This window comes from Phyllobates terribilis, unplaced genomic scaffold (genome assembly GCF_046119375.1).
Source record: "Phyllobates terribilis strain yellow unplaced genomic scaffold, ASM4611937v1 Scaffold_5__5_contigs__length_657084704, whole genome shotgun sequence".
Lineage (NCBI taxonomy): Eukaryota > Metazoa > Chordata > Amphibia > Anura > Dendrobatidae > Phyllobates > Phyllobates terribilis.
In genome coordinates, this window is record NW_027362765.1 from 140,922,039 (window position 1) to 141,202,588 (window position 280,550).

Genomic DNA, 280,550 nt, shown 5'->3' on the forward strand with positions numbered 1-280,550 from the left:
TCTGTACATGTGCGTTACATGTCGAGAACTGGTTGAGGGGGTTGTAAAGGGAATGAAAACCATGCTGGTTTTCTTTCAGAAACAGCACCACAAATGTCCACAGGTTGTGTCTGGTATTGCAGCTCAGATCCATTAAAGTGCACAGGTTGGCATTGCTTTGGAAGATTTGGCAATATCCAAACACACCTTCTAAAGTAAAGTAATAATTTCCTGATCATCGCAGGTCAACCCTCTCTATCCTCCAGCTTTCATTACCAGGGGCAGTCATATTCAACACTGCCCACCTCAGAGGAAAGACATAGTGGCCGTTTATGTCATACATGTACCACACCGGTCTAACCGAGCAAAAAAGGCAAATTCCTCATTGTGACATCCATATGAATTAATATACAGTAGATAGTGATTTACATTATGAGAAGACTCTTTGTAAATCCTTTAAAGAGTCAAACTGTCTTTTTGTCCAGCGCAACCAATCACAGTTCTGCTTTTATTTCCTAGCTTGGTCTTGAAAAATGAAAGCTGTGCTGTGATTGGTTGCTATGTGTAACAAAGACAGCTTTGTAAATCTAGCCCTATCCATACATTCAAGACTCTGCTGGTTGCCCTTAGAAACAGACAGCGGCTTCGCTACTCCTTGCTGTCAGTCACATGACCAAGTGATCAATTATTGTTATTTAACCTTCTACATTGAGTTCTTCTTAATTTAGAGCTATACGTGAATGTAGAAGAAAAACACCACATATATGAAAAACTACAAATATATATTCTAGGTAGGAAGCAGATACTGACATATTTGGTGATCTGAAGCCTCCCATGGTCTCCATGACAACATTCCTCCAGATAGGAGTCAGAAAAGGACAGGTTGTCAGCAGAATCTCCCAATAGTGCAGCCTCAGGCATGGGTTTACATCTTGAAGTGATTGTATCTTCACAAAGAAATAAGATGCTACAAATCGTTTTTCACATTTTTTATATTTTTTTGCAGCCCTACAAGTCAAAAATTTTGCCACAGGGAAATCATCTCCGGCATTGTACTTATATTCTAATGCGTGGCTCTAGTAGTCGATGAATTTGTCAAATCAGGACTAATTGACCCGAGCGTGGCCGGCTTGATAATTGTTGCACCAAGCTGGGTCACTTATTATCCTATGAGAGGATTATGGACATCCAAAAAAGGTTGGGTTTTTCGCGTAATGCGCTGTAAATACAAGGAATTTTTGCAGCTCTTTTGGACCTTTCACACTTTCACCTCGACATGTGTCAACTTTGGCTCAACATGAACATTATAAGTAAAGTAATGATCATTACATGCCAGCCTCAGTTATAACAACTGGTGATATTTAACCAAGGCGGCACATGACAGCTCTGAACACACTTACATGTCGTTTTTTTTGCGTTGTGGGGCACTTGGTTGGCTGCCCTGGGTGCAAAATTCTTAGGGGTGTAAAATTTAAAAGGAAACCAAAGATCCACATGTGCCCTAAATTTCTAGGCGAGTGCCACTTTGTAAACCTACATGAAAAGGAAATGCCAAAATGATCAAAAGCTATAAGGTGCCACTTTGAACTGTATCAAAGTCAATAAACCCGTCATATAGTTGCATCCTGTAATACAGACTCACCACTCTATGACCTGTAGGCTGCAAGCTGCTGTAGCTCAACAGTCTACAATATACATGTCAAACTGCAGACCAAATCTGGTGATTATTAATAATAATAATCTTTATTTATATAGCACCAACATATTCTGTAGTGTTTTACAATTCAGAGGTTTATATACAACAGTTATAAGTAACAGTTAAAGTTAATACAATAATTAAAGCAAAAATAATGATGACCCTGTGCAAAAATAATGATGACCCTGCTCAGGCCCAGCGTTAGCACCCGGCGCACTAAAAGGTGGGGGAGTGACATCCTGCATGGGGCATTGAAAGGGGGGGTGACATCCTGCATGGGGCATAAGAGAGGTGGGGGTGACATCCTGCATAGGGCATTAAAAGGGGGGGTGACATCCTGCATGGGGCATAAGAGAGGTGGGGGTGACATCCTGCATAGGGCATTAAAAGGGGGAGTGACATCCTGCATGGGGCATTAAAAGGTGGGGTGACATCCTGCATGGGGCATGATAAGGGAGGTGGGGGTGACATCCTGCATGGGGCATTAAAAGGGGGGGTGACATCCTGCATGGGGCATTAAAAGGGGGGTGACATCCTGCATGGGGCATTAAAAGGGGGAGAAGTGAGAACCTGCATGGGGCATTAAAGATGGGGAGGGAGTGACATCCTGCATGGGGCACTAAAAGGCGGGGGGAGTGACATCCTGCATGGGGCATTATAAGGGGGTGTGACATCCTGAATGGAGCATTATACGGGGGGGAAGTGACATCCTGCATGGGGCATTATAAGGGGGGGTGACATCCTGCATGGGGCATTAAGGGGGGGTGATATCCTGCATGGGCATTATAAGGGGGGGTGAAATCCTGCAAGAGGCATAATAAGGGGGGTGACATCCTGCATGGAGCATTAGAGGGGGGTGATATCCTGCATGGGCATTATAAGCTGGGGTGACATCCTGCATGGGGCATTATAAGGAGGGGTGACATCCTGCATGGAGCATTATAAGGGGCGGGTGACATCCTGCATGGGGCATTATAAGGGGGGGCGACATAATGCATGGGGCATTATAAGGGGGGAGACATCCTGCATGGGGCATTATAAGGGGGGGTGACATCCTGCAAGGGCATTATAAGGGGGGTGACATCCTGCATGAGGCATTATAAGGGGGGAACAGCCTGCATGAGGCATTATGTGTCGGGAACAGCCTGCATAGAGCATTATGTGGGGACACAGCCTGCATGGAGCGTTGGGGACCAGTATTCTGTATGGAGCGTTATATGGAGGCCAGTATCCTGTATGGAGCGTTATTAGGGGGCCAGTATCCTGTATGGGGCGTTTTATGGGGGCCAGTATACTGTGTGGAGCGATTCGCCGGTTTCTGAGCTATTGTGGAATTTACAATAGATATCACTCATGTAATGTAAGAAGTGAAATCTTTGGCCTTGTACTATATATATATTTCTCTGCGGTATCTGTGCATCATGAATCGTGGTATGTGTTAAAGGGGCCCACTGAGACTCTTTCGCCCAGGGCCCACAAAAACCTGGAGACGGCACTGACCCTGCTGGTAAGAGCTTACAATCTACAATGAGGTGGGGGTGACACAAAGTACTGGTGCTTATTTACAATGATGGTCCAGTCATCTTGAGGGAATGGGGGATAGATAAAGGCTGAATGAGCTCGTTACCAGCCAGTATCTGTAGTGCTTTTGGGTGCAGTAGAGTTTGATGGAGAATTATGTTCAGAGAAATAGTGAATGGACTATATATAAAAGGACTTTGATTAGGGAACGTGATAGTCCGCACTAAACAGATGTGTTTTTAGGGAGCACCTAAAACTGTGTAAGTTGTGGTTAGTCCTAATTTCTTGGGGTAGAGCATTCCAAAGAATATGTGCAACTCGGGATAAGTCTTGGAGCCGGGAGTGGCAGGTATGGATTAGTGCGTATGTTAGTCGAAAATCGATTTCCTTTCAGGAAGATCCTCGACCCTTATCTAAAAGTATGAGTGTAAAGCCCCTTTTATTACATTCATACCCTGCTAGTAGAATTTCGTTGGGGCATTTTTGAGAAATCTATTCTTGAAGGTTTATGCTCAAGGCCAGCCTGCCCTGCAGTTCACTCCTCAGCTCTGCTATACCCCGCTATCCGCTTCAGGCCTCTAGTTGTTGATTGACAGATGACTAGAGGCCAGAAGCAGATGGCGGGGTATAGCAGAGCTGAGGAGTGAACTGCCTGGCAGGCTGCACTCGATCTTCCTCCACTGACCTGTCTCCCCTGCACAGGCACCGTCATTGCATGAGTTCCTCTCATCAGAAAGAGCGGTGCGAGGTTAATGTAACAGCTCTTGCAAAGTTATAAGGAGCTCACAGTGCAGGCGCCATCATTGCAATGAACACAGGCATTGACGGCGCCTTTGCAGTAACATAGTAACGTAGGTTGAATAAAGACCTAGGTCCATCAAGTTCAACTTTTCTCCCCCAATTGTACTCCCCATACCAACACTACACCAACTTACTGGAACTAGGCCTCACAAATGAATTACCATTCAATTAACCCACAATGTTATGTGTATAGAGGAAATCATCCAGCTCTTTTTTGAAAGCTGTTATCGTGTCTGCCATCACTACCTCTTGTGGTCGGCATTCCACAGCCTGACTGCTCTGACTGTAAAGAACCCTTTCCTGTTTAGGTGCCGGAATCGCCTTTCTTCCACCCGTCATACGTGGTCCCTGGTCCTTAGTATGGTCTTTGGAAGGAATAAGTCATGTGCTAGTCCTTTGTACTGACCCCACATATATTTATACATGTAAATGAGATCCCTTCTGAGGCGTTGTTTTTCTAAGCTAAACAAGCTCAACGTTTTCAAACTCTCATCATATTAGAGGCCTTCCATTCCTTGTAATAATCTAGTTGGCCGCCTTTGAACTGACTCTAACTTTTGAATATCCTTTATAAAATGTGGAGCCCAAAATTGGATTCCATATTCTCGATGTTGCCTCACCAGTGATTTATAAAGGGGTAACAATTTGTTGGGATCACAAGATTTTATTTCTCTTTTTATACACCCTAAAATTGTTTGCTTTTGTGGCTGCTCCTGACATTGAGTACTGCTGCTCAGCTCACTTGTAACCAGAATACCCAAGTCCTTCTCCTGTTCTGTAATCCCGAGTAAACTCCCATTTAATGTATATGCAATAGGATTACTCCATCCTAGGTGCATTTGTGGCGCCCCTGCTGCACATTGGTGCCACAAAACCCAGAAGGGTGCATGGACGGACTTCTCCACAAGAGGCCCTCACTACATTCATACACCTCCACCTTCCACCTCAGACCAGCAGAGGGAGCCTGTTAGGGATATACAAAGGGAAGGTGGAGCCAGGCAGCTCAGTGAAGTCTAAAGTGATTCAGTCTGTGAGTGTCCAGACAGGAACACAGCTTTGAGTGAGCTGAGAGCGTGCCGACGCTCAGAGAGCGGTGAAGACGCAGCACGCTAGCTGCCAAGTAGTAAGGGCCCCGAGAGTGGTCGACAGCGAGGAGAAAGAGAGAGTGGAACTTAGGGGGCAGAGGAGCATAGTAGCTCACCCCGATTTATATACCGGACACTGGGTCCGTGCCTACAGGGACTCTCTACACCCAGTAGGAACCACCGGAACCCCTGGAGAACTCCTGGTCCCAGATCCACCTAATGCTGATTGTAATACCAGAGCCAGGAGTCACAGAGGTCCCAGCGTCCAGGGAGAGTGATCTCCAAAGAGAAGGCCCTACCCCCAGGTCAGCAGATGCAGAGAGAGACAGTAACCAAGCTAGGTCTAGCTCCAGGCAGGTCAGAAGCTGAGAGAGTGAAGCAATGGATCAGGAGGCCCTATACCCGCTCACTGGGGAGAGTCCAGAAGCTTACCCCTGTGTGAGTGTCCATCCTTCCTCCGGGACCGACCTGCCGTCTCTCCCCTGCACCACCATCCAGTACATCCCCTACACTGCCCTGAGGCCTGCTCCACCTGTGGGGAGCTGTCCCATCATTTGCTGCCCTAACATCTGCCTCAGAGGTCTGTTGCAGCGCTGGTGATCCTCACCAGACACCACAGGTGGCGTCACAAAGAATCCCAAAAATCCCCAAATAAAAGTATTCCCCCATTTCACTGACCGCCCTGGGTCACAGACCGGGCCAGCCACCGTGATATCCCCCGGCAACCAGAGGCCCGGCTGCCGGGTACCCCACGGCCCTGGGGGGGCGTCACATTTCTCTACATCTCCCAAGTGTTTGCCCATTCAGTCATCTTATCCAGATCGTTCTGCATTATCGTAATGTCAAGATCAGATTTTAATATCCTACATAGTTTGGTATTGTCTCGCCCAGGGGGATATAGGGGAAACTCGGCACCCGGGCCTCTACCTTCTGTGGGATGTCACGGCAGTCGGTTCCCGGGCCCGTACCCTGGGGTCACTCTTTAAAAGGGGGGTTTTAGTGTACAGTTTGTCTTGTGACGCCACCTGTGGTTTCCGGTAATGGTTACCGGCGCTGCTGCAGACCTCCGGGGGTGATGGGATGGCAGCTGGGATGTTTCTGCTCCCCACAGGTGAAGCGAGCCCCCAGGGCAGGGTTTATGGATGGGATGCAGGTGAGAGATGGCGCAGCGGCAATAACCGACAGAGACAGTGGAGTGCAGTCATCCGATTTTACTCACAGTTCTCTCTAGATTCCTCAGTACACTGTACAGGTTACCTTTTCCCACGTCGCGCTGCATTCACCAAGCAGGGGTTAAGAAGTCCCTCCGGCAATTCAAGAGTACTTGGCGGGACCCCCTTTCTATATGTTCCTTTCTTCAGCTGACTTTCCGCGCTGGGTCTCTCCCTCCTGCCCTGCGCCTCACAAACTGAGCCCCAAGATGGCGTCCTCAGATCCTTCAGGGACACCTGGAGTTCCCTGGTCCTACTCGGCTACCTTTCTTGGCTGCTAGAATGCTAGTATGGCAACTGCACCATAAAAGTCAGAAGCCTCTGGTTTCCTAGCCGAGGCTTGAAGCGACACGACTAGTCCAGGGACCGGTTCCCTTCTTGCAGCCTGGTCCCTCTGACACTTGACAGATTAGGGCATACGGGTGGCTTCCTGCTCCTTCCGTACCCCTGGGACCCCTTCAGTTACCGGAGCCTTCCTCCTCTTCTCTCCTCCGCTGGGCCTCATTTACTAGGCCCACTCTGGAGCAGAGCTCCTGTAGAGCACCTGTACCTCTCCTTCTTGCTTGCTTTCTCTTTCTCACTCCTTTACACTCCCTCTAACTAAGATGGATCCCCTATTTATACTCCTAACAAATGCTCCCCTAAACTCCTTCCTCCACCCACACCCACTACTTGGTTCCCCCTCACTCTGGTTCCCCCCACTCCAGCCAGGGACAGGGCTCAGCAGAACACAGCGCATCTTGCCCTTCCAGCCGGCCTGGAGCAGTGTAGTGTTGGATGCAGGTGTTGGGGTCCCGGGCTGTACTCCTTTCCTTACCAGAGAGTGAGGCACCACCAGTTGTAGTACCCCTGTGGCGACTGAACCCTCACGGGCGCCACAGCATCATCAGCAAAAACTGACACTTTACTCACAATCCCATCCCCCAGGTCATTAATAAAGAGGTTAAAGAGAATTAGTCCTAGCACAGATCCATGTGGCACCCCACTGCTGACTATGTCCCATTTAGAGAATGTACCATTTATAATGACCCTTTGTTTCCTATCATTTAGCCAATTCCTTACCCATCTACATATAGTTCCCCCAAGTCCTTGCTTCTGTAGCTTCAATATAAGGCTGCTATGTGGTACAGTATCAAATTCCTTTGCAAAGCCTGTACAAGTCATCAGGAGCTCACTATGCACTGGAACTAAAGGGTCTTGGGTAATCCCTGAAAAACATCACATAGCATTAGCCCTCTTCCACCAAACTTTACAGTTGGCACAATGCAGTCAGGCAGGTAACGTTCTACTGGCATAAACCAAACCCAGACTCATCCATCAGATGCCAGATAGAGAAATGTGATTTGTTACTGCACAGAACATGTTTTCTCTGCTTTTAGCAATTCTGGCCAGCCAAAAAGAGTTGTATAGGGGATGCATCAGTAAGTCTAAAGACTCCTACTCAACCGGATGGACAGTGCGCATGCACAGCTAAAACAGTATGTAATAGTACTCACTATTGTGCTGGAAGCCTAGTGGAACAAAGAGGAATAAGGAAATACTCTGAATTTTCTGTTTCCCTTTAAAGAAAATCTGTCAGCACAAGTTTGCAATTTAAAGTAAAGTAAATGGCTTTAATGGCGCTGTATACAGATTAAATTGATACCTTTGGTGAAGAAATCCACATTCTGGTTCTTCTGTAATCACCATTTTAAGTTTTCTGTCAATTAGACATTGGTGCACAGGGGCCGGACTGTGCACTGGGTCTTCTCTTCCCTGTCTGTGATTCCCCAGCCCCTCCGCTTGCCTCCGGTCTGTGATTCCCTGCCCCTCCACCTGCCTCCGGTCTGTGAATGACCTGCCTCCTCTTTTTGACATTTCAGCAGTGACCTGTCATTCAAAGACCAGAGGCAGGCGGAGGGGCCGGGTAATCACAGAAAGGGAGGAGAAGACCCAGTGCACTGTCCAGCCCCAGTGCACCGAAATCTAATTAGCAGAAAACTTCAAATGGTGATTAAAAAAGAACATCAAAGCCAATTTCTTCACCAAAGGTACGAATGTAATCAGTATTACAGTGCCATTACAGCTATGTCCTTACATTACAAAATCGTGCTGACAAGTTCTCTTTAAAGGGGATGGTCCACTACTAGGACAACCCGTTCTTGATCTAAATGTAATCTAAATATCTTATCTAAGTATAAGCTTTTTTATTTTATTGGGGCCAAGCGTGGGGCATGAAAAGGAGTTGTCCAAGTAGTGGACAACTTCTTTAACACAGCTATAGATTATAACAATCTGTCTGTCTGCAGCCACCACTACGGGGAGCTCATGTAGTGAGCAGTATACACTGTGTGCAGAATTATTAGGCAAGTTGTATTTTAGAGCTTTATTTTTATTATTGATCAACAACTATGTTCTCAATCAACCGAAAAGACTCATAAATATCCAAGCTTAATATTTTTGGAAGTTGGAGTGGGTTTTTTTTAGATTTGGCTATCTTAGGAGGATATCTGTTTGTGCAGGTAACTATTACTGTGCAGAATTATTAGGCAACTTAATAAAAACCAAATATAATCCCATCTCACTTGTTTATTTTCACCAGGTAAACCAATATCAGTGCACAAAATTTAGAAATAAACATTTCTGACATGCAAAAACAAAAACCCCAAAAAAATAGTGATCAATATAGCCAACTTTCTTTATGATGACACTCAACAGCCTTCCATCCATAGAATCTGTCAGTTGCTTGATCTGTTTTCGATCAACATTGCATGCAGCAGTCACCACAGCCTCCCAGACACTGTTCCGAGAGGTGTACTGTTTTCCCTCCCTGTAGATCTCACATTTTATGATGGACCACAGGTTCTCTATGGGGTTCAGATCAGGTGAACAAGGGCGCCATGTCATTATTTTTTCTTCTTTTAGACCCTTTACTGACCAGCCACGCTGTGGAGTAGTTGGATGCATGTGATGGAGCATTGTCCTACATGAAAAACATGTTTTTCTTGAACGATACCGACTTCTTCCTGTACCACTGCTTGAAGAAGTTGTCTTCCAGAAACTGGCAGTAGGTCTGGGAGTTGAGCTTCACTCCATCCTCAACCCGATAAGGTCCCACAAGTTCATCTTTGATGATACCAGCCCATACCAGTACCCCACCTCCACTTTGCTGGCGTCTGAGTCGGAGTGGAGCTCTCTGCCCTTTATTGATCCAGCCTCTAGCCCATCCATCTTGCCAAATCAAGAGTCACACTCATTTCATCAGTCCATAAAACCTTTGAAAAATCAGTCTTAAGATATTTCTTGACCCATTCTTGACGTTTTATCTTATGTTTCTTGTTCAAAGGTGGTCGTTTTTCAGCCTTCCTTACCTTGGCCATGTCCCTGAGTATCGCACACCTTGTGCTTTTTGATACTCCAGTAACGTTGCAGCTCTGAAATATGGCAAAACTGGTGGCGAATGGCATCTTGGCAGCTTCATGCTTGATTTTCCTCAATTCATGGGCAGTTATTTTGCGCCTTTTTTGGCCAACACGCTTGTTGCGACCCTGTTGGCTATTTGCCATGAAACACTTGATTGTTCGGTGACCACGCTTCAAAAGTTTGGAAATTTCAAGACTGCTGCATCCCTCTGCAAGACATCTCACAATTTTGGACTTTTCAGAGCCCCTCAAATCTCTCTTCTGACCCATTTTGCCAAAGGAAAGGAAGTTGCTTAATAATTAAGCACACCTTATATAGAGTGTTGATGTCATTAGTCAACACCCCTCCTCATTACAGAGATGCACATCACCAGATTTACTTAATTGGTAGTTGGCTCTCAAGCCTATGCAGCTAGGAGCTGGACAACATGTATAAAAAGTATCAAAGTGATCAAAATACGCATTTGCCTAATAATTCTGCACGAGGTGTATAGTATCCGTACCTTGGGGTGGTAACAGGCAGAAAGAAGTTTATCATTTTACTATATGATCGGAATCAGAGGATCCATTAAAAAAGTAAGCTCTGTTTCACACATAGATACAGAATTTAGGGGAATGGTTATGAGGTCCTCTAAAGTTCTATATGAGCCACATGAACACCTCAACCTGTGGCCCTTACCTTTTTTGAAGACACAAATTTCAAGTTGAGAAAATATCTTTACCAGCACTGATGACGTCCTCTACTGCTACTGGTGCAAATCCACACCACTACTTCTTGATAAAAGTCCTAGCAAAAATGTACATACAGTATGAAGTTCTATTCACCGCCATGTCACATATTGACATGGGTGAAACAAGTGTGGCAATCAGGGCTGAGTACTAGGTGGGTGCCAACAAGTTGCTTTGCCTAGGTGGGGTCTTAATATTCTGGGATAGGGCAGTGAACCAAATCTTTGCCTGGGGTGAAAGAACAACTAGCTACAGCTCTGCATCTAGCAGGTGCCCTCGTGTCCTTGAAAGGTCCCCCTTCCAATAAAAAGACACCAGTACCATAAATGTCACTTGATAATCAGTGGGGTATGCTATACATTTTGTACTAGGGTTGAAGGACTTAAAGTTAACCATTCGTAATCTATGCAACGCTATGAACTTACCCTCTTTCACTCATTTTAGTTGAATATCCAGCTTTTCATAGACTGATTAATATACACAAATTTATTTATGCAGGAGAAGTTTATAATTACCAGTCTGCCCTCCTCCCCCGTACAAAATACAGCGAAATAGCCACAAACAATATTTAACCTAAACTATCACAAGACCATAAAGTTAATTTTAAACTAAAATGTTCTTACATTTTATGCTTTTACTGGTGTACATCATGTTAGTATGTCTGGTGTGTGATATCAGTTTCTCACCGCTTTATGTATCTCTGCTGACAGACAGTGAATAGCAACATTCTTGTTTTCATCCTTTACAGACTTGATACACTATCTCACAGCCGTGACAGGTACAGTATTAGAGCTAGAAATAAGCAAAATTATTAGAGAGGAATTGAATTCTACTCTAATTTTACAAAAAAATTGTATTGTCCAGAATACAGAGTTATTTTTTGCAAATTGCTCTGGGCGAATTCAACAAAATATTGGCGAGTTGCAAACTCCATTTTGTTGAACCGTAAAAGGCTGGCAAAAGTTAAAAAAATATTTAGTGGTACTGACTTCACTGCTCACCTGTCCCACTGCCCCCGCAGTATAGTATCCGGTCCTTCTTGCCTCTTCTTTTCACCTTCGCCCATATACTTCGCATATAGTCTTCGGCCTGCTTCACTCTGGGCCTCAACTTCTGGCGCTGACTAGGTCAGTGATATCACTGCATGCCGTGTCATTGCGCCGCATGTCGCATATCCACAGCCTTACAATTTGCGTCGCCAAGGCCTAGTCAATGTCTCTGCGGACGCATGTCATGATGTCACGTCATGCGCCGAGATGACATGGCGCACAGTGACGTCAGAGGCCCAGTCGGAAGTTGGATAAAGAACACAGAGAGAACAAACCGAGATGTGGTCATATTAATATTTAAAAATGACATTTTATTAGACAATAAATATTGCCAGCAATGGACATACAAAGGAATTGCAGGGGACGAATATCATGAAAAGTAGTATATAAAAAAATTCTTGGATAGTGCAAGAGTAACAAATTGCATAAAAGAGAATATCTAAATATATTGTCAAGATATGGCTATATAAGATAATTATCATACACATATGGCCAGATTAATATCAAAGTGTAAATGCAAATAGGCAAGACAGTATATTGATTTCCATCTGGGGTAGATAATTACAAAATTAACAACAAAATCTCATATAGTTATTCCAACTGGTTGTCAAAAAGTGCAAGTGCAGATATACTGTAAAAAGCAAAACACTAACTCATGTTTAAGGATTATAATTGACAATAAATTACATGATCCCATATAGTTAAATTCAAGAGGTATAATATTGTGTCCACATAAGATTGCAATATGTATACTAAAGTGCAGGTGCTAACAAAAAAATAGTAAAATACTATGTCCAAGAATAATCTCTTTGTAGGGAGGCAACTTGCAAAAGTATAAGGAAGATTGCAAGTATGGTTAGTTACACAATATATGCCAAATAGGTTAAAGTGAAATAGGATATATACCTAAGCTTGTGGCATAGGTGACTTGCTACATCCATGGTATGCGCCCAACCCGGTGCGTGTTTCGGCATGCCTTCATCAAAGGGTGGAACAGGCTGGTGAGAATGCATGGTAGGAGGGAAGGCGAAAGGAAGAGGTGCAGAGGACCGGAAGGCAGGCCACAGGGGTGGTGGGACAAGTGAGCGATAAGATATTAATTATTTTTTTACATCTTAAGTTTATTATGCTCTGGGATCTAGAGGCCCCAGAGCATAATGAAAGGCATTCAATTTGCAAATTAAATTTTCTTGATTAATTTGCGTGATTTGCCAAATTTGAATCTTTGCAGTTTCAATCATCTCTAATTAGAACAGGTAAAATGTATCATCCTGGAGTTTACACTGTTTAGCTCACAGAGGATAATCCATACTGATTGCAGTTGTACCAAACCCTCACTTGTAGCCAGGGTAATAACATACAGGGCCAGGTCAGCAAACTAAAGCTTTGTTCCAGGCAATAAAAAGCTATGTTTTTGGTCATCAAACTAAGACACTCACAATCAAGCATGCTAAGGTATATGCGAACACTGAATATATGAATTATGAACTGCATTCTTACTACTGTATGTAGGCTATACTTATAAATTTTAGTTACTTAGAGCACATTTTGATCAAATTGTGTGAGCCCATTTGCTAGCAACAAGTCGACCACTTGAGATAGAAACCTGCACTAACAGAACTACTAATCGTGGACTTAAGCCTACAATTTTAAAGGCTAGGTAGGATCTAATTTTAATTAAAAACAATATTGGACTGATGGGTGGAATGCTCAACACTTTAAATTTGTAGTCTTAGGCTCAGGAGAAGTAAATCTATTAGCAGGGCCGGCGTCAGCGCCCGGCGCACCCGGGCAAGTGCCGGGGCCTTGAGCAGGCGGGGGGGCCCACTGACCTTCGCGAAACCTGGCACGCTATGGGACCCGTGAGCGGTGCGGTGCCGGTGTCAGCGCCCTTTCCCCCCCCCGCTTGCTCAGGGCCCCGGCACAATACTTACCCCTCCCCGTGCCTTCGCAGCAGCTCCGGTCTCTTCTCCGGCTGCTGCACTGTGACGTCTCAGGTCAGAGGGCGCAGTGACGTCTTTCCACCGCGCCTTCTTCTGAGCTGTCACAGCGCAAAGAGGGAAGACGCCGGCGCGGGTCAGGGGTCCGGAGCAGCGGCAGAAGGTGAGAAGTGAGGTGAGTATTTGATTTTTTTTTTATATATATATGTATGAAGGCATGGGGCATTATATGGTGGGGGGGGGGAGTGACATCCTGCATGGGGCATTGTATAGGGGGAACAATTGAAATCCTGCATGGGGCATTATATGGGGGGGAACAAGTGACATCCTGCATGGAGCATTATATAGAGGGGACAAGTGATATCCTGCATGGGGCATTATATGGGGGGGGTAGTGATATCCTGCAGCATTATATGGGGGGGAGAGGTGACATCCTGCATAGGGCATTATATGGGGGAGAGGTGACATCCTGCATGGGGCATTATAAGGGGATCTGAAGGAATGAAATATTCTCATTGAATACTTTGTTCTGTACAAAGTTGAATGTGCTGACAACAAAATCAACACAAAAATCATCAATGGAAATCAAATTTATTAACCAATGGAGGCCTGGATTTGAAGTCACCCCCAAAATTAAAGTGGAAAAACACACTACAGGGTGATCCAACTTTGATGTAATATCCTTAAAACAAGTCAAAATGAGTGTGTGGCCTCCATGTGCCTGTATGACCTCCCTACAACGCCTGGGCATGCTCCTGATGAGGTTGCGGATGGTCTCCTGTGGGATCTCCTCCCAGACCTGGACTAAAGCATTCGCCAACTCCTGGACAGTCTACGGTGCAGCGTGATGGATGTGGTGCAACATTGGTGGATGGAGCGAGACATGATGTTCCAGATGTGCTCAATTGGATTCAGGTCTGGGGAACGGACGGGCCAGTCCATAGCTTCAATGCCTTCATCTTGCAGGACCTGCTGACACACTCCAGCCACATGAGGTCTGGCATTGTCCTGCATTAGGAGGAACCCAGGGCCAACCGCACCAGCATATGGTCTCACAAGGGGTCTGAGGATCTCATCTCGGTACCTAATGGCAGTCAGGCTACCTCTGGCGAGCACATAGAGGGCTGTGCGGCCCTCCAATAAAATGCCACCCCACACCATTACTGACCCACTGCCAAACCGGTCATGCTGAAGGATGTTGCAGGTAGCAGATCGCTCTCCACGGCGTCGCCAGACTCAGTCACGTCTGTCACGTGCTCAGTGTGAACCTGCTTCAATCTGTGAAGAGCACAGGGCGCCAGTGGCGACTTTGCCAATCCCGGTGTTCTGTGGCAAATGCCAAGCGTCCTGCCCGGTGTTGGACTGTGAGCACAACCCCCATCTGTGGACGTTGGGCCCTCATACCACCCTCATGGAGTTGGTTTCTAACCGTTTGTGCAGACACATGCACATTTGTGGCCTGCTGGAGGTCATTTTGCAAGGCTCTAGCAGTGCTCCTCCTGTTCCTCCTTGCACAAAGGCGGAGGTAGCGGTCCTGTTGCTGGGTTGTTGCCCTCCTACTGCCTCCTCCACGTCTCCTGGTGTACTGGCCTGTCTCCTGGTAGCACCTCCAGCCTGTAGACACTACGCTGACAGACACAGCAAACCTTCTTGCCAAAGCTCACATTGATGTGCCATCCTGGATGAGCTGCACTACCTGAGCAACTTCTGTGGGTCGTAGAGTCCGTCTCATGCTACCACGAGTGTGAAAGCACAACCAACATTCAAAAGTGACCAAAACATAAGCCAAAAAGCATTGGTACTGAGATGTGGTCTGTGGTCCCCACCTGCAGAACCACTCCTTTATTGAGGGTGTCTTGATAATTGCCAATCATTTCCATCTATTGTCTATTCCATTTGCACAACAGCATGTGAAATTGATTGTCAATCAGTGTTGCTTCCTAAGTGGACAGTGTGATTTCACAGAAGTTTGATTTACTTGGAGTTATATTCTGTTGTTTAAGTGTTCCCTTTATTTTTTTGAGCATTGTATTTCATTTTGATTTTGATAAGAGGTGCTTGTTAATTTTGTTTATTGCAAGGCAAAGAAGTAGCTATCCTAGAAAAAGTGGTAGTCGTCTACCCATTTAGTTCATGGAAATTATTACTAATAAGGTCCAATATTTTATCATTATGCCATGAATTGCTTAATACTTTGAGCAGATACAGGGCATGGAAAAGGAGAATGATAAGCCAATAACCAATTTTGTTGGTGTCCTCAAATACTTCAATCATAACAAATTTTATGTGACTGTCTCAGATTCAAGGCTGTTCAATTGCAAGAGAAATCATTTTCCCCGTCCCGATAAGTCCTAACAAGTCATATGAGCCAAAGACTTAATGGGATTTGGGAAACTGCAATATTTATTCCACTTCTGCTTTAGATTAAACAGAGTCAGTGCTGTCAGCCGGTGCCAAGGTTACTCAGATAGAAGGATAGAGAGGAAGGTGTTCTATACTGTGTTCCATGGCTTCTACTGACAAAGTGTACTTTGTATATTGAAGTATATGGCTGGCACTTTGTATGATGGGACATATGGTAGGGATTTTATATGGCCAAGCAATATACTGGAAAGAGTGTGTCTATGCTATTTTTGATATTTACTATTTATGATTGCACTGCAAGTGAGAGTACATGCTTTAGCACTATATATTGGGGAACATATGCCTGCACTGTATATAGGAAGGCATGTGGTTATACTGTATATAGGAGGGTATGTGTTTACACTGCATTTAGGAAGGTATATACAGACTTAATAATGTTAAGATCAGGGTCCTGTGGGTGCCATATCGTCATTTTCAGGACTCCTTGTTCTTCTTTATTCCTTCTTCTGCTGAAGATACTTCTTAATGACATTGGGCTGTATATCATTGCCCTGCTGACTGATGGTATTTAATGTTGGATAAGTATCTGCCTGTATTAATCAGCATTGAAGACACCAATAATTCTCACAATCCTCACCAAATCGCCAACTCCATTTGCTGGAATGCAGCCCCAAACTTGCCAGAGTCCTCCACCGTGCTTCACTGTAGGCTCCAGACACTCATTAATGTAGTGCTAACAAGGCTATTGGTGACAATTTGCCTTTTGTTACAGCCAAATATTTAAAGTTTTGCCACATCAGTCCAGAACACCTGCTGCCATTTTACTGCATCCCAGTTCTTATGTTTTTGTGCATAGTTGATTCGCGTTGCCTTGTTTCCATGTCGAAGGTTTGGCGCTTTGGCCACAATTCTTCCATTAAAATCACCTCTGGCAAGACTTATCTGAACAGTAGATGGGTGTAATTGGGACCCACAGGTTGCTATTAGTGTTGATCGAGTATGTATCATTAACCTATTTTGGCTTTCTCGTCGTTTCTTTCACTGTCGCATTGCCTGCAAGTGTCACGGCTGTTAGACAGCTGTGACACATGCAGAGATTGCCTGTTCGAAGTTAATCTCTGCATGTGCCACAGCTGTTTAACAGCCGTGACACTTGCCGGCGCAGCGGCAGTGAAAGAAACTCCGAGCATGCCAAAATACTCGGCAAGCACCCGAGCGTGCTCACCTAAAAGGGTTAATGATACATACTCGATCAACACTAGTTGCTACCAATACTGAGCTGATGGCACTGCTGGAAATCTGGTTTTGAAAGGAAGTAAGCATGATGTGTCTTTCATCTGCTGCACTAAGTTTCATTGTCCGACAACTGCATCTACAGTCCTAAGCATTTGTTCTTTTTCAAAATAGCTTGAACAGACCATCTTGAAATCCAAGTCTGATTTACAATATTTGTCTGGGAGAGAGTTTGCTGATGCAGTATAACTACCTTGTATCTTGTTGCTATGCTATCTATATATGGAAGTGTATGTGGTTATACTATACATAGGAGTGATTGTGGTTGCATTGTATATAAGAGGACATGTTGGTATATTGTGCGTGGAAGACCATTTGGCTGCACTATAGATGTATGAATGTTCTATATCTATCACTGTATCTGTATCTGTGCCCATATTGCTACTACTTTATGAGGCCTTGTGGTAGTCACTTTTTTGCACCCAATAGTTGGCATTATAAAGGCAGCTAAGTGTCTAATGAAAGTAAAACGTCATGTGGTAATGAATCTACCATCTTACTTGTAAGGTTCCTGTGACTTAAGATCCCTAAGGTCAAGTTCGGTAATGATACGGTGTCTTACATCCACAGAGATATTTTGCATTTTAATGAGTTCAAAGATACTTATTGCACCAGAAGGTGTCGCATTAGAGGCAATAATAGTTACAAGAATTATGTTAAAGTTTAAATTCTTCAAGACGTCCTGTGACCAGACAGCGGAAATTTCCATCAGCTCTCTAGTTGGAGGAGCTGGACGATTATACTCTTCCTCAATACCTTATAAAAAGCCATGCTGAGCAAATTTTATATAAATTGAAGTTATCCCAGAGGTTATACTGTATAATGGCCCCAGGAATGAAAAAAGCCTTATAGGCCAAAATATATAATCAAGGTGGGTCTTATACAAAGTAATTCTAAACAAGAACAAGACCTCCAAACTGAAAATAATTCAAACAACAATATTTTTATTAAATTTATACATGACAATTAAAACAAGGACTTGACAAAACATATACATGGGGATAGTAATTCATGATTGAACAGTACAAGAAGCTGGATGAATGTAAGACATTCCATAGTATAATCAATTCAAACCATCATATCTTAAAGGTACATGATTCCAAAAATAAAGAGTCACCAGTCACAATAGTCATTTAAATTGCACAGATGCCCTTATAATAAAGTTTAGGAAAAAATTTTGAAAAATATGTATTAATATATCTCCATAGGAATCAAGACATACCAATCCAAGTTGTCATCTAAAGTGGTGGGGCGAGTATCCAATACAATAATTATAGTATAAATAGATAGAACATAACTAAAGCAGCATTATGTAGGATGCTGCTAATAACCTGCAAAACAAGAGAACAGAAAATTTGCCATGGTGCTACAAACACTCAATACGAGGTAGATCAGTATAAATAAGACTGTCACAAGTATAGGACAAATAATCACTCCTCAAGTGGACCTAATGGTAACAGCCACTGTAGTAATATCTGATTACAACATATGAAATCACTGAGCACTTCTCTATAACAACCACACAATGTTTTGTGCCATGAATAATCAGGTTAGTAAGAATCCTAAGTAGTAACTAGTTGAGAAAAGTTCTGAGTGCTTTCAAGATTTTAATGCAAAGTGCTATGTGCTTCATTAGTCCAACATGGATGCAACATGCATAAGGATACATTACCCACTGACAGAATGTCTCCTTCTGTACCCCTTGACGCACGTTTCACATCAAGCCTCATCAGAAAAGGTTAACTGAATGATCAGATGGTTGAGATTAAATACCCCTCTTATCCTATCAAAGACCACATACCTAATCAGACCTGTTATGACCTGCTGCAAATGTAATGCATAGACAGACACCAGTGTTCCTGAGGAACTCTGGTCCATTTCTCATTGGTAATGGCCTCCAGTTCACTAATATTTTTGGGATTTGCATGCCTCAACCTACTTCTTCAAAGCCCACCGAAGATTTTCTATGGGATTCAAGTCAGGCAACGGTGACGGCCACTACAGAATCTTCCAGGATTCCTTCTTAAACCAAGCTGTCGAGGACTTTATTATGCCTGGGATCATTGATCTGTAGGAAGGTTCAAATTCTTCTAATTCGCCCATAAATATGTACCAGTTTCACACCGCATATGTTTATTTATTTATTTTTTCCACTATGTGATCACTTGTCTGCTTTTCTTTTTTCTTTATGGTGTAATGCCCTTTTGGATTAGAGGGATTGGGGAGCTGTGGCCATCAGGTTCCTCATTCCCCTGCAACATCTTGTAGATTGAGGCTTTACACTGTGGTGGAAGCCCAGGTGAAATCCAGGAGCAAGATGGACTCTTCCCATCAGTGGCATATAGAATCCACCAATTCCTGACCTTTGATGTGGCCTTCAAATTCAGAGGGTTGTGTAAAGGTTTGTTGGAGGCCCTTCCCTGTCCTAAAGTGCCAGAGATAGACTGCGTTCATGTGCACTTTTTTGCACTAGAGTGTGACAATTGACATTCTTAGGCTGTCAAAACAGCTGTCATGTGGCAAGACTCGCTAAAGGGTCAGACAGGACAGCAACCTCCAACATGTGGCACCAGAGAGCCAACTTTCTCAATCTTGGAGAGTTAATTTGCATTCTTATAGGTGAAAAATGTCGGGCAACTTGCAGTTATCTAAGGAAAACATTAGGGTTGCCTTACACTGGCTGTACCAAGAGTCAGACTAAAGAACATTGTGCCCACAAGAGGATTTGATTCTGACGGCCCACTTTTCTCCCCCACTCAAGAGCCCCATAGCAGCTGCAAGGTTTGCACTCTGAACTCTCCTGAAGGAGAAGCCAGGGCCCACCAGAGAATTCTCCAGTTCTCTGGTGGACCAGTCCAACCCTGGAGCCTGTACCCTACTCTGTATAGGTTCATACGCTTTATATTGATCTGGTACACCACTGTTTGTGTGATCTCATGCAGGACCTCAGCACTTCTGCCTGCTAGACATTGAGCTACAAAGTGTTTTTATAGCCACCGATGGGGGTCTCAGGACCAATACTCCCACCTATCAGCTGCACATATCAGAAGGGACTAGATATACTGTAAATGATAGGTACTCCTTAAAAAGATTGTGTAATACTACAGAATTACCACTAGATGTCACTGTCTGCACTGTACAATCCACCTTCACATGGTGCATGTTTAGCATTTCCCTCCATCTATGCAGGGATTTGGAGCTCTTTATCAGAAAAATGGAACTCAAACCCCTATAAAGGTATATTAATATTGTCATCTGCATCTGCACGTAATATTGTACCTAAAATGACATTGATAACATTTTAAAGGAGTTGTACGGTGAAAACTGGCACCCGCACAGATCGGTAGAGGGTGGCACAGAAATGTCACAAAATTTAGTGACTTTTGCAGGTCAGGAAGTGCTTTGAGTCCCGTAAATTCAGAAAGAAACGTGCTCCAGCCTTTGCACTGGAGACACTGGCGCACAGCAGCTGAAAGTTGCACGTCTCTTAGTGAAATTGGCATATCTTACTCCAGGATCAAGAACTGCAACAAAGTTATGTAAAAACATATATTGTACTATTTATTGCTAGTTTAGAACTCAAGTATCAAATTTAAACAATGAATATAAGTTCTATATTTAATAAACAGTCATGCCAATGATACGTCCTACATGGATGTGCTTATCATGGCTTATCGCTTATCAGGCAGTACAGACTCTCATTACTTTATGTATTGGAAGAAATAATACTGTAGTTAGGAGAATTGGATTTTTTTCATAACTAAGGGATTATCCAGGACTGTTTTTTATTTAGCATGGGCCTATGAACTAAGCAGCACACGCACAGAACAGTGTGTGCGGAGAATAGTAAATCTATGGCTCCATACACACTGTGTACGTGTTGCTTAAAAGAGCAGCTCACTTCGGAATGGTTTTTTGAGAAATCGGTTGGATCTTAAGACCTAGACCCTGACTGATCACAAGCTTTTTACGATGCACTTTAAGTGGTGAAAAAATGTGTATTTTTTTTTTAAATGTTTTGTGTCACATAACTAAGTTTTACATCGATGGAGTGGTGTGAGAGCTGTTTTTTTTGCATGCCGAGCTGAAGTTTTTATTGATACCATTATAAGAAACAGGTGATGTTCTGATTGCTTTTTATTTCATTTTTGGGGGGGAAATGCGGTGACCAAAAAAAAACAAATTTGGCATTTAGATTTTTTTCTCTGCATAGCGCTATTCGTTCACGTTAATACATTTTTATATTTCCCCCGGCCGCCATGACAACCTATTGCCACCCCGAAATCTTGAGAGGGGCTGATGGGAGCAGGTGCATGCATGCATGCTGTTGTCAATAATTGACAGTGAAATTTAACCCTTTCACCACCTTGGGTTTTGCCATTTTTGCGTTTTTTGCTCCCCTTCTTCCCAGAGCCATAACTTTTTTATTTTTCCATCAATATGGCCATGTGAGGGCTTGTTTTTTGCGGGACAAGTTGTACTTTTTAACAACACCATTGGTTTTACCATGTTGTGTACTGGAAAACAGGAAAAAATTCAGTGTGGTGAAATTGTCAAAAAAGTGCAATTCCACAATTTTATTTATTTTTTAACAAGTTCAGTAAATGCTAAAACGGACCTGCTTTTATGATTCACCAGGTCATTGCGAGTTTGTAGATTACAAACTTGTAGGTTCCTTTTTATTTAAGTGGTGAAAAAAAAATCCTAGTATTATACTTACCAGCCACCATCTTCTGCTCTTCCCAGCGCCGCTCCGGTCCCGTTCCGTCATCTTGTGACCGTAGCTTCTGACCAGCTGGTAGTCAGAGGTAACGGAGCGCTCAGTGTAAGTCTCTGAGAGCTTCATTCTGGATGAACATTGACAAGTGACTTCCGGTTCACCCAGCAAACAATGGAGCGATTCGGCAGATCACAACTAGCAGAAGATGACCGGAGCAGCGCCGATAACATGATGACAGTGGCTGGTGAGAATGAGACTAGGGGCAGGGAACATGCATTAGTGACACCACTTCGGCAGTAAAATAAAAAAAATAAAAAACATTGGAGTGGTGCTTTAAATAAAATTATCTATATCTTATAGCTGCTATATGCAAATAATTGGTGGGAGTCCCAGGATCTGGACTCAGATCGGTGTATGGGTTTGTGTACCACTCTGTGGTGTGTAATGGTCAGTGGTGGTCCACATCCTGAGACTCCACTTTTCAGCAGCACATGACAGTCCCAATAACATATAAAACATTTTAATAAATGATAGTTATTATGTAAAGGTGTAAATCTTATTAAGGTATATGCACATCATGCAGGGTGGGTCCCTGCTAGGACCCGCTTCTTTGAGCAAAAACGGAGGCAACTCTGTAAGGGCAGCTCTTGCTCTCACTTACTTAAAGGGAACATGTTGTGTAAAATAACGCTGTTAACTTGCAGATATGTTTTTTTTTTTTACATAGTAACATAGGTTGAATAAAGACCTAGGTCCATCACGTTCAACCTTCCTCCCCCAATTGTACTCCCTATACTAACATACTAACTTACTGGGACTAGGGTTCACAAATGTATTATTACCATTTTTATTATTGCTGCTCTTTTACAATTAAAAATGAACCCGTTTATAATTTTTTAATTAGTTTTATATTTTGTATTACTCTTATGATTCTAATAATGGTATTACTAAAATCCCTATGCCTAAATCTGTTGATCCAGAAGAAGGCAAAAACCCCAGGACACATTCAGCCAATTTGCATCACAGGGAAAAATTCCTTCTTGACCCCAAGAAAAGGTGATCAGTCCTAAAACCCTGGATCAAACCTAATTATGATACTAGTTATGTAATTACTATTATCTTACTAAATGTACTACTATAGGTGTAATATTTTGTCTAATTTAACTGTAACCCACAATGTTATGTGTATAGAGGAAATCATCCAGCTGTTATAGTGTCTGCCATCACTACCTCTTGTGGTAGGGAATTCCACAGTCTGACTGCTCTGACTGTAAAGAACACTTTCCTGTTTAGGTGCCGGAATCGCTTTTCTTCCACCCGTCATGCGTGGTCCCTGGTCCTTAGTATGGTCTTTGGAAGGAATAAGTCATGTGCTAGTCCTTTGTACTGACCACACATATATTTATACATGTAAATGAGATCCCTTCTGAGGCGTTGTTTTTCTAAGCTAAACAAGCTCAGCTTTTCCAACCTCTCATCATATGAGAGGCCTTCCATCCCTTGTAATAATCTAGTTTCTGCCTTTGAATTTACTCTAACTTTTGAATATCCTTTTTAAAATGTGGAGCCTAAAACTGGATCCCATATTCCAGATGTGGCCTCACCAGTGATTTATAAAGGGGCAACAGTACGTTGGGATCGTGGGATTTTATTTCTCTTTTTATACGTCCTAACATCTTGTTTGCTTTTGCAGCTTCTGCTTGACATTGAGTACTGCTGGTCAGCTTACTAGTAACCAGAATACCGAAATCCTTCTCCTGTTCTGTAGTCCCGAGTACACTCCCATTTAATGTGTATGCAGCAATAGGATTACTCCGTCCTAGGTGCATTACTCTACATTTATCTACATTAAACCTCATCTGCCAAGTGTTTGCCCATTCAGACATCTTATACAGATCGTTCTGCAATATCGTAATGTCAAGATCAGATTTTAATATCCTACATAGTTTGGTGTCATCAGCAAAGACACTGACACTTTACTCTCAATCCCATCCCCAAGGTCATTAATTAAGAGTTAAAAAGAATCGGTCCTAGCACAGATCCCTGTGGTCCCCACTGCTGACTATATCCCATTTAGAGAACGTACCATTTATGACGACTCTTTTGTTTCCTATCATTTATTTCCTTACCCATCTACATATAGTTCCCCCAAGTTCTTGCTTCTGTAGCCTCAGTATAAGGCTGCTATGAGGCACAGTATCAAATGTCTTTGCAAAGTCCAGAAAAATCACATCAGCTGCATTACCAACATCCAGATTTGCACTTACCTCCTCATAGAACCCCAGCATGTTAGTTACACACAACCTATTCTTCATGAATCCATGCTGATTATCATTTATTATATTATTCTCTGTGATATAACTCTGCAGGTCATCTCTTATAATGCCCTTAGAAACTTTGCACACTACTGATGTCAGACTTACTGGACGGTAGTTACCTGGATCCATCTTCTTACCTTTCTTAAATCGGTACCACATTGGCTATCCTCCAATCCTATGGCACTGCCCCTGTTACCAGAAAGCCTAATGACGCGCCCCCGGGGTAATGGGGTACTCGGCAGCCGGGCCTATGGATGCTGGGGGGGGAGGTATGTCACAGTGGCTGGCCCGGTCCGTGGCGGTCAACCAAAAAGGGGATTATAATTTGGATAGGAAGAATGAAAATAAAGTAAATGTGACGCCACCTGTGGTACCTGGAGACCTACGGGGGGTGATGGGATGGCAGCTGAGGTGTTTCTGCTCCCCACAGGTGGAGCGGGCCCCCCGGGGCAGTGTGGAGTTTGGTGGGTGGTGATGCTGGGACTTATAGTGCAGAGGGAGAGATGGCGCAGCTGAAATAGCTGACGAGCCATTCTCATATTCTAAGTGAGACATTCTCATATTCCTTTCTAATTATTCATTCTTTTAGTAGGCTGAATAAGCCCGGTGACGGATGACTGATGCCTGTCGACGCTAAAGGCAGCTCTATTGGTTGTCCCCAATTTACCCAGAATAAAATCCAACAAGAGACTGAATATAAACTGTTAACAATGTAACAGAAGAGGAGGACTGGGGGCGTGGAGTGGAGCTGTGTGTGCACAGGACTTGCTACTTTTGTATACTCACCGTCTCCCCAGTAACTACCAGCAGCTCCAGTTCTCCCAGTCTGGTCTTTGCTTTCATTTGCACTGGATTCCCCTGTTACAGCACAGCACTGACTCGCTGCTCCTAGCCCTGTGCCTCGGGGGGTTGCCCCACTGGTCACAATGTTTCAGACATGGCCTGCAGGTACCCCATACTACACCAACCCAGGAGTACAGATCATTCCTCCTCCGGTAAGTCCACATTCCAGAATCGCAATGTTGTTGTTTGGAATTTTTCATGGAAATTTTGGGTAAAGGCCCCAGTGGTCCCTAACAAACTATACGCCACCTATAATACTAGGGATTTTTATGTGGTAGAGGGCCCTTGGACTGTGAAGGTACAAGGATCTGGCTGCTACCCAAATCCCTTCAACCTTACAGCTACGTCTCACATCTTTGGGAATAATTGGAGAGTTTTGGCTTTATAAGGGATTGGAGACGTAGCATGACATTGGGGCTCATCATCTATAGGTTTGGGGTTGTCTCTTCCCCCTTTTTCTGTGTATCTGCTCATGGTTCCAACTTTTCATTGGTCAAGACACCGTTCTCTACTAACTTGCATGGGCACAACAAACAAGCGCTATTTTGATTTTTTTGCTTTGGACCCCATCTCATTAATGTCTAATCATTAGTTTCTTACATCTCCTTCATTTCCTATAACTTCAGTGGGAAGCTGGTCATGCTTAGTGCCAACATTGCCTGAGCTTTCTTAGGGGCACCAAGGCTGTAACAAGCTCTAGGTTGTTATTGCTTCTTCTTGTTCTGGCATCCGCTGGTCATGATTATGGTCCTGATTCTGACCCTTATGAGGGTCAGAACATTGATTTGCAACAAATACAGGGGTTTTCCAGGATTTGTAAAAATACGGCATGTTCACTCCATGACTGCTCCATCACCACTGGTGTGATCTCTGCCAAGATCTACTTTCTTGTGACCAGTGATTGGCTGTAGTAGTCACATCAATCAGGAAGTTGGCAGATCCCAGTTGGGACCACCAGAGCAGTGATGCTGGAGAGCAGGGCCGGCTCTAGGTTTTCGTGGGCTCCGGGCGAAAGAGTCTCAGTGGGACCCTTTAAAACATACATTCTTGATGCACAAATACAGCATAGAAATATAGGTATACAACACAGGACCCAGGCTGTCCCCTCATCCTTCACATATGCAGACATGCACACACAGTACGCTGGCATGCACACACGCACAGTACACAGACATGCACGAGCACACGGTACGCAGACATGCACACACGCACAGTACGCTGACATGCACACGCACACACACACATGGTATGCAGACATGCACAAACAGTACGCACGCATGCACACACGCACAGTACATAGACATGCACGCGCACACGGTACGCAGACATGCACACACGCACAGTACGCAGACATGCACACGCACACACACATGGTATGCAGACATGCACACACAGTACGCAGGCATGCACACACGCACATACATAGACATGCACGCACACGCACAGTACGCAGGCTTGCACACACACAGTACGCAGACATGCACACACGCACATACACACAGTACGCAGACATGCGCACTCTTGCAGGCATGCACACATACACACACATAACATGGTACACAGATATGCACACATACAATATGCAGACACACATATACTCAGATATGTACACATACAGACATATGTACATATTTGAACACAAATTCTTAAAAACACATATAAAACAGACATATATATATATATATATATATATATATATACACAGTCATTCTCACTGACATACACAGACATTCACATCATACATGCACACACACATTAGAAATATTTTTAATATGGGGATTGGAGAAGCTGGCAACAAGCCTCGCTCACCTGGCCCCAGCCTGTGTCCCGTCCAGCTCCTCAGGTACATATGCAGGGCTGCCAGCGTGTGTGTCACATGGCCCTGGACCATCAGGGGGGTCAACTCGCCGCCGGGGCCGCTTCCCCTGCATCTGTGCAAGGACCTCTGGCGGTGTTTGATTGCCGGCACTTCACCAGACATGGCCGCGTACAGTGTGCGGTGCGGCTGTGTCTGGTAGTAATGACGCGTCAGGGGCGACACACAAGCACAATTAAAGGCTATAGAAAGCTATTAATCAGTAGTCGGGGATGTGGTTGGACCAGGAGGCACAAAGCAGCTTGTCCTGTAGTGATAATCCTCTGCTGATAAAACACTGATTTGATTGAAACAGCAACACACAGTCTAGTAAGTGACACATAGCTGGAATCAGGCTCTCTGCTCCTACATCATGCTGACAGGTTCTCTTAAGGGTACTCTCGATTCTCTACCCACAGATGATGTCAAGAGGAGGGAAGGATTCAGTTTGTCCGATTTGCGACGACTGATTCTTTTCTTTGCCAGGAGATAAGGTGGTATGAGGAGTCTGTCAGCGCCTCTCTAATAGGGAACACAGGGGAGCTCGGCCATCTCGAGGATTCCCGTGTAAAGAGGGGTCGGCAAAGAGAGCTGTCTGAAGAAACATCGATAGCTATGTACTGTGTATGGGGGCTTCATTATTACCTCAGAGCTCTGACAGAAAGGTCACTGGCCTGAGATAATCTCAATTTTCATTTTATTGTATTTCTGTATTTGTCCCATCCACAGTTATCATCAATGTAATAAATACACAGTATGGTGGATATTATGGAAATCATCCCGGCTGTGTCTTTGCTTTTATTCCTCAGGTTTCTCAACAGCCGACTATCATCCAACAACTTCCAGCAGATTTCACCCCTCCTCTGTCTCATCCGATCCGATATGGTCGGGCTAAAGAAGGTGAGAGAGGAACTAAATAGTAATGTACCCGGCTCCTCCCCATATCCCATACAATGTGTCTTATTGACTATTTCACTATATTACGTGAGTGTTCATGAAGGTCCTTGCACCCCTCCCCTTTTGACCATGGAAACCTTATTCACTCGCTCCATTCTGATCACTAGTGAAATCCTATTGTTTACACCCTTGAGGAACCTTAAAGAAGAGGAGCCCTTCAGAGGTACACGCCCCTGAGGAAATGGAATAAGTGCACCCAGAACCTATGGCTCCTTATACCCAAAGAGTATTTTCTGGAAACTTCTATCTTCTGTTTTTGTCTTCATACTTGTGTATCTTTTCCTTGCAGATTTGATAGAGCTGATGATGATCCAGAACGCTCAAATGCATCAAGTTATAATGAACAACATGACAATGTCTGCTCTCTCCAGTTTTGGATATGGCTCTGCCCCACCTGCCCCCGTGGTAAGTGTTATCAGTAGTGGAGGATGTATGACTGCCGTTCAGGACTCTGGGAAATTTGGGCTGAAGTGAGAAATGTAATGGCAGCCATTATGTTGTCACCCATCCTTCACATGTAGATATGAATATAAAGAAATGAATGGCTCTGGGACTTTTAGGCTGAGACCCCAGTATATTTAATATCAAGGGTATGTGCACATAACCTCTTTTTCAGCCGGGTGAACCCACTGAGTTTTTCAAGTGGGAGACACTTTAGGAAAGGCTGGCATTTTTTAACAAAAGTGTATTTTTTAGCTTTTTTTTTGCATTTCCAGAGTGCTTTTTATGACGTTTTGTATGTTTTACCAGCATTTTTGTGGTGTCTCTTTTTACTGACGATTTCTAGGCATTTTTTTTTTAAATCCATTCAACAATCAAGAAAGTGCTGGTGGTTTTTCAATGCTCAAATAGATGCCCGGGCATGTATTGAGCCTTCCCATTAATGTCTATTATAAAGCATAGCATGTCTACAGAGCTCAAAATGCCTGAAAACTGGATCGGTCAATTTTTTTAACCAATTGGCGTCTTTGGAAAATAGATACAGTTAGGCCGGTTTCACACATCCGTATATTTCCGGTACCGGAAAAACCGGTACCGGAGATATCCGTGTCCCATGTGTACATGTGTGTCACACATGTGGTAACCGCGTGCCACATCTGGACCACACGTACCGACGCTTGTGAATCAGTGTACAGTTAGCACTGTTCCCAAGCACTAGGTGCTGAACGCTGCCCTCATCACTCTTCCCTGCCAGCGCTGCAATCAGCACCAGCAGGGACAATGATGAGGGTAGTAATGTCTGCTCCCACAGTGTCCAGAATAAAATAAAAAATCCTTATACTCACCTGTCCTAAATGTCCCCCCTGCAATCCATGCCACCGATCAGCAGAAGAGCCGGGGACAATGACTCCCGCAGAGAGCGAGCACCAGAACTGCTCTCAGTGAGTGACAGGACACCGCTCCTGAGCTCAGCAGAGGTCCAGGGCCGCTCGCAGGGACACTGGACACTGGATACTATTTCCTACCTTAGATTACTGTACAAAGCCTGCAGCTTAGTTCACATTATGATACAAATCACCAGATTAAGTCCTGTAAAGATAGTGAGCCATGAGATAAGAGATCTTAATTCTGAAGCCTGCAGAAATGTGAATGCTGGTCTGGAGTAAAATACAGTATGCTACTCGGGATCGCTTTAAGGTATGCAATGTATGTACATGGTAGTTCCACCAGGAGAATAGTGAGTGAAGCTCTGAAGTATTACAAGATGTAACTGAGGATCAGTACAGGATAAGTAATGTAATGCATGTACACAGTGACTGCACCAGAAGAATGGTGAGTGCAGTTCTGGAGTATAATACAGGATTAGTACAGGATAAGAAATGTTACTCCATTGTTTTAGTGAATGGGAATGAGCTACACTACCAGGCACAGCCATAACCAAATTTACTATGGTGTGCCTGGGAACAAGGTGTTCATTAGAGAACTGCAGCTTCTTTGTTTAACTGATCAGCAGCCAGATCCCAATAATTAGATAATAATTACCTATCCCAGAATTAGGCTATCAATGCTACAGTCAAAGAAAACTCTTTTTAAGAATATATCAGGCATTATCTTCTCTCTTTCTTATAGCCAAGTATCCTGCCAGTACAAATGGAAGACGACGAACCAATCGTCTACCACCATCATTATGAATCCTACCCAGCCAGCTATCCGACATACCCAACATATCCCATTCTACCTCCTATGGCACCTGTGCCTCACCATGAGCCAACCGTGAGACACATCAATCAAGACACACACCCGGCTTCACCCCTACGTAACACAGACCAGTGAGAAGCTTGTTTGCTTGTAAATGATGACGGAAATAAAGGCCTGAATATGACCTTTCATGATTAAAGGGAATCCGTGCAAATCCTTCCCCCATGCTTTACCTGGCAGCTCTGCTTTTTGAGACTGGCTGATGTTAGGACACAAGCTCATCACTAGCTCATCAGGCAGTGCATCATTCTCAGGATAGTCACAAATGTCATATCTGTAAAGGGATTGTCCACCTCTGAAAACATTTTTGTTACTTAAATATGTGTAATTTAGGTTAAAAACCTTTTTTCTATTGGATTTAATTTAAAAAAAATGCACCAATTGCTTTCTGTAGTTTCTGTGTATTACATTATCAATTACTGGCTGCAGAATGAGTTAACTGAGAATCTGTCAGTCAGCCCGCAATGACAGTATAACAGGGAGTTTGTAACTCTAGTGTCTGTCTTTTTCTGAGCTCTTCTCAGCCGATTGGTGACCACAGACCACATTAAAATTGAATATGCAAGGAATTAAAAAGCCTGTAAAAGTCAAAACAGTTCAAAATTTTTAATGGATCCCAAATGCAAAAATGATTTGTAGCCACAAATACATGTATTCACATAAACAAAAATGGAAAACCACTTTAAGCCTCCCTCACATTACTTGAGGATAGTGATGTAACTATACAGGCCGGGTCATAGAGGTAGTAGTCAATGTAGGTCTTGGTACCTCAGGGGGCCAGAGGCTCCTCTGGCACAAAAGAAGACACTCTAGTTATAAACGGTAGTGCAAAATACCACGGCGCTGCCATAAGTTATAGTGATAAGTCAGCATGTGTAAATAGAAAGGACGGCCATCTTTTCGGTCTTTTCCCTGATCACGTCACAGTGTCATATGGTTCTTAGTAGATACAAGGGCTGAATCTGCTATGAACCATAGGTAATGGGCCATGATCAAGGTCCGAAACATTGGCCGCTTAAGTGAGTGCCGTGACATTTTGCACTATTGTTTGGAGGAACGTTCCCTACTACAGAGCACCTCTGTCTTCTAGCTGAGTGCCGACCTGAAATTTGATTGCTCCCATTATAAATGGGACATGGTAGGTGTGGTGGAACATATTATATTTTAAGCATTCAGGTCCAGAAGCTTCTTGTGGGACACCATGATGGATTGGCTCACCAGATAGTTTTGAGGGACTATTCTCTAGCTATGCCAAATAAATGTGAGTCCACCTCTAAGTGCACAGTAACCTCTGCTGCTTTCGAGTTCTGTGGCCATGTCTCATATACTGCCTTAACCTTGGCTGACTTGAGGATCCTTTTCTTGTACGGTGACCCAATCTGACCCTACATGTAGGAAGCATTTATATGGTAGGATCAGTATGATAAGGCATGGGTTCCATTTATTAGAAAGAATGTATATGGTTTTGTATACAACTTAAAGAGGTTGTCCACTACTTTAGCATTGATGACCTATCCTTAGGATAGGTCATCAATGTCTGATTGGTTGGGGTCTGACACCCGGCGGGTCAGCTCTTATCGGTGTCGGCGGCCGCTGGCTGGAAGTACTCACTTGCGGAGCTGGCCGTCTTCTGATAGTGGTCAACGCCAATAAAAGCTGATCGGCTGGGGTGTCGGGTGTCGGACCCTGACCGATCAGACATTGAACCTAAGGATTGGTCATTAATGCTAAAGTAGTGGACAACCACTTTAAGGAGGACCTGTCACCAGGTCAAAAGTCTAATTTTTAGCTCTTATTTCATTCCCATTGCTCCGCTGATTATTATCATTATTATTATTAGTCCCAGATGGGACTTTTTACTTATTGCTAATTTTTATAGAGTTTACTAATGGGCCGTGGCTAACAGGATTCTTTGGGGGCATGTCCTCACACTGATCTGAATTATTACCCTGTGAGCCACACCCCATTGGTAAAGCGCATAGAAGTTAGCAGTAAATAGATCCTCCTTAAAGGGGCTGTGAACCCTTGTTCATATTTTAGAATATGTAGACTTCATAGATGGGGGGTCCTCCACTCAAGACCCTCCCCTATGAGCTGGTGCAGAGAACTGCTAAATAAGAGCAGCTCCCATTCTGGTGGACGCAATCTGCCCTTGTATTACTTTTATATCAATGGCCAGTATGTATGGCTAAGCTAAATCTGCCAAACATTAACCCCTTTAAAATTGATGCAGTATCTGGTAAGATTCAGTCATGTAATAAATTGCAATATGTCCTTACAGACGGGCAGTGCCACCACCTCCACCCCTGAGTGCCACCAGCACGGTAGGAGCAGACATCCGTCCGGCTTCAGGTAAATGAGCCGCCCTTAACATGCTGTGGGGAGACATGGGCCATTGACGTATCTCACACATCTGCTTCATGTTCTTTCAGAATATTATGACCTGACTGAAGCAAGAATGGGATGACCATGAAGACGTCTTAGAAATATATAAATATATTTATTATTTAATCTACGTTGAGATTCTGTATATAAAGCCTTCACAAGCAGATTTTTGTACAATTAAAATTGGTCCATTATATGTGATATGTTATTTATCACACAGATATACAACAGAGAACTTTTTCACATTAAATACTCTAAGGGATGTTCCCCAACAATTGCTCCTCTTTATCCTGTCCAACCTGATTTCTGCACCTTATTGCTATACAGTGAGACACCATGGAGCCTGAGAGGGAAAGTAATGCCATAATGGACCAATAAAGATACTGACATTAACGCCTTACTGTTCATGACCACCAAGGATGCTGTCATTAACACTTTATTATACTAGACCACCATTTATGTTGAGAGTAACCTTTTAAACATCTAGATTGTCTGGTATTTTGACATTAGTTCCTTCCCTGTCCTATACCACCTGCGATGCCAGCATCAACCCCTCCCTATCCTGGAACGCCAAGCATTTTGAAACTGATGACCTCATCAATATTGTAGACCATCAATAATGTTGGCATTGACCTCTTTAGTACATAGACTACCAGGTCAGCCGACATTACCCCTTAACTACCCTAGACCACTAGCAATATACGAGTCAATGATATTAGATTAAAAAAAAATGTATGGACATGAACACAAAATTAAGGCCCATTTAGATTGAATGTTTATTGGGAACATGTGTTTGTTAGAACACTTATTTGCCAATTATAGACTTGTGTGAACATGCCAGCAATCACCCAAAGAACCAGCAAAACACTCATTTTGCAGCTGATTTGATCATTCATGAGAGCATTAAAATAATCATCAGCTGGGCAGCGGTATTGTAATCTGAGCAGCAGTACTCAGTGTCAGGCAGCAGTTGCAAAAGCAAACCATATTTTAGGGTGTATAAAAAGAGAGAGAAAATCCCACGATCCCAAAGTACTGTTACCCCTTTATAAGACACTTGTAAGCCCACATCTTGAATATCTTATCTACTTTTGGGCTCCACATGTTAAAAAAGAATATTTGGAAGTTAGAGTATGTTTAAAGACAGCAACTGGATTATTACAAGGGATGGAAGGCCTCTGATAAAATGAGAGGTTAGAAAAGTTGAGCTTGTTTAGCTTAGATAATGACACCTCAGAGGAGATTTTACATGTATAAATATATGTGGGGTCAGTACCAAGGACTGGCACATGACTTAAGCCCCCGTCTCACATAGCGATATCGCTAGCGATATCGCTGCTGAGTCACGGTTTTGGTGACTCACCAGCGACCTCACCAGCGATGTCGCTGTGTGTGACACTTTGCAACGATCAGGCCCCTGCTGTGAGGTCGCTGATCGTTGCAAAGTGTCCTGGACCATTTTTTGGTCGTTAGCCTCCCGCTGGCCAGCACACATCGCTGTGTGTGACCAGCGGGACCAACGATCTGGCTGGTAACTATGGTAAACATCGGGTTACTAGGGGCACGCGCGCACTTAGTAACCCGCTGTTTACCATGGATACCACTCTGCTACGGTGCACGGAGGCTCCCGCGCACCGTAGCAGAGTGGTATCCATGGTAAACAGCGGGTTACTAGGGGCACACGCGCGCTTAGTAACCCGATGTTTACCATAGTTACCAGCCTGCTCCTGCTTGCAGCAGGCTGGTAACGGGAGCAGGACATCGTGGAACGATTCTTTCCACGATATCGCTGCTCCCCTGATCGCTGGTGAGCCTGCCTGTTTGACAGCTCACCAGCGATGTATTAGCGATGCAGCAACGATCCCTGACAGGTCGTATCGTTGTCGGGATCGCTGCTGCATCGCTTAGTGTGACGGGGCCCTTATTCCTTCCAAAGACCATACTAAGGACCAGGGGGCACTGATTACAGGTGGAGAAAAGGAGATTCCAGCAGCTAATTAGGAAAGGGTTCTTTACAGTCAGAGCAGTCAGACTGTGGAAGGCCCTACCACAAGAGGTAGTAATGGCAGATACTAAAACAGCATTTAAAAGTAGGCTGGATGCTTTTCTCAACCAATGGCATTGTGGGTTATGAATAATCTAGGAGTAGAGAATGTTGAACTGTTGGAAAAAGGTCTTTTTTCAACCTATATAACCATGTAGCTATGACAGCACATCGTCTGGTGTAAAAATGAGATTCTATCAGACTGAACTATTGAATTAACGATTGTTCTGCACACAAAGAATTCTGGTGACCCTGTCTAAATAGGCAATTAAATGTCTGCCGATCGGCGGTCATTGAATTATGGCTTTTAGCATGTATAAATGCACCTTTACAATTCTCTGTAGCATAGGTGGCAACTGTAATGGGGCCCCAGAGATGTGTGAGGATAGACAAAGCAAACAGAGAGAGATACACAAACTAATCCTTCCACTAATCATCACTGTCATTATTTGTGTAGTCTATGGAGTCAGGAGAGATGTTGAGTTTCACCTGCCCTAGGAATCTGGACTACAATGTAAGCAGATTGCACAATCCAGATCTGAATACACAAGACATGTCATATGAATCACCATGTACAAGTGGCTAATGTTTAAGAACTGTTTACCTGGTCATGAATGCTTTATACACACCTCCGCTTACTGTATACACCCATCACCAGTATGCACTTATTATTCATCTCTTCTGTAGTTGCATAGAATCAAGAATAACTGTAATCAAGTGCTTAACCCCAGTACAGAAGTTGATCGTTTGCTTGTTTCTATAGCATTAATAAGCTGTTGTTCAAGGTAAACTGACATGCAAAGAAGAGAGAAGGATACATAGTAAAAATCAAAATAGACCCCCGAACCCCATTATGGTGCCAGATTTTGTCACCCAGAACAGAAGAGCATGGTGTTTGTTTTCTCCTTTTCTTAACACATGAGATGATTATCCACTCCTTTATCTTTAAGCAATGTACTTCTATAGAGAGGAATCATCCAACCATTTGTAAAGGGGATGGAACCAGTCAAGGATAGGTCTTATTTCTCCAGACCCAAATCAGCCACATTATCTGCTTCATTGATACATATACCCCTAGGTATGCGCAACAGAGATCTTGGGATGCTTTCAAGAATAGTTTATTTTTATCAATTAAAATGCAAAACTGATGAACAAAAGAGAAATCTAAGTCAAATCAGTATTTGGAGTGGCCATCCTTTGCCCTCAAACCAGCATCAATTCTTCAATGTACACTTGCACACAGTTTTGTAAGGAACTCAGTAAATAGATTGTTCCAAATATCTTCCCGAACTAACCGCAGATCTTCTGTGGATGTCAGTTTTCACAAGTACTTTTGTATCTTTATAAAATCCCAGACAGTCTTGATGATACTATGATCAGAGCTCTGCGGTATCTGTGTGAGATTACAAGAAGAGACTAAAGGATTTGCACAAGCCTACATCCAGAGAAGATCTGTGGTTAGTGCCCCAAGATGTTTGGAACAACCTCCCTGACGAGTTCCTTCAAAAACTGTTTGGGGCTGCTGGCACGGGTTGAAGATGGGTAAGGTGGTCTTCCTTATTAATCTTTAATACTGATAGTTTCTTCCACTCCAAGTTCATGTAGCACAACTGTGATTATAGAATTAAATATTATTCTCGGAATAATAGTTAGAGTGGATAAAAGCTGTTACATGTCTAGCAGATGTGTTTGATATATATACCATAAGTGGTCTTAGAGTCCATGCACTAGCACATTATAACCTGATCCATAATAGGCCTGGATGAGATATATATAGTGTCAATATATGTTGGTCATTTGCTAGCATTTTGGCCGGAATTTTTATGAGTGGATATAGTGAAATTAGTAATCTAGATGATTTTTTGTGTATATATTGGGGACTTACACTACCCTCGGCCGTTACATTATTGTGGATTAGCAGCCACAAACACCTGTGTCTTCGCAATCGACTATTTTAATATCAATGTAATGTATGTTTGTTTTTTTGTACTTATAATAAATTTTTTGTGCAATTTATACATGTTGGTGGACTTTGACTCCATGTCTCTTGTAGGAAATATATGCTAGGGAGTGTCCATGTGTTTTATTAATTTAGGTCAATATTCTGGGCATTTGGCCGTGATATACAATTATATATATAATGTTTGCAGTTCGGATGATATTGACTATGTGCAAGTGTACCTAGAAGAATTGATGCTTTGATCCTGCCTACATCTTTTGAACAGTAATGTATATATGTATGTGTATACATATGGTATATATATATATATATTATATATATGTGTGCACGGTTATGGTTGAAAGTGTTGGCGCCCTTAAAATTGTTCCAGAAAATGAAGTATTTCTCCCAGAAAATTATTGCAATTACATGTGTACACGACACAAAAAAAATGAGAAAAAAAGGCAAATTGGACATAATTTCAAACAAAACCCTGAAAATGGGCTGGACAAAATTGTTGGCACCCTAAAACTTAATATTTGGTTGCACACCCTTTCGAATAAATAACTGCAATCAATCACTTCCTATAACCATCAACAAGCTTCTTTCACCTCTCAACTGGAATTTTGGACCATTCTTCCTTTGCAAACTCCTCCAGGTCTCATATTTGAAGGGTGACTTCTCCCAACAGCAATCTCCACAGGTGTTCAATGGGATTTAGTTCCGGACTTATTGCTGTCCACTTCAGAACTCTCCAGCCCTTTGTTTCCATCCATTTCTGGGTACTTCTTGACGTATGTTTGGAGTCACTGTCCTGCGGGAAGACCCATAACCTAGGACGCAAACCCAGCTTTCTGTCACTGGGTACCACATTGCGACCCAAAATCTTTTGGTGATCTTCAGATTTCATGATGCCTTGCACAAAGTCAAGGCTCCCAGTGCCTGAGGCAGCAAAAAAAAAAATCTTTGAATCTCCACTATATTTGACTGTAGGTACTGTATTCTTTTCTTTGTGTGCTCATTCTGTTTTTGGTAAACAGTAGAATGATGTGCTTTGCCAAAAAGCTCTATCTTGGTTTCATCTGCCCAAAAGATGCTTTCCCAGAAGGATTTTGGCTTACTCACATACATTTTGGCAAACTGCAGTCTAGCCTTTTTATGTCTCTGTGTCAGCAGTGGGGTCCTTCTGGGTCTCCTGTCATAGCGTTTACTTTCATTCAGATGTCGACAGATAGTTTGCGCTGACACTGATGCACCCTGAGCCTGCAGGACAGCTTGCATTTCTTTGAGACTTGATTGAGGATGCTTATCCACCATCCGGATTATCCTGCATTGCAACCTTTCATCAATTTTTCTCTGCCGTTCACGTCCAGAGAGATTAGCTACAGTGTCATGGGTTGTAAACTTGATTATGTTGTGCACCGTGGACAAAGGAACATCAAGATCTCTGGAGATGAACTTGTAATCTTGAGATTGTTGATATTTTTCAACAATTGTGGTTCTAGAGTCCTCAGACAGGTTTCTTCTCCTCTTTCTGTTCTCCATGCTTAGTGAGACACACAATGCAAAGATTGAGTCAACTTCTCCCCTTTTTGTTTGGATTCAGGTGTGATTTTCATATTGCCCACACCTGTTACTTGCCACAGGTGAGTTTCAACGAGCATCACATGCTTGAATCAAAGTTGTGTTCATAATGAAGGATCTCAGAATTTTAAGGAATTTCTGCAGGAAGGGATATCTGTGTCGGTTACCTAATTACACTGGTCACTCTCCTTGTGGGCTTTCTGGCTGTCACTTAATGTGGAGGCATTGTGGCTGTGGGCTATCATCGTTCATTGCCACTGTGGGTCTATGGGAGCCTAGCCCCTGTAACAGCCTGCCAAACCTAACTAGGCTTATCTCTCAGAGATGCACCAGTAACGTCATCTAAAACTCCCCCATGCTTCTGTGTCCTTGTGATATCTGTGCTTAGTATCCGCAGTAATAAACTTGAAAATGTGCACACTGCACAACAGGATCACCAAGTGGTCAACACAGTCTCATTCCTAGCATTTGCTAGGCACCACCACTAGAAGGTTTCAAGCTGGAACAGCAGTAACACAGGAGAACATTTCTAACAATATTTCACACAGATCAATGTTCACACCAATAAAGTTAACTTGTCCAGGTCAACTTTAAGCTAAAGTGTGACATACAGTACTGAAACTTGTCTTTGTGCTTTGTCTGCATGCAGAACCTTTTCTTCCATTTCAAAAAGCAGAACCAAGAAGGAACCCATGAGGTTATGTGAGCACAGTAATTTTGTGGTTATCAAACAAAGTAAGTTTTCTAGTCTAAACTGCTTCAGGAACCTCTCCTTGTTTGGAGGACTTTTTCATTTCCTGAAGCATTTCATTTTTCAGTTTTCTTGAAGAGTTTTTTCAAGCTTTTTGGAGCTTTTTTTCCTGGAGCATTTTTTGCAGCCTTTTGATTGGATACTGAGCAGTTTGGAGCATTTTTTTTTATCAGGAACCACTTCAAAAAAGCAACATCCACATTCTTGTCTCCCATCAGGTGTTTTTCAAACCTGAAGCAGAAGAAAAATGCTCAAAAGACTGATCATATGAACAGCAAAATAGTTTTTCTATAGAAAGGAAGAGTCTTTCAAGCAGTTTTTGAGTGTTTTTTTTTATCAGGCGTCTTTTGGAGAGGACCCTCAAAAATCTCTGTGTGCACATGCCCTAATAATCAATGGGGACCCCCTGTTTCTGTAAGTAATGCAACAAATCACTTTTTTCTCATGAATTCTGTTTATCTGTTACTGCAATGGAACAGACAAGCCGAATGTGCAAATGAACATGTGAACTTAGCTTAACATTCCAGGACTGTTTAAAAGACATAGTGCAGCCAATCCTTCACTATTTGCAGGCTGCTATTTCCCTATGGGTTAAGTCTGACACAGCCAACTCTGACCAAGCTATTGCAGTGTGTCCCAGATCTGAAGTTTCACACGGCCCCACAATCCTGGTTTCTCATTGAGTTGAAGGCTCAAACAACCCACACTGCCTCCACCACTACAGCCACATACGGCCCACGCAGTCTATTAGACAGCTCTGTGACTGCCCGTGACTAGAGATGAGCGAACCCGAACTGTAAAGTTCTTCTGGAGAAAGAGAGAGATTTTCCAGCTCCAAAGTTCCTGTCCTCATTGATTTCTATGGGGTTTGGGTTCAGGTTCCAGTTCAGGTACAGTTCTGGTACCCAAACCAAACTTTGGACAAAAGTTCGGTCGAATCCGAACTTCCATGGGTCTGCTCTTTCCTACCCGTGACTACAGTTAGCCAGCCTTGCTGTGTCACACTGTGGCACTTTGGGTCCTCAGGTGGCACTTACACAACTTCAGAAGAGCCTCCATGTAAATATTACTCAACACACATGTTAGATATTACTCATTGGTACACATTCATATACACTGCTCAAAAAATAAAGGGAGCACTTAACACAATGTAACGTCAAGTCAATCACACTTCTGTGAATCCACCTCTCCAGATATGAAGCAACACTGATTGTGTCATTGCTCTCACCCCCAGAGGTACAGTAGCATGAGGTGGTGTCTACAACCCACAGAAGTTGCTCAGGTAGTGCAGCAAGTAGGGTAGCTGTGTCTGTCAGCACAGTGTCCAGAGTATGGAGCAGATACCAGGAAACAGGCCAGTACACCAGGAGACATTTAGGAGGCCGTAGGACGGCAACAACTCAGCAGCAGGACCGCTAACTACTCCTTTGTGCAAGAAGGGACAGGAGGAGCACTGCCAGAGCCCTGCAAAATGACCTCCAGCAGGCCGCTAACATCCATGTGTCTGGTCAGACAGTCAGAAACTGATTCCATGAGGGTGGTATGAGGGCCCGATGTTCACAAGTGGGCGTTGTGCTTACACCCCAACACTGTGCAGGGCGATTGCCATTTGCCAGAGAACACCAAGATTGGCAGATTCCACATTGGCGCCCTGTGCTCTTCACGGATGAGAGAAGGTTCACACTAAGCACATATGACAGATGTGAAAGAGTCGGGAGACGCTGTGGAGAAAGTTCTGCTGCCTGCAACATCCTCCAGCATGACCGATTTGGCAGTGGGTCAGTAATGGTGTGGGGAGGCATTTCTTTGGAGGGCCACACTGCCCTCCATGTGCTAGGCAGAGGTACCCTGACTACCATTAGGTACCGGGATGAGATCCTCATACCCATTCTGACACCATTTGCAGGTGCAGTGGGCCCTGGGTTCCTTCTGATGCATGACAATGCTACGCCTCATGTGGCTGAAGTTCCTGCATGATGAAGGCATTGAAGCTATGGACTGGCCTGCCCGTTCCCCTGACCTAAATCTGATCGAGAACATCTGGGACATCATGTCTCGTTCCATCCACCAACGCCACGTTGCACCACAGACTGTCCGGTAGTTGACTGATGCTTTAATCCAGGTCTGGGAGGAGATCCCTCAGAATAACATCCACCGACTCTTCAGGAGCATGCTCAGGTGTTGTAGGGAGGTCATAGAGGCACAAGGAAGCCACACACACTACTGAGCATCATTTCCTTGTCTTGCGCCAATTCCACTGAATTTGGATCAGCCTGTAATTTGATTTTCCACTTTGATTTTGAGTATCATTAAAAATTCAGACCTCCATGGAATATTAATTTTGATTTACATTGATAATTTTTATGTTTTATTGTTCTCAACGCATTCCACTATGTAACGAATAAAGATTTGCAACTGGAATATTTCATTCAGTGATTTCTATGATGTGGTATTTTAGTGTTCCCTTTATTTTTTTGAGCAGTATAGTTACATAGGCCAATGACCGGTTCCTCACATGGTCTCACTGCGATCTCCTTCCTGGTGCTAAACACTGCCCCCATATAGACTCCCCCGTGCCCTCCTACCAGCATGGTGGCTATTATTGGATGCTCTCATTATGGGGGTCTCTAGCTGTGTTTTACTGTTGTGTGCAGGCACTCTAGTCGCTGCCTTTGGGGAGAGCCTTGCTGGTATTTTGGGGAACTCTGGCTGGCACTTTGAGGGTAGTTGCCCTTGCATGCCCCCTTGTCATTATGGGGTCACCTTTATTAGTCACTATCATTAGACACTGATTATAGGGGGTCTGTGGTTGTCACTTATTTTGCTAGGCACCCTGAATGATCAGTCTTTGAGGACACTCTTGTCATTTTGGGTTGGGTTCACTTACCTTTGGACAAGCATTTCTTAAAACAATATGGAGGTAAAATCAGTATTGTATATAACCTCAATTTTGCTTTCAACCTACAATGACAACTGGAGACCCCCATAATGATGTATTTCACGACTATGCAGTCTGACCCACAGCACTCTGCACAAGAGCGGAACTGAATTCCACCGAGCTTGTTTCTGGGAGGACCGGTGCGCTGGATACACTCTTCCCCCGTGTGAGCCGCACACTTGGTATTTTCAGCAAGGGGAAAGAGGGCAGAGGAGGATGTGAGCCTGGAGGTCAGTGGCCTGTGTGTCCGGGGATGAGGCGGCATCTTCTGGATGCCGGGCTCGCTGCACGGCACATGGATGTCACCTTTATTCCTGTCACGTGTTTTTTTGCAGGGGTCGCCCTGTAGTGTTCCCATGTACATTATCTGCGTGGAGGTCACGTGATCTGGGAGACTTGACAATGTTCTCTCTTATTTCCGTGATCTCCAGTCTGTGACTTTATAGCTTTGGTGAAACTACAACTCCCAGCATGCCTTGACTGAGGGGAGACATGGAGCTGGGAGTTCTAGTTCCTAATAAACTGTTTGTGTGCTGGAGAACACTTCAGTAATGATCAGAACCTGACATGTTTTTTTTTTTTTTTAAGAAGCCCCATTCATTTCAGTGGCAGTTTGTGCATAACACTACTTGTGAGGGTGACGTACCATGATTGTTCTTATCACCCTAAATCGTTTGGTACTCACTTTAGCATTTTCTTTTACCCTTTTACTATGCTGTAGGTAAACTTATTGCTGGGATTGTTCTGAATTATCGGAAACAATCCTTTCAAGTCCATATGGGGTGGGGGGTCTGTGTAAACTCCCCGCCCCCTCCTCCCACTCAAGGGGCATTTGTCTTCAGTCTAAAGCTTTCCCAGCGCTGTCCTGTATTCTATCTGTCACACACTGTGTTGTGGGCGTCTATGGCCATCTTGCAAGAGCTAGAGGGACTTCTGTAGCCTTCCCGCAAGGGTTACGGTGGGGTGAGGGCCTCTGTGGCCGTACCGCAAGGGTTATGGTGGGAAAGGGTCCCCTGTGGCCGTACCGCAAGAGTTATGGTGGGGAGGAGTCCCCTGTGGCCATACCGCACAGGGTTATGGTGGGGTGGGGGCCTCTCTGGCTGTACCGCAAGGGTTATGGTGGGGTGGGGGCCTCTCTGGCTGTACCGCAAGGGTTATGGTGGGGTGGGGGCCTCTCTGGCTGTACCGCAAGGGTTACGGTGGGGTGGGGGCCTCTCTGGCCGTACCGCAAGTGTTACGGTGGGACGGGGGCCCCTGTGGCCACACTTCATGGGTTACGGTGGGGTCCTCTGTGGCCATCCCTAAAGGGTTGAGAAATGAAAGAGGCCCACTGTAGCTTATTTTCAGAAACTTGAAGCTGTCAGTGAAAAATATCTTGAAACATTTGGCACCCATCCCCCTCATGTGCCTTTATTTTGCATGGGACACTCAGTTGTGTTAGGGTATGTGCAGATGATCCTGAGCCGGCTGCGGAGAAGCCGCCTCCGGCTTCCGCTCATTATGCCAATGAATGCCGGCCTCTTTTTTTTTTTTTTTCTCACATGCAGACTTTCCCCCTAGAGGTTAGGTCTATGGGGAAAGCCCGCATGCGGACCCGCTGGAGAAAGTGACGCACCGCATGTCTGTTTCTGTGGGTGTGCCGCAGATGCATAGTGGGCATGGGATTTGTATAAATCCCATCCACTATGCTGTAACACCTGGCCGCTGCTGATTGCATGCAGCGCTGCGTCCAATCCACAGTGAACATTGATCATGTGCACATACCCTTATTGTGTACTATGAAGAGCAGTGGTTGACTTTCTTGTCCTCCCCTTCCATAGGGTGAGCCTGTGGCAGCACTATGTCTCTAGCACTGGGCCGGTTCTGCTTCTCCTACCGGAGCAGTCTCTGGAGATCACTGTCTGGATGTCAGGAGAGGCTACGTTGTCCTGGTCAGGAGGCGAGCCTTCACACATCTGCAGTAGCCTTGGCTGGACATAATAAATGGTCCAAAGTGAAGCATATAAAGGGTCCAAAGGATGCAGCCAGGTCACGCCTGTTCGCCAAGCTCACCACGATGATCAAAGTGGCAGTGAGAGGTATGGAGAAGAGTTCCGTTATTGGGGACTGGAGGAAAAGGGCACTGAATGATTTTTGTCTTCTCCTTACAGAAGGGGGCCCAAACCCCGATTTCAATCCACTATTGAACCAACTGGTTGAGCAGGGGCGGCAAAGAAACATGCCGAAAGCTTCCATTGAGGCTGCCATTAAAGGAGCGGTAAGAAATCAGAGCCTACAACAACAACAAAAAAGTCATGAAAGGACTTGTTTACATGGGTTGGTGATGCTGTATACCAATCTAGTGGATGAGATTTCCTAAAATGTTATCCACACGATGCGTAAATGAAATGGTACTGCAAATTTGACATGTGCAGCATGGGAATATATGCTGTGGATATTCACCGTGGATTTCACCATTGGCAATGCAAAGCCTCTGCAATTCCTGTACAGTCCCTTTAAGTAGATTTTGTAATACGAACTGGATGTTTAATACATTTATGCACTGTTGAAGTATTAAAAATGATAAATGTTTTTTTTAAAGGATAAATCAAAACCCACCTCCTATGCACTGTATCAAGCTAGAGGCCCCGGTGGATGTTCTCTAATTATTGAACTCCTGACTGATAACACCAATCGCTCTTTTGCAGATCTCAGGCTCCTGCTTAACAAAAATGGGTATGTGATTTTGGAACCATATCGACTATTGCTAAAAATGTCTAGTGCTTTCCATTATTGATGGTTAAAAGGGTTTTTGCTGCTGTGCCCTCTGTGGGGAAACTTGGCTTGAAGACCCTTTTAAAGGGACTCTGTCAGCACAGAATGACTGTTCAAACCAATTACAGGCGCTCGGTGCACCCTTGGCTTGGCCAAATATATATGTGCACCTTCCCACCTACTCCACCCCCCCTCCCCTCCACTGCTGTTAATCAAAGAAGTGGGGGTTTGTGTAGATAGAAGGAAAACAAGTAGGTGGGAAGGTGCACTTAAATATTTGGGGATGCCAAGGGTTCACCGAGTGACTGTACGTGGTTTGAACAGTCATTCTGTACTGACAGACTCTTACGTCTACAGACTTTTTAAGGCATGTAGATACTACAACCCCTGGCAAAAATTATGGAATCACCGGGCTCGGAGGATGTTCATTCAGTTGTTTAATGTTGAAAAAAAGCAGATCACAGACATGGCACAAAACTAAAGTCATTTCAAATGGCAACTTTAGGGCTATAAGAACCACTAAAAGAAATCAAGATTAAAAATGTGGTACTCAGTAAGGGTCATTTTTTTTCAGACCAAGCAGAGGGAAAAAATTATGGAATCATAAAAAACAAACACACAAAAGAACACTCCAATACACCACTGGTATTTTGTTGCAGTCTCTGAGGCATGGACTTAATGAGTGACAAACAGTACTCTTCATCAATCTGGCTCCAAGTTTCTCTGATTGCTGTTGCCAGATCAGCTTTGCAGGTTGGAGCCTTGTCATGGACCATTTTCTTCAACTTCCACCAAAGATTTTCAATTGGATTGAGATCCGGACTATTTGCAGGCCATGACATTGACCTTATGTATCTTCTTTCAAGGAATGTTTTCACAGTTTTTGCTCTATGGCAGGATGCATTATCATCTTGAAAAATGATGTCATCATCCTTTCAATTGATGGGATAAGAAAACTGTCCAAAATATCAATGTAAACTTGGGCATTTATTGAAGATGTAATGACAGCCATCTCCCCAGTGCCTTTACCTGACATGCAGCCCCATATCATCAATGACTGTGGAAATTTGCATGTTCTCTTCATGCAGTCATCTTTATAAATCTCATTGGAACGGCATCAAATAAAAGTTCCAGCATCATCACCTTGCCCAATGCAGATTCGCGATTCATCACTGAATATGACTTTCATCCAGTCATCCACAGTCCACGATTGCTTTTCCTTAGCCCATTGTAACCTTGTTTTTTGTCTGTTTAGGTGTTAATGATGGCTTATGTTTAGCTTTTCTGTATGTAAATCCCATTTCCTTTAGGCGGTTTCTTATAAGAGTTTGATAATCCTCTCCTTTGTTTCAATTGACATCTCTCATCTTGGAGCCATGATTCATTTCAGTCCACTTGGTGCAACAGCTCTCCAAGTTGTGATCACTACTTTTTAGATGCAGACTAACGAGCAGATCTAATTTGATGCAGGTGTTAGTTTTGGAAATGAAAATTTACAGGGTGATTCCATAATTTTTTCCTCAGAATTGAGTGATTCCATAATTTATTCCCTCTGCTTGGTCTGAAAAAATTACCCTTACTGAGTACCACATTTTTAATCTTGATTTCTTTTAGTGTTTCTTAAAGCCCTAAAGTTGCCATTTGAAATGACTTTAGTTTTGTGCCATGTCTGTGATCTGCTTTTTTTCAACAACATTAAACAACTGAATGAACATCCTCCGAGCCCGGTGATTCCATAATTTTTGCCATGGGTTGTAGAAAGTTCAATATCCCTTCAGTGCCACTAAGGGATAAACTAAGCATTTTACAGCGGCCTTTCAAATCCATGGGTTTCTTAGTTAAAAAGACAAGTCCTTCATACTGAGAAATACTCTTCATACCCTCTCTACACTCTGGATTTTGAATAAAAGACACAACAGATGGAAAAATGCATCATCTAATGTTTATTACATTTAATTCAAAAACACTATGGACTCCATTTTATTTTCCTTTTCTAGATCATTGTCAAGCAGCGAGAGAGAGAACTGTGCCACATAAATCACTGCACAGTTCTGTCAAAGACTCAAAGGTGGAAGCAATAAGATTTTCACATACAGCTTCTCCGCTTCCGTGCTCTGAACAAACAGCAGGGCAGGAGTGGGGAGAACTGTACAGCCATGAACAGCCACACAGCTCCCTCAATGATCAGGCAGAGGACTTTATGAGCACCCGATCATGTGCTGCCACTACCCCTGACTGACTGCAAACTATAACAATTAACAACTTTTTAGTAGGATTTTTTTTTGTTTATAAAATCTATAACTTGTAGCTTGAAAAATCTGGTAGAATAACTTGGCAACTCCCTTTCTTTGAGATTTTAAATGGAAAAAAAAGTAATTTTTCTTTCTGGTTTACAGAGGAACTCACACTGATGCGCTGCATTGCTTTAACAAAAAGGGAGTAGTGACTGTCCAGACCCAAGACCGAGATGGCAAACATGTGCAGATGGAGCAGGCTCTTGAACTGGCCATACAAGCAGGAGCTGAGGATGTGGAAGAGATGCAGGACGAGGAGGAGGAAAAAGATGTGTACAAGGTGGGAGACAATATCTGCTATTAACCCCTTCGCAAACCCTGGGATTTTCCGTTTTTGTTTTTTGCTCCCCTTGTTCCCAGAGCCATAGCGTTTTTAGTTTTTGGTCAATATGGCCGTGCGAGGGCTTATTTTTTGCGGGACGAGTTGTACTTTTCAACGCCATTACTAGTTTTACCATATCTTGTACGTGAAAACGGGAAAAAAATTCCAAGTGCGGTGAAATTGCAAAAAAGTGCAATACCACAGATGTTTGTTTTTTTTATTTTTTTTACCACTTTCACTGAATGCTAAAACTGACCTGCCATTATTATTCTCCAGGTCATTACGAGTTCGTAGACACCAAACTTGTATAGGTTCTTTTTTATTTAAGTGGTGAAAAAAAATTCCAAAGTTTGGTAAAAAAAAAAAAAAAATAGCGCCATTTTCTAAGACCTATAGCGTCTCCATTTTTCGGGATCTGGGGCCTGGTGAGGGCTTATTTTTTGCGCACCGAGCTGAAGTTTTTATTGATACCATTTTGAGGTAGATCCGATGTTTTGATCGCCCGTTATTGCATTTTATTGCAATGTTGCCGCGACCAAAAAACGTAATTCTGGCGTTTAGAATTTTTTTTCTCGTTACGCCGTTTACCGATCGGATTAATTCTTTTTTTATATTGATAGATCGGGCGATTCTGAACGCAGCGATACCAAATATGTGTATGTAGGGTTTTTTTTTATTTTTTATTTTGAATGGGGCGAAGGGGGGGTGATTTAAACTTTTATATATTTTTTTTTATTTTTTTAATATTTTTAAAAACATTTTTTTTTCACTTTTTGCATGCTTCTATAGTCTCCATAGGAGACTAGAAGCAGCACTTGTCTGATCGCCTCTGCGACATACAGATGATCAGCAGATCACCTGTATGTAGCAGAAATGGTCCTGTGCTATGAACGCCGACCACTAGGTGGCGCTCAGAGCGACCAGCTCATGACAACCACTGGAGTCTGCTGCAGACCCAGGGTTGTCATGACCATCCATCGGTGACCTACGATCACGTGATGGGGTCACCGATGGGCGGGGTAAGTGACGCGCTTCCGGCGCGGCGCTGTTAAATGCCGCTGTCAGAGATTGACAGCGGCATTTAGCATGCTAACAGCCACGGGTGGATCGCGATTCCACCCGCGGCTGTTGCGGGCACATGTCAGCTGTAATAATCAGCTAACATGTGCCCAGTTCAGTGCGGGCTCAGCACCGGAGCCCTCACTGAACCGGGGGATTACAGCCTGTGCGTACTAATACGGCACAGGCTGTAAAGTGGTTAAAGAAGTTGTCCACTACTTGGACATTGATGCCTTATCTGTAGGATAAGGCATCAATGTATGATCGGCCGGGGTCCTGCTAACGGCACCCCCGCCGATCAGCTGCTATCGGTGCCGGCGGCATCGGCCGCCGGCCAGAAGCGCTTACCTGCAGTGCTTGGCCGTCCATCTGTAGTGGCCGCCGCGGGGTACTGCACACCCGCCTCCCATTCAATTGAATAGGAGGTGGATGTGCAGTTACAAGCCGCGGCCACTACAACTTGACGGCCAGGCACCGCAGGTAAGGACTTCCGGCCTCCACCGACAACAGCTGAACGGCAGGGGGTGCCGTGTGCGGGACCCCAGCCGATCATACGATTATTGAATGGAAAGATGCACTAAGAAAAATAGAAATGATTGAAGCAAAATACAAGGATAAAGTACAAATCATATGAGGAGCAGAAATGACAGATGGGAACAGTCTGGCCGTGGGAACAAATAAAGGTGATCAAGTATTCCCAAGTGGTAGATTGGTCCATATGTGTCTGAGAAATTGTAAGTAGAGTAAATTGTAAGTAGAAATTGTAAACAGGGAAACTCTCTGCAGGGAGTCCAGTGCTAGAAAATACTACATTAAATAGGTTGTCCAGGATTAGAAGTACATGACTGAGTTCTTCCAAAAATGGTGCCAAATTTGTCTACACCTGTCCCCTTGGTGCGTGATATTGCAGCTCAGCCCTATTCGCTAAAATTGAGCTGAACTGTAAGACCAAACACAATCAAATGGACGTGAGTGGTGCAGATTTTGAAATGGTTTTTAGGAACCTGTATAACTTCTAAATTCCCTTCAACTGTGACATACAAGTATGTATGCAAATAACCTCTTCAGAAAGAAAGAGTACCTAAACTCTAATGCCACCTATTGGATGTCACTATCGACCCCTTAACGACCCATGCCACATTACTTAAGATAAGAAGCCAAATCAGACCTCCTGCTTTGCACTAATGAAGAGCAAGCACCCCCAAACATATGATTGCAACTGGAGCCTCTAGTTTGGCTTCTTATCCGAAGTCATGTGGAAAAGCTTGCTAAAGGGTCAATAGTGACTTTTGGGGTTGCTAGATCCAATAGGTGGTGCTAGAGTTCTAGTTCTTTTTTTTTCTCTAAAGAGGCTATTTGCATATTTAAAGTCCTAGAGGACTATATTCACAAGATTGTATTTTCAGTCCAAGTGCTGTCCGGGGCTGTTCAGATGTATGTGTGTGTTGTTTTTTTTTAATCACGGACCAAATCTGCACATGAAAAAAATTGCAGCATGCACTAGCTTCTTCCATATAATGGATGAGACTTGCCTATTCAAATCTATGGGTGTGAAAAAAATTGGACCCCATAAGGATCAACCGTATAGGATCCGATTTTTTTACAGATACATTGCAATTTTTTTCAAATTGGAAACTGTATTTGGTTTTCTAAATGTTAATAACTATTGATGTATCAAAACAGATGCCATACGAATGACAATTGAGATAAAAATCTTCTGTTTATTCTGGATGAAACGCGGACTATTTTTTTATACACTATTTGTGTTTATGTTTTATTTGTTTTTAAGTGTGCACTTTTTTTTGTCTTTTTTTGTATTTTTGAATTTTTTCCCCATTAATAAAGAATTATTGTACTATTAGGAGGTGCACGTTGGGTGCATACACTCTCAGTTTTTTGCTCCTTTTTAACATAATTTACTCTAAATTCTCTTTTTGCAGTATATCTGTCATTCATACGCACTACGAGATGTCCGCAACCAGCTGATCGCCTTAGGATTAGTGCCAATCTCCTCCGGGCCGGAGTATTTGCCCAACATAACTGTACAACTCTCAGACATTGACAAAGAAAGGGTCTTCAAACTGTTGGAATTGATTAAAGACCAACCAGATGTCATGCGGGTCTATGACAATATAGAATAACGAGAGCCCCTGGAGGTGCTGCCGTCTCCCGAGTGTAAGTGTCGTTACAGCTGCAGGTCTTCCAACTGTGAATCCCATATGGATTGCAAATTTTATGGCTTACAAAGATCTATGTGGCAGCTGTGCTGGGTGGAAGCTGTAAAAGTGGAAAATTTGGATGCCCGATATAATTAAAATAATGGCTGAATCTAATTATAATCAAATGAGTTGATCAAGAGATGGTGAATCCATGACTTTTCTGGGGATTTTTAAGCTCATCACTGCGGATCATTACACATGCTAGCCTTTTTAACTCCTTTAACACAAAATGACACATACCTAAAGTTCCAGTCAAAAGTTCATTAATGGTTTTGCTTTTTCTTATTGGAATGTGCATATTATAGATTCAGACTGAAGGCAACAAAATCAGAAAGGAACACATATGGAAGCAAGGAGTAAACAAACCAGAATATGTGTTAGGCTATGTGCCCACGATGCAGAAATGCTCAGGATTTTTTCCTGAGCGTTTCTGCATCTCCCTGGCAGAAAAAAACGCATGCGGATTGTACATGCGTTTTCCTGCCAGGGACATGCAGAAGTGAAGCGTTCTTTACTTGCATTTCCGCTTGCGGGTTGACAAGCACTTTCCAAGCGATTTTAGCATCACTTGGAAAGTGCTTGACAACTTGGTCACACAAACAGCATGGATTTATATAGTGTGACCCGAGAGAATGTCAAAAAAGAAATATATACTTACCTTCCGATGGCCCCCGCAGTCTTGATTTCCTCCGTCTCAGCTGCCGGCAGCGGTAGAGTGAAGGACCTGCCGACGTCAGCGTCGCGTGACCCGTCACATGACTCTGACACCAGCGCAGGTCCTTCATTCCATCGCGAACTGCTGCCAAACAAGGAGGAGCGCACCGCGGGCCGCCGGAAGGTAAGTATATATTTACTTTTTATTTTATTCTTTTTTTTTACAGTTTTCAATGGTACCCAGGTCCGGAGGAGAGTCTCCTCTTCTCTAGACCTGGGTACCATCCGCACATTAGAACTCATGGAATGCGCATCTACTTATGCAGTGATGCGTAATCCATGGGGTCTAATGCAAGTCAATGGAGGATAAAACGCAGCACTTACGCAAAATAATTGGTAGTGCTGCGTTTTTTTCCGCAATGATAATCCGCAGCGGAAATTTCCGCAGCATGTGCACAGCACATGCGGATTATCATTGGGGAACATGGCAGGCCTTCTACTATGCGTTTTTTAAGCATTTCTGCTGCTGCGGAAACGCTTAAAAAATGCATCGTGGGCACACAGCCTTAAACTTTTAGATTTTCCTTTCCCACCCGAGAGAGGGGATCTGCCCATCAAGCACAGGAACCTACTGAATAAAATGGCTGAGCCTCTCCCCCATATCAGTTGGTTTCCTATGTTTGAGGGGAACCTGTATTTGAAGAATCGGGTGTGGAACAGAAGAAAATTTGCCTGGAAGAATGGCTCCTTCCTGTAGCGCCGGTGTCGGGTCCTGGAGATTCTGCCGCAGGTCCAGTAGGGGTTGTCCAGACTCGAGCGGTGGCGGCTGCCTTGTCCCGGGTCTGTGCATGCGTGGGGTGTGCTGGGAGTGGGGAGCCCTGATGACGAGCGTGCTGGTGACTTCTGACCCAGAATTGTAACTTCAGTTTCTGGGGTCCGGAGGAGGCGTCCAAGTGGAGGGAGATGCTGTTGGCTGGTCCCTCATATTTATTGGGTTCTGTCAGCCAGAGAGCGTGTTTTGCTCCAGCTCTCCTTTCCAGTGTGGTTATGGAGGCACAACAGTGGCAGCGTCAAAGTGGGCGCAGCAGTGGCAGCCGCTTGAGTGACAGAAGAAGCGACAGTAAGGTTAGCCAGAGAAGCATAGTGGATCGGTATAGATCCACCACGTCCAGGGGAGAACAATTGTGGGATCTGATCCAGCCTTCGAATCCAGTACCCTTACTAAGCGACTGAGTGGTGAGTGACCTTCGTGAAAGTTCCCCATGGTAATTGGGTCCTTTTTCTTTAAATACTAGGAAAGACCTAAGAAGTGAAGTGCAAAGCTTAAAAATAAGGAATGTGCACTTTGCAGAGATACGTTACCAAGCTCATGGCAGGAGAAACTCTGTTCAGCTTGTATCCAAAAAAGTATTTGTGAGGAATTCCCAAATTTCACCATGGATTTAAATTCAGTTATTAGGGCAGAAGTTAAAGATTCCCTTAAAACCTTAATCCACAAATTCATAGAAATCGGAAAAAGAAAACCAAGATGTTATCTGACTGAGATGAATCCGTGAAGTCAGAAGGTAAATGTGGATCTGATTCTTCTTCATCCTCTGATGGCGGTATAGGGGGTAAACCATTCTTCTTTGTAGAACATACAGACAGATTGGTCAAGGCTGTAAGGGCTACCATGGGCATCATAGATGCTAAAAACCCCGAATCAGTACAGAATATTATGTTCGGGGGGTTAGAGCAAAAGCGAACATTTCCAATAAATGAGCAAATTCAAGCTCTCATTAAAAAGAAATGGAAGGACTGAAAACAAAGGTTCACTACCCTCATCAAGAGAAGGTACCCCTTTGAAGAGGAGTAGACAGCCCCGTTGGATAAAGTTCCAAAGATAGATGTAGTAGTAGCCAAATCATCCAGAAAATCTATATTGCCCTTTGAAGACATGGGTATCCTGAATGATCATCTGGATAGGAAGGCTGATGGATACCTAACGCATACCTGGGAATCCTTGGCGGGAGCCCTGAAACTAGATGGATAGAACAACTGGAGGGTCAACTGAGGGATAATGTTCCGTGAGAAAAGATCCTGGTCAATCTACACTTAATGCAGGGAGCAGCATCTTTTCTTGCAGGTGCCTCAGCAGACTCGGTGTGGTTGGCGACCAGATCTGTGGGCCTCTCTAACACTACTCATAGGGCACTATGGCTCTAATGTTGACCAGGGGATATCCAGTCTAAATCCAAGTTAGGTTCCATCCCATGTGATGGAGAGTATTTGTTTGGTCAGGTTCTGGGTGACATCCTGGACAAAGCTGGTGATAAAAAGAAAGGATTTCCCAGTTTGTCCATCCTGGAGTATAAAAGGTCCTTTCGGAGGAGAAGGTATTGCCGGAAAAGACCTCCCAGGGATCAAGAAAAATGGGAGGACAGGAGAGGTAAGAATAGAGGAGTCATGTTTGGGGGAGGGAAGTCATCTCAGTGACGCCATTCCCCAGGTAGGGGGAAGGCTTTCCCTATTCCTCCCTGCCTGGGCAAGAATTTCATCCAATGGCTGGACTCTAGGTATAGTGGAATCAGGCCTGAGGTTGGAATTTATGGCAGTTCTTCCGTGAACATTTGCAGTAACATGCCTCAGATGCCACCTTCAGAGCCATCATTAATTTGAAGAACCTCAACAAATTCTTGATATATCGACCTTTCAAAATGCAGTCAAAATAATCGACTATAAAACTCCTGGTCCCAGGATGTTTTATGAGTGTGTTGGACCTGAAAGATGCATAACTACCATGTTCTGATCCATGCAAGAGACCAGAAATTCCTAATGGTGGACCTATTCATAAACAAAGGCATTTTCGGTTCAGGGCCTTGCCCTTTGGTCTGTCCATGGCCCCGAGAGTTTTTAAGGAAATCGAAGTGGAAATTACAGCACATCTTCTGGAGCAGAAAACTAATAATTTCATACCTTGATGATTTCCTGATTGTTGGTAGAACACTGCAACTTCCAATTAGCAAGAGTCAGAGCCATACTGGATTAATTGGGTTGGCTCCTGGACTTAAAAAAAATCAAAGCTAATTCCATCAAGAGTTCAGTCTTTTTTCAGTCTTATCTTAGACTCCGTGAGTCAGACTTGATTCCTACCAGAAGAGAAAATGCATAAAGTGGCAGCCTTGGTATCAGCGGCAGTAAACAATCCTACTATGACACTCAGGATGGCAGTAATCCAGCAGTACTATGGGTGCAATTGCAGGAAGAGATACTGAGAGGCGAAAGACAGCTCAGAGGGTGTTTGGAAGGAAAACTAAGTCTTTCTTCAGTGGCAACAAATGTCCTCTTATGGTGGCTAAGCGTAGAGAATCTGTCAGTAGGGGTCCCATGGGTATATCCAGTTGCAGATGTAATAACTATAGATGCAAGTCCAAGTGGATGGGGAGCGCATCTGAGAGACTGTGTAGTCCAGGGTGTTTGATCAAAACACGAGAAGAGGAGTTAATCCAACATGAAAGAACTTCTGGCAGTGAGAAATGCGGTGGAGAAATTTCTCGCATCTCTCCAAAGCCATCATGTTCGTATGCGGTCGGACAATCGAACAATGGTGGCTTACATCAACCATCAAGGGGGAACAATATCTCGCTCCCTGATGACAGCAACGGAGGAAATTTTCCAGATGGCAGAAAAGCATCTCTTGTCATTAACAGCATTGCACATAAAAGGGAATTAGAACGACAGGGCAGACTTCCTAAGCCGCAATCGACTAAGACAGGGGGAGTGAGCCCTGAATCCGACAGTTTTTCACCAAATAGTAGGCTTATAGGGCCTTCCAATTATAGACTTGTTTGAATATAGGCGCAACAGGAAGGTAAAAAAAAATTCTGCTTCCTAAATCCCATGCAGTAGATGTTTTCCAGATTGCATGGAACTTCGATCTAGCCTATGGCTTTCCTACAGTAATGATGATTCCAGCAGTATTAAGGAAGATCAGGGAAGACCATGAGAGGATAATCCTGATAGCCCCATTCTGGCCCAAAACATCATGGTTTTCATGGACGAGGCTGATGTTGATCTCCATCCATGGATCTTACCAGGGATCCCGGATCTACTCATCCAAGGTCCAGTCTGGCATCCACAAGCTTCAGGCCTTCACATGACAGCCTGAATTTGAAAGGTCACTGTTAATCCAAAGAGGGTTTTCTCCAAGTGTAGTATCCACTTTTACTTAAAAGCAGGAAACCAGTAACCTCAAAAATACATGGTAGGACTTGGGAAATGTTTCTGTCTATTTCACGGGAATAGTCTGGGTGAGAAAATTCCAATTAAATCTTTCTTAGCTTTTCTCCAGAAAGGATTAGAGCTTGGGCTATCCACTAGCACTGTTAAAGTGCAGCTAATCGGCCTTAGGGACATTATATAACTGTTAGATTTATTAAAACATGTGATACGTTTAGGCCAATCCCTAGTCCAAAGATTCCTCCTTGGGTTCTGAACTTGGTGCTGGAGGTGTTAACCAAATCCCCTTTTGAATCTTTAGAGGTTCATCTGTTAAAAATCTTACCTTTTTAAAGATGCTAATTCTGGTAACACTGACTTCAATCTGGCTCTGTCAATTAATCCCCCCCTTTACACAGTTTTTGGAAGATAAGGTTGTTCTAAGACCAGATCCAGCCTACCTTCCAAAAGTAGCCATGACATTTCATAAGAGTCAGGAAGGAGATTATTCTTCCCTCCTTTTTTTCTAATCCTAGGAACCCAAAGGAGGAAAAATTCCACACACTGGATGTTAAGAAAGCTTTAATAATTTGAAAAAACAATGGAGGAATAGCCAGTTGTTTGTTTCCTTCCAGGGCTCTAGGAAAGGTCTTAAAATCTCAAGGGGTACCATAGCTAGATGGATTAGGGAAGCCATTAGGTTAGCCTACTCAACTAGTGGTGTTTCAGTCCCAGAGAGCATAAAAGCTCATTCTACTCGAGCTGTCGCGACTTTTTGGTCAGGTAAGGCTGAGGTGTCTATTGACCAGATATGTAAGGCAGCAACATGGTCCTCTCCTTCAACCTTCTATGAGCTTGATCTGACCTCTTCTGCTGATCTATTGGAAGAAGGGCTCTACAAGCAGTGGTCCCTCCCTAGTGTGGATTTTGGTTTCTCTGTAAATCTCTCGTGTGATGCTATCATAGGGGAAAGGAAAAGACGAAATTACTTACTCGTAATGGAATTTTCCAGAGCCTATGACAGCACCCTTATCCCCCCCCCCCCCCTCCTTCACTGGTATTGGTGTGCACTAATAGAATTTTAGGTGTATAGCCTAGATGGTGTTGTAGCTTTTTGTCTGGCTGACGGTATGTCTTGGAGGTCCTCTCATGCTCTATAACGAACGGATTACGGGGAGAGGTTCCTCCCTTTTATTCAATAGGTTCCTGTCCTTGATGGGCTGGTCCCCTCTCTCGTGTGGTGCTGTCATGGGCTCTGGAAAATCCCATTACCTTAAGTAATTTTGTCTTTCTCAAAACTACTCCCCTTTTACTCTAATAACAGCTTTTCATCTCTTGGCATTCTCTCAATCAGTTTCTTCAGGTAGTCACCCCGAATGGCTTCCAGTGAACAAGCGTGTTTTCAGCCATCAGGTGAGTTTTACAGAAGCAGTGTTAATATACAGTACTGAGCTCTAGTCCATAACTGTTCTAAGCTAGACTGTCAATAAACACTCAACTAAGCAAAGAGGAGAATTGACAGTCCATCATTATTTTAAGATTGTCCATCAATCTGTAAAATTGCTAGACCTTTGAAGGTGTTCTTAGGAGCAGTCACAAAATCATCAATTGCTATGATGAGGACCACTCCAGGAAAGAAAGACAAAAAATTATCTCTGCTAGGGGATAAGTTCATCAGTGTTAACAGTCTCAGAAATTGCAATTTAAAGTGGAAGAAAACAATAGCCCAATAGGGTCTTAACTGATAGGACGTGTAGGTGAGGGAATTGCTCACCTGGCTTGGGTTGTGCGACCACAACCTCAGAAATCACTTAGGCTGCTGCAAACCCACATGGAAGTATATTGCGATGGGAGGAGATGGGTTTATTCCTGCGCTGCCTATACGTCTGAAGGATGATGGATGGGGCCAATGAAGGATCCGATAAAATGCAGTTTATTTGTCGACGTGTTTTGAAGTATATACACCTTCTTCTCTAGGACAAAACCACAAGTGAACAGTAAAAAAAAGTGTACAAATGTGTGTGTGTAAATATTGATCCTTTTTTTTTTGTATTGACAAGCTTTATTTGATCTTACAATTGGTGGGTCAGATGACACCCTTGGAGTCTTGTTTTTTCAAAATGTACTATCTGTTTAAAGCTGCATGTGTTTTTTTACTGTTCACTTGTGGTTTTGTCCTGAGGAAGATGATGTACTTCGAAACGTGTCAACAAAATGCATTTTCTCTGATCCTTTGGCATCATCCGTATAGGCAGCGCAGGATTAACCCAATCTCTTCCCGAGAAATTGGAAATTAACAACATCTCAAATACCATCCTCATAAATGATGCACTAACATCAAGTAGCAGACACATCTCAACATCATCTGTCCAGTGGACACTGTGAGAAGCTGGCCTTTGTGATTGAAATACTGCAAAGAGGCCGCAACTGAGGACAGCAAACAAATAAGAGACTTCTTTGGACCAAGCAACGCAAGGACTGGACATTAGATCAGTGGAAATCTGTACCGTGGTCTGAGGAATCAAAATTTCAGATGTTTGGTACCACCATGTCTTTGTAAGACACAGAAATGGTCAGCTGATATGGGGCCCACCATGCAGCATGGAGGAGAAGGTGTGGTGGCTTGAAGGAACTTTGCTGGTGACACTGATGGTGATCTACTCTACATTCTAGGCACGCTTACCCAGCAGGACTACCACATCATTCTGCAATAACATGCCATCCCATCTGGATTGCACTTAGTGGACGAGGACGCAAAGCACACTGCCAGGCTATTTAAGTGCTATTTGACTGAGACGGAGAGAGATGGAATGCTGCTTCAGATAGAAGGTCTCCACAATCACCGTACTTCAACCCATTTGAGATGATTTGGAATGAGTTGGAGTCGGTATAAAATGGACCAACTCCAACTCCTAAAATACATAATAAATTGGGTACGGTAGTTCAATGCAGTTTGTGGGGAATATTTTTTCATAAGAATTTGGGAAAGTTATGAAATGTCCTATAAATGTCTGTCCTATTCCTGATCTAAGGGTGTAGACTTTTAGCTGAGATGAATCTGTGCTAAAGTAAATTTATCACTTAAACATGAGCAATGTATGAGGGAGTCGGAGTTGGAGTCATGGAAATTGAGGAGTCGGAGTTGGAGGTTTGGCTTACCGATTCCACAGCCCTGGTTGGACCTGCAGTGAAGGCAAAGCAGCTAAATAGTGCTCAGCACCTCTGGGAACACATTCAAGACTGTTGGAAAGCAATTCCAGATGATGACCCTATAAAGCTGCTTTAGAGCATGCCAAGGGTGGGTCAAGCTGTCGTCAGAATAAGAGGGGGACTCTTTGAGGAATCTAAAGTTAAATATTTATTCTAGTTGGTTTCGTACATATATCTTTACTCCCTGTTTCCACAGGGTATTTTTTCGTGGTTGGCTGCCATCAATCTGAATCTACAATGTGCACATTCCAATAAGAACAAAGAAAACCATTGGATGAACTGGTGTCCAATCTTTTGACCAGTAATGTACATTCTGATGTGGTGTGATTTGCCTCATGAAGGTATGCATATACAACCCCTTGCAAAAATTATGGAATCACCGGGCTCGGAGGATGTTCATTCAGTTGTTTAATGTTGTTGAAAAAAAAGCAGATCACAGACATGGCACAAAACTAAAGTCATTTCAAATGGCAACTTTATGGCTTTAAGAAACACTAAAAGAAATCAAGAAAAAAAATGTGGTACTCAGTAAGGGTAATTTTTTCAGACAAAGCAGAGGGAAAAAATTATGGAATCACTCAATTCTGAGGAAAAAATTATGGAATCATGAAAAACAAACACAAAAGAACACTCCAATACATCACTAGTATTTTTATTGCACCACCTCTGGCTTTAATAACAGCTTGCAGTCTCTGAGGCATGGACTTAATGAGTGACAAACAGTACTCTTCATCAATCTGGCTCCAACTTTCTCTGATTGCTGTTGTCAGATCAGCTTTGCAGGTTGGAGCCTTGTCATGGACCATTTTCTTCAACTTCCACCAAAGATTTTCAATTGGATTGAGATCTGGACTATTTGCAGGCCATGACATTGACCTTATGTGTCTTCTTTCAAGGAATGTTTTCACAGTTTTTGCTCTATGGCAGGATGATGTAATCATCCCCAAACATCCTTTCAATTGATAGGATAAGAAAACTGTCCAAAATATCAATGTAAACTTGGGCATTTATTGAAGATGTAATGACAGCCATCTCCCCAGCGCCTTTACCTGACATGCAGCCCCATATCATCAATGACTGTGGAAATTTGCATGTTCTCTTCATGCAGTCATCTTTATGAATCTCATTGGAACGGCACCAAATAAAAGTTCCAGCAACATCACCTTGCCCAATGTAGATTCGCGATTCATCACTGAATATGACTTTCATCCAGTCATCCACAGTCCACGAATGCTTTTCCTTAGCCCATTGTAACCTTGTTTTTTTTCTGTTTAGGTGTTAATGATTGCTTATGTTTAGCTTTTCTGTATGTAAATCCAATTTCCTCTAGGTGGTTTCTTACAGTTCGGTCACAGACGTTGACTCCAGTTTCATCCCATTCGTTCCTCATTTGTTTTGTTGTGCATTTCCTGTTTTGGAGACATATTGCTTTAAGTTTCCGGTCTTGACACTGTGATGTCTTCCTTGGTCTACCAGTATGTTTGCCTTTAACAACCTTCCAATGTTGTTTGTATTTGGTCTAGATTTTAGACACAGCTGACTGTGAACAACCAACATGTTTTGAAACATTGCATGTTGATTTACCTTCTTTTAAGAGTTTGATAATCCTCTCCTTTGTTTCAATTGACCTTTCTCGTGTTGGACCATGATTCATGTCAGCCCACTTGGTGCAACAGCTCTCCAAGGTGTGATCACTCATTTTTAGATGCAGACTAACAAGCAGATCTAATTTGATGTAGTGTTAGCTTTGGAAATGTAAATTTACAGGGTGATTCCATATTTTTTTCCTTCTGCTTGGTCTGAAAAAAATTACCCTTACTGAGTACCACATTTTTTATCTTGATTTCTTTTAGTGTTTCTTAAAGCCCTAAAGTTGCCATTTGAAATGACTTTAGTTTTGTGCCATGTCTGTGATCTGCTTTTTTTCAACAACATTAAACAACTGAATGAACATCCTCCGAGCCCGGTGATGCCATAATTTTTACCAGGGGTTGTACTTCATTGAAATGGCACGGGCACAGGATTGTTTTTTTAAAAAAATTTAAAAAAAAAAAAAAAAAATCCACTAAAAATAAAAATATAATGTACCCATCAATAAATATTATTAAGAAAAAAAAACAAACAAACAATAAAAGTACACATATTTGGTATCGCCGCGTCCGTAACGACCTGGCCTATAAAATTGTTCCACTAGTTAACCCCTTCAGTGAACACGGTAAAAATGAAAAATAAAAAACAAAGCAAAAAACAATGCTTTATCATCATACCGCCAAACAAAAAATGGAATAACACGCCATCAAAAAGACGAATATACATAAAAATGGTACCGCTGAAGACGTCATCTCGTCCCGCAAAAAACAAGCCGCCATACAGCTCCATCATCCGAAAAATCAAAAAGTTACAGCTCTCAGAATAAAGCGATGCAAAAAAATAATTTTTCCTATAAAATAGCTTTTATTGTGTAAAAGCATCAAAACATAAAAAACTATATAAATGTGGTACCACTGTAAACGTACTGACCCGAAGAATAAAGCTACCTTATCAATTTTACCACACCTGGAGCAGAATAAAAAAATGTAAAAAAACACAATTCCTGAATTGTTGGTTTTTGTTTATTCTGCCTCCCAAAAGCTGGAATAGAAAGCGATCAAAAAATGTCACATGCCTGAAAATGGCACCAATAAAAACGTCAACTCATCCTACAAAAAACAAGCCGTCACATGACTGTCGGCCAAAATATGGCGATGCAAAAACTAGATTTTACAAAATATGTGTCTTTTAGTGTGTGACAGCTGTCAATCATAAAAACCCGATATGATTCTGGTATCGCTGTAATCGCACCGACCCGAAGAATAAAGTAATGTCATCACTTATACCGCACGAGGAACGGCGTAAAAAATAAACGCTAGGGCTGGGGTTGTGCTAATGTTAGGGTTGGGGTTGTTTTTTTTTTTTCACAAGTAAAAAAAAAAAAAAAGATGACGATATGGCAACTAGTGTTGAACGCAAGTGCTCGCTACTTGAGTTTGCATCGGGTGCTCGGGTATGCACTGAGTATCGCGGGTGCTCGAGTCTCCGCCCCATATGCTTCGTGGCCAAAAAAATCTTGCAGGGATTGCCTGCCATGCACGAGCGATCCCTGCATGGTTTTTTGGGGGGTCTAATAACCGTGAAACATGCGGGCGGGGACTCGAGCATTTCACTTGAGCACCCGTGATACATGGTGCATACCTGAGTACCCGATGCAAACTCAAGTAGCGAGCACTTGCGCTCAAGCGTAATGACAACTTATTCAATATGATGACCTAATGTTATCAAATTCTGTGTCGTACCTCTGGGTTCAAAATGTTCACTATACCCCTTAATAAAATCCTTGAGGGCTATAGTTTCCAAAATGGGGTCACTTGTGGGGGAGCTCCACTGTTTAGGCACATCAGGGGCTCTCCAAACGCGACATGGTGTCCGCTAACAAATTGAATGGAAAATCGGCTCAAATTGTTAGCGGACACCATGTTGCGTTTGGAGACCCCCTGTGTGCCTAAACATTGGAGCTCCCCCACAAGTGACCCCATTTTGGAAACTAGACCCCCCCAAGGCACCTATCTAGATGCATAGTGAGCACTTGGAACCCTCAGGTGCTTCACAAATTGATTCGTAAAAATGAAAAAGTGGACAAAAAAATTACTTTTTCATTTTTACAAATCAATTTGTGAAGCACCTAGGGGTTCCAAGTTCTCACTATGCATCTAGATAGATGCCTTGGGGGGTCTAGTTTCCAAAATGGGGTCACTTGTGGGGGGTTTCCACTGTTTAGGCACATCAGGGGCTCTCCAAACGCAACATGGCGTCCACTAATTATTCAAGCAAATTTTACAATCAAAAAGTCAAATGGCGCTCCTTCCCTTCCGAGCCCTGCCGTGCGCCCAAACAGTGGTTTTTCCCCACATATGGGGTATCTGCGTGCCCAGGGGAAATTGCACAACAAATTTTGGGGTCCATTTTTTTCTTGTTACCCCTGTGAAAATAAGAAAAATTGGGTCTAAAGTAACATTTTTGTGAAAAAAGTAAAATGTTCATTTTTTTCTTCCACATTCCAAAAATTCCTGTGAAGCACCTGAAGGGTTAATAAAGTTCTTGAATGTGGTTTTGAGCACCTTGAGGGGTGCAGTTTTTAGAATGGTGTCACTTTTGGGTATTTTCTGTCATAAAGACCTCTCAAAGTGACTTCAAATGTGATGTGGTACCTAAAAAAAATGGTTTTGTGAATTTTGTTGGAAAAATGAGAAATCGCTGGTCAACTTTTTACGTGAGGGAAGATAGCAGGAGATTAGTTCAGAGATGTACGGAGGAGACAGGTTATGGATGGCTTTGTAGGTCAGGGTTAGTAGTTTGAACTGGATACGCTGAGGAATTGGGAGCCAGTGAAGGGATCTGCAAAGGGGAGAAGCAGAGGAGTAGTGAGGAGAGAAGTGGATTAGTCGGGCAGCAGAGTGGACTGGAGAGGTGCGAGAGTGTTAGGAGGTAGGCCACAGAGGAGGATGTTGCAGTAGTTGAGGCGGGAGCATTTTAGTAGATTGGGAGATGAGGAAAGGATGGATTTGGAAAGACACTGCTCAAAAAAATAGAGGGAACACTCAAATAACACATCCTAGATCTGAATGAATGAAATATTCTCATTGAATACTTTGTTCTCTACAAAGTTGAATGTGCTGACAACAAAATCACACAAAAATCATCAATGGAAATCAAATTTATTAACCAATGGAGGCCTGGATTTGGAGTCACCCCCAAAATTAAAGTGGATAAACACACTACAGACTGATCCAACTTTGATGTAATGTCCTTAAAACAAGTCAAAATGAGGCTCAGTATTGTGTGGCCTCCATGTGCCTGTATGACCTTCCTACAACGCCTGGGCATGCTCCTGATGAAGTTGCGGATGGTCTCCTGTGGGATCTCCACCCAGACCTGGACTAAAGCATCCGCCAACTCATGGAAGTCTGTGGTGCAACATGACGGTGGATGGAGGGAGACATGATGTCCCAGATGTGCTCAATCGGATTCAGGTCTGGGGAACGGGCGGACCAGTCCATAGCTTCAATGCCTTCATCTTGCAGTAACTGCTGACACACTCCAGCCACATGAGGTCTGGCATTGTCCTGCATTAGGAGGAACCCAGGGCCAACCGCACCAGCATATGGTCTCACAAGGGGTCTGAGGATCTCATCTCGGTACCTAATGGCAGTCAGGCTACTTCTGGCGAGCACATGGAGGGCTGTGCGGCCCTCCAAAGAAATACCACCCCACACCATTACTGACCCACTGCCAAACCGGTCATGCTGAAGGATGTTGCAGGCAGCAGATCGCTCTCCACGGCGTCTCCAGACTCTGTCACGTCTGTCACATATGCTCAGTGTGAACCTGCTTTCATCTGTGAAGAGCACAGGGCGCCAGTGGCGACTTTGCCAATCCTGGTGTTCTGTGGTAAATGCCAAGTGTCCTGCATGGTGTTGGGCTGTGAGCACAACACCCATCTGTGGACGTCGGGCCCTCATGAAGTCAGTTGCTAACCGTTTGTGCAGACACATGCACATTTGTGGCCTGCTGGAGGTCATTTTGCAGGGCTCTGGCAGTGTTCCTCCTGTTCCTCTTGCACAAAGGCAGAGGTAGCGGTCCTGCTGCTGGGTTGTTGCCCTCCTATGGCCCCCTCCACGTCTCCTGGTGTACTGGCCTGTCTCCTGGTAGCACCTCCAGCCTCTGGACACAAAGCTTACAGACACAGCAAACTTTCTTGCCACAGCTCGTATTGATGTGCCATCCTGGATGAGCTGCACTGCCTGAGCAACTTCCGTGGGTTGTAGAGTCCATCTCATGCTACTACGAGTATGAAAGCACAACCAACATTCAAAAGTGACCAGAACATCAGCCAGAAAGCATTGGTACTGAGATGTGGTCTATGGTACCCACCTGCAGAACCACTCCTTTATTGAGTGTGTCTTGATAATTGCCAATAATTTCCATCTATTGTCTATTCCATTTGCACAACAGCATGTGAAATTGATTGTCAATCAGTGTTGCTTCCTAAGTGGACAGTTTGATTTCACAGAAGTGTGATTTACTTGGAGTTATATTCTGTTGTTTAAGTGTTCCCTTTATTTTTTTGAGCAGTGTATTTTTGAGCTGGAGGCGACAGGAGGTGGGGAAAGCTTGGATGTGCGGTTTGAAGGACAGGGCAGAGTCAAGGGTTACTCCGAGGCAGCAGATTTCTGGTACAAGGGAAAGCGGGATGTCATTTATTGTGATAGATCAGGTAGGGGAGATATGTGGGATGGAGGAAAGATAATGAGTTCAGATTTGTCCACGTTGAGCTTGAGGAAGCGAGAGGAGAAGGAGGATATGGCTGATAGACACTCCGGGATTCTGGACAGCAGAGACGTGGTGTCTGGGCCAGAGAGGTGGATCTGGGTGTCATCAGCGTACAGATGGTACTGGAAGCTATGGGACTTGTTGTCCCAGACCAAGGGTATAGATGAAGAAGAGTAGGGGTCCTATGGAATGTTACGATGCGCTGTGTGCCGCACCGAGCCTCCTTTCGGTCATGCAGTCATGTATGGCATCCCAACAGCATATAGCAGCCAATCACAGAATGGGGTTTCACAATAATGGGGGATGTTTTGGGGGCAGGGGGGTTGTTTGCACTGTACATGGCAGGCTGTAGTCAGTGACTTACATATACCTGCACAGCTACAGTGTAAATCAGCAGAGGGTGCATACAGTCTGAATGAAGTATACACTATGGGAGGCAGAGGTAGGGTGTGAATGATTTTAGGGTGTAAATTAATTAATGGGGGTCTCTGTGCTTGTCACCATTGCTGTTCAGTTGTCTGATAGGTGACAACCCCCTCAGAGTGATTGCAGGAGGAGTTCAGTATATTGGGTGCATTATGACATTTAGTTTATTGATGTGGAGGTAGCTATTCATGCAGTAGATTGACGACACATGTTGTTGTGCTTGTTTTGCTGTCGTTATGGTAACGCATGCACCGCCCGGTGTCAGGCAAAGCTGTCATCAGAAGCCCCGCCCCCTGGCAGCGCCGCGTTCCAGTAGCGTTGCACGTAGGGCTGCGCTTTCTTATTGGCTGCTGGTCGTCCCGCACTGGGATGATTGACAGTTTTGCTGTCCTGTGGGAAGTGTCAATATGCGCTTGCGTGAGGCTTTGAGAGCTCGAAGACTGAGGATACCCGGATATGAGGTGACCCGGAGACGCCCGCGGCTATGACAGGACACCCGAAGAGAAGTTGGGGGACTTTGGGCCTTTGATGTTCTCTGTGCGTAGAGCGTCACTTGAAGACCTGGGACCCCAAACTGTAGGCCTGAGGCGCCGGGACGCGGACAAAGCCCGGGACGTCCCCCCCTGTAGCGCCATGGGTGAGTGCGGAGCTTCCTGGGCTCAGAATTATGTCAGCTGTGCCCAGTTATCTGCGGTATGAAGTATTGCTGGATGGCGTGCAGATATCTGTGGATTACATGATGCTGAGATATGCCCCGACCCGTGCACTGCAGGACGGTGCACCCCCACGACCCGTGCACTTCAGGAATGTGCACCCCCCCCGACCCGTGCACTGCAGGACAGTGCACCCCCACGACCCTTGCACTTAAGGAATGAGCACCCCCCCCCGACCCGTGCACTGCAGGACTGTGCACCCCCACGACCCGTGCACTTAAGGAATGAGCACCCCCCCCCCGACCCGTGCACTGCAGGACGGTGCACCCCCCCGACCCGTGCACCCCCCCCCGACCCGTGCACCCCCACGACCCGTGCACTTCAGGAATGTGCACCCCCCCCGACCCGTGCACTGCAGGACAGTGCACCCCCACGACCCGTGCACTTAAGGAATGAGCACCCCCCCCCCGACCCGTGCACTGCAGGACAGTGCACCCCCACGACCCGTGCACTTCAGGAATGTGCACCCCCCCCCCCGACCCGTGCACTTCAGGAATGTGCACCCCCCGACCCGTGCACTTCAGGAATGTACACCCCGCGACCTGTGCACTGCAAGACAGTGCACCCCCCCCGACCCGTGCACTTCAGGAATGTGCACCCTCCGACCCGTGCACTTCAGGAATGTGCACCCCCCGACCCGTGCACTTCAGGAATGTGCACCCCCCGACCCGTGCACTTCAGGAATGTGCACCCCCCCGACCCGTGCACTTCAGGAATGTGCACCCCCCCCGACCCGTGCACTTCAGGAATGTGCACCCCCCCCGACCCGTGCACTTCAGGAATGTGCACACCCCCCCGACCCGTGCACTTCAGGAATGTGCACCCCCCTCCCCCGACCCGTGCACTTCAGGACTGTGCACCCCCCTCCCCCGACCCGTGCACTGTAGGACTGTGCACCCCCCTCCCCCGACCCGTGCACTGTAGGACTGTGCACCCCCCTCCCCCGACCCGTGCACTGTAGGACTGTGCACCCCCCCCCCCCGACCCGTGCACTGCAGGACTGTGCACCCCCCCCCCGACCCGTGCACTGCAGGACTGTGCACCCCCCCCCCCCCGACCCGTGCACTGCAGGACTGTGCACCCCCCCCCCGACCCGTGCACTGCAGGACTGTGCACCCCCCCCCCGACCCGTGCACTGCAGGACTGTGCACCCCCCCCCCGACCCGTGCACTGCAGGACTGTGCACCCCCCCCGACCCGTGCACCTCAGGAATGTGCACCTCCCGACCCGTGCCCTGCAGGAATGTGCACCCCCCGACCTATGCACTGCACCCCCCCGACCCGTGCACTTCAGAAATGTGCACCCCCCCGACCCGTGCACTTCAGGAATGTGCACCCCCCTGACCCGTGCACTTCAGGAATGTGCACCCCCCCCCCCCATTGACCCGTGCACTTCAGGAATGTGCACCTCCCCGACCCGTGCACTGCAGGACAGTGCACCCCCACGACCCGTGCACTTCAGGAATGTGCACCCCCCCCCCCCCCCCCGACCCGTGCACTTCAGGAATGTACACCCCGCGACCCGTGCACTGCAAGACAGTGCACCCTCCCCTGACCCGTGCACTGCAGGACAGTGCACCCCCACGACCCGTGCACTTCAGGAATGTGCACCCCCCCCGACCCGTGCACTGCAAGAATGTGCACCCCCCCGACCCGTGCACTCCCCCCCCGACCCGTGCACTTCAGGAATGTGCACCCCCCGACCCCGACCCGTGCACTGCAGGACTGTGCACCCCCCCGACCCGTGCACTGCAGGACTGTGCACCCCCCCGACCCGTGCACTGCAGGACTGTGCACCCCCCCGACCCGTGCACTGCAGGACTGTGCACCCCCCCGACCCGTGCACTGCAGGACTGTGCACCCCCCCGACCCGTGCACTGCAGGACTGTGCACCCCCCCGACCCGTGCATTGCAGGACTGTGCACCCCCCCCCCCCCGACCCGTGCACTGCAGGACTGTGCACCCCCCCCGACCCGTGCACTGCAGGACTGTGCACCCCCCCGACCCGTGCCCCGTAAACCCCGCCCGACCTGTGCCCTGCAGGAATGTGCACCCCCCGACCTGTGCCCTGCACCCCCTGACCTGGGCCCTGCAGGACAGTGCACACCCCGACCTGTGCACTGCACCTTCCGACCTGGGCCCTGCAGGACAATGCACCCCCCGACCTGTGCACTGCACCCCCAGACCCGTGCCCTGCAGGACAGTGCACCCCCTGACCCGTGCTCTTCAGGACAGTGCACCCCCTGACCTGTGCCCTGTAGGACTGTGCACCCACCCCCCCCGACCTGTACACTGCACCCCCCGACCCATGCCCTGCAGGACGGTGCACCCCCCGACCCGTGCTCTTCAGGACGGTGCACCCCCCAACCTGTGCCCTGCAGGACTGTGCCCCCCCCCCCGACCTGTGCCCTGCAGGGCTGTGCACCCCCCCAACCCAATGAGTGGAACAGGCTGCCACGAGAGGTGGTGAGTTCCCCTTCAATGGACGTCTTCAAACAGAGGCTGGACAGACATCTGTCTGAGATGATTTAGTGAATCCTGCTTTGAGCAGGGGGTTGGACCAGATGACCCAGGAGGTCCCTTCCAACTCTACCATTCTATGATTCTATAACCCGTGCCCTGCAGGATCTCTCCCGACCCGTGCCCTGCAGGATCTCCCCCGACCCGTGCCCTGCAGGATTGTGTACCCCCCGACCCGTGCCCTGCACCCCCCCAGACCCGTGCCCTGCAGGACAGTGCACCCCCTGACCCGTGCCCTGCAGGACAGTGCACCCCCTGACCCGTGCCCTGCAGGACAGTGCACCCCCCCCCGACCCGTGCCCTGCAGGACAGTGCACCCCCCGACCCGTGACCTGTAGGGCTGTGCATCCCCGACCTGTGCCCCCCCCCCCGACCTGTGCCCTGCAGGGCTGTGCACCCCCCCCCCCCCCCGACCTGTGCCCTGCAGGGCTGTGCAACCCCCCGACCTGTGCTCTGCAGGACAGTTCACCCCCTGACCCGTGCCCTGCAGGACAGTGCACCCCCCCCCCGACCCGTGCCCTGCAGGACAGTGCACCCCCCGACCCGTGACCTGTAGGGCTGTGCATCCCCGACCTGTGCCCCCCCCCCGACCTGTGCCCTGCAGGGCTGTGCAACCCCCCGACCTGTGCTCTGCAGGACAGTTCACCCCCTGACCCGTGCCCTGCACCTCACGACCCGTGCCCTGCAGGACAGTTCACCCCCTGACCCGTGCACTGCACACGACGACACTTGCACTGCAGGACAATGCACCCCCCGACCAGTGCTCTTCAGGACAGTGCACCCCCCCCCGACCTGTGCCCTGCAGGACAGTGCACCCCCCCCCCCCCGACCCGTGCCCTGCAGGACAGTGCACCCCCCGACCCGTGACCTGTAGGGCTGTGCACCCCCCGACCTGTTCCCTCAGGACAGTGCAGCCCCCCCCCCCGACCCGTGCCCTGCAGGACAGTGCACCCCCCGACCCGTGACCTGTAGGGCTGTGCACCCCCCCCCCCCCCCGACCTATGCCCTGCAGGGCTGTGCACCCCCCCGACCTGTGCTCTGCAGGACAGTGCACCCCCCGACCCGTGACCTGTAGGGCTGTGCCTTCCCCGACCTGTGCCCTGCAGGGCTGTGCACCCCTCCCCTGACCTGGGCCCTGCAGGACAGTTCACCCTCTGACCCGTGCCCTGCACCTCCCGACCCGTGCCCTGCAGGACAGTTGACCCCCTGACCCGTGCACTGCACCTTCCGACCCGTGCTCTTCAGGACAGTGCACCCCCCGACCCATGCACTGCACCCCCCGACCTGTGCCCTGCAGGGCTGTGCACCCCCCCCCCCCCCGACCTGTGCCCTGCAGGGCTGTGCACACCCCCCCCCCTCTGACCTGTGCCCTGCAGGGCTATGCACCCCTCCGACCTGTGCCCTGCAGGGCTATGCACCCCCTCCGACCTGTGCCCTGCAGGGCTGTGCACCCTCCCATCCCATGCCCTGCAGGATTGTGCATCCCCCCCCCCGACCCGTGCCCTATACCCACCCCCCGACCCGTGCCCTGCAGGACAGTGCAGCCCCCGCCCTGTGACCTGTAGGGCTGTGCACCCCCCCCCCCCCCCGGCCAGTGCTCTGCACCCCCCCCCCCCCCGACCTGTGCCCTGCAGGGCTGTGCACCCCCCCCCCCCGACCTGTGCCCTGCAGGGCTGTGCACCCCCCCCCCGACCTGTGCCCTGCAGGGCTGTGCACCCCCCCCCCCCGACCTGTGCCCTGCAGGGCTGTGCACCCTCCCCCCCGACCTGTGCCCTGCAGGACTGTGCACCTCCCCCCCGACCTGTGCCCTGCAGTACTGTGCACCTCCCCCCCGACCTGTGCCCTGCAAGACTGTGCACCCTCCCGACCTGTGCCCTGCACCCTCTCGACCTGTGCCCTGCAGGACTGTCACCCTCCCCCCTGACCTGTGCCCTGCAAGACTGTGCACCCTCCCGACCTGTGCCCTGCACCCTCTCGACCTGTGCCCTGCAGGACTGTGCACCCTCCCCCCCGACCTGTGCCCTGCAGGACTGTGCACCTCCCCCCCCGACCTGTGCCCTGCAGTACTGTGCACCTCCCCCCCGACCTGTGCCCTGCAAGACTGTGCACCCTCCCGACCTGTGCCCTGCACCCTCTCGACCTGTGCCCTGCAGGACTGTCACCCTCCCCCCTGACCTGTGCCCTGCAAGACTGTGCACCCTCCCGACCTGTGCCCTGCACCCTCTCGACCTGTGCCCTGCAGGACTGTGCACCCTCCCCCCCGACCTGTGCCCTGCAGGACTGTGCACCCTCCCCCCCGACCTGTGCCCTGCAGGACTGTGCACCCTCCCCCCCGACCTGTGCCCTGCAGGACTGTGCACCCTCCCCCCCGACCTGTGCCCTGCAGGACTGTGCACCCTCCCCCCCTGACCTGTGCCCTGCAGGACTGTGCACCCTCCCCCCCGACCTGTGCCCTGCAGGACTGTGCACCCTCCCCCCCGACCTGTGCCCTGCAGGACTGTGCACCCTCGACCCCCCCCCCCCCGACCTGTGCCCTGCAGGACTGTGCACCCCCCCCCCCCCCCGACCTGTGCCCTGCAGGACTGTGCACCCCCCCCCCCCGACCTGTGCCCTGCAGGACTGTGCACCCCCCCCCCCCCCCCGACCTGTGCCCTGCAGGACTGTGCACCCTCCCCCCCGACCTGTGCCCTGCAGGACTGTGCACCCTCCCCCCCGACCTGTGCCCTGCAGGACTGTGCACCCTCCCCCCCGACCTGTGCCCTGCAGGACTGTGCACCCTCCCCCCCGACCTGTGCCCTGCAGGACTGTGCACCCTCCCCCCCGACCTGTGCCCTGCAGGACTGTGCACCTCCCCCCCGACCTGTGCCCTGCAGGACTGTGCACCCCCCCCCGACCTGCGTCCTGCAAGACTGTGCACCCTCCCGACCTGTGCCCTGCACTCTCTCGACCTGTGCCCTGCAGGGCTGTGCACCTCCCCCCCCCCCCCGACCTGTGCCCTGCAAGACTGTGCACCCTCCCGACCTGTGCCCTGCACCCTCTCGACCTGTGCCCTGCAGGACTGTGCACCCTCCCCCCCAACCTGTGCCCTGCAGGACTGTGCACCTCCCCCCCCCCCGACCTGTGCCCTGCACCCTCTCGACCTGTGTCCTGCAGGGCTGTACACCCCCTGACCTGTGCCCTGCAGGACTATGTGCCCACCCTGACCCGTGCCCTGCAGGATTGGGCATCTGTTGTACCTCTATAGCTATGTTTTGAGCCGTGTTCTCTATAGGACTTTTGTGTACCTACTGCAGCCTGCCGCATAAGCTCAGGGCTCTGCTGTATGCGTGAGGCCTTGTTAGAAGCCTTTACATCTAGAATTGCGAAATACATTGGTTGTATCTCTGATGGGTGCACTGGTTAGATCTCAGCTGGTTATGTCTGTGCCCTGAGGAGTGCGCTGGTCATGGCTTGGTACATTGGTTTTGTGCTTCACTCTTTCCTGTTCTCTTGCTCTAGTCATTTCCTTACTGTCAGTAATTCTTACACCATGTTGTGTCATCCGACGTATGAAACGCTCCAGACTGTCACTGTAGTACCTGCCGTGTTTCTCCGAAAATAAGACATGGTCTTAGATTTTTTTTTTGATCTGAAAGATGCACTAGGGCTTATTTTCTAGGGATGTCTTATATTTCATGAACACCAATAGACAAAAGAAAATGTATTAACAAAATTTAGATAAAATACAGTTTATTGAAAAATGCCAATTAAAATGTAAATATATCAATTAGCCAGTAGATGGCACCACATAAACAAATAGGGAAAGGAATGAACATATAAATTACCGTAGTAACCATGAGTGGAGTATTCATCAAATGATAAAACCTACAAATTTCCAAAAGGAATTGATACCACATCTATTTGTCCAATACATGTTAGGTAAAATTCCTTTTGGATATTGTAGGTCTTATCATACTCCACTCATGGTTACTACGGTAATTTATATGTTCATTCCTTTCCCTATTTGTTTATGTGGTGCCATCTACTGGCTAAATTGATATATTTATATTTTAATTAGCATTTTTCAATAAATTGTATTTTATCTAAATTTTGTTAATTTTGTGTTAATCCTATTACTGGTTCAGTTGCATATGTTCTCATGGTGCAGAACCATATACAGTATATCACAAAAGTGAGTACACCCCTGACATTTTTGTAAATATTTTATTCTATCTTTTCATGAGGCAACACTGAAGATATGACACTTTGATACAATATAAAGTAGTCAGTGTACAGCTTGTATAACAGTTTCAGTTTGCTGTGCCCTTTAAATAACTCAACACACAGCCATTAATGTCTAAACAGCTGGTAACAAAATTGAGTACACCCCTAAGTGTACAGTGTCCATTTTAGTCGCTTATCAAAATCAGTTCTCAGACAGGGTATTTAGCCTCAAATTGACATCATTCTGATGTTTGATTTTGATATCTGATCATGTCCTAAAATGGACACTGTATAAGTGAAAATGGCTAAACTTTGCCCAATTAGCCATTTTTCCTCCCTGGTGTCATGTGACTCATTAGTGTTACAAAGTCTCAGGTGTGAATAGGGAGCAGGTGGGTTAAGTTTGGTGTTATCGCTCTCACTCTCTCATACTGGTCACTAGAAGTTCAACATGGCTCCTCATGGCAAAAAACACTCTGAGGATCTGAAAAAAAGAATTGTTGCTCTGCATAAAGATGGTAAGAAGTTTGCCAACACCCTGAACCTGAGCTACAGCACGGTGGGCAAGACCATACAACGGTTTAACAAGACTGGTTCCACTCAGAAGAGGCCTCACCATGGTCGACCTAAGTAGTTGAGTTCACGTGCTAAGCGTTGGGGCTCTTTCACACATCCGTGCACATGGTAGTGTGTTTCCACTTACTGTGTCGGTTGGCAAAACATGCTGACATGTCCGCCTCTTACCCGCAGCATGGGCCGCAAAACCTCCCGTGCACACTTATGACATCCATGTGACACATACTGGCGCCTGGGAATCAGCAGTACAGTTAGCACTGTTCACAAGCATCGGGTGCTGCAGGCATCTGTCATCATCGTCCCCTGCCGGTGCTGAGATCAGCGTGAGCAGGGGACATTGTTGACAGTTGTATTCTGCTCCCGCTTTCTGCAAGTGTAGAATAAGCATAAAATAAAAAACATTATGCTCACCTAATTCCATCAAGCCGTTGTCCCCTGTAAAAAAAAATAAAAATATAAAACAACCATAATACTCACCTGTAATCCATCTGACCGACAATTCTGAATCAGCTTCTGCAGTGGCTTGAGGAGCAGGGGAGAATGACTCGCTCCAGCGAGCGGGCCCCTGAACTGCACTGAGCTCTCTGAGTGACAGGACACCGCTCACTGAGTTCTGCACAGGTCAGGGACTCAGGTCATGGTCCCCTGGTCCTCAGCGTGTGCGATCAGATGGAGTACAAAGACAAGTGTGTCTTGCTTACAGTCAAGCTTAGTGATGGGAGTGCCATGGTTTGGGGCTGCATGAGTGCTGCCGGCTGTGAAGATGTACAGGAACCATGAATGCCAACATATACACTGTGTTCCAAATTATTATGCAAATAATATTTTCTCAGATTTTCCCAAATTACCTATATGAATTGCAGTCATTGTAATTTTCCAGTCAAATAACTATTAGAGTACAATTGAAAGGTTTTTGTACAAACTGCCTATGATAACAGTATATTTAAAAAAAAATAAAAAACTCAAACTGCACTCAAAATGCATGTTCCAAATTATTATGCACAGCAGAGTTTTCAACCTTTTCATTTTAATAAAGAACAAAAAAATGGTCATTTTTGAAATTATAAGCATTAGCAGGTTATTACAAACTGAAATCAAACAGTTTTCAACTCAAAACTTTATTCTAGGTGATGTTACATTTGCACATAGGACCCCTTGTTTGAAAGGAGCTTCTGAACTCTCTCATTCATTGAATTTGTCAGGTTTTGGATGGTTTCTGCTTCAATTGTTTTGCATGAGGACAGAATACCCTCCCAGAGCTGTTGCTTAGATGTGAACTGCCTCCCGCCATCATAGACACTCCTTTTGATGATGCTCCAGAGGTTCTCAATGGGGTTGAGGTCAGGGGAGCATGGGTGCCACACCATAAGTTTGTCCCCTTTTATGCCTACAGCAGCCAGAGATGCAGATGTGTTATGTGCAGCATGAGACGGGGCATTATCATGCATGAAATGATTTCGATGGTCCAGATGGATGGAGTGGAGGATGGCTGGTTGATGGACACCCCAAGCTAACACGGCTACGGCGCTAACGAGGAGGTGGAGTAATGTTTTGGGCTGGAATCATGGGGAGAGAGATTGTCGGCTCTTTTAGGATCCCTGAAGGGGTAAAGATCAACTCCATAATGTATGTTGAGTTTCTCAAACAGCACTTCCTTCCATGGTTCAAGAAGAAGAACCGTGCATTCCGCAGCAAGATCATTTTCATGCATGATAATGCCCCGTCTCATGCTGCACATAACACATCTGCATCTCTGGCTGCTGTGGGCATAAAAGGGGACAAACTTATGGTGTGACATACTGAAGCAGAGCATCCACTCCCTTCAGAAACTGGGCTGCAGGGCAGTATTCCAACATGACGACCCCAAACACACCTCCAAGACCACCACTGCCTTAGTAGAGAAACTGAGGGTAAAGGTGCTGGACTGACCAAGCATGTCTCCAGACATAAACCCTATTGAGCAACTGTGGGGCATCCTCAAACAGAAGGTGGAGGAGCGCAAGGTCTGTAACATCCACCAGCTCCGTGATGTCATCATGGAGGAGTGGAAGAGGATTCCAGTGGAAACCTGTGAAGCTCTAGTGAACTCTATGCCCAAGAGAATTAAGGCAGTGCTTTAAGATAATGGTGGCCACACAAAATATTCACACTTTGGGCACAATGTGACCATTTTCACTTAGGGGTGTACTTACTTTTGTTGCCAGCGGTTTAGACATTAATGGCTGTGTGTTGACTTAGAGGGCACACCAAATTTACACTGTTATATAATCTGTGCACATTGTGTCAAAGTGTCATATCTTCAGTGTTGTCCCATGAAAAAATAAAATATTTACAAAAAATGTGAGGGGTGTACTCACTTTTGTGATATACTGTATACCCGTCATATAGTGGGGCGTGCATACCAGATTTACTATGGTTTCAATTAACTACTTAAATGTACAATTATTATTCTCTGTGTACTTGGCCTGATTTCTAATATTGGTTTACCTCCAAAAGAATCGCACTCCCCAGACCTCAAACAATGACCTCCAAATCTGCATCACTGTTAGGTGCCCCTGATAGCGGTTGGCTCCCCCTGCTGACCAGAAGCAGAAAGGTACCCGATCTGTGTATGAGAGCTGCAGTGCAATGCAGCTGGAACGGCGAGGGACCTGACAATGAAGCAGATCTGAGTGAAGAGCAGAGCACTCCACAACTCTTAATTGTTTGGGGTCTGGTGAGTGCGATTCTTTTGGGGGTGTCAGCTTTCTTTGATGAAGGGTCCTACTGTATTCTTTAACTTTTTTAGCTGCCTAGACACTTTCTTATTGAAACACAATTAGAGCTTATTTTTGGAGTAGGGCTTATATTTTAAGCATATTCCAAAAAGCCGAAAAATCATGCTAGAGCTTATTTTCGGGGTAGCACCTATTTTTGAGGAAATGCGGTATTACCAGTTGTAGGTTCTTTAATGTCATGTGACCATAATCCATTCCCTTTTTGTTCCCAAAACAGATGAACAGGAAGCTCTCAACTCCATTATGAAGGACCTGGTCGCCCTTCAGATGGGAAGGCGACATCGATCTCCAGGAATTGAGGGGGTGAAAACAAAGATAAGCAGCCTCCCTAATAAACAGGTGAGCAGCCCTCAGTCTGCACAGATGGCTGAAGATGATTGTTAACCCTTTGGTGACATCTTCTGTATATGTACGGCGGGTGCAGACTTTACTGTATTTCTTGCACCCGACAGTAACTGCTGTGAGCTGGTGTGAGCGCTATTACAACATTCTAACTGCTTAAATGCTATTGTCAATCTTGACAGCAGCATTTAGTGGGTTTATTAGGGTATATTTCCAGTGTCCATTGGCCTCTTTCCTCATATCTGTTGTGACTGCAGGATGCCAGAGGATTGTTATGGCAGCCAGGGACCTACCGAAGACTGCTCCAACCACATGGCCAGCCCTTGCTGGCCATGTTTTCAAAAATTATATAATACACTGCGAATTGCCACTTCAAAGAAAAGAGGACTTGAACTCTATTGCGCCACCTATTGGAAGCAGAAATCCTACAAGTCACAATCAACCCTTTAACGAGTCGTGCAATATGACTTAGAATAAAAGCCAAATCAGAATCTCAATTTGCAGACACGGCGTTTCGGGCTGTTGGCCCTCCTCAGTGCAAAGTATGAGAACTGATTTGGCTAGATGAGAGGCTCTGGACTGGGGTCTAAGGGGTAACATTTTTCCTTGTGGAGAGTGACACACCGGCTCTGGCATGCCAAGGTAAGGAGGCTTATTCTCCGTGCAATGCTCCTCTGGGAAATTTAATAAGCAAATTGCCTCTATAGAGAAAAAGAGGACTTGAACTCTATAGCGCCACCTATTGGAAGCAGCAATCCTACAAGTCACAATCAACCCTTTAACGAGTCGTGCAATATGACTTAGGATAATGGCCAAATCAGAATCTCAATTTGCAGACACAGTGTTTCGGGCTGTTGGCCCTCGGCAGTGCAACATATGAGGATTGATTTGGCTAGGTGAGAGGCTCTGGACTGAGTTCTAAGGGGTATTAAGCCATAATACACTGCAACACTAAAGTATTGCACTGCATTACAAGCAATCGTAGCTTCAAGACCCCTGAGCTGACCATTAAATTTAAAATGTAAAAAATAAAAGTATTAAAAATGTATATAAAGAACAACAAATATAAAAGTTTAAATCACCCATCTTTTTCCCATGATGCAAATTGCTAAATCTAAAAAAATATGTACTTATTTGCTGTCACCATGCATGCAATTGTCTGAACTAATAAAATGTAACAATATTTATCCCATGCAGAGTACACCAAAATGGCAGAATCACTGGTTTTTTTTTGTCATATCACCTTGCAGAATTGAATAGAAAGAGCTGAGCAAGTCGTTTTGACTCCAGAATAGGGCCAATAAAGACTGCAGCTCAAGATTTCATTACAGCTGAGTCAACAATAAAGCATGCCACATCAGTGATGCAACAGTCAAGGACCTTGCCGGAAAGTCCTTTAGTACGAACATGGGATAGACACTGTAGGAGGCGCTGCAGTTGGTTGGGGAGGTCACTGCCTTTTCGTCAGGAGGAATTTCTGATAGGATTGAATCTGGAAAAATATTTAGATTTGAGAGTCCTCAGTAGTTGATACCTTTTAATGGCTAACTGAAAAGATGGTAACAAATTGCAAGCTTTTGAAACTACTCAGGTTTCTTCATCAGGCATAGTAGAACACAAAATCAGAAGAGTCACATATTTATACACAACAGGGCACAAGAATAATGCAATAGATGAGACAAGTGATTTAAAGCAGAACTATTAATATGGGAGAGGGATAAACAGTTGTGGCCGTAAATATTGGAATAGTTCATAGATAAGGAATGTGAAAGTTTTATTATTCTGTGATTTAAAGTCTGGTCCAGGATTGTGATGCCCCCACAGGTTTGAGGAGCACATTCCATAGTTGATGTAGAATGACAAATCCATGCGACACATTCATTCCTACTCTGAAGGTGTCAAAGGTCATCATGAGTTTATATTCCCAAGCTTTTCTGTCTCTCTGAGATTTGAAATTACCTTTTAATACTAGTAATTTCATGTCCGTGATGCTTTGATCAGGGAAACAAAAATGTTTTGCCACAGGTAGATCTATTCTTTTTTCTTTTACTCTGTGGCAATGTGAATTCATCCTTGTTCTAAGTTTTTGTCCTGTCTCCCCAACATAGAGGCCCCCAGCAGGACATTTGGTACATATAATGAAATACACTACATTAGATGTGATGCAGCTGAAAGTACCTGGGATCTTGTAGTCCTGATGTGAGTTGGAGATCTTTATCTTGTCTGTGGTCATTATAAACGGACAGGTTTTACACTTTTTCTGGTTGCAGGGAAAGGTTCCTGTAGCTGGTGGAGATGACAGGGAGCTTCTGACAATGATGCTTCTTAGATTTGGGGGCTGTCTGAAATACAGAAGTGGGGAGGGTCTGGAAATATGGATTGTAATCGGACATCTTTTTGTAGTAAAGGTTGTAGTTTCTGTGCAGCTCTCCTTAGCGCCTCCAGATTTGTATTGTAGGTGACTACTAGAGGCACCCGGTTGCTTTCTTCTTTAGTTTTGTAATGTAGGTGGTGATTCTTTGATATTCTGGTGGCTCTTGTAATCTCGTTCTTGGATGGTAGCCCTGCTTCAAAAGGGTCTTTCTGAGGCCACCAAGGTGTTAGTCTCTATTCATAAAGTTGGAACATATCCGATTGTATCTGATGGCTTGGCTGTAGACAATAGAGTTTTGAATGGAAACTGTCCCATTTAAGTTATGTTGGACGGTCGATTGGCTTCCGGTACAAGGATGCCTCTCTTTCATTGTTCTGTAGCTTGATGATGTGTCCAGAAAGTTAATCTTAGTACGGGAATAGTCGAGTGTTGGGTTGATGATGGGATGAAATCGATTAAAGTGTTGATGGAACGTCTTCAGCTGTTGCTCAGACTCAGTCCAGATGATTAAAATGTCGTCAATGTAACGATAGTAGGCCAGAGGCCTGATGGGACATGAGGACAAAAAGTCACTTTCAAGCTTGGCCATGAAAAGATTTGCGTACTGTGGAGCCCTTTTACTTCTCATCGCTGTACCAGTCTGCTGTAGATATGTTCTTAAATTCAAAGTAATTGTGGGTGAGGATGAATTGTGTACGTTTCACCACAGAATCCGCATCAGTTCCTGTATTTTCCATGAAGATTTTGCAGGCATTTTATCCATCCTGGTTGTGGGATATTAGAGTACAAAGATTCTACATCCATGGTGGCCAGGATGGTTCCTTCTGGTAGAGGACCTACTGCTGCTAGTTTATTTAGTAGGTTAGTTGTGTCTTGAATGTAGTTGGGTGTATCCTTTACCAGTGGTTTAAGAACACCTTCTACCCATCCAGAAACTTGCTCAGTAAGGGTGCCCACACATGAAATAATTGGTCTTCCTGGATTCCCAGATTTGTGGATTTTGGGGAGCATATAGAATGTCCCTATTCTTAGACTCTCTGTTATCAGGTCATTGGCTCTTATGGATTCATCAGGTAGACAAGATACCAACTTGTTTAGTTCCTTGTATTAGTCCTGTGTAGGGTCAGACTCCAGGTTTTTGTAGTAGCATGTGTCCACCAGTTGTCTGTTTGCTTCCTTCATGTAGTCTGATGTGTTCATCATCACTATTGCACCACCCTTGTCAGCAGGTTTAACGATGATTTCTTTGTTGGTTTTCAAAGATTGTATGGCCTTTCTCTCCTGGGCACTGATGTTGGATGCTTGTCTCCTGTTTGTGTCCATGATGGTGGATTTATCAAATGTTTGAAGGATTGAAGCTGGGAATTAGTTGACTTTTTTGAGCTCCTATGGGTTTTGCTTCCACTGGCCATATACTTATGTGCATTGGTCACTTGGATTTTGTTTTTGCTTGATGAACAAAATAATTTCTACCTGTTATTGCAGCTTAGCCCCCATTAACGTGATAGGGCTGAGCTGCAAAATGACACTCTGCCTGTACGCAAATGTGGAACCTCTTTTGGTTACGAAAGCCACCAACCTCCACCTTTTATCAATTATTAAAATCATCTGAATCTTTCAGTGCCCGACTTTGATATATGAACCTGCTTAGAGTTAGGACACCCACTGAGGGCCCCTCTTTATATCCAGAATGAAATAGCTCTACATGACTCACCCCATTCATATCAATGGGCCCTGTGTAATAATACAGTTTTCCTGTAGAGGCCGCTGCTGTGTGGTTATCTGTATTTTCCCATAGTGATAGATTCAGGTTATTGGGGGGTATCCATGGGGTGGTGCTTTCCCATTGTGAAGAACATCTCAATCATTACCAAATGACCATAAAATAGAGTTGTGTATGTCGGTAACCTATGTATGTATTTTTTTTTTCCTTCTAGAACGATGTGAGGATAAAGTTTGAACACAATGGAGAAAGGCGGTGAGTGACATGACTTCATTATTATAGACCCCTTACCCTACCAGGAACACATGAGATATGGATGTGTAGTCAGATTGGCAAATGTGACCAGTTGTGACTCATTCAGTTGTATGGAAAGGCTTTAGAAAGTGGTCAGGAATTGAAACACCAGGGCACAAATGCCCACAATCCCCAGTTTTGTGAACACAGTTTTGTAATCTCTGTACAGGGACAAATTAATATACTTTGTGTCCCAGTTTCACAACATTTTAATATCTTTGCTTGCTTTCAGTGAGTGAACATTGAAGGAACCTTCTAGTTTGACCTATAAATGTGCCATTATCTGAGGAATGCCTGGCATAGTTAGCTGGGTTCCTCCTTTTCATGCTTTTGCCATGGGCAGGATATTGGTGTCTCAGCGGCAGAATAAATGAAAAGGAGCCCCCCAGGTAACTACTATGCATTGCCCAGATAATTTTTTATTTATTTATTTTTTTTATACTGTTTGTTGCCTTTGTTAACCTACCACCCTTGCAATCTATCAGCGGTGGTCGCTGTCCTAGGCAACATTCGCAGCGCTTGCAGGCTGTTTTCTATAGAGCTTGTAAGCACTGCTCCAATACTGCAGAGGCAAAGCTGCCTCTGCTAGCAACATTGGAGAGGCCACAGTTCAGACTAGCGGCGGTAGCATGCCGTTGGTCTGTACTGTCAATCTTCAGGAGTGCACCTGTATTCCCCTACAAAGAGGAAGCCAGGAGGAGGCTGAGGAGTAGTAGTACCTGATAAAACCCCTTTAAGGGAGGAGTCTGATCACAACAGAAAATGATGGAGTTGCGCTATGTGCAGTTCCCCAGTATAATTGTGTAAGGTCACCATAAGGCCTATTAACCATAATGATATAGGGTAGCTGCTTGCTTCTAGTTTCTCGGCTCTCATTTGGTTTCCTCCTGGCCGAACACTGTCCCTTCTTGTGAGCAGACATCTGTAGATATCATGTGGCCTGTCAGCAGTGTGTAGAACATAAGCCTCACCCTGTGGGGTCTTTCAGCCTCTCCTGAGATTTTATGGCTTCCCCCATGTTAACACTTGCGAGCCGCTGTGATGTTGTCATTTGGTAAATTATAGTTTATCCATGTCTGGCCCTGGTATGTACGCAGCACCGTCAATGGCCTAATTGTGAACCGGCTCCGTCTGATGCCTCACCTGAGTTTCCCTCGTCTTAAGGGTCTCTCATTTTTCAGACTGGAGCCTGGAAACACTGTGGCGACTGCCAGATCTGACCACAGCTATGTGAGATGGCCTGGGGCTGAGCAGGCAGGATTTCTAGGCTCTCAGTGCTGGCTGAGCTCAGGCCACGAGCAGCGAGCACAGCGCTTCCTACCAGAGGTGGAAGGTTCAGCCGACGATTAGCAAACACTGGCGCTCTCTGTGCCCCGCTCCGTACTCTATATCCCAGGAATGTCCCTGGTGGTTTTCTCTCCTTCCAGAAAAACGTATCTGTTAACATCCTAATGAATCTCCAGAGCCGTCCACATGACAGCCCGTAACAGGCATTCAGATAAGTCTCCTAGAGGTGCCAGCAATGTTCTGGCCAAACACCCAGAATGTCAGACGAGGCCTCTCTCCGCGTCTGCTCCAGACCCAAAAAACATTTCTGATCCAGCCGCTTTGTCTTGCAATCATTAATATTTCCCACACTTGGGAAAGGAAGAGCTTTGGGTAGTTGCTAAAAATATCAATAAGTTGTACACAATGGGGCAAAACCGTCTGCTAGAGACACGAACCCTAATAATGATCTGATCTTCCTTTGCTGTGCAGGGGAAGGTGAGCTATTGCTCCCGCATATCAGCCATTTTAGATTGCGGAGTATTTGCATTGCATTGGATAGGGTCACAGTATTGCCCCGTGAGTGGGCAGTATGAGGCCAGTGGTACCGATAGGATGGACCCGGGCTCTATAGATTGTATCGGAGCTGTGTAGTGTAATTCTATACCATGTTATCTGTGTGTTCCTGCTGGAATTTCCTGCCCAGTGCCACTGGCATTGTATGCTAATGAGACCCCGCAGGCATTCCCGAACCCGTGCCTGGTGCCGGAGGATGACCCTGCAGCTGCCATGTGGATGCATGAGAAACTGGGGGAATGATTGTGGTTTTAGGTATCTGTGCACGGGGGCTGGGTGATGGTAGGATACGTATGAGACAATTGGAGAAAGAATATTCCAATGTCGCCTGGAATTATTTTTTTGATATTTTGTGATAAGTGGCACAAATTGCTCCTGTTAAATACTAATTATAATACAGGCGAGTGATAATTACTGAGCAGCAGCAATAATACTAATAATTGAGCTGTACTACTAGTGACACCTGCAGGCAGATTGTTGTACTACACACACATAATTTTTTACTGCGCTACAATTAACTTTTGCACAAAAAAAAAAATATTTTAGAGATATAGATTGTGTACATATATATGTATTTACATACATACCTCCTTCAGTGTACAGAGAAATCAAAAGAGCAGAAAACAAAATCTTGCTCTAATACTAGAATAGGTATGATTTAGGATTAGACTCTTATATAAGTCCAAAAATTCCCAGATAACTCAGAGAGAGCACCTGCTGCAAATCCCCATGAGCTTTATATTGGTCTGAGCTCTGTTTTCTGATACCGCGCCCCCAAATCTCCTTCCATAAAATTCTGACTTGCCGCTGACACCACTAGGGGGAGCTCAGTAACTTGCTAGGGAACTAAAAAAAAAATAAAATAAAATCTACACCTTACACCCATATGTCACCGCCTAAGGCACCATTGATTTATAATACAAATAGAAAAAAGTGACTGAACAGAAAAAACTGTATTACTACACCTTTAAAATCAGATAAATATATGATAAAAATAATATTGAATTAAAGCATGAGAAAATCAATATTTTTTTATTCCAATATTTTCATTGAATTTTAATAGTACAAAAAAACAATAGAACAAATCATCCCCAACAGCCCATCCCCCTCTCCCCAATATCAGGTTTCACGACTTATGAGAAAACAATCTCGTATACATGAAAATAACTACTCGTATAAAGGCATAGGAGATCATGTGTTTACATCGCTTCATTGGGCCAGAGATGGTCAATCTTTTTCAATATTAAAAAGGGGACCTTAATAACTAGATGGAAGGGGGCAAATCCCCACTCATTGAGACCTTAACCCCTTAATAACATCTGACGTACTAATACGCGTCTGTGCCCTGGGACTTAAGAGCCAGACCCGTATTAGTACGTCATCGCGATCGCGCCCGCACACAGGCTGTGCGGGCGCGATCGCCGCCGGGTGTCAGCTGATTGTCACAGCTGACACCCGGTACTATGTGCAGGGAGCGGTCACGCACCGCTCCCAGCACATTAACCCCCGCGATGCTGCGATCGAAGTCGATCGCGGCATTGCGGGGGCAAGGGGAGGTGATCGGCGATACTCACCTCCTCTTCCGGCTTCCAGCGCAGTCTGCAAAGGCTTCCCGGGTGTTGCCATGACGACCCGATGTCGTCATGACAACATCCGGGTCACCAGAGAGCAGGAAGATTGCTTGGACATGCGCAGTGCATCTCCAAGCAATCTTCACACTGTGCACTTCTGACAGCCTTCATGGCATAGGGATGGTGCTCCATTCCTGTGCCATGCAGGCGATCAGAAAAAAAAAAGTGAAAGTCCCAGAGTGGGACAAAGTAATAAAGTGTATAAACTGTGTGAAAGTGGAAAAAAAAAAAAAAAAAAAATGTGCAAAAATATTATAAAAAAAATAAAAAAAATAATACACCAAAAATAAAAATATAATGTACCCATCAATAAATATTATTATAAAAAAATTAAAAAAAAACAATAAAAGTACACATATTTGGTATCGCCGCGTCCGGAACAACCTGACCTATAAAACTGTCCCACTAGTTAACCCCTTCAGTGAACACGGTAAAAAAAAAAAAAAAAAAAACAAGCAAAAAACAATGCTTTATCACCATACCGCCAAACAAAAAGTGGAATAACACGCGATCAAAAAGACGCATATAAATAAAAATGATACCGCTGAAAACGTCATCTCGTCCCGCAAAAAACAAGCCGCCATATAGCTCCATCAGCCGAAAAATAAAAAAGTTATAGCTCTCAGAATAAAGCGATACTAAAAAATATTTTTTTCTATAAAATAGCTTTTATTGTGTATAAGCGCCAAAACATAGAAAAATGATACAAATGTGGTACCGCTGTAAACGTACTGACCCGAAGAGTAAAGCTGCCTCATCAATTTTACCACACGCGGAACAGAATAAAAAAAAAAAAAAAAAACAATTCCTGAATTGTTGGTTTTTGTTTATTCTGCCTCCCAAAAATCGGAATAGAAAGCGATCAAAAAATGTCACGTGCCTGAAAATGGCACCAATAACAACGTCAAGTCATCCCGCAAAAAACGACTGACTGTCTGCCAAAATCTGGAAAAATTATAGCTCTCAAAATATGGCGATGCAAAAACTAGATTTTACAAAAAATGCGTCTTTTAGTGTGTGACAGCTGTCAGTCATAAAAACCCCATATGATTCTGGTATCACTGTAATCGCACCGACCCGAAGAATAAAGTAGTCTAATCACTTATACCGCACGAGGAACGGCGTCAAAAATAAACTCTCGGGTTAGGGTTGGGCTAGGGTTAGGGCTGGGTTAGGGTTGTGATGGGGTTGGGATTTTTTTCAAAAGTAAGAAAAAAAGATGACGATATGGCGACTAGTGTTGAGAGCAAGTGCTCGCTACTTGAGTTTGCATCGGGTGCTCTGGTATGCATTTAGTATCGTGGGTATTTGAGTGACATGCTCGAGTCTCTGCCCCATATGCTTCGCGGCCAAAAAACTTTACGGGGATTGCCTGCCATGCACGAGCGATCCCCGCATGTTTTTTTTTGGGTGTCTAATAACCGTGAAACATGCGGAGCAGGGACTCGAGCATGTCACTCGAGCACATGCAGTACATGGTGCATACCTGAGTACCCGATGCAAACTCAAGTAGCGAGCACTTGCGCTCAAGAATAATGAAAACTTATTCAATATGATGACCTAATGTAAACAAATTCTGTGCCGTACCTCTGGGTTCAAAATGTTCACTATACACCTTAATAAAATCTTTGAGGGGTATAGTTTCCAAAATGGGGACACTTGTGGGGGAGCTCCACTGTTTAGGCACATCACGGGCTCTCCAAACGCGACATGGTGTCCGCTAACAAATTGAATGGAAAATCGGCTCAAATTGTTAGCGGACGCCATGTTGCGTTTGGAGAGCCCCTGTGTGTCCAAACATTGGAGCTCCCCCACAAGTGACCCCATTTTGGAAACTAGACCCCCCAAGGCACCTATCTAGATGCATAGTGAGCACTTAGAACCCCCAGGTGCTTCACAAATTGATTCGTAAAAATGAAAAAGTGAAAATAAAACACTTTTTCATTTTTATGAATCAATTTGTGAAGCACCTGGGGTTCCAAGTGCTCACTATGAATCTAGATAGGTGCCTTGGGGGGTCTAGTTTCCAAAATGGGGTCACTTGTGGGGGAGCTCCAATGTTTGGGCACACAGGGACTCTCTAAATGCAACATGGTATCCGCTAACAAATTGAATGGAAAATCGGCTCAAATTGTTAGCGGACACCACATTGCGTTTGGAGAGCCCCTCTGTGCCCAAACTTTGGAGCTCCCCCACAAGTGACCCCATTTTGGAAACTAGACCCCCCAAGGCACCTTTCTAGATGCATAGTGAGCACTTGGAACCCCCAGGTGCTTCACAAATTAATTCGTAAAAATGAAAAAGTGAAAAAAAAAAACACTTTTTCAATTTTATGAATCAATTTGTGAAGCACCTGGGGTTCCAAGTGCTCACTATGAATCTAGATAGGTGCCTTGGGGGGTCTAGTTTCCAAAATGGGGTCACTTGTGGGGGAGCTCCAATGTTTGGGCACACAGGGACTCTCCAAATGCAACATGATATCCGCTAACAAATTGTCGGCTCAAATTGTTAGCGGATATCATGTTGCATTTGGAGAGTCCCTGTGTGCCCAAACATTGGAGCTCCTCCACAAGTGACCCCATTTTGGAAACTAGACCCCCCAAGGCACCTATCTAGATGCATAGTGAGCACTTGGAACCCCTAGGTGCTTCACAAATTAATTCGTAAAAATGAAAAAGTGTTTTTTTTTTCACTTTTTCATTATTACGAATCAATTTGTGAAGCACCTGGGGGTTCCAAGTGCTCACTATGCATCTAGAAAGGTGCCTTGGGGGGTCTAGTTTCCAAAATGGGGTCACTTGTGGGGGAGCTCCAAAGTTTGGGCACAGAGGGGCTCTCCAAACGCAATGTGGCGTCCGCTAACAATTTGAGCCGATTTTCCATTCAATTTGTTAGCGGATACCATGTTGCATTTAGAGAGTCCCTGTGTGCCCAAACATTGGAGCTCCCCCACAAGTGACCCCATTTTGGAAACTAGACCCCCCAAGGCACCTATCTAGATGCATAGTGAGCACTTGGAACCCCTAGGTGCTTCACAAATTGATTCGTAAAAATGAAAAAGTGTTTTTTTTTTTCACTTTTTCATTGTTACGAATCAATTTGTGAAGCACCTGGGGGTTCCAAGTGCTCACTATGCATCTAGAAAGGTGCCTTGGGGGGTCTAGTTTCCAAAATGGGGTCACTTGTGGGGGAGCTCCAATGTTTGGGCACACATGGGCTCTCCAAACACAACATGGCGTCCGCTAATTATTCAAGCAAATTTTACAATCAAAAAGTCAAATAGCGCTCCTTCCCTTCCGAGCCCTGCCGTGCGCCCAAACAGTATTTTTTCCCCAAATATTGGGTATCTGCGTGCCCAGGGGAAATTGCACAACAAATTTTGGGGTCCATTTTTTCTTGTTACCCCTGTGAAAATAAAAAAAATTGGGTCTAAATTAACATTTTTGTGAAAAAAGTTAAATGTTCATTTTTTTCTTCCACATTCAAAAAATTCCTGTGAAGCACCTGAAGGGTTAATAAAGTTCTTGAATGTGGTTTTGAGCACCTTGAGGGGTGCAGTTTTTAGAATGGTGTCACTTTGGGGTATTTTCTGTCATAAAGACCTCTCAAAGTGACTTCAAATGTGATGTGGTCCCTAAAAAAATGGTTTTGTAAATTTTGTTGGAAAAATGAGAAATCGCTGGTCAACTTTTAACCCTTATAGCTCCCTAACAAAAAAAAATTTTGGTTCCAAAATTGTGCTGATGTAAAGTAGACATGTGGGAAATGTTATTTATTAACTCTTTTGTGTGACATATCGCTCTGATTTCAGGGCTTAAAAATTCAAATTTTGAAAATTGCAAAATTTTCAAAATTTTCGCCAAATTTCCGTTTTTTTACAAATAAACGCAAGTGATATCGAAGAAATTTTTCCACAATCATGAAGTACAATATGTCACGAAAAAACAATCTCAGAATCAGGGGGATCCGTTGAAGCGTTCGAGAGTAATTACCTCATAAAGTGACAGTGGTCAGAATTGTAAAAATTGGCCCGGTCATTAACGTGCAAACCACCCGCGGGGCTTAAGGGGTTAAAGCTTCATATTTCCCCATTGTATGTCTCTTACAATAAAAACCTTTCTCCATTGAAATAAGCCAGTTGACCTTGTCTACAAATTCTCTTTTGGTAGGTTGAAGTTCCCGTATCCAATGTTGTGCGATAAGCTTTTGAGCTATATATAACATGCTGGTCTCTGTGGTTCAGATGCATGGAGGTCTTCAACATATGGCAAGATGCATACGAAGGGGGAAAGATATTCACAGTATAGATTCTACATTGCTCCAATATTCTACTATCAAAATGTTGATATAGAGAAGATATAAGTCCCGCTGTCCTTTCGGCAGAACCTAACATAAGAAAATCAACATTTTAATAGATTTTAATCATATGTTAATAAATTAACATCAGATGAGAAAAACAGATGGGGAAGCCTAGAAGATGTTACCCTGCAATACATACATCTGCCACTGAAGGGCAGTATAAGACCACAAGTGCATTATCTTCTACCAATACTGATGGGGAGGAAAGTATGAATGAACTGACCCCCTTGTGGTGGCAACTACAGCCAGCGTTTTATATTTTAGCGCTGCTTCAGTAAAAGGAAGATCTAATTATTATAAAAGTATATAAATTAAATGAATCCGTGAGAAAACACCTAATAATAAAAACATTACAATTTCTGGTTATTCATTCTGATTTGGTGCTACTTGCATATCAATGCTTTTCCTGACATGTCCCTATCTCGCAGGATCCTGCAGTTTCCTCGGCCTGTAAAGTTTGAGGACGTAGAGCAGAAAGTGAAGTTAGTCTTTGGGCAGCAGATGGACCTGCATTACATGAACAATGAGGTAAGAGCGTCCTGAAATACAAGTAGTGTTATTTTCCATTCATTTGGTGTCCCATAATCCAGCACAGACTATGGAGATATAATAAGGTTATCCATGGTGCTTTACACAATGCCATCCTTCCCTTTTCACTGATTTTTAGGTCAGATGGCGGCAGGGGGTTGTAAGGTAGGTGACCGGATAAACCTTGTCAGCACCACCCACCCATGTAAAGTGAATGGGGACCCTGAATCCCATCTCCCCCATACAACAGCAGGTGCCAAGGGAAAGAAGGATCATTCACACAATCCTGCTCCTCTAACACCAGTGAGAGGTTGGGGGGATTGCTGGCAGCCGGACGTCAGCTGTCTCATGTCCTGAGATTATTTGGCTGCTTTTCCCACTCCTTGTATTTACCAGGCTTTGATCACTAGTTGGAAAAATAGACCATTTCCTTTCTTAGTGGCTTTGGGAATAGTGTGCACGTGGCCATGTGATACTATAAGTATATCTGCTCCTGCCTGACATATCCTTCTCTCCTTTGCAGCTGTCTATTCCCCTCAGAAGTCAGGATGATCTTGACAAGGCCGTGGATCTCCTAGACCGAAGTTCCAGTATGAAAAGTCTCCGGATTCTGCTCCTCTCTCATGACAGGAACCATGTATGACCCTCTTATGTATATTATGTGTTGTATTGTCATTGCAAGGATCACGTCCTCTTATACTGAGTGAGTGATTTAAGTAAAGTGATGCCACGGCATCCGCACCAAGCTGCAGTCAGGCCTTGCTAGTACAGGTTCCTGGTTTGCATGGTGTCTGCCCCTGTAGTAGGGAGGGGGGGTGGTGGTGTCTGTCCCTGTAATGGGGGGGGTGTCTGTCCCTGTAATGGGGGGGGGGTCTGTCCCTGTAGTAGGGAGGGGGGGGTGGTGGTGTCTGCCCCTGTAGTGGGGGTGGTGGGTGTCTGCCCCTGTAATGGGGGGGGGGGGGTGTCTGGTGCCATAGCAATGATTTCTATCCTTTTGCAAAACTTCAACTCCCAGCATGCCCAAGTAACAGGCAGACGGAAACCCCTACTCTATAGAGATGGCTTAGTGGTCCTTACTTTACATGTATATTGTTGCATGTTTGCTTCTGGGATGAGGAGACCATTACTGGTGTAAATCCCTATAGCTCTCGGTACACATTTCATACATGAAGACTTCATCCTGACAATGGTTTCTTTATGGTCCCAGCTGTGACTGGAGAAGTGTATATATAGTCTCTTGCTATGTCCTAGTTACAGATCTACCATCAATAATGAATCTGTTAATCCTGTTCAGTACTTTTAGAACAGATTTCAAATGTTCTTTTTTTTTCCCCCATAGATGTCCTCACCTCACTCAGGGGTCCAGAAACAAGTGCGGATTAAGGCCTCCCAGTCTTTGGGGGATGTCACTACAGCATATCATACTGCAGAGACCCGGAGCCGACATCTGTCAGTCAGTGAGTAATCGCTGGGATTTATCTGCTCACCTCTGTCCTAGCATGTTCCCTATATGTTGTTCATGAAAGTGATTGTCCAGTCCTATGACATTGATGACCTCCCTTAAGGATAGGTAATCGGTTTAAGATCAGTGGTGGGTCCCACACCAGGCACCCCCAAAAATAAGCTGTTATCACTCCAGCAGTGACAGGGTGTAAACAGAGTAGAAAGTGGAACCACACTGTCTTTTGGCTGCAGATCGGCTCCTATTGAAGAAAATGGTAGCTGATCTACAGGACCTGGCAGCAGCCATTAAACATTGTGTGAAGTTGTGATGTTCTGCTCCATGCCCTGATTAATGTGATGAGAGCTGATTGGTGGGGGTGCCGGATGTCAGACCCCCGCCAGTCTTATTTTCGATGACCTAACCTCAGCATAGTAAATATAAAAGTAATGCACAACCCCTTTACAGCAAATCACCAAAGAATTTATATTCTTCTCAAATGCGTACAGTTTTAGTTATACCATGTGAGCCAATACAAAATGTCATTTTTAGTAACTGATACATTTTTACAAAAAAAAATGTACATCTCCTGCTTGTAGGCTCACAAAATGCTGGCCGCACCTCCCCACCTCCTGGCTACGTCCCCGAAAGGCAGCAGAGGATTGCCCGACAGGGCTCCTATACCAGCATCAACAGCGAAGGCGAATTCATCCCGGAGACCAGCGATCAGTGTGTAAGTATAAGCCAAGACATGTCCGTCTTTCATCCCTTTTACAGGTCATATTAATGATTATACAGTGGGGAAAATAAGTATTTGATACACTTCCGATTTTGCACATTTTCTCACCTACAAAGAATGGAGAGGTCTGTAAATTTTTATTGTAGTTAAACCCAACTGTGAGAGACAGAATCTAAAATTGAAAACCAGAAAATCACATTGTATGATTTTCACATAATTAAATTTCATTTTATTGCATGAAATAAGTATTCGATCACGTACCAATTAGCAAGAATTATGTCTCTCACAGACCTGTTAGTTTTTCTTTAAGAAGCACTCCTACTCTGCACTCATTACCTGTATTAATTGCACCTTGTTTGAACTCGTTGCCTGTATAAAAGACACCTGTCCACACACTCAAATCAATCACACTACAACCTCTCCACCATGGCCAAGACCAATGAGCTGTCTAAGGACACCAGGGACAAAATTGTTGACCTGCTCAAGGCTGGGGTGGGCTACAGGACCATAGGGGGAGCAGCTTGGTGGAAAAGCAACAACTATTGGCACAATTATTAGGAAATGGAAGAAACACAAGATGACTGTCAATCTTCCTCGGTCTGGGGCTCCATGCAAGATCTCCCCTTGTGAGGTAAGAATAATTCTGAGAAAGATCAGGAACCAGCCCAGAACTACACAAGAAGACCTGGTCAATGACCTGAAGAGAGCTGGGACCACAGTCTCAAACATTACCATTAGTAACACACTACGCCATCATTGAATAAAATCCTGCAGGGCACGCAAGGTCCACCTGCTCATGCCAGCACATGTCCGGGCCCGTTTGAAGTTTGCCAATGACCATCTGGATGATCCAGAGGAGACCAAAATAGAACTGTTTTGTATCAACTTCACTCGCCATGTTTTGAGGAATTGGAAGGATGAGAGCAATACCAAGAACACCGTCCCAACCATGCAGCATGGTGGGGGAAACCTCATACTTTGGGGGTGCTTTTTTGCAAAGGGGACAAGACGACTGCACCATATTGAAGGGAGGATGAATGGGGTCATGTATCGCGAGATTTTGGCCAACAACCACCTTCCCTCAGTAAGAGTGTTGAAGATGGGTCGTGGGTCGTGGCTGGGTCTTCCAGAATGACCATGAAACAAAACACACAGCCAAGGCAACAAAGGAGTGGCTGCATAAGAAGCAGTTCAATGACCTGGAGTGGCCTAACCAGTCTACAGACCTGAACCAAATAGAAAATCTTTGAAGGGAGCAGAAATTCAATGTTGCCCAGTGGCAGCCCCAAAGCCTGAATGATCTGGAGAAGATCTGTATGGAGGAGTGGGCCAAAATCCCTGCTGCAGTGTGTGCAAACTTGGTCAAGAACTACAGGAAACGTCTGACCTCTGTAATTGCAAACAAAGGTTTCTGTACCAAATAGTAAATTCAGTCTTTCTAGTGCTACAAATACTTACCGTATTTTTCGGACTATAAGAATTTTGGAGGAAAATGTGTGTGTGTGGGGGGGGGGGGTGCGTCTTATAGTCCGAATGTTGGGGTGGTGTATATATACCTGGTGTGGAAGGAGCGGTAGCGGTGGAGTCGTCACCCACTGCAGCCTACACTGTCCCCGCTGCTAAAGAAAACGAATATTCACTGATCCCCACGCCCATTGGGCGTGGGGAGCATTGAATATTCATGCGCCTTAATAGCGGCACACAGCTTAGCCGCAGCACGGCTCCTGCTGTTGCCGGAATCGCCTGTGCCCGCTGTTAAAGGGCATGAATATTCAACCCCTTTCCACGCCCATGGGCGTGGGGAGTGGTGAATATTCATGCCCTTTAATAAGCGGGCACACGCGATAGCCCGGCAGCAGCAGGAGCCGCAGCGCGGCTACGCTGTGTGCCGGCTATGTAGGAGCATTAAGTCACTGCTCCCCGCGCACACAGTCCCGGCGTGGGGAGCAGTGACTTCCGGCAGCTGATCTCTCCTTGTGAGCCGCGCATGGCAGTGACGTCATGCGCGACTCACATGGATCCGTGCGGGCAAACAGGACGCAACGCTGGAGGAGAGAAGTAAGGTCAGTAGGAGTGTTTATTTTTTTTATGTGCAGCTTGATGGGGATGAGGGGGGCCATGCATACCAGGATGGGGATGATCGGGGCCATGCATACCAGGATGGGGATGAGGGGGGCCATGCGTACCAGGATGGGGATGAGGGGTGCCATGCGTGCCAGGATGGGGATGAGGGGGGCCATGCGTACCAGGATGGGGATGAGGGGGGCCATGCGTACCAGGATGGGGATGAGGGGGGCCATGCGTACCAGGATGGGGATGAGGGGGGCCATGCGTACCAGGATGGGGATGGGGACCACATATAAAAGGAAGGGGGCATATCTACCAGGATGGGGGATATTATCAGAATTGGGGGACATTACCCCTATACCAGTGTCAGCAGAAGACCTCCTCCCCCTTAAAAGTGCATCATGAACACATTTTTTGCTAACATTTTTTTTTTATTTATTTTCCTCCTCTAAAACCTAGGTGCATCTTATGGTCCGGTGCGTCTTATAGTCTGAAAAATACAGTATTTCATGCAATAAAATGCAAATTAATTATGTAAAAATCATGCAATGTGATTCTCTGGATTTTATTTTTAGATTCTGTCTCTCACAGGTGAAGTGTACCTACGATAAAAATTACAGACCTCTCCATTCTGTGTAGTTGGGAAAACTTGCAAAATCTGCAGTGTATCAAATACTTATTTCCCCCACTGTATATAGGAATTTGCCAAGATTGGGTTCAGTAAATACCTAATATTTCCAAAGCCACTAATCTTAATTTTTCTGATCTAGATGTTAGACCCACTGAGCAGTACAGAGAATTCGATATCCGGAAGCTGCCAGTCTCTGGACCAGTCGGAGGACAGGTATACATTCTATACATACTAATACAGAGGACAGTATATATTTATACAGGGATGTGCAGCTGGTTAGAGAAGGGGATAAAGTATAGCTATAGGCTAGAGATGAAAAGACCTGAATTAGGGTTGCACGTCACCACCCGAAAGAATGCACTGGTAAAGTGGTTTGGTAGGTTTGAGATTCTGTTTTTGCTCATTTAAAGGGACTCGTCACTTTTCAAATATCCTCTGACCTCTCCGTGAGATATGTCAGACGATGCGGGGGTGCCCTGACGATTATTTAAGGTGTCTCTGCCATCTACTTCACTGAAAGTGGATGTGCTTTACAGTCACATTACAGGGACAGAGCACAATTCTCTGACTAGCATTATAACTTGTCAATTCTTCCATTGCAATCTATCTGCTGGTGATACAAGATATTTGCTGAGGCATGTTCCCTCAGTGACCTGCATATGGGGGACTAACAAACCTGTGGCTGAGGGTGGAGCCATAGACGTGCTCTATGTAAATAAAGGTTAATCTGGGTGACCGGTGTCAGCCATATGATCTTCTGATGCCTGTGATTTAGGTAATTCATGTTACAGGGATTCTCAATTGAGGATTGTGCAGACATTTATGGGATGAATCACTGGTCACTAGCGGTTCCTCTGCTTTTTAACTCTCCACCTTGTGTTTCTTTTCAGCTCTTCCTTCAGGAAGTCTCGAATGTCAAGAGCTCAGAGTAATCCAGATAACAGGCAAGATTTCTCAGGTAATGAGATAAAATAAAATATATATATTTCAAACCACTAGTGCTTCTATTGAAGAGTTCTAAGGTTTTCTCGCCTTCTTTCCATTGCAGATCGGGAGAATCAATTCTATGATAAAGCTGGTAAGGGTGGGACGTATCCTAGAAGGTATCACGTATCCATTCACCATAAAGAATATACTGATGGTGAGTCCTTAAGACTGAAAGGTTCTGACTTGAGATTCAACATGTCCTCCTGACTGAACTTTTAATATGTCCATGCCGTCAGTTTGTAATGTAAATTTTGCCATTCAGGAGTCTGGCGTTACAGCTACCAAAGCTTAACTAGTCATGTTACTTGACACTAGGTTTCTGAAATCAAATCTACAAAATGAATGGCTTGTCTGTATATTTCACCCAATTCCTTATATGCGGTTAGGACGAAGAACCTTCCCACGGATTCGGCGCCCTCAGGGCAATCTCTTCACCCTTGTGCCATCTAGTCGTTCTTTAAGCACCAATGGAGAAAACCTGGGCCTGTCTGTGCAGTACCTGGAGGCTCGCAACCGACTGCGTAGTGCAGACAGCGAGAACACGCTGGGTGTTCCGGAGAGGAATGTGCCCACTAAATGTAAGATCTACACCCACAGTCCTGGTTAGTGTCCTATCCATAGTTTCTGTATCTATTGGTATTGTTGTATCTTCTTTTTCAGCACCAAGTGCTCCTATAAATTGGCGTCGGGGAAAGCTCCTGGGGCAGGGCGCCTTTGGTCGGGTCTATCTGTGCTATGATGTGGACACAGGACGGGAGTTGGCAGCTAAGCAGGTTCAGTTTGATCCAGACAGTCCAGAAACCAGCAAGGTCATTATAACTCTCATTCTCCTTTCGGCCTTGGTCTCTCAGGGCAAATTTTTGTTTTCTTTCCTTAAAGGGGTTGTCCACTACTAGGACAATCCCTTCTTGATCTAAATGTTTGGCCCCGATAAAATAAAAAAAGCTTATACTCGCCTACTGTGCCTTTACCGTTCTAGCGGTGTCTGCACTCTCGGTCCCGGGGCTACCGTGCGGTTGTTGTCACATGTGAGCCCAACGCCCAATCAGCACTGGCATCACAACCAACATCTGTCAGTGCTTCCGTTCCTATACTGCCGTGTGCTAGCAATATTTATACTGATTTTACCTCTTATATTGAACGTGTTTTCTGCTTGTTCTGCAGGAGGTCAGTGCACTGGAGTGTGAGATCCAGCTGCTGAAGAATCTGCATCATGAAAGAATAGTACAGTATTATGGCTGTTTACGGGACAAAGGCGAAAAAACTCTGACGATTTTCATGGAGTATATGCCAGGGGTGAGTGGCACATATTTTCAGGCATGCTTATATACACTCTTGGTCTGTGATGAGCTGCTAACAGTTAATAATGCATCCGAAAAACCTAAATTAGTATAGACAGCCAGTACTATTCAAGACTACAATATGTTGCTATCTGTTTAGGAAACCAGTCTGTAAACCCTTTACATGGACCGTCCTCTTATTTTAATGGGCACCGTGTAATGCTACATGTAGTGACGCTATAGGAGAATTGAACACTTACTGCCGTATTACACTAATGTTTGGGAAACCCAATATACAAGGACACCATACAATCCTCTTCTCATTTGGGATCCACTAAAAGGTTGCCCAAAGTTGAAAATCCTTTCAAAGGGAACTTGTCACCAGGTTTTCCCCATATAAAGTAGGACCAGCATCTTTCAGCCCTATGTTACAACATTCTGGAGTGTTCTGTATATATGTCCCCAATCCGCTCTGCAAGGCAAAAAAAAAGCTTTTATTATACTTGCATGCACTGTGGTTCGGTCCGATGGGCGTGTCTGGTCTTGATCCCGCGCCTCCTCTCTTGTCATAATCGCCGTCCTCCTTCCCTGCTGCATGTGGATGACGCGTCCTATGTCATCCACACAGTGTCCTCCATCACACTCCTGCGCAGGCGCATTTCTCTATGCCCTGCCGAGGGCAGAACAAAGTACTGTAGTGTGCATGCATCGGGAAAGGCCATAGAGCCCTTTCCCGGCACATGCGCATTACAGTATTTTGTTTTGCCCTTGGCAGGACAAAGAGAAGTGTGCCTGCGCAGAAGTGTGATGGAAGACGTAGGATGGCGATTGCAAGAAGAGAGGAGGAGCCGAATCAAGACCAGACACTCCCATCAGACTGGACTGTCCCATCTGTAAGTATAATAAAAGCTTTTTTTGTGCCTTGTAGAGCAGATTTGGGATATATATATACAGTAATGTAGTGTGCTGGTCCTACTTTATATGGTAAAACCTCGTGACAGTTTCCCTTTAAGGACATAATACAAGAGCAGAATTTCATAATAATAATATTTTCTTATAATTTTTACTTCTTACTCTCACCAATCAGACTTGTACAAGAAAAGTCTTTTAACCCATTGTCCTTCTACATCTCGACGTAAAAGGAAGGAGTGCCATATCTCGTTCATAAGTTTTTTTGCGTTGTCACAACAATGAGGGAAAATGATTGCGATTATAGAGTCTGTATTAAATGGGCTGTATGAAATAAAAAAAAAGAAAAGAAAACATGGCTGCCGTCATCCAGAAATGGGACCTTTCTTGCCTATAGGCTACGGTCCCACTATAGATATTTGATCAGTATTTTTCCTCAGTATTTGTAAGCCAAAACCAGGTGAGGAACAATCAGAGGAAAAGTATAATAGAAACAAGTGCAGCAATTCTGCATTTATCACCCACTCCTGGTTCAGATCAGTATCAGACACAGCCCATGGACAAGAGTTACTTTGTTATTGGAAGAAAGCAGCCATGTTTGACTCCTTTTACCTGAATAGTCTGATGAGGCCAACCCTTAAAAATCAGCAAATTTCCCTGGCAATCACTTTTTGTGACACCAAAAACCATAGCCAGACAGGCAGCTTTCCCGCAGCGGCAACGGCTGGTTAAGTGTGGTAATGCATGATCCATATATAACACATAGACCTCTCGAGTCCTCCGGAGCCACTTGTAGGGAGTGGATTCATGGGGAAGTCCTAAAGGCCCCGTCACACATAACGAGATCACTAGCGAGATCGTTGATGCGTCACGGTTTTCGTGACGCAATAGCGATCTCGCTAGTGATCTCGTTATGTCTGACAGGTAGCAACGATCAGGCCCTGCTGTGAGATCGCTGATCGTTACAAAGCTTCCTGGACCATTCCTGGGTCGTTGCGCTCCCGCTGGGCAGGGTGCATCGCTGTATTTGACACCTTATCAACGACCTCGTTAGTGATTCAGAACTGAGACACGTAGGCGTGCATAAATTGGACTTTTCCGCGCCCCTTGTCCCCGATTGGTGGTCTTTACTGCGTCCTTATTTTTCGGATCCCACCAGTGTTCTCCGGCTGTGACTCCACTTTGAAGAAAGACGGATTTTGGTAAGACCTTACCTGTAAAATCCTTTTCAGCGAAGGAAGGAAGGGAGACACAGATCCATTACTAGTGGGTAGGCGGAGCCCCACAGGATAGTTCACCTCAGATTATAAAAAGTGACGACCGGCCCCTCCAGCTTAGGCTCCTCCTACTCCCATGTTCCTCAGTCCGTACACAAGCTAAGGAAGAGCAGACCACACCAGCAGAACAACACAACCCCTTCTGAAAAATCAGAAATGCGAGAGAACAGGTTATGCATATAACAGAAAGAACACACAGTCCCAGGCACTACTCACTGGACCTGACAACTGCGATGAGCTGGCAATGCTGGAACAGAGCCCTAGCGTGCCGACCCCAGTCCCGATGACCGCCATCAGAGAGGAGTCGCGCCGCATCTGGAAAACAATAATACACTTCTGCCCTGGGAGGGTGCTGTGTCTCCCTTCCTTCCTTCGCTGAAAAGGATTTTACAGGTAAGGTCTTACCAAAATCCGTCTTTCAGCTGCAGAAGGGAAGGAAGGGAGACACAGATCCATTACTAGTGGGACGTCCCAAAGCAGTCCAGAATTCAAGGGTGGGAAACGGTGGCAGAATCGCCAACACCCCAACAACTTAGGCAAGCGCGCAACAAGCGCCAAAACTAGATAAAGATAAAACCTAAACCACCGCCGCCTGCAGGACCCTGCTTCCCAAGGCCGCATCGGCGGAAGCACTCACGTCCACTTTATAAAATGTAGTAAAAGTGTGGACGGAACGCCATGTAGCCGCCCGGCAGAGCTGCGCTGCCGAGGCCCCCTGACGAACAGCCCACGACGAACCAACCGCTCTCGTGGAAAGAGCTCGAACCTTAACCGGACAAGGCTCGCCCTTGAGCCGGTACGCCTCCAGGATAGCCGAACGTATCCACCGAGCTATAGTGTCCTTGGAAGCCCGCTGACCACGCCGACGACCAGCAGGAATCACAAAAAGAGAGTACGACTTCCAAAACCCTTGCGTGATGGTAAAAGAGAACTTCAAACCCCTCACCAAATCCAACGAGTGCAAGGCCCGTTCCTTTGGATTCCTTGGTTTCGGACAGAGGGAGGGCAACACGATGTCCTGATTGACGTGGAAACGCGACACCACTTTGGGCAGAAAATCGCAACGGGTACGAAGCACCACGCGATCCGAGTGGAACTCCAGAAAAAGTGGCGAGCAGGGGGTGAGCAAGACAGTGCCGCCAACTCAGAAACCCTTCTCAAAGAGGTGACCGCCACCAGGAAGGCCACCTTCCAAGAAAGCAAGTAAAGCATAGATGAATCCATAGGCTCAAACGGCCCGTGCTGAAGAGCCTCCAAGACTAGATTGAGCCGCCAAGGAGCCACAAACACCCTCCGGGGCGGAACAGACATGCAATCCCGTGAAAAAACGAATGCACATCCCTGCGCGAGGCAATAGCTTCTCCAAAAAAGCACAGATAGTGCAGATACCTGACCCCGCAAGGTACCAACCGCCAGACCCTCAAGAGGGTTCCTGGCATCAGTCCGCCTTAGCGGGCTTTTTGTCAACCTCCCGCTTGTCCTGACGGAAATGTTGTTTCCAGGGAGTACGGAATTTCTGGGAGGTCTTTTTTCCGGAAGACGAGGGACGATCTGATCTCCAAGAAGGCTGACCGAACCGACCCCTGGGCCGAAAGGACCGACGACCGATATCGGCACTTGACTTGCCGGACGTAGAAACCGCTGCCTTTCGCTGCGGCAAAGCCGTATCTTTGGCCTTGGCCTTAGCAATCAGCTCCGTGAGGTCCGAACCAAACAGCTGACCGCCCTTGTACGCCAGACTCAGCAAACCTTGTTTGGATTCTGCGTCTCCGGTCCACTGTTTAAGCCACAGTGCTCTCCTGACTGTGACGGCCGAGGATTGAGCCCTGGACCTCACCGAAGTAGTATCCAGCACTGCGTCCCTGCCATATCGGGCCGCCTCTTCCAAGAGCTGGAAGAGCCTTTCCACTTCAGACAGCGGAGTTCCATCTTGCCATGCCGTCCGCAGCTGATCCAACCACCGCAGCGAAGCCTCACCAGCCCACATGGCCCCCAAGGCCGCTCGCGACCCGCGGCCTCGTAGATGGACTTTGCCGCTAACTCCGTCCTTCTGTCCAGCGGGTCCTGAAGACTCGCCTTCCCTTTAACAGGAAGCAAAGAGGATTTGCTCAGCTGAGACAATGGCACATCCACTTCAGGAGAGGGGACCCAATGAGTGATCGTTTCCGTGGAACAGGGATACAGGGCATCAAAAAAACGCAACCCTTGGAAACATTTATCCGGACACAGGCGTTCTTTCTCCACCGCCTTGTTAAGTTCCTCGTTTTTCGGCAGCGTCGAGCGAGCCCGACGCGACTCCTGATACAGCCGGGCCGATTTGCCATGGCGTCCCCTCACCTCTTCAGACAGTTGTAACGCTTCCCGCATAGCTTCAACAAAAGCATCCACGCGGCCCGTAAGTGAAACAGAGCGACCCCGCCGATTCTCTTCATCAGAATCGGAGATCTCAACAGAAGAGTCTGTCGGCGATTTCTGAAGCCTCCGACGCACTGCGCGGAGGAGACGGCGCCGCCACAGGCCTGTGACGCTTCTTGCTTCTAGACGTCGGTTGGGACTTAGCAGAGACCCAATGACCCAGGAGGTCAGACAGACTGTCAATGGAGCGAGTGAGCGCCTCCACCTTAACATCACTGAGACCCCCAACTAGCATCGAACCTGACGCCGTTGAAGACCCCGGCGTATCAGATACCCGTGACCAATCCTGAAGCGGACCGGGAGAGAGGTCCGCGCCCCCTGGTCTCTGATCCGACATGCCCCCACACAGTTGCGAGCGTTGCGGATAAGGCGGTAATAACCTTACAATGGGTACAGTAACCAAGGATGTGTGAATTCCACTACCACAGCCTGTCCTTGCACAAAAAATCACCCGGCACTGAAGGGTTAAAGCTCCTCCTTAGAAGGAGAAAAGCTACCCCAGCGGCCTGCAGAGCAAAAGTTAACCTAACAGACTAGAGAGAAGCACCCTCTGATCCCAGAAGGGTGCACCTCCAGAGAGGGTTAACAGTCTGATGGGCCAGACCCTGTTCAGAAGGGGTTAATGCTACTGATTCGCACTACCCTTTTTGTGAAGTGTGCGTCAGAGCTATCTCAGCAGGGAAGTGGCAGCGCCGTATACAGCACACCCTGTCAGCCTAGGACATAGGGAAAGTGCTCTGCGCTGTAATACCCAAGAAGGAACTTTCTGCCTAAAAGGCAGGAGAGACTCACCAGCTGGCGTAGAGACTGCTCTTCTCGGTGTGCTGAGAGCGGGGAGCAGGAAGTAGGAGCCGCAGCATGAGGATGGACGCTGGCCGGAAGAAGAAGGGGCTGGGACATCTCCAGCGCGCGCTTTCCCGGCACTTCCGGTCACGAGCTAAGAAGACCGACAGCAGAGAGACGCTAAGCCACGCCCCCCGCCGAATATGAACAGAGCGCTCGAATCCTCTGTCCCTGCTCCCCTGCCAGCCGAGGATCAACGCTGCATGCAGAGGAGAAATCCCTGCAAGCCAGAAAAAAACAGCAGTCACCACAAAACACATATACAGTGACAGCAGCACTCAATAAGAGCACTTACCCAGCTGAGCACCACAGGGACCCCCAGGGATGTGTGGCGCCGTGGCCCTTGTCTCCCCCCCCTCCCCCCCCCCCCCCCCCCACGGCGGAGCGCGCAGGGACCCACACGAGCGGTGTGCGTCTCCGCCAGGGAGCGCCCTGTATCCCCCGGGGCCAGCAGGGTTCTGCGGGGACCTCCTTAGGGGGTACGCAATCTGCCAGGGGAGGGTCAGGGGTCCCAGCAGCACTGAGACCTCTAGACCACGGGGGGTCCAGGTCTCCGGAATAAAAATAAGAAAATCTTCTGAGGAGCTGTGAAGTCAGCGACTATCCTCTGCGACCTCAAATTTCAGACTGAGGAACATGGGAGTAGGAGGAGCCTAAGTAGAGGGGCCGGTCGTCACTTTTTCTAATCTGAGGTGAACTATCCTGTGGGGCTCCGCCTACCACTAGTAATGGATCTGTGTCTCCCTTCCTTCCCTTCTGCTGCTGAAATCAGACATCTTTAGTGAGGTAGGTATTGTTTGGGGTCTCAAATGAGTTTCCATTTTTAATACACTTAGAGGACATCTACCAATTATCTGCTCTTCAGGGAGGGAGGGCTTGGCTTCTATCTGTATATATATGCTTTTGCATGGGCAGATATTTTAGGGGTCTCGTGCACACACACCCACACAGCACGTTTCCTGACACGCTGTCGTGGCCAACCGCTTCAGAGTTTTTCACACGCCAATTAACATGAAGCTTAAATCAATAGATTCTGTTGTTTTGGCCTGCTGCACGCTTCACAACTTTCTTCGTCGACGTGATGCAATTACGTACTGTCCGCCTGGCTTCGTGGACTCTGTGGACCGAGCCAATGGGGAAGTGGAGCTCGGTGAATGGCGTGCAAACGATCCTGCAATTGCAGGCCTTCAACCAGTGGGACATGGCAGAAACACCCATGATGCGAAGACCTGCCGCGACAACTACTGCCAGTATTTTAACGGTCCTGGTGCTGTTCCTTGGCAGCATCAGAACCTATAGTGGACAACTACTCATGTTTCTACACTACTGACATTTCTGTACTGATGTGTCTAATACACTGTGTGTTCTACTATGCAAAAGCTTTTTCTCATTCTTTCAGTAGTAGCAGTAGTCACCGCAGTAAGCAGTCCATATATATATACATATGTATACACATGCGTATACAGATACATACACACATACATACACACACATACACACGTACATTCGTGTACTCGTATGTAAACATTCATCCATGTACTCATACATATTTTTAAGTACATAAATATATACACATACACTCATATACACATACGTATACAGATAACTATATATACACATACATACTCTCAAACATACAGATATGCATACACATAAATGGCCATTTACATCTCTCTCTATCTATCTCTCTATCTATCTATATATATATATATATCTATATCTATCTATCTATCTATCTATCTATCTATCTATATATATATTAATTTATATTCATATAAATATAAGGACATCCATACATCTGTACAGGAACAATGCACACACCAGTGTTCCCATCTGACCGGAGACGCAGTAGCGATGTTAAACCAAGGCCGCCCAATCAGAAGGCAGTAGCGTCCACCAATCGGTGATGAGGGGGTGCAGAAAAGTAATTTTATGCACACCCTTGTGACACAGTACAGTCCCTATCAAGGTGTGGATCATTGAAATAGCTGCTGTGTGAAAGCGTCCCAACGACCTCTGAGATCGTTAGTTAGATCTCTGGGGCGGCCGAAATCGTTGGGAAGTTCTGCATGTTTGACCGCTCCCCAGCGATCACAAAACGACTCTCCAGCGATCCCAAAACCGTGACGCACTAACGATCTCGCTAGCGATCTCGTTATGTGTGACGGGGCCTTTATTCTATTCTTGTTGTTTTTTAATATAAAAACTTGACAAAGGTTGTTTCATTTTTTTCAAGGGATCAGTGAAGGATCAGCTAAAAGCGTACGGAGCATTAACGGAAAACGTCACGCGTAGATACACCCGGCAGATCCTGGAGGGAGTTTCTTACCTGCACAGCAACATGATTGTACATAGGGACATAAAGGGTAAGATCCTGGTGCTTCATTTACTCTCACAAATGAAGGCCCTGATTCATTAAGATCGGTGTTGTTCACACCATTCTTGATGTTGGAGTCAGAGGCACCTGATTCATAAAGTCCACAGACTGGAGTAAGATTTCTGGCGTAAGGTAGATCATAGCTCATCATGAATTAGACAAGTGGGCGTCGCAACACCCCTTTCCACCCACCCCTGTTGGCCAAAACTGGCATGAAACTTTACGATTTTTCAGTGTTTTACGACTTTTTTCTGGGGTAAACCCTTTGAAGAATCGGGACTCGAGAGTGTATGTCCTGCACCTCAAGTTATGATTTATCACTGCAAGATGTCACCATGCTGGACACCGCTTATGATTCCTCCTCTCATCTGTCTTTGCTTTTTTTCTTTTATTCTTTTCTTCCAGGGGCCAACATCCTCCGGGACTCTGCAGGGAATGTTAAGCTGGGAGACTTTGGGGCCAGTAAGCGGCTTCAGACGATCTGCATGTCAGGAACAGGTATCCGTTCTGTGACGGGTACGCCATATTGGATGAGCCCAGAGGTGATCAGCGGGGAGGGTTACGGGAGGAAAGCTGATGTCTGGTAAGTCAGTCACACTTTTGGGTTTCATATATTAGAATTCTGCTACAGGTTAATGGGTGCCGGCACAAAGGGAGGAAACCATGGAAAGTGACAGCCAGATGTAGTTTATGTACGTTCGCCTCTGTCTACAAGACTACAGATATGTCAGTAGTAATCTGTACATGTATTCTAGGCACAAGAGCCAGGTATACCTGATGGCCCCTATTCTACCAGTAATTCCAGTTAACCAGTCAAAGCTCACTGGCCCAATAAACAAGGAAAAAATACATCCTGTTCTTGGGTATATTTAATATGGCCTCTGTGCTTAATTTTTTTCTTTTTTTTACCTTTGCATGTGTCCTTACTGCAGGAGCCTGGGGTGCACTGTGGTGGAAATGCTTACAGAGAAGCCTCCGTGGGCAGAGTATGAAGCCATGGCTGCCATTTTTAAAATTGCGACCCAGCCAACCAACCCATACCTTCCACCAAACACATCGGAGCATTGCCGGGACTTTGTAAAGCGGATACTCGTGGAAGCGCGGCAGAGGCCGTCTGCTGAGGAGCTCCTTCGGCATCCCTTTGCCCAACTCACCTTTTGAGTCTTCATCAAAGTGTCATCCTTCCCTTGAACATGGACATTGTCCAGAAAGATGGACGCCAGCTGTCGAAGGGAAGGCTCTGGAGCTTTTTATGAGACGCGATGACAATCTTCCCTCCTACCTTCCCCCCACCCCAACTACCTATCGCTGGCTGAGTCTAGAACAGGTTCTAGATCCAGCACAGCCTTGGGTCGGTGTCAGTGTTAGAGCAGCAGAACAATGGATTATTTTTTTACTTTGAAATGACTTTGATTCCTGGAATAGAGTTCCTTGTGCTCCAAACCAGAGACCCAGAATAAAGGAATGGTGCCTGATGACCGCCAGTAAAATCCTGCACCGTCCTCCTCTCCCAGCATGAAGGAGTTCTTCCACATCTTAGACAAGTGCCTTAACGCCTCTTCAGCCAGGGAGCATGGTAACCGCAGGCCCTGTGGCCTCTTCCTTTTTGTTATGAAGTCCAAGCATTTCAGTGATGGTGAGAAAACCTGACGATAGCGTTGACCCTACATCATGGCTTAAAGTAGATCTCCCTCTTTTAACAACATTATGTGTTTATGTCCAAACTACGGTGCTGGTTAACTTTATATATGGTGGGTTGGAGCTCTGAATATCATGACCCTCTTCAAACAGAAATGACTTTCAAGCACCACCACAGCTTTTTTTTTTTATTTAAGCACTGGAGTGGTGCCACTAATGTAAGTTCTCTGATCCTAGTATTATACTTACCATCTGCTGTCTTCTGCTCTTCCCGACGCCACGTCAGTCCCAATCCGCCTTCTTGTGACCGCAACTTCTGACTGACCGGAAGGCAGGGGTAACGGTCACAATCTCTCAATGTAAGTCTATGAAAGCCTTATTTTGGCCGCCAATAAAAGGTGAAAATGGTAGCGGGTAATTATAAGACTAGGTTCAGGGATCTTAGATTGGTAGCACCACTCTAGCACTGAAAAAAAACCCCACTGAAGTGGTGCTTTATATGATAAAATTCTGTCTGCCTGCACACACCACTAAAGGGAGCTTAGGAGCTAACTGCAGACTGCTGCATTGCAAACTGCATGCAACAAGCTCCCCCTAGTGGTGGATATAGGTAGTTCCAACCGTTATAGAAATGAATCTGCACGGTTTTTGTGGGCTTAATTAAAAACCATATGATGTTCACAGGGTGGACATCTACGTTACATTTCCTGACCAACCTTAGATTTCTTACCTGCAGATCAGTGTGGAAGGGGATCTACACGCAGCGTGCCTTAGTGACAGGTGTGTCATGTTTACAGTGCTAGTCTACATGCCGGTTTGACAAGGTATATTATGTGTGTAATATATGTATTACACTAAGAGTTTTTGTTATCCTTGGATATTAAGTATCTGTCCATGTATTTTAATGCCTAAATGAACACTTTACATTGCCCTAGCAGTAAAGGGATATTCTTATCTTGTAGAATTATAGCATAGCTACTGGATGTGGCATATCTGGGACCTACTCCTACACCAAGAAAAAGGTGCTGTCTTGTGCCTTTGGAATTTAAACTGCCATGCGTAGGAATACCCGTTTAAGTGGTGATCGCCGTTCTTTGCATTGAGATTCCTAGCAGCTGCATTGTGTGTATGTGTCTTAAAAGGTTAGTAGTTTCATGTGAGTAAAGGGATGGTCTGTCCACATTATATAGTCTTTGTTAGAAGGGTCTCCCGATCATAAGATGTCATGATGTTCGGAGAGAATCCAGCAGAAAGTGTTCAGTCTCCCTGCATTGCCTCCACAGGGTAAATTGGGTATTATCCACTGTGTTATACCTATATGTCCAGGGTCATAAGAGACACTGAAGGTTCTCACTGGTGGTTCATCCATCCCATTAGAAAGCACAGATACACTAGTAAGGTATCCAAAAATGGTTGTCTTAATACAGTCCCCACCCTTCAATGACTGTGTAGTGGAAATATTCACAACTTTCTTGTGTATTTTGTTTAAAATCCCTCCCATTTTTTTATGATCTCTGCTTGATGTCAGTGAATTAAGAGACTTTTGTTGTTTACATCAAGACTTACAGACTTAACCCTCAAGTACGAGAGGTTTTATGTCCAATTGTATCCAGTCTGGGCAATGCTCTGTGAGCGAAACCGCCTGCACGGATACACTGTAGCAAACCCTGATCGTCGGAGAGAGACTTGTGCTGGACGGTTTTTCCCCCTAAGTGTGTAATCCTGAGTACTGGTTCTCATTTACAGTATTTATCACCTATACAGCTAATTTTTCCCAAGTGCACCCTATACAGTACTTATGCCCCTTCAGTACCTCCTTATACAGCACTTGTGCCCCGAGTGCACCCTTTACAGTACTTGTGCCCCTTCAGTACCTCCTTATACAGCACTCGTGCCCCGAGTGCACCCTTTACAGTACTTATGCCCCTTCAGTACCTCCTTATACAGCACTTGTGCCCCGAGTGCACCCTTTACAGTACTTGTGCCCCTTCAGTACCTCCTTATACAGCACTCGTGCCCCGAGTGCACCCTTTACAGTACTTATGCCCCTTCAGTACCTCCTTATACAGCACTCGTGCCCCGAGTGCACCCTTTACAGTACTTATGCCCCTTCAGTACCTCCTTATACAGCACTTGTGCCCCGAGTGCACCCTTTACAGTACTTGTGCCCCTTCAGTACCTCCTTATACAGCACTCGTGCCCCGAGTGCACCCTTTACCGTACTTATGCCCCTTCAGTACCTCCTTATACAGCACTTGTGCCCCGAGTGCACCCTTTACAGTACTTGTGCCCCTTCAGTACCTCCTTATACAGCACTCGTGCCCCGAGTGCACCCTTTACAGTACTTATGCCCCTTCAGTACCTCCTTATACAGCACTCGTGCCCCGAGTGCACCCTTTACAGTACTTATGCCCCTTCAGTACCTCCTTATACAGCACTTGTGCCCCGAGTGCACCCTTTACAGTACTTATGCCCCTTCAGTACCTCCTTATACAGCACTTGTGCCCCGAGTGCACCCTTTACAGTACTTATGCCCCTTCAGTACCTCCTTATACGGCACTCGTGCCCCGAGTGCACCCTTTACAGTACTTATGCCCCTTCAGTACCTCCTTATACAGCACTTGTGCACCCTATACAGTACTTATGCCCCTTCAGTACCTCCTTATACGGCACTCGTGCCCCGAGTGCACACTATACAGTACTTATGCCCCTTCAGTACCTCCTTATAAAGCACTTGTGCCCCGAGTGCACCCTTTACAGTGCTTATGCCCCTTCAGTACCTCCTTATACAGCACTTGTGCACCCTATACAGTACTTATGCCCCTTCAGTACCTCCTTATACGGCACTCGTGCCCCGAGTGCACACTATACAGTACTTATGCCCCTTCAGTACCTCCTTATACAGCACTTGTGCCCCTAGTGCACCCTTTACAGTACTTATGCCCCTTCAGTACCTCCTTATACAGCACTTGTGCCCCTAGTGCACCCTTTACAGTACTTATGCCCCTTCAGTACCTCTTTATACAGCACTTGTGCCCCGAGTGCACCCTTTACAGTACTTATGCCCCTTCAGTACCTCCTTATACAGCACTTGTGCCCCGAGCGCACCCTTTACAGTACTTATGCCCCTTCAGTACCTCCTTATACGGCACTCTTGCCCCGAGTGCATATTATACAGTGCTTATGCCCCTTCAGTACCTCCTTATACAGCACTTGTGCCCCCAGTGCACCCTATACAGTACTTATGCCCCTTCAGTACCTCCTTATACGGCACTCGTGCCCCGAGTGCACACTATACAGTACTTATGCCCCTTCAGTACCTCCTTATACAGCACTTGTGCCCCTAGTGCACCCTTTACAGTACTTATGCCCCTTCAGTACCTCTTTATACAGCACTTGTGCCCCGAGTGCACCCTTTACAGTACTTATGCCCCTTCAGTACCTCCTTATACAGCACTTGTGCCCCGAGTGCACCCTTTACAGTACTTATCCCCCTGAGTGCTCTTATAACAAGTAGCAATGCCCCCTTAAAAAGTATAAATCCCCCCTGTGGCGCATCTTAGCAGCAGGAAGCGCTCTCTCACGTCTCATCACTTCCTGTAGATTTCTGAAGAAGTTATGAGACACGGCTCTGTGTTCTGCGGTGGGCACAGATGTAATCTCCGGGCACAGACAGTCCGCACTGATGTACACTAGTAGTTCGTTACTCTGGTCTTACAGCTGCTCAATTATCAGACCTTGTGGATTACTGATTTTATTGGTTAAGCAGCCTAAAAGAATATAATGTGAATCTAAAACTCGCTGCTAGTCCTCGAGTCCCAGTGGTTATAGGTGTTACCAGATTATCAGAATTTCTAGATGAGCAAATGCCAGATTAAAGGACTTTTACTGTATGACTAAAAAACCTTCATGTAAAGCGTTACTGTCCCTTCTCACACGCTGTAGAAAAGCTCGGTCTTCTTCTCTCATTCCCCAAAAGTTAAACATTTTTAACCCCTTCTAGGGAAGGTATTTCTTTGTTTGTTTTTTTTTCATTTTCTCCTCCCTTTCTTTCAACGGCCAGAACAATTTTGATTTTTTTTTTTATGGCGGTCATTGTGCAGTAAAAGTGGCCTGGTAACATGAATCAATACAATGTAGCAATACCAAACTTGTAGATAGTTTAAGGCCCAAAAAACGTAATTCTGGTGTTTCAAATTATTTTTCCTCTTTACAGGTTTTACACAGTGAAACTTAGTTTAAAATTTTGACAGAGTGGACCAAATATGTTTTATTTTTTAATGTCTGGAATTCATACACTGCTCAAAAAAATAAAGGGAACACTCAAATAACCCATCCTAGATCTGAATGAATGAAATATTCTCATTGAATACTTTGTTCTGTACAAAGTTGAATGTGCTGACTAGAAAATCACACAGAAATCATCAATGGAAATCAAATTTATTAACCAATGGAGGCCTGGATTTGGAGTCGCCCCCCCCCCCCCCCCGCAAAATTAAATGAGGTTGCGGATGGTGTCCTGTGGGATCTCCTCCCAGACCTGGACTGAAGCATCCGCCAACTCCTGGACAGTCTGTGGTGCAACGTGACGTTGGTGGATGGAGCGAGACATGATGTCCCAGATGTGCTCAATCAGATTCAGGTCTGGGGAACGGGCGGGCCAGTCCATAGCTTCAATGCCTTCATCTTGCAGGAACTGCTGACACACTCCAGCCACATGAGGTCTGGCATTGTCCTGCATTAGGAGGAACCCAGGGCCAACCGCACCAGCATATGGTCTCACAAGGGGTCTGAGGATCTCATCTCGGTACCACATGGAGGGCTGTGCGGCCCTCCAAAGAAATGCCACCCCACACCATTACTGACCCACTGCCAAACTGGTCATGCTGAAGGATGTTGCAGGCAGCACATCGCTCTCCACGGTGTCTCCAGACTGTCACGTCTGTCACGTGCTCAGTGTGAACCTTTGCCAATCGTGGTGTTCTGTGGCAAATGCCAAGAGTCCTGCACGGTGTTGGGCTGTGAGCACAACCCCCATCTGTGGACGTCGGGCCCTCATACCACCCTCATGTAGTCGGGTTATAACCGTTTGTGCAGACACATGCACATTTGTGGCCTGCTGGAGGTCATTTTTGCAGGGCTCTGGCGGTGCTCCTCCCACAAAGTCGGAGGTAGCGGTCCTGCTGCTGGGTTGTTGCCCTCCTACGGCCCGCTCCACATCTCCTGGTGTACTGGCCTGTCTCCTGGTAGCGCCTCCAGCCTCTGGACACTACGCTGACAGACACAGCAAACCTTGCCACAGCTCGCATTCATGTGCCATCCTGGATGAGCTGCACTACCTGAGCAACTTCTGTGGGTTGTAGAGTCCGTCTCATGCTACCACGAGTGTGAAAGCACAACCAACATTCATAAGTGACCAAAACATCAGCCAGAAAGCATTGGTACTGAGAAGTGGTCTGTGGTCCCCACCTGCAGAATCACTCCTTTATTGAGGGTGTCCTGATAATTGCCAATAATTTCCATCTATTGTCTATTCCATTTGCACAACAGCATGTGAAATTGATTGTCAATCAGTGTTGCTTCCTAAGTGGACAGTGTGATTTCACAGAAGTTTGATTTACTTGGAGTTATATTCTGTTGTTTAAGTGTTACCTTTATTTTTTTGAGCAGTGTATTTATTTTTTTTATGCCATAGTATTGCAGTATATAGATAAAATCACTGTCTCCTATGGTGTTGACAGGAGCACCATCATGGTTTGCTTGTGACCTTCTTCAGCAGACTCCTATGGCAGCCCATCAGCACCCTGCGATTGCATAATCTAGAGTGGTCAATGACCTTGTGGAACGGTGGGGCCCCGGACCACTGTCAGAGAGTAGCATGTAAAAGGTTAATAGCAGTAAGCAGAGCTCAGCCAGCATCTGACAGGTATGATGCGTGATGAACTCCTGAACCTGCATCTTACACGGGAACTTGGCACTGGACATGCCAGTTTATCCAATGTTGAGAAGGTGATAAGATTAATATGTCCAGGAAAGGACCTCTCGTGTTCTTTAACTTTACTCTATCTTTGAGGTTCCTCTTCATTAGCATTCAATCAGCACTATAGGTGCAGGAACTTATTTTCCAGCATGCAGTGCTTTCTTCTGTCCAATGCCTTACCTGTCCAGAACTGAAAGCTGCCTTTCTGTTATTTTAAAGATCCATTTTCAATTGTGTTACTGTGGCATCCAAAATCGCTCAAACCCATTGAGTGAGTACGTTATATATCTGTCAGACTCTTACCTCGCCTGTACAGACGGACAAGCCCTTTTTAATGTGTGTGCAGCCTAAACTACAGTACTTTCTATTGGGCAAAATTAAAAAGTATTGAAATGAGTTTCCCCTGCATTACCCTAATATGACCTGTAGGAGCAGTATTGTCAAGGACAAGTGTGAATCTGGTCCTTTTCTAATAATATTAACCATTGCAGATGGGTATTCAATAAACATTCTTATCTTTGTTGGTCAGGAAGGAAAGATATAGAGTAGTAGTCTGTGACCTGGGTCCCTCAAGCTTTGTAGTAAGTCTATAACTCCCAGCATGACCTGAGGGTTATAATCTCTACAATTGGGAGACACTGGTTACTTACCCCTAAGAAAAAATAAATTAACAGGACGACAGCCATGATGGGTCCAGTGGATATTTTACTGCCAGCACATTGCTCCCTGGCAGGAGAATGGGTTACAAGGTTGGTGCATCTGTTAAATGAATATATATATGTATATTTGTTCCTTCATGTGTGGGAACCTTTGCCAAAGGGAATATCCTATTTACTGTATAAATCTCTATAAATATATATATATATATACTGACTTGGGGCTTGCAGTGCAGAGCCCTCACAATGTATCCTTTTTTTATTTGTTTTTATTTACAATAAATTGTCATTTATGTTAATATAATTTGGTGTCCTGTGACTTTATTTTATATGAGCGGGAACGGGTGACTGATATTGGAGGTGCTTTTTTTTTTTTTTATTATAACCTAAGATTATAACCAACAGTTTCGGTTTTGCTGAACCATAAGGGAGTTGTCCACCTTTTTGGGGACTTATAGATAGACTAGATGGTGGCCCGATTCTAACGCATTGGGTATTCTAGAATATGTATGCGGCCGACCGGGCGCGACTAATCAGCGAAGCAGTGTTTAAATGGGTTGTGCACTACTTTAAATTATCCCCCCGGGGCCCCTAATGAATTTTGTAATTACGTCATATTGTCAATACTGGTACTTCTGCTGCGAGCAGCCGGGAGATGACCGACTAGCACCGGTCATCTCCCGGATGCGTCGCCACTGATCTCCCGACTGTGGCCTGCGTGTTTCAAATCCGGCGCCAATTCGCAGTCGGGCTGCACCAGTAGCTGATTGGTGGCGGCCGCCACCAATCAGGACAGCGGTGTTTTAAATTTCGCGCCAATATCGCTGATTGGTCGCGGCCAATCAGCGAACCGTGTTAGTGAGGACCGGGGAGCGGCGCTGCCTGTGCGGGTACTCCCGGCTGATTCGCCGCTGACCTCCATGCGGCTACCATCGGGAGATCAGTGTGAAGGGAGGACCGGGGAGCGGCGCCGCCTAGGCCGCCAGTCGGGGTACTTCTGCTGCGAGCAGCCGGGAGATGACCGGCTAGCACCGGTCATCTCCCGGCTGCATCGCCGCTGACCTCTGTGCAGAAGATGAGCCTCTAACGGCCGCCATCTTGTTCTGAAATCCCGCGTTGCTGATGGGCCGCGGCCGGACCAATCAGCGACGCGGGATTTCCTGGACGGACAGACGGGATAAGGCGATTTATATAGTAGATATGCGATAGATGGATACAGTACAGACCAAAATTTTGGACACACCTTCTCATTTAAAGATTTTTCTGTATTTTCATAACTATGAAAATTATACATTCACACCGAAGGCATCAAAACTTTGAATTAACACATGTGGAATTATATACTTAACAAAAAAGTGTGAAACAACTGAAAATATGTCTTATATTCTAGGTTCTTCAAAGTAGCCACATTTTGCTTTGATGACTGCTTTGCACACTCTTGGTATTCTCTTGATGAGCTTCAAGAGGTAGTCACCGGAAATGGTCTTCCAACAATCTTGAAGGAGTTCCCAGAGATGCTTAGCACTTGTTGGCCCTTTTGCCTTCACTCTGTGGTCCAGCTCACCCCAAACCATCTCGATTGGGTTCAGATCTGGTGACTGTGGAGGCCAGGTCATCTGGCGTAGCACCCCATCACTCTCCTTCTTGGTCAAATAGCCCTTACACAGCCTGGAGGTGTGTTTTGGGTCATTGTCCTGTTGAAAAATAAATGCTGGTCCAACTAAATGCAAACCGGATGGAATAGCATGACCCTGCAAGATGCTGTGGAAGCCATGCTGGTTCATTATGCCTTCAATGTTTAATAAATCCCCAACAGTGTGGCATTGAACTCTGTGTGGCAGTGACCTGGTCTCTAATCTGAGCTGCTGTTAACCTGCGATTTCTGAGGCTGGTGACTCGGATAAACTTATCCTCAGAAGCAGAGGTGACTCTTGGTCTTCCTTTCCTGGGGCGGTCCTCATGTGAGCCAGTTTCTTTGTAGCGCTTGATGGTTTTTGCAACTGCACTTGGGGACACATTCAAAGTTTTCCCAATTTTTTGCACTGACTGACCTTCATTTCTTAAAGTAATGACGGACACTCGTTTTTCTTAACTTAGCTGCTTTTTCTTGCCATAATAAAAGTTCTAACAGTCTATTCAGTAGGACTATCAGCTGTGTATCCACCTGACTTCTGCACAACACAACTGATGGTCCCAACCCCATTTATAAGGCAAGAAATCCCACTTATTAAACCTGACAGGGCACACCTGTGAAGTGAAAACCATTTCCGGTGACTACCTCTTGAAGCTCATCAAGAGAATGCCAAGACTGTGCAAAGCAGTCATCAAAGCAAAAGGTGGCTACTTTGAAGAACCTAGAATATAAGACATATTTTCAGTTGTTTCACACTTTTTTGTTAAGTATATAATTCCACATGTGTCAATTCATAGTTTTGATGCCTTCAGTGTGAATGTACAATTTTCAAAGTCATGAAAATACAGAAAAATCTTTACATGAGAAGGTGTGTCCAAACTTTTGGTCTGTACTGTATATATATATAATTAGTGACATTTTAATGTCAAAGGTGGCTTAGGAATGCTTTCACTTTTTAACAATACCACTCATAGTGGATCATGGAATTTCTTCCTAAATATTCTAAAAATTGACTTGCTACAATGGCTACAGCCTAGGGTCACGCTCTAATTCAGTGAACTCTTTACAAACACTTGAGACAGACTGTATGGCGAGGAGCTGGCTTTTATACGCTGATAGGATTCTGCAAACCTGAATTCAATGATTAAGACGTGTATCCCATACTTTTCTACATATAATGTACATCACATATTAATCCTGAGTTGGGCTATGGCTACACTGCGAAACATTGCATTTAAGTATTTCTAATGGTGTCACGTTGTGGACTATGACACAAAGTTGCAAATGTTTCCAAATGTGTTGAATTTTCTGCCCCTGGTCGTAAGTCACACATGACACGAAACTTATCTGCAACTTGGCTGTTTTATTCACAAGAAAATCAGAACTCCAAAATAGTTGCACGACAGCAAGGCGCAGACACGTTTTACAAATGTTTTTGTTGCGCAACTTTCCTGAGTTGTTGTCGCGCAACATATTGTCATGTAGCCATGATGTCCAGACAGAATAAATCGAAAATGTGCTGTCCGATTTTTAATCTAAAGGCACACTGACCTATATTATTCAATAGCACTGTTGAGATGAACAATTTTTTTTTTCTTTGGTCCGGCCGTCCGTTTGTGTATAACTAAAGGTTTGTGGAGTACAATTGTGCAAAAATGTAGCAACTTTTCAAAAAGTCACAAATGATGAATTGGGCTAAAACATCTGGAAAACCAAAACGTCTGCCATAATGGTGAACAAAAAAAACAAAGAAACCAAAGTAAACTTAAAGCACAAATTAAAAACATTGAAAAATGCATATGTCACTATTTGAGACATTTTTACACCAGAGAAAAGGCACAAAAATAATGATTAATTAATAATGATTCCCCTCTATGTATGAATTTAAAGAGGACATTTCACCAGTTTTAGCATGTTAAGCTGGCCACATCATGGAATATCACCTGCAGAGCTGAATATAATGGGTTTTTTTTATTTTCTCTGATGTGGAGAAATTAGCTTGGAAAGTTTAGGTTATAATTTATCCTAAGACAAGAGGGTGTTAAAGTGCATGCCCCAATGTCTCTACATGAGGTTGACCAATCAGAAGCTGGAGGCATCATTCAGGGGCATGAAGAACACAACCCCTACATAAGCTCAGAGCAGGTTTTCTCCTGTGAGGTGTGTAATGACTGACAGCCCTGCTCTTCTCTGTGATCTTGGCATCTTTTGTATAGAATTGATCAGAGCAGCCTTCATCCCCTGGCACTGTCAGCTCTGCTGTGCTTCCCTCCCCCCACAATGACTGCTGTGAGATCAGAGCTGCAAGATGTATTTGTAATGGCACATAATAGCTCTGCTCTACTCTACTGCAGAGATCACAGAAGAGACAGGGCTGTACAGTTATGTGAAAAATAATAGCAGTCTAACTTAAATGATGTGTTTAATTACAGTTTTTGGCGGAAAAGATCATACAACATGGGGAAACATTCATGACTAGGTGTAGGTGAGTAGAGGGCAACAAACAGAATTAGTAGTCATGACATGGATGCTGCTAATTGGGTGTAATTGACTCATTTAATGAAAGGGGGGTGTTCTAATTAATAGCAGGGTGGAGCTCAATTAGTGAGGCCATTAATTCCTGAAGAAACAGGTGTCAATTATAGCCCTAGGACAGAAAACGTTCTACCTGCTAGTTGTAACCCTGGCTCAGTGAGTAAAGTGGTTCTTCCAGACATTATACCGAAGAAGAAAGAACTGTGATCAAGAAGTTGATTGGAGAGGGGAAAACATATAAAGAAGTGCAGAAAATAATTGGCAGCGAAAAAGATTTCCAATGCTTTAAAATGGCTAACAAAACCCGAAACACATGGTAGGAAAATAAATTCGATCATCCGCATAGAATCACAAGAATGGCAAAGAAGCATCCAATGATCAGCTCCAGGGCGATCAAAGAAGATCTTCAGTTACCTCTGAGTCCTGAAGACTTCTACGTGAAGCTAAACTATTTTCAAGAAACCCTCTGCTGAAAAGGCTACAGTTTACCACAGAAAACATTGACTGGCCTAAAGAGGAGTGGTGCAACATTCTATGGCCAGCTGAGAGCAAGATTTTTCTTATTGGGTCTAAAGGCGGCAGACCGTTTGTGCGACGACCCATAAACACTGAATTGAAGCCACAGTATACTGTGAAGACTGCAAAACATGTAGATGCATTCATAATGGTTTGGGGATGTTTCTTATACTATGGAGTTGGGCCCATTGCTTGCATACCAGGCACTATGGATCAGTTTGACTATGTCAAAATACTGGAAGGGGTCGTGATGCTGAAGAATAAATGTCCTTGAAATGGGTGATAACAACCCCAAACACACCAGGAAGCGGGTAACATCCTGGTTCCAGACCAACAGTATTAATGTTATGAAAAGGCCAGCTCAATCCCCAGACCTCAATCTGATTGGGAATTTGTACAGTGACATCAGGTCTAAGGGGTAATGTTTCTCCTTGTAGAGAGTAACAAGCCAAGCCTAGCATGTCAGAGTGAGGAGGCTTATAAGCCATGCATGCTTTTCTGGGAAATTAAATATGCAAAGTGTCTCTTCAGAGAGGAAGAAGCCTAGAACTCTAGTGCCACCTATTGGAAGCAGCGATGCTAAAAGTGAATATAGACTTGCAATATGACTTCGGGTAAAAGCCAAACCAGAATCTCAACTTGCAGACACTGTTTCGGGCTGTTGCCCCTCATCAGGGCAAAGTATGAGATCTGATTTGGCTAGTTGAGAGGCTGCGGACTAGGGTCAAGGGGTAACGTTTCTCCTAGTGGAGAGTGACAAGCATCAAAAAATGCAGCTTTTGATACAAAACTTAAGAATGCAAAAGAACTGTGGGATGTAGGGCTAGGGCTGGAATATCTGCTGGTAGGGGTCAGATGTTAGATGACTCCATGCCACACGGATGTAAAGCAGTTATCAGAAATAAAGGTTATGCAACTAAATATTATTTCAGTGATTAACAGAAAAGCGCGTGTGAACACATTTCAGTTTATACAGTCAATATTCCCGTTTTGTAAATGAAAATGCAGACACTTTTTTTGAGCAGCCTATTATTCCTTTTTTCTTCATCTTCAGTTTAAAATTTTATATTTTGTTCATATTTTCATTTGGAATTGAATGTGCTCCCAGTGCCTTTGTGTATATGGAAATAAATGCCATTATGAGGATTGAGCTTTTTCGCTATTATTTTGCACATAACTGTATCTCATTACGTGTCTCTGTAGGCGCGTGTGCTTTTTTTTTTCCACTGCATGACACCTCCTGCTAATTATTGTGCAACGTCATGCAAGGAAAAAAGTAAATGCCCCCTCTTGGTCTTAGCGTATTTTATTAGTTTGGAATTCTAATTTAATTTAAATTTATGCTAAGACCAAGAGGGTGAGAGAGATTCATCTCTGGGAGAAGTTACTTTTTTTCTTCTGCATAATGTTGCACAGTAATTAGGTGTCATGCAGTGAAAAAGCAGTGTCCATCCTCATGTCTTGTATACTGTAGGAGAACCATAGATGAAAAATGCATTACAATAGATCCCAGTAGATGGATTGTGGATGCACTTGGCTCTACAATCTGCTGCTATCAGCTCCTAAACACTGAATATATACCACAGCTGTGAGAATGAGCCCCAGTACACACGCATCCGAAAAGGGTCATATACTGAGGAGCATAGATATCGGCACAGACAACGACCAATAATCAAGACAGACACACACAACAATAAAGAAACGGAATATTTTATATCATTACCCTGTATTACAGAACAGTAACATTCTGGAGATATCCTTGAGTTTGGAAATGAATAAATGCATTAGAGGGGTTCTGCACCTTTACAGGTAAGATGAAGGTTGGACAAGACGATATACTGCTCCTAGGCTATAACTGATGAGAGGCGGATACGGAGCCCTGAGTTTATAAAGCTGCTGAAAATTGGGCAAACCTAAACCATAAGACATGTTTTTGGTTGATGGAGTTGCTCAGATGGACATTATGGAAATCTTGAGATTAAGAACCAAGTGATTAAGTGCTAAAGGTGGGTGCTTAGGTCACTGTGGAAGTATTGAGATGTTAGGACTTCCAGTCCAGGAACCATGACTTATTGTTTGTTCCTATCATCGGATCAGAGCTAAGAGTCCTGGAATCATATGGTTTATGGTTCTATCATTAGAGCTACAAGTCTTGGAAACATATGACTTATGGGTCTATCATGAGAATAAGTCATATGGTTCTAGGGTTGGTAGCTCTGATAATAGGACCATAAGTCATATAGTTCCAGAGCAATTAGATCTGATGGTAGGATCATGTCATACCTTTCCAGGGTTTGCAGCCCAAAGGATGAGACTATAAGTCATAAGGCTGTAGGCTTGGTTACACACTATGGCAGTCATCAGTAGGTTCTAAGACAATTAAAATATGGGATGATGAAGGCAACTTCAGGCATGTAGCCTATGGGTGTGTAGACATCTATTTTTTTGGTCCGTGTTTCATCAGCATGAAAAACCTAACGGGACCTGTTCCTGTTTTTGGTTGGAAGAATATATAATGAAGCTGCATTTTCACCATAGTATTAGAAAAGAGTATCCTCACATGGGACCTGCTGCTTTTCTAGCCAGAAATATTCTGCACTTATATGGACAAGAACCAAAATGTTCTAATTTTTCAGGGTCTGCAACTAGACTGATCCCAACCCTGATCAGGGACAGGCTGGAGCGCTCATAGGGAGATGCGAGTGGCCATATTCCTGCACTTTCTGTCCAAAATATCTGCCAAGCTAGATAAACGGATCAAATACCCCGTGATCATCCCTCATAGCAACTTTTGTGGACTTTATGAAGATTATGTCATCATAGGGTGAGGTCTGTGCTTTGTTTTTATACCTTAATAGGACATCCTTGTCATTTAAATATGAAGCCCCTGCCTTAAGGGGGTGAAAAATAGATCACATTCTACAAGAGCAACCCATTACTACTAAAGACCCGATAATGGTACTACACTGTGGGACGACCTCCTTCTACATCATGATACCCATGGTGACCTAATCATTGCTGCAGGGCTGTTTTCGGAGTTGAGCTCAAGGAGTGCAGTACGTCACTATAGACACAAGAGTGAGATCCTACAGAGGCTTTTATTGTACAATCAAGGCTCAGGGATACGTTAAAAACAGTCTGTAAACAAAACCCAATCCCAGTGCAGAGTATTGGTAACTCCTCACCCGACCAGAGCGTCGAACATCCTTGGCCGGCAGTGAAAGAGTTAAGGAATGTTACAGGTTCTCTTTCCAGCAAAAAAAAGAGAGAAAGTGGTGATTTTTTTTTTTTTTAAGGCTGGAGGGAGGTGAATTGCAGAGATCACTCTTACATTAGGAGCATACCTCCTGGACGTTGCAGAGCAGAACAGTAAGGACAGAGCTGCCATTACCATGCCAAGTCTTCATACCGAACTGTCCTAGGAATGCTGGATCCCTATGGAGTGTATAATCAATGCTCCTGCTAAATGAGGGGTACAGCTTATCCCCCTGAGATTTGCAACAAAAAAAAAAAAAGTATCAGCTATCGGGGAACCCCTTTAGCCAGTAACACATGCCCATGCAATACCTTGCACTTGCTGCTGTGGATAATGTTGTTACTATCAAACTGCATGCCCTCCTTCACCCCCCTCCCGCCAGACGCATTCAAGAAGCCACCTGGGCCTAGAATTTAAAGGGACAAAATGAAGCAAGGCTAATTTTTAAAGAAAATTAATGGCCCAGGTAGTGTCCTTGACCTCTTGCAGTTAAACCCTCCCACCACCAGGAGGGACTAACGGCACAAGGTAATCATAGCGAAAGTGCCTTTATCTGCATTAAGCCCCCTCCCCAACCCGCCCACCGAGGCACATCAAGACTTCACCCCAAGTGCATTGTGGGTGAGAAGCGAAGCCCCTAGTGAGATGAATATTCTGCACCCTCAAGGCGCCTTGTCTCCAGGAGTTTCATGTTCTTTGTGGGTCCACAGATCCTTATGTGGCCGACGTCCAAATCCTTCATCGTAGTTCCCCTTGCTTTTAAAAAGTTGCTGAAAGTGAGGCTTGCAGTAAAATTCTCCATGTAGGGCGGCATAGGAGCCCAGGCTGGGGAGAAAGGAGGAGCGATAGGATTAGAGTTGCAAACCACAACCAGTATCCAAGGGGTAACGTTTCTCTTTGCAGAGAGTGACATGTTAAGCACGTCAAGGTGAGGAGACTTTTAAGCTGCAATGCTCCTCTGAGAAATATGCAAATTGTCTCTTCAGAGAGGAAGAGAACTAGAACTCTAGTGTCACCTATAGGAAGTAGCAATCCTAAAAGTTAATAGTGCCCCTTTAACGAGCCTTATCACATGACTTAGGATAATAGCCAAAACCAAAATCTTAATTTGCAGACACTGTGTTTCGGGGTACTGTCCCTCGTCAGTGAAAAGTGTGAGATATGATTTGGCTGGGTGAGAGGCGTCTGACCGGTATCCAAGGGGTAACGTTTCTCCTTGCGGAGAGTGACATGTTAAGCATGTCAAGGTGAGGAGACTTTTAAGCCGCAATGCTCCTCTGGGAAATATGCAAATTGTCTCTTCAGAAAGAAACAGAGTCTGCAAATTGAGATTTTGGTTCTGGCTATTATCCCAAGTCAGGTGACAAGGCTCCTTGGAGAGTCGATATTGACTTTTAGGATTACTACTTCCAATAGGTGGCTCTAGAGTTCTAGTTCTCTTCCTCTCTGAAGAGACAAACCACAACCAGGAATACGTGCACAGGGCCCTACATGTGTAAGATACCAAAGATGTACAACAGCAAAGTAATGCAAAAGAGGTGTGCACTAGAGATGACTCACAGGACCCTGGTCCAGCAGCCACATCAGTAGTCCGTGGCTACCTGACAGAAGCCCTGCAAAGAGCGTCCTACCCGTCTTCTGTTGATTAGCCGGCCTGGCGCAACATCATGTGTGCATCATGCCGCAACGATGACATCGTACCAGGCCACGTTATCAAAAGAGGAGCCGGAGACAGGATGAGATTCACAAGGAGTACTGACATGGCCTCTGGACCAGGGTCCTGCAAATTTCTAGTGACCACACCATTATCTAAATGTAATTAATGATGATATTTCAGGCTATAGAATGAACCCCACAAATATTTATAATAAATTAAAAGCACCCTATAAATACATCCAGATACATGTGAATGGTGTGGGCTGGAAATCAACGCGCTAAATCCCCAAAAGTGTTACAATGCTGGAAGACGAGAGATGTAGTGGCACCAGTTATCTGCAGAATTTCCCCCCATTTTGATAGCTTTTGCTATAACATTCATTTTTTGTATTTGCCCTTTGTAGCATTTCGGTGTAGTCTGGTTTGGCTTATTATCCTAGGTCATTAAAGGGTTGATATTGACTTTTAGGATTGCTTTCCACTAGGTGGCGCTAGAGTTCAAGTCCTCTTCCTCTCTGGAGAGGCGATTTGTGCACCCAGCTTCAAGTTCCAGCCTACACCGTTCGTGGACATAGTTTGCTCTTAAGTGTTGGTGGAGCTCATTATGTTACTTTATAGCCTAAAATGAAGCACCAATGATATTTAGATATAGGCAGGCACACATTTCTTGCATTATTTTGCTGCTTTATGATTAGAGATGAGCAAAACTATTTGCAGGGCCTTGATCCACCGGCCACGATGGTGTTGAATGGTAGTCAGACTATGGGACTGTGAATCTCCTACTACCTGCCGGCATCCCAGGCTGCTGTTCTGATCAGTAGGCCTCTGTGACCCATGTCATAAGGTCGCAGGGTCCTACTAATCAAAAGAGGCGCCCACCATGCCGGTAGGTAGTAGAAGGTTTGCAAGGCTCTGGTCTGGCTACTATGGCGTACCACCACGGCTACTGGACCATGGTTTTTCTCAACTCTAAATATGATTCATCTGGAGTCTGAAGGAACCTGTTACTCTACACTTTTACATGCATTTAGGGAGTCTTCAACAACCCCTTTAAAGGGGTATTCCCATCACCAAGATCCTATCCCAATATGTAGTAGGTGTAATAATAATAATAATAATAGCAAATACCTCCAACCGTTCTTCTGATTTGCCATCTCTCTTTCCTCATATACAGGCATTGCAGGACCTTAGGTATCCATGGTTATGACCACTGATATAGTGGCAGTTAGCTAGTTGCTAGTCGTCGTAACCATGGATACCTAAGCTACTGCAATGCCCTGCACATGGGGTAAGTGACATAGCGAATCAGAAGAACTATACTACATTTCTAATTGGAAGTATTTGCTAATAATATTATTATACCTACTACATATTGGGATAGGATCTTGGAAATGTGAATAACTCTTTAAGAATACTGGGAGCTGCCATTTTTTTGAGAAAACTACTAAGAGGCCTTTATTATTTTCAAGCCCATATCTGTTAGGCATCTAATCTCGCTACGTAGCACCACATAGATGGACAGACGCTGCGAGTTCAGTTTCCCTTCCCCTACCCGGTTTCACAGATATCCAAGATGCAGAGATATAAAATGTTAATTTTTTTGGTAGGGGAGACATCCCAATGGAGAGATGCCATTACAATTTTTTTTTTTTTATAGGGTTTAAAAAAATAAATAAAAAATAAAGTAAAATTTTGACCAATGTTCTCCAAACTGTGACCCTCCAGCAGAAGCAAAAGTGCAACTCTTATCTGACAGTTAGCCAGGACATGTTGAGAGTTGTAGTTCTGCCATAGCAGGAAGGCTACAGGATGCAGATTACTGCAAAGCTGGAAAAAAAAAATCACTTTCAAGTCAAGCTGTAGATTCAAGGACCTCTAGCCTCTGCGATATGGACCCACCTCAGTTTGGTACTGCAGTGCTTACAGCAAAAGCATCGGTTGTGGAAGATGTGTTTGTCAGCGACCAACCTCTCCATGGGGTACACGGTCGTCTGGCAGGAGGAGCATAGTTCTTTAGGTGGGGGCTTCATACTAAAAGACTGTGCAGAGATGGGAGGCTCATTAGTAAGTGCAAAAAATATCATCCCATTCATATACATATGTGAGGAAAGGGAAGACTTGCGCTCACCTTTGACCTTTGTACAACACTGGCCCCCGGGCTGCAGGCAGAATCCTAGAGAGAAAAAACAGAAAAAAATATGACCGTACGGTATGTCGTTAGTAGCGGATTAGATTCCACGCACGTCACACATCCTGTTTCCTGCTTATTTTGCTTCGGTAAGGAATCGTTGAACGTTTTAGAAAAAAAATCTTCAAGCTAAAGGGCCTGTCCAGTGAGATCAAGTCATCACTGATCCACAGGATAGGTGGTAACTTATGGTTTGGTGGGGGTCTGGATAATGGGACCTGGACTGATCGGCAGAAGGAGGAGTTGTTATCCCAGTTAGTATGGAGCTGCTGTGCACATGCTCGACCTGCGCTCCATTCATTCTCTATGGGGCTGCTTTAAAGCGGAGTATAGCCCTCAGTAGTCCCATAGGGGATGGATGGAGCTGCATTTGGGCATGCGCACTGCAGCTCCATTCTAAGACTGGGGTCACACTGGAGTATTTCTTCTCATGCGAGAGCATCGGCTGAATTATGCTAATAACACTCGGAGCAAACTCTGTAAAAGTGTGAGTCTAGTGTCACCTTAGTGTGATCCCATTTTCTCGCATGAGAGAATCGTATCACAGGTGAGGAGAAGATGGAGACCTTACTTTCTCCATCTTCTCCATTGTTTGAGTCCACGGATGTTGGGCTGCACTTGGATGACATCCAAGTGCAGTCCGATGTTTCACACGCACCCATAGACTTGTATGGTATTCCTGGTGGTTGAACCCCCACCAATCAATAACATATACTGTGCGCCGCGCCAGCGTTTTTTATTTTTTATATTTTACCGCTGGAGTGGTGTCACTAATCTAAGTTCCCTGCCCCTCATCTTATACTCACCAGCCACCATCTTCATCTGTTATCAGCACCGCTCCGGTCGTCGTCTGCATTTTGTGTCCTGCCGGATCGCTCCAGTGTTTATTGAGCGATCCGGAAGTAACTACTCAATGTTAGTCTATGAGAACCAGAACGAGACTCCCATAGACTTACACTGAGAGCTTGTGACCGTTACCTCTGACTTCCGATCAGTGAGAAGTTGCGGAGCAGGACCGGAGGGACGCCGGGTATAGCTGAAGACATCAGCTGGTAAGTTTATTGCTAGGGGCAGGGAACAAGGATTATTGATACCACTCCAGGACTGAAATTAAATAAAACAAAACGCTGGAGTGGTGTTTTAGTGCGTTTTTCAGATCTGTTTGACACTGCCAAATCATGTGCACATATGAGATTTGCGTAACTGTGGTCCCATGCAGAGTCTTAGGCACTTCTCTCAACGTTGAGAGAAGCGGATGAAAATCTAGTCTGCAATTATGCAAATCTCAAACATACGGTAACATGGCCGCCCACTCGCACTGCGAATACAGAACAACACTGTCACCATTTGGCACCCTGCAATCACAGAGTTTCTTTTTAGCCTAGAAAACCCCTTTAACTGAGTAAACTCCCCTGAGTGGACCCCGACGGTAGCCAGAAATGTATCATCTAGCTTGTATGAGCTGTGGATTGGGAGTTCTGATATCTTGTAGATATACTGTGAAGCTAATTGCATGATTTCAGACCTATAAATTGTGCTCAATGGTGGACATTCCCTTTAAGAAGATACTAGACCTAGAAAGAATGAGAAAAGACAGCAATAAAGAAAATACTTAACTGTTTGCCAGCCTGCAAGACTTTGTGCAATCTGCTGAAACAAACAAACAATCTTATAGAAACCCAGCGGAAGAAAGAGGGGTCCATCTCCTCCTGACCCCCCTCAATCTTTTGCTGGTGACTGGCATAGATAGTGGTGGCCACTAGAGTTGAGCAAAAAAATTTGTAAGACCTTGGTCCAGAGGCCACGTCGATAGACTGTGGATGCCGGGCTGTCGCCTGGCGAACTTCTTCCATCTACGTGTTTCTTCTGATTAGGCTGGGCATGCAGTCATCATCCCAGCGTGACGTATACAATAAGAATAGGGGAGCCTGCAGGTTCGATTGGGTCTTGTCCACAGGCCACGTCAGTAGGGTCCTACAAGGCTTTTTGCTGGATTCTAGTGGCCACTATTGCAGGCAGAGGGTACAGACAATAAGGAGAGGTTTCTGCTTTCCAGCCAAACAGACAGCCCTGAGCCCCATCCCTTTTTACTTCCCACGCACTGGCACTTGATGGGGTAGAAAATGCCCAACTCCTTGGATACATATGGAAATGTTTTTTCAGTTTGTGTCTCTTAACACCTTGAAATGTGACGGGATGTAAGAACAGGAGGACAGATATCTGTTCACAAGTGATTTCTGTGGATCCCCTGCACATTCAGGTTTTCCACAATCCGTCTGCCATTTCTCAGCGGTTTCTACACAGTCACTGTACAAAAATGCCAGTGGTGGCTTCAGTACATGGATGGGCTGGACTTACATGGCTTGTGGCCGCTGTGGTGGGAATTTTGGCCTGAAACATCGCTCTGGATTTCTCTAATTTACTTAATTCTCATCTGTAAATAAAACATAAAAAGAAAAAGCCTTTAAATCCATCACATCAGAAGAAGCCATCTAGAAGACCAATGTTCATATGTAGTATAAATCGATAGAATATTCGGGTTAGGTCTTCCCTTCACCCCCAAAATCAAACGTTACATAACTTTGGGGCCCAATGATCTGGTTTACCTTCATGGAGTCTACACAGGAAACCTTCCCTCTTCTACATCATGTGCTATCAGATGGAGTAGATCTTATGAAGGCTACAAGGTGGCTCATGGCAGCTCCACTTGATTGCCATATGCCACAATCAGCCACATATATTAAACAGGGTGGACTAAATATAAGACTTTGGGTTTGAGGGACCTGAGGTACATCCTGACGAGTAGATCCATCAGATAGAATTCTACTTTACTTTCCTCTAAACACAAGGCCTGTAACCCCAGGGAGAATAATTTCTACCTCCTCCTAGCGGAAGTTGAGGCCGAAAGAGTATGAAGGAGTTAATGCAGATTGTCAAAGTCACCTCTGTCATTTCCCGTCACCCTGTGGCTTCTGCTATTTCCTGACAGATTGCACCATTCTCTTGTACTTATAAACATGTACTCTATACAGTAGACATGTAGAAGATCTGCGCTGCCCTCCTCGCCCCGGGTTGCATTTTAAAGAGCTATTCAATTCTGCACGACAAGTTGGTACGGACTGGGAATACTGTCACTGGAGCTAAAATTTCTTCCGAAAAGTGACAGCTATCATGCGTACGAGATCAAGACGTCTATGGTAGTCCCCAACCTTCCCACACTCACAGGGAGTGTCAAATACAGAGCTATAACACCAGACACAAGGCCCACACCCACACCAAGCTTCTGACAGTAGCATGATGCTAAATATTATATAAATATATCTATTCCTAGATTTCTCAATACACACACATATATAAACATATACACACATATATATATATATATATATATATATATATATATATATATATATATATATATATATATATATATATATATATATATATATATATGCGCAGTGGTGTGAAAAAGTGTTTGCCCCCTTCCTGATTTCTTATTCTTTTGAATGTTTGTCACACTTAAAGGTTTCTGATCACAAAACAAATTTAAATATTGACAAAGATAAGACAAGTAAACAAAAGATGCAGGTTTTAAATGAAGGTCTTTATTATTAAGAGAAAAAGAAATCCAAACCTACAGGGAACTGTGTGAAGAAGTGACCCCACCCCCCTTAAAACATAAATTAACGGTGGTCTATCACATCTTTGGGAACTGATTTAAATTTCCCTAGCCCCACACAAGCCTGATTACTGCCACACCTGTTCTCTATCAGGAAATCACTGCCTGACAAAGTAAAGTAGACCAAAAGTTCCTCAAAAGCTAGATATCATGCTGTGAGCCAAAGAAATTCAGGAACAAATGAGAAACAAAGTAATTGAGATCTATCAGTCTGGAAAAGGTTATAAAGCCACTTCTAAAGCTTTGGGACTCCAGTGAACCACATTGAGAGCCATTATCCACAAATGGTGAAAACACAAAACAGTGGTGAACCTTCCCAAGAGTGGCCGGCCGACCAAAATTACCACAAGAGCGCAGCGACGACTCATCCAAGAGGTCACAAAAGACCCCACAACAACATCCAAAGAACTACAGGCCTCACTTGCCTCAGTTAAAGTCAGTGTTCACGACTCCACCATAAGAAAGAGACTGGGCAAAAATGGCATGCATGGCAGAGTTCCAAGACGAGAACCACTGCTGAGCAAAAATAACAAAGGCTCGTCTCCATTTTGCCAGAAAACATCTTGATGATCGCCAAGACTTTTGGGAGAATACTCTGTGGATTGACAAGACAAAAGTTGAACTTTTGGAAGGTGTATGTCCCATTACATCTGGTGTAGAAGTAACACAGCATTTCAGAAAAGGAACCTCATACTAACAGTAAACTATGGTGGTGGTAGTGTGATGGTCTGGGGCTGTTTTGCTGATTCAAGACCTGGAAGACTTGCTGTGGTAAATGGAACCATGAACTCTGTCTATCAAAAAATCCTGAAGGAGAATGTCCGGCCAACTGTTCGTGACCTCAAGCTGAAGCGCACTTGGGTTATGCAGCAGGACAATGATCCAAAACACACCAGCAAATCCACTTCTGAAAGGCTTAAGAAAAACAAAATTAAGACTTTGGCGTGGCCTAGTCAAAACCCTGACCTTAATCTGATTGAGATGCTGTGGCATGACCTTAAAAAGGCAGTTCATGCTCTAAAAACCTTGTGGTTGAATTACAACAATTTTGCAAAGATGAGTGGGCCAAAATTACTCCACAGCGTTGTAAAAGACTCATTGCCAGTTATCACAAACGCTTGATTGCAGTTGTTGCTGCTAAGGGTGGCCCAACCACTTATTAGGTTTAGGGGGCAATCACTTTTTCACAGAGGGCCCTGTAGGTTTGGATTTCTTTTTCCCTTAATAATAAAGACCTTCATTTAAAAACTGCATTTTGTGGTTACTTGTGATATCTTTGTCTAATATTTAAACTTGTTTTATGAGCTGAAACATTTAAGTGTGACAAACATGCAAAAGAATAAGAAATCAGGAAGGGGGCAAAAACTTTTTCACACCACTGTATATATAACACACATACATATTTTATATATACACACATGAAATATATATTACACATACATACACATGTATATATCACACGCACGTCTTGTTTTAACAAAAATCTCCTCTGCATTTACAGGATGATAGCCCTTTATGGCAGCAAATATCCATCCTGGTAAATGCATGACATCTGCCTCGAACTCGAAGGCTTTTTTTTTTTAAACAGTTCTCATGATTTTCCCACAGGGCTATCGGTCATCTCAGACATGTTTGGTCAGAGCGTGGAATCTCGGCACATATGGGAGTCATCTCCACAAAGCCTAAGGCAAAACCTCCGGTCTCACAATTACGTAGCACCCCGCTGCTCACATGACTGCTATCTAACTGCACTTTTTTGTTGAGTTATTAGCTGATTATTTTTTTGATTTTTCTAACTGTTCATGTTAGACATGTTAGAAAATAAATAAAAAATAATAAAAAATTATTTTTTTTTTTTACTTTTTTGCTTATTTTCCACATTATGCAAGGAGATAGATATTAATATACATATCATAACATGATTTATGAGAAAGCCGAAATGCAAAATTAATTATGGTATTCTTGATACCAGTACGATACGTATGTGTGCTCCCATGTGATGGGAGCGGTTGGGTGGATTAGGACTTTCCTTACAGACAGGGATGTGATTATGTATTAGGACATCTATCTGGCAGACAACATATAATTCTCAGGGACCCCAACATGGCAGCTACTTGTTTCTAGTTTACAGCTCTTTGCAGGTTGGTGCCCAGGTGGAGATCTTTGAGATGCCCACTGTACTGAGGATTACACAGCGACGTTCATTCATTTACTATAGAGCCATGTCCCCAAGAACTAGCAATCTCAGTGCTCACCTAACAGATGCAGATCTGAGTAATGCCTGTCACTATTGCGAAGCTTCCCTATACAGAGCAAAAATGCCATCCTCATTGAAGATCCCTGTATGTGCCCAGATGGCATGTTCTTCTCACGTATAAAAATAGCTTGTGATGTGCACAGAACTCGGCCACCCACTGGCAGCAAGAACCAGACTGGGGAGAAACGGGAAAAGCAGCAGATAATAATAAGCAGGGGATGCAAAGGAAGGATCGGAAGTGAGATATAATTAAAGGGACTTACTGCTGCAGGACTCCAGGCTGAAGAGCAGCTCTCCTGCAGAAATTCTGAAGAAAGGACATTACCCCACCCCTTGTACATCTGAGTGTATAAGTCGCCTCCCTTGGGGCACACACAGGATGCACACATCAGACACAACTGCACTTCCTGGAAGCGCTGTGTGCACAGGCAATATCACAACAAGATAAAAGTATGGCCCCATACTCTAACCACTCGTGATAGGAGGTTCTGCTGCCCCCATCTTGGTCTCATTTTTTTTCCGGTATATTTTGTAAAGATCATATCCCTTAAAAGGTTCCGACAACCCAGAAAATTGAGGACAAACCCAACCTGGATTGGGCTCCTTCCAGGGACAGCTGCAGGGGCTGGGCTGCCTCTATAGTATAAATGTTATTGGGAAGTAGGAAACATGGAAACATAAAAAATAGCAACAATGGAAATAAATGCAAATCATCAAGAAAAAAGAAGAAAAGTCCCTGGATATATGAGCTTATACCAGGGGTCCTCAAACTTTTTAAACAGGGGGCCAGTTCACGGTCCCTCAGACCATTGGAGGGCCGGAATATAGTTTTTAAAAAAAACTATGAACAAATTCCTATGCACACTGCACATATCTTATTTTGTAGTAAAAAAAAACAATACAGGAACAAATACAATATTTAAAATGAAGAACAAGTAAAGTTAAATCAACCGGTATTTCAATAGGTAGGTAACTGTACTCAATAGGCAGCATAGGTCCCCAATAGGCAGGTAAATGTATCCAATAGGCAGCATAGGTCCACAATAGGCAGGTAAATATCCCCAATAGGCAGGTAAATGTCCCCAATAGGCAGCATAGGTCCCCAATAGGCAGCATAGGTCCTCAATGGGCAGGTAAATGTTCCCAATAGGCAGGCTGTTTCCCCCTTATAATGCCATATGCAGGCTGTTCCACCCCTTATAATGCCCTATGCAGGCTGTTCCCCCCTTATAATGCCCCATGCAGGATGTCACCCCCATATAATGCCCCATGCAGGATGTCACCCCCATATAATGCCCCATGCAGCATGTCACCCCCCCATATAATGCCCCATGCAGCATGTCACCCCCCCATATTATGCCCCATGCAGCATGTCACCCCCCCATATTATGCCCCATGCAGCATGTCACCCCCCCCATATTATGCCCCATGCAGCATGTCACCCCCCCCCCATATTATGCCCCATGCAGGATGTCACCCCCCCATATTATACCCCTTGCAGGATGTCACCCCCCTATATAATGACCTATGCTTCCATACATAAAAAAAAAAAAATCCAATACTCACCTCACTAATCACTTGCTGCAGCAGCTCTACTCTGGTCTGGACTCCAGCATTGCGGTGGCGTCCCGCTCTGCGCTGCCTATGACAGCACTCGGGAGGGCGCGGTGTAAAGACGTCACCGCACCCTCTGACCTGAGACGTCACAGGAAGCGCAGAGCAGGAAGACAGCGGACCTGCGGAGGCACGGGGAGAGGTAAGTATCCGCCTGCCGGGGCCCTGAGCAAGCTGAGTAGAAGGGCGGGCGCTGACACCGCTCCCCTCTCCTCCGCCCATAGCCCGGCGGGCCGGATAAAAGTCCTCTGCGGGCCGCATGTGGCCCGCGGGCCGTAGTTTAAGAACCCCTGGCTTATACTCTAAAGCCAACAAGAAATTAGATTGGTATTCACTTAGTATGACACAAGACATATTAAATTAGCGTAGACTGAAAACACCAATTCTGGAGGGACCAGATGACCATCTAATATGTGTATAAGGGTTTCTCAACCCTACCCAAGCAGATTGGGCAAGTAGAATTTCAACATCCGATTCTTTTCTTGCCAGAAAAGTTAAAGGGGTATTCCCATCTCCAAGATCCTATCCCAATATGTAGAAGGTGTAATAATATTATTAGCAAATACCTCCAATTAACAATGTAGTATAGTTTTTCTGATTTGCTATGTCACTTGAAATAGCGAGTCAGAAAAGCTATACTACATTTCTAATTGGAGGTATTTGCTAATATTATTATTATTACACCTACTACATATGGGAATGGGATCTTGGAGATGGGAATACCCCTTTAAGCTCTCCCCTGAGGAGTTTAGCAGCGACTTTTCTCCCCTATGCCCATTCAAAATACTTGTCAAGTGGGTACGGAAAAATAATTGTCCTCAGTAACTGAAAACCTCCTGTAAGCTGGCCATACACAATAAAGCGCTTGGCTGGCACCTACAGTACAGACCAAAAGTTTGGACACACCTTCTCATTTAAACATTTTTCTGTATTTTCATTACTATGAAAATTGTACATTCACACTGAAGGCATCAACACTATGAATTAACACATGTGGAATTATATACTTAACAAAAAAGTGTGAAACAACTGAAAATATGTCTTATATTCTAGGTTCTTCAAAGTAGCCACCTTTTGCTTTGATGACTGCTTTGCACACTCTTGGCATTCTCTTGATGAGCTTCAAGTGGTAGTCACCGGAAATGGTTTTCACTTCACAGGTGTGTCCTGTCAGGTTTAATAAGTGGGATTTCTTGCCTTATAAATGGGGTTGGGACCATCAGTTGTGTTGTGCAGAAGTCTGGTGGATACACAGCTGATAGTCCTACTAAATAGACTGTTAGAATTTGTATTATGGCAAGAAAAAAGCAGCTAAGTAAAGAAAAACGAGTGGCCATCATTACTTTAAGAAATGAAGGTCAGTCAGTGCGAAAAATTGGGAAAACGTTGAAAGTGTCCCCAAGTGCAGTTGCAAAAACCATCAAGCGCTACAAAGAAACTGGCTCACATGAGGACCGACCCAGGAAAGGAAGACCAAGAGTCACCTCTGCTTCTGAGGATAAGTTTATCTGAGTCACCAGCCTCAGAAATCGCAGGTTAACAGCAGCTCAGATTAGAGACCAGGTCAATGCCATACAGAGTTCTAGCAGCAGACACATCTCTACAACAACTGTTAAGAGGAGACTTTGTGCAGCTGGCCTTCATGGTAAAATAGCTGCTAGGAAACCACTGCTAAGGACAGGCAACAAGCAGAAGAGACAAGTTTGGGCTAAAGAACACAAGGAATGGACATTAGACCAGTGGAAATCTGTGCTTTGGTCTGAGGAGTCCAAATTTGAGATCTTTGGTTCCAACCACCGTGTCTTTGTGCGACGCAGAAAAGGTGAACGGATGGACTCTACATGCCTGGTTCCCACCGTGAAGCATGGAGGAGGAGGTGTGATGGTGTGGGGGTGCTTTGCTGGTGACACTGTTGGGGATTTATTCAAAATTGAAGGCATACTGAACCAACATGGCTACCACAGCATCTTGCAGCGGCATGCTGTTCCATCCGGTTTGTGTTTAGTTGGACCATCATTTATTTTTCAACAGGACAATGATCCCAAACACCTCCAGGCTGTGTAAGGGCTATTTGACCAAGAAGGAGAGTGATGGGGTGCTACGCCAGATGACCTGGCCTCCACAGTCACCAGACCTGAACCCAATCGAGATGGTTTGGGGTGAGCTGGACCGCAGAGTGAAGGCAAAAGGGGCAACAAGTGCTAAGCATCTCTGGGAACTCCTTCAAGATTGTTGGAAGACCATTTCCGGTGACTACCTCTTGAAGCTCATCAAGAGAATGCCAAGAGTGTGCAAAGCAGTCATCAAAGCAAAAGGTGGCTACTTTGAAGAGCCTAGAATATAAGACATATTTTCAGTTGTTTCACACTTTTTTGTTAAGTATATAATTCCACATGTGTTAATTCATAGTTTTGATGCCTTCAGTGTGAAAGTACAATTTTCATAGTCATGAAAACAGAAAAATCTTTAAATGAGAAGGTGTGTCCAAACTTTTGGTCTGTACTGTATATGATGGGTATTTCCATCTGTAGTGTATATACAGTCATATGAAAAAGTTTGGGCACCCCTATTAATCTTAAGCTTAATGTTTTATAAAAATTGGTGTTTTTGCAACAGCTATTTCAGTTTGATATATGTAATAACTGTTGGACACAGTAATGTTTCTGCCTTGAAATGAGGTTTATTGTGCTAACAGAAAATGTGCAATCTGCATTCAAACAAAATTTGACCGGTGCATAAGTATGGGCACCCTTATCATTTTCTTGTTTTAAATACTCCTGCCTACTTTTTACTGACTTACTAAAGCACTTTTTTTGGTTTTGTAACCTCATTGAGCTTTGAACTTTATAGCCAGGTGTATGCAATCATGAGAAAAGCTACTTAAAGTGGCCACTTGCAAGTTGTTCTCCTGTTTGAATCTCCTCTGAAGAGTGGCATCATGGGCTCCTCAAAACAACTGTCAAATGATCTGAAAACAAAGATTATTCAACATAGTTGTTCAGGGGAAGGATACAAAAAGCTGTCTCAGAGATTTAACCTGTCAGTTTCCACTGTGAGGAACATAGTAAGGAAATGGAAGAACATAGGGACAGTTCTTGTTAAGGCCAGAAGTGTCAGGACAAGAAAAACATCAGAAAGGCAGAGAAGAAGAATGGTGAGATCAGTCAAGGACAATCCTCAGACCACCTCCAGAGAGCTGCAGCATCAACTTGCTGCAGATGGTGTCACTGTGCATCGGTCAACTATACAACGCACTTTGCACAAGGAGAAGCTGTATGGGAGAGTGATGCGAAAGAAGCCGTTTCTGCAAGTACGCACAAACAGAGTCGGCTGAGGTATGCAAAAGCACATTTGAAGAAGCCTATTTCTTTTTGGAAGAAGGTCCTGTGGACTGATGAAACCAAGATTGAGTTGTTTGGTCATACAAAAAGGCGTTATGCATGGTGGCAAAAAAACACAGCATTCCAAGAAAAACACTTGCTACCCACAGTAAAATTTGGTGGAGGTTCCATCATGCTTTGGGGCTGTGTGGTCAATGCCGGCACTGGGAATCTTGTTAAAGTTGAGGGACGCATGGATTCCACTCAGTATCAGCAGATTCTTGGCAATAGTGTTCAAAAATCAGTGATAAAGTTGAAGTTACGCAGTGGATGGATCTTTCAGCAAGACAATGATCCAAAACACCGCTCCAAATCTACTCAGGCATTCATGCAGAGGAACAATTACAATGTTCTGGAATGGCCATCCCAGTCCCCAGACCTGAATATCATTGAACATCTGTGGGATCATTTGAAGAGGCTGTCCATGCACGGCGACCATCAAACTTAACTGAACTGGAATTGTTTTGTAAAGAGGAATGGTCAAAAATACCTTCATCCAGGATCCAGGAACTCATTAAAAGCTACAGGAAGCGACTAGAGGCTGTTATTTTTGCAAAAGGAGGATCTACTAAATATTAATGTCACTTTTCTGGTGACGTGCCCATACTTATGCACCTGTCAAATTTTGTTTGAATGCAGATTGCACATTTTCTGTTAGTACAATAAACCTCATTTCAAGGCAGAAACATTACTGTATCCAACAGTTATTACATATATCAAACTGAAATAGCTGTTGCAAAAACACCAATTTTTATAAAACATTAAGCTTAAGATTAATAGGGGTGCCCAAACTTTTTCATATGACTGTATACTATAGTATATACACATACACACATACAGTGCTCAGCATAAATGAGTACACCCCAAGAGATTTGTTTGAAAACCTTTAGTTTCCTTTCATAGTCAACAATTTTGGAACCAAGATTTGTCATTTTGCACACCTATCATTCAAGACCATGTTGCAAAAATGAGTATACATCAATGAAAGTCTAAAGAAAAAAGCTAAAATTTAGACTGCAAAATTCTAACTAACAAAGATTCAACCAGAGGTGTCCAGCAGACAGTGGACCATAAAAGGGAGTTAGCTAACAAAGAAAACCCTTTCCATTTGAAGCTGTCATCAATAGCACCACATGGAAAGAGCAATGTCTCAAGGCCTGAGAAAGAAAATAATTTCATTACAAAAAAAAGGTGAAGGCTACAAGAAGTTCACCAAAGCTTTACTTATCTATCGGAATACTGTAGCAAAAGTCATACAAAAATCTAACAAAGATGGAGCGGTAACCATCTCATAGAGACATCCAGGTCGACCACGGAAGTTATCACCTAAATAAAAACATCTTCTGATGAGAAGGGTGGAAGAAAAAAGCCAAAAGGGTGAGTGTTCTCCATGACACAATACGACATACACTGTTGAAGAATGGCATACATGGGTTTCATCCACAAAGAATGCCATGGGAATGGCTTTCCAACAGTCTTGAAGGAGTTCCCAGAGGTGCTGAGCTGTTTTGCCTTCATTCTGTTTCAAACTTATCTGAAACAATCTCAATAAGGTAGACATTGGGGGACTGGAGAGGCCATGTTATCTGAGGCAGCACACTATCCCTCTCTTTCTTGGTCATATAGCCCTTCCATAGCCTGGAGGTGTTTTTGTCGGTGTCCTGTTACAACACAAATGGTGGTCCCAATAAGTGCAATCTAGATGGGATGGCATGTCATTGCAGAATGCTGTGGTAACCATGCTGGGTAAGAGTGACTTGACATAACCAACAGTATCCTCAGCAAAGCTCCCCCACGCCATCACACTTGTCTCTCCATGCCTCACGCTGGGCATCACACATGTAGAAACCATCTGCTCACCTTTTCTGCATCTCACAAAAACATGGTGATTGGCACCAAAAATATAAAATTTTGACTTAGACTACAATACAAATGTCCACTCCTTGTATTGCTTGGCCCAGATAAGTCTTCTCTTGTTTTCCGTCCTCTATAGTGTTATTTTTACTTTTTTTTTGCAGCAATTGGACCATAAAGGCCTGCTTCTCACAGTCTCCTCTAGACAGATGATGTTGAGATCTGTCTTCTACTTGATCTCTGTGCATCATTTATAAGGCTGTTGTTATCGGAGATGCTGTCATTTTGTGGTTTCACAGGCTGGTAACTCTGAAGAACATATCCTTTGCAGCAGAGGTAATTCTTAGTCTTCTTTCCTGGAGCGGTACTCATGAAAGCCAATTTCATCATAGCGAATGATGGTTTTCATGACTGCACTTGAGGATACCTTCAAGGTTTTAGCAATTTTCCAGCATGAATGACCTTCATGTCTTAAAGTAATGATGGACAGTCAATTCTTTTGACTTAGTTGAGTGGTACTTGCCATATTCTGGCTTAGAACAGTTGTGGAATAGGGTTCAGCACTGTATGGAGCTGTGCACCAACAAATAATAATAATTGGCTTCTTTAATTGAAAGCTTTGTGAATCCTTCATAAAAGCTTCTTTTTGGATGCACTGTATTAAAATCAATGAAAAACACAAGAACGAGTCGCTGCAGCTCCCTTCCCCCTCCCGCAGTGAACAGCCACATATTCGGAAAGATCAGCATCTTGTCTGCATGTGTTCTCCCAAATTACTTGTTTGTTTTCTGATCTGACGTCTATACACCAAACATTTGAAGATTACTTACCAGATATAATGGGGGGAGGGGCATTTAACAAAAGTTTGTCAACTTGTAAAATATTGCTCAAAATTAAGTAACAGTTGAGCCAATATTGTACAAAAATAACATTGCAAAGTTTGCTGCTTGCAACCAACCAAATCTGCCCCCTAAAATGTTAATTTATATAAACCCTATCTCTTCTGAGGTCTATGTGATGGGACTGTTGGAGGGAATATCTAGATTATGTATTTCTGGTTCCTGTACTTTCCCTTTGAATGGGTTATTTTACTGGAAGTAGCACTTTTACCATAGGCATCTTATTCACAGTACATCACAGATACAAAACAAACCTGTACAGCATACAGAGGCAGTATCTTATACAGCAACAAAAACAAAACCACCTATGGTGCATTTATAGTAGCAATCAATGAACGAGAGTTTGTAGGAACACTCAGTCCGGATTATCAGCTCATCAAAAAATATCGGCAATCACCCGGCACACAAAGAGTAAAAGCTCGTTTGCCAGGTGATTATATGGTTTATGCTGGCAAAAAAAAATTCTACAAAAGGTAAGGAGGCTTAAAGATGAAGATAAATAATTAGATTACTAATGATGATCTAAGTCTGAACAGACCGTAGTGGAATTCACCTTTAATAACAATTTATAGTGGTGTAGACGGTATACCACCCCAACCACAAGCTGGGCATTAAGGCTCATGATCCACATCAAATGTCTATAGTGTTGTTCTTCTTATGAATTATGTATGAGTATCTCTTTCTAGCACCGGGGATCTGCTTAGGCTTCAGATCTCCAGAACATCACATTAGAGGTTGGACGAGACCTCCCAAAACCTCATATAAAAACAGGACACATGCCAACCCTATTCCCCAGTGCATTCACATTAAAGTAATGTATTCCTGAAGCCGTACACTAATTTTACTGGAACATCTCATTTGCTACAGCTGAAATCTAGATGATCTTTTCTTCTGGATGGCACCATTCCCTTTTGTCCTCCTGGCCATATGTCTCTTTTTTTGCTTGCTAATCTGCCTTTCTTGACCAGCCTCGTGAAAATGTGTTCCTAGATTTCCTGTCTCTTTGGCTTTCTTACAAAGAAAACATATCTGAAAGGCTCCTTGAAGAATTTTTTTTTTCCTTGTGCAGATGATTGAAAAAGAACTCATGTCTGTATTTTTTAATCTATTTGATCAAGATCTATTTGATCAAGATCTACACATGTGAAATCTGGTATTGCATTTACTTGAATAGGGGCGATCTATAATACCAGGCACGGCCTAGAGCCAGGAGTTGTGCTGTTTCTGGAGGGTCGTAGACTGTTTTTCCTCTAATTATAGATTTAATAAATTAATGGGATTGTCCCACAAACAAAGTACATTTTAATCAATAGTTCATGAAATAATAATAAGTTCCACAATTGAATGTGTTAAAAAAAAATTTCTGTGCTGAGATAATCTTATAAATGTGCCCCTGCTATGTACTGTGTAATAGAAAAAAAAGAGAGGTGTCGCTCACTGGTCTATTCGGGTGCTCTGAAGAAAAGAGTAATCTCAATTGCAAAAAGAACTTCGGCACTCCATACATGAATATATAAGAAATATTGTATCTAGACTAATGTCACTTAGAAAAATGAAGGTTTTTTGCGCATAATTTGGCCAATTTATGTGTGCCCATCAACCGCGACAAGGTCACCTTCGTATGATGGGAAACTACGCTACGCTACCACTGGATATGCCACTCTTGGGCTGTAAGCCTGTATGGACAATATGTCTCTGCTTGGGCTTTTAACCTACAATGTATGGGCTGGTAGAGCTAGTTAAAACCACCTGTGACTGAATGGGAGAGATACAATATTTCTTATATATTCATGTATGGAGTGCCGAAGTTCTTTTTGCAATTTAGATTACTCTTTTCTTCAGAGCACCCGAATAGACCAGTGAGCGACCCCTCTCTTTTTTTTCTATTAATCATTTTTGGGATCCCGCTCCTGGAGTATTGCAGCAGGTACGTGTTCACACTATTAGAAGTTTGACAGCCTTTTTTCTGACCATGTGTCCCTCCCATTCAGTCACAGGTGGTTTTAACTAGCTCTACCAGCCCATACATTGTAGGTTAAAAGCCCAAGCAGAGACATATTGTCCATACAGGCTTACAGCCCAAGAGTGGCATATCCAGTGGTAGCGTAGCGTAGTTTCCCATCATACGAAGGTGACCTTGTCGCGGTTGATGGGCACACATAAATTGGCCAAATTATGCGCAAAAAACCTTCATTTTTCTAAGTGACATTAGTCTAGATACAATATTTCTTATATATTCATGTATGATGTACTGTGTAATGGCTGTGTCTGATCGTGCTGAGCTGATCTAGTTCATGGTCAGCACCATAACACAGCAGCTGGCCAGGGGGGAAGCATTACGGACTTATGATAAGTAAGTATACGAATGAAAAAGCAGGGTCGGCTGCTTTCTGAGGAAATACATTTCCCCACCTGTTTTATCATAGGAACGAGTGTTTCTGCCACGTCTATAGCCCTCTAAGCTAATCATAAATCAAGTTAGTGACTTAGGAGTTCCAGTGGCTGCAGAGCTTTTATGTCACTGACTTGACTTATGCTGAGCTCACAGGGCTGGTGACACAGCAGAAACATTCACTCCTGTGATAAAACAAACAGACAAATGTTTTAACTCATACAAACAGCTGTGAGAACCTTATCTATACACTCACTTATCATAAGTTAATTATACATTATCCCCCCCTCCTAGGCAGGTGGTGTAGTATATGCCGACCATGAACTAGAGCAGCTCAGCATTGTTGGACACAGTAAATAACAGTACATAGCAGGGGCACATGTATAACATTATCTCAGCACAGGAACTTTTTTAACACATCCAATTAAGGAATTTATTATTATTCCAAGATCTATTAATTAAAATATACTTTGTTCGTGGGACATCGCCTTTAAGAATGATTCACACAAGCATACAACTGGTCTGTATTAAATCTACAAGTTCTTACTGTGTATTGGGGACCATAGTGTTGGGCAGATGATCAACTTTAAACTATGGCACTACTTATGTAGAAGGAACATATTAATGATTAGGTGGTCATAGACATGAGATAGCATTTTTCCTTGGCTCCACCATAAACAACGTCTGTTCAGGTTAACCCAACAGACATGGTATTTTTATAGTGGGGTAAGCAACTACCTGACATTTCTGGCCCCAACTGGGGAAACGGATGGTTCAAATGCTCTTTAAAGTAGCTAAACAGTCTGCTAGTCACCATAATAAACATTGAAGGCCAAAGGCAACAGAATGATCATTAAAACTATTCTGTCCTCATACAGCATCATGTTATTGGCGGCTAGTGATGAGCGAGCGTGCTCGTTTAACCCTTTCGATGAGAACACTCGGGTGCTTTCCGAGTATCTTCGGCATGCTCGTATATTATGTTCGAGTCCCTACGTCTGCATGATATATGGCTGTTAGACAGCCTCAACACATGCAGAGATTGCCTGTTTGTTAGGGAATCCTCACATGTGGTGAGGCTAACGGTCATAAATCATGCAGACGCAGGGACTCGAACTTAATATACGAGCACGCCAAAGAAACTCGGAAAGCACCCGAGCGTGCTCAGCGAAAGGCTTAAACGTGCACGCTCGCTAATCACTATTGGCAGCACATCCCTAGTTTTACAGTTGTGGCCAAAAGTTGAGAGCGACACAACTTTTGGTTTTCACAAAGTTTGGTGCTTCAGTGTTTTTAGATCGTTTAGTCTGATTTTTTATGGTTATTAAAGTACAATTAGAAGCATTTCATAAGTTTTTACACTTTTATTGTCAAATATATCAAGTTTATGTAAAAGACTCAATATTTACAGTGTTGACCCTTATTTTTTCAAGACTTCTGCAATTCACCCTGGCAGCTGTATATCGACTTCTGGGCCAAATCTTGATTGAGGACAATCCATTCTTGTCTAATCAGTGCTTGGAGTTTATCACAATTTCTGTGTTTTGCTTGTCTTCCCGCTTTTTGAGGATTTACCAAAGGTTCCCAATGGAATTGCGATCTGCGGAGTTTCCTAGCCATGGACACAAAATTTCAATGTTATGCTCACCGAGCCACTTGGCTATCACTTTTGACTTGTGACATTGTGCTTCTTCAGGCTGGAAAAAAACATTGTTCATTAACAAATTACTCCTGGATTGTTGGGAGAAGTTGTAGATACAATTTTTTATTCATGGCAGTATTCCTAGGCAAAATTATGAGTGATTCCACTCCATGGATGAAGAGCAACCCCACACATGAATGGTTTTACCCCAGTTCTCTGCAGTCCAATCCCTGTACTTTCTACAAAGTTTTTTCCTCTGAAGACTCTTTCAGACTGCTTAGGACATTTGGAAGAATGATTGTCCAAAGAAGAAAAGGTGAGCGCTACTATGAGTCCTGAACAGTAAAGCATCCTGATATCATTCATATGTTGGGTTGATTTTTAGGCCACGGACTGGGGTCACTCACAAGTTTTCCAAAGAACACTGCTACGAATAAAGAATGGAACCTAAATATCCTTCAAGAGCAACTTCTCCCAACAAGCCAGGAACAATGTGGTGATGAACAATGCTTTTGTCAGCATGATGGTGACCAGGTCACAAGGTAAATGTGATAACTAAGTGGCTCGGTGAACAAAATAATTTAAATTTTGGGTCCATGTATGGGAAATTCTCCAGATCTCAATCCCATTGAGAACCTGTGGTGAATCAAAACCACACACTAATTAGTCAAGAATGGGTTGTCCTAAGTCAGGATTTGGCTCAGAAGCTGATATCCAGAATGCCGAGGCGAATTGCAGAAGTCTTGAAATATAAGGTTCAACACTAAATATTAAGTTTTTACATAAACTAGATGTATTTATCAGTAAAAGTTAAAAAACTTACGAAATGCTGATAATTGTACATCAGTAACCATAGACACATCTGACTAAAAAAAATCTAAAAACACTGAAGCAGCAAACGCTGTGAAAACCCAAATTTGTCTTACTCTCAAAACTCTCGGCCATAGCTATATGGGGCGATGTGCTGCTGAAAATTGTTTTTTTTTGCAGATATCAACAATTTGATCACCCAGTAAGCAAAGAGTTTTGCTCGTTTGTTGGGTGATTTGCGGCATGTTTCCGTGGGCCAAGAATCAGGAACGAGCAATCATACAAATACTCGTTTGCCAATAACTGCCTCCTCTAAATGAACCTTTAGATATGTGATTCAGCCAACTTTTGGGGGACTCTATGGAAAACATGCCATTACTATAGATTGTCGGAAGATTGTATATCAGCATTTTCCAACATGTATTAAAATCTTTGACAACATTTTCGTTTTTCAGACCGCAGATCACAGATTAGTTTAGTCACAATAAGGGAAAAGGAAATCAAGACTAAAAAAGATTTAAAAGGGATCTCCAGTTCCATAAAATTGAAGATTTATTCTTTAGTGCAAACCATGAATATCAAATTGATGGAAGTCTTTTGAACAGCTGATTGAATGAGCCACAACAATGCAGCAAGTTCGGCAACCACTTCTTTAGGTATCTGCTGTGCCTGGAATTACTACAGCTTTGCCTCATGCAAGAAAATGGGACAGGCGGTGCAATATTAAAGTCACCCATACACATGAGATAGGTGTCTGCTGAATGACGGATCGGCTATCAACCATCTCTCCTGACTCCCTCATATAAAGGGCGCTGGGATCACCAAGCATTCCTGTGTTCTCTGCTCATAGAATCCTAGAATGGTAGAGTTGGAAGGGACCTCCAGGGTCATCTGGTCCTACCTCCTGCTCAATGCAGGATTCACTAAACCATCTCAGACAGATATCTGTCCAGCCTCTGTGTGAAGACTTCCATTGAGGGAGAACTGACCACCGCTCGTGACTGCCTGTTCCACTCATTAATCCTCTGACACAGTCTTATCTATGCACCAAACAAAAGGATTAACCATTAAAATTCCAACTTCTGGATCCTTCTTACTCTTGGCATCATCTGTACAGGGAGAGTCGGTAGGCCCCCCATACACATTAGACTGCCGCTTGATCCCGGCAATTTTGGCAGGTTCGGCTGACTTTAGTCTAAAGTACATGGGTGATTTATGAGAACAGAGTGGTGCCCAATGTACAATATAAGGGTACATTGAGAGTCAGACCCTGCTGACGTTAATGGTCCATGGTTAGAGCTTGTGGACACTGGTTGACGGCAGCAGTTAAATGACCGTCAATCAGCTACATTTTTACCGATCAGAGGTCGTTTAACAGACAGATTGCGCTTCCAATGTGCACAAAACTATCAGTAATGGATTGTTCTGCACACATAGACTGTCATTGTACTCGGCAGCACAAGTTCTGGCAGTACTATGTGCTGCCGAGAATGAGGATTTTTTTTTTTTAAAGCAAGTTGAAGGATATTTTCTTATTTTTTTCACAGGAAATGTTCACAGTTTTTGACAAGTTTTTTTGAGAAATTTTTGGAGCAGAAACTCTCCAAATCCTCCTAAAAAATTTGGATTTTCTGCTGCAGAAAGCCTGAAAAAAATATGTATCAGTGTGTACATACCCTAAAAATGATTTCACTTTAAGAACGAGCGTTTTACTTATTCTTCTGGTAATTAGCAACCTGTTTCCACTGGACGCTTCGGGAAGCGAGCAGTCCTAAAGTTCAGGTCATTGATGTGCACAGCTCGAGAACCTCTTCATACCCAGTGTATCTTACTGTATTCCTACAGATAAGCAGAATATCTTTGTATATATGCGATTCCTGCTCAGTTAAGCAGAATATATGTTTATGGGGAAGAAAGCTGTTGGCCAGATGACTGATGTTCAACTTATCCATCTGTATTTTACACTCCCCTTGGACGGAATTTTTTTTCCTTATCCAGATGTTCATGACTTCTCATTTCTGGCAGCCCCTATATCTATTACCAGAAGTGTAACTTGAAGCTCCTATCAAGGCCTTAATGCAAAATCTATAACAGCCCCCCCACTATTGCACCTACTGGTGTCTTCCCAAGTGACAGAGGGGCATATGCGCCTCAGTCCGACCACTACCTCTGCCCCTGTCTGTCCCCCCTGTTCCGTATCTCTCCACAGCACATTATCCTTCACACATCAATTATTGGATGATAAACCACAGTTCTGCTGATTACAAAAAGCGATGTGAGACTTGCCAGGTCTACGAGGTCAGCGAGGATACGACCAGTTTACACTGCGTGATACAGCACATTCATGAGCATTGCCCCTTTAATAAAAGCTATGTAAGACATGACTCCCATGGGACTGTGAACTGAGAGGCCCCAGCTGCCTTATTACAGGGCAAGAGCAACATCGTGACAGGAAAACATTCTGATCCTGTATCTAAAAAAAACAATGCAGATGTAAAATGGAGCCAATGCAACCAATTACAACCTAGCTTTCATGGTTGCTTAGGAAGTAAAGCTACAATCTTATTGGTTACCATGGGCAACCGCTGAATTTCATGTTGGCCTTACTTTTTAGTCATGAGGCCTGAGGCCTACTATTATTGTATCTGTATCATACACGTCATTAATAAGCAATGATCCCATCTATGCACAGTAACCACCAGGCTTGGACTGGCCCTCCGGAGAAGAGGAGAATCCTCCGGTAGGCCACCACCCTCTTATATGAGCAATACTTGGCACAATACACTTGAATCACTATGTACAGACAAAGTCAGCATCTTATTCATTTATCAATCTACCCAGTTCATTGTTCTAGAAATTTGTGATTGAGGATGTGGCACCCTGCTACCCCCAGGTACCACAGAACCCAAAAGGGTGCATGGACGGACTTCTCCAGCTGAGGCCCTCACTACATAACAGACACCTCCACCCTTCCACATGATACCACCAGAGGGAGCCCTGTTAGGGATATATATATATACTGGAGGGTGGAGTTAGTTAGTCAAGAGTGTGCTGACACTTTAGATCAGTGAAGGAGCAGCACGTCTGCTGCTGTGTTGAGGGCCCCGACTGTGGCCGAGGCAAGGAGAGAGGAGTTAAGGGGGCAGAGGAGCATCTGAAGCTCACCCCGGAACACAAGCCGGACACCGGGTCCGCGCCTACAGGGTCGTCTACACCCAGTAGGGACAACCGGCATACCAGGAGGATTCCAGATCCCTGGTCAACCTGAAGCTACCATCATTTTACAGAACTAGGAACCACGAAGGCCCCAACGTCCAGGGATAGTGGTAGCCAAAGAAAAGTTCCACTACAAGCAGACAGGTGGGAGAGTGAAACAGCATAGAAGCTAGGCCTAGTTCCAGGCTGGCCAGAAGCTTTAGAGAAAGGAAGAAACGGACCAGGAGGCCTATTACCCGCTCACTGGGGAGAGTCCAGATGTGCACCCTTCCTACTAGGTACCCTGGACCATACCTGCCGTTACACCAGTAAAGGTACTGAAGCGAATCCCCTGTGTGTGTGTCCGTCATTCCCCCTAACCCGACCGGGCCACCTCTCACCTGCATCCCTTCCATCAACCCTGCCCCGGGGGCCCGCTCCGCCTGTGGGGAGCAGAAACATCCCAGCTGCCATCCCATCACCCCCGGAGGTCTGCAGCAGCGCCGGTACTCATTACCGGGAACCACAGGCAGCGTCACAAGACAAAAACTGTTAACAAAACCCCTTTTAAAGAGTGACCCCAGGGTACGGGCCCGGGAGCCGACTGCCGTGACATCCCACAGAAGGTCAAGGCCCGGGTACCGAGTTTCCCCCGTATCCCCCTGGGAGAGTCAAGGACAATGTCACATTTACATGCAGTTGTACAGTGAGGCCCTAAAGTTGGTTACTGGTGGGCACTTGGCATCCCAGCCCGACACTGGTCACCACCAATATGGCTTAGATACCCCTGACTGCTAAAAATACGGATGCATCACTAAATAATTACTGAGGAAACCGAGTAACATCCCATGTGAGAATTGTTATGGCAGCCATGAGGGTTTTCAAGAAACAACGAGAACGAAGACCATGTTCAGACGGACGTATTTCACAATTCAGATACGGATGGCCAAGCCTGGACTGACTGCGGGGTCTTCTGACCTGAACTACTGCCTCACAGACACATGAGGGTGTAAGTTCGGGTTGGGAGATCTGCAGTAATCCGGACATTGCGGTCCGTACACCGTGAAATACGCCAGTCTGAACTCAACTTTAGACCGGTTTCACTTGACCAACATTTACAGTCCGAGTACAAACCGCAATGTAGGAACCTCCTGCGGATCTCCAGTCCCAAACTCAACAGCCCCATAGGCATTAGATGAGGATATTGAGCCAGACCCATTGGCAGGCCGGACAACTTGGTGAATGGCGGACATGTCAAACCGACCTAAGAAAAAAATGAATTTCTAGCAAAATCAACAGATAGAAATGACTTTAGTTGATATATTGATGCAATCCTCAAACCATCTATTATTTGCACAATTAGTGATTTCTTGGAAGTTTGACAAACTACTGTAAGGGGTTGACCAAGTTAAGAAAAACATGGCTACTTTTGGACAAAAACGAAACTTGTCCGATGTGTGTGGTATTACATCTCAGCCAAGTTTCAATATCAAGCGAAACTCATGTACAGGTATGTAGAAGAGAAGCCATGTTTATATGGGCAGCAAAAGCAAATTTCCCTGAAATATCACCAATATTTATAAGGCGAGATGCAAGATATACAGGCGCACTCGTTACAGTAGCAAAGAAACCGGTATTGGACTCTGTTACATATTCTGAAGGTCATAAAATCTGAACGGAAACAAAATTATGACCGAGTCCAAATCCAGTCACTAGAATACTACATTTCACAAAAATCAAGACAATATCAGGAATCCTACACACGTCTGTATAAAACATGCATGTGAAAACACAGTTTCAGTGGCATCAGTGTACAGTCCGTGTGTCTGTGTTTTCCATCAGTGTACGGTCCGTGTGTCTGTGTTTTCCATCAGTGTGTCATCAGTGTACGGTCCATGTTTTCCATCCGTGTGTCATCAGTGTACGGTCCGTGTTTTCCATCAGTGTGTCATCAGTGTACGGTCCGTGTTTCCCATCAGTGTGTCATCAGTGTACGGTCCGTGTTTTCCATCAGTGTGTCATCAGTGTACGGTCCGTGTTTTCCATCAGAATGTCATCAGTGTACAGTCCGTTTTTACCATCAGTGTGTCATCAGTGTGCGGTCCGTTTTTACCATCAGTGTACAGTCCGTGTGTCTGTGTTTTTCATCAGTGTACGGTCGTGTGTGTGTTTTCCATCAGTGTGTCATCAGTGTACGGTCCGTGTTTTCCATCAGTGTGTCATCAGTGTACGGTCCATGTTTTCCATCAGTGTGTCATCAGTATACGGTCCGTTTGTACCATCAGTGTGTCATCAGTGTATGGTCCATTTTTACCATCAGTGTACAGTCCGTGTGTCTGTGGTTTCCATCAGTGTGTCATCAGCGTATGGTCCGTGTTTTCCATCAGTGTGTCATCAGTCTACGGTCCGTTTTTCATCAGTGTACGGTCCGTGTTTCCATCAGTGTGTCATCAGTGTACGGTCCGTGTTTTCCATCAGTGTGTCATCAGTGTACGGTCCGTGTTTTCCATCAGTGTATCGTTCGAGTTTTCCATCAGTGTGTCATCAGTGTACGGTCCGTGTTTTCCATCAGTGTGTCATCAGTGTACGGTCCGTTTTTACCATCAGTGTACAGTCCGTGTGTCTGTGTTTTACATCAGTGTACGGTCCGTGTTTTCCATCAGTGTATGGTCCGAGTTTTCCATCAGTGTGTCATCAGTGTACGGTCCGTGTTTTCCATCAGAGTGTCATCAGTGTACAGTCCGTTTTTACCATCAGTGTACAGTCCGTGTGTCTGTGTTTTACATCAGTGTACGGTCCGTGTTTTCCATCAGTGTGTCATCAGTGGATGGTTCGTATTTTCCATCAGTGTGTCATCAGTGTACGGTCCGTTTTTACCATCAGTGTGTCATCAGTGTACGGTCCGTTTTTACCATCTGTGTGTCATCAGTGTATGGTCCGTGTTTTCCATCAGAGTTTTTCCGGTATGAATAAAAAATAAATAAATGACAAAGCTTCTCTTATTCTTTGCATTGTTAAACACATACAGCACACGGATTGTACACTGATGCCATCCGTGTCCTGTACGTGTTTTATACGGACCCATAGACTTGTATTGGCCCTATTCATCCGTGCTGCTGGAAAAAAATGGACATGTCTCTGTATGTTTTGCTCATTCACACAGTCAGTGTAAAAACAGCGACATGTGCATAGCAGCATAGATTATAATGGGTATGTGCGATCCGTGAAAGCAATGGATACCACACCTACTGGAAACACGGACAACTGAAGGAGACCTTAAAGTGACAGATGTCATGTGCCCATATAGCAGCCATATTTTCTCATCCATATTACGGTCACAAGTCCCAACTCGATCATGTATTCCATGACCCAGACTAAGCGCATCCCAGGCATATATATGTGCTGTAACGCATGTTGTCAGGGCCAGGACTTGCAGCCGTAAAATAGAGAAAATACACCCGCTATACTGTGGTATGAAATAGCATTAAAACACAGATAGGACAGACATGTATCCGTAGGTGTAATTCACCAAGGATGGAAAGGGTGTAGGGGCAACATTACAATCTCCAATTTCTCACACTGAATGAAATTAGCATGTGAGAGGGGTCACATTTTACCCTGTTCAGTGCTGATACCTTATGAGATAAGAGGCATCAGGTATCTGACAGCTGCTTATCTCTTTCCTAACACACACACATTCACCCAAGCCAAACCTGCTGGTTATAGGGTCACTTGTGGGGGACATCGCTGATGATCTGCTCTATTATTGGTAACTGTACTAATGACAAGCCCTCGAAGAGCTGGAATGTGGCTCATCACTAAGTTTTCCTTGAAACTGATCTAAGTAAGAAATGTCTGTATAGCCAGAGGGGGGAAAAAAAACAGAACTGTCACATCAACGCTCCATTAGACATACAGTACCTGCATAGGACGTAACCACTGGGGACCTAATGGATGATTGCAAGCGTGTATATGGAGGTCCGACTGGAAGACGGAGGTTCCTTTTCTATGTCTTATTATAAACTACTGGCCAATATACATTGATTAGGCTTCTTAAAGGGACAGAGTCACTAAGTCGTCACTTGCCCACCTCTCGCGGGAGCTCGAGCACAGTGTATACATTACAGTCAGACCATTTCTATATTTATGCTCTAGACAGAGCAGCTGGAGATTCAGCATCATTATCAATGCCAGCTAGCAAGAAATTGGATCAGGTCTGCAGTAATGAATCTCTACCTATAAAGCATTATGAACACATATATAATATATATATATATATATATATATATATATATATATATATATATATAATTGGACACATGTATATACACACACACACGAGCCTATATCCATATACAATAGCAATATATATATATAATAGTGATATAATGGTACTGTCTACTCAAAGACTCTCTTAACCGCAGCAAGGTAATAAGGCAAGAGCAGAAAGTAGAGGACCCTGGTTTTCATTCAAATCCATGTAAAGGGTGTAAGAGCAGACATCTGCCGGTACCATATATCTGACACTTGTCACTTACGACCATCTGTGTTGTTACAATGACGTACACATGCAAACACAATACAAATTGTGCTGATGACCTGGCTACACAATCGTGTCCGGGCTCATACTACATACATATAATGAGGATGTAGCACAGCTGAATATTCCATATATACTTCAGCAAAGTTGATCAGATATTGGGCATACATAACTTAATAGTGATCTAGCCCCAGACAGTTGACAATTTTGGCTCTGTTACATCTGTTACTGGATAAAGTTTGCTCCCATCACTGGATGGGGGCTTCGATTTGCTTATTCTCACGGTTCTGCTTCGCTCCCGGAGGACATTTTTGCTGGTCATACATCATGCTTTATGATTACGCCTGTTATATTTCGCTTTGCTTTAGGTGTTACAGGAATAGTCCTGGTTTGCATCTTGTGATGATGCTCGCTCATTTCTCCCATTGCTTGTGATGGATTGCGCTCTGCCGGCATATTCCTGTGGTTTTTGGATAAATGGCTGTGTATTCCTCCCAATGCTCATTGCACTCACCTCATTCCTGGCCACCCTGGCTCCAATATGCCGCTTCCTGCCCGGCTTGGTTTTTCACTCTCTCTTTCACAACCCTGGTCCTTTGTGTGCTTGTTTCATGCAACAGCCTTCCACCCTCCCCCTCTTCCTCTCCTCCCCTATTATCTCTCTCCCTCCATCCCCGGCCACCCTCCCCCATTGCTTTTTCTCAATACTCCTTCTCCTCTTCTATTGGACCCTCTGAGCCTTGTCCTCCTCCCCTCCACACTGTCCCTGTCTGGTTTATCTATCCCTTCTATCACCTTATCCTAAAAATGAGACCCTGAAATGCTGGAGGCTTTCCACCCCTCCTAAATGACATGATATCAGAGTCCCTATTAAGAATTTTTTTTTAATGATATATGAAGTCATTGAGTGACATCTTGACCCCAGAATGTCGCATGATGCATTTGCAATGATAAAAGTGCCACAAGTGGTCTGCAACTTTTGTGTCATTACACATCTATAGGATCCATAGGGGTCGATGAGAATGGGCATATCAACTACAAGAGGTCCGCTGGCCCATATAAGAAGGGTGGCCTTGCATGCAGGATTAGGCTACGTAGGTCATTGTCTAGGGCACGTAGTCCCTGCAAATGTCCAGTTTTAAATCACATGTAAATGTAACAAACAGATCCAATATAAAAAAAATGGGCGTATGCAAAGAGGGATACAGACCAGAGGCAAAAGTTTCCACTTTTAGGGCACAGTCGGTCGGCCGTATAAATCAGATCGAGATTGGACAGTAATGCTTAGACCAGCTCTCCAGACCAGAGCGTAACGGGCTACATACAATATATGAAGCGGTCGCACTCGGGTCAGGAGAGCCGCCGGCCAGTCCGTGCATTGTGGTCCGGCCCCATTTATACGGCCCTATGACTGCGCCCTTCAAAGGGTTTGCATTATAAAAAGGGATTCGACAAAAAAAACAGACAGACACTTTGGCTTCCATTTTTATGCTCTCCAATTGGAACAAAAAAAAAAAAAAAACAGTGCTCAAAAAAATAAAGGGAACACTCAAATAACACATCCTAGATCCGAATGAATGAAATATTCTCATTGAATACTTTGTTCTGTACAAAGCTGAATGTGCTGACAGCAAAATCACACAAAAATCATCAATGGAAATCAAGTTTATTAACCAATGGAGGCCTGGATTTGGAGTCACCCCCAAAATTAAAGTGGAAAAACACACTACAGGCTGATCCAACTTTGATGTAATGTCCTTAAAACAAGTCAAAATGAGGTTCAGTATTGTGTGTGGCCTTCACGTGCCTGTATGACCTCCATACAACGCCTGGGCATGCTCCTGATGAGGTTGCGGATGGTCTCCTGTGGGATCTCCTCCAGGATGGCACATCAATGCGAGCTGTGGCAAGAAGGTTTGCTGTGTCTATCAGCATAGTGTCCAGAGGCTGGAGGTGCTACCAGGAGACAGGCTAGTACACCGGGAGACGTGGAGGGGGCATAGGAGGGAAACAACCCAGCAGCAGGACCGCTACCTCCGCCTTTGTGCAAGGAGGAACAGGAGGAGCACTGCCAGAGCCCTGCAAAATGACCTCCAGCTGGCCACAAATGTGCATGTGTCTGCACAAACGGTTAGAAACTGACTCCATGAGGGTGGTATGAAGGCCTGATGTCCACAGATGGGGGTTGTGCTCACAGCCCAACATCGTGAAGGACGCTTGGCGTTCACCACAGAACACCAGGATTGGCAAAGTCACCACTGGCACCCTGTGCTCTTCACAGATGAAAGCAGGTTCACACTGGGCACATGTGACAGGCGTGACAGAGTCTGGAGACGCCGTGGAGAGCGATCTGCTGCCTGCAACATCCTTCAGCATGACTGGTTTGGCAGTGGGTCAGTAATGGTGTGGGGTGGCATTTCTTTGGAGGGCCGCACAGCCCTCCATGTGCTCGCCAGAGGTAGCCTGACTGCAATTAGGTACCAAGATGAAATCCTCAGACCCCTTGTGAGAGCATATGCTGGTGCGGTTGGCCCTGGGTTCCGCCTAATGCAGGACAATGCCAGACCTCATGTGGCTGGAGTGTGTCAGCAGTTCCTGCAAGATGAAGGCATTGAAGCTATGGACTGGCCCGCCCGTTCCCCAGACCTGAATGTGATTGAGCACATCTGGGTCATCATGTCTTGCTCCATCCACCGTCACGTTGCACCACAGACTGTCCAGGAGTTGGCGGATGCTTTAGTCCAGGTCTGGGAAGAGATCCCACAGGAGACCATCCGCAACCTCATCAGGAGCATGCCCAGGCATTGTATGGTGGTCATACAGGCACGTGGAGGCCACACACAATACTGAGCCTCTTTTTTACTTGTTTTTAGGACATTACATCAAAGTTGAATCAGCCTGTAGTGTGTTTTTCCACTTTAATTTTGGGGGTGACTCTAAATCCAGGCCTCCATTGGTTAATAAATTTGATTTCCATTGATGATTTTTGTGTGATTTTGTTGTCAGCACATTCAACTTTGTACAGAACAAAGTATTCAATGAAAATATTTCATTCATTCAGAACTAGGATGTGTTATTTGAGTGTTCCCTTTATTTTTTTTTTAGATATATATCTCATGAGCCCTTATGCTGGGGTGTTTAGGCCTCAACAGGTACCAGGGGCTCCAGATAACACTACAACATCTGCCCCCATCGGAGCACTGTTTGGTTCTTTTTCTCCACTTTTATCCCCTTAGGCTGTGAGTAGACAAAGTTTCTCAAAAGAAAAAAAACAACACAAAAATCACCTACAAACTGCTTGAAAAACTCTTCCTATTCATTTCACACCTGATGGAATAAAAGATAAAATGCATGGCACTTCTTGGAACCATCTCCTGATGGAAAGGTGGTGAAAAAAAGCTTAGGGAAAAAATACTTCTAAGGCCTCATTCAGACATCGGTGTTGCATGTACATATTCTATATTCTGTGTTTTTCACAAATACAACATGTATCCATTATAATCTATGGTGCTATTCACATATCTGTGTTTTTTCACGGACTGTGTGTCCATGCAAAACTCACAGAAACATGTCCATTTTTTTCCAATATCATGGAGAAAAGGGCCAATACAAGTCTATGGGTTCAAGAAAAACACGGACGGCATCATTGTGCTATCCGTATTTAACATGGAAAAAGATAGAAGCTTTGTAAATGTATTTATTAAGATTACATTACATGTTCAGTCTTTCTTTGCTTCTTTTAACCGCGCCAGGCTTCGAAAGCTGTAAAGCGGTTAAAAGAAGGGACCTGTCCATTCTTCAGGCGGCTCTGGCAAAGGTCAGCCTTTGACTATGTGCACATGGAGTTTTTTTGAGCACAAACTCTCTAAATAATATGTGTCAAACCGTGGCCTGTGAGCCAAATCTGGCCCGTGGTGCGATTGTATTTGGCCTGCGACACCAGAACTGCCACCCCTATATGGGGCCCAGCATTCTGCCGGGAGGGCCATGGGGGGCCCAGCATTCTGCCGGAAGGGCCATGGGGGGCCCAGCATTCTGCCGGAAGGGTCATGTGGGGCCCAGCATTCTGCCGGAAGGACTATGTGTGTGGGACCCATTATTCTGCCGGGAGGACTATGTGTGTGGGACCCATTATTCTGTCTGGAGAACTAGGTCTGTGGGACCCATTATTCTGTCTGGTTGACTATGTGTGGGACCCATTATTCTGTCTGGTTGACTATGTGTGTGGGACCCATTATTCTGTCTGGTTGACTATGTGTGTGGGACCCATTATTCTGTCTGGAGGTCTGTGTGTGTGGGACCCATTATTCTGTCTGGTTGACTATGTGTGGGACCCATTATTCTGTCTGGTTGACTATGTGTGTGGGACCCATTATTCTGTCTGGTTGACTATGTGTGTGGGACCCATTATTCTGTCTGGAGGTCTGTGTGTGTGGGACCCATTATTCTGTCTGGAGGACTATGTGTGTGGGACCCATTATTCTGTCTGGAGGACTATGTGTGTGGGACCCATTATTCTGTCTGGAGGACTATGTGTGTGGGACCCATTATTCTGTCTGGAGGACTATGTGTGTGGGACCCATTATTCTGTCTGGAGGACTATGTGTGTGGGACCCATTATTCTGTCTGGAGGACTATGTGTGTGGGACCCATTATTCTGTCTGGAGGTCTATGTGTGTGGGACCCATTATTCTGTCTGGAGGACTATGTGTGTGGGACCCATTATTCTGTCTGGAGGACTATGTGTGTGGGACCCATTATTCTGTCTGGAGGACTATGTGTGTGGGACCCATTATTCTGTCTGGAGGACTATGTGGGGCCCATTATTCTGTCTGGAGGACTATGTGGGGCCCATTATTCTGTCTGGAGGACTATGTGGGGCCCATTATTCTGTCTGGAGGACTATGTGGGGCCCATTATTCTGTCTGGAGGACTATGTGGGGCCCATTATTCTGTCTGGAGGACTATGTGGGGCCCATTATTCTGTCTGGAGGACTATGTGGGGCCCATTATTCTGTCTGGAGGACTATGTGGGGCCCATTATTCTGTCTGGAGGACTATGTGGGGCCCATTATTCTGTCTGGAGGACTATGTGGGGCCCATTATTCTGTCTGGAGGACTATGTGGGGCCCATTATTCTGTCTGGAGGACTATGTGGGGCCCATTATTCTGTCTGGAGGACTATGTGGGGCCCATTATTCTGTCTGGAGGACTATGTGGGGCCCATTATTCTGTCTTGAGGACTATGTGGGGCCCATTATTCTGTCTGGAGGACTATGTGGGGCCCATTATTCTGTCTGGAGGACTATGTGGGGCCCATGATTCTGTCTGGAGGACTATGTGGGGCCCATGATTCTGTCTGGAGGACTATGTGGGGCCCATGATTCTGTCTGGAGGACTATGTGGGGCCCATGATTCTGTCTGGAAGACTATGTGGGGCCCATGATTCTGTCTGGAAGACTATGGGGGGCCCATGATTCTGTCTGGAAGACTATGGGGGGCCCATGATTCTGTCTGGAAGACTATGGGGGGCCCATGATTCTGTCTGGAGGATTATGTGGGGCCCATTATACTGGTTGGCCCATGACTTTGTCCAAGTTTTTCATTTTGGCCCTCTGTGTGTTTGAGTTTGACATCCCTGAATTAGAGTACTGCTCATTAACTTGGGAGTTTCCGCTTAATTTTCTCTATAAAAATGCACAAAAAAGGCTCAGTGTGCACATGTTGTAAACATCCCCAAAAAAGGTTTTTGGAAAACTTGTTCTTTTAACGCTGCAAAAACCGCCATCTGCTCATAGCCTTAGAAGCTTCTCATGTAACAGTTACATCATCCGCTCTCTTTTATTGCTCAATTTCCATCCTGTTCTGCAACCTTCAGGCAGATGTGCTCAGTATCATTTTTGCAAGGGGCTTGTAACCTATAGAGAATGGATAAATGTGCAGAAGGTCGGCACATACAGATACGTCTAAGTGGCTGAATGATGGAAACACTGTGCCGTCTGGCTGCTCCATGTACAGAATGGGCTAACAAACGCTGCGGTTTCCATGGAGATCAAATAGGTGCTCCCATTATCCGGAGACCGTTACCATGGAGACTGAAGGCGGCGCTTTCTAGACAGGTGTATGGGCGAGAAAGGGAAAAGTGGGTGAAGGTGAAAAGGAAATAAGGGCACAAGGTGACGGGCGGTGAGGCGAGCTAAGCTGGAACGTGACTATGGCAGACATATATAAACTCTCAAGTTACAGGCCAGGTGGAACTGCAAGTCCCAGACACTCCTGTATATATCGTGGCATCAGGTGGACGGGGCCCCAGGCTTCTCCCTTCTACTAAATATATATATGGCAATTACCTAATCATATTTTATAATAATTCTATATCTGGTAATAATGGGAATTGTCTCTGCACACACTGACTTCCTGCCAGGTTTATCATTATACTCAGCAGCCAAACAGAACTGCAGTGTAAAGCACGGGGGTAGGGTGCAGGATAATGGGGAAGAGACAGTAGGTTGGGAGTGTGGGGGTTGTAGCAACTCTGATGGTCAGTAGCATAGCTACTAGGGGGGCAGAGGGTGCGGTCGCCCCGCAGCCCGCGCTCAGAGGGGCCCACTTGGAGCTAAGCTAACCTTATCTGTATCGCCAATACAGATAAGCCCCACGGTAGAGGAGCGAGACACGATCTCCCCGCACTACCGCTCTCTGTTCTGTAGACCACAGGTCGCTTTAAGTCTGCAGTCTACAGAATGGCAAAGGTGCCAAAGCACGCCCAGGACATCAGAGTCCGGGCACGTGTGCCAGCGCCATGACAGCTCGTTGGTCTGCAAGAGCCTCGCCGGAGGACTCGCCAGGATCCTGGATTAGGTGAGTATATGAGGTTTTTATTTTGATTAAAACTTGTGGGAGCATCATAAACAATGGTGGACGCTGATACAGGGATGGGGGCTCATACATTATGGGGACCCTTATAAAGTGTACGGGGAAATTATACAGTTTGTGGGGCTAATGCGGGGGCCATTATACAGTTTGTGGGGCTAATGCGGGGGCCATTATACAGTTTGTGGGGCTAATGCAGGGGCCATTATACAGTTTGTGGGGCTAATGCGGGGGCCATTATACAGTTTGTTGGGCTAATGCGGGGGCCATTATACAGTTTGGGGGCTAATGCAGGGGCCATTATACAGTTTGGGGTCTAATGTAAGGGCCATTCTAGAGCGTGGAAGCTAATGCGGGGGCCATTGTAAAGTTTAGGGGCTAATGCGGTGGCCATTATACAGTTTGGAGGTTCATGTGGGGGCAATCATATAGTGTGGAACTACTGTGGGGGGCCTCCATAGAGTGTAGGAAGATCTGTGTGTTCTGAAAGTGTGGGAGCCGATATACAGTTTGGGGCTTACTGTGGGAGTTAGTATGGGGACAACTGTGGAGGCCATTACACAGTGTGGGTTCTACTGTGGGGGCCATCATACAGTGAGGGCTTCTGTGAGGGTCATTATACCGTGTTTTGAGAGAGCGGTGGGGCCATCATACTATGTATAGGGGAGTTGTGGCGGTATCATACTGTGTATAGCAGAATTGTGGGCCTATTATACTGTGTATAGAAGAGCCGTAGATTGGGGGACTCAGTGAACATTATTAAATGTTAAGTGGGATTTAAGAAGCATTATTGTTATAGGGGCACTCAGAGTATTGTGGCAGTGAAAGGGGCAGAATGTGGACACTGTTTTCTAGGGCATTAAAATTTTCTATGGGGAAATTTTACCATCTAGACGAGGGCACAGAGGAGGCATTATTACTATGTGAAGGCCATAGTGGTGGGCATTATTATGTGGGGCACTAAGAGGAGTGCTGTTATTGTGCCAAACAGCAGGTGCAGTAATAGGGACACATACAGCAGCAGCGGCTCAGTATTGGGGTATCAGCAGGATGAGGAGTTTGTGCAGGTTGGGAATAGATGAGGACGGTACTGGAAATGTGAGAAGTCAAATGTGTCTTTGTTGTAATCGCTGCAGACGAGTCCTGGCTGGAGAAGTCGTCATGTCGGTCTAGGCAAGATGGAAAATACGGCAAAAGTGAACAACTCCACCAGAAAGAACGTCAGCTGTAAGTCACTATATATAACTGTACTGTAATCATTTGTATGTTCTGCAGGAATGGTATCTACCACTATTGTCACGGGTGTGTCAGAAGTGACAGACAGTCGCCCTGCAGTTGGTTGCAGGAGATCACTACGTTTGGCATTACAGACACCTTCTTAGAGGCTGTCTCTCTAGGACCCAGCGGCTACCTTCCTCTGGCTAATTAACACCCTGGCCTGGGTGTATAAATATCTGCTGTCTGCTAGAGGGAGGTGCCAGCGATACTCATTACCCTTTGTGAAGGCTCGGAGTAAGTACATTACTTCATCCTCTCCGGAGCTATGAGGACGGATGTTCATCTCTCTGAAGTCGACTGCTAAGCTATCTTCCCTTGTTTGTTCTCCCTTGTTGCCTTTAGTGGTCAGTGGGGATCAACTAGCGCTCATCCCCCTCCCTTCCCTAGCCAGGGTTAACGCCAGGGAAAGACTGGGTGAGGTTCGTGTGCGGCGATTTAGGGATGTTAGTGAAGACAGGGTGATACTAGATCAGCCTATGTGGTCTCCACTCCCCCTTGCCCAAGAGTCTGGGCTCCCTTTCCCTCTTCCCTTTGTGTTGCACTAAATCTTTCCAACACCTTGCGTGACAACTATATGGTCACCGTATGGTGGTAATCAGTGAGCCACCATAGTAGTAATTAGGGTTACCGGTTAGGGACCCACTCAAATGTTTCACCCCCCTGAGCTGAACACCTAGCCTCTGCTGATGGTGTTGAGGTGGCAGCTTGGTCATTGCAGGCTGCAAGCTTTCCTTAAGAGGTGGGTTTTTAAATTCCATCTGAAAGTTCCGAATTTGGTGGATAATCGGATATGATGGGGCACAGAATTACAAAGGATGGGGAAAACTCAGGAGAAGTCTTGGATGGAATTGGGTGAGGAACGTACAAGTGTGGAGGACACAAGGATGTCCAGGAAGGACTGAAGATTACGTGTGGGAAGATATTGCATATACAGGGTGGTCCAAAAGTAGGTGGACAGAAAATAATAACATTTATTTTGATTTATATAGAAAATTATATTTACTAACACAAGCATAACATTGACAATTACATTTTATTCTGAACAATAATACAAAAGCCTTTAAATTTTATCAACGCAGGTGCTCAAACTGTTTTCCATTACAATTTGCACAGCTTTGAAGTCTGCCTCTTACACTTCGACAAACTTTTTTGCACAAGTCTCTTTGGGTATTATTTTCTTGAAATGCATCTCTTATGTAATTTTTCAAATCACTGACACTTTTTGTTTTTTGACTATAAACTTTGTCCTTGAGTACTCCCCAAAAGAAAAAATCCATTGGGGTCAAGTCTGGTGAACGTGCCGGCCAATCAAGTGGGCCTCTTTGGCCAATCCATTTATTAGGAAATGTTTCATCGAGATACTCGCGACCACTCTTGAATAATGTGGAGGGGCCCCATCTTGTTGGAAATAAAGGTCATTTGAATTAGGCTGTTGCTGTAACTGGGGAACAACTTGATTCATTAGAATTTCGAGATACTTATCTCCTGTGACTGTTCCATCAAAAAATATTGGTCCTAAAACACCAAAACTTGAAATACCACCCCAAACATTGACACCAGGCTCATTTAGTTGTTACTCTAATGTTAAATGCATGTTCTCATTATACCAGTAAATATAGTACAATTATGTCTGTTAATATGGCCGGATAATTTGAAAGAAGCTTCATCACTCCACATAATGTTATCTAAAATTACTGGATTTTGTTTGATAAATCTCCCAGTTCATAACCTTATTACACTTTCTGTCCACCTACTTTTGGACCACCCTGTATATAGTGAAGACAGATTACTGACGGCTTTGTAGGTCAGTGTTAGTAGTCTGAACTGGATACATTGGGGATTTGGGAGCCAATTAAAGGATTTGCAGAGGGGAGAAGCAAAGGAGTAGCGAGGAGAGAAGTGGATTAGTCGGGCAGCAGAGTTAAGGACGGACTAGAGAGGTGCGAGAGTGTTAGCAGGTAGGCCACAGAGGAGGGTGTTGCAGTAGTCGAGGTGGGAAATGATGAGGGCATGCACAAGCATTTTAGTAGATTCTGGGTTGACTAAAGGACGGACGCTGGAGATATTTTTCAGTTAGAGGCGGCAGGAGGTAGCAAGAGCTTGGATGTGCAGTTTGAAGGACAAGGCAGGGTCGAGGGTAACTCTGAAGCAGCGGACTTCTGGTACTGCGGAAATCGTGGTGTCATTAATTGTGATAGATAGATGAGGTAGGGGAGTTACGTGGGATGGAGGAAAGATAATGAGTTCAGTTTTGTCCACATTAAGCTTTAGCGAGTGAGAGGAGAAGAAGGATATGGCTGATAGACACTCCGGGATTCTGGACAGCAGAGAGATGACATCTGGGCCAGAGAGGTAGATCTGAGTGTCATCAGCATAATTAGGGAGAATTTATCAAGGGCTTTTCTGGCATAGAAATGACAAATATTTGGGTGTCAATTTTTTTTGTGCCACTTTTCCATATTTACTGTCATTTACCCCAAGATTGGGCATAAATTACAACACAAATGTACAAAACTCATAGTTGGAGCAGATTTAATATTTTAGTGCACAAACAGGCAAACATGCATCAAAATTACTGAGCGGAGTACAGAATTTGTCACAGTTAACTCCAGAGTATGAAATGCCAGTCTTAGTAAACTCCCCCATAGAGTATCGCAAGGACCACAACATGGAGGCCAAGTACAGATGGCGTATAATGCAGACTATGTACGGTTTGCTATTTCTATGTGTAAGGCCTCATACATGCATCCTCACATACGTGTTTTATCCATGATTTTCATACATAGAACACAAACCCATTATAGTCTATGGGCATGAGAAAAAAAGAATGCCATAAAGATGATAAAAAAGGAAACAAGGACAAAAATTGTATGGGAGTTGGATCCAGAACACTGATAGGAAATGGTAGGTGTTTTCTCATGTACAATAAAAAAAATGGACGACTGAATGCGACCTAATACCGAATTCATATGTCCGTGAAACGCAGACAGTGCTCAGATCACAATATCCTGCCCGACTAGAGGGTCTCCTAACCTGAGCTACTTAGAACATCTTTTGAGTGCTTGAATTCGGCCTAAGAAATAATAACTTGTTCACATGTTGAGTTTTTGATGCATTTTCTTTTCTACTCCATTTTTCATGTTGGAAGATAAAACAGTGTTTTACAGTAACAAAAAATCTCAAACACCTTGACCTACACTCACTCTCTGAATCCTTCCTCCCTCTTACAGACATTAGTTCCTTACATGATGCAGATGTTGCAGCAACTTTATACAACACCACAACCGCTGCAGCTCTCAATTCGGTCGCCCCCCCTCACACGTTCCAAGGCTCGCACAATCAACAGACAACCCTGGCACACCAGCCTAACTAAAGAACTGCGACGGGCCTCCAAGGCTGCTGAGCGTAGATGGAAAAGGTCCCACTCCCATGAGCACTTCATCGCATTCAAACAGTCCCTCACTACCTTCAGTCCTTCACTCACTGCAGCAAAACAAACATACTTCTCATCTCTCATATCCTCCCTGTCTCACAACCCCAAACAACTATTCAACACCTTCGATTCTCTCCTGCGTCCCCCAGTGCCTCCTCCCTCTCCTCTTATTTCAGCCGAAGACTTTGCCTCATTCTTCAAGCAGAAGATTGACATCATCAGACAAAGCTTTTGCCTAAAGCCCCCACAGCCCCTCCCCACACCTACTCAACCCTCTTCCTCCAAAACCACCTTCTCCACCATTTCTGAAGATCAACTTTCCTCCTTACTCTCCAAATCACACCTCACCACCTGTAAACTTGACCCAATCCCGTCCCACCTCATCCCAAACCTTACCACTATCTTCATCCCAGCCCTAGCCCACCTCTTCAACCTGTCACTAACAACTGGTGTCTTCCCCTCATGCTTCAAACATGCCTCAGTCACACCCATCCTCAAAAAGCCCTCCCTTGACCCATCCTCTGTGTCTAGCTATCGCCCCATATCACTTCTCCCCTATGCCTCAAAACTACTGGAACACGTCCATTCTGAGCTGTCCTCCCACCTCTCCTCCTGCTCCCTCTTTGACCGCCTACAATCTGGTTTCCGACCGCACCATTCTACTGAAACTGCACTGACTAAAGTCACCAACGACCTACTAACCGCCAAATCTAAGCGACACTACTCTGTCCTCCTCCTCCTAGACCTGTCATCTGCCTTTGACACAGTGGACCATTCCCTCTTACTACAGACTCTCTCATCTATCGGCATCACAGACTTGGCCCTATCCTGGATCTCCTCATACCTAACAGACCGGACATTCAGTGTCTCCCACTCACACACCACCTCCTCATCTCGCCCCCTATCTGTTGGTGTCCCCCAAGGTTCAGTTCTAGGACTCCTGCTCTTCTCCATCTACACCTTCGGCCTGGGACAGCTCATAGAGTTTCATGGCTTTCATTATCACCTCTATGCTGATGACACACAGATCTACCTCTCTGTACCCGATATCACCTCCTTACTAACCAAAATCCCACAATGTCTGTCCGCTATTTCATCCTTCTTCTCTGACAGATTTCTAAAACTTAACATGGACAAAACAGAATTCATCATCTTTCCGCCATCTCATTCAACCCCCCCAACTGACCTATCTATCAACGTCAATGGCTGCCCACTCTCCCCAGTCCCTCAAGCTCGCTGCCTTGGGGTAACCCTGGATTCTGAACTCTCCTTCAACCCACATATCCAAGCCCTTTCCACTTCCTGCCGACTCCAACTCAAAAATATCTCTCGGATCCGCACATTCCTCAATCATGAATCTGCAAAAACACTAGTGTACGCCCTCATCATCTCCCGCCTTGACTACTGCAACCTCCTGCTCTGTGGCCTCCCCTCTAACACTCTCGCACCCCTCCAATCTATCCTAAACTCTGCTGCTCGACTAATCAACCTGTCCCCCCGCTATTCCCCGGCCTCTCCCCTCTGTCAATCCCTGCACTAGCTCCCCATTGCTCAGAGACTCCAGTTCAAAACCCTAACCATGGTATACAAAGCCATCCACAACCTGTCTCCCGGTACTTACCTGCACGCAACCTCCGATCCTCACAAGATCTCCTTCTCTACTCCCCTCTTATCTCCTCCTCACACAATCGCATACAAGATTTCTCACGTGCTTTCCCCCTACTCTGGAACTCTCTACCCCAACGTATCAGACTCTCGCCTACCGTGGAAACCTTCAAAAGGAACCTGAAGACCCACCTCTTCCGACAAGCCTACAACCTGCAGTAACCACCGCTCCACCATACTGATGCATGACCTGCTCTACCAGGACCTACTGTATCCTCACCCTTCCCTTGTAGATTGTGAGCCCTCGCGGGCAGGGTCCTCGCTCCTCCTGTACCAGTCGCTGTTACATTGTGTTCAATGTCGTAATTGTTCTTGTATTATACCCCTTTTTCACATGTAAAGTGCCATGGAATAAATGGTGCTATAATAATAAATAATAATAATAACAGCAAAAATAAACAAGCAGATTGTCAACTTTTTCAGCGCTATTATTTGATTTTTTTCTTCACTGAAATCAAAATGGGTTGACAGTAGAAAACTGCACACAAAAAAAAAAAATTACCATAAACATATTAAAAATGGCAGCAAAAACGTGTGTAATTTGCACTGCAGTTTTCTGCCATAACCTGCGTTTTTCATGCAAAAAAAAAAAAAAGCTACATGTGAACAAAATCTAAAAGTCTGCTGGCTTTCAAATGACTATTTGTTCATCCAACATCATTAAAAAGCAGCAGAACTAAAGAAATGAACTAGAGCATAAGTTGGTATACATGCACTGCGTAAGAGCATGTTCACACTGTGACCACTTCACAGACAAAGCCCAAGAAAAAACAAACTGAGTATATACCTTATAGTAAGTAAAATCTACATGTAAATAACATAGGGCACTTATTTAACGCTATTTTGACAAAAAAAAGCATAAAAGCCATCGCACCGCGACAAGGTGTACCCAGTCGGGACGGTCCTAGTCTGTCTCTATTAAAACCTTACCTTGTGTCAATGTGAATAAGAGCAGAGCACTACAGGGGCACAACTGTTTAGCCACTTGTCCATGGAAAGTTAATTAATACTAGAGATAGGCTAGGACTATCCCGACTGGGTACACCTTGTCGTGGTGGGATAGCGTTTCTAATCAAAATTTACATATTATAGGGTATATGCTCAATTTTTCTATTCATTTTTTCTTCTTAGGTTTTATCATTAAAAAACACCCATATATCAACCACACATAATTCAAGGGGCTCATAAAAAGGGCTCATTAAGACGTCAGTTTTTCACAGACAGAACTTGTATGCATTATAGTCTTTGCTGCTGTTCACATGTCCGTGTATGGAAAGGATGGCCTACTCCAAAACAATGAGACATGTCCAATTATGAACTGAATCACGGATCAATGCAAGTCTATGGGTCCGTGAACAAAAATCAGACCATACTTGGCTGCCATCCGTGTGCTGGACAATCATCTTGCTTGTTTGATAGAGGAAGCTTGAGAAAACTTCTCATATGCAAAAAAAAAACTTTAATAGTATTTGGCTATACGTACAACATCTTTCTCAGGCGGATTCTGCCCGGAACCTGCTTCAAAAAGCACAAAAAAAATACACCGAAGAGAATGAAGATATGCCCTGCAATGTACAAGCGTCTTGATGTGCATATGTTTCTTCTTTTGTAACTTCTTCAAATCACTTCTGGCTTCTAAAGCCATGAAGCAGATAAACGAAGTGACCGTTCCATCCTTTCACTATCTTATATATGAAGTAATAAAAAAAGAGGGCAAACAACTAAACAGATGGTTAAATGGAACCTGCCATGTATTAATGTGCAGATAAGGGGTTAATCTGCAGGTTAAGAGCGTTCTGAACCTGCACTGAGAGCCCCGCTGTCAGGAGGAAATGAACTTTATTCCTCCCGGCAGCGTTCGGCTTTCAGTCATAGGGGCGGCTCCAGCGCAGCCTCAGTCACTGCTCAGTGCATAGTGAGTGGTGGCTGTAACAGCGCCTCCGGCACTGACTGACAGCCGGCTCAGATTTAGGGCCGGCTGTCAGTGCCGGGGGCACGGATACAGACGCTGCTCACTGTATACTGAGCAGTGACTGAAACCACACCAGCGTCACCCCTATGACTGAAAGCCGAACGCTGCCGGGAGGAATAAAGTTCATTTCCTCCTGACAGCGGGGCTCTCAGTGCAGGTTCAGAACGCTCTTAACCTGCAGATTAACCCCTTATCTGCACATTAATACATGGCAGGTTCCATTTAAAGGAAAAATGCTGCCGGCACTTTCTGCTTCAAAAACTACGAGGGTATGCTGGCATCTATAAGACGCCATGTGCACTTATCCTAAGGCCACATTCACACATTCAGTATTTGGTCAGTATTTTACATCAGTATTTGTTAGCCAAAATCAGGAGTGTAACAATCAGAGGAAAAGTATAATAGAAACACATCACCACTTCTGTATTTATCACCCACTCCTGGTTTTGGCTTACAAATACTGAGGTAAAATACTGACCAAATACTGAACGTGTGAACGTGATCTAAAACTGACACACTGACCAAACCCTGATGAAAATCTGATGAGAAACTGATCAAAATCTGTCAGTTTTTAGTGGACGAGAAAACTCAATGTCTGAATGAGCTCTGAGGCTCCTGCCACACATCCATTTCTACATCCATCAAAAACAGATAGCTTTTCCTCTGCCCACATCTAATCCTTTTCAAGTGAATGAGTCTAAAAACGACGCTATGCCCATAAAATACATATCTATTATCATCAATAAAGGAAAATTGTTACTTTATCTATGATTGAAGGGAATCTGTCAGCAGGATTTAACGCCCCAGCATAGACAAGTCCATACATACGTTTAACTAACCAGTCTGTTCTGCCTTTACTGTGAATTAATATACAAATGAGGCTATTTGTAGATCTAAAACCTCTGTCACTCCAGCTCTATTCCCTGCCAGCGCCACCTCTTCCTGCTTTACTGACAGCGTCTATGCTGTGTGACTTCAGACAGAGGAGCCGTCAATCGTGAAGGAAGAGGCTGCACTGGAGGGGAATAGAGCTGGGGTGACAGAGGCTTTAGATCTACCATAGCTCTTCAGCCTCATTTGCATATCACTACAAATACTGATTTCTCAGTAATGGAGGAAGGGACTGTCCATGTAAAGGTATTGCTGGACTTGTCTTTGAAAGAGCTACATGCACATATAAATAGTTTGTGGGGTGAAATCCTGCGGACAGATTCCCTTTAAATATATCACACTTTTAGGTTTTTCCAAAGCTTGTGGGGCACTGCCACTACAACTCTCAGCAGAGGTCTGTCATGCCCACTGCATGATTACTTCTGCTTTCCACTGCCCTTTACAACACTCATGCAGACACTGTGTGAACAAATCGCCTTTTTTAGAAAAAAGGGAACTATTCAAAGAGACAAATGCTGCAGGATGGAACTTTCTAAAAGATGATTAAAAGTGATGTTGTTTTATTATCTAAATATAGCTTTACAAAAATATGGAAAAGGATCGCACAGGGGGAGAAAAAAAAAATAGCGCCACACCTGTCTTGTGGTTGCGCTTGGTATTGCAGCTCAGCTACATTGAAGTAAATGGTGCCAAGCTGGATACCACACAAAACACCTGTGGACAGAAGTGGTACTGTTCTTGAAAGAAAAGCACGGACCGCTAATGCATGGACTGGACGCGGCTTTCCCGACCTGAGTGCGACACTCCAAGAAATACATTAAAATGTCATGTTCGGGTTGGGAGAGCTGTGGCCAGTCCATGCATTAGCAGTCCGTGCTTTTCTTTCAAGAACAGTACCACTTCTGTCCACAGGTGTTTTGTGTGGTATCCAGCTCGGCACCATTTACTTCAATGTAGCTGAGCTGCAATACCAAGTGCAACCACAAGACAGGTGTGGCGCTATTTTTTTTCTCCCCCTGTACAATCCTTTTTCCATATTTTTGTAAAGATATATTACATCTAGATAGGTTTCCTGAGGGGTCTAGTTTCCAAAATGCGGTCACTTGTGGGGGGGTTTCACTGTTTAAGCACATCAGGGGCTCCCCAAACGTGACAGTACGGTCTGAGATTGGGCCGAGATCCATGGATCTGGCTGTAAGTTTGGGTCAGGAGAACAGCGCTTAGTTTCATGTGTTTTTGACACTGTGGTTTTTGTCTCTTTTTGGTATCTCACGATTTAAATACAGCTTGGCATGTAAAGGATGTGCTGATAACAAACGTGCACTTTTTTATTTTACTTTGTACATAAAACAGCATTTGCAGCCTCAGGGTCACAGGTGGTCCGGGGGTGACATGTCTGAGACCCCTGGTTTACACAGCGTAAAAAGAAGGAAAAAAAAAAGCACAAAGGGCATGAGATTTCTATAAACTCCATTCACTTTGCTGGAACTGTAAGACGCTGCGTTTATTTTGTGCAGCAAAAATACACGGCGTCAAAAACGCACCAAAAACTCATCCTTAGAGTCCATACAGACCAATCATTTCCACTGTCTGATCCCGGCCTCTGACAAATCCACCGTGGATTAGAGGAGAACCTCGTGCCGAGACAGTCCCACGTAAAGGAATCTGTAACCTGCGATCACGGCCTTACAGGCTGCCATATAAGGGGGGGGGTCACACCGGCCTCTGCCCACCTTCTGTATAATATTAGGGAGAGAAGTTCTCGTGGGGGGGGGGGGGGGGGGGCATCTGCCTGATAGGGGGCCATGACGTTATTGTGGGAACCCAGTGCGGAAGAGATTTACATACTAAAATAATTTTTTTTTAAAAAATGCAAGAACATATCTACTAATTTCTATGTCTCTGAAACAGGAAACGTTAATAAAGTTTTCAGATGATTAAAAATCCATATATCTATATTATTAATGACAACTACTTCTGCCTCTGTGATAATTCAGTGATTAGATAGATATGAGATAGATAGAGAGAGAAAGATAGATAGATAGATAGATAGATAGATAGATAGATAGACAGACAGACTACCGTTTAAAGATTTGGGGTCATTTAGAAATGTCATTATTTTTGAAAGAAAAGCACATTTTTTTTCAATGAAGCTAACACTAAATGAATCAGAAATACATTCTATACATTGTTAATGAGGTAAATGACTATTCTAGCTGCAAACGTCTTGTTTTTATTGCAATATCTACATAGGTGTATAGAGGCCAATTTCCAACAACCACCACTCCAGTGTTTTGATGGTATATTGTGTTTGCTAACTGTGTAAGAAGGCTAATGCATGTTTAGAAAACCCTTGCACAAGTATGTTAGCCCAGCTGAAAATGGTTTGGCTGATTTGAGAAGCTATAAAATTGACTTCCTTTGAGCTAGTTGAGAATCTGGAGCATTACATTTATTTGTTCTATGAAACTCTCAAAATGGCCAGAAAAAGAGAACTTTCATGTGAAACTCGACACTCTATTCTTGTTCTTAGAAATGAAGGCTATTCCATGCGAGAAATTGCCAAGAAACTGAAGATTTCCTATAACGGTGTGTACTACTCCCTTCATAGGAGAGAACAAACAGGCTCTAACCAGAGTAGAAAGAGAAGTGGGAGGCCCCGCTGCACAACTGAGCAACAAGACAAGTACATTAGAGTCTCTAGTTTGAGAAATCGACGCCTCACAGATCCTCAACTGGCAGCTTCATTAAATAGTACACGCAAAACACCAGTGTCAACGTCTACAGTGAAGAGGCGACTCCGGGATGCTGGTCTTCAGGGCAAAGTGGCAAAGAAAAAGCCATATCTGAGACTGGCTAATAAAAGGAAAAGATTAATATGGGCAAAAGAACACAGACATTGGACAGAGGAAGATTGGAAAAAAAAATTTATGGACAGACGAATCAAAGTTTGAGGTGTTTGGATCACACAGAAGAACATTTGTGAGATGCAGAACAACTGAAAAGATGCTGGAAGAGTGCCTGACGCCATCTGTCAAGCATGGTGGAGGTAATGTGATGGTCTGGGGTTGCTTTGGTGCTGGTAAAGTGGGAGATTTGTACAAGGTAAATGGGATTTTGAATAAGGAAGGCTATCACTCCATTTTGCAACGCCATGCCATACCCTGTGGACAGCGCTTGATTGGAGACAATTTCATCCTACAACAGGACAATGACCCAAAGCACACCTCCAAATTATGCATGCACTATCTAGGGAAGAAGCAGGCAGCTGGTATTCTATCTGTAATGGAGTGGCCAGCGCAGTCACCAGATCTCAACCCCATTGAGCTGTTGTGGGAGCAGCTTGACCGTATGGTACGCAAAAAGTGCCCATCAAGCCAATCCAACTTGTGGGAGGGGCTTCAGGAAGCATGGGGGGAAATTTCTCAAGATGACCTCAGCAAATTAACAGCTAGAATGCCAAAGGTCTGCAATGCTGGAATTGCTGCAAAGGGAGCATTCTTTGACGAAAGCAAAGTTTGAAGGAGAAAATTATTCTTTCTAATAAAAATCATTATTTCTAACCTTGTCAATGTCTGGACTATATTTTCTATTCATTTTGCAACTCATTTGATAAATAAAAGTATGAGTTTTTATGGAAGACACAAAATTGTCTGGGTGTCCCCAAACTTTTGAACGGTAGTGTAGATAGACAATGGATATATGGATGGATAGATATATATAGATAATAGATAGATAAATGGATAGATAGTTAAAAGAGATTATATATATATATATATATATATATATATATATATACACACAGTACAGACCAAAAGTTTGGACACACCTTCTCATTTAAGGATTTTTCTGTATTTTCATGACTATGAAAATTGTACATTCACACTGAAGGCATCAAAACTATGAATTAACACATGTGGAATTATATACTTAACAAAAAAGTGTGAAACAACTGAAAATATGTCTTATATTCTAGGTTCTTCAAAGTAGCCACCTTTTGCTTTGATGACTGCTTTGCACACTCTTGGCATTCTCTTGATGAGCTTCAAGAGGTAGTCACCGGAAATGGTCTTCCAACAATCTTGAAGGAGTTTCCAGAGATGCTTAGCACTTGTTGGCCCTTTTGCCTTCACTCTGCGGTCCAGCTCACCCCAAACCATCTCGATTGGGTTCAGATCTGGTGACTGTGGAGGCCAGGTCATCTGGCGTAGCACCCCATCACTCTCCTTCTTGGTTAAAGAGCCCTTACACAGCCTGGAGGTGTGTTTGGGGTCATTGTCCTGTTGAAAAATAAATGATGGTCCAACTAAACGCAAACCGGATGGAATAGCATGCCGCTGCAAGATGCTGTGGTAGCCATGCTGGTTCAGTATGCCTTCAATTTTGAATAAATCCCCAACAGTGTCACCAGCAAAGCACCCCCACACCATCACACCTCCTCCTCCATGCTTCACGGTGGGAACCAGGCATGTAGACTCCATCCGTTCACCTTTTCTGCGTCGCACAAAGACACGGTGTTGGAACCAAAGATCTCAAATTTGGACTCATCAGACCAAAGCACAGATTTCCACTGGTCTAATGTCCATTCCTTGTGTTCTTTAGCCCAAACTTGTCTATTCTGCTTGTTGCCTGTCCTTAGCAGTGGTTTCCTAGCAGCTATTTTACCATGAAGGCCTGCTGCACAAACTCTCCTCTTAACAGTTGTTGTAGAGATGTGGCTGCTGCTAGAACTCTGTGTGGCAGTGACCTGGTCTCTAATCTGAGCTGCTGTTAACCTGCGATTTCTGAGGCTGGTGACTCGGATAAACTTATCCTCAGAAGTAGAGGTGACTCTTGGTCTTCCTTTCCTCATGTGAGCCAGTTTCTTTATAGCGCTTGATGGGTCTTGCATCTGCACTTGGGGACACTTTCAAAGTTTGCCAAATTTTTCTGACTGACTGACCTTCATTTCTTAAAGTAATGATGGCCACTCGTTTTTCTTTACTTAGCTGCTTTTTTCTTGCCATAATACATATTCGAACAGTCTATTCAGTAGGACTATCAGCTGTGTATCCACCTGACTTCTGCACAACACAAATGATGGTCCCAACCCCATTTATGAGGCACGAAATCCCACTAATTTAACCTGACAGGGCACACCTGTGAAGTGAAAACCATTTCTGGTGACTACCTCTTGAAGCTCATCAAGAGAATGCCAAGAGTGTGCAAAGCAGTCATCAAAGCAAAAGGTGGCTACTTTGAAGAACCTAGAATATAAGACATATTTTCAGTTGTTTCACATATTTTTGTTAAGTATATAATTCCACATGTGTTAATTCATAGTTTTGATGCCTTCAGTGTGAATGTACAATTTTCATAGTCATGAAAATACAGAAAAATCCTTAAATGAGAAGGTGTGTCCAAACTTTTGGTCTGTACTGTGGAGAGAGAGAGAGAGAGAGAGAGAGAGAGAGAGAGAGAGAGAGAGAGAGAGAGAGAGAGAGAGAGAGAGAGAGAGAGAGAGAGAGAGAGAGAGAGAGAGAGAGAGAGAGAGAGAGAGAGAGAGAGAGAGAGAGAGAGAGAGAGAGAGAGAGAGAGAGAGATGGATAGCTATATAAATCTATAATATAACCGGCCAGACAGAAGAACACATGGAGCCATTACAGGTAAGAGGAGTATATGGCGCCGGAGATCACCGGTGCCATACTTACATGACCGGGAGGAGCATTGCCGCGGCGCCTCTCTTCTGGCCGGAGTCGGAGTGAAGGCGTCAGAATCGGAGCATGCGCTATCCAGCACCATTTTACTGAAGACACATTTGCAGTGTGTCTTCTGCAAAATGGCGCCAGACAGCGCGGTGCTCCGGCGCCGCACTCCTCCCCCGGCCTCCAGCAGAACAGGACACAGCAACGCTGGAGCACAGAGAAGAAAGGTGAGTATAAGTGTTTATTTTTTTTGTATGTGTGCAGAGGAGTACCATGCATACCAGGATTGGGGGGTGAGGGGGCCACACATACCAGGATTGGGGGATGAGGGGTACCACGCATACCAGGATTTGGGGATGAGGGGGCCACACATACCAGGATTGGGGAGTGAGGGGGCCACACATACCAGGATTGAGGGAGGAGGGGTACCATACATACCAGGATTGGGGGATGAGAGGTACCATGCATACCAGGATTGGGGGATGAGGGGGACCATGCATACCAGGATTGGGGGATGAGGGGGACCATGCATACCAGGATTGGGGGATGAGGGGGACCATGCATACCAGGATTGGGGGATGAGGGGGACCATGCATACCAGGATTGGGGGATGAGGGGGACCATGCATACCAGGATTGGGGGATGAGGGGGACCATGCATACCAGGATTGGGGGATGAGGGGGACCATGCATACCAGGATTGGGGGGATGAGGGGGACCATGCATACCAGGATTGGGGGGATGAGGGGGACCATGCATACCAGGATTGGGGGGATGAGGGGGACCATGCATACCAGGATTGGGGGATGAGGGGGACCATGCATACCAGGATTGGGGGATGAGGGGGACCATGCATACCAGGATTGAGGGGTAGAGGGGTACCATGCATACCAGGATTGAGGGGTAGAGGGGTACCATGCATACCAGGATTGAGGGGTAGAGGGGTACCATGCATACCAGGATTGAGGGGTAGAGGGGTACCATGCATACCAGGATTGAGGGGTGAGTGTTACCATGCATACCAGGATTGCGGGGTGAGGGGTACCATGCATACCAGGATTGGGGATGAGGGGTACCATGCATACCAGGATTCGGATGAGGGGCCATGCATACCAGGATAGGGATGAGGGGTACCATGTATACCAGGATAGGGATGAGGGGCACCATGCATACCAGGGTGAGGGGCACCATGCATGCCAGGATTGGGGATGAGGGGTGCCATGCATGCCAGGATTGGGGATGAGGGGTGCCATGCATGCCAGGATTGGGGATGAGGGGTGCCATGCATACCAGGATTGGAGGTGAGGGGGTTCCATGCATACCAGGATAGGGATGAGGCGTGCCATGCATACCAGGATTAGTGGTGAGAGGCGCCATGCATACCAGGATTGGGGGTGAGGGGTGCCATGCATACCAGGATTAGTGGTGAGAGGTGCCATGCGTACCAGGATTGGGGATGAGGGGTTCCATGCGTACCAGGATTGGGGGTGAGGGGTGCCATGCGCACCAGGATTGGGGGTGAGGGGTGCCATGCGTACCAGGATTGAGGGTGAGGGGTGCCATGCGTACCAGGATTGAGGGTGAGGGGTGCCATGCGTACCAGGATTGAGGGTGAGGGGTGCCATGCGTACCAGGATTGGGGGTGAGGGGTGCCATGCGTACCAGGATTGGGGGTGAGGGGTGCCATGCGTACCAGGATTGGGGGTGAGGGGTGCCATGCGTACCAGGATTGGGGGTGAGGGGTGCCATGCGTACCAGGATTGGGGGTGAGGGGTGCCATGCGTACCAGGATAGGGATGAGGGCAGCACATAACAGGGTGGGGGAGCACAAATACCAGGATGGGAGACCATATACCAATAAAAATGCTCACCACCCGGGCGTAGAACGGGCTCAATAGTTAGTAATAGATAGATAGGGAGAGAGAAAAAGATAGATAGATATATGGATAGATAGATAGATAATAGATATATGGATGGACGGATAGATAGAGAATAGATATATGGATGGACGGATAGATAGAGAATAGATATATGGATGGTTGGACAGATAGATAGATAATTACACCGATAACACGCCATTACCGATACCTGTGATTGTCCATGCTGGCAGCTTTCAAGTTGTTGCACTACTGCCAGCGTCCTGCAGGTGTCGCCATTCCAGCCATCTCTAGTGACTCCCTCGCTCCCGCTCTATGGTTCGCTGACGTCATCACGAGCACGACTAACGTGCCAGTCGCTGTTACAAACGTAAACATGGCTGACCCTGGCTCCTCGGTGACGGAGGACTCTAAGACCCCGGTGTGCAGCTTTGTGTTTAAGAAAACGACCAGAAAATTCGCCGGACGGAAGCGGAGAGACGAGGATAAGGGTGAGAGCGAATGGCTGGAAGCATGCACAAAGCATTCTGGGTAACTGACCTTAAAGGGCCCTGCTGTAATATTTCAGGGATGTTCCTCACTTGTTGGACAGCTGGGCTCTTGCCTGTGAGGCTCCAGTGTGGTCACCCAGCTTTCCTACAACTCTGAATGGCAGATCTTGCTATAAATCTTGCTCCGGTCCTCACAGCGCACATTTGTGCTGTCTGCTACAATCTTGGAAATCCCGGCAGCAAGCAGGACTGGAATAGACCACTGTGGCCCCGGATTCATCGTTGTTTTTTCTCCACTTTTCTGGAGTAATTTGCTCTTCTTAGTGACGTTAGTATTTGCGCCTCATTCTCTGTACGGTTTTTGACACTTTTTGAGTCGTCTTTTTGGATTTTTCCTCGACAACTTTGTTCTCCCATCCGGCCATGACCCTGTTTTTAGCCGGATTCGTGAATGCTACTTTTTCAAATGTCTCATTTTTTTCCCTGTGCATCTCTCTCCAGCTTCTGCCTGAAATAAGAATTTTGCAGGAGTTTTTATCATTATTATTTTGTCATAGTGACCAAATTCATTTACATTGCATGCAATTTCGAGGAATTTGGTGCAAAAAAAAAAAAACCCCATCAGTGAATACCACAAAACAGAAAATTGATTTAAAGGGGTTGCCTACAACACAGACAACCCCTTTTCAATCAGCATGTTTCCCCCAGTAACATAACAAGACTAATACTCCTCTCCGGTGCCGTTCCAGCAGGGTCTGCACTCGCTGTCCCGGGGATGACATGACATCCCTGCACCCAATCAGCACTGGCTTCACTCTCCTCGCATTTGGATGTATGAGACATCAAGAGAAAGTGATTGACCAGCCGCAGCTCTGATTCTTGATGTCTGATTCGTCCGAAGGTGGGGAGAGTGAAGACAGAGCTGATTGGGTGCAGGGATGTCACGTGATCCCTGGGACAGCGAGTGCTGACCCTGCTAGAACGGTGCCGGCATCGGAGGTGAGTATAAGTGTTGTTATTTTACTGGGAGAAAACATGCTGATTGTGATGGGGTTGTCCTAATAGTGAACAACCCCTTTAAAAAAAAAAAAAATCACAAATGGTGGATCAGGGCTTAAGTATAAAAGAAAGTTCTAGGACTTGTCATTGTGCAATAAAGGGTTTGTACCGAATGTATAAGTTATCATCAATCAGTAAGAAAGGGGATAACTTACTGATCACTGAGGGTCCGACAGCTCATTCTCTATGGGACTGACAGAGATAGCGGTGCACAGTACTCGGCTATTCCAATAGAAATGAATGGATCAGAAGAGTTAACACTCAGCCTCCGCTCTATTCAGCCGTCCTCGCGGTTGGTGGGGGACACATCCATCAGTAAGTTACTTAATATCCTATCAATAGGGGAGAATTTTAAAGCTTGATACAAACCCTTTAAGACTGCAAACCCCATGGTTCCATTCCCCTTTTATTTGCTGGCATTATGCTGTTAGTGCCAGACATCATAAATATACAGTACAGGCATGGTATGGACACAGAAGATATATCTGCACCCCCCCATAGCTGGCCTCAGCCAGGGGAGTCACTGTCACTTCCCGGCGCCTGCGCAATAGAACCCTGCGGCGCAGTGCACAGAGACGGGACCGGGATGAAACAAAGCGCGCTCTATGTGAGGGAAGTCAGGGAGCACAGTGCACGTCACAGGGCCCTGTGACGTGCAGGGGAGGGGGAAATATGGTAATTAATCACATAGGTGGGGATTGCTTGGCGTTCCCCAGAAACAAAAAAGCCTGTACGAAATAGAATAGATTAAAGCACTTTTCTCTGCAATCAAACCTCTACTATGGGCCATACAGGTAAGTATAGATTTACTTTTCTATACCCTGTATGGCCATAGTAGAGGTCTGATATCGCCCAGGAGGTGACAGATTCCCTTTAACCTTTTAGATGCCATAGTAGGTTCTGACTGTTGAATCTGAGCTTTTTAGACCGAAAGATGAAGGGGTCTCTCTGTTGCTCGGTCAATGTCCAGATGTCACAATCATAGGGTGCCGATATTTTTAAATGAAAGCACCCTTGGTCAGCCACCTGTGTATGGGTTGTAGGCAGAATAGTTTTTTTTTCTAATCATGTGACCACCAAAAGAAATAAAAGTTAATAGAATTAAAACTAAATGTTCAATAAGTTGGTGCAAATAATAAAACTGCAGCTCATCCTGCAAAAACCTAAGCACTCACATGGCTCCACAGACCTGAAAATAGAAAAGGTATGGCTCCTAAAATGTGTCCAAGAACTATATTCACATAAAAAAAAAAATGTTTACAAGTTTTGAATACACCATATGTACCGCAAAAACGAGAACCTGTACGGCGGTGATAACACATGAAAAAGTTATAATGATTTAAATAGAGAAAAATAGATAAATAACATCCTCAAGGAGATAATGTTTTTTGTACTGATTGGTAAAATAATGTCTCTACAGAGAGCAGCGAAGAACAAGATGAGGAAGAAGCGTCTGTGGTCAAGAGGAAGAAGCGGCAGACCCTCAACCCCATGGTGCAGAAGGTAGCGGGGGATCCTTTTAACAAATGAGATTTTTAAAGCGGAGAACCCCTTTAAATATGAGTGGGATGTAAATGTTCTAATAACTTCTGTGATGAAGGTGAAAAGTCCTCATGGCAACACTTCATGTTGTAGTTTCTAGCCTTTTTCATGCTTATTATGGAGACTTATTTTTTTTACATCATCATCAAATTCCAGCCTTTTAGGATGTGGATATTTTCAAGGATGTTGAAATGGAGCTACAGTTTTCCTTTGATGAGGCTAACTAAGGCCAGTAAGTGTTGTAATGAGGATCTAAGGCCACGTTCACACATTCAGTATTTGATCAGTATTTCACATCAGTATGTGTAAGCCATAACCAGGAGTGGGTGATAAATACAGAAGTGGTGACGTGTTTCTATTATACTTTTCCTCTGATTGTTCCTCTCCTGATTTTTAGCTTACATATACTGAACGTGTGAACGTGGCCTAATAGTACAACTGCAGGTCTGCCACATCAAGCAAAGATTATTTCTTCGTACCAAACCCCACTCCTGGGCATGACACAATTGAGAAGACGAGCCCAGTTCTCCTGTTCCTATTACTATGAAGCCTGGAAAGCCGGCATTATCACAAGTGTTCCTGGTTTTGCAGTTTCCCTGTTCTGCGGTGGTAATTACACTTCATCTTTTTTTTTTTTTTTTTTCAGACAAAACAAAGGGTGAAGGAGGCAGAGTATAAAGTGAGCAGCAGCGACGAGGAGGAAAAGCCATCCAGCTCCATAAGTGTGTCTTATAAATCTACACGGTCAGCGGTGAGAAGATCCTTATACCTATCCGAAGACTATTCTTTCCTTGTTTTTCACCCGATATTTACTTCCGGCCATTACCGGAGCTTATAACAGCTGATCGCTGGGGGTGATCAGTACAGCATAATTATCATAGTGGATAATTTTAGGAGCCTGCAGTTGCCACTAGGGGGAGTTTAGCAGCTTTTGTGCATTTGGATTTAAAGGGTACCTGTCATCCTATTTTTCCATATAGAAGTATTGCTATGGCTGTATAGGAGCTGGTCCCCCAATGAAAATTATGTCTTTTATGTAGATATCTGATGTACCCGTCACCATAAATCTAGTGTAGCCATATGCAACCCAGAATGGAAGTGCACTAGTGGCAGATAACAGATTCCCTTTAACATTGACTTGTATAAATCTATCAAGGAGCTCCCCTTAGTGGTGGTTGCAGGGTGCTAGAATTGTATAATTTATAAAAGGGTTGCCCAAGATTAGAAAGATAGGGCTGCTTTCTGTCAGGAACAGAGCCACCCCTGACCATGGGTTGTGTCTGGTATTGAACCTCAGTCCCATTGAAACAAATGGAGCTGAGCTGCAATATCATGCACAACCCATGGTTCTGAAAGAAAGAAAGCAGCCATGTTTTTCTAATCCTGCATAACCCTTTTAGTTGTGAAAGGAAGCAGAGAATGTAGTCTGTTAGTTTCATTAAACCTTTATTCGTTGCTTTTCAGAAACCTGTAGGTCCAGATGACATGGGAGCAACAGCCACGTATGAGCTGGACACAGAGAAAGACAAGGATGCACAGGCGATATTTGAAAGGAGCCAAAAAGTACAGGAGGTAAGTAGAAAGACCACATGAAAGCTGGCCAAGGCTAGGTAAGATATGTTTCCCTTCCTTTAGCAGCTGCACAGGAACCACTGAGACTTGTATCTCTTCTCAAAAATAGTATGGTGAATGAATGGAGAGAAAATTGCAGAGCAGCAAATGAATGGCAAGAAATGAATGGGGATCCATGCACGCACAGCCACCTCTACATTCCCAGCAGTGTGCCAAGGGGCCCCATTCTGTGAATAGATAGTTTTAGGACATTTTAAATGGTCACTTTTTAATTTCTATAAACTTAGGTTCATCTGATGATTAATCCAATGGCTAAAAAATTGTGACCTATTTCATTCATTCAAGATGCTGTTTTCAGCTCCCGCAAAAATTACTCCAAAGTGCTGTCCACTAGGTGTCTCCTTTCCCTCCTTTCTAACTTGCTGTTCATCGTCTGTTGTCAAGTGATCTCTAGGGGCAAAGACCCCAAGGTAGATTATAGGAAGTGTGGGAGGGGGTTTGTCTCTCTGCTCCTGCTCTGTCTGTCTAACTGCATATATGCGTAAGAGAGGCAGGCTTTCAGCTCAGTACGTGCAAGCCATTGATCAATGAGATGAGCATTGCTGGGAATTGAGGAGAAAAGAAGTTCCTGCACCTATACATTTTAGACTGGTATGTTCATCAACAGCTGTTTTACCTTACTGTTGGAGGTTTAAGGAAGAAAGACTATTAGGCTATGTTCACATGTTTCTTGCTGCTTTACATCTGAATCCAAAACCTGATCTCTTGGCAGTAAAAAAAAAACGCAGACAAAAAGCATGTTTTGCTGGCTTTTTTGCTGCTTTTCTTGCTGCGTTTTCAGGATCCCAAAGTTGAGCTTTGCTTCCACCACACAAGCATGAACAATGCAAGGTGTTAGGCCACCAATGGAAGACATGCGTGAAAGCATCAAATATTTTTTGGAAAAAAAAGGGCAATTTGATCAAACTATTTAGTGGAAAAAGATTGTTTGGAAAACAAATAGTCACTATTCTGAACAAAAAAGTTCATAGGAGTTCATGGTTTACCTTAAGACGTTGGCATAGCATTGAGATGATCAGGCAATGCTTACTTCGTACATATCACTAATTTAATTAAACTGTACTAATCCTAACAGCCATTCTCAGGTGAGGAGACCAAGACATTATGGGTTAAACTTGAGAAAATCACAAAAATAAATGTTTGAACTCGGTCAGGAAAATAAAACAAGCGTGTGCATGAGATTTCTGTAATTTCATAGCTTTTACTGGTACTGTAAAAAGCAGCTTTTAATTTGCATCAAGAACGCAATGTGCGAACATAGCCTTACTTTGGATTTTGTTGAAATGACATTTGCTTTTACTAGCTAGAGAAAAAAAGGGGGTGGGGGACAGAAGGCCTTAATTGCAAAGCAAACCAGAAACTTATTCTGACTTTCTTGAATGTGACATTGCTGCCTCTCTACTTTCCTCCCCAAGTCTCCAGGATGTGAATATATTGGTAACCACATCAGTAGAGATCCAAAAAGTCTCCATTTAACCTTGTTACCCTCTATTATGTGAAAACAGTTTGACAGGTTGATCACCACAGCCACATGAGCAATGACTTTTTATTTTTGTGTTCTTCGCTTAGGAACTGAAGGGTAAGGAAGATGATAAGATCTATCGTGGTCTGCACAATTACCAGAAATTCATCAAACCTAAAGACACGTCCTTGGGGAATGCATCTTCCGGCATGGTCAGGTATTGATGTTCATGATATTCTCACAGTGCTATCATCATGCTAAACCTTATGTCTAAAGTACAGAGGGAGTTTTAGTTGCTCTCGCTATTCAAGAGGTTATCTAGGGTCACAGTATTGAAGAGTCATGCTTAAAATAGGTCACAATAGCAGATCAATAGGGGTCCAACTGTTGACTTTCCCCAGCAATCAACTGTTTGACCAGGCCGCTGTGTTTGTGCCAGCTATATTGTTACCTGCACACAGTTTACTTCACGTCAGTGGACAGTACTGCAAAGTCAAGCAGACACTACTAAGTAGGCAACATGCAGGTATACAGAGCAGTGTATACAGTGAAGGTCAGAGGACAAGCATCACAGCACCTATCAATCAGCAGGCTGATGGGGGTGCCAAGAGTCAGGACCCCAACAATCTGATTGATGGCCGGTAAGGAGTGGTAGCATATAGCTCCTCCTCATCACCGGAAGTGTCATGGTCATAAAAGAAGTCCATTTAATCCTAAAATTCATCTATGATTTCTAATTTATCCTGAAAATAGGGTTATTGTTGGGAAATCCCTGAAGTCATTAGCATACTTTTAAAGGGGTTTTCTCAAAATCCATATTGGTTAAAATTGTAAAAACAAGAAACTTCTCCATTTCTATCTTATTAAAAATACTCTGTTCTTAAGAATGGAGGGTTTCTTAGTTTGTTTAGTTTATTGTCCACCTTGCAGTCTACTAAAAGGCACTCCAGGGAAATTAAGGTTACAACAGCGGTGGAGAGGGGCGACCAAGGAGAAAACCCGTTAAATGGGGGATTGTTATAAGTTTCCAAATATTTAATAGTTTAATATTTAAAAGCGGTTTGACCAGAAAAATGGAAAAGGTTATGAGGAGACAAAGATTTTTCTGGAGAGTAAGCAGGAAAGAGACCCTTCATTTGGAGGCTGCACATAGAACAGCCATTCTTGATTATTTGTATGGATGGAAAGGTTATGCGAAATGGCAACACAACTTTTGTCACATGGATGTGTAAAATACGTCTACTTTATTAAATGTCTGTAAAAAAACAAAACCCTAAAAAACATGAAGTCTGTTTCAAATCCACATCCATCATCATTCTACATACATTGTATTTTATGACAGGAAAGGTCCTATTAGGGCCCCAGAACATCTAAGGGCCACAGTGCGATGGGACTACCAACCAGATATTTGTAAAGATTACAAGGAAACTGGATTTTGTGGCTTTGGAGGTGAGTGCAGGCGGACGTCTTGTCTGTACATAATGTGCGTGCCATTAAGCTAGATAATAGAAAAGCTGCAGAGAAACAACACATCTATTACTTTCCTATTCTACCCTAGTTCATTAAAATTCGTGAAATTGACCCCATCAATTCCTTATACTGCTAGGGAAGACTTATTTTGATTTTATTTTTTGCGTATCCATAGACTTGAATGGGTGAGTCTCATCCGATTTATGGAAAAAACTAGCGCATGCTGCGATTTATTATTTTTTTTTTTTACTTCCACGTGCAGATTTGGTCAGTGAAAAAAATCACTTATCTGCACTGTCCCATTGAATAACATTGGTCCGAGAGCTGTCTGTTTGGTCCGAGTGCTATCTGTGAAAAAAAAACGGTCATGTGAATGAACCCTTATAGTAAGGTGCATTCTGTAGTCCAAAAAATACAGTGATCATAGGAAATCGATCAGACAGTGAGTTAAGAAATTCCTGACTAACAACAAAACTAACAGTAGACTTTATATTTTTTTACTTTCTGAAGATCCTTTTTTTTTTTATCACTGTTCGGGTATGCACAGTATGTCATAATTCACAATGATTTTTAATGTAACATGTCCAGTTTGTTATCTTTATTTTTTTTTTTATAACTTGGCACCACCTAGTGGCTGTATTCATGTATTGCACCTTAGTAACGGATTTCTCGTTATTTGCTTAGGACTCAGACTTTTATGTTATCTTTTCCTTTTTGTTTTTCATTTCAGATAGCTGTAAATTTCTTCACGACCGCTCCGACTACAAACATGGCTGGCAGCTAGAGCGAGAGCTGGAGGAGGGACGTTATGGCGCCAACGGTATGAAGTAACTTTATTTCCCATTGTTCAATAATGGTCACCTTCTACGTTAATATTATTGTCCCACTTCCAGATTTTAGAACATTTTATGTAAATAAATGAAGGTGTAGGGGGGATATGTTCTTCCCTCCCACCTAGACAGAGACCTCAAACATATATAGGATGTGGCTAAGCAGACTGTTATGATTGGGAAAGCTTCATGTAGTAAAATTACAGGAGGAAAGATTTTCTCCTGTAAGGGTGTGTTCACATTGCATTTATGCACCCGTTCATTGGCCCTGTCGGGGCTTAGGTCCGAACCCCCCGCAAAACGAGATTCGGGCGCATGCGCCGACTGGGCCATAGACTATAATGGTGCCGGCAGAGCAAACGTGCGCTCTTCCGTACATGCCTACTGGAGACGGACAACCATAAAACTACGTAATAATAATGGCTTCACAACCGTATCAATTTGTACATTGTTTTCTAGATGAGGAGAATTATGAGGTGAGCAGCGATGAAGAAGACTTGCCCTTTAAATGTTTCATCTGCAGAGATACCTTCAAGAACCCGATCATTACAAAGTAAGTTAAGCAGGAGGGTGGCATTATAGTAGTCCAATGTGAGGAGAGATCAGAAGAAACCAGTAAAGTATTATTAGTGGTATTCTTAACCACTTCGCGCCAGAGCCTGTTTTTGCCTTCGTGACCGGGCCAATTTTTTCAATTCTGACCACTGCCAGTTTTTGAGGTAATTACTCTGGAACGCTTCAACGTATTCCCCTGATTCTGAGATTGTTTCTTCGTGACATATTGTACTTCATGATTGTGGTAACATTTCTTCGCTATCACTTGTGTTTATTTGTGAAAAAATCGGAAATTTGGCGAAAATTTTGAAAATTTTGCAATTTTCAAACTTTGAATTTTTATGCCCTTAAATAAGAGAGATATGTCACACAAAATAGTTAATAAATAACATTTCCCACATGTCTACTTTACATCAGCACAATTTTGGAACCAAAATTTTTTTTTGTTAGGGAGCTATAAGGGTTAAAAGTTGACCAGTGATTTCTCATTTTTCCAACAAAATTTACAAAACCATTTTTTTAGGGACCACATCATATTTGAAGTCACTTTGAGGAGCCTTTATGACAGAAAATACCCAAAAGTGACACCATTCTAAAAACTGCACCCCTCAAGGTGCTCAAAACCACATTCAAGAACTTTATTAACCCTTCAGGTGCTTCACAGGAATTTTTGGAATGTGGAAGAAAAAAATGAACATTTAACTTTTTTCACAAAAATGTTACTTTAGACCCAATTTTTTTTATTTTCACAGGGGTAACATGAAAAAATGGACCCCAAATTTTTTTGTGCAATTTCTCTTGAGCGTGCTGATACCCCATATGTGAGGGAAAACCACTGTTTGGGCGCACGGCAGGGTTCGGAAGGGAAGGAGCGCCATTAGACTTTTTGAATGTAAAATTTGTCTGAATAATTAGCCGACGCCATGTTGCGTTTGGAGAACTCCTGATGTGCCTAAACAGTGGAAACCCCCCACAAGTGACACCATTTTGGAAACTAGACCCCTTAGGGAACTTATCTAGATGTGTGGTGAGCACCTTGAACCCCAAGGTGCTTCACAGAAGTTTATAATATTGAGCCGTAAAAATAAAATTTTCACATTTTTCCCTCAAAAAATGTTTTTCATTCCTTAATTTTGTATTATCATAAGGGTAACAGGATAAATTGCACCATGAAATTTATTGTGCAATTTCTCCTGAACACGCCGATACCCCATATGTGGAGGCAATTTACTGTTTGGGCACATGGCAGGGTTTGAAAGGGAAGGAGCGCCATTTGACTTTTTGAATGTAAAATTTGTTTGAATAATTAGCGGACGCCATGTCGCATTTGGGGAGCCCCTGATGTGCCTAAACAGTGGAAACCCCCCACAAGTGACACCATTTTGGAAACTAGACCCCTTAGGGAACTTATCTAGATGTGTGGTGAGCACCTTGCACCCCCAGCTGCTTCACAGAAGTTTATAATATTGAGCCGTAAAAATAAAATTTTCACATTTTTCCCATAAAAAATGTTTTTCATTCCCTAATTTTGCATTATCATAAGGGTAACAGGATAAATTGCACCATGAAATTTGTTGTACAATTTCTCCTGAGTACGCCGATACCCCATATGTGGGGGAAAACCACTGCTTTGGTGTACGGCAGGGTTTGGAAGAGAAAGGAGCGCTATGTTGGCTGGGATAGGCAGCAGATACCATGTCACATTTGAAGAGTCGCTGACCTGCCAAAACAGCAGAAACCCCCACAAGTGACCCCATTTTGTAAACTACACCTCTCAAGGAATTCATCTAGGGAAGTAGTGAGTATTTTTTAATTTTAAATTTATCCCATTGGGCAGTGAAAAAATCATAATTATATTTTTACCACAAAAAAATGTTTTACCCTCAGATTTTACATTTTCACACAGGGCAATGGGTAAAAATGGTGCCGAAATGTGTCACACAATTTCTTCTAAAAGTGTCAATACCCCATATGTGGCTGTATCGTACCGCTCAGCCATACGGCGAGATCTGGGAGGGACGGAGCGCTATTTGACAATTGGAGAACAAATTATTGTAGAATAGGCATTTGGATTTGGGACCACAAAATTTTCTGAATTTCTTTTGGGGGGCAAGGACCATTTTGCTTTTCCAGAGCCTTTCTGCTACCAGTAACTTGGAAGTCCCTTATATTTTTAACAGATGACGGACCTGAGTGGGGACTAGCTTTTTTTGAGGACTGAGTTGAAGCTTTTATTGGGAACATTTTACGTAACATTTATCCGGCGCTCTAGGCTGAGCACTTACATCGGGGTTTCCATCTAAATTTCCAAGTGATGTAATTCAGATGAAACCCCTGCAGGATCCATTCACTATAATGAGGCAGCAGAGTTACTCTGGACTCCGTCTGGCCTATGTTTAGTGGTGTCCTTTTTTTCAGAAGTGCACAAAACTGTGGCCAACCGCACTTTTATGCACGCCTAAAACAAATGACACCGTGGGATCCCAGGCTAGACGGCGTCCACAGTGGCCTATATCTGCCTCATTACAGGGAATCTTCCATCATGGGTTCTGGCTGAATCACGTATTTCAGAGATTTACACGGAAACTCTGGTGTAAGTGCTCAGCGCAGAGCACAGGATAAATGTGGGCAGAGCCTTACTGGGATCTTTGGGAGACATAATAAACAAATCAGTAGCAGGTGAATAATATTTGTTTTATTTATTTTTTATGCCATTCCTAGTGTGATATAACTGATTAGATTACTTTATTCTTCGGGTCGGTGCGATTACAGAGATACCAGATTTATATCGGGTTTTTATGACTGACAGCTGTCACACACTAAAATATGCTTTTTTTGCAAAATCTAGTTTTTGCATCACCATATTTTGAGAGCTATAATTTTTCCATATTTCGGCCGATAGAGTCATGTGACGGCTTGTTTTTTGCGGGACGAGTTGACATTTTTATTGGAACCATTTTTGGGTACGTGACATTTTTTGATCGCTTTCTATTCCGTTTTTTGGGAGGTAAAGTTAACAAAAACAAACACTTCAGGAATTGTTTTTTGAGGTTTTTTTTTATGCCGTTCTGCGTGTGGTAAAAGTGATCAGGCAGCGTTATTCTTCGGGTCAGTACGTTTACAGCGATACTACACTTACTGTATTTTTTTTATGTTTTGGCGCTTTTACACAATAAAACAATTTTATAGAAAAAAAAATATTTTTTTTGCATTGCTTTATTCTGAGCGCTATAACTTTTTTATTTTTCGGCTGATGGAGCTGTATGGCGGCCTTTTTTTGCGGAACAAGATGAAGTTTTCAGTGGTACCATTTTTATTTCTATTCTGCTTTTTGATCGCATTTTTTTCCACTTTTTGTTTGGCGATATGATGAAAAAGCATATTTTTTTGCTCCGTTTTTTATTTATTTTTATTACGGTGTGCACAGAAGGAGTTAATTAGTGTGACAGTTTTATAGCTCGGGTTGTTTCGGACGCGGCGATACCAAATATGTGTACTTTTTTTGGTTTTGTAATAATATACGGATTTATTGGTTTAATTTTTTATTTATTTTGTGATTTTTTTTTTTAATAGTTTAAAAACTTTTTTTTTTACATTTTTACTTAGTCCCTGTATGGGACATTAATTTTTATTTTTCTGATCACTGATCTCATGTAATGTAATAGACATATATTACATTACATGAGATCTTCACTGACTGTTTCAGTCAGTCTCCTGTCTGGCATCAGCTACATACAGGCTAAAGCCAGACAGGAAGGACACCATATATGGCAGAGCTGGAGGCGGTCATGTGACCTCCAGCTGCCATAGCAACCCCAGGTCCTCAAACGAAACGGAGGTCTTCGGAGGTAAGTAAGACGACCCCCTCTCTTCCTGCTGTCTCCTATATGCCGCGATCACTATAGATCGCAGCATATAGAAGACAGCAAAGGGTTAACATCACTGGGACCTGATCTAATCAGGTCCCGATGATGTACCCTGTCAGAGCTAACGCTCTGCACCGGAATCGCAGTGCTTGCAGGACCCTGGGGGTCCTGAGCACTGCGAGACCACCCACCGTTTTTAAATGTCGGCGCTGCACAGAGCCCAGGCAGCGCGGACGTTTATCTACAGTGGGCGGTCGGGAACCGGTTAAGCTATGTCCCCATGGTACAAAAACACATTGGATTTTCTGCTGAGTTTTCGAATGCTGAAAATCGTATACGTTTTACAACCCCATCAAAGTGCATGAGGTTTAAGAAACGTCATGTGTATGCTACAAAATATGACTGCAGCGAAAAACTGAGAAGACCTTCGGTTTGAGATCCGCAACATGTCAATTTTATGCTGAGGGTACAAGTGCAAGTTCCACCATTTGCCATGCAAAGGGGGAAATGTGCATTTTCCCTTCACCCATGACAGCACACCTGAGAGAGGATCCGCCTTTCAAGGACAGGAAACCATCTGAAATAAAAGGGCGGCACCTCTCCCCCGCTTCAGTTGGTTTCCTGTCCTTGATGGGAATCCTCATGAAGTAATCAGGCGGCTGTTATGCTGAAGAAAACATAGGGTTTGTCCCGGCGCTGGAAAAACGGGCTGTTTTGTCTGTGGCGCCGGCCTTCAGGTGCTGGTAGAGCCGTCCGCAGGTTCCCCGGGGACCTGTCGCACGTGCTGGCGCAGGCGGTGCAGAGGTCCTGGGCTTCCGTACACCTCCGCCCTCCCCCAGCCGTCCCTGTGACCGCGGTCATGTGCCTCTGACGTCATGGTGCGGGGCACGCTGGGTAGGGCGTGCCCGATGACGTCGGGGGCGTTCCCGAAGGAAAACATGGCGGCGCCCTGTGTAATGCCAGCCGGCATGGCAAAAACGCTGGCGGCGTTTGGGGAGAACGGCGCCTGGGTGAGGGGCCTAATTACCGGAAGGAGACCGCAGGGACCAGGAGGTGGCTGACTTCGCCCGTCTCCCTATAAAGAGGAGCACCTGGGGTCAGAACACTGCTCGTCATAATGTCTGATATGGAGCAACAGCAGCTGTCGCCATGGCCACAGTCACTACCACCTTCATCGCCACCTCTGTCTGCTCGCCAGTCTAGAGGGTCCAGCGGAAGGAGCAGCAGTCGTCCGAGTCAGAGGGGTAAAGCTTCTCAGGACTCCACGGTCTCCAGGAGGGATACGTCGCTTATCCTGAAAAAGCCTTCAATTCCGGTATCCGCAGTGGCGGGGTGAGTGATCTTCGTGAATGTCACTAGATATTTTTGCTAATGTGCTCCTACTGTGTGTTTAAATCACCAGGAGGAACCCAGGAAAGTAACCGCCAAGAAGCGGAACAGAGAATGTGTCATATGCAAATGCCCGCTAGCAATAGACTGGCAGAAGGAGCTCTGCTCGGACTGCATTCAAAAAACTATTTGTGAGGGTACCCCGAATTTTGCAGCCAGCCTCAGATCGGTTATCAGATCGGAGGTAGCGAGCTCCCTTAAAAGTATTTTGGAAAAAAGAAGGAAAATCATATCTGATCCTTCTTCTGACTCCTCTGTATTATCGGATGGACAGTATCATAGTGGGGCCTCATCCTCATCCTCTTCCTCTTCGGACAGCGATAGAGGGGGGAGACCATGCTTCCCCATAGAAGACAGACAAATTGGTAAAGGCCGTCAGAACCACTATGGGGTTAAAGGAAGATAAATCCGTTAAGTCCCTAGAAGATATCATGTTTGCAGGGTTAGAAGAAAAGAAAAAACGCACCTTCCCGGTGAACGCTAAGGTCCAGGCACTTATCAATAGAGAATGGAGGAAACCTGAGAAAGTAGGAGCCTTGCCTTCATCCTCAAAGAGAAAGTATCCCTTTGACCTAAAGGACTCTGAGAACTGGGACAAGGTGCCAAAAATTGACGCTGCAGTGTCTAGATCATCAAAAAGATCGGCACTCCCTCTTGAAGACTCAGGGGTACTTAGAGACCCCTTAGACAAGAAGGCGATACCTTTTTAAAACATGCCTGGGAATCCGCAGCAGGAGGTCTAAAGCCAGCTATTGCAGGAACATGTACCGCTCGTTCCCTTATGGTATGGTTACAACAATTGGAAGATCAGCTGAAAAATAAAAAGACCTCAAGGGAAAAAATTCTAGCCAGCCTCCCCATGTTACACGGTGCAGCTGCCTTCCTAGTAGATACCTCTGCTGACTCAGTAAAACTGGCAGCCAGGTCGGCTGGATTATCAAACGGGGCTAGACGAGCTCTGTGGCTCAAGGGATGTCCTGGGGACTTACAATCAAAGTCTAGACTGTGTTCTATCCCCTGTGACGGCCAATTTCTCTTTGGCAAAAAAATTGGACGATGTCCTTGAGAAAGCAAGTGACAGGAAAGGAAGGTTCCCTGGTTTTCGGCGGATGCCAGAAAGACCTATTTTCGGAGGGGGAAATTTAGTAGAGGTCGCCCCCCGGGAGAAAAAAGAAAGTGGGATTTTAAGAACAAAAAAGAGTCTGGATATATGTTCGGGGGTCCCTCCGCTGCCTCCAAAAAGCCTCCACAATGACGCCAGGCCACAAGTTGGAGGGAGACTTTCTCATTTTTTTCATGCATGGGAAAACATTTCTTCCAGTCCCTGGGTCCTCAACATAGTAAGAGGTGGACTACGGATTTAATTCCTTCAGCAGCCATACCGCTTGTTTGTGATAACTCCGGTAAGAAAATCCCCAGACGAACAACTGGCCCTAGAATCTGAGATCTTGAGCCTGTTGAACAAGCAAGTGCTATGCGAGGTTCCGGTCAGTCAAAAAGGAAGGGGATTTTATTCCCCTCTCTTTTTAATAAAAACGGACGGTTCATTCAGAACTATTATAAATCTAAAGGGCCTCAACCGGGTTGTAAACAACCATACGTTCAAAATGGAGTCAATAAACTCAACAATAAAGCTTCTTTTTCACAATTGCTTTATGGCAGTGATAGATCTCAAAGACGCGTACTATCACGTCCCAATTCACCCAGGTCATCAAAGGTGTCTAAAGGTTGCTCTTTACATTCAAGGAAGTCTCAGACACTTCCAGTTCCAAGCTCTTCCCTTCGGGTTGTCGATTGCTCCAAGAGTATTCACCAAGCTGATAGCCGAGGTAACAGCCTTTCTCCGCATTCAGAATACAGTAATAATACCATATCTGGACGACTTACTTATAGTGGGGAATTCAGAGAGCCACTGTATTTCACAACTGAATCAAGTCATGGCTGTCTTGCAGAACTTAGGCTGGATGATCAATGCCTAAAAATCAAGGCTAGAGCCCGCAAGGATCCAGGCCTTTCTGGGGTTTACCCTAAACTCAGAGAGTCAGACTTGTCTTCTACCCGATAGCAAAATAGACAAAGTCACAAATTTGGTGTCAGCTGCCATACACACCCCAGACATGTCCTTAAGGAAGGCTAGGTACGCTAACATCATGCATTCCGGCGGTCAAGTGGGCCCAATTTCACACAAGAAACCTTCAGTGGGAAATCTTGTCAGCACAAAGATTGTTAAAAGGGTATTTAGAAGGAAAGGTACATCTCTCCTTGCGAACCAGGGACGCCATCTTGTGGTGGACAGACAGGCCAAATTTATCTCGGGGGGGGTGTCCAGTGGGACACACCAGTACAGGATATCATCACGACCGATGCAAGCAATTCGGGGTGGGGCGCACACCTAGAAAATCACATGATTCAAGGCCCTTGGTCATTCATAGAGGAAAAGGGGTCATCAAATCTAAAAGCGCTATGGGCGGTGAGAAACGCTTTAGAAGGCTTCCTCCCTTTACTCCAGGGTCACCATGTTCGGGTTATGTCGGACAGCAGAACCACTGTGGCCTACATAAACCACCAGGGGGGAACAAGATCTTATTCTCTTCTGGAAGCAGTAGGCAGGTTTTTTCAGATAGTGGAGAAAAATCTTTTATCTCTCACAGCGCTACACATACGAGGAATAGACAACACAAAAGCAGACTTCCTAAGCCGCAACAAGTTGAGACAAGGGGAATGGGCCCTGAATCCCAGAGTATTCCATCAGACAGTACAGCTGTGGGGTCTACCAGAAATAGATTTGTTCGCCGACAAAAACAACAGGAAAGTGGAGAAATTCTGCTCAATAGACCCAAGGGGAAACCCTTTGGCAATAGATGCTCTCCAGATTCCTTGGAGCTTCAAGTTGGCCTATGCATTCCCGCCAATAGCTATGATACCTCTGGTGGTGAGGAAGATCAGGAAGGATCAAGCGAGAGTGATTCTCATAGCCCCCTTCTGGCCAAAGAGACCATGGTTCTCCCTTTTGAGGATGATGTCACAATCAGACCCATGGATTCTACCAGAGACCCCGGACCTTCTAGCTCAGGGACCAATATTCCATTCTCAAGTGAAGGGTTTCCACCTAGCAGCATGGAATTTGAGAGGGCAATATTGACGGGCAAAGGGTTTTCATCAGGTTTAGTGTCTACTCTATTAAAAAGTAGAAAGCCCATAACCACCAAAATCTATGGTAGAACATGGAGAAAATGTTTACATTTTCTAGGAAAGCCATTAAGCCAAAAACCTCCAATTAAATCCATCCTGGAGTTCTTACAGAAGGGGTTTGAGTTAGGTCTAGCTACCAGTACACTTAAGGTCCAGGTTTCTGCCTTGGGTGCGCTATATAACCATAACCTTGCAGCCAATAAATGGATTACAAGGTTCATTAAATCCTGCGGTAGATCTTGGCCAATCTCAATACCCAAAGTTCCTCCATGGAACCTAAATTTAGTACTTGACACACTAACTATGGAACCCTTTGAACCAGTTCAGGAGTTGTCCGCGAAATACATAACTCTCAAAACAATTATTTTACAGGCTCTATCCATAAATCCTCCATATACGCAAATATTTGAGGATAGAATAGTATTGAGGCCTGATCCAGCCTACCTTCCTAAGGTTGCGCTCAAGTTTCATAGATCGCAGGAAAGTGTTCTGCCCTCCTTTTGTAACAGCCCAAAGAACCCAGGGGAGCAAAAGTTTCATAACCTTGATGTTAGAAGGGCTCTATTACAATACATATAGGTAACTAGCCAGTGGAGGCGTAGCCAATCCCTGTTCGTAGCCTTCCAGGGGAGTAGGAAGGGGTATGGGGTGACGAAAGCAACTATAGCCAGATGGATTAGGGAGGCCATTTGCTAAGCCTACTCTACAAGTAGCACCCTGATCCCGGATGGCATCAAAGCTCACTCCACCAGGGCCATGGCTACCTCCTGGGCAGAGAAGGCAGAGGTATCGATAGATCAAATCTGTAAGGCCGCTACATGGTCATCACCATCAACCTTTTTCAAACACTACCGTTTGGATCTATCCTGCCTATCTGACTTAACCTTTGGTAGAAGGGTGCTACAAGCGGTGGTCCCTCCCTAAGGTGTTTCTTTCTCAAATTCTCTCAGGTGTGCTGTCATGGGTGAAGGGAAAACACCAAGGTTACTTACCGGTAGCTGGTTTTTCCAGAACCCATGACAGCACCCATATATTCCCCCCCTTCTCTCTCACCATATGGGTGTGTTGGGTGTTATTTGATATGGTGTTGGATTTGTGTTTAACTCTTTTTTTTTTTATGGAGGTCCTCTCAATGCTCTGTAACCAACTGAAGCGGGGGAGAGGTGCCGCCTTTTTATTTCAGATTGTTTCCTGTCCTTGAAGGGCGGATCCTCTCTCAGGTGTGCTGTCATGGGTTCTGGAAAAACCGGCTACCGGTAAGTAACCTTGGTGTTTTCAGCATCGATATTAGTATCCCTGTGGGAACTGTGCTTTCGGGTGGTCCACACCAAATACATTCTGTGGGAACATAGCCTTAATAACATCTTTCATTATTGTAAGGTCACCATAGTCATAAAGGTGTGCTTTTAAAGGGGTTGTTCCTTTTGAGTAAATGAATATCCCCTGCTGCAGGTTATTATAAAGAAACAAGCCATGGTGTATTCATCTTCCCCAGGTCCACTGCCGAGTCTCCGCTAATGCTATGGTGTCTGGCTGTTAAAGTGATGTCAATGCCAGTCGGTACACTCAGCCAGTGTAAACAGGACTCACAATCTAAGCTGCTGAGCGCACTGATTTGACATGACGTAAGCGCCGCAGCCAAAGTGCAGCAGCCAATGCCAGAACCTGGAAACCTCAGGGAAGATTCACCAGTGGACCAGAGGAAGGGTTGAGTACTGCATGTTTTTTTTCTTTAGGATAACCTGGATTTGGGGCCATTTATTTACTGAAAGGGAAATAAATGGCACCAACTCCAGGTTATCATAAATTAAACCATGCTGTACTCCCCTTCCTCAGGTCCACTGGTGAATCTCCCCTGAGGTTTCCAGATATTATGTGTGTATTCCTTATCAAGAGAAGGGCATAGAAGTACTCATTTGTTGGGAGAATCAATGGCGGCCCAGGACAACACTCTCCCCTGGCTTTTATCCTACACCCTAATACTATTTACCATATAGATTGAGCCTAGAATCTACCTTATTGATTTTAGTTCATTGCCTATTAATTGATCCTGATTGTTTACCTTTCTAGGTGTAAACATTATTTTTGTGAGGGTTGTGCCCTGCAGCATTACCGTAAATCCAAGCGTTGCTATGTCTGCAACACACAAACAAATGGAGTGTTCAACCCAGCTAAAGGTATGTGTACATCACAATGGAATAGGCTGGAGCCATGCTATTCAGTGACTGCGTCCACACAGGCACCATTGTCTTTTTGCATTATACTAATAAACTATATCTTTCCTTGGTTTAGAATTGATTGCAAAGATGGAGAAGCAGAAGGCCGAGCAGGAAGACAGTGATTCCCATGATGAACAGGGTTAGCGGATTTTAAAGCACTTTTTATTTTTGTAAATTCAATAAACTTTATATAAATGTGTGCGTGATCTTTTTCTTCTGATATATCAAAGACACATAATACATACCAAATATCACGTGGAGAGTATTGATTGGGCCGTCCAATGGAAGCGCTAAGAGTTTAGAGGATTACAAGGATTTCAGCACTTACTGTATTTTTCATGCTGAGGAAAATCTGTTGGATCGTGATTGGGATCCAGAGGGCTTGAAGAGCGACCCTTTGCGCGCCAGTTGGGAGTGGGCCTAAAGGTAGGCTTACTTTTGTCCTGCTGCGCTGGGGTATGGTCCTGTTGAGAGGAGGGTCCTGGTTGAGCGAACCGACGAAAGGACCGAAACTGAAGGTAACGTTTCCTAGGAAAGGGGCGATTAGGTCTCGGCTGAGGAAGAGAAGTGCTCTTGCCCCCAGTGGCATCGGAGATGATCTGGTCTCATTTAGACCCAAATAGTCTGGAGCCCTGAAAAGGGAGATTTGTTAGTGATTTCTTGGAAGCCGAGTCAGCGTTCCAAGCCTTCAGCCAAAGAATCCTACGTATGGCGATGATATTGCTGGAGACGCGGGCTGAACAGGTAGCAGCGTCAAGGGACGCCGTGAGAAGATATTTCCCTGCGTGGGCGATCTGATCCGCTAGGTCAGCCAGATCGTCTGGGGAAGCCACGGTGAGGATGCCCTGCCTCAGCTGTTTGGCCCATGCGGAGACTGCTTTTGATACCTAAGTTGAGGCGAAGGAAGGACGAAGGGAGGTGCCAGCGGCCTCGAAGGCTGACTTAGCCAAGGCCTCAACCTGTCTATCCGTAGTGTCCTTGAGGGAAGGGAGAGTGCCGTCTTAGCCGAGAGACAGGAGGATCCACAGAAGAGGACTCCGTCCATCTGCTGACGAGGTCGTGGTTAAAGGGGTATAGCATGTCTAACTGTTTCTTTCCTGTGAAGCGCTTCTCAGGATGTGCCCATTGTTTCTGAAAGACACCATCAAATTCTGAATGGTTAGAAAAGGTGCATGCCAGGCGCTTGATTCTCTTGTAGGAAACGGAGTAGTCCTGAGAAGGGCTCTCGTCCTCTTTAACATGCAGAGTCTGATTAACGGCCGATATAAGGCTGTCAACCATGTCCTGGACTCTAGAATACTGGTCCGTGTCGGATCCAGAGTCAGAATCTGATTTCATGTCTGATCCCGGAGCGACCCCTGGGGAAGAGGTGTGAGATGCAGGGAGCAATTTGGAGTCTAGCGAGCTGGAGGATGAGCTTGTGTGAGTCCGTTTCTGAGAACATGCCCTCGATCTGCCCTTAGAAGGAAGGGGCAGGGGTGCCTGCGAATCGTCCGTTGGAATGTTCGGAGCACTGGTGGCCGTGGATAGCATGGGCAAACGTTCTAGGACCTGCACCAGAGATTGAGATACCTTGGTGAGGTCAGAGAGACTGGGACATAGCAACAGCCCACTCCGGAGGAGGAGGAGTTACCTCGTCCTGGGCGGCGGGGGAGCCTTGGGGTGCCAGCATGGTGGGAGGCTTGCAGGTCGAGCAGAAGGCCGTTGTCAGACCCGCGGGCCACTTAGTACTGCAAAGAGCACAGGCGTAATATGTGACTGTGTGAGTGGGACGGACAGAAAGCTCCCTGGGATCGGGCATATGTGCCTAACCAGGAATACTGCAGAGGAGGGAGCCTATGTTGTGTGGAAGTGGCAGAGTAGGGCCTACCCGGTCTGTAATGGGCACGGTCCAGTATCCACCGTAGGAAGGTCCGGAGCCGCGGAGACAGCAGCGCTGCGATGATGAGGCAGTCACAGAATAATTCTGCCGGAGCCCGAACGAGAGCAGAGTAGAGGGGCGGAGCGTGTCTGCCCTGAGCAAGCTAGGGGAGCTAAAGCTCCGATAGGCAGAAGGGATGGAGGCGGGCTTAAGAACTCGGCCGCTGATAGGCCCCAGGGATAAAAGTGGGCGTGACGAAAGCGTCATATTGCTCCTCGGTCCTGACTGGCCGGTTTTCGGGAGGGGCGTATACCCGTCGGAAAGAGTAACGGCCACCCTGAACCGCCCCCCCCCCCCCCCCCCCCCCGACAGAGAAAGCGCAGGCAGAGATGCCGCGCAAAAAAGGACAGAGAAGGGTGGGGGCTGTGGGAGACGCCATGCTACTGTGAGTCCGAGGCCCCCGGTTCGCTTCCCGATGTCTGTGAGGAGAGGGGGCGTGGCCAAGCGCTGCTGTAAGTGAGCACCGGCGGGGAAATGTGATGCCCCCCTTATTATCCCAGGATTTACGGGTCCCGTGAGATGTGAGGGCCCTGGGACTGAGGAGGCAGCAGGGAGGGTACATTTCCCGATGACTCTTCTTCCTCGTTCCCTCTGAGGATGTACACAGGAGGTCGTCCGAGGATAGGGGGGATCCTGGCTCTTCCTCCTTCCCGCACTCACCGGTCCTGGACAGTGCAGGAGACTGTGTCAACCCCAGAATCTCGGGGAAGGTCACCGTAGTGACCGTCTCCCTCCCAGGCCGCTCTAAGGAGGAGGCTGGGGTGGGGAATGGGCAAGGACTGGCCACCAAGAATCACCCTGAGATACCCGAAGGTGACAGGGGATAGGTCCTGCCCAGCGGGTCCGAGAGTGGGCGATGTGGGAAATGCCACACTGCTCTCTGTCGCTTGAGAATGGGGATAACAGGGGACGCAGTGTTCCCTGTTAACCCTGAAGAGCTGTATCTGAAAAATAAAGAAGAAAACATTAATAAAACACAACAGGGTTGGATCAGTAGGATCCAGGTCTACCTCCTACAGACACTAAGCTTAAACTGGTGAGCTTGGTGCCTGTAGGCGGGTGTATACTGCGGAGGAGGAGCTTTTTTTTCTTTTTTGCCTAGTGTCAACCTCCTAGTGACAACAGCATACACCCATGGTCCATGGTCCTGTGTCCCCCAATGAAGCGATAAAGAAAACTGACTAGCTGAATCCTTCTGTGCTCGATGTAGAAACAGATCAATTTTCTCTGCACAAGTCATGAAACACTGCAAAAGTCGATGACGATTGAAGAGAGAGCAGCTGGGTCAGGAGTGGAAGAGGGGGATGATTTCTGCAGGGACAAAAGACTTCATGTTTCTACATAGAGCAGAGAATAGAGAAGAAATTACTGGGTAGAAGGGCAAAATGAGCAATTATAAGTACACAGTGCTATATAATACGATGATTGCAATATATTAAGAGGATAAATACTTTGAGATTGCTTCTTTAACCCCTTAATAACATCTGACGTACTAATACGCGTCTGTGCCCTGGGACTTAAGAGCCAGACCCGTATTAGTACGTCATCGCGATCGCGCCCGCACACAGGCTGTGCGGGCGCGATCGCCGCCGGGTGTCAGCTGATTGTCACAGCTGACACCCGGTACTATGTGCAGGGAGCGGTCACGCACCGCTCCCAGCACATTAACCCCCGCGATGCTGCGATCGAAGTCGATCGAAGTCGATCGCGGCATTGCGGGGGCAAGGGGAGGTGATCGGCGATACTCACCTCCTCTTCCGGCTTCCAGCGCAGTCTGCAAAGGCTTCCCGGGTGTTGCCATGACGACCCGATGTCGTCATGACAACATCCGGGTCACCAGAGAGCAGGAAGATTGCTTGGACATGCGCAGTGCATCTCCAAGCAATCTTCACACTGTGCACTTCTGACAGCCTTCATGGCATAGGGATGGTGCTCCATTCCTGTGCCATGCAGGCGATCAGAAAAAAAAAAGTGAAAGTCCCAGAGTGGGACAAAGTAATAAAGTGTATAAACTGTGTGAAAGTGGAAAAAAAAAAAAAAAAAAAAAGTGCAAAAATATTATAAAAAAATAAAAAAAATAATACACCAAAAATAAAAATATAATGTACCCATCAATAAATATTATTATAAAAAAAATTAAAAAAAAACAATAAAAGTACACATATTTGGTATCGCCGCGTCCGGAACAACCTGACCTATAAAACTGTCCCACTAGTTAACCCCTTCAGTGAACACGGTAAAAAAAAAAAAAAAAAAAACAAGCAAAAAACAATGCTTTATCACCATACCGCCAAACAAAAAGTGGAATAACACGCGATCAAAAAGACGCATATAAATAAAAATGATACCGCTGAAAACGTCATCTCGTCCCGCAAAAAACAAGCCGCCATATAGCTCCATCAGCCGAAAAATAAAAAAGTTATAGCTCTCAGAATAAAGCGATACTAAAAAATATTTTTTTCTATAAAATAGCTTTTATTGTGTATAAGCGCCAAAACATAGAAAAATGATACAAATGTGGTACCGCTGTAAACGTACTGACCCGAAGAGTAAAGCTGCCTCATCAATTTTACCACACGCGGAACAGAATAAAAAAAAAAAAAACAATTCCTGAATTGTTGGTTTTTGTTTATTCTGCCTCCCAAAAATCGGAATAGAAAGCGATCAAAAAATGTCACGTGCCTGAAAATGGCACCAATAACAACGTCAAGTCATCCCGCAAAAAACGAGCCGTCACATGACTCTCCAAATGCAACATGATATCCGCTAACAAATTGTCGGCTCAAATTGTTAGCGGATATCATGTTGCATTTGGAGAGTCCCTGTGTGCCCAAACATTGGAGCTCCTCCACAAGTGACCCCATTTTGGAAACTAGACCCCCCAAGGCACCTATCTAGATGCATAGTGAGCACTTGGAACCCCTAGGTGCTTCACAAATTGATTCGTAAAAATGAAAAAGTGTTTTTTTTTTCACTTTTTCATTATTACGAATCAATTTGTGAAGCACCTGGGGGTTCCAAGTGCTCACTATGCATCTAGAAAGGTGCCTTGGGGGGTCTAGTTTCCAAAATGGGGTCACTTGTGGGGGAGCTCCAAAGTTTGGACACAGAGAAGCTCTCCAAACGCAATGTGGTGTCCGCTAACAATTTGAGCCGATTTTCCATTCAATTTGTTAGCGGATACCATGTTGCATTTAGAGAGTCCCTGTGTGCCCAAACATTGGAGCTCTCCCACAAGTGACCCCATTTTGGAAACTAGACCCCCCAAGGCACCTATCTAGATGCATAGTGAGCAGTTGGAACCCCCAGGTGCTTCACAAATTGATTCATAAAAATGAAAAAGTGTTTTTTTTTTCACTTTTTCATTGTTACGAATCAATTTGTGAAGCACCTGGGGGTTCCAAGTGCTCACTATGCATCTAGATAGGTGCCTTGGGGGGTCTAGTTTCCAAAATGGGGTCACTTGTGGGGGAGCTCCAATGTTTGGGCACACAGCAGCTCTCCAAACGCAACATGGTGTCGCTAACAATTTGAGCCAATTTTGCGTTAAATTTGTTAGCGGACACCATGTTGCATTTAGAGAGCCGCTGTGTGCCCAAATATTGGAGCTCCCCCACAAGTGACCCCATTTTGGAAACTAGACCACCCAAGGCACCTATCTAGATGCATAGTGAGCACTTGGAACCCTCAGGTGCTTCACAAATTGATTCATACAAATGAAAAAGTGTTTTTTTTTTCACTTTTTCATTGTTACGAATCAATTTGTGAAGCACCTGGGGGTTCCAAGTGTTCACTATGCATCTAGATAGGTGCCTTGGGGGGTCTAGTTTCCAAAATGGCGTCACTTGTGGGGGAGCTCCAATGTTTGGGCACACAGGGACTCTCTAAATGCAACATGGTGTCCTCTAACAAATTTAACGGAAAATCGGCTCAAATTGTTAGCGACACCATGTTGCGTTTGGAGAGCCGCTGTGTGCCCAAACATTGGAGCTCCCCCACAAGTGACCCCATTTTGGAAACTAGACCCCCCAAGGCACCTATCTAGATGCATTGTGAGCACTTGGAACACTCAGGTGCTTCACAAATTGATTCATAAAAATGAAAAAGTGTTTTTTTTTTTCACTTTTTCATTGTTACGAATCAATTTGTGAAGCACCTGGGGGTTCCAAGTGCTCACTATGCATCTAGAAAGGTGCCTTGGGGGGTCTAGTTTCCAAAATGGGGTCACTTGTGGGGGAGCTCCAAAGTTTGGGCACACATGGGCTCTCCAAACACAACATGGCGTCCGCTAATTATTCAAGCAAATTTTACAATCAAAAAGTCAAATAGCGCTCCTTCCCTTCCGAGCCCTGCCGTGCGCCCAAACAGTATTTTTTCCCCAAATATTGGGTATCTGCGTGCCCAGGGGAAATTGCACAACAAATTTTGGGGTCCATTTTTTCTTGTTACCCCTGTGAAAATAAAAAAAATTGGGTCTAAATTAACATTTTTGTGAAAAAAGTTAAATGTTCATTTTTTTCTTCCACATTCAAAAAATTCCTGTGAAGCACCTGAAGGGTTAATAAAGTTCTTGAATGTGGTTTTGAGCACCTTGAGGGGTGCAGTTTTTAGAATGGTGTCACTTTTGGGTATTTTCTGTCATAAAGACCCCTCAAAGTGACTTCAAATGTGATGTGGTCCCTAAAAAAATGGTTTTGTAAATTTTGTTGGAAAAATGAGAAATCGCTGGTCAACTTTTAACCCTTATAGCTCCCTAACAAAAAAAAATTTTGGTTCCAAAATTGTGCTGATGTAAAGTAGACATGTGGGAAATGTTATTTATTAACTCTTTTGTGTGACATATCGCTCTGATTTCAGGGCTTAAAAATTCAAATTTTGAAAATTGCAAAATTTTCAAAATTTTCGCCAAATTTCCGTTTTTTTCACAAATAAACGCAAGTGATATCGAAGAAATTTTTCCACAATCATGAAGTACAATATGTCACGAAAAAACAATCTCAGAATCAGGGGGATCCGTTGAAGCGTTCGAGAGTAATTACCTCATAAAGTGACAGTGGTCAGAATTGTAAAAATTGGCCCGGTCATTAACGTGCAAACCACCCGCGGGGCTTAAGGGGTTAAAGGAAGTTGTCCACTCCTGGACAACCTATTACAGAGGAGTGGGGAACTATACTCACCTCCTAGACTGGGCCCACCGCTCCTCCGTATTTAGTGCTACATTCCCTACCAGGTCCCCTGAAATCAATGTCTGGCGTGTACGGCTCGTGACCACTGCCGTTTTCACATTTTGTCCAAGGAAGAAAATGTTTCCTGCACTAGATAAATGGCAGTCAGGAGTAGGAACAACCTGTATCCTTCCTAAGGCCTCCTTCACACATCCTTATAATACAGGTACCAGAAAAAAAAAAAAAGGTATCAGTGTTTTGGACCAGTGTGCCATCGATTTTTTTTTTTTTTCCAGTATTGCTTAAGAAAAATCAAACCAAAGCTTCTCCTGTACTTTGCAATGTTAAGCATGTACAGCACACGGATGTCATCCCTGTGCGGTACGTATTTCCCAGGGACCCATAGACTTGCATTGGCCCTTGTCATCCATGTGGCCTGAAAAAACACGGACATCTGAAGATCGCCATATGTTTGAATATGTGTCTCCGATATGTGTGAAGGAGGCCTAACATACATACTAAGTATTTTAACTGAATAGCAATTGCGGTTCCTGCTTTTATATAGCATATCCCAAGTCGTATCCCTTTAGAAGGGGGGAGTCTGAATCTTAGGCTCAGTGCACATTATATTTGCCCCTACTGTTTGGCATATATATACAGAAGTGGACAGTCTTGATGGATGCTGAGACATTAGTCCAGCATGGGCCTGCACAGCGGTGTACAGGAAAACCGTCTGCTGCACTTTCAAACAGTTCTATCCTTGGGATAGAAATTTATGCGCAAAGTATTCTCAATTTTTCCTATTTTCTAGAGCAGTAATGCAATTCATATTTCATACTATAGTGCTACAGCGTGCTACTTTATTTGTTAGTTATATAGGTGAGATGGCTACTCTTAGTAAGCACCTGTACACACCTGTTTTCTGTCTGGAAGTGAGTCAGTTATTTATATATTGGTTCTCTCACTGAACACTCCACCCTTCAGCCTCAGGCAGTTTTAATCATAGCAGGATCCCATCTACCCATAATTGTAGGCTTCAGCCTAGGAGAGGATTTCCAGCAGAGAGAATCACATTATCGTGGCTGCTGGGTGCACATGAATTAGCCAATTTATGCGCTAAGTATTCTCAATTTTTTCCTATTTTCTAGAGCAGTAATGCAACTTACATTTCATTTATTTTATGTTTTCATGCTATAGCATTACAGAGTGCAACTTTATTTGTTGGCTGTCCTTGGGATAGGTCATCAATATATGATCAGTGGGGTGTGAGACCTGGCACCCCATGGCGACCGCTGTTCCTGGTGCTAAAGTACGCAGCTGCACATCATTGTTCGAATCAATAGGTGATGGATGAACAGTACCCGGCCGCGGCCACTACTAGCGACGGACCTGTGCACTTCCAATCGGCACCAAAAACAGCTGGTCAACGAGGGTGTCTGTTCTCACATCTCCACGATCAGATATTGATGACCTATCCTAAGCATACGTCATCCATGTAAAATACAACTACCGTAAACAGATTGTAACTACAGTTCTCCTTGACACCATCAGCTCGCCTTTTAAGTATTCCGAAACAAAGTGTTTTTCAAGCAAGAACCTCTTTATAGAATGTTCCTCCTTTGGAGGAGTTTCTTCTGAAGCATTTTTTGCAGCCTTTCGAATGTCTAGTCTGAAACAGGATCCACTTCACCGAACTGACATGCACTTTTTTTTTTTTTGTCACCAGGCGATTATCCTCTTTAGGGAAAAAAACTGCTCAAAAAAACCTCATAGAAATGAATATGAAGGGTTTTCCAATAAATGAGCTGCACACATTACTGGTCTGCTGACAGTGCGTGGCGGGGCAGCAGCCCATCTCTAATACCACATTTGGGTAACAGTAGTAATAATTAGGCATATTTCCGAATACACCAATGGCGGCAAGTTTCTCTGGGCAATAATACATTTCCAAGACCTGGACTCCAGCGGCTGTATGGAGCAAAACACTATGGCACCAGATGCTAATCCACTACACTACCCCTTATCCTATAACCTGCCCGGGTGCCATACCACAGTCTCCAAGGGAGAGACTTAGCATCAGTGATTTCAACCTACTGAGAATTTCTGGGTGAGCTATAAAAGTTTATTAAAAACCACATGCATATCACCTTAAAAACCACACTGGTATCACTGCCCCTTATTTGAAGTGCTATAGTAAGACTAAATGGTTATATATCACAAGAAAAATTGTGGAGACCGACATTACAGGAGCTTACCAGCAAGGAGGAGGCCTCTCTGGCGGATTTACTAGCAGGTGACCATGACACCTGAGCCCACAATGTCCATAATGGCGGTTCTAGAAAAGAGTGGCTGGATCCTGACAGGTAAATGTACAGTGATGTGTTAGGTCCATACAGTGCTGACCAGGTTACTAAGCATTGATAGGACAGATTTCTATGATGGTGTGTGGGCCTCCATAAAAAAAAAAAAAACAAAAGTGAGAGGAGAATGTCGCCAACACCAGTGTCAGCGTCTACACTTTCTTTTTTTGGTGGTAGGTTTCCTCATGCACCTACAATAAGTGAGACCCCCCCAATAGGGCCCATGCTGTGTAAACATTAACAGGATTTATATCCTCCCCATTTCCCACCCAGTCCCTCCTCTTCTTGCTTTAAAAGTCCCAATCGTCCATATCCAAGTGCTCCAGATCAGACACCAATTCCGTTACGCACTGGGGCCCCGAATTTCTTGCTCCTTCAAAGTTGGTAATGGGCGACACAGGACGGAGCAGCTCAGGGAGGGCTTCTGAAGCTCTGCGCTTTATCTAGGAGAGATTGGAAACCTTACATTATATATTATATTGCCTTAGATGATCTCCTCTTGTATGAAGGAATAAGCAGAGAGAGACGATTACCTGTTTGAAAAAGGAATGATTGAGCAGTGTGCCAGCGTTCGGCCTACAACAGAGAAAGAAAAGCTCATGACATCACAAGTAAGAAGCCAAAATGTACCCCCATCTTCCTATCAATTTTTCCAATATCATTGCTGGCCCTTTAAATCCTTGCAAACGAAAGGCATACAAGTCCGGAGGGTAGTCCTACTAAATGACTGACAGCTTTCCTTGTGAGAGTCTGCATACTGAGCGGTCGGTCAAGTAGATCCACCCACTGGACTCTTGAGCCCTAAGTAAGGATTATGAAGCGGTAATACAACCACATACAGTACAGACCAAAAGTTTGGACACACCTCATTTAAAGATTTTTCTGTATTTTCATGACTATGAAAATTGTACATTCACACTGAAGGCATCAAAACTATGAATTAACACATGTGGAATTATATACTTTACAAAAAAGGGTGAAACTACTGAAAATATGTCTTATATTCTAGGTTCTTCAAAGTAGCCACCTTTTGCTTTGATGACTGCTTTGCACACTCTTGGCATTCTCTTGATGAGCTTCAAGAGGTAGTCACCAGAAATGGTCTTCACTTCACAGGTGTGCCCTGTCAGATTTAATAAGTGGGATTTCTTGCCTTATAAATGGGGTTGGCACCATCAGTTGTGTTGTGCAGAAGTCTGGTGGATGCACAGCTGATAGTCCTACTGAATAGACTGTTAGAATTTGTATTATGGCAAGAAATTAGCAGCTAAGTAAAGAAAAACAAGTGGCCATCATTACTTTAAGAAATGAAGGTCAGTCAGTGCAAAAAATTGGGAAAACTTTGAATGTGTCCCCAAGTGCAGTTGCAAAAACCATCAAGCGCTACAAAGAAACTGGCTTACATGAGGACCGCCCCAGGAAAGGAAGACCAAGAGTCACCTCTGCTTCTGAGGATAAGTTTATCCGAGGCACCAGCCTCAGAAATCACAGGTTAACAGCAGCTCAGATTAGAGACCAGGTCAATGCCACACAGAGTTCTAGCAGCAGACACATCTCTACAACAACTGTTAAGAGAAGACTTTGTGCAGCAGGCCTTCATGGTAAAATAGCTGCTAGGAAACCACTGCTAAGGACAGGCAACAAGCAGAAGAGACTTCTTTGGGCTAAAGAACACAAGGAATGGACATTAGACCAGTGGAAATCTGCTTTGGTCTGATGAGTCCAAATTTGAGATCTTTGGTTCCAACCACCGTGTCTTTGTGCGACGCAGAAAAGGTGAACAGATGGACTCTACATGCCTGGTTCCCACCGTGAAGCATGGAGGAGGAGGAGGTGTGATGGTGTGGGGGTGCTTTGCTGGTGACACTGTTGGGGATTTATTCAAAATTGAAGGCATACTGAACCAGCATGGCTACCACAGCATCTTGCAGCGGCATGCTATTCCATCCGGTTTGCGTTTAGTTGGACCATCATTTATTTTTCAACAGGACAATAACCCCAAACACACCTCCAGGCTGTGTAAGGGCTATTTGACCAAGAAGGAGAGTGATGGGGTGCTACGCCAGATGACCTGGCCTCCACAGTCACCAGACCTGAACCCAATCGAGATGGTTTGGGGTGAGCTGGACCGCAGAGTGAAGACAAAAGGGCCAACAAGTGCTAAGCATCTCTGGGAACTCCTTCAAGATTGTTGGAAGACCATTTCCGGTGACTACCTCTTGAAGCTCATCAAGAGAACGCCAAGAGTGTGCAAAGCAGTCATCAAAGCAAAAGATGGCTACTTTGAAGAACCTAGAATATAAGACATATTTTCAGTTGTTTCACACTTTTTTGTTAAGTATATAATTCCACATGTGTTAATTCATAGTTTTGATGCCTTCAGTGTGAATGTACAATTTTCATAGTCATGAAAATACAGAAAAGTCTTTAAATGAGAAGGTGTGTCCAAACTTTTGGTCTGTACTGTATATCCATTGGACAGGTGATTAACATTAGTTGGGGTCTGAGTCCTAATAACCCACTGATCGCTAGAACCAGAAACCCTAGCTCCTCAATGAGCTGTTTCCGTCACTCCCAAAGAGTATGAATGGAGCTGTAGTATGCATGCTTAAAGGGGTTGTCCACTACTAGGACAACCCCTTAATTTAAATGTTTGGCCCGATAAAATAAAAAAGCTTATACTCACCTACCAAGCCGGTGCCGCTCAACTGGTGTTAGCACTCACGGTCCCGGGGCCCATATGAGGTTGTTGTGACATGTGAGCCAGGCGCCCAATCAGCACCAGCATCACTGTCCCAGCCTTCTGTCGAAATTAACATGAAGAGGAAGTCAGGATCTCGGACTTCCTCTTCATGTTCAATTCGTATGAAGGCAGGGACAGTGATGCCGGCTCCGATTGGGCGCCGGCGTCCCGTGTCATAACAATTGCGCGGTAGTCCCAAGACTGCAAGTGCTGACACTGCTGGAACGGCGCCGGCACAGGAGGGGGACTATAAGCTTTTTTACTTTATCGGGGCCAAGCGTGGGGTATGAGAAGGAGTTGTCAAAGTAGTGGGCAACTTCTTTAGCCCTTTGATGACACAGCCATTTTACATTTTTGGCAACTTCATTTTTTTCAGCATTTAAAAGCCATAACTTTTTTTTTTTCTTTGCTATATAAAATAAGTCAAAGTTCTTTTCCCAGAGAAGCAGACGTCGATCTACTAAGCTCCTCAGGCTTTACAGTATAGGACCACACATGGAATCGTATTCTTAGTGAACCCTACGACTTATCTGCATGTAAATGTAGTTATATCTGTTCAGGCCGACCCTGCTCACCTAAGTTCAGGGTTCCTCTGTAGACACAGTTCCACCAAGTTGTGAAAATGAGGAGAGAAGCTGCGATTGTACGGGTGCATGCTCGGTTCCCCATTGGAAGGGCGACAGGAGGTCCCCTCACCAATGCCGGAGTCGGCTCCTGAGCGAGAGGTCATCATGGTGAGTTCGGAGGCAGGGATTGTAGCTGTGTCCAGCAGGCAAGGTACGGTGCCATTCAACTTCTCCAGGAGCATCTATAGAAAAGCGGAAGGACATGAGAAGGAGACATTACTGAAACATTAAAAGGGGGCTACCTCAATCCAAGGCAATTACATCAAGCTCTGATTAATAGAGTTCCATTTACACTGCATGAATATTGGAAACAAGCACTCAGATGAATGCTTGTTTCACAATGATCATGCAGCCTAAACAGGCTGCTGATTTCCTGATGAATGATCAAACCGCTTGTTCGTCGGGTGAAATGATCTTTTGAGCTGCACAACAGGTCATCGTTCTCGACAGCAAATCGTCCTGTATAAACAGGACTCGCACTGTCGAGAGCTATGGCAGCCTATACGCACTGTGCTATCCATTACAGATCAATTAGGGTGCATCTGATGCCGGGTAAGCAGGCTACTAACAGACTGCCGACTAGCAAGCATGCTACTGATCAGCGTTCATTTACCACTGCGCATAGTACAACGTAAACTCACCTTAAGCCCTACACCTTACCTGTGTTGCTGGCATGTCCTTGAATGGCACGTGACCATTAGCCAGTTCACATGCGGTGATCCCGACACTGTAGATATCAGACTTGGCATCATATCCCTGCAAGTTCTAAGAAAAAAAATTGCAGTAAAAATCCAGGAATATTAATGCACAACTAACAGAGAAATAGGTCAACTTATAAACGCCACCAGTCTCCTACCTGCTGCAAGACCTCTGGGCTAAGCCATGGGAGGACCCTGGAGCTGTGCTTGGGGAAGTCATGAACGACTTTAACACGCTGTCCGTGGTTTATCATACTAAGAATGCTGCGCAGACCAGAAAGATAAACTTTACCGTCCACCGAGATCAGGATGTGACTGGCCTTCACACTCCTAAGAGGAAGAGGATCAACACCGAATTGTGAGAATTTACCACAAGCCGAACAAGTGGAGGAGACTGGAAATCCACTGCGGTCATGGAGGATCCATTACAGGTTTCTGATGAGTAGCAGATACTGGCGAGCCAACATGTCCAGGGTAGCCAGAAGCAATTCTGACACTTGTATCTGAAAAATCTGGGTGACAACCAACATGGTCACCGTTCAAGCTCCTTGATCACCAGATCTGCGTAGTTAAGTAGCAATACTGATAGAAAGTTGCATTAGTGCATGACTAAAGCAATTTATTATTTGAGAAGCTTGGTGACCATATCTGCAGGAAATGTAGATGCAGCCATCTACCTTTTTGAGAAGATGTAAAGCATTAGAAGACAGGCAACTGAAGCGATAAGTGAAGGTTGGATGGAATCACCTGTGCACGTAGCCCATGTGATGGATGTAATCCAGGGCTTTCAGCACTCCCAGCAGGATGTAAGCGATTGCCAGCTCACCCATGCCATCTGTGAAGTGTGTGCAGATCAGATCTTTGGCTGATCCTGTAAGAAAAACCACAGCATAGTCAGGAGAGAGCAATATACCCTCAAAGTACATATAGGGCACATATCCCAAGTGGACAACCCTTTAACAGGTAAAATAAACTCTGGCATTGCTCTGCTATTCACGAGCCCTGTGTCCCCCATTCTACTCACCATAAGCCATGAATGGGGTGACTACCCACAGCTCATTATCAGCAATGAACGTGGCTCTGTAAGGGAGGATGTTGGGGTGATTGAACAGCTTGGACACATGAAGTTCAGTCTGAGAAGAAACAGGATTAATGGAATGAGAAGGTTTGGGATGATCCTCGGTTATACGGTTAGGATATTCGACCATAAACCTGAGGCTCACATCACATTCTCTATTCCTATTTTTCCAAGATTCCTAAAAATGTTCTGATGTCACATGCAACCCCATCCCCATCAGCTACTAGTTACACATGACACTCGGTCAATATTTATCTGCTGAAATACTCTGTGCAACTGCAGGACCTAATTCTTCAACTGTGAATAACCTGACATGATACTGCCTCTGTTACTTGCATGTAAGTGTGTTCACCTTACCTGCAGGAAAGCAACCATGTCATTTGTGCAGGACTCCATATTAATCCTTCTGATACAAACATACTCTCCGGATGGCTTATAACGCGCTAAGTTGACCGTCATCAAGTCCTCAAATCCTTTTCCTAGAAAGTTAAAAAATATATATATGTCAAATAAAGAAAATCAAGCAAGAGGATCTAGCACTTTTATAGAATTAAAGGGCTTTTCCACACCATTCACATCTCATTAATTACAAGGGATTTGTGGGGATTCCCAGATGCTTACTGTTCAAACATGCTCAGTATGAGATTGTAGGTCCCTCGTTTGTAGTGGAAAAGACATTTTACATGCATTTATTATGTCTACTGCTTTAAAAAAATAACTAGCAAAAAAAGAAATTTTGTTTCACTTGCCATGTTCTGAAAGCTAGAACTCTTATTTTTTTACTCACGCTGTAGGAGTTTTTTTTTTTTTTTTTTTGCAGGAGGAGCTGTAGTCTTAATAATTATCATCTTAGGGTTTATAGAACCTGAGATCACTTGACCAATATACAATACATGGTAATATTATAGTACTGCAGTCTATTGTACATATCCTCATCATGGTAGACATCTTAAAGCAAAAACAGACCGCGCTGTACTTCCCTTCCTGGGACCACCAGTGAGTCTCCGCCGCTGTTCCCGGTGTCGAGCAATGGCTGAACTAAAGTCACATTGACAGCACAACAGCCAATCAATTAGCTCAGTGGCTTTGGCGGTGCGCACCCGGGTAGACGGAACTACCTGTTAAGAACTGCTGACCAGTCATTGTAACGTCAGTGTCGCAACCAATGACACACACTGGGAAGACTCACTGGTGGACCCTGGGAAGGTGAGTACAATGCGGGATTTCTTCTTTATAGCAAACTTAATTTAGATGGGCAGATCCCATTCAATTACATTCCTCCTCCGGCAGCATATATGACAGTGACTTCTAGAAGTTTGCGCGAATGACAGATGTCACTAAGGGGTTACAAAACAATTGTTGCAATCTTCATAATACTTCCTGTTCCTCACATGTACAAAGGCAGCAATAGACTGACTCAGACCCCACTGTATCATTATATGTATTGAGCATGCTCTAATCTGGGCAAAGCTCATTGTACAGGAGGAGGGAGGAGGTGAGCTGTAACATCACCTATTGTCAATGGTGAATCCTATGTTACTTACTGAATGTACATGTGATACCTTTCATTGCAATAATGTCTGAGATGATAATGAGACTGCTGAAAAGTTTTCTGTACAGAACAGGAAGTGCGAGTCTAGTATAAGGCTTAGTGGTCAAAGTGAGAGTTGCAAGATTTCTGTCCCCCCTCTCTTATTATACATAGAGGAGGTTCTCCCACCTAGGCAGCCACAAGAGATATCAGTAACCTCCCCCGCCTTGAGCTCACCTCTTACCTATGACAGTGAGCAAATCATAGCAATTGTTGTCCGGTGTGTATACCCCCATGGTGTCCGGACCTCGACACGAGGCTATAGACTCAGCGCTGGCTGCGTCATCCGTCTGGAAGTGTGGGACAAAGGAAATAACATGAGGTTATTACACTGCAAGAATAGGTATCACCTTGGAGGAAAAATACCAAAAAACTACGAAAACACAAAATATCTGATCTGTAACAAAACGACAACATGACGTCTCATTAGGAGGTTGTATTAATGGAATGAGAATGATGGTCAGTGGATTAGACGATGCATTATTCAGTGATTGGGCCCTCAGCCTATGTTATACTTCTGAGCTGCATTCATAATTCTGCCAGACTCTAGAGTTGAAATCTCCCAGCATGCCCTGCTAGTTCCGCACCTTGCTGTGGTGGTTTACAATCTGTGAAATGTCATCTTTACATCAGGCACTATAATCTCATGTAAAAAAATAAAAAAGCTAACTGGTTAACTGCCCTCCTGAATCATGAGCTCATCATGCTTGCTGACTGCTTCCAGCAGAATTTTGAATGCAGCTCTTTAGTATAATACATATCTTTGTTTTTTTAAAATGCTCCTAGGATGTAGACACATCAGTATTTGGTCAGTATTTTACATCAGTATTTGTTAGCCAAAATCAGGAGTGGAACAATCAGAGGAAAAGTATAATAGAAGCACGTCACCACTTCTGTATTTATCACCCACTCCTGGTTTTAGCTTACACATACTGATGTAAACTACTGACCGTGTGGACGTGGCCTTAGAAGAAGTCCTATATGCCTTCCATGAATAAGATTCAGTCTCCTCTATTTGCCTATGATTACCTAGCAGTTCAGGACGAGGCAGCACGTGCATGTTCTTTTGGAGATTCAGAAGTCCTTTGTATACAGCCCATGCATCGGATATAACAGGCCATATGGATATAACAGGCTATATGGATATAACAGGCTATATGGATATAACAGGCCATCTGCACATCTACGCAACATGAAATATAGCGCCAGTATATAGCCATCAAATGGCACCAACTAGAATGGAAAAGCACAGGCCACTATGGAAACGTAGCCAGAACTCACATCATAGGTGACATTACCTGGGTCAGAACTGCTCGTGTAAGGAATAATGCAGATCCGGGTCACTGACTATACATGCAGTCACACTTTTTTTTTTTAACTCATCTTAATGATAGACACTTGTATCACCGAGGATGAACATTATATATAAATTTGCGTTGGATAGTATTAGATCGAAAAAAAACAGCAAAAGATAAAGAAAAAAGTCACAATAAGGTGTCACTGGCATATCTACAAAATATGAAGAATATATTTGTCTTGTAGATGTTGAAGTTAAAGAGAATCTACCACCGGGTATTTTCTAACTAATCTGAGAGCAGTGTGATGTAGGGGCAGAGACCTTGATTCCAGAGATGTGTCACTTACTGGGCTGCTCAGTGTAATTTTGATGAAATCATTGTTTTATCAGCAGGAGATTATCATTCGAGGATTAGTAAACCTGCTGCCAGGTAGCCCCCACCACTGATTGGCAGCTTTCTGTCTATGCACAGTGTACACATGAAGCTGTCAACCAGTGATGTGGACGGGATTATACAGAGCTCAGCATTCAGAGCACTGATAGATCTGTAGCAGATAAAACTGTGATTATATTAAAACTGCAGCAAGCAACCCAGTAAGTGACAAATCACTGGAACTAGGATTTCTGCCCGTACATTATGCTGCTCTCAGCTGGGGGAGCAAATACCTGGTGACAGATTCCCTTTGACAGAAATCTTAAAAAGGTTATATGTGAAGAACCTACTGGCAGAATAAGGCTGCATTTCATTTCCGTTGTTGGACAGTATTCTGAGGGAATGCCATACCCCATCAACATTTTTTTATATGTGCAAAGGAAGAGTATCTCTATTATTCATCGGGATCTGATAACAAGGTTGTCATTACAGAAGAATTGTTCCAGAAGTCCCAAACCTTGGAAAAATTTTCAGGCAGCATCGACTTTAGTATATAATGCCTGGGACTATAGAATTTACTTAGTGAACCCATGTCCTAATTGATGGTGGCCGTTCTCCCATCCAGTGTAAAGTTATCATTTTTCTATGCAAAAATAAAAAGTTTTCTCAAAAAACCGCAGGTAAGGTGTTGCTAAGTCTATTCATCAAATAAGCCAAAAATACAGGTGCATCTCACTAAATTAGAATATCATCAAAAAGTTAATTTATTTCAGTTCTTCAATACAAAAAGTGAAACTCATATTATATAGAGTCATTACAGAGTGATCTATTTCAAGTGTTTATTTCTGTTAATGTTGATGATTATGGCTTACAGCCAATGAAAACACAAAAGTCACTATCTCAGTAAATTAGAATACTTTATAACAACAGCTTGAAAAAGGTTTTTAAAATCCGAAATGTTGGCCTACTGAAATGTATGTTCAGTAAATGCACTCAAGACTTGGCCGGGGCTCCTTTTGCATCAATTACTGATGATATTCTAATTTAGTGAGATTCACCTGTATATCTTAGGGTCTAATGCCGTAGGCATTTGTATTAAAGACAGGTAGAAGACAATTCCTGTCCAGAAAGATTGTATAATGGGACATGCCCATTATTTAGTGCCAAAAGCCTGCCTCAGGTGACCAGCACCGCAGACTGTTGGAGCACGGTAATCTACCCATGCAGAACAGGATAAATATGATTGACATACAGTATTGGTCAAAGGTTTGTAGACACCTGTTAATACAATAGTTTTCCTTGTTCTTATTAGAATGTGCACATTGTAGATTTAGACTGAAGGCAGCAAAACAACAAAAGAAACACATAGAAACAAGGTGTAAAGAAACTCATGTGAAACAAACCAGAATATGTGACAACCATTGATTCCTCAAAGTACCCCCCCTTTTATTCTTATGGTAGCTTTTACCCCTCCACCTTGGCGTTCTCTCAAAACACATCTCCAGACTATGTAACCAAGGAGAAAAGGGATGGAGTACTGGGTCAGATGGCATGGCCTTCATAATCACCCAAGCCTATTGAGATGGTTTGGGATGAGTTGGACACAGAGTGAAGGCAAAGCCAACAAGTACTCAGCACCTCTGGAAGCTCCTTAAAGGGGTTGTCTACTACTTGGACAACCCCTTCTGGAACTAAATGTTTGCTCCCGATAAAATAAAAAAATCTATACTCACCTGCCATTCCGGCACCATTCCCACGGTGTCTGCACTCGCTCTCCCCGGGGCTCTTTTGCGGTTGTTGTTACACGTGACGCCGGCGCCCAATCAGCGCTGGCGTCACTGTCCCGTGTATGTACGGATTGAACATGAAGAGGAAGTCCAAGATCAGCTGCAGCCCGGACTTCCTCTCCATGTTAAAGCCCCTACGTAGGCGGGGACAGTGACGCCAGCGCTGATTGGGCGCCGGTGTCACAACAACTGCACGAGAGCACCGGGACCGTGAGTGCCGACACTCTGGGAACTGCGCTGTCATGGGAGGTGAGTGTAGGTTTTTTTATTTTAACAGGGGTAAACATTTAGTTCAAGAAGGGGTTGTTCTAGTAGTGGACAACCATTCCAAGTACTGACCTGATGAAGCTGCTTGGGATAATGGTAAGGGTGTCTAAAGCTGTCATCAGAGTAAAAAGGATGAAAGGGGGGCAGAGGGGGTGTCTTTAAGGAGCCTAAGGTTTAACTCTGGTTCTTCTGGTTTGTTTCACATAAGTGTGTCCAAACTTTTCACCACTACTGTGTCTTTTAAATAATAGGGCATTCAGAGCTGATGCCACGAAGATGGTAACATGAATCTGATAGTATCTAAAAAAAAAAATAAAATATATATATGTATATAGATTGAACAATGGATGTTGTGTTTAGACTGCAATTTTTGCTTGCTGGAAGTGGAAAAATGGAAAAATAAATATGTAACATATACTGCTGGACATGTGGACTTTCAAGTAATCATCTATTTGAAACTGATCCAGTAAGTAAAAAATGGATATTTCAAATGGGAGAACAATGGATGGCTGATTAACGGCTCTGTTTTCTGTAGACTTCAATGTTAAAAAACGGATCCAGCTGAAATTAGTTTTTTAAAAACGGACAAAAAAAATGCCAACTGATTGCTGCTGGATCCGTTCTAACTGATGATTACTGGCCATGTGAACATAGCCTTAAGCCCCCGTCTCACATAGCGATATCGCTGCTGAGTCACGGTTTTGGTGACTCACCAGCGACCTCACCAGCGATGTCGCTGTGTGTGACACTTTGCAACGATCAGGCCCCTGCTGTGAGGTCGCTGATCGGTGCAAAGTGTCCTGGACCATTTTTTGGTCGTTGGCCTCCCGCTGGCCAGCACACATCGCTGTGTGTGACCAGCGGGACCAACGATCAGGCTGGTATCCATGGTAAATATCGGGTTACTAGGGGCACGCGCGCACTTAGTAACCCGCTGTTTACCATGGATACCACTCTGCTACGGTGCGCGGAGGCTCCCTCGCACCGTAGCAGAGTGGTATCCATGGTAAACAGCGGGTTACTAGGGGCACACGCGCACTTAGTAACCCGATGTTTACCATAGTTACCAGCCTGCTCCTGCTTGCAGCAGGCTGGTGACGGGAGCAGGACATCGTGGAACGATTCTTTCCACGATATCGCTGCTCCCCTGATCGCTGGTGAGCCTGCCTGTTTGACAGCTCACCAGCGATGTATTAGCGATGCAGCAACGATCCCTGACAGGTCGTATCGTTGTCGGGATCGCTGCTGCATCGCTTAGTGTGACGGGGCCCTTAAACTATTTACACGACACTACACTGTGGAACCCCCAGTGGTCAGCTATAATGTATGGGATGGCGGGGGGTGGACCAACAACTGTTTCATTCCTCTGCAGCACCACCACAGGATACACTGTTCCACTAACATCAAGGGTCTCTCCATGGAGTCCTGTCCTCCAGATGGGCAGTCTTTGTATGTACTCTGGCTAGTAGATAAGGGTCCTATATTGAGGAAGCTCCTCTATTATCTCAACATTTCCTAATAGGGTATTTAAACCAGACTGTCCCATAACCTGACCTGCAGTATAGATAGTAACAATTATCTAACTGGTGGAAGGACTTTGTCCTCTGTACTTTATCACCAATATTATACTAGTGGGAGTTTACAAAAGTTTAGTATTTTACAGCACAAGTGTCATATAACTTATCAAGAACCTGTCAGTCAATTCATGCTGCCCAAACCGCAGAAAACCAGGTCGTGTACCTTTGGCTACGTGACCAGAGGTGGCCAAACATATACTATCTCTATAACCCATTTGAACTTAGTAGACCAGGGACTCCTTCACCCAAACAGGAAGGACATAGCAGCACTATATCATCACCGGAGTGACTGGAGATGCTGAGAGTGAACATGATAATGAAATGGCAGATGTCATAGCAATGTACAGTACCGGAAAATGTGTGTGAGTTGCACAGTCTCATCCCAGCACCTTAGTCTATAAGAAACCTTACCAGTGACCCACCAAAGGCTGCATTTTTACCTTTGGTGGCATATTCCGCAGGAGTCAGATATAATGTGCGTTACCTGTGATCCACGAATTAACTTCATCTTACAGTTTCCAACATGAGGGATAGGTTAGTAGACTAAAAAATGTCAATTGAAACACACCATGAAACAGAAAATCATCTAATCTTCATACTTAAAACGCATGTACTGTTGGCTAAAAAATTTTATTTCATTAAAACTGTTTCATTGTTTGACTTCTACAGCCTCTGTGTATCACAGTGCATAGCAGGCTGCAGAATGAAAAACTGAAACTGACAGCAAGCTTGGCTGATGGCAGAGACTGAAACTAGAAGTCAACTTAAAAGATGGTTTGGGAGAGATATGGATTACAGAATCTGCTATCAGATTCAATGTTAACTCATCATGCAATCTGCTATGTACAGTGATATATAAAGGCTGTAGAAGCTAAACAGCCCAAAATTTCTAATGAAACCCTAATGCAAAAATGTTTTATTTTTTTTACATTTTTAGCCAAAAATAAACACATTAAAATAAAATAATTATATATACTTATATTATTTCTTTTGAAATATATTAATTTACATAAGAATTAGGATATTTAATAATGGTATATAAAAGGTCAGAGGTATAATAAACTAATGGTAACTGAAAGTGAAGAACTCATATAGCTAAAAGGCTTGTCCTCTTTTCCTTAGGATGACCCAAAAACAGGTTGATCATAGGGTGTCCCGTTGCTGGGACCACCCCATCATCAGCTGGAATCTGCTGGTGACCCCAGCACAAACGCTTTGATTAATTAAGACGGGCATTTCGCATGCCAGTCTTAATGTGGATCATGCAGGAATAATATGTGCCAAAGTCATTAAGTGGCGCACACCACTTCATTATATCAGTGGTGTGCAACTCTGGGCGCCTCACAAGAAATGTCACTCTAGTCAGGGGCTAAAGAAACATTTCTGGGATAATAAAAAATGATTTTAAGAATTTGACGGGCGGCATAGCCAATCCCTCCCCAGCTCTGCCCACTTTGGGCGCCTCACAAGAAATGTCACTCTAGTCAGGGGCTAAAGAAACATTTCTGGGATAATAAAAAATGATTTTAAGAATTTGACGGGCGGCATAGCCAATCCCTCCCCAGCTCTGCCCACTTTGGGCGCCTCACAAGAAATGTCACTCTAGTCAGGGGCTAAAGAAACATTTCTGGGATAATAAAAAATGATTTTAAGAATTTGACGGGCGGCATAGCCAATCCCTCCCCAGCTCTGCCCACTTTGGGCGCCTCACAAGAAATGTCACTCTAGTCAGGGGCTAAAGAAACATTTCTGGGATAATAAAAAATGATTTTAAGAATTTGACGGGCGGCATAGCCAATCCCTCCCCAGCTCTGCCCACTTTGGGCGCCTCACAAGAAATGTCACTCTAGTCAGGGGCTAAAGAAACATTTCTGGGATAATAAAAAATGATTTTAAGAATTTGACGGGCGGCATAGCCAATCCCTCCCCAGCTCTGCCCACTTTGGGCGCCTCACAAGAAATGTCACTCTAGTCAGGGGCTAAAGAAACATTTCTGGGATAATAAAAAATGATTTGAAGAATTTGACAGGCGGCATAGCCAATCCTTCCCCAGCTCTGCCCACTTTGGCGGAACTGCCCGAAACTAGTGTAAAAACACCCAAAAAAAATTTTTTGTACAACTTAGGGTTGGGCAAAAGTTTTTGTAACTTTACGCCAGTGTTTTACGCCAGTTTTCCTTGCAGCAAATTCCCACAATGGAAAAGGCGCTTTTCACAGGGCACATGAAAAAGCAATGGAATGACAGAGGCTTTCTACCCTGGTTAATTGAGGGAGGTCCTGAACAAGGGAATCCCATCTGTGACCTTAAAATTCCCTCATCCATCGGGATATCTGAAAATGGGTTTTCTAAACAAAAACAGACAACCACTGTAATAAAGACCAGTTATAACAATAAAACCCAAGAGCTATGATGATGCCATGACCGGTCATACAATAATTGTAAGTATAGGCCTGGAGCATGACCAGGGTGCTGGGGATGAAACTGCGCCTCACATTGCAATGCCTCCATGCAGCACATACAGACACATGGTGCAGAGACAGGACGTCTCACTTACTTTCCTTCGAGAGTCCCCTAAATGCGAGTCTGGAGGGAGAGGAGGATGCACTCAGCTTATAACAGAATACGAATAGGACACAACTGCAGCTTTAAGGCTACATGCACACAACGAGCTTTTTATGTTGCAGATTTTCTGCACCCATTAAGTAAAATAAATTACTTGAATTTTTTTAAAAATACGCAGCATAAAAAAACTCACCAAAAACTCATAGTGGGAATGTAGCCTTAATGAAATGTCCACTTCCGAATAGCATTTTATGGTCAAAATGTACATAACAGCCAAGGAAGATTATATTCTACTGATCTTCAGCTATAGGCCCTTTTCTTCTTCCATAGACCCTGGCTGGCTGCAACTTGCAGTGTATATAGATATATGAGTCCATAGGTAGTCATGTCACCCTACAGCTCATACATGGAGTATAAACAATATTTGAGCTCCCACTGGCTGCAGAATTTGGGATATAGTTTTAAGCAAGATAGTTAAAATATAACGTTTATTAGATATGTATTAAAATTTATCTTTCAAGTAAAAAAACCCAATAAGGGCCAAATAGTGAACCCTGGGTCTTCTGAAATTACCATCAATAATTTATGATGGTGTATACATGCGAACCACACCTTAACATGTCAAAAGCCAAATGTGTAGGGTTTAGAAAAGATCAACCTCCATTCATCAAGAGCACTGAGTTAAACACTACCTTTACTAGTATCAATTGGCATTTTTAGTAATAACAGTATATAGGGACACCATATATGCGCTCAAAACAACAGGGTCTTTTGAAAGGAGGATAAGGGCTGATTGAAATGGTGGAGACCCTCAGCCCCCTTTTTCAGTCTCCCCTGATGAATCTACTTTAGGAGGAAACGCGTTGGGAGCAGGATACCTCCAGTATGTTTTGGTCATGAATTTTAGGATGACATTTCACCAGGATGAATCAAGCCATGATGCACTTTAGGATTGGGTGAGATTGTTTCATTTTGTTTGATATAACAATAACCCGAAGGAATCTTTCAGTGGGGCTTTGTTGATTTTCCCTGACATAATCCACGGTACCTTTTTGAATAGAGGTCATGTGGGATTCTATTATATAGTCCATGGTACCTTCTGTGTTTTAAGGGCATATGGGAGACTTTTTTGTACACCTAGTTGTTTTGAGCGCATATATGGTGTCCCTATATACTGTTATTACTAAAAATGCCAATTGATACTAGTAAAGGTAGTGTTTAACTCAATGCTCTTGATGAATGGAGGTTGATCTTTTCTAAACCCTACACATTTGGCTTTTGATATGTTAAGGTGTGGTTCGCATGTATACACCATCATAAATTATTGATGGTAATTTCAGAAGACCCAGGGTTCACTATTTGGCCCTTATTGGGTTTTTTTACTTGAAAGATACATTTTAATACATATCTAATAAATGTTATATTTTAACTATCTTGCTTAAAAATTTGATTAATCTGGTGGTTACCCCAATAGCTTGTTATAGAATTTTGGATATAGTTTTGCATCTAAATATAGACTATTATTAACCAAAGAACTGAACAAGAAAACTAAAGTATAGTGTCTGCAGGAATTTTCAAGATGCTAGATGGGTGTAATAATACAAGTGGAGTTCTCACAAGAGCAGATCGCTTCATGCCTTACAATATACAATACCAATAAATAGAGTAAAGCAACACTCCAGGCAAAAAAATAAATTGTGTTACACCTAGTGACCCTGGTCATCAATAGGATTGGTCATCCACTAGGCAGGACACGGTGTGCTAGCTTTGCTTGGGGTATAGTGGATGCAAATTAAGAAAAGAGAACAGTTTTCGTATAAAGATGACTTACCTCCAAAAAACTCCAACTCCCTCAAACCATCAACCAGGATCTTGTCTGAAACCCAACGCTGCAGAGAGAAAGAAAAAAAAATGTCTGACGTCAAAAGCAGAAGCCAGGTACGAATTTCCAGCATCATACAAAAGGATTGGTGCGGGATCAACTCCCTGGAACCCGACATTTAGCAGACTGAAGAAGATGAGTTTACTGTTTATCCACTGAGACACAATGACCCTGATTAATTAAGATTGGCCAATGGGGTGAAGTGTGAGGTGTTGATTCTTTAGGACTCTTAATGAATAATGTGAGGCAAAATTTTTGACCAGTCTCGTGTATTGCAAACACTTTTTCGACTTTTCAAAACTTTTTACTCTAGAATTCTGGCGAAAAAGCTAGGATGAAGCGGTGCCAATATGTAATGGGCTCAAGCTTTTCCAGGCAGCAAAAATGTTCTCATTTAAAGGGACAACGAGATGTGTTCCATTTAAAGGAAAACTGTCATCAAGATTTTATACCCTACAACTTTAAAGATCTGGCAGGGGACCAGACTAGTCCTAGCCCGCCGACTCTTCCCAGTGATGCAGGTGACTGACAGGTCTCTCGCTCGTGTGTACATAGAGTAAGACCTGTCGGTCACCTGCAGCAGTGCTGGGAAGAGCTGGCGGGCTGGGACTAGTCTGGTTTGTGGCTATGGTCCCCAGCCGGATCATTACAGTTTATTTTCTCTGAAACGCCAGAGCGGTTTAGGCAACTTAAATTATATGACAGTTTCCCTTTAAATAGAACTGATCACAAAGTGCAGTCTGATCTGTTTCAGCGGAAAACAAAATGAACAAGCTTATTTTTTTTAATAGGAATCGATTCAGTATGATTTATACTTTAGCCATATAAATATCTGCTTGTTCTGCTCGTTAGAAGTCCAGTAAGCGGTCCCACGCAGGTATCGACAACCATCTCTGTATGTACACACACTCGTACAAGAAAGGCTGTCACTTGCTGAGTAGATATGTCCACTAAACTCATTAAAGGGTACCTGTCAGTAAGAATGTACCTAGAAAACTTGAGGTACTGTCCCCCCAATTCAGTCATTATCCGGGGCTCCATTGTGCCAAAATTCATGGTTTAACCCTATGCAAATCAGGCTCCCATATGCACTTGAAGTCGTCAGCTCTTATTCATCCCACTCCAGCTTCTTGATTGACAGTGGAGAGCAGCGGTGACATTGTGTAGTAGAGTTTCTGTCCCCACTGTTAATTACAAAGTGGGGGAGACGCTGGCAGAGAGAAGCCAAGGACTGCAAGTGCACTCATAAGCCCAATAGGGAACTTGGGAGCCTCATTTCCACAGTATTAAAAGGTGAATTTCGGAATAATGAAGCTCCAGATAACGACTGAATAGATATTGCTGGAAATGTGTTTCCTTGGCTTATCCTGCAGTACCTCACATTTCCTAGATACATTCTTACTGACAGGTTTGCTTTAATTAGGATAGGTCATCAATATCATATTGGTGGTGGTCCAACACCTTCACCGATCAGCTGTTTGCAATTCTGTATTGTCCAGAAGTACAGAGCCGTACATTGTGTGGTGGCAGATCTAGGGTACTACAGCCTAATTCACATTCACTTCAATAGAAGTTGAGATGCAGTACCTGTGAATGACCACTTCACAATGTGCGGCGCTGTGGTGCCCCAGCATTTGGACATTGCAGGAGCTGGAAACAGCTGATCAGTAGGGGGTCCGGTGTGGGACCCACATATATCTGATACTGATAAACTGTCCGTAAGTTACCAATACACACAGCAAGTCCTTGACAACCCCTTTAATTGTGGCTGTATAGGGGAAGCTTATTAAATAAGGAAGAGAGTCAGCACAGGACACTGAATGTAAGACTCACACGGAATTAAAAGGTGGACATCATTCAAGAGTTGACAAATTACTTTATTGGACATCTTTGTCTTTCAGTCTGAAAAACGTACTAAGCACTGCTTAAAGGGAATCTGTTACCAGGTTTTGTTTGCCACAAAATCTGATAGCAGCATAATATAGAGACCCTGATTCCAGCGATGTATCACTTAGTGGGCAGCTGTGTTATCAGTAGGAGATTATCGCTGCTCCATATTCATGAGCTCTGTGTAACGTGGGGTTACACAGAGCTCATGAATATGGAGCAGCAATAATCTCCCCCACCAATGATTGGCAGCTTTCTGCCTATGCACAGTATACACAGAAAGCTGCCAATCAGTGGTGTGGGTGGGGTTATAAAGAGCTCAGCATTTAGAGAACTGCAGCAAAAAAACTGTAATTTTTTAAAAAAACTACAGCAAGCGGCCCAGTACGAGATACATCGCTGTAATCAAGGTCTCTTTCCCTACATCATGCTGCTATCAGATATGGTAGCAGGAATCTAGTGACAGATTCCCTTTAGCGAATACATGACGTGTACGGCCGTACTTACGAGAAAAGACATGGGGTCCTCTTTATGTTGAAGGATTGCTCAGATGCCATAAACTAGAACCTGCAAACAGAGGAGACATCACATCATATATCACAACCAAAATATCACAAGAGTCGAGACAAAAAGCATCAGAAACTGCCAGGCATAGATAGTGATCCCCTCCATCCAGTGGGGAACTACAAATGCCAGCATGCCTGTACATAACAGCCCAATTATAGCTTACAAACCGTGCAGATATGCCAATCTGTATACATGGTCCATTAGCCCTTTGTAGACATTGGCATGCTGTGACTTGCAGTTCCCCAGCAGCCCTGCAGGAGGGGAGGACACCTGTACATTAGCAGTATATACACACACAGGCGGCAGTGACTGGAGCAGCCTCACTGGCAGCGACAACACACAACACACAGACTGACACACAATACACACCCCCTCTTCCTCTGCCTGGCTGCACCGCGGCTGCTTCCGCTCTGTCCGGGAAGTGACGTCGGTGTGGGCAAACTGTGTTCTCCAGGATTACCTTAGTCTACGTCACTTCCGCCGCGGCCTGGACCTAGCAGGAGAGGCGAGAACTAGGCAAGGTACGGGTACCGGGAGGGGCCGGGGACTGGTGTAGGGTTGGACGTGGGGGTTATGTGGACACGTCGCCTCTGTTGTATCAGGACCAGTTATCGTGTTCTATTACTGCCATAACTCCAAGCCGTGTCAGGGCATGCTGGGAGTTGTAGTCCCACTGCAGCTGGATGGCCACCGCTTGTATTGTATCCATAGCTTTCTACAAGTACAGAGCTATCCTATGATCTCTGCCATAAGCACAATGATGAGCGCTGCTGGCACAGTTTGACATGTGATGATTCGTGCAGGGGACCTGCTGATTTGGGGCTCCTGTTACTGTCAGAGGTGCTGAAATTGTGTGTTGTGCCCCATAGAAGTGAGTAAGTGCCCCGGCACATACAAGCTTTATGAGAAAGATCTTGTATGCACTGCTCTAGTTCGGCCACCACTGAAAGACTGCAGAGGTGGCTGGTAACCTAAGCCACAAGCAGTAAACATACATTTTAAAATCCCTCCGTTTTTGAGAATAGAGAAGATTTTTGTATTGCAAAGATGCTTCTTTTTAAAAGAACTTTATCATTCTCACCATTAAAATAGCCAATAGCCCTTTAAAGGGAATTTGTCACCATGTTTTTGCTACTGAAATCAGCGTAATGTAGGGGCAGAGACCCTGATTCCAACAATGTCACTTACTGGGCTGCTTGCTGTAGTTTGGATGGAATTACTTTTTTCAGCAGGAGATTATCACTAGAGGACTAGTAAACCTGCTGCCAGGTAATCCTGTATATTAATGAGCTCTGTATAACTCCACCCCCACCACTGATTGGCAGCTTTCTGTGGACACTGTGCATAGGCAGAAAGCTGCCAATCAGGGGCGGGGTTATATAGAGCTTAGCATTTAGAGAACTGCTACATCTGCAGCAGAGAAAACTGATTTTTTTTAAAACTGCAGCAAGCATCCCTGTAAGTGACACATTGTTGGAATCAGGGTCTCTGCCCCTACATCATGCTGCTGCTCTCATAGCATAAACCTGCTTACAGATTCCATTTAAATAGGGCTTTAAAGAGTTCTCCACACCTATAGTCAATCCTAATGGGCCCAAGGTGGCAAAAAAACAAAACTGTACTTGCCGGACCTGCATTGTTCCTCCATGCTGTGTCACCAAGCATCAGCATCCGGTGGGGGTATCACTTGCCCGCTACAGACAATCAATGGCCTCCACATGTTGCCGAAGTGGAAGAAGCCAGACCTGACCTAATATGTAGGCTGCAGCGGACACATGACTCCCTCTGCCCCTCACGCCTGCAGGATGTCAATGCCAGGAAACATGGGGGACCCAGTACAGAGGAGCTGCCGCTGGTATGGGAGAAGAGTACACTTTTTTATTTTTTCTGACCCTGCTTTGGGCCATTACAATGATCCTGTATAGAAGTGGAAGACCCCATTACACATCTCTGATATTGGTGAGTGCTGGACACATAATCTGTATCTACATTTGAGAATTGGAATGATCACCGGGGATCTGGCTTATCTAAGCACTATTGATGAGCTGTCATTACTGGGAAGGCCACATCTGGTTGTGCTTTAAATGGCCGGCCGGATCCACCCATCCTAAATCAAACAGAAGGACCAACCCCGCCGCCCCCTTCGTGTGACAGCTACATGTCCTCAACCTGCATGCGGACAGCAGTTCCCTCTATCAGAGCCGCGCAGATACACATCTGGATACAAGACTGGCATTGCTGGACATTTGCCACGTATATGTAGTCTCTGGAGGATCGGCAGTGCCATGTACCTCCTCCAGCACCACCTGTCCGCTGTCAGTCATTGTGCAGGACAGCTGCCCTCGTGTCGTGTCATGATATTTAAAGCCCCGAGTTCTACAGCTGTATTTGGATGTGATGAATGGTGAGTTTTGCAGGCCTGCCGCCTCCGTCCACCTGCTCTGCACTGTGCCAACCTGCTAATAAGCCCGCCCTGCACTCACCCTGATCTAACCCCTAGGTGCAGCCATACAGTGCCAGCCTGGCACGCCCTGGAAAAATATGCAGGTTACCACCCACCTCTCACTTTCTGAGCAACCTTTTACTCAGCACATTATCACCATGTATCAGACATGGGGTATGCAACCTTAAGGGGGAGGGAGGGTCCATCAGAAGAGGCAAGGACATCTAGATAGTAGATCCTCTGTAATCGTTTGGCAGCTCTTTGGTATATACAGGTGACTATATAGGTTTAGGGCTTTTAGGCCTCATTCAGATGGGCTTTTTTATTTGCATCTGAGAAAAAATGGACCATTTTCATCAGTGTGCCGGATCAGATATTCATCCATCTTCTGGGCAGTGTGTCTTTTTAAAGATCATATGTGCCATCTGTTTTCCTTGTATACAAAGAAATATATTTCACAGATGGATTACTCTCTTAAATGTTAATCTGAGTCTGGCCTGTGCCTCCGGGTCTCATGATGTGCCTGGTAGTGCCTCCGTGCCTGTTAGCACCTCATGGCCCTCAACCTCTGGCTTCGTGCCTTGTGCCGTGCCTACGGGCTCGCACTTCCACTGTGTCTCTAGCCTCGACTCCGGTCAGAGATTCCTCGTGTCTGTGGACCTAGATCCAGCTTCCTTTGCTTCATTCTTGGCTTAGTCAAATGAGCAAATATGCTCGGATTGGCCTCGTATTTCTTCTGTTTCAGAACAGAAGTCTCAATTCAGATACTGTACATGCTCTGACTAGTCAGACGTATTCAGACTAGGCCCCTAATTGCTAAAGTTGGGATGCGGTTTCATAGTTATAGTTGAAGGGAGACATATGTCTATAGAGTTTATCCTATATAACAGTGGTCCCCAACCTTTTTTGCACCAGGGACCGGCTTGAAGCAAGATCATTTTTCCATGGCCCAGCAAGGAGGGGGTGGGGTGGGCGGGGCTTTGGTCATATGGGGGCGGGGTAATGGAGGGATTTGGAGTTTAGTGCATACTTATCATATAGTGCAGGGTTCCCCAACTCCAGTCCTCAAGGCCCACCAACAGGTCATGTTTTCAGGATTTCCTTAGTATTACACAGGTGATAATTGCATCACCTGCACAGGCAATAATTCCATCACCTGTGCAATACTAAGGAAATCCTGAAAACATGACCTGTTGGTGGGCCTTGAGGACTGGAGTTGGGGAACCCTGATATAGTGTAGACCAGGTCCCCGCCAGGAGCTATGCCAGGAGCCCCACATAATGTGCTGTGCCAGGAGCCGCATCACTGAGGCCCCATCACACCCTGCAGCAGGACAGGGCAGCTGTCCTGACAGCTGCTGTTCAGCTGCATTTACTTCATCCCAGGGGCGGACACAGACTGTAGTGGGCCCCTGTGCAAGAAATTTTTGGGGGCCCCCCCCGCCCTTCATAAGGCAACAAAGTTATGTAAACATAACCCCCCCATGTGCATCTCTCACCCCCCCATGTGCAGCTCACCCCCGTGCATCTCTCATCCCCCTCCGTGCATCTCTCATCCACCCCCCGTGCATCTCTCATCCCCTCCGTGCATCTCTCATCCCCTCCGTGCATCTCTCATCCCACCCCCGTGCATCTCTCATCCCCCCCGTGCATCTCTCATCCACCCCCCCGTGCATCTCTCATCCACCCCCCCGTGCATCTCTCATCCACCCCCCCGTGCATCTCTCATCCACCCCCCCGTGCATCTCTCATCCACCCCCCCGTGCATCTCTCATCCACCCCCCGTGCATCTCTCATCCACCCCCCGTGCATCTCTCATCCACCCCCCGTGCATCTCTCATCCACCCCCCGTGCATCTCTCATCCACCCCCCCGTGCATCTCTCATCCACCCCCCCGTGCATCTCTCATCCACCCCCCCGTGCATCTCTCATCCACCCCCCCGTGCATCTCTCATCCACCCCCCCGTGCATCTCTCATCCACCCCCCCGTGCATCTCTCATCCACCCCCCCGTGCATCTCTCATCCACCCCCCCGTGCATCTCTCATCCACCCCCCCGTGCATCTCTCATCCACCCCCCCGTGCATCTCTCATCCACCCCCCCGTGCATCTCTCATCCACCCCCCCGTGCATCTCTCATCCACCCCCCCGTGCATCTCTCATCCACCCCCCCGTGCATCTCTCATCCACCCCCCCGTGCATCTCTCATCCACCCCCCCGTGCATCTCTCATCCACCCCCCCGTGCATCTCTCATCCACCCCCCCGTGCATCTCTCATCCACCCCCCCGTGCATCTCTCATCCACCCCCCCGTGCATCTCTCATCCACCCCCCCGTGCATCTCTCATCCACCCCCCCGTGCATCTCTCATCCACCCCCCCGTGCATCTCTCATCCACCCCCCCGTGCATCTCTCATCCACCCCCCGTGCATCTCTCATCTCTCCCCTCCCTCCCATGTGCATCTCTCATCTCTCCCCTCCCTCCCATGTGCATCTCTCATCTCTCCCCTCCCTCCCATGTGCATCTCTCATCTCTCCCCTCCCCCCATGTGCATCTCTCATCTCTCCCCTCCCTCCCATGTGCATCTCTCATCTCTCCCCTCCCCCCATGTGCATCTCTCATCTCTCCCCTCCCTCCCATGTGCATCTCTCATCTCTCCCCTCCCTCCCATGTGCATCTCTCATCTCTCCCCTCCCTCCCATGTGCATCTCTCATCTCTCCCCTCCCTCCCATGTGCATCTCTCATCTCTCCCCTCCCTTCCATGTGCATCTCTCATCTCTCCCCTCCCCCCATGTGCATCTCTCATCTCTCCCCTCCCTCCCATGTGCATCTCTCATCTCTCCCCTCCCCCCCATGTGCATCTCTCATCTCTCCCCTCCCCCCCATGTGCATCTCTCATCTCTCCCCTCCCTCCCATGTGCATCTCTCATCTCTCCCCTCCCCCCCATGTGCATCTCTCATCTCTCCCCTCCCCCATGTGCATCTCTCATCTCTCCCCTCCCCCCCATGTGGATCTCTCATCTCTCCCCTCCCCCATGTGCATCTCTCATCTCTCCCCTCCCCCCATGTGCATCTCCCATTCCCCCCACTCCTAGTTAATTGTATTTAAAAAAAAATAAAACTTGTTATACTTACCCCCATGCGATCCCTGCAGAATCCTGGCGCTCGTCCAAATCGCTGACACCAGGTTCTCCTGACTTCCGGCCATGTGACGGCGCCGTCACATGACCGGAAGTCAGGGGAATCATGAAGGTGCTGCCGCAGCAGCGCAGCGCTAAGATGTCCCGGACCCGGCGCTTAGCATGCGGCCGGGGGCCCCATGAGGAGAGAGACGCACAAGAGGGGGGCTCCGAGGGGGCTCCTACCGGCCGGGCCCCATACTGGAGTCAGGGCAGTCATTCCCTGATGGCGGCCCTGCTGGAGGCTGGAGGGGCCCCCTCTCCCCGCGGACCGGCTGAAAAACCCCAACGGCCCGGTCCTGGTCCGCGGACCGGCGGTTGGGGTCCTCTGCTATATAACACGGCATACTACTGATCTGACAGTAAAATATATTTTTTCCTTTTTTAATCAAGTAAATTTTTATTGGTTTTTAAACATTTACAGTAAGAAGAACAAAAGAGCTAGTACATCAAGAACAATTGCATATATAATTATCTATCCCATGAGGTCGATGCTGATTTCCTCATGTTGGGGAAAGATCCTTCCTGACACCACATTTGGCAATCAGACTAGTTCCCTTGATCAACAGATTCTAGTACCATAATCTGTAATGTTATATTTATCAAGGAGGGCATCCAGGCCCTCCTTGTACTTGTCCTGAATCAACAGTACAGCATCATGTGGCAGAGAGGCCCATACTCTCACTACTCTTACAGTGGAGATCCCACAGTCTCGGGGCTCTTGGGGCGGAGGTCCCACAGTCTTGGGGCGGAGGTCCCACTGCACTCACAGTAGATAATCACCCTCTGTTTTTGCAAGAAACCTTGCTTCCTGTAGATATAGAGGAGGGTCCCTGTATCTGTTGCAGTCTGGATGTACAAATATCATTGAAAAGCTTTTGTGCTGTCCCCTCATTTATTTGCTCATGGTAGGGGGATCGCCTTTTAGGCCTTTATTTTCTCCAGGCTTAGTGAGCTCAAGTTTGATAGCTTTTCCTGGTTACAAAAAAAAAGTAGTATATTCAAGTCATCAGTGCAGACAGAGTCAGATTCAGATGGAGTCTCTCTCTTGTGGGAAAGGGTTCTTCCTACCATCCACTGAGTGTTACCAAGGTCCTGTGTTAGGAGCCAGCCACAGATATAGTCCCTCAGGATAGCACCCTTATCCCCCCACCGTGTTCACGTAGTAAACTGCCTCCACTAAGTGTATACTCCCGAAAATGATTCACGGCAGAGCGCACACTCAGTCTGTCCGCGTCATTATACTCTATGGCCCCATCGGCACATATGTCAGAGTTCCCTATTGCGGGGGGGTTCAGACTTAAGCCATGACGGGTGCCTGAATGCAGTCTGAAAGCACCCATTATACTGCACCATCCTGTGCCCTCCTCTCATATATGGGTTGGGGAGATTATAACCTCTGATCATTGGAAATGCAGTCACATTAGGCCACATTCACACTCCCCTGTTTTGCAGTCACATTAGGCCACATTCACACTCTCCTGTTTTGCAGTCTGAGTTCAGTGTGCGATGCCCGGCCAGGGGTCTCCTGACCTGAGCTGATTGCCTCATATATGCCTATGAAGCTGTTCAGTTTAGGTCGAGACCATCAGCCGTAGTCCGACCATGAAGCCCGGCCTAATCTCTAAACCTGCTGTTCTTCATGAATTCCTTTAATCTGACCATGGCCCTATAAATGAGCTTTGGCAATATTTCTAAGGAAGGCGCCCATGTGCCCAGATCCTTCTTACTACCGCAGGAACGCCAGGCGAGACAACATAGTTTGGAGATGATCCTAGATGTTCCTCCTCTGCAGCAGGTTAATGTTTGATAGGATTTCCCGCTTACTCCTTCCTTCGCCACTAATAATACAAGAACGCTCTGGTAATCCGACCTCCTCCCACCACCATGGACAATAACCTGGCCAGATCCCCTTGTACAGACAGCGAGGGGGGACGGCTGATTGCGGGAAGGGTGTTATGTATGACATGGCAAGACACAAAGAGATTGTCTCCTAAGCAGATTACAGTGCAGAGGGTTTAGCACATATGCCAATCCATGCATTAATATTTTGAATGTTCCTCTTGTTTCTTAAAGGACCCTCTTCCCATTTTAAGTTGAAACCGATGTGGTAATCAGCAGTAAAACGGACCGCAAAATAATCAATGGGGCCTCCGTGCATAACTGATGCCGACCATATAATATGTCATCTGCAGGAGAAATGTATACATGGCGCTGATTGAATTGGCTGGGCTGCGTCCACTACAGTGGGGACCTCTCTTTTTCTAGTGTCTCTCCATGTTTATATTCACTGATGGCAAGCAGAGATCTAACAAATGTTTCAGAATTAATTCAGAAACTGGCTGGTACTAAGAACGGGTGGTATCTTTTCCTGGGCATATTCACTAATCTGTTCCTGTTCTTCCCATTCAGACTGTCTTGAATGAGAATGTTGTCCTCCCTTCGCCTGCTGGTTGCTCTCCTGTTCCTCGTGGTCGCCAGCTCCAGTGCCAAGTTCCAGGAGTTTGACGATGGCGACGATGTGGCAGAATATGACGACAATGACTTTGCTGAGTTTGAAGATACAGCAGATGAGGTGACCACGCCGCACCCTCCACACCAGCAACACCCACAAGATGAGGAGGAGGAGGAGGATGACGACGAAGAGGCCACGGTGGAGCTGGAGGGACAGGAGGAGTTTGAGCTGGACGCTGATGGACAGGTAAGGACGTCTTGTTATAAATGGCATCCACTTGACCGCCATCTTTCTGCAAACGTTTCAGAACAGCACCATGTGAACTAGAGTGATCCTGATGAATAGTGCTGGAAGTCTCTACCCTGCAGTTGTGAAATTGTGGGGAAGATTATGAAAGATGGAAGGGGGACCTAAGCCTTGTTGACTTCTGTCCACTACTGGACATATAAAAAAGGATCTGTTCACACGTCCATCCATTCAGATGTTTCCCCTTGGTCATTCCGACTAATGGAATAAGTGGTCTGCTGCATCAGCTATACAAACAGTAGCAGAGAGACCCGAATGATAATTATGGGGTCCGTCTGGGTTATGTTTTTTTTGAGGTTTTTTTTTTTTAGAGCTGAAGGAAAAAGTTCTACAAGCAGGACTTATTTTTCCTGTTCTTAAAAGATGAGGACCAAACGAACCCCAAAATAATGAATGGGGCTGGATCACTTATTCTTTCAGTCTGTTTCTGAAACAGAACAGGCAAAGAGAGTGTGTGAACAGAGCCCAATATGAGAGAAATCTGTTTCTTCTAGCATGGCATTTGACAACTCCATTGAAGAGACTTGTTAGGCCCGTATTCCTAGCAACCGAATTGTCAGACAGGACTAACTCATGCCAGATGTTCTAGGTTGGCTTTGAGCAGGCATCAGAGAAGGGAGCAAATGGGCCGTGATAGTCTTCATTTTAGCCTGCCTTAATAATCAGATTTAGGTGGAGACTGTATGTGATCAGAAAAAGTATGTGTTTTTTGAAAAATCCCATTCACCTAAATATTGCAATAACAGGCATCACTCGTGGAAAGAGTGCCATTGTTTCTGCCAGTATAGCAGTCGGTGCTGTGATGCATTTGAGACCGCTCTGGAAGACCCCCGCACCATGAGGTGTGAGGATTTACCTGACTCTCACAACAAACCTTTGATGAATCGTGTTCCCCGATACTGGTCCTCAGCTTCCTAATTCTGACGTTATTGATCTTTTCCTTCTGTTCCACAGGAAGGTGACAATGATAATGAGCCATATGACGATGAAGAATTTGAAGGCTATGAAGACAAAATAGACCCAGGAAACACCATAAAAAGCAAAGACCCCATCACCATAGTGGATGTAAGTTCTCCAAATGCAACTACATTGCCATTTTGATGGATTTCTTATCATTGAAGAGGTTGTTCTTGACTTCATGTTATATTCCATCGCATTGCTCCAGGTTCCTGCCCATCTGCAGAACAGCTGGGAGAGCTATTACATGGAGATCCTCATGGTGACCGGGCTCCTGGCTTACATCATGAACTACATTATTGGCAAGAACAAGAACAGCCGCCTGGCACATGCCTGGTTCAACTCGCACCGGGAACTTCTGGAGAGTAACTTCTCTCTTGTTGGTAAGTCACAAGGCTTAAAGAGGTTGTCCACTACGACTGTCCAATGTGGGGTCGATGAGATTTAGATCATGCATGTCTGATTTCAGACTGCTGATTGCATTGTTCTCTCTGAGGCTTTCTCATCGAGAACGTAGGAGCACTCGGTGGAGCAAGTGCCCCTGTGTATGGGAGAGGTGGCCATCGACCAAACGATCGGCCAAAGCATCAGTTGACTGACAGCCGTCTAGTGTGTATGGCCAGCTTTAGTCCAAAGCAGCATAGGTGATAAGTATCTGCCAAGTCTTTTCAGACTTTTTGGGTCTGCCAGAGATGGCCACTGTTCCCATGGCTAATGTATTTTGGGCTGACTCCACGATTGACACTTGGGGTTATAATTCAGGGTTGTAAGGCATGTAGAGAATGTGTTGACTCAACATCAGCTTATACAGGACAATGGTGGGGGCTAAGGGCTTCCACTCGTAGCCAGTGAAGGTGTCACCCATTGTTCAACTGGTTTTTGGTAAACTAGTTAAAAGTTGAAACCTGCTATAGTATGCTTACTTGTTGCAGGGGATGACGGGACAAGTAAGGATGCAGTGAGCACCGGGAAGCTGAACCAGGAGAACGAGCACATCTACAACCTGTGGTGCTCGGGACGTCTGTGCTGCGAGGGCATGCTGATACAACTGAAGGTATTGTCATCCTGTGAAGAGCAATCATTGAAAAGCAAAGGGTGCTGCTCATGAAATCACCATTCACCCCCTAACCTATCATCAGTTGGTGCTACCATGATCTGCTAGCTGGTTTACTGAAGGTCTATGGCCAGCTTTGTCTACTGTAGACAATGCTAATAGACTTGTAGCTAAATGTGAATTTTAATAGTTTCTTGTTTTGTCTTTTTTTACATTTCTAGTTCTTGAAACGCCAGGACTTGCTGAATGTGTTGGCTCGTATGATGCGTCCAGCTTGTGATCAAGTGGTAAGTGAAGAATTGCCACCCTGGTTGTTACCCACCGTGAAATGAAGAGCAAAAGCCCGTGCTTCTAGCACATAGCCCTGAGGCAGGCGTCTGATGCTACATTCGCACGTACATGGGAATTTTACCATCCCTGAGAACAGAACCTTTTTTTTGTTTGTTTTCAGGTGTCATCTGTTTTTTTTCTCAACCTATTTTAAAAACTGAAGCAGTAGACTGAAATTTTATGTATCCATTGACACTTAACAATGGATCAGTGAAAAACTGATATAGATGCAGGTGAAAAACAGAAGCCATTATTCTTACTTCAGTTTTCCATCCAGGTTTTAACTGATCTCCATAGACTTTAATGTCTGAGTCTGATCTGCAAAACCAGCTGTCTTATGGACCGGAGACATAGATCTGTTATAAAACTGATGTATGTACGGCTCAATGAAATGCTAAGGGTCAGTGTGCTGTCTGAGCTATAAAAAAAAAATGGACAGCGCAAGGAATTGTCACACAGATATGTGAATGTGGTCTGACTCTCATTACTTAATACAGAGCTTTTCTGCCAAAAATAAAATATCCCCAAAGAAACCTTAAAGGGGTAAGCTAGCATTGCTACCTTCTTCAACAAAGGTGAGAAGCCTCTGATTTCAGGTCACAAGACTAGTGGTCAGCTCAAACTCGGACCATGAATGTCACGTGTGTAAATCCAGCCTTTAAAAAAAAAAAAAAAAAAGCTACACAATCTTTGTCACTTACCCCATGTGCAGGGCATTGCAGTAGCTTAGATATCCATGGTTACAACCACTTATATAGTGACAGTTAGTTGTTAGTGGTTGTAACCATGGATACCTAAGCTACTGCAATGCCCTGCACATGGGGTAAGTGACATAACAACTGTGTAGCTTTTTTTTTTAAAGGCTGGATTTACATACATGACATTCATGGTCCGAGTATGAGCTGACCACTAGTCTTGTGACCTGAAATCAGAGGCCTCTTATGTCTTGCAAGACTGTTGAGTTTGGGTCCGGAGACCCACGGCCAGTCCGCACATTGGTCCATAGGCCAACCGTGCAAGATCTGACAGCCTACAGCCACGGCTAGTCACAAACTGTGGCTCATATTGAGAGTTGTAATTTGACAGCAGCTTTTTTAAATGGGGATCTGACTGTGATTCGTTAGAATGGCCCATGCTCCCTATATATGTGCATGACACTATTAAAGAGACAGCGACACAGAGAGGAGTGAGTGCTGTGCAGGTGGCCATATCTTTGTTGGAGAGGACATCCTTGTTTTTGGGGAACAGGCTTATAACATGAAACTCCTAATCCAGTTCTCCTATATGACATCTTTTTTCTATACAAACCTTTGTTATTTCCTTCGCTCACTTCTCTGAACATCATCTTGCAGCAAATAAAAGTGACAATGAACGAAGAGGACATGGACACGTACGTGTTTGCTGTGGGGACTCGGAAGACCCTTGCTCGGCTGCAGAAGGAAATGCAGGACTTGGTAAGTTGGACAGTCGATGAAGGTTAGACTTTGCTTCTGGATGATGAATGGGTAATCTTCTTCTGACTGGTTTCTTACCTGCAGAGTGAGTTTTGCAGTGATAAGCCCAAGTCTGCAGCCAAGCTCGGTCTCCCGGAGTCTCTGGCCATCCTGTCTGAGATGGGGGAGGTGACAGATGGTGTCTTGGACACTAAGGTAAGGCCCATACAGATCCATTAATCTTCTGTTTAGCGCTGTCTACTCAATCCTCACCATCTGCACATCTCTCCTCTACAGATTATTCATTACCTTACACTTTATGCTGATAAGATTGAATCCATCCATTTCTCGGACCAATTTTCTGGTCCAAAGGTTATGCAAGAGTAAGTATCCCACACTGAAGAAATACAGCACTTCACATCTTCCAGTAAAGCCGTTGTCCTCTGGAAAGTCTGTATGTCTTAATAGGCACATATTGGTGGTGAAACTTTGATATCTGCTGGCTGTCACTGAATTGTGAATATTCTGTGGCCGAAAAGGGGTTGTGACAATAGTCTGCAGTCACTCTGTATGACTGCAGACTTGTAAATTCTCACAGTGCGTGAATCGCGTGCTGTCTGGATTTTCTGGTGCTAGGAACCGGGCGGTTTTGTGACTGCAAATATGTGATATGTTTACTCCGGACCATATTCTGACTAGACGTGCGCGGCCTCGCTCATCACAAATGAATTGAGCGACACTGCTCACGTCTAGTCGGAATGTGGCCAGGAATAACACATCCTTGCAGTCACCTTACTGCCAGCTCCCAGCGCTGGAGAATCTTGACTTTGTACGCTGCGAGGATTCAAAAGTCTGCAGTCACATAGAGGGACTGCAGACTTTTTTCACAAACCTGGACAGCCCCTTTAACATTTCTCATAGAGTTTTCGGGGAAGATCATGAGCTGAACCTTTTAGACCCCATTGCATTAATTTTACGTAGATTGATAAATAGGGGAACGTTTCCCAAGATGAAGGTTTCTGCACCACATCACATTTATTACTTATTTTGGACAATTTTATTACTCCCCCATTATGTGGATGTGTTGCATTAACAAAGGGGTTTGACTTTTTGAAAATGTGACACCATGTGCCAACTGTGTACTTAGGACTGGATCCTAGACTGGATATCATTGTAGCAAACCATCATCTGTGAGAAGTATACGCATAGTACAAGTTCAGAGCCCCTGTGCGTACGGGAGAATGTTTCTATTCATTGACAGAAAAGATCTTGAAAATGGTGAGGAATTGCCAAACAAAGGGATCAAATTCTTGATGAACTAATGTTGAACCTGAAGTTCGCTGGAATAATTTGAGCCACATTTATAAGGAATTGTGTGCTATCTGTGCGTCGGGAAATGGAGTCGAGGCCAGTTATCAGTTAGCACAGATTCCGGATGCAATATATGCAGCTTTCTGACACATTATACTAAACTTGTTGGGCAGTGGTTGGTCCTGCCTTTGGCTAGTCTTTATTAAAGAAAAGTGTTGGCACAATAGGGCAAAAGTTCTCAAACCTTGCAGAAGTTCTAATTATAATAGTGCTCAATACTGCTTTTTTTTAAAGGGGTATTCAGGATGGGAGACATCATCACCGATCTATAGTTAGGTGATAAAATCAAGATCTTTGGGACCCCCAACAATTGCCAGTGTGGGGCATTTTTATCCCTGTTAGAATGGAGCTGTACTGCACATCCTCGATGGCCACTCCATTCATTCTCTTTGGGGTTGACTTGGCTTTCTCTTTGCAATCCCAAAGAAAGTGACGGTCTCTACAGCTCCATTCTAGCGGGGACACAAGTGCCCCTTTCTGGCGATCGTTTGGGCCCCCACTGATCTAGAAGTCCTCTATAGGTGAATACCCCAGCAGACTCCTTTTTTTTTGTTCCTGAAAACGTGTTAAGGCCCCGTCACACTTAGCGACGCTGCAACGATCCCGACAACGATATGACCTGTCAGGGATCGTTGCTGCGTCGCTATGTGATCACTGGTGAGCTGTCAAACAGGCAGGCTCACCAACGATCAGGGGAGCAGCGACATCGTGGAAAGAATCTTTCCACGATGTCCTGCTCCTGGTTACCAGCCTGCTGAAGCAGGAGCAGGCTGGTAACCATGGTAAACAGCGGGTTACTAGGAGCGCACGCGCACCTAGTAACCTGTTGTTTATCATGGTTACCACTCTGCTACGGTGAGCGAGAGGTTACCGCTCACTTTAGCAGGCTCGTAACCATGATAAACAGCGGGTTACTAAGTGCGCGTGTGCCCCTAGTAACCCGATGCTTATCATGGTTACCAGCATGATCACTGCTCCCGCTGGTCACACACAGCGATGTGTGCTGACCAGTGGGAGGGCAACGACCAAAAAAAGGTCCAGGACATTCTGCAGCGATCAGCGACCTCACAACAGGGGCCTGATCGCTGCAAAGTGTCACACATAGCGACATCGCTGGTGAGGTCGCTGTTGCGTCACCAAAACCGTGACACACCAGCGATCTCGCTATGTGAGACGGGGGCTTTAGTGATGTAGGACACACTTTTGAGATGGATCAGGCACAGGTTCATATTCCGTCTTCATATAGGTTTTATGTGCTGAAATCATCCACGAAAAATATTATTCTTCCGATTCACACCTTACCTGCTTGTCTTTCTCAGGGAGGGGCAGCCCCTAAAACTGCCAGAGACTAAGAAGACTCTTCTGTTTACATTTAATGGTAAGGATGGGGGGGTACTAAACAAATAAGGGGAACATGGAAAACCGTTTGGTTATTTCCATCTTCACATCCTAGTGCCTGGAGCTGGAAACGCATCAGTAAAGGACATGGAGTCTCTCCTGCCGCTGATGAACATGGTGATTTACAGCATCGACAAAGTGAAGAAGTTTCGTCTGAACAGAGAGGTGAGTTATGCTGGGAATATCCGTCTTGTGGAAGATTTTATGTTATGTGCCACCTGTATTACAAGTATTAAGCTGCCTATTACTGGGACTCGCTTGGTTTTAACACCCTGCTGGTGCTAAATTGCAGGGAAAACAAAAAGCTGATAAGAACCGCGCCCGGGTAGAAGAGAACTTCCTAAAGCTTACACACGTACAGCGCCAAGAAGCCGCACAAACCCGACGGGAGGAGAAGAAGAGAGCCGAGAAAGAACGCATCATGAATGAGGAGGATCCCGAGAAGCAGCGGCGGCTGGAGGTGAGATTTCGGGGTTGAACTGTGAAATTTTCACTTATACTATAACTTTAAAGGGAAGGCATCATCAGAATATGTCCTATTTAGATCAGGGTTTTTTTGTGTAACATGTAATATAAAAAAGGCAATGTATTTTTTTTTTCATATCAAGATCTTTATTTTTTTTTTTAAAAAAGTAGCAATTTTCACACTGGCCACTGGGGCAGTTTTGAACTTCTTTACTTCCTTTCTTTTCAGGAAGTGTTTTCAGTAGTTTCTTTATCATCAAAGGCTGAATTACAATAACTGATAACACTTCTATATACAACTGATAACACCGGATCCGCCAATAACAGTAGCTGATTGTCCTTGACAATGACCTGTGCACACGCTCATTAGATGCTTCAATACAAAAGATAGAAGATGTACATGTGTTGTTTCCTCAAACGACAGGAAGTCAGAATCTATAAAAGCCCTATTGGCCAGTTTGAAACCAACAAGATTTTTAAAACAAACTGTGATATGGGAATATTGCCAAAAAATGTTTTAAAATACATTTCACACAAGATAATTTTCTGATGAGACAATCCCTTTAAGGAACATAGTAAAGTGACAGGCTGTACATATCCTGCCATCACCTATTCCAGCTATGTGATGTATGCAGGTGCATGGCATGAGCTCCTTCCATACACAGTGCGGCATTGGCTGTGTTACACAGCCGACACCTGCCTCTAACACATACTTGTCAAACTCTGGCCCGTGGGCCAAATGTGGCCTGCAGGGTGGTTATATTTGGCCTGCGATGCCAGAACCACCACCCCTATGTGTAACCCATTATACTGTATGGAGGACTATGTGGACCCATTATTCTGTATGGAGAACTATGTGGGGCCTATTACTCTGTATGGAGGACTATGGGGGGCCTATTACTCTGTATGGAGGACTATGTGGGGCCTATTACTCTGTCTGGAGGACTATGTGGGGCCCATTACTCTGTCTGGAGGACTATGTGGGGCCCATTACTCTGTCTGGAGGACTATGTGGGGCCCATTACTCTGTATGGAGGACTATGTGGGGCCCATTACTCTGTATGGAGGACTATGTGGGGCCCATTACTCTGTATGGAGGACTATGTGGGACCCATTACTCTGTATGGAGGACTATGTGGGGCCCATTATTCTGTCTGGAGGACTATGTGGGGCCCATTATTCTGTCTGGAGGACTATGTGGGGCCCATTATACTGTATGGAGGGCTATGTGGGGCTCATTATACTGTATGGAGGGCTATGTGGGGCTCATTATACTGTATGGAGGACTATGTGGGGCTCATTATACTGTATGGAGGACTATGTGGGGCTCATTATACTGTATGGAGGACTATGTGGGGGCATTATACTGTATACAGGTTGGCCAGCGACTTTGTCTAAGTTTTTCATTTTGGCCCTCTGTGTGTTTAAATTAGACATCCCTGCTGTAACAGCAGCGATCAAAATCAGAACTAGCTGCTATTAAACTATTCAGATGCCGCTGTCCATCTCTGTTCCCCTTTTTCTCCCATTGGCGGAGCTCCCCTGATCCCCTGATGGGTTACTATGACAGCTGGGGGCCTCCTAAAGACTTGTAATTGGCATTATAGGAGATTAACGTAATATTTAGTACTTTTCACTTAGTACTAAAGTATTGCAGGATATTGTGTATGATCCCAGGTTCACTAGGAAAAACTAAAAATATATATAAAAATTAGTTTCAAATGAAAAATGAAACATAATTGTAATAAAATAATATTGCTATCTACAAAGTTCAGTCTATCAAAATATAAAATTATTTAATCCATTCAGCAAACGCTGTAAAGAAAAAAAAAAAATGAAATGCCAAAAAAAGGTGCAATGAAATTTACGATAAAATGGTACTAAGAAAAACTACATCACGACACGCATAATAAAATAAAAAAAAAAAAAACAAGCCCCCACACAGCTCCATTGTAAAATAAAAATTTATGAATGGTTGGAAAAAAGACAGAATTTCTATTTTCCTCCCATTTTCCAGTCCATTATATGGTAAAGTGAATTCCAAACTACAATGCATCCTGCAAAATCCCAGCCCTTGTAGGACTGTCAGCGGGAAGATAGATACATTCTGCCACTTGGAAGAAGGGGGAAAAAATAAAAGCACTAAAATGAAAACTGTCTCGGACAGGAAGGGTTTAAAGTGCGATGTCAGACTTTGCCACAAGGTGGTGCTCTTTATCGACTGTAACCAATCAATACACTTATCTTTTTTTTTTTATGTACCCAGGAAGCCGCCCAGCGCCGGGAGCAGAAGAAAATGGAGAAGAAGCAGATGAAAATGAAGCAGATTAAAGTAAAGGCCATGTAACAGCTCAGCCAATCGTGATCCTGTCCCCTCCGTAACTGCAGCCAGTAGAGCAGGGGGGAACTAAAACTTCATTTCGGAACAGTGTATCATTGAATATGACAAAGCAGTTCATTGTCTTCCCCTATAGGGCCTTTATGTAGAGGTCCCGGCAGCGGGGGCCTGATCAGCTGGAGGCCTGCAGCTTGGTATAGGTATCTTTGGCCATAGACTGTTTAGCTGTAGCGTTACCCGCCACTACACCTGGAAGAAAGAAATACCCCCCATCAACTCATCTCATGCAGTCGCAGTAGCGTAAGCAACATGGACCCTATAGAAGTGCTGCATGGTTTGGAAAACTATATGGACCACAGAGCAGCGATCCTACCAGCCTCCCTCATCCTCTCAGGCTGGGATATAAGCCATGGGGCAGACTTCTTCCATCTACATTCTTCTTTAAGCAATGTTAAGTGCTGAAGATTAGTGACATTAGACAGTATTGTATGTTATGTTCCTGGTGGTTATTGGCCGGCACCCGATGTAGGATCAGGCGTACAGACAACGCAGCTACCAGTCATGACCCCAACTACAAGGTGTGTGGTCCGGATCACACAGTATTTCAGTTTAGCTCCGATAAGCGGTGCCAGATCAGTCCTGGCTGTCGCTTATCACACCCATAGGATGTGACCACTAAATTGAAAGCTATCCTGGACAATAATCTAAGTGTTCAGACCAGTGGACTGGTTCATCTTCTTCTTCACCTGTTCTTTACACGCCATGTCCTACTGTCCCTTGTGTGCAGGGTTCAAACAGCCAAAGGAGTTAAACACTATACCTTGTCCCTAAATGTAAGTCTGCCCTCTGATATCTAAGGTTTATGGCACAAAAGTCTTCCTCAATGAGGTTCTCACTACTACCCACCATTACCTTGCTCTATCCTGGCAGCTATTGTACTGCCCACAGAAAAAAGCTGCTGTAATCATACATCCTGTAATAAAGGCCTCCGATTCCAGGTTCTTTACTTAGATATAATAGTCTCTTCCCCTAATTTTCTAAATCTTAATTTAACAAAAAAAAGAGTATTTAATTTATTACAAAATATTTCTTTAAAACAAGTAGTATCATTCATCGTCTCTACCTGCAGGGGGCAGTAGTTGCAGTGAGTGCGGATTGCACATACTACATTGCTGTCAGCTCTGTATGTGAAATACAGTTTCACTCCAATATAGTAACACAATATATATAATATCCTCCCCTCAATGCTCAGACATTTTAGATTCTATATATCCAACTTGCTGTAGCAGGTGGCGGTGGCCATTGCTGCAGACATGGACTGCGTCACCCAGCTTTCCACAGACCCTGGAGGGGCAGATAAACCTGAAAAGAATGGACCTTCAGGCTCTTTATGAAGCTGGAACACAAGCACTTGGGTTATTGTTCTGTTACCGATGTGTGAAATTAAAGGGGTATTCCATCTTAGTAAGTGATGGCCATCTCTAAATCGCTGGGGGAATGACCTCCGGGACCCCCACTGATCTGCAGAATATAGGGGCTGCAGAACCTTGTTTTACTTCCAGGTTCTTCATACACATCTAGCCCTATTCACATGAATGGAGACCGACCGCAGGTGGCCGGGGGCTAGTGTGTGGCTTTTTCCTTTTCAGGGTCGGGTGGATCTCAAAGAGAAGATACATTCAATCATTAAGTTATGACAAATCAGTGGGGGTCTCAGAGGTCCCGTCCCATTCATTAGAACTAGAAGGGTGTATTGTACCTGCTGATCACCTGTGTCCCAGCAGGTGTCAGTAGACGTGAGAAGAGCAAGACTAACCCTTTAAGTGATGGCATATCCTAGAGATGATGGGAACACCCCTTTAAGACTGCTCGGAAATGGCTGAATGGACTTTATTATAGGTAGGGCTTTTTAACGTGACTCTCTGGGTATAACAAACTTCTTACCTCTCAAATTATGGATGTTAACAGTTGGTAAAAATAAATGGTCCTCTGTGGAGCACCGTGCGCTTCAGTTTTACCTCTGGGTAATGTTGGCAGCCCAACTCTAGACTTGAAAGAGTTTTCCCACAAACAAAGTTAATTTTAATCAACATTTTAATCAATAGATCTTGGAATAATAATAAGTTCCACAATTGGATGTGTTTAAATAAAATGTTCCTGTGATGAGATAATCTTATAAATGTGCCTCTGCTGTGTACTGTGTAATGGCTGTGTCTGATCATACAGGAACATAGTCTGGGCAGGGGAGGAAGAGAGTATACAGACAGGACAGCAGGGGATCACAGAGGATTCTTTCTGTGAGGTGAAACATTTCACTGCCTGTTTTTAAGCAATGTTTTACCTCACAGAAAGAATCAGCTGTGATCCTGTGCTGTCCTGTCTGTATACTCTTTTGCTTCCTCCCCTGCGCAGGAGATGTGGTATGATCAGACCATGTTCCTGCACGGTCAGACACATCCATTACACAGTACACAGCAGGGGCACATTTATAAGATTATCTCAGCACAGGGACATTTTTTTAACACATTCAGTTGTGGAACTTATTATTATTCCGAGATCTATTGATTATTAAAATGTACTTTGTTTTTGGGGAAATCCCTTTAATTGGGAATGTAAAAGATGTTAGTCAGAGGTTAGAAAAAAACATGGCTTCTAGCGCTTCACAATTCAACTCCATTGAAGTAAATGGGGTTCGGCTGCAATACCAGACCCAGCCTACAGCCAGGTGTGGTGCTGTGTTTTATTTTTCTTTACAAAAATCTTGCTACTTTCTTTTAATCTTGGACAACCCCTTGCAAGCATGTGTTCTATCACTTGGGGAGGGGGGGGGGGTCAAAGCTTACAGCCCCTCCAATGTAATCTTCTGATATAGCTGGTAATTCACTGCGCTCGCTCTGCTCAGAGATCTCGCTTACACTACAGGAATTAGGTTCCGGTTTCGGTGAGATCAATGCTCTTCATTTCTACACCCCGGTGTTTGGCAGCGCCGTAGTGGAGGGCTCTCAGGCCGGACATTAATGGATTAACCCCCTACAGCACAGAAGCTATGCAAAACAAAGACTTATTACATACAGATCTGGATTAGATGTTCAGACTTTGGCCAGTATGTAAAAGCGACTCAATGCTGTGAAGACATCACAAGGTCATAACAATCTACTGTGTGCATGACTACAGACTTGACATCCTGTAGGGGCTGAAAGGTGACAAAATGCAGGGTGTGAGTTATCTTTTATTACAGTAGCTGACATTGTATTCCGCCATATGGCTTCTAGTCAGTTATATCTATATCTGCTTCTAACCAACGTAGCAGCCACTATACAGTGTTGGCCAAAAGTATTGGCACCCCTGCAATTCTGTCAGATAATACTCAGTTTCTTCCTGAAAATGATTGCAATCACAAATTCTTTGGTATTATTCTCTTCATTTAATTTGTCTTCAATGAAAAAAACACAAAAAGAATTGTCCTAAAGCCAAATTGGATATAATTCCACACCAAACCTAAAAAAGGGGGTGGACAAAAGTATTGGCACCCCTGCAATTCTGTCAGATAATACTCAGTTTCTTCCTGAAAATGATTGCAATCACAAATTCTTTGGTATTATTATCTTCATTTAATTTGCTTGCAAGGAAAAAACACAAAAGAGAATAAAGCAAAAATCAAATCATTGATCATTTCACACAAAACTCCAAAAAAGGGCCGGACAAAAGTATTGGCACCCTCAGCCTAATACTTGGTTGCACAACCTTTAGCCAAAATAACTGCGAACAACCGCTTCCGGTAACCATCAATGAGTTTCTTACAATGCTCTGCTGGAATTGTAGACCATTCTTCTTTGGGAAACTGCTCCAGGTCCCTGATATTTGAAGGGAGCCTTCTCCAAACTGCCATTTTGAGATCTCTCCACAGGTGTTCTATGGGATTCAGGTCTGGACTCATTGCTGGCCACCTTAGAAGTCTCCAGTGCTTTCTCTCAAACCATTTTATAGTGCTTTTAGAAGTGTATTTTGGGTCATTGTCCTGCTGGAAGACCCATGACCTCTGAGGGAGACCCAGCTTTCTCACACTGGGCCCTACATTATGCTGCAAAATTTGTTGGTAGTCTTCAGACTTCATAATGCCATGCACACGGTCAAGCAGTCCAGTGCCAGAGGCAGCAAAGCAACCCCAAAACATCAGGGAACCTCCGCCATGTTTGACTGTAGGGACCGTGTTCTTTTCTTTGAATGCCTCTTTTTTTTCCTGTACACTCTATGTTGATGCTTTTTCCCAAAAAGCTCTACTTTTGTCTCATCTGACCAGAGAACATTCTTCCAAAACATTTTAGGCTTTCTCAGGTAAGTTTTGGCAAACTCCAGCCTGGCTTTTTTATGTCTCGGGGTAAGAAGTGGGGTCTTCCTGGGTATCCTACCATACAGTCCCTTTTCATTCAGACGCCGACGGATAGTACGGGTTGACACTCTTGTACCCTCGGACTGCAGGGCAGCTTGAACTTGTTTGGATGTTAGCCAAGGTTCTTTATCCACCATCCGCGCAATCTTGCGTTGAAATCTCTTGTCAATTTTTCTTTTCCGTCCACATCTAGGGAGGTTAGCCACAGTGCCATGGGCTTTAAACTTCTTGATGACACTGCGCACGGAAGACACAGGAACATTCAGGTCTTTGGAGATGGACTTGTAGCCTTGAGATTGCTCATGCTTCCTCACAATTTGGTTTCTCAAGTCCTCAGACAGTTCTTTGGTCTTCTTTCTTTTCTCCATGCTCAATGTGGTACACACAAGGACACAGGACAGAGGTTGAGTCAACTTTAATCCATGTTAACTGGCTGCAAGTGTGATTTAGTTATTGCCAACACCTGTTAGGTGCCACAGGTAAGTTACAGGTGCTGTTAATTACACGAATTAGAGAAGCATCACATGATTTTTCAAAGGGTGCCAATACTTTTGTCCACTCCCTTTTTTAGGTTTGGTGTGGAATTATATCCAATTTGGCTTTAGGACAATTCTTTTTGTGTTTTTTTCATTGAAGACAAATTAAATGAAGAGAATAATACCAAAGAATTTGTGATTGCAATCATTTTCAGGAAGAAACTGAGTATTATCTGACAGAATTGCAGGGGTGCCAATACTTTTGGCCAGCACTGTATCTGGTAATTATCCAGCTTTTCCAGAAGTAGATATAATGGTTGAGATGTGTTAAAGGGGTTGTCCACTACTTAGATAATAATGACCTATTCTTGGGGTGAATTAAGACGGCCATACAATTTGACCGAGATCAGAACACAGTGCATGGACTGGCTTGCTGCTCTCCCGACCTGAGCGTGACAGCTTCATGTATTTCTATGAAGCTGTCACCCTCTGGTCAGCAGAGCCGCCAGCCAGTCCATGCACCAAGTTCCGATCTCGCTTCTATTTATACGGCCGTCTGACCGCACCCTTAGAATAGGTCATAAATATCAGAGTGGTAATCGTTTGACATCCTGCACCCCTACCAAACATCCATAGTTGCCGATCTGCAGCACCCGGGAGCGGCCACTACACTGTGTACGGAGATGCGATGTTTCTCTCCTTGGTCTCTTTACATCCGTCCACTCAATAGCAGCATATTGGGGTGAAGAACCCTAACCGCTCTGATATTGATGACCTAGCTCAAGGATAGATTACTATGGTAGTAGTGCACAACCCCTTTAACTGATTTTCGGAACAGAACTATATTTGCTGGTAATTAAGATGGTAATAATTTTTCTGCCTCATTCAATCTAAGTAAAGAAGCTGAGCTGCAATATCAGACACAACCTATGGGCAGGGATAGCGATATTTTGGGGTAAAAACGGCTTTTTTCTTTTTTTCATTGAACCCCTTTAATGTGAAATGCTGTTCTCCCTCAGATGACCAATGTTCATTGGCTCGCACATGTACATCAGCAACGTCTGTAAGCCTTTGCTGCATTCTGCTTTGTCTAGCCCCCAGCCTGACAAGCAGAGTCCCACTTTAATCCACCATTGACCTACATCTCTGTAGAATATATGAATATGTAAATCCCCCCCACCCTATCAATCTACAACTCCCAGCGTGCACCGGTAAAATAGTTGGGGCATGCTGGTTTGTACTATATGGCCTTATAGGAGACTACTGCATGATGGGAAACCACAGCCCCGATCACCTTAAACCTATTGCCCTGCTTGTAGACATGACTGTCCCGTGATCGGCCGCACATTGCATAGGATTGTGAATGGCATGATTGTATATACCAGAATGATGATGCCCAGCAATAAAGGAGAGGGAATCCAATTTAGATACTCAGGAACTCAATATCCAGCTGCTTCTTTCATACACAATGATTGTGGATAGAACGATTGTCTGCAGTGTTTTATCCCCCTCCCAGATTCACGGTTATGTGTCCTCCAATGGATGCACGGCAGCTATCACCCACCAACATGGTTTTTACTTAGCAAGTGAACATTAAAAATGGATGTTATAAAATACCCAATCTTTTGTGTTTCTTATAGTCTTATTAAATCCCATATATCATATTGAGGACATACCACAAAGACCACTTTGTTGGGGGGAGGGGGGTAAAGGAGGAGGGGGTGATTTTCATCATCGTTTCAAAGGGGTTGACCACCATAACAAGTTATCTCTAATCCACAGGGTATGTGCACCACTATTCATTGTCTATGGGACTTACCTGGATAGCCACGTACAACACTAAGCTATATCTGGCAGTCTCATAGACAGTGAGCGTAAACGGTTGTACACGTACCCGACCATCGCTCGATTAAAACAGGTGTCAAACCTTCACCGATCTGATATTGATGGGTATACGTCATCAATGTAGTAGAAAAACCCTTTAATGTGCATGGAGGTCAACATTTACAAATACATTACCTTTTTTATTTTACTTACTGTATTATACTCCAGAGCTTCATTCTTGATTCTGCCAGTTATATTGAAAGTTTGAGAAACACCCACTCTCAAAAGTTTCGGAAGGAAAAAATCCAGCGTCCAGATCCTCCATAAAATCTCCAAATTTTATTATAAATTTTTTAAAAAAATATTAAAAATAATTTGTGGAATAAAGTTGCATCCCTACACAGAGGGTTAGATACACTTGGCACTCTCAAAAGTTTAGCTTGGCTCTCAAAATAATGGGCTGTTATTTCTTACATGACATTGTACAGTAATCTAAGATTGAGTGACCCCTTTCACTAGCACCAGTGAAACAGCCTCGTCAGCCAGGTAGGACTGTCACCAATTTCGCATTAGATATAAGCCCGGTCCATTAACTGGATTATATTGAGTCAGCAACAAAACGAGAACACGGATGTGTAGATTCGTGCCTCGAGATAAAAGAGCAGCCCAAGGTTAAATTAGATATTTAATCACCTTAAGGGCACATTAGACAAAACACTATATGCACAATGGATAAACATATACGGTGGTCAGATATGCAAATAAGCAGATGATACAAAAGTCAGTTACTAGTTCGATGTTAGGCCTTGGTGCTGCGCAGCCACATGGGAGGTGTAGGGGTATCAGCAGTTTCCGTTTTTTTCCAACACTATACAACAGCGTAACCTCCCTTAGAAGAGAACCCTTGGTCACTCCCTTTCCCGACCCCGGGATGGTCCTAGTTTCCCTCCCCTTGGGTCTGGTAGCTGATACTCCAAAATCTATGATGGATCATAACTTCTCGACGGAAGATCATAGGGAGGCGGTTTTGGCGGCATCAGATCCGTCCAGTCCCCTGTTACGCTTAAAGACCAAACACTGCTTCGCTACTTGGCTTCTACTATCCGTTCTACATATCTCCCCACCCCGGGGTGCTAGAACAGGTCGAGACCCCAGCGGGCGTTCGTCCCGTTCCCGAGATCTCGAAAATGTAACTGGTATAGGGCTAGAACATACGATAACTCCTTACGAAATTACGGCTCCTGTCCATCTGGGTGGTGGTTTGTTTAAAGCAGTTAAGCAACTTGGGCATGAAATTATATCCCCCATATTCTTCATACCTCCCCCTTTTAGAGGGTGTTGGGGGGCAGCACTTTCCAGTGTTCCCCAGCATGCCCGTCTGCAACCTCCCCTCACCGGGATAACCCGTCGGCGTTATCGCGGTCACGGTCCTTCTTGTGGCGAATGCCGAAGTGGTACTGCTGAAGCGCAAGGCTCAAGCGTAGCAACTTCCCATTCATTCTGGATACGGTGGGTAACTAGCTGAGGGGGTTGTGGTCCGTCTCGCTGGTGAAGTGGCGCCTGTACAAGTAAGGCTGCAGACGCTGCGGGGCCCACACCACTGCCAGGCATTCCTTCTACATCATGGAGTACGCCTCCTCTCTCGGCAGGAGCTTCTGGCTCAGGTATAAAACTAGATGTTCCTGGCCTGTAGTGTTGACCTGGCTGAGCACGGCACTGAGTTCAAAGTCACTGGCGTCGGTCTCTACTAGAAACGGCCATGTGAAATCGACTGCTTGTAGTACCGGGAAGATGGAAAGAGCGGTATTCAGCGCCCGGAAGGCAGCCTCATTTGTCCAAACAACTGCGGAGGGCATCTCCTTCTTGACTATGTCCATCAGGGGCTTCGCCAGGCTAATTATAGTGGGGGATTATTATTATTTATTATTATAGCGCCATTTATTCCATGGCGCTTTACATGTGATAGGGATATACATAGCAAAAACATTTACATAATCTTAACAAAACAAGTCAGCGACTGGTACAGGAGGAGCGAGGACCCTGCCCGCGAGGGCTCACAGTCTACAAGGGATGGATGAGGATACAGTAGGTGAGGGTAGAGGAGGTCATGCAGTAATGTGGTGGAGCGGTGGTTACTGCAGGTTGTAGGCTTGTCAGAAGAGGTAGGTCTTCAGGTTTCTTTTGAAGGCTTCCATGGTAGGCGAGAGTCTGATGTATTGGGGTACAGAGTTCCAGAGTAGGGGCGATGCATGGGAGAAATCTTGTATGTGATTGTGGGAAGAGGAGATAAGAGGGGAGTAGAGAAGGAGATGAGCCTCCTATAGTACCTGGTGGTGCCCAGCAAAGACATCACCTATTTATTGGTCCAGGGCCAGGACGCAATGGCATTCAGCTCCAATTTCAGAGTCCCTCCGCCTACCCGGTGCCCTAGGTAGTGGACCTCACTCAGGCCCAGCTGGCGCTTTTCCGGCTTAATGGTCAAGCCTGCCTGGCAGATCTTCCTGAGCACCTGTGTTAGATGCTCTAGGTGATCCTCCCAGGTGGGATTGAAGACTGTAATGTCATCCAGGTTCACAGCCACGAACGCTTCAAGTCCCTTGACCATCTGCTGAAAAGTGACAGGGACATTCTTCATGCCGAACGGCATCACGGTGGACTCGTACAATCCAAATGGGGTGACACATGCCTAGCCAGATCAGGGAAATCTGCCAATATTCCCAGCTCATAACCATGGTGGTCAGGTACTTGGCCTTGGCCAACTGATCAAGCAGGTCATCGATGCCCGTGACAGCGTTGAGCCCCCTGTAGTCCACGCAGAACCGGGTTGTCCGGTCCTTCTTTGGGACAAGGACTACAGGCGAGGCCCAAGCGCGGCTGGATGCTTGGATGACCCCCCAGCTTCATCATCTTGACAATATCCTGGCAAATGTGCTGCTCCACCTCCAGGGAGACCCGATATGCTGTACATTAGATCGAGGGATGGTCCCCCGTGTCCACTTGATGGACGGCTGACTCTGTCCTTATGGACATGTTGCTGAACTACTCCCGGAAGGGGTGTATGGATGCCCACAGAAGGGACAGTTGGTCTGCCAAGAGCTGTTGCAAACCTCCACATCCTCGGTGGATCCACCCGCCCTAGCCTGGGCGAGCATATCCGGGAGGGTCTCCTCCTCTCTCTCTTCTGGCAGTTTGCATATGGAAAATGTCCAGTAAGGCGGTGGCCACCTTGTCGGCTCGAATGGATGACAAGGCTATCGCTTCAGGGTGGCATAGTCTACTACCGTCAGTACGAAGCATTTCCTGGAGCTGCTGGGAATGGACAGTGGTCCAACCAGATCCACAACCACCCTCCTGAAAAGCTCTTCAATAATGGGCAGAGTTACCAGTGGGGCTTTGGGGTGCCTTCCCCACCCTCTGACAGGTGTCACACAAACGGCAGTAAGCAGCCACATCGGCCCCATCTTTGTCCAGTAGAAATGCTTGGCTAGCCTGGCACTTATCTTAGTGACCCCAAGATGTCCAGCCATCGGAATCTCATGCAATCCGCAACAAAATTGGTCCCAAGATCACACCGCCGGTGAACCCTGCTGGACCGTCACTCAGTACAGCCGTCCTTGGTCCCAAACAACCTGCTCGAGGACTGAGTCCGAGGGAGGCTGTGCCACCTGTTCCTTGAGAGCTTTCAGGCTGTTGTCAGTTTCCAACACCACCTGAAACCCCTGACTGGACGTGGCCAGAATGTTAGAATCTATGTTGTTTTACTATCTGCCATCTTGTTGTGGTTTGCTGGCTTCTAGTCTTTTCCTCTGGTGCTGGGTTTCTTGGTCACGAAATCTCTGCACCCTTTATTACTCAGCACCTGGCTCTCATTCCCCACTGGACATCAGCGTTGTAACGCTCGTGCTCTGGCTAAGTAGCCTTGTTTAGTTCTTCTTGCTTTGGACTATTGTTATCCTGGGACTTCTTGTTCCACCAGTTTTGTTTCCTTTTAATTTTCGATTCTGCAACTATTAGTGTTGATCAAGCACTAAAGTGCTCGGGTGCTCGAAGCTCGCGCCGAGCTCACCGTGATACTCGGGTGCTCGACCCGAGCAACGAGCCAAATGTTAGTCTATGGGAGACCCGAGCATTTTTGCGGCGGCACCCCCGGCAGTTTATAGAAAGTCTAAAAAGTGCCCAAAACGATAGTGACAGTGCTCAAATGACATGGGGACAGCATGGGGATCGCCCCAGGAAGCATTTCTGACCCCCAGGTCACTGCTGTCAACAACGTGGTCAGAGGTGTTAAGCCACTTTTATGGGCTCACAATAAAACGTTCAAAAATGAAACTGAAACTGTTTTCCTGTGAAATATGTTAAGCAACATCCTTCCGATGGTAAAGACTTGTGTATAAGGTAAAATAAATAACCAAAAACAAAAATACTCCTCCACATCTTGAGCTATGTTCACAAGTAGCATTTTTTATGCGTTTTTGCAATTTTGTATTGCTTTCAATCGTGACAAATGCATTCACCGGGAAATGTCATTTTAACATTTTACAACCTTATCTGGCCATGTGCTGTGTGACACATGCATACAGTGCTGAAAAGACATGGGAACAGCATGGGGATGACCCCTGGAAGCACCTCTGACACCCAGGTCACTGCCTAAAAGTGTGCCCATCAGAAGTGATCCTTGCCGCATCAGAAGATGCAGACTTGCAACTAGCCCCGTGCAAGTCCTTGTCCCAGGGCAGTGTTCAATTGTACCTCCCTCATTCCTTGCAATGCAAGCGCAAGTATGCAGCCTGCCACCCACCCACCCCCAGGCAGCAATACCATACCGCTTGCACTTGAAATTGGGCCTTTTAGGCATGTGGAGGCGGAATCTGGCCACCGCGTCATGGCTGCGTCGGAGGCCTAGTATCCATACTCAGTCCCCAGCTGCCCGGTGGCCGGGTGTCCACGCTTGATCCCCAGCCGCCAGGGTGCGGCCGGGTGTCCATACGCGGTCCCCAGCCGCCCAGCGGCCGGGTGCCCACACACGGTCCCCAGCCGCCAATATTTGTCCCGGTGCGCCTTATACACAAGCGCGCATACCAAAACATTACTTGTGCCCTCCCCAGTGCATTTAGTGGGAAGGACAGCCTAACCACAAATACGTGGACAAGTGAATGTGGCCAGGGATGGTCCATCTCACTGACGCCTTCACACTGGGTTAATATTGTGGAAGCCGGGACACAGTTGGACACTGAGATGCAACACATCCTCCAGACATAGAGGATTGCGGGTCCTGGGTCAATCAGGCTTCAACACAAAGTTCAGAAGGTAGACAGCAGCAGTGGTCGGCCTCCTACATAACGAGTAAATTATTCATGATCATGAGGCCATCCATCTCCTTAGCTTTCTGTTCCTTGGAATGCAAGCGCATTTATGTAGTAGCGGCTAGGCCTGAGGTGGTCAGCGTTTTGGCGTATATCCTACCTCCTCCGAGGATTGCTGGATGTTTTCCTGCTACTATCCCAGTTCTATGACTCCCGTTAAAACAAAGCTTCAGGTGATGAATGATGGATGAGGTGGTGGCAAAGGAGAAAGAGCAGGAGGAACAGGGACCATTCACATCAATATCAGGCCAGTCAATCACACGTCTTGTAGGATATGTTTCTGTACCAAAAGGAGCGGTTCGGCTACACAGTTATAGGGCATACAGTGAGTTCAATGCCTACCAAAAATTTCGAGGCACTCCAATGCCCCTTGGAAGTGTGACATGGAGGTCAGAGGGCCTTAACTAAACCGTTTTTTCCATTTATAGCAACTGGGTCTCCTGTACACTGTTGGCCTAAGCAGTGAATGGAAGGCTTTCCAAAAATTATGAGGAACTGCAATGCCCCTTGAAACAGACGTGGATTACAGCGTACTAAAAACCTTCTACCCATTGTTGGGGAGTGGGTCTCCCTTAGTGTTCGCCTATGCATTGAAAAGCAAAAGCTGCTAAAATTAGGAGGAAATGCAATACCCGTTGGAAGAGTCGTGGAGGTTAGAGGTAATTAAAAACAACATTTCAATGCCCCTTGGAAGAGCTGTGGAGTTCAGAGTGGTTTAACAAGACGATTTTAATGCCCCTTGGAAGAGATGTGGAGGTCACAGTAGCTTAACAAGACGGTTTTAATGCCCCTTGGAAAAGACGTGGAGTTCAGAGTGGTTTAACAAGACGGTTTTAATGCCCCTTGGAAGAGACGTGGAGGTCACAGAAGATTAACAAGATGGTTTTAATGCCCCTTGGAAGAGACGTGGAGGTCCCAGTGGAATAAAAAGACAATATCAATGCCCCTTGGAAGAGTGGTGGAGGTCCCAGTGGAATAAAAAGACAATATCAATGCCCCTTGGAAGAGTGGTGGAGGTCCCAGTGGAATAAAAAGACAATATCAATGCCCCTTGGAAGAGTGGTGGAGGTTACAGTGGAATAAAAAGACAATATCAATGACCCTTGGAAGAGATGTGGAGGTCACAGTGGCTTAACAAGACGATTTTAATGCCCTTTACAAGAGCCATGCAGTACAGCATATTAAAAACATTATTCCCATTATTGGGGAGTGGGTCTCCCATAGTCTTTGCCTATGCCTTCCAAGCAAAAGCTGCCAAAAATTAGGACGGAGGAACTTGCAATGCCCCTTACAAGAGCCATGCAGTACAACATATTAAAAACATTATTCCCATTATTGGGGAGTGGGTCTCCCATAGTCTTTGCCTATACATTCCAAGCAAAAACTGCCAAAAATTAGGACAGAGAAACTTGCAATGCTGGCAATACGGACCACGGTCACCCTGGTGGTATAGTGATGGTGAAGACTGAAGATAAGGAGAAGAGCAAAAAACAGCCAAAATTATGAAGCGTATACCCATGTGTGGTTGTGAAGCGGTGCATGGGAATACACCTCCCGAAATAACACAGTGGATTTGACTTTATGTTACTCTGCTGTCATTTGGTGGCGATGAGAAGTTTGGCCCAATCCAGTCCTTGTTCCTTTTGATAAGGGTCAGATTGTCAGCATTGTCAGTTGACAAGCGAGTGCGCTTATCAGTTATAATTCCCCCAGCGGCACTAAAAACACGCTCCTATAACACGCTAGCGGCAGGGCAGACCAGGACCTCCAAGGCGTACAGAGCGAGTTCATTCCAAGTGTCAAGCTTGGATACCCAATAATTAAAAGGCACAGAGGAATCACGGAGGACGCTAGTACGATTGGCAAGGTACTACCTCACCATCTTTTGAAACTTTCCACTCCTTGTGAGAGTACCCCGCGCCTCAGGGCCTGTAAGCTGGGCGGGTCTCAGAAAACTGTCCCAGAAAGTTGACAGTGTTCCCCTGCCTCTGCTGGATTGGAGTTACGTCTCTCTCGCCTGTATGCCTTGGTTTGGGCAACGAACTGTGACCTCTGCCGCTAGCGTGTTCAGATGGGAATTTTTTAAACAGTTCTGCAGCAAGGGCCTTCTGGTACTGCCCCATTTTTGTAGACATCTCTACCTCAAGAATAAGAGAGTGAAAGTTCTCCTTGTAGCGGGGGTCTAAAAGTGTCACCAACCAGTAATGACTATCACCCAACATTTTGTCAACGTGAGAGTCACGGTTAAGGCAGCGTAACATAAAGTCAGCCATGCGTGCCAGACTGGTAACGGGCAAGACTTCCGTGTCCTCACCAAGATGACGACTGACCATGCTCTCCTCCTCCTCCTCATCCCCCCCCCTGTCCTCAGGCCACCCACGCTGAACCGACGGTATGACAGTTGTACAGGTACTACCGTCTACAGCGCATGATACCAGCTTCTGTTCTTCCTCCTCCTCCTCTCCCTCATTGTCCCCCAATGAACGTTGGGATGAGATGAGGCTGGGCTGTGTGTAATCGCCCGCTACGGCTTTTTGATCCATCTCATCATACTCTGGCTGCAATGCCTCCTCTTTAATTCTCTGCAGAGAGCATTGCAAAAGACAGACAAGTGGGATGCTGACGCTAATGATGGCGTCGCCAGTCACCATCTTGTTTGTCAGGATGGTACATATGTCAGACATCCAGGTCCACTCCTGAGGTCTTATGTGTGGAGTGTGACCTGAATATCGATGGCCTTGTTGCAGCTGGTACTCCACAACTGCTCTCTTCCGCTCACAAATCCTTTGCAACATGTGGAGGGTAGAGTTCCAACATGTGGGGACATCACACACCAGTCGGTGTGCCGGAAGCTGCAAACGCTGCTGCAACACAGCAAGGGCGGCGGAAGCTGTAGCCAACTTCCGAAAATGACCTGATAAGCAGCGTACTTTGACGAGCAGATCTGGCAACTCGGGGTACGATTTAAGAAACCGCTGAACCACGAGGTTAAGCACATGAGCCAGGCATGGTGCGTGTGTGATCTCGCCTCACCTCAGAGCCGTCACCAGGTTACGGCCATTGTCACACACGTCCATGCCTGGATGTAGGTTCAGCGGTCTTAGCCACAGATCTGCCTGCTCTTTCACAGCTGTCCACAATTCACAAGCAGTGTGAGGTTTATCACCTAAGCTTATGAGTTTCAGCACAGCCTGTTGCCTCTTGGCTGAGGCAGTACTGCAGTGCTTCCAGCTTGTAACTGATGTGGTGATATCTGAGATGGAGGTTGAACATAAGGAGGAGGATGATGAGCAGGAGCTGTACACTGTGGGGGCAACTCTGACTGACATAGGGCCCGCAATCCTCGGTGTGGGGAGGATGTGTTCCGTCCCAAAGTCCGACTGGGTCCCGGCTTCCACTATGTTTACCCAGTGTGCCGTCAGGGGGATGTACCGTCCCTGGCCACAAGCACTTGTTCACGTGTCCGTTGTCAGGTGGACTCTCCCAGTAACTGCGTTGTTGAGGGCACGGCAGATGTTTTGGGACACGTGCTTGTGTAGTGCGGGGATGGCACACTGGGCAAAATAGTGTCGGCTGGGGACCGAGTACCAAGGGATGGCCACCGCCATAAGGTTGCGGAAGGATTCCGTCTCCACCAGCCTAAAAGGCAGCATTTCCAACGCAAGTAGTCGTGAAATGTGCAAATTTAGGACTGTGGCCTGTGGGGCGTTGGCTGGGAATTTGTGCTTTCGTTCAAAGGTCTGGGATATGGACAATTGAACGCTGCGGTGGGACGTGGACGTTGATGCTGTTTCTTGAGAAACTGCCATAACAAGTGAAGACTGAGAGGAGGGGGCATCTTTGCATGCAGTATGGACAGGGGATTGCCTTGCACGCACAACAGCGGAAGAAGCAGTGGTGACACCAGCTGACACTGGTCGTGGACCCTGGGGTTCGCCCCACAGAGTCGGGTGCTTTGCTGACATGTGCCTGATCATGCTGGTGGTGGTCAGGCTGGTAGTTTTGTCACCCCTGCTGATGCTGGCCTGGCAGGTGGTACAAATGGCCTTTTTGGGGTTATCAGCAGAGTCTTTAAAAAAATTCCAGACTCTGGAAGACCTACCGGTTGTACTGGCAACGTCCCTCGTGTTGGTGTTACGGGGAACGGTTGCCCGTCTTCTGTCTGCGGCCACCACACTGCTTCTTCCTGCCTGTTGGGGTACTCTGCCTCCCTCCCCCTGTGTGCTGCTGGCCTCGCTCTGCGTGTCCTCCTGCCACATTGGGTCAGTTACTAGATCATCCACCACCTCCTCCTCTTCCACTTCCGCACCACGATCCTCCTCCTCACTTCGTGGCAATTGTGTCTCGTCATCGTCCACCTCAGCGTCGCCTTCCTGTGGCCGTGGCTTTTCAAATATTTGGGCATCGCTACATGGGATCTCCTCTTCCACCACTTCAAGCGGAGCTGGCGAGGGGCCCAAATATGGAAATGGACCAGTGAACAGCTCTTCAGAGTGTCCAACTGTGGGATCAGTTGCTGTCTGACGACACTCGGCATGGTGGGAGGAAGGAGCATCAGGGTGAGGAGGAGTATGCGGTCGAGACTCACGGCTACTAAGACTTGACCGTGTGGAAGACAGACTGGAGGTGGTGGTGCCCAGGTGACTGGAAGTATTATCTGCTATCCAATTAATAACATGTTCACACTGATCAGTTCGCAATAGTGTTGTTGTTTTTTGCTTCCCTAGTAATTCGGTCAAGATCTGGGAGCGAGAAGATGTGGCTGTTGGTTGTGGCACATTTTCACCTTAGCCACGGCCCCGTCCTCTGCACGCACCATCACCAGAACATCCAGTTCCACGTCCCTTGCCACACGCCTTGCCCATTGTAAATGAAGTAAAATAGCTTACACTCGCACTATCAATGGCAAAAAGGTAATAAAAAGGAGATTAGAACCGTGGAAGAGGAAAACCACAGTTATATTTCTCTGGCCTACACCAGAATCTTTTAAACAGATATATTTGTGTCTGAACAGTCAGCGAGACACTCAAACTGTTTTTTTTTATGTAAAAAAGGCAAAAAGGTGGATTACACCCAGATTTGAACCGTGGAAGAGGAAAACCACAGTTCTATTTCTCTGGCCTACACCAGGATCTTTTAAACAGATATATTTGTGTCTGAACAGTCAGCGAGACACTCAAACTGTTTTTTTTTATGTAAAAAAGGCAAAAAGGTGGATTACACCCAGATTTGAACCGTGGAAGAGGAAAACCACAGTTCTAGTTCTCTGGCCTACACCAGAATCTTTTAAACAGATATATTTGTGTCTGAACAGTCAGCGAGACACTCAAACTGTTTTATTTCTTATGGAAAAAAGGCAAAAAAGTGGATAATGCAGAGATTTGAACCGTGGAACTGCAAAACCACAGTTCTAGTTATCTGGCCGAAACCAGACTCTTTTAAACAGATATATTTGTGTCTGAACACTCACAGACACACTCAATTTTTTTTGGGGGGGGATACCAAAAGGTTAATAAGTCGGGTATTTGTACAGTCTGACTGAGGGAAAAAAAAAAAAAGAGGATATAGATGAAAAAAAAAGGATTTTTCCTGGCCCCTGAGACCTGGGGCTAAGTCTAGCAATTTGAGAAGCAGCACACATGACTGTAATGCAGTGTTTGTTGGTATAACCACTGCGTCTCCTATACAGCCTGCCTGCCTGCCTGATATCTCGGATGGATATTAGTCCTCAGAAGGACTGTTCGTTTGATTTGGCAGGCTTTAGAGACCCTACACTACCTATTTCGCAGTATAAATCTCTCCCTAGCTCAGCAGCACTCTCCCTACACTAATTACCACCTCCACACTATATTATAGTGCAGAAAAGAAGAGAACCATAAATATAAAATCAAGGTTTTATTAATACAATTAAAATGTCACAATCTGACTACATAGTAAATAGAACATGATTTAAAATACAACAACAGAGTGCCCAGTAGAAAAAGGGGAATAGCTATCTGCCCTGAGTTTAATCATAGATATATTAGGCTCCAATCATCCCAAGTAGAATAAATAACATATAGAAATATGCTGCAATAAAAAATTGCTAATCTAACCATAGGGAAGCCTGACCGAAGGCAGTCTATAGGGGGGAACACTGTTAATGAGGGGACACTACTGTTATGTTCTGCTACCAGAGCTAAGGAAAGAGAGGAGATCTGTCCCTACGATAGAACTCAGCTGAATCCCTACGATGTAACAGGGGACCTGATCCTGCGATCAGACCTGCTAAAGTCCTAAGCTAGTCTGTACGGAGACCTATAGATGTGGGGAAGGAATCCCTACAAGTACTAAGGACTGGGAGGAATATGGGACACCTCCTAACAGAAATAGTAGCAGACAGACGAACAAACAAAATATATAGAACATAGAAGTCAGTAGACCAAGCAAACTAACAGAGCAAGACACAGAGCACAGGCTAGCTAGAAAGTAGATATACAATGAAGTCCAGCAAAGCCAGAAGGGCGGAGCAGGATTAAATAGGCCAACAAGGTCATGTGACCAGCAAAGGAAAAAAAACCTAAGAGCAAGGTTCTAACAGTACCCCCCCTTCTAAGAGGATCCTCCGGATCCCCTAAGACCAGGCTTATCAGGAAATCTCCTGTGAAACGCTCTGATAAGTCTGGACGCGGAAACATCATCCGACCTCACCCAAGAGTTATCCTCGGGACCGAAACCTTTCCAGGCCACAAGATACTGCAAACTACCTCTATACCGTCTAGAGTTAAGGATGCGAGAAATTTCATATTCCCCGTCCTCCACCACCGGAGGAACAGAGGCAGAGGCGTCACAATCCGATACAACAGCTTTTTTCAACAGAGAGACATGAAATACCGGATTAATTCTCCAGGAGGTAGGAACCTCCAACCTAACAGCAGATTGGTTGACAACCTGAAGCACCTTAAAGGGCCCTACAAACTTGGGACCCAATTTCTTTGAAGGAATCCTCAACCGCAGATTCCTAGAGGACAACCAAACCATGTCACCAACAGCGAACAAAACCTCCTGTCGTTTCCTATCAAAGTAGTCTTTAGATTTTCTGTTGGCCTCCTGAAGATTACCACGCACATCCGTCCAAACTCTCTCCAAATCACCGGAAAAATTCTCCTCCTCAGGCACGGCAGATCCCAACTTGGAGAACGACCCAAACGACGGATGTCTCCCAGAACAACAAAAAAAAGGCGAACAACCAGCAGAAGAAGATGTATGATTGTTCAGAGCAAATTCAGCAAGTGGCAGAAACTCAGACCACCCCTCTTGATTGTCTGCCACAAAACAACGCAAGAACTGCTCAACATCCTGGTTTTTCCTTTCTGTCTGGCCATTAGATTCAGGATGATATCCAGACGAGAACGACAAATGAACTCCCAACCTATCACAAAAGGCACGCCAAAAACGAGCCACGAACTGAGGACCCCTATCAGAAACAATGTCAGTAGGAACGCCATGAAGTCTGACAATTTCCTTGACAAAGGCCTTAGCAAGAGTTTTAGCGCAGGGCAGTTTGACGAAAGGAACCAAGTGACACATCTTGCTAAAACGGTCCACGACCACCCAGATGACAGTAAAACCCTCAGAGGGGGGAAGGTCAGTTATAAAGTCCATAGCCAAATGTGTCCAAGGAGCACTGGGAACCTCCAAAGGACAAAGCAACCCCGCAGCAGGAGTATGTGAGGACTTAGATCTAGCACATATAGTACATTGACGCACCCACTTAATGACTTCCTTCTGCCATCCAGGCCACCAAAAACTGCGACCCACCAGTCTCTTGGTCTCAGAGATTCCGGGATGACCTGCCAACCGAGATTCGTGACACTCAACAAACAAATCTCTCCTAAAGGTCCCAGGCACAAACAACCTCCCATGAGGAGTGTTAGAAGGGGCATTCTCCTGTGCTTTAAGAATCTCATTTTCCAAAACGGAGTCCAAAGCAGCTATCACAACACCTTCTTGTAAAATGTTCTCCTCTTTCTCAGCACCGACTATGGGAGAAAAACTGCGAGACAAGGCATCCGCCTTAACATTCTTAGTACCAGGGATGTAAGTAACGGAGAAATTAAACCGCGAGAAAAACAGTGCCCACCTAGCCTGACGGGCATTCAGGCGCTTGGCAGCATCAAGATATATCAGATTTTTATGATCCGTAAGAACCTGAACGGGAAATTCCGCACCTTCCAAGAAGTGGCGCCAGTGTTCAAATGCGAGTTTAATAGCCAATAATTCCCGATTACCAATATCGTAATTCAGTTCAGTCTCCGAAATTTTTTTTGAAAAAAAGGCACAGGGATGTAATCCATCCCCGTTATCCTGAGACAATACTGCGCCAACCCCCACAGAGGAAGCATCAACCTCAACCAAAAACGGCCTAGTAACATCAGGCTGCATAAGGATGGGAGCAGAGGTGAACCTCTCCTTGAGATACACAAAAGCTTCAATGGCCTCAGAAGACCACTGAACCGCATCAGCACCTTTCCTGGTGAGATCAGTCAGAGGTTTGACAATACTAGAAAAAATTTTTATGAATTTTCTGTAGTAATTGGCGAAACCCAAAAACCTCTGTATCGATTTCAAACCAATAGGCCTAGGCCATTCCTGCACAGCCTGAACCTTAACCGGATCCATCTCAAAACCTTTGCTGGAGATAATGTAGCCCAAAAAACTAATTCTCTGTACAGCGAACTCACATTTCTCCAGCTTAGCAAAAAGCGAATTGTCCATTAATAACTGTAATACCTCACGCACGCTCCGCCAATGAGACTCCAGATCTGGCGAATAAATCAAAATGTCATCCAAATACACAACCACATTTTTACCGATCAAAGGTCTAAGGATGTCATTAATCAGATTCTGAAAAAATGCAGGAGCATTAGTAAGACCAAAAGGCATAACCAGATTCTCAAAATGACCCACAGGAGTGTTAAAAGCAGTCTTCCATTCGTCACCCTCCTTCATGCGCAACAGATTGTATGCCCCCTTAAGGTCAATTTTAGAGAACCACTTGGCCCCCATTAACTGGTTAAACAGATCAGGAATCAATGGCAGTGGGTAAGGATTGCGTACAGTAATTTTGTTAATCTCACGAAAATCCAGACAAGGACGTAAACCGCCGTCCTTTTTTTTTACAAAAAAAAATCCAACCGCCACAGGAGACTTAGAGGGCCTAATGTGACCGGCGGCCAAACTTGTCTGTATGTATTCCTCCAAAGCCTTCCTCTCAGGAATAGTAAGGTTAAATAAACGACTTTTAGGAAGAGTCGCTCCAGGGACAAATTCAATAGAACAATCATAGTCTCTATGGGGAGGCAAAACCTGCGATTCCTTCTCAGAAAAAACTCTCCAAAAATCCTGAATAGGAACAGGCAATTCTCCCCTATCCAAAGCTGCAATACGCCCGTTACAACACTTGTCATAACATTTATGGCTCCAGGATTTAATTTCACTGGTAGACCAATCCAGTACAGGATTGTGAAATTTTAACCAGGGCAATCCCAATATTACTGGAGAAGGCAAGTTATTCAACACTACCAAATCCAATTTCTCATGGTGAACACCATTAATAGTGAGAGGAAATTCACAGACCTTGAGAGTAATATTCTTCAAAGGGGAACCATCCACAGAAATCACAGCAATGGGGGATGATAAAGGTTCAGGTTTTAAATTGAGTCTTTCCACGAATCCCCCATCAATTACATTCAGAGTAGACCCGCAATCAACAAACACCCGAAATTCCATTAATTTTTTCTGAGCAATCGTGGAAGCAGCTAAAAATATACCCTTGGAATTTAAACAGGCAATACGGGCGTGACTGACCTTTTTTTTTTCTTTCTTCATACGAAGCTCACAGCTTTTAATCAAATGACCAGATTTTCCGCAATAGAAACACAAGCCTTCAGAAAATCGATGGTCTTTTTCTTGAGAGCGAGGTGCCACCGATCCAATCTCCATCGGTTCACCACTGTTAGTACACACATTCTCATAACCAGAAACTGACATAGCAGAGGATTTGCTCTCATTAACCCTTGCACGCAGTCTTCTATCCACCCGTATAGCTAATTGCATAGCCTGTTGCAAATCTTCAGGTGTAGGATAAGCAATTAGCAGGTCTTTAACCCTTTCACTGAGCCCAGCAAGAAATAGACTTTTCAGAGCAGAATCGTTCCACCCTGTTTGAGTAGACCAACGACGGAAATGAGTACAATATTTTTCCACATTACCTGATCCCTGTTTTAAACGTCTCAACTCAGTCTCAGCTGATGCGACATGGTCAGGATCATCATATAATAGTCCCAAAGCAGAAAAAAAAACTATCCACTGATCTGAAGCATGTATCACTAGGTTGCAAAGAAAAGGCCCACTCCTGAGGCTCTTTGCGCAAAAGTGACATTATGAACCCTACGCGCTGGGATTCATCCCCAGAGGACTTAGGTCTCAAACGAAAATACAATAAGCAAGCATTTTTAAATGAAAAAAATTCTCGGTGTTCACCAAAAAATAAATCCGGCAAACATACCTTAGGCTCCAAGAAATGTGCTCCAGGACAGCTACTCACGTGCTGACGGAGCTCGGCCACCTCCAGAGAGAGTCCCTGCAGGCGATGAGCCAAATCCTGAACCGACACCATGATGGAACAGAAAAATCTTTCCTTAGAGAATTTGCAGGCTGGACTTACTGTTATGTTCTGCTACCAAAGCTAAGGAAAGAGAGGAGATCTGTCCCTACGATAGAACTCAGCTGAATCCCTACGATGTAACAGGGGACCTGATCCTGCGATCAGACCTGCTAAAGTCCTAAGCTAGTCTGTACGGAGACCTATAGATGTGGGGAAGGAATCCCTACAAGTACTAAGGACTGGGAGGAATATGGGACACCTCCTAACAGAAATAGTAGCAGACAGACGAACAAACAAAATATATAGAACATAGAGGTCAGTAGACCAAGCAAACTAACAGAGCAAGACACAGAGCACAGGCTAGCTAGAAAGTAGATATACAATGAAGTCCAGCAAAGCCAGAAGGGCGGAGCAGGATTAAATAGGCCAACAAGGTCATGTGACCAGCAAAGGAAAAAAAACCTAAGAGCAAGGTTCTAACAACTACCCCTTCAAATTATCATCCCCAAAAACCCTAAAATAGGCTAAATTAATGATGAAGACATGCCTGCAGCAGTAATATGATAATAATAAGAGATAATGTACTCGCTCTTATGGAGAAAAAGACCCTTACATAGAAAAGTATAAATAATAGTGTATACCTGGTCCAGAGCGAGGTAGGAGATGAGCCTTGCAAAAGATAGTGCAGCCGCCGGGCAGGACGCTATCCCCCTTCACCCCGACGCGCGTTTTGCCCGTTTGCTTCTTCCGGGGGCATCAACCAGAAGAAGCAAACGGGCGAACGCGCGTCGGGGTGAAGTGGGATAGCGTCCTGCCCGGTGGCTGCACTATCTTTTGCAAGGCTCATCTCCTACCTCGCTCTGGACCAGACGCCCCCGGAAGAAGCAAACGGGCGAAACGCGCGTCGGGGTGAAAGGTGATAGCGTCCTGCCCGGCGGCTGCACTATCTTTTGCAAGGCTCATCTCCTACCTCGCTCTGGACCAGACGCCCCCGGAAGAAGCAAACGGGCAAAACGCGCGTCGGGGTGAAGGGTGATAGCGTCCTGCCCAGTGGCTGCACTATCTTTTGCAAGGCTCATCTCCTACCTCGCTCTGGACCAGGTATACACTATTATTTATACTTTTCTATGTAAGGGTCTTTTTCTCCATAAGAGCGAGTACATCATCTCTTATTATTATCATATTACTGCTGCAGGCATGTCTTCATCATTAATTTAGCCTATTTTAGGGTTTTTTGGGGATGATAATTTGAAGGGTTAGTGTCCCCTCATTAACAGTGTTCCTCCCTATAGACTGCCTTTGGTCAGGCTTCCCTATGGTTAGATTAGCAATTTTTTATTGCAGCTTTTTTCTATAAGTTATTTATTCTACTTGGGATGATTGGAGCCTAATATATCTATGATTAAACTCAGGGCAGATAGCTATTCCCCTTTTTCTACTGGGCACTCTGTTGTTGTATTTTAAATCATGTTCTATTTACTATGTAGTCAGATTGTGACATTTTAATTGTATTAATAAAAACCTTGTTTTTATATCTATGGTTCTCTTCTTTTCTGCACTCTAATATAGTGTGGAGGTGGTAATTTGTGGATTTGTTTGAAGAGCCTTCTCTATTTACTATATCCAAGTAGCTGATGTTAACTCTCCCTACACTGTCTGATCCGGAGCGACTGTGTCCAAGATGGCGGCGCCCAGTTTTAAATACTAGAGGTGACGCTATGCGGCCAGCCAATCACTGTAATGCTCACAACCAACATGGCTGCGGCATTACAGTGACTGGCTGGCAATCCCTGCATGTTCATTGGCTCTGTAAAGAGCGCCAAACATGCAGGGCGGAGACCCGAGCTCCCGCCTGAGTAACCCGAAAATGCTCGGTGCTCGCCGAACATCCCGAGTAGTGAGATGCTCGGGCAAGTACCGAGCAGTGTCGAGCATGCTCGCTCAACACTAGCAACTATCTTTTCTGTTAGGAGGTCTCCTGCTTTTGCTCCCAGTCCTTAGATCTTTTAGGGACCCCTTTCCCCGTCCTACAGGTCTTCGTTTGAGCTCAGTGCAGGAGTTTCGGTGGGGCTATTCATAAGGAATAGGGCACCCACCCCAGCGTAGGGCTAAGCTGAGTCTCAGTGCAGGGACAGCTTTTCCCTCCTATTCCTTAGTTCTAAGTTGCAGAACATAACACAGAATGGATGAGGCCGCTATGCCTTTTGTCAGTTCCCAGGGACCGATCTCCTGGTCTCTGTCTGACCCGGCAGCCACTTGGTCGGGTCAGACAGAGGAGTCCCGACTCTTCCACTGCGAGTGACAGCGGCTACGGCTGCTGCAACCGCCGGTAGTGCCTGCTTCCCCTTGGCTTCTAAGTCACCGGTCCAGACTGACTAACCCGGCCCTCTGACAACCCAGTTGGGGAGGAACCCTGCAAGGGAGCCTTACCTGGGGGCCCTAACTCATGTAGGCCACATAGTTAGTCTTACAGGTAATCAAATCCTTTACTTGCCACTTTAGGCTTCCCAATTGGAAAAACTTACCGCTGAGGTGCAGTGAGCAATGGGAACAGTGCCCACATTTGAAATTACCCAGAGGAATGTCTCTCTCCAGCCAGTTCAGGCAGCAATAAGGAAGAACTAGCATGTGTTAGAGCAGGATAGGGTCCTACAGGAAAAGGCAAAAAATAAACCCCTGTTCGCATATAAAAGATGCCACAATCTTTCTGATTTACTTGTAAAAAATCGCTTATGTAAAATTACTACTAAGAACTGGCTGGAGAGAGATATTCTTCAGGGTAATTACAAATGTGGACACTGTTCCCATTGCTCACTGCATCTCAGCGGTAAGTTTTTCCAATTGGGAAGCCTAAAGTGGCAAGTAAAGGATTTGATTACCTGTAAGACTAACTATGTGGTCTACGTGATTTTTTGTCCCTGTAGATTTTTCTACATAGGGAAAATCATCAGACCCTTCCTTGTATGTGAGGTTTGGTGAGCATTATAGATCGATTTGTTCAGGAAAAGGCTCTCCCCATTTAATTCAGCATATGAAAGAAACTCGTGGTAGTGACCCTAATAAATTACGCTTTGCTGGCCTCCTAAAGGTTAGTCCGCCCAAAACCGGAGTTAATGACAATTTAGTTTTACTTCAAAAAGAAGCTAGGCAAATTTTGGACTCTAACGCACAAGGTCCGACAGGACTCAATGATCGCCTGGATTTATCTGTATTTATATAAGTTTCCATAAGTTCATTGTAACTGTGTATGCGTTGCATTGTGTTTTTAAACATTTTTTAATTTGTGTGTTGTTTCACTTAATCAACACCTGTGCAGGTGGGTTGGCCGTATTGCCTAATTTTCAGGTATTAAACCAGAAGGCTTCCGCTGCTCACCTGTAGTGGACCTGTTGAAGCGCAGGACCAGCGCGAAACGGCAGTTGTCCTCTCACCCCCGCACCCCAGAACCTGCACCACCACTCTGCATGTTTAATCCCGAATAAATAGGACTATTACCAAGCAACACTGTTGGTGAGTGCATTATCTGTTCCATTTCTACAGCTTTGACGGCTCAGGTTTTATCATATATGGAATTTGCACCACCTGGCTCGCATGCACATGGCTAGTGCCCTGTCTACGTGGTTTTCAGGCTAACACTCTTTCACATGTAGAGTGCAGAGACTAGCGCTCGACATTTGAAGGCTGCACATTGTGACTGGTGCCTCACTATTTCTCTTTATATGCTGGACACATTACATCACCCACTTCTACATCGCTATCAGTAGGCATGTTAATCACATTGACGACAACAACAGGGGTGGACATTACATTGCCGTCTGGGGGATCAGACCTTGGAGGTTCAGTGGCCACATACTGGGACACTAGCCGACCCAAGTCTGTCCCGAGCAAAAGACTTGCAGGAATATTCCATAATTCCCCCACATCCCGCACTCCCTGCCCGATGCCCCAGTCCAAATATACTTGGCAACTAGCAGCACCAGGTTGACTCCTTCAATCCCGGATAAAGCAAGGGTTTTCCAGGGCACCAAATCTTCTGGGTACACCAGTTCAGGTTGCACAAGAGTAATCTCAGCGCCAGTGTCCCTCAGTCCCATGGCCACTGCCTGGCCTATGGTGATGGGCTAAAAGTTGTAAAAGGTCCTCCTACCACCCACACACAAAACAGTGGAAGGTTTCTGGGACAGGCCCTTCTGGCACTGGGGACACATGGCCTTGAAGTGTCCCGGCTGTTTGCAAGAGTGGCACAGTCAGAGTTCCCCCACTGATTTGGAGAGGGAAGCATGGACAGGTGCCCCCTTGGGCTTAGGGGCAAGGACAGCGGGCACCGCATTCGTCTTACTCCCTTTCCAGCCAGCAGGTTTCTTGGCCTCTGGAGTCCTGTTGTTGGAGTACTCGTCGGCAAGTGTCGCTGTTATGGAGTACTCGTCGGCAAGTGTCGCTGTTATTGAGGCCCTCTTTGGCTTCTGGTCACTGAGATACTGCTGGAGGTCCTCCAGGCAGTTCCGCAAAAACTGCTCGGTTTCGATGAGCTCCTTCAGCTGCTGGAAGGTAGTGAGCTCCAATCCCGTAGTCCACTGGTCGACCACTCTCAGTAGGGCCCGCATGTGATCGGTCCAACTGTCTGCAGAACCCCGCTGCATACTCCCGAGTTTCTTCTGGTACGTCTCAGGTGTCAAGTTGAACTCCCGGTCCAGAGCCTGCTTGATATCCTCATAGCTCAGTCTCGCTGGGCTGGTACTTAAAGATTTCCAGGCCCTTACCCATGAGGCGAGGGGTTAAGAACCATACCAACTGGTCCACAGGCAAATGGTACTGATGATAAGTCTTTGCAAATGCCAGCAAGAAGGTGTCCAAGACCCCTTCTTTGTCCAGCAGGGGAAAGTCCTCAGCCCATAGCTTTGAGACCTGGATCTCAGGGGACTCGCAACTGGCTGGGGTGGGCTTCTGGAGCTGCTCACCTCATGCTCTGCTATGAGGGTCTCTTAGGGTGCCTGGTCCCCAGTGTGGAGACTGGCCAGGGCAGCTTGCAGGAATGCATCTGAGCTGGCCTGGCTGGTGGGGCGGGCAAGTGGGGAGCGGCCCACTATGGGACTGACCACCGGTGAGTGGCTCCTTGGGGAGCCTTGACTGGGCTCCCCCTCATCTTTAACATCACCTTCCACCTCCTCCCCACCGTCAGTAGCATGGCTATCTCCTTAGCCCTGCCCCTGGTGCCACTGGCCATCCTTGCAACCCTTGGTCACTGACACAGGACTGCAAACTGATGCACCCACAAAGCTTACCGTATTTGCACTCGGACTGTCTAGTGCTGAGCTGATCTTAAGGCCCCAGCAGCAAAAAGCTGCTGGAAGTCTTTACTGTCTTAGAGTAAGGGTCCCATACTCACACACAGTATTATCTTGATCCCATGCTGCCACCAATATGTGAAGAACCGCACCATGCAGCCCTGCCTGACGTCACTAATACGTCAGGAGTAGTGTTGAGCATTCCGATACTGAAATATCGGGTATCGGCCGATATTCGCGGTATCGGAATTCCGATACTTAATTCCGATACTTTTGCAATATCGTATACCGGAATCGGAAGTTCCCATAATGCAATGAGCCATTTTCATTTTATTCAGCCAATGAGGATCCTAAGAAGTGTGGGCACATCCTGTTAGGCATGTAGGCATCTTAACTAATAGCATGGCTGTGATTGGCTGCTGAAATGATGTCATGATGCACTATAAAAGCCGCCGCCGCCATTTTGAGCTCACTCTGCTGTGAATTCAGTTATTGATAGGATGCTGTTGTTCTGAGGGACAGTTTTAGCTACCTATTTGGTCTATTCTGCTTTACCCAAGCTACTTTATAAATCGCTGTGCCTTGCAGCGCTAGTGCACAGTTCTCTGTGCTGTTCACCGCTTTCTGCAAGGTCTGTGTGTGTGAGTGCAGCTCACCCTGTAGTGTGTGCTTCAGCCACGTCTGGTTATAGTGCACTCAGTGTGTGTCACTGCCTCATACATTGTCCTTTTTTGCCAATTCATAATTTTTCCTGATATCTCCTATTCGTGTGGTGGTTCCATCCGTATTCAGCTAAATTGGTTCCAAACACACTATATAGGAGTAGATAGAGAAATTTTTTTGGCCTTGCAGCGCTAGTGCACAGTGCTCTGCATCTGTACTGTTCACCGCTGTCTGCAAGGTCTGGTGTGTGAGTGCAGCTCACCCTGTAGTGTGTGCTTCAACCACGTCTGGTTGTAGTGCACTCAGTGTGTGTCACTGCCTCATACATTGTCCTTTTTTGCCAATTCATAATTTTTCCTGATATCTCCTATTAGTGTGGTGGTTCCATCCGTATTCAGCTAAATTGGTTCCAAACACACTATATAGGAGTAGATAGAGAAATTTTTTTGGTCTTGCAGCGCTAGTGCACAGTGCTCTGCATCTGTACTGTTCACCGCTGTCTGCAAGGTCTGGTGTGTGAGTGCAGCTCACCCTGTAGTGTGTGCTTCAACCACGTCTGGTTGTAGTGCACTCAGTGTGTGTCACTGCCTCATACATTGTCCTTTTTTGCCAATTCATAATTTTTCCTGATTTCTCCTATTAGTGTGGTGGTTCCATCCGTATTCAGCTAAATTGGTTCCAAACACACTATATAGGAGTAGATAGAGGAGCCTTTCTGCAGCATTGGGCCCTGCAGCCCCAGCCAGATTAGTATTAGCCTATTTTTTGTAGCCTCATCTATTGCATTGTAGGTTACCTTCCTACATTGTAATAGGTACAAAAAGTTTGTGATACTATCGTTATTACATCTTTAGGCACATCCAGTGTCTTTTTGTGACAAAAAAAACCTAAATAAAGTTCACCAAACACTCCACTTTACAGTTGTGTAGGCCACATTAGCTCATATTAAAGTCTAGTCCACACTTTATAAAATTAGTGTTTCTTATACCTGTTAGCAGCTGTTCAGGAATAAGCACACTAAGCCCTTAGTACTTTTCTGCCTATCTTTATCAGTCTACCAAGATGAAGAAGGCAGGGAGTAAGGCATGTGGTCGTGGGCATGGGCGTGGGCGTGGAGTTTCTGCAGGGAGAGGACGTGAGGATTCTGTGCCTGCAGGGAGAGGACGTGGGGATTCTGTGCCTGCTGCGAGCACCAGTGACTCAGCATCCCCCAGTTTTACCAGGGAACAGTCCTTTATGCGCAGCTTTGTAGGAGCTAGCCGTACCCCACTGCTGCGGGAGGACCAAATTGAAGCCGTTGTCGGATGGATGGCAGCTAACGCATCGACTTCAATTAGTTCCAGATCCTCTCAGGTCCTGAGCACTGAAGAGAACCCATCTGTCTCTTCACCACCTGCCAAATTGCCCAGGCAGTCAGAGAGCCCTGGACAGGAGCCATCTCTACTTCTGCTCTCTGAATCTCTTGGCTTGGAACGAGAGGGCCAGCCAAGCAGAATTCGAGAATTTGAAGAAGAGGTAGTATGCAGTGATGCGCAACCGTTTTGTCTCTCTGAATCTGAAGAGGCGGGTGGGCCAGTGCCTATGGTCAGCAGCACACCTCAGTACGCATCTGATGATGAGACTTAGGTGCCACTTTCTGGTGCGTACTGTGCTGTCCAGACTACACAGGAGAAGCAGTTGTTTGAAGAGGGTGGTGTAGATGATGAGGTCCTTGACCCATCATGGCGTGAGGGACAGGAAGGTGGTGGGAGCAGCTCTGAGGAAGAGATTCCCCGAACAGCCCAAAAAGGAGGGAGAGGGAGGGGGCAGACTTGGTTGCCTGTAGCCTCCACTTCGGCACCCATTAGGAGCATGGCTCTTCCAAAATCCAAAGCGGGCGCTCCCAAGACTTGCAGTGCCTGGTCCTTTTTTGACACAGTTGCAGATGATATTTGCTTTGTCAAATGCAAGCTGTGTAATCAGAAGGTGAAAAGAGGGAAAAGTGTCAGCAACCTCAATACCACAAATATGTGGAAACATGTGCGGACCACGCACGTGGTGGAGTTACAAAAACACACTGAAGACCTAGGCCAACCTACAGCGCCACCTACCACCTCTTCAGCTTGTGTTGTAGCCTCTTCCTCCAGCTCACACACAGCTGGTTCGGCTTCCTCACAGGATCGCCATGGAAGAATCTCTGGCACTGTTGTACAGAGACACAGTGTAATTCCACCCACAGCACCACTTTCCCAGTCATCCTCACACTCCCAGGCCAGTCTACAGCCATCGTTAGCACAGGCATGGGAGAAAAGGCGCCCATACTCGGCAAACCACCCCCGAGCACAGGCTCTGAATGCTGGCATTGCTAAACTACTGGCCCTTGAAATGCTATCATTCAGGCTGGTGGAGACTGACACATTCCGTAACTTTATGGCATTGGCAGTCCCACAATACAACGTGCCCAGCCGCTTTTATTTCAGCAGGCAAGCCGTCCCTGCCCTGCAACATCATGTGGAGGGAAAAATTAAACATGCGCTACAAAACGCGGTCAGTAGCAAGGTATACATGACCACCGATGCGTGGACCAGTAAGCATGGACAGGGACGATACCTTTCCCTCACTGCCCATTGGGTAAATGTTGTGGAGCCGGGTACAGATCTTGAGAGTGGCGCTGTACGTGTTCTGCCAACTCCAAGGATTGCAGGAATCCAGTCTGTACACATTGACTCCTCCTCATACTCCAGTTCCTCTGAATCAGCGCTGCAGGAGCCGTCACGGTCTACCTCCACATCGACCCGTGAACGGGTTACCTGTTATGGTGACCAATATGAGCACAGCCGTGGCCAAACGTCAACAGGCCGTATTAAAATTAATTTCTTTGGGGAATCGAAGCCACACAGCGCAGGAGCTCTGGAATGCCATCAAGCAGCAGAGCGACGTGTGGTTTGTGCCAGCGAATCTCCAGCCAGGCATGGTAGTGTGTGACAATGGCTGAAATCTGGTGGCAGCTCTGGGCCTAGGCAACCTCACTCACATCCCATGTCTGGCACATGTGCTCAACTTGGTCGTGCAGAGTTTTTTGAGGGACTATCCGGATCTTGATGCACTGCTTCACAAGGTCCGCATAGAGTGCGCTCACTTGCGGCGTTCCAGCAATGCAAGATCACGCATTGCAGCTCTGCAGCGTCGATTACGTCTTCCGGAACATCGCATCATATGTGACCTACCCACCAGGTGGAATTCAACGTTACATATGTTGGAGAGGTTGTGTGAGCAGCAGGCAGCAGTAATGGAGTACCAGCTGCAGCAGGCGCAAACAAGTCGCAGTGCGCGCTGTTCACACTTCACCACCACTGAGTGGGCCTCTATGAAGGACATTTGCCACGTTTTGCGTGCCTTTGATTATTCCACGCGGATGGCGAGTGCAGATGATGCACTAGTCAGCATGACTATCCCCCTTATCTGCCTGCTTGAAAAAACACTGCAAGCACTAAGGGACGAGGTTTTGGAAGAGGTGGAGGATGAGGAGTCACAAATGCCATCTGCTTCTCTACAGTCTGCGCAACGTGGTTCCTCACAAAGGCCTAGGCAGGGGACACTTTGTGAGGAGGATGAGGAGGAGTCAATGGATGAGGAAGACATCTGTCCAGAGGAGGGAGGTACACAATGCTCTAGTAGTCAGTATCTAGAGCGAGGGTGGGGTGATGCAGAGCAGGCAGAGATCACGCCTCAAGCAGGGGACAGCGTTTCTTGGCCAGTTGGCAGTCTGCAGCACATGGTTGATTTCATGCTGCAGTGCCTGAGAAACGACCGCCGCATCGCCCACATTCTCAACACGGCTGATTATTGGGTGTCCACCCTCCTAGATCCTCGCTACTGGGACAACTTACAAAGCCTCATAACACCGTTGAACCGGGAGCGTAAAATGCGGGAGTACCAAGACTCCCTTGTGCATTCCATCATGTTCTCCATTCCAACCGAGAGCAGTGCAGCTAGTGCTTTACAAAGCAGCTCAGTGCGTCGAGGCAGTGGAGGAAGCTCTGCACAAAGAGGGAGCAGAAGCAGCGCCTCAGCACAAGGCAAGACCAGTATGGCCGAAATGTGGCAAAGTTTTGTGTCCCCGCCGCCACAAATGTCTACACCATCACAGACGGCTCCAGTCAGCAGGAGACAACGTTTCCGTCAGATGGTGACAGACTACATGTCTTGCCCTCTTAGTGTACTCCCAGACGGCTCTTCTCCCTTCAAGTTTTGAGTCTGTAAGCTGGATACATGGCCAGAGCTTAGTCAGTATGCATTGGAGGTGCTAGCTTGCCCTGCTGCTAGTGTATTATCGGAACGCGTCTTTAGTGCCGCAGGTGGTGTACTAACAGACCGTCGCATGCGACTATCCTCCGATAACGTTGACCGGCTTACTTTTCTCAAAATGAACAAGGCCTGGATCTCTCATGAATTTGCCAGTCCTCTTCCAGAATAAATAATTGGTTGGCAACAGTATCCAGGTCTCCTGTTTTGTTCATGTTTCTACCACCTGAACTGTAATCCGTGAGCTCCAACACCGCCAGTTGGCGCTCGGAAGTGCCGTCTGCACAGTCAACACTTGCTGCCGTGTCATTGGGGTTCAGTAACGTCAGCTGTTCCCCGGCTGTGCGGATGGCAATTTCTCCTGCTCTGTCCACTTTCTCACTACTACAGATTTTAAAGTTGCTCCAATTACACCTCTGGCTCCTCTGTTTTCAGTATTATCCCTGAGCTCCAACACCGCCAGTTGGCGCTCGGAAGTGCCGTCTGCACAGTCAACACTTGCTGCCGTGTCATTGGGGTTCAGTAACGTCAGCTGTTCCCCTGCTGTGCGGACGGCAATTTCTCCTGCTCTGTCCACATTGTCACTACTACAGATTTTAAAGTTGCTCCAATTACACCTCTGGCTCCTCTGTTTTCAGTATTATCCCTGAGCTCCAACACCACCAGTTGGCGCTCGGAAGTGCCGTCTGCACAGTCAACACTTGCTGCCGTGTCATTGGGGTTCAGTAACGTCAGCTGTTCCCCTGCTGTGCGGACGGCAATTTCTCCTGCTCTGTCCACATTCTCACTACTACAGATTTTAAAGTTGCTCCAATTACACCTCTGGCTCCTCTGTTTTCAGTATTATCCCTGAGCTCCAACACCGCCAGTTGGCACTCGGAAGTGCCGTCTGCACAGTCAACACTTGCTGCCGTGTCATTGGGGTTCAGTAACGTCAGCTGTTCCCCTGCTGTGCGGACGGCAATTTCTCCTGCTCTGTCCACATTCTCACTACTACAGATTTTAAAGTTGCTCCAATTACACCTCTGGCTCCTCTGTTTTCAGTATTATCCCTGAGCTCCAACACCGCCAGTTGGCGCTCGGAAGTGCCGTCTGCACAGTCAACACTTGCTGCCGTGTCATTGGGGTTCAGTAACGTCAGCTGTTCCCCTGCTGTGCGGACGGCAATTTCTCCTGCTCTGTCCACATTGTCACTACTACAGATTTTAAAGTTGCTCCAATTACACCTCTGGCTCCTCTGTTTTCAGTATTATCCCTGAGCTCCAACACCACCAGTTGGCGCTCGGAAGTGCCGTCTGCACAGTCAACACTTGCTGCCGTGTCATTGGGGTTCAGTAACGTCAGCTGTTCCCCTGCTGTGCGGACGGCAATTTCTCCTGCTCTGTCCACATTCTCACTACTACAGATTTTAAAGTTGCTCCAATTACACCTCTGGCTCCTCTGTTTTCAGTATTATCCCTGAGCTCCAACACCGCCAGTTGGCACTCGGAAGTGCCGTCTGCACAGTCAACACTTGCTGCCGTGTCATTGGGGTTCAGTAACGTCAGCTGTTCCCCTGCTGTGCGGACGGCAATTTCTCCTGCTCTGTCCACATTCTCACTACTACAGATTTTAAAGTTGCTCCAATTACACCTCTGGCTCCTCTGTTTTCAGTATTATCCCTGAGCTCCAACACCGCCAGTTGGCGCTCGGAAGTGCCGTCTGCACAGTCAACACTTGCTGCCGTGTCATTGGGGTTCAGTAACGTCAGCTGTTCCCCTGCTGTGCGGACGGCAATTTCTCCTGATCTGTCCACATTCTCACTACTACAGATTTTAAAGTTGCTCCAATTACACCTCTGGCTCCTCTGTTTTCAGTATTATCCCTGAGCTCCAACACCGCCAGATGGCGCTCGGAAGTGCCGTCTGCACAGTCAACACTTGCTGCCTAGCTATTGGGGTTCAGTAACGTCAGCTGTTCCCCTGCTGTGCGGACGGCAATTTCTCCTGCTCTGTCCACATCCACTCTTCTACTGATTTAAAACCTCCTCCAAATACACCTCTGGCTCCTCTGTTTTCAGTATTATCCCTGAGCTCCAACACCGCCAGTTGGCGCTCGGAAGTGCCGTCTGCACAGTCAACACTTGCTGCCATGTTATTGGGGTTCGGTAACGTCAGCTGTTCCCCTGCTGTGCGGACGGCAATTTCTCCTGCTCTGTCCACATTCTCACTACTACAGATTTTAAAGTTGCTCCAATTACACCTCTGGCTCCTCTGTTTTCAGTATTATCCCTGAGCTCCAACACCGCCAGTTGGCGCTTGGAAGTGCCGTCTGCACAGACAACACTTGCTGCCGTGTTATTGGGGTTCAGTAACGTCAGCTGTTCCCCTGCTGTGCGGACGGCAATTTCTCCTGCTCTGTCCACATCCACTGTACTACTGATTTAAAACCTCCTCCAAATACACCTCTGGCTCCTCTGTTTTTAGTATTTACCCTGGGCTCCAATACCGCTAGTTGCTGCTCAGAAGTGCCGTCTGCACAGTCAACGCTTGCTCCAGTGTTATTGGGGTTCAGTAACGTCAGCTGTTCCCCTGCTGTGTGTCCGGCAAATTCTCCTCCTTTGTCCACATCCACTGTACTACTGATTTAAAACTTGCTCCAATTACACCTCTGGCTCCACTCTGTTTTTTTTGTATCTACCCTGGGTTCCAGTACCGTCAGCTGGTTCTCGGCAGTGCCTTTGGATTAGGTGCCTCCTTCTCGGTATCCAAGTTCCACCAACGTCTGCTGGTTCTTGGTAGTGCTTTCTGGCACAGGTACCTCCTGCTTAGTAACCGAGTTCCAGTACCGTCAGCTGGTCTTCGGCAGTTCCATTGGCTCTTGTACCTTCTGCTACCCATCCGGGTTCCAGTACCGTCAGCTGGTCCTCGGTAGTTCCATTTGCTCTTGTACCTTCTACTACCCATCCGGGTTCCAGTACCGTCAGCTGGTTCTCGGCAGTGACTTTGGCACGGGTACTCCCTCCTGCCCAGCCTGGTTCCAGCACGCCAGCTGTTTCCGGGTAGTGTCAACGTCACTTTGCCTCCAATGCGTTGTCCTGTCATGTTGCGGTCGGGTTAGCCGACTCTATGGTGCCTGCAGTTTAGGTGACTCCTATGTGGGCTGCGGGATCTGGCAATGAAGGCTGGTTCCATAGTGCCAATAGGACAAGCACCCCCTGTAGGACTGTGGGTTTTGGTAACTGTGGCCGGCTCGCGGCCTTGAACTTTTTTTTACATGGGTACCTTCTGCTACCCATCCGGGTTCCAGTACCGTCAGCTGGTTCTCGGCAGTGCCTTTGGATTAGGTGCCTCCTTCTCGGTATCCAAGTTCCACCAACGTCTGCTGGTCCTTGGTAGTGCTTTCTGGCACAGGTACCTCCTGCTTAGTAACCGAGTTCCAGTACCGTCAGCTGGTCTTCGGCAGCTCCATTGGCTCTTGTACCTTCTACTACCCATCCGGGTTCCAGTACCGTCAGCTGGTTCTCGGCAGTGTCTTTGGCACGGGGACTCCCTCCTGCCCAGCCTGGTTCCAGCACGCCAGCTGTTTCCGGGTAGTGTCAACGTCACTTTGCCTCCAATGCGTTGTCCTGTCGTGTTGCGGTCGGGTTAGCCGACTCTATGGTGCCTGCAGTTTAGGTGACTCCTATGTGGGCTGCGGGATCTGGCAATGAAGGCTGGTTCCATAGTGCCAATAGGACAAGCACCCCCTGTAGGACTGTGGGTTTTGGTAACTGCTGCCGGCTCGCGGCCTTGAACTTTTTTTTACATGGGTACCTTCTGCTACCCATCCGGGTTCCAGTACCGTCAGCTGGTTCTCGGCAGTGCCTTTGGATTAGGTGCCTGCTTCTCGGTATCCAAGTTCCACCAACGTCTGCTGGTCCTTGGTAGTGCTTTCTGGCACAGGTACCTCCTGCTTAGTAACCGAGTTCCAGTACCGTCAGCTGGTCTTCGGCAGTTCCATTGGCTCTTGTACCTTCTACTACCCATCCGGGTTCCAGTACCGTCAGCTGGTTCTCGGCAGTGTCTTTGGCACGGGTACTCCCTCCTGCCCAGCCTGGTTCCAGCACGCCAGCTGTTTGCGGGTAGTGTCAACGTCACTTTGCCTCCAATGCGTTGTCCTGTCGTGTTGCGGTCGGGTTAGCCGACTCTATGGTGCCTGCAGTTTAGGTGACTCCTATGTGGGCTCCGGGATCTGGCAATGAAGGCTGGTTCCATAGTGCCAATAGGACAAGCACCCCCTGTAGGACTGTGGGTTTTGGTAACTGCGGCCAGCTCGCGGCCTTGAACTTTTTTTTACATGGGTACCTTCTGCTACCCATCCGGGTTCCAGTACCGTCAGCTGGTTCTCGGCAGTGCCTTTGGATTAGGTGCCTCCTTCTCGGTATCCAAGTTCCACCAACGTCTGCTGGTCCTTGGTAGTGCTTTCTGGCACAGGTACCTCCTGCTTAGTAACCAAGTTCCAGTACCGTCAGCTGGTCTTCGGCAGTTCCATTGGCTCTTGTACCTTCTGCTACCCATCCGGGTTCCAGTACCGTCAGCTGGTCCTCGGTAGTTCCTCAGCTTTCTTGTACCTTCTGCTACATTTCCAAGTTCAAGCTTTTTGAAATGGTTCTTGGTAATCAATCTGGATCTCCCTGACGAGGACCCTGAAGACGAGGACCCTGAAGACCAACCCTAAGAAGACGAGGACCCCGAAGACGACGACCCTGAAGACGAGGACCCTGAAGACCACCCCGAAGAAGACGAGGACCCTGAAGACCACCCCGAAGAAGACGAGGACCCTGAAGACCACGCCGAAGAAGACGAGGACCCCGAAGACGAGGACCCAGAAGACCAACCTGAAGAAGACGAGGACCCCGAAGACGAGGACCCCCGAAGACGACGACCCTGAAGACCACCCCGAAGAAGACCAAGAAGATGACCCTGAAGAAGTTGACCAAGAGGACAAAGAAGAGAAGACAAGCACCAAGATACAGAAGAACAAGAGACAGAAAACCAAGAAGCAGAAATACAAGAAGCTGTAGAACAAAAAGCGGAAGAACATTAAGCATAAGACTAAAAATCAGAGCAAAAGATAATATCTAAATTATAAGCAGAAGATGACTAAGCAGTGTATGGGGGTGAGTCCGTTCCTCCTCGTGGTGCCCCTGGAAAAGACCTGCTGCTGCAGGCCAAACTGAACGCGGACAAATCCTGTTGTAAATCTTTTGTGACGGGCAGAACGAAAGGTGTAATGTCCAACCTTTTATAGATAACAACTACAGGAATGCCTGTCACAAATAAGAATATGATGAAGAAGAAGAATATGAAGAAGATGAAGAAGTAGAATATGAAGAATGTAAAAAAAAAGAATAATACGAAGAAGGTGAAGAAAAAGAAGATGAAGAAGGTGAAGAAGAAGTGGATGAAAAAGATGCTGAGGATGATGAAGGAGAAAGTGTGGGAGAAGTAAAAAAGAAGGTGAAGAGCATGGAAGTAGTGAAACATAAATATCTGACAAAATATAAAAATACTTAACATAGTCAATATTTCCGTAACTCAGAACGTCTTAAAAAAAATATTAATTCCTGCTATTCCATTTGATTGGGCTAAACCTCTATGCCTTTATTGTCTCCCCCACCTCCCCCAATACATTCTACATTATTCTTAGTTGTTTTCCTTCATGTAGAATTAACCTACAAGGAAAGAAAGGGTTTATTTTCATTCCGATATTTCTGTCCCATTGACTTGCATTGGTTTCCGGTATCGGAATCGGCGATATCCGATACTTTTTCGGTATCGGTCCGATCCAATCCGATCCGATATTTCCCGATATCGGAAAGTATCGCTCAACACTAGTCAGGAGTCACGTGGTACCTTCTCCCCACTTTCACCAACATGACGTTCTGCACCCCCTGGGGATGCGTAATGTCAGCATGGCGCAGTTTTACACAGACGCCACCTGTCCACACAGCGCAGTTAGGCACAGGTAGTGAGAGAGGGTGGCCCACCGACGTGGCATAACATGCGCTTAGAGCTCTGACAGGCTGAGACCTCTTTCAATAGCACCAGTGAAACATAGCCTTTTCAGCCCAGTAGGAATGCCACCAGTTCCTTGTTAGATATAAGCCCATTAACAGGAATATATTGGGCCAGAAACCAGCCCCAGTAGCATGTGATGTTAAACCGAGAACACGGACGTGTGGATTAGTGGATCAAGATAAAAGCGCAGCCCAAGGTTAAATTGGATATTTAATCACCTTAAGGGCACACCAGATAAAACATTATATACACAATGGATATACAGTGGGGAAAATAAGTATTTGATACACTGCCTATTTTGCAAGTTTTCCCACCTACAAAGAATGGAGAGGTCTGTAATTTTTACCTTAGTTACACTTCAACCGTGAGAGACAGAATCTAAAAATAAAAACAGAAAATCACATTGTATGTTTTTTACATAGTTAATTAGCATTTTATTGCATGAAATAAGTATTTGATACAATAGAAAAACAGAACTTAATATTTGGTACTGAAACCTTTGTTTGCAATTACATAGGTTTACATTTTCTGTAGTTCTTGACCAGCATGGATTTTGGCCCACTCCTCCATACAGATCTTCTCCAGATCTTTCAGCTTTCAGGGCTGTTGCTGGGCAACCTTGAGTTTCAGCTCCCTCCAAAGATTTTCTATTGGGTTCAGGTCTGAAGACTGGTTAGGCCTCTCCAGGACCTTAAAATGCATCTTACGGAGCCACTCCTTTGTTGCGCTGGCTGTGTGTTTCGGGTCATTGTCATGCTGGAAGACCCAGCCACGACCCATCTTCAATGCTTTTACTGAGGGAAGGAGGTTGTTGGCCAAAACGTAACGATTAGTGTTGAGCGAGTATGTTCTTGTTGTGATCTTCTACAAGCACTAAGGAAAGACAGGAGATCTGTCCCTACAATAGAACTAAACTGGATCCCTACGATGTAACGGGGAACCTGATCCTGCGATCAGACCCGCTAAAGTCCTCAGCTAGTCTGTGTGAAGACCTATAGATGCAAGGGAGGGATCCCTACAAGAACTAGGGACTGGGATAAAGTTGGACACCTCCTAGCAGAAATTGTAGCAGTAAAAGACAAACATACAACATAGAACATAGAGGTCAGAAGACCTAGCAAAACTAACAGAGAAAGGTAACAGAGCACCAAGCTAGCTCAAGAGTAGAAATTACAATGAAGTCCAGCAAGGCCAGGAGGGCGGAGCCAGATTAAATAGGCCAAAAAGGTCATGTGACCAGCAAACTAGAAAAAAACCAACAGGAGAGTTCTAACAGTACCCCCTCTTCTAAGAAGATCCTCCGGATCCCCTAGGCCCAGGCTTATCAGGAAATCTCCTGTGAAATGCTCTGACAAGTCTGGAAGCGGAAACATCATCCGCCCTCACCCATGAGTTATCCTCGGGTCCGAAACCCTTCCAAGCGACGAGATACTGCAAACTCCCTCTATACCGTCTAGAATTTAGGATGCGGGAAATTTCATATTCCCCGTCCTCCACCACCGGAGGAACAGTGGCAGAGGCGTCACCAACAAACACATCAGCTCTTTTCAACAGAGAAACATGAAACACCGGATTAATCTTCCAGGAGGTAGGAACCTCCAACCTAACAGCAGATTGGTTAACTATCTGAAGCACCTTAAAGGGCCCTACAAACTTGGGACCCAATTTTTTAGAAGGAATCCTCAATCGCAGATTCTTAGAGGACAACCAAACCATGTCACCAATAGCAAACAAAACCTCTTGCCGTTTCCTATCAAAGTACCTCTTAGATTTTTTGTTAGCCTCCTGAAGATTACCACGCACATCCGTCCAAACTC

At 45.2% G+C, this 280,550-nt stretch overlaps 7 protein-coding genes across 18 annotated transcripts; 5 read left to right on the top strand and 2 right to left on the bottom strand.

Annotated features, from left to right (window-relative positions):
* The first annotated feature begins 24,824 nt into the window (after window positions 1–24,824).
* PRR29 (proline rich 29) lies at window positions 24,825–33,573 on the top strand. Its single transcript, XM_073681055.1, has 6 exons — window positions 24,825–25,102; window positions 27,615–27,705; window positions 28,052–28,167; window positions 29,833–30,032; window positions 32,243–32,313; window positions 32,394–33,573. Exons 1-6 carry the CDS (start codon window positions 25,034–25,036, stop codon window positions 32,426–32,428), a joined length of 582 nt encoding a protein of 193 aa, XP_073537156.1. The 5' UTR covers window positions 24,825–25,033; the 3' UTR covers window positions 32,429–33,573.
* An 8,140-nt stretch (window positions 33,574–41,713) lies between these two features.
* On the top strand, window positions 41,714–59,899 carry TACO1 (translational activator of cytochrome c oxidase I). Its single transcript, XM_073683078.1, has 6 exons — window positions 41,714–41,832; window positions 43,423–43,680; window positions 43,753–43,859; window positions 44,184–44,317; window positions 46,753–46,930; window positions 49,972–59,899. Exons 2-6 carry the CDS (start codon window positions 43,443–43,445, stop codon window positions 50,170–50,172), a joined length of 858 nt encoding a protein of 285 aa, XP_073539179.1. The 5' UTR covers window positions 41,714–41,832; window positions 43,423–43,442; the 3' UTR covers window positions 50,173–59,899.
* A 5,583-nt stretch (window positions 59,900–65,482) lies between these two features.
* Window positions 65,483–112,528, top strand: MAP3K3 (mitogen-activated protein kinase kinase kinase 3). The gene is made up of 16 exons (XM_073683077.1): window positions 65,483–65,740; window positions 76,109–76,230; window positions 80,545–80,585; window positions 88,885–88,984; window positions 89,508–89,621; window positions 90,324–90,441; window positions 91,025–91,158; window positions 94,002–94,075; window positions 94,753–94,820; window positions 94,911–95,003; window positions 95,236–95,427; window positions 95,510–95,658; window positions 96,014–96,145; window positions 103,810–103,939; window positions 104,356–104,533; window positions 104,883–112,528. Exons 1-16 carry the CDS (start codon window positions 65,632–65,634, stop codon window positions 105,109–105,111), a joined length of 1,983 nt encoding a protein of 660 aa, XP_073539178.1. The 5' UTR covers window positions 65,483–65,631; the 3' UTR covers window positions 105,112–112,528.
* Window positions 112,529–119,987: 7,459 nt separating this feature from the next.
* On the bottom strand, window positions 119,988–174,447 carry LIMD2 (LIM domain containing 2). Of its 9 annotated transcripts, none has more exons than XM_073683082.1 (6): window positions 174,154–174,447; window positions 126,367–126,442; window positions 125,626–125,658; window positions 123,949–123,993; window positions 123,720–123,859; window positions 119,988–120,989 (listed from the first exon to the last, which is right to left on the bottom strand). In XM_073683082.1, the coding sequence occupies exons 2-6, from the start codon at window positions 126,406–126,408 to the stop codon at window positions 120,827–120,829; spliced, it is 423 nt and encodes a 140-aa protein (XP_073539183.1). In that variant the 5' UTR covers window positions 126,409–126,442; window positions 174,154–174,447; the 3' UTR covers window positions 119,988–120,826. The 9 variants fall into 9 exon arrangements, with proteins under 9 accessions (XP_073539183.1, XP_073539186.1, XP_073539184.1 ...); XM_073683085.1 differs by having other exon boundaries at window positions 125,626–125,655; window positions 174,154–174,446; XM_073683083.1 differs by lacking the exon at window positions 174,154–174,447 and adding an exon at window positions 150,785–150,941 and having other exon boundaries at window positions 125,626–125,655.
* Window positions 174,227–193,848, top strand: RNF113A (ring finger protein 113A). The gene is made up of 10 exons (XM_073683079.1): window positions 174,227–174,433; window positions 176,913–176,995; window positions 177,681–177,785; window positions 178,499–178,606; window positions 180,236–180,345; window positions 181,471–181,577; window positions 182,329–182,418; window positions 182,888–182,981; window positions 193,501–193,607; window positions 193,723–193,848. Exons 1-10 carry the CDS (start codon window positions 174,319–174,321, stop codon window positions 193,791–193,793), a joined length of 990 nt encoding a protein of 329 aa, XP_073539180.1. The 5' UTR covers window positions 174,227–174,318; the 3' UTR covers window positions 193,794–193,848.
* An 8,987-nt stretch (window positions 193,849–202,835) lies between these two features.
* On the bottom strand, window positions 202,836–222,482 carry STRADA (STE20 related adaptor alpha). Of its 4 annotated transcripts, none has more exons than XM_073683091.1 (13): window positions 222,401–222,482; window positions 221,972–222,031; window positions 219,527–219,584; window positions 217,688–217,716; window positions 210,016–210,121; window positions 208,598–208,719; window positions 208,187–208,295; window positions 207,910–208,033; window positions 207,321–207,492; window positions 207,125–207,229; window positions 206,414–206,646; window positions 203,629–203,671; window positions 202,836–203,538 (listed from the first exon to the last, which is right to left on the bottom strand). In XM_073683091.1, exons 2-13 carry the CDS (start codon window positions 221,981–221,983, stop codon window positions 203,386–203,388), a joined length of 1,266 nt encoding a protein of 421 aa, XP_073539192.1. In that variant the 5' UTR covers window positions 221,984–222,031; window positions 222,401–222,482; the 3' UTR covers window positions 202,836–203,385. The 4 variants fall into 4 exon arrangements, with proteins under 4 accessions (XP_073539192.1, XP_073539193.1, XP_073539194.1 ...); XM_073683092.1 differs by having other exon boundaries at window positions 222,329–222,413; XM_073683093.1 differs by lacking the exon at window positions 222,401–222,482 and adding an exon at window positions 222,199–222,305.
* On the top strand, window positions 222,411–240,776 carry CCDC47 (coiled-coil domain containing 47). Its single transcript, XM_073683090.1, has 13 exons — window positions 222,411–222,552; window positions 230,065–230,353; window positions 231,368–231,478; window positions 231,579–231,753; window positions 232,303–232,424; window positions 232,646–232,711; window positions 234,107–234,208; window positions 234,293–234,403; window positions 234,485–234,570; window positions 236,878–236,936; window positions 237,012–237,121; window positions 237,249–237,416; window positions 239,688–240,776. The coding sequence occupies exons 2-13, from the start codon at window positions 230,075–230,077 to the stop codon at window positions 239,766–239,768; spliced, it is 1,470 nt and encodes a 489-aa protein (XP_073539191.1). The 5' UTR covers window positions 222,411–222,552; window positions 230,065–230,074; the 3' UTR covers window positions 239,769–240,776.
* The last annotated feature ends 39,774 nt before the right edge of the window (window positions 240,777–280,550 follow it).

Excerpts from the sequence above, each read along its gene's own strand:
- STRADA (XM_073683091.1), bottom strand. Across the intron at positions 208,296-208,597 it reads ACATGGTTGCTTTCCTGCAG|ACTGAACTTCATGTGTCCAA; the intron begins GTAAGGTGAACA and ends GTTTCTTCTCAG. Across the intron at positions 203,672-206,413 it reads CAGAGGAACCCTGAACTTAG|GCCGAACGCTGGCACACTGC; the intron begins GTGAGCAGGGTC and ends TCTCTGTTGTAG.
- MAP3K3 (XM_073683077.1), top strand. The coding sequence starts at position 65,632 with ATGTTCTCTGTGCGTAGAGCGTCACTTGAAGACCTGGGACCCCAAACT. Across the intron at positions 103,940-104,355 it reads TGTACATAGGGACATAAAGG|GGGCCAACATCCTCCGGGAC; the intron begins GTAAGATCCTGG and ends CTTTTCTTCCAG. Across the intron at positions 104,534-104,882 it reads GGGAGGAAAGCTGATGTCTG|GAGCCTGGGGTGCACTGTGG; the intron begins GTAAGTCAGTCA and ends TCCTTACTGCAG.
- TACO1 (XM_073683078.1), top strand. The coding sequence starts at position 43,443 with ATGTCTCTAGCACTGGGCCGGTTCTGCTTCTCCTACCGGAGCAGTCTC. Across the intron at positions 43,860-44,183 it reads AGGCTGCCATTAAAGGAGCG|GATAAATCAAAACCCACCTC; the intron begins GTAAGAAATCAG and ends TTTTTTTTAAAG. Across the intron at positions 44,318-46,752 it reads CTCCTGCTTAACAAAAATGG|AGGAACTCACACTGATGCGC; the intron begins GTATGTGATTTT and ends TCTGGTTTACAG.
- PRR29 (XM_073681055.1), top strand. The coding sequence starts at position 25,034 with ATGTTTCAGACATGGCCTGCAGGTACCCCATACTACACCAACCCAGGA. Across the intron at positions 28,168-29,832 it reads CTGCCCCACCTGCCCCCGTG|CCAAGTATCCTGCCAGTACA; the intron begins GTAAGTGTTATC and ends TCTTTCTTATAG. Across the intron at positions 30,033-32,242 it reads CCCCTACGTAACACAGACCA|ACGGGCAGTGCCACCACCTC; the intron begins GTGAGAAGCTTG and ends ATGTCCTTACAG.
- CCDC47 (XM_073683090.1), top strand. The coding sequence starts at position 230,075 with ATGAGAATGTTGTCCTCCCTTCGCCTGCTGGTTGCTCTCCTGTTCCTC. Across the intron at positions 232,425-232,645 it reads GCATGCTGATACAACTGAAG|TTCTTGAAACGCCAGGACTT; the intron begins GTATTGTCATCC and ends TTACATTTCTAG. Across the intron at positions 237,417-239,687 it reads AGAAGCAGCGGCGGCTGGAG|GAAGCCGCCCAGCGCCGGGA; the intron begins GTGAGATTTCGG and ends TTATGTACCCAG.
- LIMD2 (XM_073683082.1), bottom strand. The coding sequence starts at position 126,408 with ATGTTTCAGGCCAAAATTCCCACCACAGCGGCCACAAGCCAT. Across the intron at positions 123,860-123,948 it reads GTGTTGTACAAAGGTCAAAG|TCTTTTAGTATGAAGCCCCC; the intron begins GTGAGCGCAAGT and ends ATCTCTGCACAG. Across the intron at positions 120,990-123,719 it reads CACTGCAGTACCAAACTGAG|CCTGGGCTCCTATGCCGCCC; the intron begins GTGGGTCCATAT and ends CTTTCTCCCCAG.
- RNF113A (XM_073683079.1), top strand. The coding sequence starts at position 174,319 with ATGGCTGACCCTGGCTCCTCGGTGACGGAGGACTCTAAGACCCCGGTG. Across the intron at positions 178,607-180,235 it reads GGAGCCAAAAAGTACAGGAG|GAACTGAAGGGTAAGGAAGA; the intron begins GTAAGTAGAAAG and ends TTCTTCGCTTAG. Across the intron at positions 181,578-182,328 it reads TGGATTTTGTGGCTTTGGAG|ATAGCTGTAAATTTCTTCAC; the intron begins GTGAGTGCAGGC and ends TTTTCATTTCAG.